Below are 288,358 nucleotides of genomic sequence, written 5' to 3'. Positions count from 1 at the left end.
GGCTGTTAGAAAAAAGAAACTGGAGAAGTTGAAAAAAGAAGAAAAACCCCATCAGAGACCATGGCTGCTTGGTTTTTGACATCAGAAAACTCCACAAAACAGGTATGGAAAATTTTCTTTAAGGAATGGGACATAGACTATGGTGAAGAAGCCCTGTTTAAATTAATTACACAGGTAAACTACCATGGGTTTAACACAGCAAAAGAAACTGCCTTTGATCTTAATACTTGGGAACGAACTGGTCACTTTATATTAAAGGCAGCCTCGAAAGGGGAGGAAAATGCAATAAGAATTATAAAACCATGTAGGCTTTGTGGAAAATGCCAATAACTTTTTTTTTTAATTTTAAAAGTTTAATAGTAATAAAATGGTCATAAAGATAGTAATAAAATTAGAGTAATAAAACTTTGGACAATTAGGGTGAGGACAATAGGAGACAATAAAAACAAAAAGTTACAGACGGTCTGGGTACCTCTTTCTGGGCAAAATAAGCCTGAAAAATGACACACGTTAACAGAGGATTAACCCCTATGAAATAAATAGGGCAGATCTTTCTCCTTTTTAATGCCTTTATTAAAAATCAGCTTGGGTGGGAAGAATTGACTGGTTGCGTTCATGTCGTCACTGCTTCCAGAGGTGGCATGGAGGAGGAGGAAAAAATGCAGCTTTGTCCACTGGTATGCAGGCAGAGCTGGGGGTTACATCCTCACGAGAGCACCAGGATGTTCCCACTTTTTTGGTTTGACATTCAGGGTCCTCTTTCTGGCCGATGTCTATTTAGGTTATGGTGAAAGGTAAAAAGGGTCTCAGCGGGCACTGGGTTCTGTTCCTCACATCTAGACATCACTTTGATCTCTTAATTTTGTGTTGGCTGGTTGTTTTTAGGGGTTTTTGTTAGGTTTGGTGAAATATTTCCTCATTTGCATGTTAGTCCCGTTGTCGGGGTGGGGGGGGGTGGGGGGGGAAGGGGGGGTGGGTGTGCCATCCTCCAGGCAGCAGCAGGGTGGTACTCAACAAAAAAGGGGAATTCTCAACAATAGGGAGCTAACGACCAACTATTAACAGGTGATTACAACATGAAACTATCAACAAGGAACATTTAGAACTCCCCCCTGGCAGCAACTGGCCCAACCTGTGAACTCTGCAACTTTTAACAAAATGGTTAACTTTCCTACTCATAACACTTAAAACCAATAGCCTGTTGCATATTCATACACCTCAAACATGATGCATAAATTCCATTCAAACCAAGGATTCTGTCTGGTCAGTGTCAACTTCTTAATCCTAATGGTTTCTTCAGGACTGAGAGAGGCGGGAAGAAGTTAGTTTCTTCTGATACGAGAGCAATAAATTCTTTTTCTCTGAAAGATTTAGGTGTCCTGTGGCTGCTATCTCGCTGCATGTTCTCTCTTTAAAAAAGTATCTTACATAGCATAGTTTCTATTTTAACATTATGTTATAACCTAAAACTATATTTAACACACTACGTAAGAAATTTAATACAGCATAACTTTCTAACATAACACATATAATATTCATTTTAATATTTGCAAAAAGCCAATCATACTATACACATTTTTCACATTAACTACAAAAACTACATTTTAACTACAAAATTACATTTACCATACTATTAAAATATTAATACAGCACTACTAATCAATACAACACAATACATACAGTAAATATCTGCGTAGAGCCATATAATATGCACTTTTCACAGGCTTGTTTTGGATTTAATAGGACTATTAAATACTGAACTATATGGGGAAGAAAACACACCGGAGGAGTTTTGGGGGGAGATGGACACCTCTCTAAGCCCCCAGAGCACGCGGCAGGACACAATGGCCAGCAATGCTGCCCCACGTGGCCGAGCTGCTTTGAACTACCCCCCCATGTCAGCATTGTTCCCGGGACAACCATCCCCTAGATCTCCCCAGCAAGGAGCGGCCCCACTACGCAGGGAGACAGGGGGCCCGGCAGGGTCCCAGGGATGCCAGGACGCCCTGTGCGGGCACCATGAAAATGCCACCCAGTACCTGCCCGGCACAGCTGCTGCAGAAGTTTGGACGGTGCCGCCATTTCAGCTGGGCTACCAGTGATCATGACGCAGCTCCAGCTCGGTGCTGTCCCCGGGACCACACCCCCTGCCATCGGGGCTGACCACGCTCCTCAATGCCATGGAAACACCCAGACCGTCCCTTCCCAGAGCTGGTTGGCTCAGCCCGCAAACTGCGCCCACAGCCCCGCCTCAATAAACCACTCCTGTCTGCCACTGCAACACAGGGGTGGAACCCGAGATGACCCAGATGTTACCACTACGTCACACCTGGAAGCACACCGGTGTCACCGACATGTTTTATGAAAAATCCTTTACTTAGGATTTTTCCTCTCCTGAGAGCTGAGAGGCCTCAGGAACAAACTGTAAACAATTCTTATCTGCTGCTGTGGAATGCAACAGGGGATGTCTGTGATTGGCCCCGTCAAACTGTTTCCAATTAAGAGCCTATCACAGAACACCTGTCCAGCTGGTCTCGGTCTGAGAAGACTTTTCGTTTACACATTCTTTTCTATTCTTAGCATAGCATGGTAGTGAAATCCTTCTCTCTATTCTTTTAGTATAGTTTTTATATATTATATATCATATTATAATAAATCAAGCCTTCTGATACATGGAGTCAACTTTCTCGTCTCTTCCCTCATCATGGGACCCCTGAGAACGGGGTAACACACCGGAACCAGGAAGCTCCAACACCATGATACAGAGCCCTGTTCCCGGCACCAGCTCTGGACATGCAGCTGTCACTGCTGCAGCACCATGGCATCTACAGTCAAGGTCCCAACAAGCTGAGGAAGTCCCTACGACCCTGCTGCTGTCAGCTCCAGCCCCCTTCGATGTTCCGAGCAGGAAACATTCCCACCCGAGACCCGGTAATCTTCTGGACAGAGGTAAAACAAAAGGGTATAGAATGTGGAGATATAGAAGGGGCTGAACTAATTCCTGTCCCCATGGGCTCACCATCATCAGAGAACTGGCAAGAGGGTGAGGGAACAATTACAGCATTCCCAGTGATGCAAAGTAATGGGACAACATCTGGCAAATACATACCCTTTAATTGGCAAATCCGCTCAGAGCTTCACCAGCTAGCTGCTAAGCATGGGTTAGGATTGCCTGCTGTTGCAAATATGCTTCGATTTATAAGAGTTAATGAACTAACTCCCTATGATATGAAGCAGATTGCGAAACTGCTCGGTACTCCAGTGCAATTCATAATGTTTGAATCGAGCTGAAAAGCTTATGCAGAAGATCAGGGACTAAAAAAATCTCAAGAGCTTTGCAGCAGAACCCATGTTTTGTGGCAGGGATCTCTCAACTTATAGGACTGTCCCCCATGGAAGACCCACAAATCCAAGTATGTTTGAACCCCTTTATTCTAGCCAAAGCAGAGGATTTAGCAACAAAGAAGCAAACAAAAAAATCCTTAAACCCCCCTTCCAAACAGGAAGCTTCTATCAATCAAACCCCAACAAAACTTCACAGACACCCTGCCTTCTGATATTTCGACAATAGGAAAGGTTCCATATTCCAAAAACTCTAATAAACTGATAGCATATGGTAAAGGTAAAAATATTGAAAAGGTACCACAACAGAATTACAAAATTGTACAATTGTTTGTTAAATATGCCTTAGAGTTCATAGTACAATATCTGTCATTACTGTTTACATTTATTAAAATCATAATCGTTAAGCCTATGGTAGCTGATTTTGCTAAAGTTATTAAGAAAGTATTACATTCCTTTCTCAGGCATGGGGTGCTGTGTATCAAAGAGATCATAGGATATATATTAATAAATCATCTCTTAGTATTCCTAATAGCCCTGCTTGCATTATTTCTAGATCTGTTACCAAATAGCATATATGACCTAGCTACTAAGCCCTGGGATTAACTGACAGGGGCTTCTCCCAATCATGTCTCAAATGAAGCTGCAAGCATTTCACTGGCCAGATCCCGAGGGGGCACGGAGTTCAGACCAATGAGAATATCCAGACTGGCTCTTTCAAAAGTCTTTATAAAGGGTAGGCCAGAGGATAAACTTCCTCTGTTGCCACACGAACATCAGGGGTGAGCTGTTTCTGTCTCCTTGCCCCTCAACCCGCCCCCCCCCCCCACCTGTCGTAATATAGATCAAACCTGAAGATAAAAACAATATAATCATCTTAACATTATAGGTCCATTGACACATACACAGAATGTTAATTTACTAACTTCATAGGCAAATTTCAACTGCAAAGTCTCTAACCAAGAATTTACCGCCTATCATCTTTTCAAAACCTAAAGTCACTTGTTAAAGTCAATAACAAAATTTCTAACTCCTAACAAAAGGAAAAAAGTAGATTACTCACACTGTTATTCATGTTAACAAAATTTCCTTACAGTAGAATACTGTTCAAAACCAATGTTTTGTTCCTATTCTTATTTACTATACAAAAAAAAAAGGGGAAAAAAGGTTGGGATGAATTCATACCCCTTTTTTTGAGTCTTAAGTAATATAATGTTCTCATGTTTGAAAATGAATCATGTAACAGTACAATGATCCTATGATAATTCATCTGCCTAAAAAAACAAGGTAAATGCACTACAATGAACACTGGAAACCACAGACACCAGCCTGATGTCCCTTCAACAGACATTACATAGCCATGTAACCAGAACAATAAGTAACTACCTCACAGAAATCTGTGACATTTGAAACAACAGTTCATATAAGGACTCTGTTAATTTATGAATTGCCTTATCTGTTAAGCTTGTTTTTTATTACACTACTAAAGTTGAGTGTTTCAAGGTTTTCTAATTTCAGTTGAGAGTTAAGATATAACTTACAGCTTTGTTTACAAACTATTTTTCATGTTACAGACTGTTTTCTGTTTACAAATTGTTTTCTCTGGTAGTCAGATTTTCTTCAACAGTTTTAGGAGTTAAGTAGCTTGTTGTTGTTAAAATAAGCTATGATTTGTAACCTAAACATTAAGAAATTCTTACCTACAGACTAAATCAATATACTGCACCTTCACTAATATATGTCATGCAAATTAAAACCATGCTGTTTCTGTCACCCTGTTTGCTAGGGACTCCTACAAATAGATGACAGAGAACAGATCACAAATTTTAGTAAAGACAAAACTGTGAGATGTTGCATTAGTATTAATCACGTTATGATAAGCAGCCCAGGTCAGCTCCATGAACCAGCCTCTGGGCTGACTGACTGAAGCTCACAGGCAATGGGAGCTCTCCTAGGATGCAGGCATCTTATTGGTTCAGTCTAGAGGAAAGCAAATAGACCAATGACTTGTCTCATCCCGGGAGTTTTGAATGGACTATAAAAGAAAGCTCTGAACAATAAATCATGCTGTTTGCTGATGATCAATGGGAGTTTGTTGTGTGTTGTCTCAGACATACAAACATCACGGATTATTAATGTAATACCCCTGATGGGCCTAGTCAAAATACCTGGGGAAGAATGGCTCAGCAGGAAGAATTAAAAAAAGAAGACCAAGCAGTGTCACTATACCCCTTCCAGGAAGTTCCATTGGGAGGGGCACAAGGGGGAATTGGGTTTTTCACTGTCCCACTCAGTTCCTCCAACATGAGAGCATTTCAAAAAGGCATAAAGAGGTCTACTAGAAGATCCTATTGGATTATCAGAACAAGTAGACCAGTTTTTAGGGCCTAAGATTTATACTTGGGAGGAAATACAATCTATAATAAACCTTTTGTTTACATTCAAAGAAAGATGATTTGAGCTGCAGGTATGCGAATATGGAAGAGGGAACATGTAAACAGACCCCCTGGGGAGGATCAAAAGCCATTAGAGTGCCCAATGTGGGACCACAATAACCCCAGGGGAAGGCAAAATATGGAATAGTACAGAGCATTAATTTTCAGGGGAATTAGGGAAGCATCTCCCTGTAATCAGAATGCCCATAAAGTGTTAACAGAGCAACAAAAGAAGGAGGAAACTACAACTGAATGGCTGGAGAGGTTACAAAAGAATATGAGGCGGTACTCAGGAATGGACACTGATACAGAGGCTGGACAAACACTGTTAAAAGTGACCTTTGTCACCCATGTATGGCCGGATATAAGAAAGAAGCTAGAAAGATTGGAGGATTGGCAAGACAGAGGGTTGAACGACCTGTTAAAGGAAGCCAAAAAGGTACATGTACAGGGATGAAGAGAAAGCAAAGGTAAAAGCTAAGGTAATGGCAGCTGCTATTGCCAAAAGAAAGCACAGGACTAAGACCTACTCCTATAAGGAGGTGATGCCCCAGTCAGGCCAAAAGAAGGGCGGGCAGGAGGAGTTTAAGGCGAACACAGCTCCCTGGGAAAGGGGACCTGTTACCTCGTTCACAGGGGTCCCAGGATGAGGGAAGAGACGAGAAAGCTGACTCCATGTATCAGAAGGCTTGATTTATTATTATATGATATATAATATATAAAAACTATACTAAAAGAATAGAGAGAAGGATCTCACTACAATGCTAAGCTAAGAATAGAATAGGAATGTGAAAACAAAGGTCTTCTCAGACCGAGACCGGCCGGACAGGTCATCTGTGATAGGCTCTTAATTGCAAACAGCCTGACGGGGCCAATCACAGACTCCCCCCGTTGCATTCCACAGCAGCAGATAAGAATTGTTTACAGTTTGTTCCTGAGGCCTCTCAGCTTCCCAGGAGGGGAAAAATCCTAAGGAAAGGATTTTTCATAAAACATGTCGGTGACAGGGACCTAAGGAGGAAAAAAGGGGAGTGAATACCCGGGGCCCAATCTATCACTTTTGCAAGGAAATTGGACACTTAAGGCGAAGCTGCCTGCAGAGAGAAAAAGATATGTGAATTTTTAGTGAGGCTCGAGAAACAGGCGAATAGGTGGGTCAGGGGCTTTGTATCCTGGGGTCAAAACATCAGCAGGAGCGTCTGATAACTTTAAAAGTAGGCCCCCAGAAGGAGGAACTTAAATTTTTAGTAGATACGGGGGCGGATAGGACATGTATTTGGGAAATTCCAAGAGGGTATGATAAACCAGAATACCATTCAGGTAGTAGGGGCGAAAGGGGAAAGATTTAAAGCACCAGTTATAAAACATGATATTTGAATGAACTACCAAGATAGTAATGGGAGACATTTTACTTGTACTGGGGGCAGGATACAATTTCCTGGGGAGGGATTTACGAGTACAGTTAGGCATCGGGGTGTGTAGGAAAGACATTTTTGTGCTGTTCTTGTGAGCCAGCAAAGGCTTCCTGAAGATAAGGAAAGCCCCATATCTCTCTCAAGGAAGGTACCAAGGCTATCACCATGACAATGTGAAGAAAGAGAGAAAGTTAAAAGATATGGACTGTAGTTGGCTCAGAGAGTGATGTGGCTCCTTTTTCACCTTTTGAGAGTTTTGTTTCTTTCTTATGACCAATGGGTAGTGTATGTGTTTGTTAAGCAAATGTAAATATCCTGATAAACTATAAAGGCAGCATGTTGCTATAATAAACGCCCCTTATACAGCCTTCTGATCTGAGTCTTGGTGCTTGCGTGGTGTCACGCTTTATAGCAATACTGACGTATGAAAGTCTCCGTAATCTCCACAAAGACATTGCATGATGGGGATGTGAGGCTTATGCAACCTGGCTACTCCGGGTCTGGGACCTTATGGATACAGGCGTGCAACTGGATGGTGATGAGGTGTCACCGACATGTTTTATGAAAAATCCTTTACTTAGGATTTTTTCCTCTCCTGAGAGCTGAGAAGCCTCAGGAACAAACTGTAAACAATTCTTATCTGCTGCTGTGGAATGCAACAGGCGAGGTCTGTGATTGGCCCCGTCAGACTGTTTGCAATTAAGAGCCTATCACAGAAAACCTCTCCGGCCGTCTCGGGCTGGGAGGACACACATTCCTTTTCTATTCGTAGCATAGCTTAGTAGTGAAATCCTTCTCTTTATTCTTTTAGTATAGTTTTTATATATTATATATCATATAATAATAAATCAAGCCTTCTGATACATGGAGTCAACTTTGTCGTCTCTTCCCTCATCCTGAGACCCCTCAAAACGAGGTAACAATGAGGCAAGTAATTTGGGACCCTTGACCCAGAACTCAGGTATAAATCAGGTATTTTTAAGGGAGCCAGGGCCCCTTTCCCTCTGGGAGTGGCTTTTAATGAGCGTCAGAGAGAGGTTTGTCCACAGAGAGAGAATGCAGCAACACCATCATAGAATGCTGTTTTGGTTTAGGGTCAAATGTGCTGGAAGACCCTTAAAGAAAGAATCCAACAGCTGAGAGAAGTGGTGGTATTGGAAGTACTCTTTGGGAGGGATGGACAGCATGATAATGACCCTGACAAAGTCAGATGCACAGGGCAAATGTTGTGGAGTCTGGCAAATCTAGGGCCATCTCACACCACCTTCATTGCAATGATTAATGCCAATAACAACCGAGAGACAGTGGGTTCTGTTGCCAACAAGCTTAGAAATTATGAGAGTATGATCAATGCCCCAACGCAGGCTCATGTCTCTGCTGTGATTAAGGACCACAAAGAGGAGATGAGGGAGGTGGTGAGAAAGGAGGTGAGGAGGAACAGTTCCCATATGGCACCAGTGCAAGTTACGGGCACCAAAACCAGAGCCTAACGTTTCCCATCTATAGAGGGTACACCCCACAAGCTGACCTGTGGTTCTTCCTGTATGACCATGGGGACGACATGGGAAAGTGGGATGGGAAACCCACTTCTGTCCTGGCAGCATGGTTGTTTCAGTTCAAGGAGGGGATGCACTAACTGAGAGAGTTCTACTAAAGTGAAATTAGCCGCAGCCTCAACCTCCCATGACCGAGCTGCCGGGTTTTGTGGGAAAGACATTTCTGTGCTGTTCTTGTGAGCCAGCAAAGGCTTCCTGAAGATAAGGAAAGCCTCATATCTCTCTCAAGGAATTTAACAAGGCTATCACCATAACAACGTGAAGAAAGAGAGAGAAAAAAGTGTAAGCAAAAAAAATCTGGAACTTGGTTGGCTTACATAATGGCATGGCTCCTTTCACCTATTGAAAGCTTTGTTTTTTCTTTATGACCAATGGGCAGTGTATGTGTTTGTTAAATAAATGTAAACATCTTGTAAAACTATAAAAGCAACATGCTGCTTTAATAAATAAGTCTTAACAGCCTTCTGAGTGAGTCCTGGTGCTTTGCCCCATGTGAGGCTCTATAGCAACAGGGTATGATGTGTCAGATCCCCTTGAAGGAACCTCTACCATGTATGCCCAGGAAAGAAATAATTACCAGAGCTAGAGAGGCCCTGTCTCTAGCCAGGAAGAGGCACTGGAAAACTGGATCTTCTGGATGGTGTGGATCTGTTGGCCTGGCACATCACAGCCACAAAAATATGATGCTTTATTTGATACTGGTGCTCAGTGTACCCTAATGCCATAGAGACGTGGGGGCAGAACCTGTTTCCATTGCCAGGATAACAGAGGGATCACAGCAATTGACCCTGTTGCAAGCCAAGGTAAGCCTGACTGGGACGGAATGGCAGAAACATCCTATTGTGACTGGCCCAGAGGTCCCGTGTATTCTGGGCATAGACTTCCTCCCGAACGGCTATTACAAAGACCCAAACGCACTCAGGTGGGCTTTTGGAATAGCTTCTGTAGAGGCAGAAGATATTAAGAAATTGAATACCTTGCCTGGACTATCAGAAAACCCATCTGCAGTAGGACTCCTGAGGGTGGAAGAGCAACAAGTACCAATTGCCTCATTGACAGTGCACCGCCAACAGGATGGGAAAAATTGAGATGCTGTGATCCCCATCCACAAAATGATCCGTGAGCTGGAGAGCCAAGGGGTGGTCAGCAAAACTCATTCACCTTTCAATGGTCCCATTTGGCCAGTGTGCAAGTCTGACAGAGAATGGAGATTGACAGTGGACTATCATGGCTTGAATGAAGTGACTCCACCCCTGAGCGCTGCTGTGCCGGACATGCTGGAGCTCCAGTATGAGCTGGAGTCCAAGACAGCAAAGTGGTGCGCCACTATTGGCATTGCTAATGCGTTTTTCTCCATTCCTCTAGCAACAGAATGCATGCCTCGGTTTGCTTTCACCTGGAGGGGCGTGCAGTATACCTGGGACCAACTGCCCCAGGGGTGGAAGCACATTCCCACCATCTGCCATGGACTGATCCAGGCTGCACTGGAAAAGGGTGAAGTTCCGGAACGTCTGCAGCACATTGATGACATCACTGTGTGGGGGAAGAGGGCAATAGAAGTATTTGAGAAAGGAGAGAGGATCAACCACATTCTGTTGGAGGCTGGCTTTGCCATCAAGGAGAGCAAAGTCAAAGGACCTGTCTGAGAGATCCAATTCCTGGGAGTAAAGTGGCAAGACGGATGGTGTCAGATCCCCACTGAGGTCATCAATAAGATCACAGTGATGTCTCCACCAACCAGCAAGAAGGAAACACAAGCCTTCCTAGGTGCCATAGGTTTTTGGAGAATGTATATTCCTGAGTACAGCCAGATTGTGAGCCCTCTCTACCTGGTTAGCCGCAAGAAGAACGATTTCCACTGGGGCCCTGAACAGCAACAAGCCTTTGCCCAGATCAAGCAGGAGATCGCTCATGCAGTAGACCTTGGCCCAGTCAGGATGGGACCAGAGGTGAAGAAAATGCTTTACTCTGCAGCTGGGAACAATGGCTTGTCCTGGAGCTTGTGGTAGAAGGTGCCTGGGGAGACTCTAGGCCAACCACTAGGGTTCTGGAGCCAAAGTTACAGCGGATCCGAAGCCAACTACACTCTCACAGAGAAGGAAATCTTGGCCACCTATGAAAGAGGTCAAGCTGCCTCGGAGGTGATTGGCACAGAAGCATAACTCCTCCTGGCACCACGACTGCCAGTGCTGGGGTGGATATTTAAAGGAATGGTTCCCACTACCCACCACGCCACCAATGCTATGTGGAGCAAATGGATTGCCCTCATCACACAGTGCACCCATATTTGAAACCTGAATTGCCCTGGGATTTTAGAAATAATTACAAATGAAGAGGAGCAGGAAAAAGTGATAAGAGCTGAAGAAGTCCCACTGTACAACCAACTACCAGGAGAAGAAACACGATATGCTCTTTTCACAGACAGTTCCTGTTGCATCATAGGGATGAATCGGACTTGAAAAGCAGCCATATAGAGCCCCGCATGACAGGTCACACAAGCTACTGAAGGAGAAGCTGGATCAAGTCAACTTGCTGAACTCAAGGCCGTTCAGTTGGCCCTGGACATTGCTGAAAGAGAGAAGCAGCCAAAGCTCTACCTTTATACCGATTCGTGGATGGTAGACAATGCTCTGTGGGGCTGGCTGGAAAGGTGGAAAAAGGCCACCTGGCAGTGTGGAGGAAAGCCAATCTGGACTGCTGATGAATGGAAAGACATTGCCTTTCGGGTAGAAAATCTGTGAAAGTTTGTCATGTAGATGCCCATGTCCCCAAGAGTCAGGCTAATGAGGAACACTGAAAAAATGAGGAGGTAGATCGAGCTATAAAGATAGAGGTGTCAAAGATAGACTTAGATTGGCAACATAAGGGGGAGTTGTTTCTAGCTCGATGGGCCCATGATGCTTCAGGTCATCAGGGCAGAGATGCCACCTATAAGTGGGCACGAGACCAAGGGGTGGATCTAACCATGGACAGTATTTCTCAGGTTATCCATGACTGTGAGACGTGTGCTGAGATCAAGTAGGCCAAGCAGGTGACCTTATGGTATGGTGGGCGGTGGTCCAAATATAAGTATGGGGAGGCCTGGCAGATTGACTACATCACACTGCCCCAGACACGCCAAGGCAAGCACTCTGTGCTGACCATGGTGGAAGCCACTACTGGATAGTTGGAGACCTACCCTGTGCCTCACGCCACTGCCTGGAACACCATCCTGGGCCTGGAAAAGCAAGTCCTGTGGAAACATGGTACCCCTGAGAGAATTGAGTCAGACAACAGGACCCATTTCAAGAAGAGCCTTATCAAAACCTGGGCCAGAGAACATGTTATTGAATGGATATATCATATCTGTTATCATGCAGCAGCTGCTGGGAAAGTTGAACAGTGTAATGGACTAATTAAGACTACCCTGAAGGCACTTGGTGGGGGAACCTTTAGAAATTGAGGAATAAACTTAGCAGAAGCCTCCTGGATGGTCAACACCCAAGGGTCCATCAATCGACCTGGTCCTGCCCAGTCTGAGCCCTTGCACACACTGGATGGAGATAAAGTTCCTGTGGTACACATGAAAGGTATTTTAGGAAAGACACTTTGGATTAATCCTACCTCAAGCAAAGACAAACCCATCTGAGGGATTGTTTTTGCTCAAGGACCTGGTTACACTTGGTGGGTAATGCAGAAATATGTAGACACCTGTTTTGTACCACAGGGAAACATAGTCTAAAGTGAAAATTGTGTATAAGGTTTCATTGTGATGTAAATGGTAACAGAATGAGGGGTGGATAATGTCTTAGGTTGAAAGATGTAGCTGGGGGTTTGTATTCTATTTGCCATCTGTAGAGGTGGGGCAGTATTACAGCGGTTTTCTGAGGTCCCAGGATGAGGGAAGAGACGACAACGTTGACTCCATGCATCAGAAGGCTTTGATTTATTATGATATGATATTTAAGATATAGAAACTATACTAAAAGAGTAAAGAGAAAGGTTTCACTACAAGGCTAAGCTAAGAATAGAATAGGAATGTGTAAACTGAAGTCTTCTCAGCCCGAGACGGGCCGAACAGGTGAATTGTGATAGGCTCTTAATTGGAAGCAGTCTGACGGGGCCAATCACAGATTTTCCCGTGGCATTCCACAGCAGCAGATAAGAATTGTTTAGTTTGTTCCGAGGCTTCTCAGCTCTGGGAAAGGAAAAATCCTAAGTAAAGGATTTTTCATAAAATATGTTGGCAACAGGGCAGTTACTGTCTGTTAATTGGGCAGTTTTCTTTATCTCTTCCATAACCAATCCTCCCTCCAGGGAGATATCTTCTGTTACTGGGCCATTGAGTCTCACTGCATCACTGATAAAATTACATCATCTCATTTTGAGAAGCTTTGCCCAGGGGGAGGAGCCAAGCATTCCTACCTCGATATAATCTGAGATTTTGGGACACCAGAGACAGCCTTTTCCCACCGGATTCGCAGAGGAGCAGTTTTCTTTTCCACTGGATTCCCAGAGGAAGACCAGGCCCATCTACACCACCACTGGACCTTCAGAGGAAAACTACACCCTTCTACAAGATCAATGCCTCAACAGAACCACATCTGTCACTCTAGGTGGACTGCAGCCACCATTTAATCAGACTGCTATCAACACCCTGACCCACAGAGTGTCAGGTTGTATTCTGACTCTGTCAGTGGTTTTTTTGTTCGTACTTATTGCATTTGTATACTTAATTTTCCTAAGTAAAGAACTGTTATTCATATTCCCATATCTTTGCCTGAGAGCCTCCTAATTTCAAAATTATAATAATTTGGAGGGAGGGGGTTTATGTTTTCCATTCCAAGGTAGCCTCCTGCCTTCCTTAACAGACACCCGTCTTTTCAAACCAAGACAAAGTGACACGTGCTAAAGAAGCTCCAACATACAGCCAAGTACCAGCAGAAAAAACCTTACGCTCTTTTTACTAATAGTTCTTGTCACATTGTAGAGAGTAAACAATAATAGAAAGCAGCCATATAAAGCCCAACACAACAGATAGCAAAAGCTACTAAAGAAAAAGGTAGATCAAGCCAACTTACTAAACCCAAAGCCATTCAACTAGCTCTGGACACTGCTCAAAGAGAGAAATGGCCAAAGCTCTATGTCTACACTAATTCATAGATAATAGCCAATGCTCTGTAGAGTTTGCTAGAAAATTAGAAAAAGGCTAATAAGCAGTGTAAATAAAAACCAATTTAAGCTGCTGAAGATTAGAAAAACATCACTACCGAGGTAGAAAAACTATAAAAATCCACCATGTCCCCAAGAGTAGAGCCAATGAAAAACACTGATATAATAAGCAGATAAATCAGACTGCAAAAATACAGGTGTCAAAAATAGACTTAAACTAGCAACACAAAAAAAAAGTTGTTCCTAGCTCAATGAACCCATGATGCCTCAAGTCATCAGGGTAGAGATGCCACCTATAAGTAGGCATGAGATCAAAGAGCAAATTTAACCATGAACAATATTTCTCAAGTTATCCATAACTATGAATCATGTGCTGCAATCAAGCAAACCAAGCAGTTAAAACCCCTATAATATAGTGAGAAATAGTCCAAATATAAATATAAAGAGGCCTAGCAGATTATTACATGACACTGCCCCAGATGTGCCAAAGTAAGCGCTATGTGCTCACAATAGTAGAAGCCATCACTAGATAGTTAGAAACCTATCTTATGCCTCACACTGCAACCCATAACACCATCCTAGGCCTTAAAAAACAAATCCTTTAAAGACATAACACCCCTGAAAAGATTGAGTCAGACAACAGAACTCATTTCCAAAACAGCCTTATCAACACCTAAGCTAAAAAATATAATATTGAGTATACCATATCCTCTACCATGCACCAGCTGCAAGCAAAATCAAAAAGTACAATAGACTATTAAAAAAACTCCTTAAAAACATTAAGTAGGAAATCTTTCAAAAATTAAAAAAAAACAGCATCTAACAAAAGCCACCTAATTAGTTAACTCCCAAGATTCCACCAATCAAGCAGGCCCTGCCCAATCTAAGCCCCTGCATACAGTAAACAAAAACAAAGTCCCAGTGATACATGTCAGAGATTTGTTAATGTCTTGGTTTATAACACAGGTGTCTGCTAGGGAAGGCAGAAAAGACTCCCTTGGAATGGGGAATGTAAACCCCCTCCCTCCGAATCATTGGAATTTTGAAATTAAGGGGCTCTCAGGGCTCTCAGGCAAAGATATGTAAGTGGGAATAACAGTTCTTTACTAGTATGTATAATAAAGCAAGCAACAACAATTATGGCATTAACAGCAAACAGAACCAGGAACCCAGTAACAGCCTTCCTGGCCTCAGGCACTTTCCCCTTTGGTGTAGTGGTGGTCACAGCTGGAAGGGACTCTGGTGGCTTATGGTGGGCAGGGCAGGTGTGATGATTCTCCTGCAGCTGCAGGGGGCGCTGTGGTGTGAGCTCAGGGAGCACGTGGTAATGGCGGACTTGACGGAGATGGGAAGGGTTGGAAGAGAGGCTTTGCTTCACAAACCCTTTGGGGCAGCCGACTCCGGTGCCCCTGCAGGACTCTCAGGAAGCAGCAAGCTGGGCCGGTAGGATGTCTTGGCAGGCAGGAGGTGAGGGGCTCTCAGCAGGGCAGGGAGAGCCGAGCTCAGGATCTCAGGCACCCAAGCAGACCGTTATAGGTCTCTCTTTTAGTGAGGTGGGTGTTAATAGGGTCCCAGTTCAGAGGCTGCTCTCACAAGCAGAGGCTCACCCCATGGCAGAAGAAGCAGCTCCAGGCTGGGCTCTAGCAGCAGCAGTGGAATTCCTTTTCCCAAGAGCAGCAGCTCTGACCGTGCTCCTCCAAAGCCAAGAGAGGGCTAGGAGCTGTGCCCAGCCCCGTTCCCCAGCCCAAATTCCCTGGTATCACTACACCACACCCCCCCTACCCCAAACTCCCAAAAAAACAAGGGAGTTCCCCCTTTGTCTCAAGCACCCAGCAATCAGTTTCCATTAGCAACTCGATGGGAAGAAATTCTACAGGTGAACAGAAGGAACAGAAAAGAAAACCCAACCCGCAACAGTTAAGAAAGACAATTTAAATTAATTCTGTCTAAAATACAAACAAACCCATTCATACAGTCGTCTTTGCTCAAACACCAAGTTGCACATAGTAAATAATGCAAAAAAATAGAACAACACAATGTATACCTAAAAGAAATCTAATTATTAAATAAGAACCATGAATAAATATTACTATTTACTAAATATCACTACCACTGTCTATACAAAACTATATACTATATATGTAATATATGTGTTTATAAAATTAAAATACATATTAGTTTTAATAATAAGCTAACAATATAAAAATAAGAAATAAAATATCCTAAATTTACTCTATGATACTTATATCCCCAGTCATCTATTCTCTTTATAATAAATATTAAGTTCTGTACCTTTAAGACTAATTCCAAGACCAAAAAAAAAGAAAAAAAGCACAAAGTTTACTATCGAAAAGTGCGCTTACTCCCCCACATCCTTGTCCTAGACTGTGTTGTCTGCAACAGACAGCAAAATAAAAGCTCTCCTTCACTTTTTATTGTAAATGATCAAACTGGCAGCCAAATTTATAAAAAAAATTTATAAATTTATTAAATCAACAACCAAAAAATAAAATATTATAAAACCACCACAGCCAAGACAGTGTCAACCTCGGACTTCGACGCTGGGTGAACCTGGCTTGAACCGTCGTAGTGACAGCGTCTCCCCAGAGCTTCACACCAACTGCTCCAGGTATCCAGCTTATATACAGTTTATTCTGCCTGGAGCAGAAATGACCTAAGATTTCTGTAAGTCCCTACATATGTATAACGGGAACTATACAGATGCAGTCCTGTACAAAAGTCAGTTCATAGGTTTGGATGGCTGTCTGGGCTCCTCGAGATGGTCTTCTTTTCTGTTGTAGCCAGACGTTGCCGTTCCTCCTCGATGTAATCTCTTCTAGGTGCTGTTCTGTGAATGTTCTGGACATTCCTGGGAAATGGTCGATGATTGCCCAGGAAGGACTCATTCATTCGTTAATACCCATGATTTTATCTGTGTGAGTCCAGGAAATCTTTTGAACAGAGAGGAAAGCCCTGCTTCTGGCCATGGGGGTCAGAGGCATGGTTGGATCTTTATGATTTTTATACAGTTACAAAGCATGAATTATCTCTATCATATACTACAATCTCTCTCCATTTATATTACCCATTAAGTTCATGCTTCTACCTTATTAATTTTCTATTTCTACCTATCACTATTGAGGGTTCTTCACAAGTGGAGTACCCCTTATACTATTTGGTATTCCCCTTGTGGGATGCCCTGATACACTACACTACTTCTTTCTTCAGTGTTTTGCCTTTCAAACCTTGCCAATGCTTCTGCAGCATTGCTGGCATACCTTCTCTCCCCGAGTCGCATAATCTTAGATGCATCACCTCAGGAAGCTCCCTCCGAGTCTATGGGGACTATTGCAATCTGCATTCCCCTGACTACAGAGTGGATCAATCTGATAAAACACAGAATCAGACGGGGTAGGAATAGGATCCCGGCTACTGAACAGAGTACAAGAAATATTACTTTGTTCTACTATGCTCTATCGAATAACTTGTCCCACCAGGAGGACTGCAAAATTGAATTCTAAATTTGGACAGGGACATGGGCCACCTTTTTGATTTCGGCCGCTAAACTTCTTATGGTTTCTCCATAATCATCAATTTCAATACAACATTCTGATTTATTAAATTTCCTACACAACCCTCCCTCTTCGGCCAACAAATAGTCTAATGCTATTCGATTCTGGTACACAGAGGCTCTCACCTGTGTGTGCTGCTGACTTAGTACATCTAGGGCTTTGGACGTGTTATTTGATACGATTTTTATACCTGCTTGCAATCTGATCAGCCTGTTCAGTAGGTAAATCGGGGTCCTATATCCATAGCTTCCATCCTGTGGTCACATGGCCGGCCCATAATAATCAATTATTCTTGCCGCTGGCCGTCCCTCTTATCCCCAAGCTTACTTCCCGCTTATCACTGGTATCATCTTCTTCAGACTCCTCCTCTCCCTTTTCAAGGTCTCGTACAACGGAGCCCCTAACAGATTGCTTTTCATTCTCGGGAGAGTGAAGAAAACTGGCCTGATCATACCTAAAGTGCAAGACCCTTTCCACCTTGGGGGTAATTCACTGTATGCCTTTTTTCTACAGATCTAATAAATCTTATCTGGGGTTTTCAATTTAATGTTTATTTTCCCTGGGTCTCCCCAGAATTCTCTCACACTTTCCAAGGATTGGAAAGGGTTGGCTCTTGGACTTTGGACTCAGCATTACCCTATTCTCTCATCTTACTCATAATTTGTATCATTTTTCAGGCTCCAATACCCCAAAGGAGGGGCTGGGAGCCATGCCTTGCTTTTTGAATCAGAGTTCACCGTCAGAGTAGATACACAGGGAGTGTATCCTACCATTTCGGTGTATTCTCTCCCCTCCTGACTGACACAAATTGAGCTAATCACTCTTTGGTCCAAAACCCACCCCTCAGGCCTCTGTACCAATTTTGAGACCCTCGGGCTATCCCATTTCAGAAGTTGCTCAGGAGCCAAACCTTCCCCTTTCCATGGCCATTTCTCCCCAGATTTCAGCCCCCCACAAATCCAACAGTTCGACAAACTCAATTCTGTTGCAATTTCTTGAATTACATCAATGAATAAGTTCCTGTCTGGGGAAGGTAATTCCCCATCAGCATATTGTTTTTCCAATACCTCGTACTGTTCACTCCATGTTTTCAATCTCTCCTGCTCAATTCTCTGTTTCCTCAATTCTGACTCCCTTCTTTTCATTTCTTGAATTATTTCTTTCATCTTTCCTTCAGGGTCCTCATCATCTTTGTTCTTGGCAAAACAAACCACCCTATCATATTGCAGGCACACCCTGTCATCATTTGCTCGTGCCAGATCCAATATGAGTGGGTCCTTTTTCCGAGTAATTTTATTATCAAATTTCATACTCTTTGTCACCCAATACATTTTCCCATTCATCATGCATATCCCCAACCTTGCGCTTTCATAGCACAAAGGGTTCACCTGGTGATATGCAATAAAGATTGATTCCGTCTTTCCCCTGACCCACATAGGTTACACTGGTCACAAATGGTGATTGACATCTGTTCTGTGCCACGTTTTTTCTTCTGGAACCTGTGATCGTTTGACTGCCTGTTCCTTAACCCTGCCTCGGGATTGATGCACCAAGTCCCAATTTCCAATTCACACAATTTCACTCGAGTGCCATTTTTCTAACAGTACCTGCTAGTTCCATTCAGGCATTCCTCTGGGGCTTGGTAAGTCGAGAGCCCCCTGTCCCCTGCAACTGGGACCACCTGAGTGCATTTTCTACACTCATCCACGGAGCTTTCGTTGTTCCTGGGGATCTCCGTGCTCAGACTGCGTCTCGCACATGGCTAGGCTCAGGCCAATCAGGATTCCCACTAGGCGTACTCCTCTGCCTTTGCCTCTGCCCTGTGGGGTGCCACCAGCGGCGAGGAAGACCATCTTCGCGGCAGCAGGACTACTCTTCAGGGAAGATGCCCTCTGACCTAGCCGCATACCGCCTCTTAAAGGCTCCCCACCGAGACACCCTGATTGCATCGGAACTGCAAGGGACCCTGATGGATTTCCGGCACTCCACATCCAGGATTTGTGCTTGGGACTTAAGCTTCCCACGCACCCCGTTTTGAAAAATGCTAAACTACTCTTGAGAATCTAATTCTATGATACCTAAACTTGTGGCTAAGGTCAGGATACAGTCAGTCAATTCGAGTTCTTCCTCTAAACACTGGGTGCACAGTCCTTTTGGCTTCTGTCCCCTTCTGCAATGGATCACGAAAACTCTTTGACAATATTCACACTTAAGGGGTACAAATGGATAGCATACAGAATCTGACAGTATACAACTTATCCGCTCATTGTTGGTCATTTATGAGGACGTTGGAGTCGGATTTTCAAGTTGCCAGGGAAGAACTGACCCTCCAATTGGGTGCTTCCTCTTGCTGTTCGACTTTCTTCACCCTATACGTGTGCATCCAGCCCTTCTCCGCTGTCCGAATGGCCATGTCTGTTGTCAGGAGCACAAGAAAAGGACTTTCTCAGTGAGGAGAGAGCGGTGCTTCATTCCACACTTTTACAAACACTTTTTCCCCAGGCTGAATTTTGTGAATAGTGAACTCCAGAGGAGCACTCTGTGTCACTATTCCCTGTTTTCGAAGTTCCTGTAAGTTTCTGTTGATCACAACCAAGTATGGTTGAATCTGACCATCTTCAAATCTGGGGTGTCCCACCGGCATTCCATGCTCGTATGGCATTCCATATAGCATTTCGAACGGTGAGAGCCCTGTCTCTGAATGAGGCATGGTTCGGATATTAAACAATGCCAAGGGCAGACACTTCAACCAGGACATCTTTGTCTCCAAAATCAATTTTGATAACTGTGCCTTCAAAGTTTGATTCATTCTTTCCACTTGTCCTGAACTCTGGGGGTGCCACGGAGTGTGGTACTCTCACTGAATGCCCAAAGCATTGGCCATTTGCTTAATAACCTTTGATGTAAAATGTGTTCCTTGATCTGAATCAATGTAATTCACTACCCCATATCGGGGTACAATCTCCTCCAACAATTTTCTGGCCACCGTCTGGGCCCTTGCTCGAGAGCTGGGGAAGGCTTCTACTTAATGAGTCAATTAATCCACAATTACCAATACAAATTTGAACCTTCCCACTTTTGGCAATTCTGTAAACTCAACTTGAATTCTTTCAAATGGTAGGTAAGCAATGGGGGACTCCCCAGGGTAGCCTTCCTGGCTCTTGATTTGTTTACCTTTCGACAAATCAAACATCCTTGTACTTCTTGTCTTGCCGATTTATAAATTCTCTTGCACCCGAAAAACTTTGGAAATTGTTCTTCCAGGGCCTGCGCCCCCCAGTGCGTTTTCTGGTACAACTTTCTCAAAATTCTTCTAGGAAATCCTCTGGAAACTAATTCTCTCCCATCATGTAACCTCCACTTACTTTCTTTCAATTCACATCCTATCTTTTCATAGCATTCAATTTCTTTTGGGGAGGGCTGAGGGGAATCGTCATGGGTTTCTTCTCTTTAAAGCTCTGGGGTACTTACCACCATAAGTGCTGCAGTTTTGACCTCCTGAACTGCCAAATTGTTCCCTCTGGTTCAAAACTGAATTCTTGTCTGATGCCCTTTCACATGGACCACCTCAATTTCTTCTGGCCCTCTCAGTCCTTCCAGAATTTGTCGAATCAATTCCCTATGCATTAGTTCTTTTCCCCTCGTATTGATCAGCCCCCTTTCTTCCCAAATCTTTCCAAATGTATGAACCACCCGGAAGGCATACCTCGAATCGGTGAAAATTGTTCCCTTTTTCCCTTTCAGTCTTTTCAATGCCCTCAAAACCACATACAATTTGCATGCTTGTGCAGACCAGCTTGCATTCAGGGGACCTGCCTCTATCACTTTCCCTGTCATCCCGTCCACAGCCGCATACCCTGATTTTCTTTTCCCTTCAGTCACTCTGCTTGACCCGTCTGCAAACTACTTTTCCCTTTCATCTAGTTCTTCTTCTTTTAAATTCTCCCTGATCTTGGTTTGCAGCTCGACTGTTTCTACGCAGCCATGAACTAATTTCTCTGCCCCCTCTCCAAACAGAAACTGTGCAGGGTTCTGCGCAGTCGTTGTTTTCAATTCCAAGTCCTGTGAGTGAATCAAAATGTCCTCATACTTCAGCAACCTTGCATCTGTGAGCCACTTGTCTGCTTTCTGTTGTAGTATGCCCCGCACGTTGTGCGGAGCAAATACTACCAGGGGTGCTCCAAAAGTCACCTTTTCTGCTTCTTCCACTAGCAAAGCCACAGCTACAATAGCCTGCAAACACGTGGGCCAGCCTCTGCTGACCGGGTCCAAAAGCCGGGACAAGTACCCTACAGGCTTCCTGATCCCCCACCCAGTCTTGCGTCAGCACCCCATGTGCTGTGTGGTTGCTAGCGTCCACAAACAACTGAAAAGGTTTCCTGACATCGGGGAGACTCAACACTGGCGCTGCCGTGAGCGCCTCCTTGACTCCCTTAAACTCTTCCTCATCCTTTTGTGTCCATTTGATCCTATCTGTGGTGAGTTTCTCGTAGAGAAATTTCACCTTGTCACTATAACTTTCAATCTACTGCAGACAATACCCCAACAATCCCAAAAGCTGCTGGACTTCTCTTGTCGTCTGCGGGGGTGGTAAGGCAATAATCTCTGCCACCCTCTCCGGATCCAACTTCTTTTTTCCCTTTGTTAACCAATGTCCCAGATATCTGACCTCCAGTTCCGTGAACTGCAATTTTGATTTTGAAACTTTCAATCCCTTTTCTCCTAAAAAGTTCAAAAGCCCAATTGTGCTTGTCCTTACCTCCTCCTCCCCTTTTCCTGCAACCAACAAGTCATCTACGTACTGTAGAAGCTTTGTTCCCTCTGTGGGTACAAACTCACTCAAAAGCTGCTCTAGTGCTTGTCCAAATAAGTTTGGAGAATCCACGAAGCCCTGAGACAACGAAGTCCACCTGAGCTGCTGCTTCCTATTCGTCCCTGGATCTTCCCATTGAAATGCGAAATAATCGCCACTGCCCTCATCCAGAGGACACGTCCAGAAAACATCTTTTAAATCAATCATGCTGTACCACGTATCTTCAGGGGAGAGTTTGTTTAACAAAGTGTAAGGATTCGAAACAGTGGGAAACAAAGTCTTAGTTCTCTGATTCACAGCCCGTAAATCTTGCACCAGCCTAAAGCTGCCGTCCGGTTTTCTCACTGCCAAAATTGGGGTATTATGTCATGATGTGCGTGGTTCCAGTGTGCCTTTCTTTATTAATTCGTCAATCACCGGTTTCAAACCCCTCCTTCCTTCCATGGAAAGGGGATGTTGTTTGACCCGTATAGGTTCTTTGGGACCTTCAATTTCCACCCAAATCGGTTCTATGTCCAACCTCCCAGCTTCTCCTGGGACGTACCACACCCTTGGGTCTATTTTCTCCTCATCAGGGCAGTGAGACTATAAAGCTTCACTTTGAGCTGAGCCCTCTCCACCGATAGCCCAACCCCTGGAGCGACCATCATGTCCTGTCCCAGCAAGTTAAAGTCTGCGTCCCTGGCTAATAAAATATTACCGATGTGCCTTCTGTTTCCCGTGATTATTTCAATGTTTTTTATGACTGGGACCTCAAAAGGATCCCCTTTTGCCCCTGTCACCACCATGGAATTATTGCTCAAAGAGCATCCCTTCGGTATTTGTAACACCGTTGTCCACTCTGCTCCTGAGTCCACCATAATCTGTAGTTCTTCTTTGTAGGGTCCCACTTTTAATTTTATCAAGGGCTCCCTAGATGTTCTGGGACCCAAACTGAAAAGCCCCTGACACCTCTAATCTTCCTGAAACATTGCCTGATCCTTGGCTCTGTTTGGGCAATTCCGTTTAATGTGCCCCTTTTGTTTGCAGTAATAGCACTCAAACTCCTGCTTTTGCTCACCTGAACCTTTGTCCTGAGCCTGAGACGGACCTGTTTTCTTTGTCGGCGCCTTTTTCGCCGCATCCTTTCTCCGTTCCTGTTTTTGAGCCTCTCTCACCTCTGCCACTAGGACTTTAGCTTGTATTTTCTGTTTTTCCTCCTCCCAGCGTATGTCAACTTTCTGAGCTTCCCGCAACAATTCCTGCAGTCCCTGTTCCTGCCAGCCATCTATTTTCTCCAACTTCTTTCGAATATATTCCCAAGATTTCTCTACAAACTGTGTTTTCAACAACACCATCCCCACCGGGGAATCAGGGTTCATCCCTGAATACATCCTCAAACCTTTTCAGAGTCTCTCCAACCACTCCGTAGGTGTTTCATCCTTCCCTTGACATTCTCAGAGCACCTTGCTCATGTTCTGCCCTTTCCGTACCGCCTCCCTGATACTTTGAATCACCATATTTCTCAGATTTATCATCCTCTGCCTCCCCTCTTCCGTCTGGGCTTCCCAAGACGGCTTTTGGTTTGGCCACCGCTCCTCCCCAGACCCCCCGTTTGGGTTCCGCCTTTCCCAATCCCTGATCGCAGCTGACTGGATCATATCTCTCTCCTCGTTATTAAATAACGACCTGAGGATCGCTTGGAGATCCTCATAAGTGTAAATGCTTGTTCCCAAAAATTCATCCAACCTCTCCGCTACTCCTAGCGGGTCATCCATCAGCTTTCCCATCTCCTTTTTGAACGCACTTACATCACTGGTGTCAGTCGGGGTGTGGACATTTCCAATCACCCCTGGGGCCGTCGGTACCTCCCGTAGGGATAGATACCAAGTTTTTTCTCCTCATCCTCACTTTCCCCCACCGTCCACCTCCTTGTTCTCCTCCTAGTTTGGCGTGCTGGGGGAGAGTCATCCCTGGTAACACCCACCCCCTTCTCCTCGATTTTTGGGGATACTTGTGGCTGCGGCTGCACTGCAGCCGCCTGGCCATGTGGGGGAGTGGATGCCGCCACTGGTTCTGGTGGCGGCGGTGATGCAATCGCCTGAACTTGCAGCACCCCCACCTCGGGACGCATCCCTGGCACCGCTTGTGCCAGAGCAGGATCTGGCTGCTGTGGAGCCACAAGGTAAGGGGGTGGAAGGTTTTCCAATGGTTCCCACTCCCTCCCTGCTTTTGCCGCACGCCGGCAGGCTCTCACTGGGTACAGACCCAGGCGAGCATGCCTCCACATGTTTGCATACTCGATTTCCTCAGGATCCCATGGACTGCGACCATTAACGTAGTCAAACGAAGTCTCACAGGTCCAACTTTCAAACGTGCTGAATATCGGCCAAACCACGTACTGTCCAATTTCCCTTCCTCCCCATTTCTCCATACTAAAATGGATTATCTTTTCCTTGGATTTCCCCCACCTCCGTGGATTCTCATCCCAGTGTTCCAGCATCCACCCCAGAGGACTGTCTCGGGGTATTTCTGGTAACACTCTCCCGGAGACCTGAGGGATTTTCTCCTGGGTTTTCTTTTGTTCCTTGCTTTTCTCAACCCCATTTTCTCAAGGAGGGTTACGAATTTCCTTACCTTCTGTCATTTTCCTGGGACTTATGTCTCGAGTCCAGATCCTTTTTCCAATGTCGGGTTTTCCGGCTTGCGAAAAGTCGCCAGCCTGACCAAGTCGGACAGTTGACCGCCCTGTTGACTTGTAGGTAGTCTTTCTTACCTGTTTCCTCCAGTTTCAGAAGGCGTATGAGTTCCTGGACCTTTCCAGGCTCACTTCTCCCCTTCTGATCTCAAACATGACCGGTTTTCCCCCTAGACTCTCCCTGAGCCCCGGGTCTTGTGTGTTTTGAACCAGAACCTCTCGCTTCCCCCTTGACTGACCACTTCCCTCACGGGATAGTGGAACTGCAATCGTGGGGTGCGCACTCGCTCCGTGACAATGTAACGTCTCACACACGCGTCCAATCACGCTGCACCCAACCACGCAATGCTTACGGTCCTTTTCTTGCGTGGATCTCTTAGGATGAAAAAAACCTTGGATCTCGGAGATCTCTCTAGATCTTTCCGAGTCAAGAATGGGCCCTTATCTCCCTTGGCTGTGGCTCCGTTAGCACGCAGCTCCAATCATCATCCGCAGCTCCGGTCTTCCGTTTTTTGTGGATCTGATTGATTCCGAAATCCGATTGCCGTCTAGGCTGCTAAAAACCAGCTGGGCACCCCCCGGTCGGGAAAAGGGGTTCCCGGACCCCAATACCAGATCACGTCGGGCCGTCACCAATTTGTTGTAAATGATCAAATTGGCAGCCAAATTTATAAAAAAAATTTATAAATTTATTAGATTGACAACCAAAAACTAAAATATTATAAAACCGACACAGCCAAGACAGCGTCAACCCCGGACTTTGACGCTGGGTGAACCTGGGTTGAACCGACGTAGTGTCAGCGTCTCCCCAGAGCTTCACACCAACTGCTCCAGGTAGCCTGCCTATATACAGTTTAATCTGCCTGGAGCAGAAATGACCTAAGATTTCTGTAAGTCCCTACATATGTATAACGGGAACTATACAGATTCAGTCCTGTACAAAAGTCAGTCCATAGGTTTGGATGGCTGTCTGGGCTCCTCGAGATGGTCTTCTTTTCAGTTGTAGCCAGGACGTCGCCATTCCTCGATGTAATCTCTTCCAGGTGCTGTTCTGTGAATGTTCCTGACATTCCTGGGAAATAGTCAATGATCACCCAGGAAGGACTAATTCATTCGTTAATAGTCATGATTTTATCTGGGCGAGTCCGGGAAATCTTTTGAATAAAAAGGAAAGCTCTGCTTCTGTCCATGGGGGTAGGAGGCATGGTTGGATCTTTATAATTTCTATACAGTTACAAAGCATGAATTATCTCTATCATATACTACACTTTTCAATTAGTTTTTAGCTAGCTAAAGCAATAAAGTTCCCTAAACCTTAATTTTTTTTCTTAAAACTATTCAAACCTACTCTAAACTAAAAAACCCAGAAAAACACCAAGAACTCACAACTGTGGCCCAATGGGCCCAAGACGCTGCATTCCAACACCAGAGGGACTAATAAGAGTTTAAATAAGCCAAGTTACAATCCACAAAGAAAACTTTCTACATTTGTCATCTCTTCAGGACAGTAAAAAGTTTTGTTGTTTAGTATTATTCACTTTTTGTGCTAATAAATACTTTACCTGTTAAATACTTTTTTTTCCACTTTTCTAAAAAAAATAAAGTTGCCAAACCAGTTGGGGGTGGGACAGACTAAATCCACTTTCTAAAAAACCCCTTTAAAAATTTTGTCCCAAATTTACCCTAAACCAAAACAATTCAGAAGCCTCAGTATATATATCTTTACTCCTACGAGCCTTTTTTTGGTTTCAGCTTACAGACGTTATTACAGTTTTACAATAAATCTGTCCTCTTGGCATCTTCTATTGTTGTCTCCAAAACCATGGTTAAGGAGCGTGAAAGAGTGTACAGTTCTATGTTGGCATAACAGAAACTCATTCGTCCAGTTCTGTCTGAGATACACACTGTCCAGACATATGCTGCTGCTGGCGCTCTTGCTCTCTGTTTAACTCCTTCCTTGCACCAACACCTGTTACACCAACATGCATGTATACTCTTTGTGCATATGCTATAGCAAATCTGGAAGTTAGGTTAAGTTATAATTATAATTTAGGCTAAATGCTCTTAAGTGTTATTTCTCTGTTAGATTGTTACGGTTAAGTTATAAATTAGGGTATAAGTTAAAGTACTGTTAAGTGATAGCTTTCTCCTCAAGCCAGGTCTTATGAGCTCTCAGAGAACCTATCACACTCGAGATAGCTCAGCTACCTCGAATGGCATGAAATTAGCAGGATGGCTTCTGAGGTAGTGTTGGAAACAAAAAGTTTTAATAAAAGGCAAAATAACAAAGCTCTTACAGAGAAAAACCGTGCCAGGGGCAAGAGGTTCTTGCTCCTGCTAAAACACCCCACAAAAGCAGTTATTTCCTTTGTTCTCTTCTCTTTCTCGTGAATTATCGAGGTGGGACCTTATGGCCTCTGTCCAATTGGGTAGCCCTAAGTCTGAGGTGAAGTCCCAAAGGTCCTGTGAGGTGTCTTTTTACCAAATTGAGGAGAGAAACTTCTGGGCTTTTTTCCTTTTTAAGGAGACAAAGGATAATTTGGCCACTCCGTCAACAGGGGGCACATTCCTACAGTTAAGTTTAAGTGTTATTAAGCTTAAGGCCACATTCCTTTTCATCCTTGTTTACACTTTCTTTACACACACACAGACACACACACACCTAGGTAGTTTCAATTAATTTCTGTTTGGATTGCCTGGATTTTGTTTGGTTTTGTTGTTGCTTGCTTTCCCTTGTTGTGCCTTAGTTGTCCTTTGTAAGTAGAGTGAATCTTGCCAACGAATCTGTTGTACTTTCTAGTTTAATATAAAATCTGACTTTTCCTCATACCCTTGCTGGTGATTTTTTGAGCAATCTCAAGCACATTCACTTGGGAAAGCAGGCCACAGCCCTTTGCTGGTGTCCAAGGTGCTGCACCAATACCTCCAGAGCAACATTCAGTTGCTCATTTGTAAAGAGTTCAAAAGGCTTAGTTAGGTCGGGCAGCCCCAGAGCTGGGACTGACATCAAGGAACATTTCAGCTGTTTAAATGCAGTCCTTGTGCTCTCTCTCCACATAATAATTCCCTTTTTGGCTGCTTTTTGTGCTCCATACAGGGGTTTTACCAGTAATCTATATTTTGCTATCCATAAGCAACACCAACCTACCATTCCCAGGAAGGTTTCCATCTCTCTCACGGTGTGGGGCTCTGGGAGATGGCAGATAGCTTCTTTCCATTCCCTGCTGAGTTGTCAATGTCCACAGATTTCTACCCCTGAGTAAACTACTGTTTCCCTGGCAACCCGTGCCTTCTCTTTCGAGACTCTATACTTAGTCTCAAAAAGTTCAACAGACTTACAGTGAGCTGGATGCAGTCATCAGGCATTTTAGCTGCAATTAGAATGCCATCTACCTATTGAAGAATAACCACTCCTGGTTCTTCTCCAGTCCTCCAATTCCTTTGCCAGCTGTTTTTTGAATATTGTTGGGCTGATTTCGAATCCCTGGGGTTGGACTGTCCAGGTAAGTTGGCTTTTCCTCCCTCTCAGGATTCACCCATTCAAAAGCAGAGTTCTTGGGGGTTTTTTATACACAGGAACACAGAAAAAGGCATCCTTGAGGTCTAAGACAGTGAACCACCTTAATTCATCTGTCAGTGTGGTCATAAGACTGTAGGGGTTTGCTCCTGCTGGGTGTATATCTTCTGTCATTTTGTTAATTCCCCTTAAATCCTGCACTTATCAGGATTACCTCTTACCATTGAGAGGAATAGAGGATTTGTCTTTACAAAGAAGCTGTGGGTCTGCTGGTAGATAAAACTAGCACTGGGAGATAAAAGAAACAATGGGAAGGATTCCACTGATTGATGAATGGAAAAAGATATTTGCTTTTACAAATAAACTTTAGGTTGGCTGATAAATGAAACTGGACATTGAAAGATGAAAGAAACAATGGGGAAGAAAAACCCCTAAATTCCATATCAATTAAAAATTAAAAGGGAAGGTTATACATTAGAGGGAAATCTTCGGTATCAGGCATATTGGGAAGTCTGTACCTCTCAAGTACCTCAGCCAATGGGGAAAGAGAGAAGGGAAATGCGGCCGGGAAATTAGGATAAAAAGGGAGGCTGTGTCCTCCAAAAATTTGAGAGACCCCAGGGGAATGCCCTATGGCCTCTCCCTTTATTCGAATAATGTAAAAGGACTCCTCTGTCTCCTTTTTGGACATAAGCCTCTGATGTTTGTGGATTAATTTTCCTAACAACATCAGCCTCTTACCATCAGCCTTCTTTACCGTCAGGATGGGTGTGTTGTATCTAGATTCATATTCCGCTAATAAACCAAATTTAAGGAACTTCTCAATTAGAGGTGCCAATCCCCTACGGCCTTCTAACTTCAAAGGATATTGTTTCTGCCTTAGCAGTGTAGCCCCTAATTTGAATGTAATACAAGCTCATCTCTTTTGGATCTTCCAGGAAAATCATTGGCCCACACTATTGGAATGACAGTGTCTTCAACTTCTTTGGGAATTTCTCCATAATTCTCCTGTATGAATATGGCAGCTTCTTCAATAAATTTAGTATCAGGAATTAAAACTTGCACTCCCACTTCTTTGCAAAATTTGATTTCCACTTCTAATTTCTCCAGTACATGCCTACCCAACAATGGTTCGGGGGAGTTTGGCATATAGACGAATTGGTGAGTCACCCCATGTTTTCCCAACTTAAATTTTAAAGGTTGGAAGAAAGGCCTTGTTTCATGTGAAAAAACACCAGTCACTTGTTTTAAAAATTTAAAAGTTTAGTAGTAATAAAATGGTTATAAAAATAGTAATACAAATTACAGTAATAAGCATTTGAACAATCAGAGTTAGGACAATAAAAGACAATAAAAACAAAGACATACAGACAGTCCAGGTGCCTCCTGAGCAATTAAGCCCCAAAGGCACACACTCTAACAAAGGATTACCCCTTAAAGAAATAGCCTGTTGCATATTCATATATCTCATACATGATGCATAAATTATTTTCAAACAAGGGTATGCTCTGGTTTTGGTTCTTCCCAATAGGGAGGCAATAATTCTTCTCTTGGGGATTTTGGTGTCTTCTTACTGCTGTCTCGGTGTGAAGAATTTCTTGATTATTTCATCCCTTTCTTGAGCTAAAAAAAGTATCTTACATTGCATAGTTTCTATTTTAACATTATGTTATAACCTAAAACTGCTTAAAAAAGATTAATACAGTATAACTTTCTAACATAACGCATATAATATTCATTTCAATATTAGTGAAAAGCCAATCATAAAATACGCATTTTTCACATTTCACTTACCCCTGTGGCACCAATCACATTTACAGTATCTTCACTCAGTTTCCCTTTTAAAGCACTTACACAGAATATGTTGCCCCCATACCTACCAGAAATTAAACATCAACTTTCCCCAGCTTAGCTACAACCAAAGGGTCAGGGAGGGATGAGCCCTTCAGTCCCTGTCAGTCCCTACTGACAGCTAATTCAGGAGCTGGGGGTGTGTGTGTGTCCTTTTTGCCCACATCAGACACTTATTCTTCCAGTGTTGCTTTTTCTTGCAAAAAGCACATTGATCTTCGTCTAGAGGAGGAGTACTCCTTTTCGAACGTATTAGATGACTTTTCCTGATCACCACTTGTGAAAAGTGCATATTATATAGCTCTATGCAGATATTTACTATATGTATTACGTTGTATTGATTAGTAGTACTGTATTAACATTTTAATACTATGGTAAATGTAGTTTTGTAGTTAAAATGTAGCTTTTGTAGTTAAAATAGAAACTATGTATGTGGGATATTTTTTAAAGAGAGGAATGAGGTACTCGCACCAAGATAGCAGCCACAGGACACCTGAACCTTTCAGAGAAAAAGAATTTATTGCTCCCTTATCAGAAGAAACTAACTTCTTCCCGCCTCACTCAGCCCTGAAGACGCTGTCAGGATTAAGAAGAAGAAGGTGACACTGACCAGACCGAATCCTCTGTTTGAATGGAATTTATGCAGCATGTATGAGATATATGAATATGCAGTGGGCTATTGCTTTTAAGGGTTAATCGTCTGTTAACATGTGTCCTTTTTTGGGCTTATTTTCCCAGAAAGAGGTACACGGACTGTCTGTAAGTCTTTGTTTTTATTGTCTCATATTGTCCTAATCCATATTGTCCAAATTTGTATTACTCTAATTATATTACTATTTTTATAACCATTTTATTACTATTAAACTTTTATAACTTTAAAAACAAGTGATTGGTGTTTTTCACAATTATGGTAGCAGAGGATGGTTCCTAATACCTCGCTGCTGGTGCCTTAGGAGAGTCAGGGTGAGGAAGGCGTGCCCTGCCTGATTAGGCAGCCTTGCTCTGTTTCTCCTATATGATCAATGGACAAAAGGAGGCAATAAAACAAAGAAAAGGGAAAGGATTCCCTAAAATCGCAGTAATTGGCCCCTATGACTAAAGTATACACAAAGAACAAAGACCCAAGGACAAAAGATTGGTAAGTTTGGGCGGGGAGGAGGATGAATGGGTGTGAATGAGAGGCGGGCTGGTCTTCCCAGACCTACCAAGTGAGTGAGGGGTCTCCCATGCTCTGTTTCCGTCTTTTTGTTAGAAAAGTGGCCAGTTAAGAGACGAAGCGAATAATAAAAAAAAGAGTGAGAGAATCCCCCCCGGGGAAACTGGGACTGGGTCCCAGGGAAGGGGTGGGACGCCTTGGAGAGAAGAAGCTGAGGGTTTTCTCGGCATAATCCACTGGGAAAAATAAAAGAAAAAGTGTGGAAGGGGCCCCTAAAAATTCTGCTGGATTGAGGGATAAGAGTGCCCAAGAGCATCCAGAATTAAAACCTGCTGGGTTGAGGGATTAACATTCCAAGAGCATCCAGGGTTGAGCAAAATTCTGCCAGACTGAGGATATGCCCAAGAGCATCCAGAGTTGGACAACACAGCTGGATTGAGGGATATCCAAGAGCACTGGGACTGACCAGTAACACCTATAATTGTAATAGGTGATTTAAAAGTAAAATGTACCTTATTGTTGTCTTGTTGTGTGTGAGTGAGTCACACACAAAATCAGCCTCAACTTCCCGGGCACGTGGGAAGGGGGGGCTGTGGAAACAGGTGTATGTGACCCACAAACAAGCCATTGTTTCCCTGGGCGGGTGAGGGCTGTGGCAGTATGTGTATGTGACCCGCAAACAGGCCATTGTTCTCCCTCACAGCTGAACTGGCACCAGAGGCAACCAGATTCAGGGCCCTTCCCAAAAGCCCGGCTCAGGTAAGGTGCGGAGGTCCAAACCCCTGACTGTCTCTAGGGAAAAGGGATAGCCAAACCTTGGGGAAGGCGGAAGGAGTCAGGGTGGGGATTCACACAGACCAGTCATTCTTTGGCAATAGGAGTCCACTTCATGTGAGTCTAAGAGGTTTACTAATGTTTCCTTCCTCTGTCCAATAAAAGAAAAGGGAAATTAACAGGAGTGCTGAACCTAGGCCAGTGAGGAAACTTAGGGGTATCAGTACTTAAGGTTCTGGGGTATCAGAAAAAGAAAAATACCTTACATAGTCCATGAGGCTGAGGCACCAAGGACCAAAAACTCGGCTAAGCAGAAGTCAAGAGGTATGAATGAACAGGCCTGAGAATGTGAAAGAATGTGTGGAAGTGAATGAGAAATAAAAGTGAGTGAATGTAGACAAATGAAAGTATATGTAATGTAGATTGTGTACTTTAAGCTTTACTATATCTCCTTGGAGGAAGGTGGATTGTATTGAAAAGTAGTATGAGAAAAAGTTTTGTTGTTGTTTTTTTTTTTGTGTGTGTGTAGTCGAAAGAAAGTGGTATTCAGGTTGCTAGTAAAAGTAAGAAACAGAGGTAGGAGATGAATAGATAAGATCTTGAAAAACTGAACAGAAAACCAGTTTGATACAGGAAAGAAAAATTATGGGAATAAAAGCGTACCAGCAGAGATACCCCAAAATAGCCCTTTAGGAGTTATTTTAGCCAACAGAGATACAACTCCTTGCAAAAGGAGAAAATACAGGGTATGCAGTAGTTGATGGGAAAAACATGCAAACTATTGCAAAAGGGAAATTAACCTTAAACTAGTAAGCTCAAACTTGTGAATTATATACTCTAAAAAGAGCACTAGAATATTTAGCACAAAAGAAAGGAACTAGATATACTGATTCAAGGTATGCCTTTGAAATAGTACATATCTTTGGAAAAAAAAAAATTGGAAAGGAAGAGGATTACTTAATTCAAGAGGAAAAGGATTAGTACATGAGGGGCTCGTTTTAGAGGTTTTAGAGGCATTAAAATTACCTGAAGAGATAGCTGAGGTACGCATTAAGGGATTCCAAAAGGGAGTGACCCCAGAAATACAAGGAAATACTTTGGCAGATCAAGAAGCTAAAGATGAGCAGAAAAGAAGGCTGAAATAGTTATGTTAATATTAACTCCAAATGAAGAAAAATTGGAATTAAGCAAGATAGGAAGAGAGCAAGATGAATTTAGGAAATGGAAACTTCCTGATGGAAGGCAATTACTTAATAAAATGCTTACTAGGAAAATATTAGAAGACATGCATCAGAAAACCCACTGGGGTACCCTGGCTTTGTGTGATCACTTTTTTAAGGAACTATGGGTATTGGATTTTTAGATTAGCAAAACAAGTCACTGAAAGATGTATAACTTGACAAAAGATAAATAAAAAAAAGGTGATGAGAAAAACAACATTAAGAGGTCGTGAGTTAGCTCGTCGACCGTTTCAAACTATCCAAGTAGAAGTTTGGATTTGTCAGGCACTGGATTTATTTGTAAAAAACGGTTTAATCCAGAAGAAAAAGAATATGCAGCATGCTGGGTGGGAGATCATGAGAAAATAAGATCTTTAAAATATCAAAAACCCCCGAGACAAAGTAATAAAAGAAAAAAGGGTGAAAGAAAAGGGCTGGGAACAAGAGATTACATCCTCCGTTCTCGCTTGTTCCCTCACCCATTCGCGGCTGCACACCTCCCCCCCCAGCCCCCGCCCCCGTCTCCGGACCTGCCGGTGACTTTGTCTACCCCGGTCCCAGCCGCCAGGCCCGCATATGCTCCTCCGGCCATGCCGGGGGAGGTCCGTACTGCTGCGTGGTCCGTGGCCACCATGCCAACCACACTGAGTGAGGGTCCCGTCTGTCCCGGCCGTTCCATCCCTGGATGCCCTGCCCGTGCCAGCTGCGCTTGGCACTGCTTCTGCTGCTGGGGTCTCCCGCCTGCTTTGTCACTGCCAGGAGCTACCGGATCAGCCGTCATGAAGCCATGTGCGGGCTATCCACGCTCCAGCTCGGTCTCCACCGGAAGATCCCCTTCTGGCGATTCCGGCAGCGGACCCTGCCTGAGCCTTGGAGGACTAAGTCTCGGCGTGGATTCCTCCCCTCACCCCCCTTCCTCCGACACTAAGGGAATAAATGAGGCAGCATCTCACAGGCGAAATGAAAAAAAAATGCTTTTAAAGGACAGCTTTTTAAAGAGAGAAAGAAGAAACTCCAACTGAATAGTTAGACAGACTTAGGACATTATAATAGAAATTGCACTAATCAGGTAAAAGATCTAAAAAATCTTCTGAGAGATGGGCACAGAAGAGGAATAAAGAAGTCATAACCTCTATATTTTAGAAGATGGATACTGAAATAAACAGGGCAGGAGAATCTCCTCCTTTTAATGCCTTTATTAAAGTGATCAGCTCGAAGATGGGGGTTTTGGCAGATCCGCGGAGTTCTGCCGCTGCTCCCAGCAGTGAATTAGAAGAGGAGGATTTGCAGCTCTGTCCCCAAGGGGGCAGAGCCGGGAGTCCTGTCCTCGCAAGGCAGTGGGGTATACCCAGGGTTTCAGTTTGGGTTGTCAGTTCAGCGGGTCCTGGGTCTGACTGGCATCGTTTGTAGTTGGGGTGAGGAGTGACCGAGGTTTTCAAGCGTCTCTGCCGGCTTTGGACCTCGGCCCTGCTGTCCAGACACCACTCTGACCTTTTAATTCTGCTTCGGCTCGTCTCTTTTGGGGTATTTTCTAGGATTTGGTAAAGGTCCTGTCCCAAGGTAGTCTGGGTTTGGGGGTAAATTTGCATGTCTCCTGAGATGCAAATATCCCCCTCTCCCCACCGTCCGAGGGGGGTTGTCATCCTCTTGGCAACAGACTAGGGTGGTGCTGGAAAACAAGAATCCTCCACAATAGAGAGTCAAATGGCGATACTTAAGGATACTTGACTGGCAGTTACAACATTTCACTAACAAAGAACTCTTGGCCAACGGTCAACCCTCAGATCAACTCAAAAACTCCTCTGCTGCTCCTTCTCTTAAAAAAAAACGGTAACCTTTTTTTTGTTCATAAAAGATACCATCTGGAATCTGTGATAACTTAAAAAGTAAGTCCCTGAGAAGAAAAATTGAATTGGAATTTGTGGTAGACAAAGGGGCAGAAAGAACCTTTCTGTTAAATATTCCAAAAGGTTATAGTGTAAGCAAAGACACTGTAAAAGTAACAGGAGCAAAAGGAGACAGTTTCACAGTTCCTGTCATTAAAGATGTAGTAATTAAGGGAGAAACTAGAATTTAGATAGGGGATGTATTATTAGTCCCTGGGGCAGGTAGCAACTTAATAGGAAGAGACTTACAAGTAAAACTAGGGATAGAAGTTATACCAGAAGAAGGGAAAATGACAGCTAGAGTTTTAAAACTTGGCCAAGAGGATGAGGAAAAAAATTAACAAGGAAGTTAAGGCTAAGAAAGTAAATAGGGGAGGATTAAATATTGACCCCAAAAGGGTCACAATTGAGAAAGGATCGTCCCATACGTGTACGTCAGTACCCCATGTCTTTAGAAGGATGGGAAAGTTTGAAGCCAGTAATAAAAAGACTTTAAAAAGATGACACATTAGAACTTTATATGTCTTCTCATAATACCCCTGTTTTCCCAGTAAAGAAGACCAATTGAAACTATTTTTTTATTATCCCGAGAAACTGAAGTTGAGGTTAAAAAAGCTACTATCTAGATTTTGAATTTTCTCAGGGAAAAAAAGGATTAAGGGTATCAAAGAGGGAAATCAGAAAACTATTTAGATTATTAGGATATAGCAGGTTATGGATTGACGAATACACACAAGCAAGAAATTTTTAATATGGAAAATTAACAAAGGAAAATGATGTTAAATTAGAAGAGTTGAAGTTAAAACTGGCCTAAGTACCAGCTTTACGCTTACCCTCGTTAGTAATGCCCTTTTCATTTGTACATAAATGTAGAAAATGGAGTAGCTCATTAAGTTTTTGATTCAGGAGTGGGGAGGAGTAAAGAGACTAGTAGCTTATTTATCAAAGATGTTGGACCCAGTAAGCCACAGCTGGCCAGTATGTATTCCAGCTATAACAGCTACTGCAATCCTAGTAAAAGAAAGTTGTAAGCTCACGTTTAGAAGTAAACTAGCTGTGTGTACACCTTGTACAGCCCAAGGTGAGTTGAATCAAAGAAAAAGATAGGGAAAAGAAAAGAAAGTAAGAAAAGAAGAAAGAGAGAATTTGAAGAAGGGGGAGGAGTGGTTAGCGGACTCTGGGATGTTGGAATGTAGAGTGATGATGTCTTGGTGCTTGAGGAGGACAAGAGTTTGAATGTAGTTTCTGCATGAAGGGCAGGGAAGTGTCTTAACACATGATTGTTAGGAAGTTGTTCAATGCTGAACTGGGCTTCAGAGAAGGTTTAACAGAATGGACCCTCCTTGAAGAGAAAAAGAACGTATGTTAACTAAGGGTTATCAAGGCTACAAAGGGTTTAGCCGCTCTCATACAAGCAACGGAGTCCCAGCAGAGTGCTGGCTCAGTAGCGGAGCTGCCAGGGGTGGCCCCCAGCCTGCCAGCGTCCCAAGTCCAGGATGGCAGCCTCGGCCCTGGCAAGTGGGTGGAGAGAGAAAGAAGAGAGAGAGAGAAAAGAGAAAGAGAGAGAGGGGGTGAAAGGGACCCGAGCAATGCACTCAGGGTCACCATGCCCGTGGCTGTCTGCAAGTTTCCCTTTTCCCGCTCCTGCTAGGGCAGGATCTGCCTTGGCTGGAGCCGCTTCAATAAAGAGAGGATCAAGGCAGAGATTGCTGGCTCTCCAAACCTCACAAAGTGGTTTATTTTTTTTTAAGTAAGGGGATTTTTTTCCCTTTTTTTTTTTTCTGTTACAAAGAGGAGTTTTTTGTTCTGAGGAATGGGTCTGTAAGGCTAAAACAGTTAAATATTGCCCAGAGAGCAAAAAGCAATAGATGTGATTCATCTCATGTTAAAATTGGCCTGGCCTTTCTTGTTTAACTAATTGTGGCTCACAGAAAGAAGAATTTGCCTCTGCAGCTATTAGCACATCTGGATACAAGAAGGAGAGGTGGCTGTGGAGAAAGCTTTTAGCTAAACCGAGAAAGTTTGGAAAAAAAAAGCTAATGGTAAAAGTTAATGCAGTATTGTCTTTCTTTTATCACTCTGCTATTAAGAAGTCCTCTTCAGGTACTACTGAGGCAGCTATCCGAACCACAAAAGAGGGTGAATCATGCCAGCAGAATCAAAGGACTTGTGAAGGTGTTATGAGTAAAAAAGTTACCCATTTTTTTAAAAAAAGGGTTAGCAGAGATTAAGTTAGGCTGGGAGCTGATTGCTGGCCAGGAGAGTTCTTTTGTTAGGTGAATGTTGCAATCACCTGTTAAGTATCAAGTTGTTAACCCTCTGTTGTGGAGAATTCTTCTTTCAGTATCTTCTTTCAGTACCACCCTCGCCTGCTGCCAAGAGGATGACGCCCCCTCCCCTCCCCCCCCCCGCCCCCGCCCGATGGTGAGAAGGGAGGAGACTTCAGAAGACATGCAAATTTAGTCTCAAACCCAGAGTGCAACAGGAGGGGACCCCCACCAAATCCCCAAAAGCAACAAGCCAAAACAGAATTAAGAGATCAAAGTAGTGTTTAGACATCAGGGGCGAGGTCCGAAGCCGGCAGAGACGCTGAAAACCTCGGTCACCCCTCGCCGCGGCTAAAAAAGACGTCATTTGGACCCAGGACCCCTGGACTGGAAAACCAAACTGAACCCAGGATATACCCCCATTGCCCTCACGAGGACGGTACTCCCATCTCTGCCCCCTAGGGGACAGAGCTGCACTTTCCTACTTTCCTCCTCCTCCGAGTCACTCCTGGGAGCGGAGGCAGGGAACTGTGGACCTGCCCCATCCTGAGCTGATCACTTTTAATAAAGGCATTAAAAAGGAGAAAGATCTCCTGCCCTGTTTATTTCAAAGGAACCTGAAGAATGGACTATCACATCTAAACCGGGTGATACCAAATTGACTTTCAAATAGGGACTGGGTGGTAATGGTTTGGGAAGACCCAAATGATCCAAGGAAGGTACAAAGAATAACACCTCATAAGAAATAAGGCAAAGCTTACACTGTTTTTGAGCACTGCCTGAATAAACCCTGAGACACCTCTGACATGTCCATGGGAAGGAATACTTCAGACAGAAGGAGTAAGACTGTTTTGGTCAAAGAGTTCTTATATTCTGACCTTAGCCTGTGAATTGCACAGGGGAGAGGGGGAATTACCATTTCCATCAGCACCATACTGTAAACTTTATTTGATTCATCCTTATACTGGACATGCTAGCTGGGTTATAAGTAAATGCTTGAACTGTGGGAATAATTGGTATTGTAGTTCACAAAATCTATGCTTTTGTTGCAAGAAGTGTTGAAGTAATGAGTTCATGTTGTGGATGGGAATTATTAGTGCTTGTTGAATGGGAGATACCTGAGGAATGGTGGGAAACCACAGTTAAGGGGTGTCAAAAACTATTTGCCTGGAAATTAGCTAAGAGAAAGCGACAAGGAAATAGAGGGCAAGACCAGATTGGCCTCTGTATTAGCCATCTAGAAGATCCAATTCACGTGGTGTGGGTTGCAACTCCAAAGGCAGGGGAGGTGGGAGTATAAGCCATACTGGACCTCTGTTATTCCTTTTTCTGTCACTCATTTGTTGTCTTTTCCCTTTTGGGATACCAGCAAGATCGTGTCACAAATGCTACAGAAAGCATTACACGGAAAGAAACCAAAGTTCCTTTTTTATTACACCCACCCATGTCAACAGTCACTGTTATAACCCATCCAAATTAAGTACCTGTAGGCAAAACAGGAAAAATATTGGATTACAAGAAACTTAGGAAAAAGTGGTAATAGATTGGGAATTGAATGTCCAAAAGGAGAGAGATGGATTGGTTTTACATTTCATCTTAAGGATATAGTCCAAGATTTGGTAAAGGAACAATTAGTAAACAAAAAAGTAAAACCAGCACAGCAATCTAACTCTGTATATACCCCAAATTTTATGTTGAATCATATTATAAGACTCCAAGCAATTATAGAGGTGATAACAAACAAAGCTGCTCAGGCATTGGAATTAATATCAAGTCAGCAAAGACAAACAAAACTGTAGTGGATCAGAATTGTGTATCAGACTTTGGACTATTTATTGGCTAAAGAAGGGGGTGTTTGTGGAAATTTTAATATATCAGACTGTTGAAAATAGACAACATTGGGGATGTCATCCTGGAAAAAGCAAAAGATATCAGAAAAAAATAACCCAGGTACCAGTCCAAAATTAGAAAACAATGTTGAAACCTAGCTGGTGGGGTAATGTATTAGAGATAGGGTACTAGAAGAAATTTTTTCCTTTTATGTATTACAACTGTTTTGATATTTCTTCCTCGTGTAATCCCCTGTTTTATTTTGCCAGCATAGTCCAGAAGATGCAAGTAGAAAAGAAATATTGCTCGAGCCAAATTAGTAATAAAAAGAAAGAGGGAGGATTGTGAAAAGTGCATATTATGTGCCTCTACGCAGACATTTACTGTAGTATATAGCAGAGATAATTCATGCTGTGTATGTATATAAAATATTGTGAGATCCAACATATGGCTTTGACCACCCAGGCTGGGAGCAGAATCTTATTTCTATTCAACTAGTTCCCGGACATCGTTAAGATAATATCAAGCCCGTTAACGTAAGAATGAAACCTTTCCCGGCCTTGAGCGCAGATTTCCCAGAAGAACTTGCACCTGGGGAGATTGCATCTACCAGCTCAAGCACCGGCAATACTCTGTTACATGTGAAAGAAGGCTATTCTGAAGAAGTCCAGACAGCCATCCGGACCTCTGGACCGGCTTTTGTACCCTTCTGCATCTGTATGGTCCCAGTTATACATGTGAAGGGACACCAAAGAACCTTCCGTCATTTCTGCCTCAGGCCAAATAAACGGGATATAAGCCAGCTGCATGAAGCATTCAGGGTGAACTGCTAAGGAGGCGCGGGCACTCTGTCAGTCGCATCCAGGTTCACCCAGCGCCGACTTCGGGGGTTGATGCTGCCTTGGCTGTGGTGGCTTTTTTCGAAACTCTATTTTTGTTGATGATCTAATAAATCTTTGTTAATTTTTTTTATAAATTTGTTTGCCGATCTGATAATTTATAACATTTACTATATGTATTATGTTGTATTGATTAGTAGTGCTGTATTAACATTTTAATACTATGGTAAATGCAGTTTTGTAGTTAAAATGTAGCTTTTTTAGTTAAAATAGACACTATGTATGTGAGATATTTTTTAAAGAGAGGAATGAGGTATTTGCAGCAAGATATCAGCCACAGGACACCTAAATCTTTCAGAGAAAAAGAATTTATTGCTCCATTATCAGAAGAAACTAACTTCTTCCTGACTCATTTAACCCTGAAGATGCTGTCAGGATTAAGAGGAAGAAGCTGACACTGACCAGACATAATCTTTTGTTTGAATGGAATCTATGCATCATGTATGAGATACATGAATATGCAACAGGCTATTGCTTTTAAGGGTTAATCCTCCGTTAATGTGTGTCCTTTTTCGGGCTTACTTTGCCCAGGAAAAGGTACCCGGGCTGTCCATAACTCTTTGGTTTTATTGTCTTGTATTGTCCTAATTCTAATTGTCCAAAATTTTATTAATATTTTTATAACCATTTTATTACTATTAAACCTTTAAAATTTTAAAAACAAGTGATTGCTGTTTTTCACACCACTCCTATTCTGTTGGCATATAGCCCCATCTATTGAATCTCTATTTTGATCTATTTTCCAGGCTGCATTCAACAATTCACCTATGTCATGCATCTTATCTCTCTTTTGCAGTTTTTTCCTTATGTTATCTGCAGATTGGCTTATAAAAAAATAAGCCTCATGGGTGTTGGAGGTTAGGATTTTTCCTTTTTGTTTTCTTTCTCTTAGGGAGTTTTGTCCCACTTTGTTGCTAAGAAACAATAACTATCAGTACTTAAGAGAAACAGAAGTAACCGTGGAGAGGGGGGAGGAGTGCAGCTAGTTTTACTATCATAGCTGAGGGTTTTCTCTTGGAAGAGGCAGAGATACCTCGAGAATTGGGCTAGGGAAAAGGGGCAGGGGCAGCTGCTAGCTCTCCTGCTTTCTTGGCGTTCGGAGGGGAAAGAGGCTGTGATGGCTGTGGGAAGAATTCACCACCATGAGGGGTTCTGTCTCCTGCTGCCTTTTATCTAGTGTGAGTGGAGTTTTGCTTGTGGGGCGGCCGTTGCACTGGAACCTTATTAACACCCTACCTCACCAAACAAGGCACCCTTCACCATCTGCTTGGGTGCCTCAGGGGAAAATCCAGGAACCCCAAGCTTCTTCTCCCTCCAAGGGACCCTTTTCCAGCCATATTCGGGATCCAGGCTGCTGCTGCCCAGCCCCCACTGTGCCTCTGATACTGCTCCAGGGTTTTTTGCTACACTGTAGCCCTTCACCCCCTGCCTGCTCGGATGCCCCACAGTTCCAGCTACAGCTGCTGAGTTACTGCTGCCTCTTGCTTGCTACCCCAGGTGAACTCATTCCTGCCGTTCCAGCTTGCTGCTTCCAAGGTTCCTGCTGGATCACCGGGATCAGCTGCCCCTGAAGGTTTGTGGAGACGGACCCTTTTCCATCCCTTCCACCAGATGCATCTGCCATTACCACGTGCAGAGAGATGATCGAACTTGCACCACAGCGCCCTTTGCAGCTGAAGGAGAATCATTGCACCTGCCCTTACAAGGAGCCACCAGCTCCCCTGCCGGCTGTGACCAAAACTACACCAAAGGGGAAAGTGCCTGCAGCCAAAAGAAGGCTGTTACTGGGTTCCTGGTTTTGTTTGTTGTTGCTACCACTGTTGTTGTTTGTTTGCCTTGTTATCCATATACATACCAGTAAAGAACTGTAATTCCTTTTCCCATATCTTTGCCTGAAAGCCCCTTAATTCCAAAGTTATATTAATTCAGAGGGAAGGGGGTCATATTCTCCTTTTCAAGGGAGATTCCCACCTCCCTTGGCAGACACCTGTTTCTCAAACCATGGCACACACACATATATATATATCATATATATATACAAGCACAGGTATCATTTACATAGTCAATGGCTGTCCCTCCAAGACAGCTGTTGAGTTCATTTACTCCATGACTGTGGGTTCCATCTGTCCTAGATGTCTTCCAGGGCAGGAGGGCTGGTTTGCTGTTGGGTGGTTGCCAGCTGCATCAAAAGCTCACGACTGGTGTAGCTGGTACGTCTCCAGCCATCCAGTGGTTCTTTCCACCATTGTATGCACATAGAGCTTGCCTTAGTGGATTTGCAGGAGTGTGATGTAATCGATCTGACTCAGGCTTCCCCATGCTTATACTTCAACCATCGTCCACCATACAACAGGGGCTTTACCTGCTTAGACTGCTTGATCACAGCACATTTTACAATCATGGATAACCTGGGAGATAGTGTCCATGCTTCAGTCCATCCCTCAGTCACAAGTCCATCTGTTTTTTGCATCTCTTCCCTGACGATCAGAGGAATCATGGGCCCACCCAGGCAGAAATATTTCACCCTTATGCTGTCCGTCCATGTAAAATAATGAAGCCACAGGGGCTAACTTCTTAGACGGATAGCTGGTTCCCCATAGGGTTAAAGCGCCCCAGGCAAGTAGTCTCAAGGCTAAATACCTCAGCCCTTCGGGAGCCGAGTGCCTAGCCCAGACTACCACACAGACGCGGCCTTTTAGCAAGCTTAGTGATTGTCAGCTTTTAGTGATATCAGCTCTTTTATGGTTTCAGCTCTTAGCTTGCTAGAGGCTTTGGCTGGCCATGGCTTCTGGAAGGCAGATGAAGGGAGAGAGGAGAAGGCTGGGTTCAGAATGTTCCATGATGGTTTATTCTGAGGGTTTCGCGAAGGGTCCAAAAGCAGCTCTTCAACAAAATGGACCAAAACAGCCCCTTTTATAGGGTTAGGGGGGATTGGAAACTGACCAATAGTAAGGGTTAGGGAAACTAGCCTATGGGGTCACAGAGAGATAAGCAGGCCTGGAGGACCAGAGTGAGGACTTCTGGTTCAATTCCTATGATTCAGCAAATACCTATCTCTAAACATTTCTCCACGGAGCCGTAGCCGGCCCTGTGCCTGCTACAACGTCCAGATGTACCTGAGACACTAATCTTGGCAGAGCAATCCACCTGTCTGTTGTTGCGATGTTCTTCAATAGTTCAATTCATGGGTACATGTGTATCTATATGACATTGTATTGGATTTGCATGACCTGGTTTTGGTAGCAGGGGTTACAGGGGAAGCTTCTGAGAGAAGCTGCGAGAAGCTTCCTCCATGTCTGGCAGAACTAATCCCTGGTGGCTCCAAAGATGGATGTGCCACTGGTCAAGGCTGGACCAATTAGAAATGTAGTAATGCCTCAGTGATAACATATTTCAAAAGAAAGAAAGCAAAAAAAAAAAAAACGTTATTGCACAGTTGTAATTGCAGTCAGAGAAGAGCAGGATGAGAATATGTAAGAGGAACAACTCTACAAACACCAAGGTCAGTGGACAAGGAGCAGGAGGAGGTGCTCCAGACAGCAGAGAAGAGATTCCTCTGCAAGCCATGGTGATGACCATGGTGAAGCAGGTTGTCCCCCTGCAGCCCATGGAGATCCCTGGGGAAGCAGATCCATCCACAGCCCATGGAGGACCCCCACATCAGAGCAGGCAGATACCTGAAAGGAGGCTGTGACCCCATGGGAGACCCATGGAGAGAGAAGCCCATGCTGGAGCAATCTGTCCTTGAAGGACTGCACCCCATGGAAGAGTGAGCCATGCTGCAGCAGTTTTGGGAGGACTGTCTGCCTGTGGGGTGGACTCATGTTGCAACAAGTCACAGAGAGCTGGTGCTCATGAGATGGAGCAATGTTGGAGAAGTTTGTGGAGAACTGTCTGCTGTAGGAGGCACCCCACAGTGCAGCAGTGGAATGACTCCTCTCCCTGAGTTGTGGGAGAAACCACAGGTGATGAACTGACCATAACCTCCATTTCCTGTCTCCTTGCACTGCTGGAGTAGGAGGCATAGCTGGGAAGGAGGGAGGGGTGGGGGAATGTGTTTTGAAGGGTTTGTTTTGCTTCTCATTGTTCTTCTCTCATTTTGTCAGCAATAAATGAAAGTAATATCTCTAATTCAAGCCTGTTTTGCCCATGATGGTATTTGATGAGTGATGTCTTCTGATCCTTACCTCAACCCATGAACCCTTTGTTAGATTTTCTCTCCTCTGCCCAGCTGCAGAGGAGAGCGAGAGAGTAGCTTTGGTGCGTGCCTGGCATCCAGCCAGCATCATCCCACTACACAAGCCAAGTGGGTAAAGCCCTTCTGGCACAGAGGATGGTGTCTGGGATACTGGTATGGAAAGGACTGGGAGATCCATTAAATAACATTGCTGCAAACCCACTAAGGCAAGCACCATATGCTTTCCATTATGAAGCTGACAACCAAATGGTTGAAAACATAACCGGGAACAAATACTGTTGCCCGATCCGAAGAAAACACAAAACAACCGGAGTTGCTTTATGCGGTGCTTTATTGAGGGCCCTGGGAGCCTGAGGACTTTTGTCCAAAGTCAGAGCCCCAAATTCGCGACAGAATCTGCAGGGTTTATATACTTTACTTAACATGATTGCTTCATCTGATCTATGTGCATCGCTAAGCATCTTTAGAGGTATACAGAGATTTATTAGGTACATCATGACATTTGTTACTTAGCCAGAAGGTACATTCCATAAATAAGATTTGGTACATTCTCTAGATAATACATTCTCTCGATCTACCATGCACTAAAGTTCACTTGAAGTTTACCGGGCCTACTACGGCCTTAGCATAACTACTGCTACTCATGCTAACTATTATATCATTTCATTAATCTAGACATCTATCTATTGACTAAAATACGTTTTTCAATAATTTTTGAACTTCTGCAACAAGTCCCCCCTTTTGAGCATTCTTCAGATCTTCTGCAAGGATGCTCAACCTTCAGCTTCAGTTCTTCTAGGAAGGGCCACCTCTTCGTATTTAGGTGGGGGAATTCCTAATCCGTAGTTTCTTCCTATTGCTTTTACCAATCTTCGGGTTCATCCTGTTTCCTTGAGTATTATTTTCAAAACACATCTATATGCTATCCAAACAATTATTAGTACAATTACAAACAACAGTACATATTGCAATACTGATGATATCCAACCTGAAACCTGAAGCCCCATTGAGTCTAACAAAGCTCCTATCCAATTGTGCTGGGCCTCCTTTTCGATTTCTTTTGTTCCAGATTCGACTACTTCTAGTTGAGAGATGTCTTTCTCTACTTCTACCGTTACATTTGGGATATGGATGCAGCAGTGATCAATTCTTTTATTTAAATACCCACAAACTCCATGTTCCTTCAATAACAGCATGTCTAGAGCCATTCTATTTTGGAGTGTCATACGAGAAGTAGCCTGCAATTGTAGGTTCAAATCTTTGAACCCTCTCCTAGTTGCTAATGCCAATCTCTCTGTTTGTCCCAGTAACCTAAACATTTCCCTGTTTCTATATGTGGCTATTGGTGCAAATAAGGATTCTAGTGCCCATCCAAACTTCACTCCGCTGTCTGGTTCATGCCATTGGTCTTCATCTCCTAACAAATCATCAATTTCTCTCTTTTTCCTAGTCCCTGATGCTTTTAACTTAGACTGTTTCCACAAAGGGCATAACGTTGGCACCCCTAAAGTTACTTGTGTCACTGGTCCGTCCAAAGGGAGATGAGTAGTCCATTGTCCATGTCCCATTACCCATACCAAATTTCCTGGACTTCTGAGTGTAGTCGTCCTACAGGAGACCCTTCCATAAAACCCGTTCATAAGGGGTTTGCCGGGTATCGTATGATTGTATTTCCTACATTCACATCCCCATTTCAAAAGGACCCTTACTGGTACTAGGCTAATTTGATCCCCTGGAGTATCACATGTATAAACTTCTGTACAATTCCAGTTTTCCTTCGCTATCGCCCTCTCCCTAGTAGAGGTATTTATCTCTGATACTTCTGCATGTGATTGGTTTTTACTTCCTGTCCACTGTACGCGCCAATCAACAGGCCCGATATAACTATAGTGTTCCGGTAAACTTGGACCCCATATAGCTTCCCAGTGGTCCCATAAGGGTTGTTCTTGTGTCATATTTTGACACCGTATCTCTCGAGATAATTGCTTTTTCTTAATTTGTTGCTCTTGTTTATCGAAACACCAACCATAATTTCCTAATCCTCCATACAGTCCAGGTTTTGGTTCGTATCTGCCTCCTTTTTCTCGACAATCCCAAATTGACGAATACTTCCACAATGGGGAATAACCTTCTTTAACTTCTACTACCTCCTTTTCTACGTTCTCTACTTGACACATGACTGTAATGTTTTCTTGTATTGTTGGAGGCATTGGGACCGAAACCACTCCCCATTGAATAGGCTCCCCAGCGGCCTGCGGGAGTGGCAGGCATGCCGTGATTTGTGAGACATTTTGTACCGTACCAAAATCTCTGATCAGTCCCACTATCAGGTTCTCTTGCTTTTGCTCATTTTGAATGGTAATGTTAATTTCTCTTACTCTTCTCGATTTCCCTCGAGTTAGTGAGACCATCGTCCTTGAATGTCCCCACCAGGAGTCTTTGCTAATCCAGCACCAGTAATATCCCTCGTCCTCAGGTTGTACGTCCTCAATTATAAGGACTATAGTTTGATCTGATCGTTTCTCCTTGCGATATTTCCCTTCTTTGTCCCGAATATTGTTTCCCCCAAACCACCATCCATATTCGATAAACTGCACATCCTTCTCTATCTTACAGACTAAGATGACTGCCTTGCCTCGCACTGCTCGAAAAATTCCATGTGTTGCCTTGATCCTTTCCCCCAAATGTGCCCTAGCTATTGATGATCGGATACCATAGTCTGCATCTAATCCACATGTAACTAGACACAGATATCGCCCTTCGTCCATACCTTGTTTAGGGTCTGAGATATTTAACCACCCAATTCCTTTGTCCCATAATTTCCACCAACTCACTCCCTGGTCAATTCGTTCCCACATTTGTTGTTGTTCTTTCCACCACTTAACCTTCACATCTTGTTTGCATGTTTCTGCTAGAGTGAATGGGCAATTGAGCTTTAATGGGGGACCGTCCCACATGTTTTGAATAGCGGATGTTGGCTTAACTGACACTGATTCCTGAGAAATAGTTCCTTCCCGTAATCTCCAAGATACCACCCTCAATTTAATTTTCTTATAGTCAAAACTATGCCTAATTCACACTATACACATATAAACCTCCATATCTTCCCCCATTACTCGCTTTAATTGTAGTGTGGTATTCCCTTTCTGTGCATCCTTATCCCAAACGGTAGTAAAACTTGCCTTGGGGTGCCCAGCTCCTTGTTTCCAGAATACTCGTAAATCTCGGGCTTCAGCTTTCTGGTCATCAGTAACAATACAGGTCAGATTCACATCCATCCCTTCCATGATTCCAACAATAGGTTCTGAAACAGTGACAACCACAAAACCTTGAGTAGGTATCAATTTCATCATTACCAGTAACAGAATGATTAAGAATGCGGCTTTGCGCGAAATATCATTCGCGTTGGGGAGACCATCTGAGTCTCCCATTGTGTTGGAATTTTCTTGACTCGAGTGTAGTGGATCCAGGTGTTGATTCCCGCCACCTTTATTGCTGTGTAGGTCGTCAGGATCACTTGGTAGGGGCCATCCCATGTTTCCTTCAGTGGATCCGTGAACCAATTTTTCACATACACTCGGTCGCCAGGTTGGATGTTATGGACTGGATTCTCCAGTGGTAGAGGTCGGTTCCACTGCAGGGCTCCCCGTAGGCTGTTGAGAGTTCTGTTTAGTGACATTACATAATTAAATATCACTTGGTCCCCTTGTACATGTAGATCTCCCTTTAGTACGGTAGCATGATAAGGTTTCCCATATAGAATCTCATAAGGACTTACCCCCAACCTCTCCCTGGGCTTTATCCTGATTCGCAATAAAGCTAACGGTAATGCTTGCGGCCATTGCATTTTAGCTTCCTGGCAAATTTTCTTGATTTGCCCTTTCAGTGTTTGATTCATTCTTTCAACCTGACCACTTGATTGAGGTCGCCAAGGTGTATGCAAGTCCCAAGATATGTCCAACATCCTAGCTACTGTTTGCACAATCCCAGCTATAAAATGTGGACCTCTATCCGACGACAACCCTAGAGGTACCCCGAACCTGGGAATGATTTCTTTAAGCAGTGTCCTAACCACTTCCTTAGCCTGATTTGTCCTACAGGGGTAAGCTTCTGGCCATCCTGAAAAGGTACAGACATACACTATCATGTACTTGAAATTTTGTGCTTTTGGTAACTCAGAAAAATCTACTTGCCAATAGTCTCCCGGTTCCGGTCCTACCTGCAGTTTCCCTAGTTGAATTTGTTTCCTGACAATCGGGTTATTTTTCAAACAGACTGGGCACATTGCATTCACCCGTTTTGCAAGTGTTAACATCTGGTTTGAAACTATTTCTCTCCTTAAGAATTTTACGAGCATCTCTGCACCCCAATGGCATTTGTTATGTTCTGTTTCCAAAATGACTTTCATTATTTTTGCTGGTACCACGACCTGTCCCGTTGTTGTTACATACCATCCAGTCATGTTCTTTTGTGCATTCAATAACATTGCCAGCTTCTCATCGTCTATTGTATATTTAGGTGCCTGGTTTAGGTAGGGATTTACTGGGCTTACCTTGACTGGTATTAATGCCATCTGAGTCCATACCTCTCGAGCCACCTTTCGAGCTGTCACATCTGCCAAATCATTTCCTTGGTAAATTTTTCCTTCCTCCTTTCGATGTCCTCTCACATGCATTACCGCAACCTTTTTCGGTCTGTGTACTGCTTCCAGCAAAGCTAAGATTTCTTCTTTGTACTTGGTAGATGTTCCCTGTGAACTGAGTAGTCCTCTCTCCTTCCACAATGCCCCATGTACATGGATTACCCCGAAGGCATATTTAGAGTCAGTCCAAATATTTACTTTTGTTCCAGTACTAAGGACTAGGGCTGGTGTAAGCCCAATTATTTCCGCCCTCTGGGCTGAGGTACCAGGAGATAAAGCTTTTGCCTCTACAACCATATGAACAGTCACCACGGCATACCCTGCATACCTGGTACCATTTTCCACGTAACTTGATCCGTCCGTGAACAGTTCCCAGTCTGGATCTTCCATCGGTGTGTCTTTAAGATCTATCCGACTAGCGTATACCTGCTCGATGACCTCCACACAATCATGCGCCAATTCTCCCTCCTCCTGTTCACTGCGGAGAAATTCTGCTGGATTAATATGATTAGTTATTTTCAATTCTACATCATCCTGCTCTCTCAATATTGCTTGGTACTGCAGCATTCGGCTAGATGATAACCAGTGACCCCCCTTTTGTTCCAAAACAGCCAGTACCATATGGGGTACAAATACCTCCATTTTCTTGCCCATCGTCAATTTTCTGGCTTCTTGAATGAGGATCACCGTGGCCGTAACTGCCCGCAAGCATGACGGCCAACCAGCACTGACAGTGTCCAGCTGCTTCGAGAAGTATCCCACCGGGCGTTTCCATGACCCAATCCGTTGGGTTAATACTCCCAGAGCCAGCTTTTGTCTTTCATTTACATACAACTGAAAGTCCTTGCTCAAATCCGGGAGCCCTAAAGCCGGGGCCTCCTTCAGGGCTTGTTTTAAGTTCTGGAAAGCATTCTTCCTTGACCTGTCCCAGTTCAGCTGTGGTTCCTTCAGGGCCTCATACAATGGTTTCGCTAGTAACCCGAAATTTGGAATCCACAATCGACACCATCCTACCATCCCCAAGAAAGATCTTAATTCTTGGTGACTTCTCGGGAGCGGGATGGCACAAATGGCCTCCACTCGGTTGATTCCCAACCGTCTCTGACCCTGAATGATTTCACAACCCAGGTAAATCACACTTTCCTTTATCAGCTGTGCTTTTTCTTTTGATACTCGATATCCAGCCTGGCCCAGCATATTCAACAATGCTATGGTAAGTTTTGAACACAGTTCTTTCTCTTCTGTGGCTAGAAAAATATCATCGACATACTGTAAAATCACGTATGAGAACGGTGAGTCTCTTACCTCAGTCGTCTTCCATTCTTCCAATTCTTTTGCCAACTGATTCCCAAATATCGTTGGACTGTTCTTGTAAACCTTGGGGTAAGCCTCGTCCAGGTGAGTTGCTTCTTACGACCGGTGTCTGGGCTTTCCCATTCGAAAGCGAAATATTTCCTACTTTGCAATGCCAGGGGAATGCAGAAGAATGCATCCTTCAAGTCAATTACAGTAAACCATTTAAATTTTTCAGACACAGATGTTAACAAAGTATATGGATTTGCAACCACCGGGTGAATATCCTTAACAATGTTATTAGTTGCCCATAAATCCTGTACCAATCTATACTTACCATTAGGTTTCTTTACGGGAAAAATGGGGGTGTTGTATTCTGATTCACATTCTTCCAGTATTCCTTGTGTTAGAAATTGTGCTATGAGAGGAGCAACCCCTTCTTTGGCTTCAAGTTTAATAGGATACTGTTTTATCCTTACAGGTTGTACCCCTTCTTTTAACTCTACTATTACTGGTTGAGCAGCTTTAGACTTCCCCGGGACTCCCGTTTCCCATACCCATGGTACCACAGCCTGTTCTACCTCCTCAGGGATAGGGGTGGGTTCAACTTCTCTAATCACAAATAATTTGGCTATTTCTTCTTCAGGAACTTCTACTTTAACTCTTCCATCTTCAAACAGAATTTTCATGTTCAAAAGAGATAGCAAATCCCTCCCAAATAGTGACTTAGGGCAATTGGGCATATATAAAAATTGATGATCTAATTCTTTCCCCCCAAATCTCAAATTTAATGGCTGTAGGAACGGCCTTTCTTCCAACTGGCCCATTGCTCCTACTACTTGTACTGTAGTGTCACTGATTGGTCCCAATCGTTTATTTAAAACCGAATAAGTAGCCCCAGTATCTACAGTAAATTCCTGCTCTTTCCCTTCGATCTCTAACCTAACCTTCAAATCCTGTTCTAGTCAGCTCTGATTCTGATAATTTCCCAAGACCATAGCTTGAGCGACATCTCCTGGAGTCATCGGGTAGCCCACTGGATTATTATTTACCACACTGCTGTTCACTCCCACCCCGTTCATCCCGTTCCTTACTGGACATTGGTTCTTCCAGTGGCCTATCTGACGACAAAAGGCACACTGATTAGGTCCCAGAGTCGGTCCCCGTCCCCCAGTGTTTTGAAATCCTCCCCTACCGCGACCCATTCCTCGACCCCGCATAGATCCACCTCTACCCCTCCCTCTATTTCCAGCTTGCTGGATTACTGCCAGAATCCCTGCCTGCTGCTTCTTGGCAGTCTCTTTTTCTCTATTGTTATATACTTTCCAGGCTACCTCCAGCATTTTATCCAAGTTGCGGGTATCCTCCCCCTCTAATTTCTGTAATTTCTTTCGGATATCATCCTGAGATTGCCCCATAAATATTAATGCGAGCTGTAGCTTCCCTGGCTCATCCTCCACTTCCAAATTAGTATATTTTCTGGCAGTCTCCTTTAATCTTTCTAAGAATGCTGACGGGGACTCGCTTTTATCCTGTCTCACCGAATACAGTTTAGACCAGTTCAACGTCTTAGGCATACCGGTTCTGATTCCTTCCAGCAACAATTCTTGGTATTCTTGTATTTGGATCCCATCCCGGATCTTCACTCGGTACTAAATCATTCACGGTTCCTTCTGCTAATTGCAACCTTATAGCCTCTCTAGCTCTCTCCTTTGCTGCTTTTAAAACCATTTCTTTTTCTGTGGAGTCCATTAAAGTGTCTAACAACACCTGCAAATCATTCCAGTCCGGGTTTTGTGTTCTAATTATCATTTTTACCACCCGCGCCACCCTTTCTGGATCCTCCCGATAGCTTCCCGCAGACTGCTTCCAAATTACCAGATCTCCGGGGGAAAAGGGCACCTTTATAAGTACCCTATCCCCTTGGGGTCCCACTGCTTCCCTTAAGGGAGCTATTAGCTTAGGTTCCCCAAGATTTCTCCTCCCTTGCCTTGTCCTATTCGCAAGAGGAGTTCTTTGCACATTCCCAGAAGGGCCGGGAGAGGGAGTATGAGGCTGTAATTTTATAGTTGCGCTAGGAGTCTTGCGTTCCCTCTTTCTTTCCCGCGGTTTTTCCTCCTCACTATCATCGCTACTACTATCTCTAGGTAACGGCGGGTATGAAGAAAGGGAAGCCGAAGCAGGAACTGGGGGAACATTCGGAGCCACGAACGGGGATAAATCCTCCTCCGGTCGGGAGGTTAGAGCCAAACATTGGGTACATTTAGGTTTTTCTTTACACCCTCCGCATTCCGAACTCTTTAACTCCAAAACCATTATTCCACACTCCTTCTGCCATTCCTTTTTCTCCCTTAGGAGATAGAATAAATCCAAGTACGGCACCTCATCCCATTTCCCAATTTGTTTCAAAAACTGCATTAAAGGAGTGATCACCTCATAATCCACAGACCCATTCAATGGCCACTCTGGCCCTACCCTTTCGTATTCCGGCCACCAATGATTACAATAATCAATCATCTTTTCCTTCTCCAAATCCTGATAGAATCCTTCACTCCTCCACCGCTTCAATAAGCAACCTAGCGGAGTATTTCCCGGTATGTTGTTGTTAGACTGGACCATAGTTTTAAACGCTTTAAATGGCATCTTACTTCAATAACCTTACAACAATCAGCCGCAATTACCAATACGCACCAGCACTAAGCACAACCAACAAAACTATAAATATCAATAGCTCAATTATTCCGAACATAAACAGCAAAAACAACAGCGTGATTATTATTAGATACCAAACCAACCAAAGCCAATCTTGCCGCTTCTCGTCGCCGCGAGTGGCAAGTGCCGAACCTGCGCAGCTTTCGCCGCGTCTGATAGCCGGCGCCTAGGCTTCCCAACCAGACATCTTAGCCCAATCCTGCGAGGATTACCACCTCGTCTTATGGACAGGCACCCGATACCAATACCAAAAATAAAGCACCTTCGGGCTTACCTCCTCACAGTCGTCCGACAGGCGCAGGGGTCGGGCACGAACCGATGACTCCCCGAGAATAACTTGGTGCCGGCGTGGGCTGGATCGGGACGTGAACCGCCCCAGCCACCTTCGGAATCCTGCCGCGGTGGCCAGAAAACTGTTGCCCGATCCGAATAAAACACAAAACAAACGGAGTTGCTTTATGCGGTGCTTTATTGAGGGCCCTGGGAGCCTGAGGACTTTCGTCCAAAGTCAGAGCCCCAAATTCGCGACAGAATCTGCAGGGTTTATATACTTTACTTAACATGATTGCTTCATCTGATCTATGTGCATCGCTAAGCATCTTTAGAGGTATACAGAGATTTATTAGGTACATCATGACATTTGTTACTTAGACAAAAGGTACATTCCATAAATAAGATTTGGTACATTCTCTAGATAATACATTCTCTCGATCTACCATGCACTAAAGTTCACTTAAAGTTTACCGGGCCTACTACGGCCTTAGCATAACTACTGCCACTCATGCTAACTATTATATTGTTTCATTAATCTAGACATCTATCTATTAACTAAAATACGTTTTTCAATAATTATCGAACTTCTGCAACAATACCATCACCAAACTCACTATCCTGAGCCTTAAAAGTAAGTTTGGTGGTGAAACAGCACCCTAAAAAAAAAGTCAATTCAAAAACTTAGACAATAGGACTTGTTGAAACCCAGGAAATTCCTCTGTCTGCCCTGGAGGACTCGAGCCCCTACCCAGGGGGGCTCAGAGACCTTGGCACAGAGCCCAAGATCCCTGTGCCTTTGATTTAGCCCTTGGAAAAAACAATTACCAACCTTTATATGAAGAATTACAAGCCACAAAAGTTTAAGTAGAATGATAGTGAATTTATCATGGGGTGAAAAATAGATTTTTGGGGTTTTTAGAATGGGGGTTCAGGGGGCAAGATGGAGGAATCTGGGCGTGTCCAGCCTTTCTCCTTCTTCTTCTTGGCCTCCATCTTCTGTTGTGATGTTGGCACTTTTAGATTGGTTTAGAGTAGAAGCTCACTGTCTAACATAGGAGATAGGTATTGGAAAGTAACTGTAAATATTGTACACGTAATTTTTAGTATAAAAAGATAACACTGCCTCTGACTGTTTTGCTGAGCAGACCTTGGTGGGTCAGGAGAAAGAATTTTATAGATAAGATAGAAGAAACAACCTTGAGACCGAGAAATGAAGAGTTCTGACTCCTTCGACCGTTGGGCTGGGAAAAGAGACTTTCTAACATATCTCGGGGTCCCTCTGACCAGCTAGAGATCCTGAGAGGACTAATTTCGAGAACAACCTCATAGATCCATGGGCCAATGAGCATAGAATTGACTGGGTGTCCTGGGTAACCCAAAATGCATTGTACTTCATATCTATCTGTGCTCAAAATCATTACTGTCTGTTTAAGAACCGGCAGTGCAGCCAGAAATGGAACTGTGGGGCTGGGGGACAGGTGCCCGGGCTTTTCAAGGTTGAGGCACTCAGGTGATGCCAAATGATTTTTTGCCTTTTTTCTTTTATATATTCTTCGTATTCTTTACACATATATTTGTAGATCTGTAGGCTATTGCTGTATCCATGGCTAATTTTCCCAATACTTTTCCCTAGGCAGAAAGACAAAACATTCCAAGGTCTCCTAAAGCCACATGGGCCACTTATAGCCAGATAGCTGGGTTCCTGCAGGGTCCGTGTGCCCCAAGGCGGGCAGGAGAGCTCAGGCCAGATACCTTAGCCTTTTGGAGGCTGAGTGTCCGGATACCCAAGTGTCACCGACATGTTTTATGAAAAATCCTTTACTTAGGATTTTTCCCCTCCTGAGAGCTGAGAGGCCTCAAGAACAAACTGTAAACAATTCTTATCTGCTGCTGTGGAATGTAACGGGGAGGTCTGTGATTGGCCCCGTCAAACTGTTTGCAATTAAGAGCCAATGACAGTTCACCTGTCCAGCCGGTCTCAGTCTGGGAGAAGACCTTTGTTTACATTCCTATTGGATTCTTAGCTTAGCCTTGTAGTGAGATCCTTCTCTCTATTCTTTTAGTATAGTTTTTATATATTATATAGCATATAATAATAAATCAAGCCTTCTGATACATGGAGTCAACTTTGTCGTCTCTTCCCTCATCCTGGGACCCCTGAGAACGAGGTAACACCCAAGCCTGCTATCAGCTGCGGCTACCTTAGCAAGCTTAAGTGATTATCAGCTCTTAGTGATTTTCAGCTCTTTTATAGTTTTCAGCTCTTAGCTTGCTAAAGGTGCTTTGGCTAGCAGTGGCTTCCAGGCAAGCAGACGAGAGAGAGAGAAGGCAGCCCCGGTGGTTCCACAGCGATGGTTTATTGGGAGGTCCGTGAAGGGTTCTGGCGACAGCTCTTTTAACCAGAATGGGCTGAAGTAGCCCCTTATATAGGGATAGAAGGGATCAGAAATTGTCCAATAGCAGGGGTTAGGAAAAAGTAACCTATGGGGTCACAGAGAGATAAGCTAGGGTCTGGAAGGTGGAAGAAAGGGGCTTCTGGCCTAGTCACTATGACTTGGCATTTTCTTATCTGTAGGCCTCTGTTCTCCACGGGGCCCTTGCAAGCCCCGTGTCTGCTACAGTCTCCTATGCTATCTTGGTTCTCTCTGGGAACCAAGGCAAAAACACAGCTCTTCAAGACACATTCTCATCAACAAAGTTTAGTGCCATCTGAGATGGAAGGACTGAGAAGGGGCTTGAACTGGGGAAGGGGGGAATTGCACCACCAGTTGTGCTCCTAATTGATGCTTTTTGTTAAATATGCTAATTTTCTAAACTTATAAAACCATATCCACTCTGTGAGGGGTTGGCATTTGGTGGTTATTTTCCACATCTGCCCATGGAGACCTCCAATAAAGACCAACCTTTATATTGCCTCCTATACTAATATAATCTTGAGAATGTGTTGTTTTATTTCCAGGTCCTTAAAGCATCACAGGCAGAGCTCTTTTCTTGGCTCTTGGCCCTGTCTCTTTTTCTTTTGCTCTTCCAGGGAGAGAGAGACAGGGTGGGAAGAGGCTCCCCTTTGGGTATTTTTTGGGGTTTTTTTCCCCAAAGGGGTTTGTATTGGGTCTGACTGAGGTAAAGTTCACAGCCCTTACAGTGCTGTGCTTTGCATTGGTAACTGGACGGGTGTTGATAACAGACCAGTGTTTTGGCTACTGCTGAGCAGCACTGTCCCTCTGACATTCCTTCTCCCACCAAAGGGGATGAGAGTGGGCAAGATCCTGGGAGGGGACACAACCAGGCCAGCTGACCCAAATTATCCAAAGAGGATATTCCATACCATATGACGTCAGCTCAGACATATAAGCTAAGTGAGAGAGGAGGAAGGGGCAACATTACTGAGTTTTCAATGTTTGCCTTCCAGAGGACCCATTAAGTGTGCTGAAGCCCTGCTTCCCAGGAAGTGTCTGAAAATCGCTGCTGATGGGAAGTAGACGCTGGGTTTTTTTCCTCTTTAGCTCATGTGCATGCATATCTCTGCCTATTTCTTTCTTTTACTGTAATAAAACTGCCTTTTCACACCCTCCTGGTTGTTCTCCATCTTATTCTCCCCCCTGTCCCAATGGGAAAGGGAGTGATAGAGGAACTTAGTGGGCACCTGGCACCTAGCCAAGGTCAACCCACTACAGGGCTGCTGCAGGTTTTTTCTGGCTGGCAACAGTAGTAACCTGAGAAGCTGCATTTCACAAGTCAACAACTGTTTCAGAGTGACTTTTGCAAGACCCATCCACAGAGTGAAGCTGGAGTCACTTGAGGTCTGGCCACTATTCTTTGGTGCTCGAGGGTCCTTTTTTTTCCTCTCCCCCATTGGAACAGGGATCCAAAACAGCAGCACTGACACCAGTGGCTTCGAGGCTGCAGAAGTGTGCCAGCCACCTTTGCTGACAGAGCTGCTGATATAAAATTTTGAGTCAAACCAAATTTTATTTTTATATCTTTTATTTTAAAGAAAGCAAGCAAGCAGCGCTGGGTAGCCTGGGAGTCACTGCTCTACTCACGGCACACACCACTTACAAGTTAGGTAAAGTATATATACTGTTTTTAAGCCTACAAAGCATTTTCCAATGTGCTTGTGCTAGTCCAAATCAGAAAAAATCATTAAGCTGGGATCAGCAATTTCATAATCTTTCCAGGTGGTCGTTGGCTTCGTGTCCTTCTTGTGGTCGTCTGGAGGGAGGCCCTTCACTGGTGTCTGCTACATAATTTTGTCAGGTGCATCAAGCTTTTTATTATACATAAACATTTAGTCGCTTTGTTGAAATCCCCTTAGTTTACCTCAACTTCCTCTATTTTATTCTAAGCATCAGTCATCTTGCTACCTCATCTCTTTACTTTACTATATTTCTTCTATTTCAATGCTTTATTTGGCTATAGAAAGTTTCAAAACTGTTCTTTGTAGCTATCCCAGGGAATGCATCCATTTTCAACACAGCAGATACAAGCATTTACTGATTCCATTGCCAATTGACACGAATCACAAAAACATTTTTCACACTGCTGCTGCCAGAGAGATAGGAGGAGGGAAGGGCTGCTGCCGTCTTTGTGTCTCCACATGCAGCCATTTTGGGAGAGGGGTAATTCTGCCATTTTGGTTTCTCTTTGTTCCTGGGGAGTCCATGAGATTTCAGCAACTTTGTAACTAGTGACTATTGCTGTTATCTTTTGCGTGCTGCTGTTTCTTTTTTTAGTAAACTCTTATTTTTTTACTTATATCTACTCATATTTGTCTCTTCTTATCGGTGGAAAAGGACTGGTTAAAACTAAAAGGGAGGTTACTCATTTTGGAGTGTCTGCCTCTTAAATTGCCTTAAACCAAGACAGTGGTTGTACCACAGTCCCAAATATTTACCAGCCTCCAGGAAGACTGAACAATGTATTGGGCTGTTCAAAAAACATACTGAGAGAGATGTCTGCTGGGACATTCAAGCACTGGGATGCAAATTTAGCAGAAGCCACTTGGCTTCCACTTTGCTGCTTTACTAAAGGATCTGCTAACCCACCTGGCCCTGCCCAAACAAAACTGCTACATGCTGTAGAGGGAGATAATATCCCCATAGTGAAACATGGGGTCAGAAACTAGAAGATATATAAATTAATCACATAAATTAGAAGGTATTGATTAAGAATAGGCCCATAAATGATGGACATTGCTTAATATTTGCTGCATCCTTGGTTTCGTGAGCTAGGAAAGGACAACATGCAAAACAGCAAGAAAGACTGCAAAGATGCTTGATGAGGGGAAGGATGTTTATCAAGAACAGGATACAGTATGTAAGGACACTGAGATAACGAGGCTCCTGGGGCCCCTGAAACCAGACGAATCTGGACTCCTGACTTGGACAGTAAGCACGCGCAAGGCAGCAAGGTCAAAAAGTCAACCCTGAGTAAGACAATTTTTCTTCATCACCTATGACCCCCAAGACCACCAAAACCACTACCAGAGACAACTGTGCAGGTGCAAAGGACTGATAAGATGATTAGCATATGAAGTGGAGAGGGAGGGGAGCCAGGGAATGATCTACTGGGAAACTTAAAGCATATATAACATCCTAGGGAATTAAAGAAAACGCCGTGTGTATAAGGGATACGCATGTCTTTGTGGAGATATCCCCATGTGTCCAGCCAAATAAAACATATCTACTTTAAAACTCATTTTTCTTTGAGTTTTAGAGTCTCTTTCTGTGTGTCAATAGTACACATAAAGAACTTTCTGGGAATGAAAATCTTAATTATTCCTTCCTCTGGAAAAGGCAAACCCATTTCTGGGATTGCTTTGACTCAGGACATGGTGCAACACGACATGAAATGAACAACACACACATGCTGAGATGTCCAAGGAAAAAAAGGCGCATTTATTTCTCGACCTCGATATTTATAGAATTCCAAAAGTGACCATGGATTGTAGGATGACATTGCTACCTCTCCAACCACACTGGTCAAACCAACAGTCCATCGATTCTCTCCTCCTCCATAAAAGAATGCAAAACAACTATTATTTACATGAAAGTGCGTGAGAAACTCCATTACAAAAATGTAAACATCAGAAGGCTTAGAACTTTGCAAGAACAGGGCGACATCTCACCCTATTTCCCTTAAAAAAAAAAAAAAAAGAAAATAGAAAAATGATAAATGTTCAGTGTCCACTTGTGGAGGAATCATTGGAGTGATCACTTGTGTTGTCTGCATCTGAGTAATCATGCAATGATTCACCCACTTGATGACTTTCAGTTTGGTCACGGTTTCCATTTTGCCCATCAGCCGGATTCTGTCTCTGCTGTCGCACATCAGGACGAACAGATGTCGAAGGTACCGAGCGCCCCCCCGGTATCTGTGGATATGCATGCATACCCACGCCCTGAAGAAATAAGTTCATAGGGACCTTCCCAATGTTTGGTGACTAAATTCCACACCCGAACCTTTGCTCGAGGCTGATGTGTCTTGTCCTTAGCGTGCAAGGAAAGGTGATGATTCAAAATGACAGATATATTTGAGTTCTGCTGCACAGTAAGATGACTGATGGTATACAAAGCTTTTGCCCACCGACTGTGAGGGGTTTCACTCTGCATTCCCTGTTTTTGTTCTTGAAGAACCCCCTTCAGAGTACCATGAGCGCATTCTATAATAGCTTGACCAGTCGGACAATGAGGGATACCAAACCTGTGTGACACACGCCACAATGGCAGGAACTGCGGCACCTTCTGCAATGCGTAAGCAGGACCATTGTCAGTTTTCACAGCAGAAGGTATGCCCAGAACGGCAAAGGCCTGCCTCCAGTGGGCAAGGACATCGCGGGCCTTTTCTCCAGTGTGAGCAGAAGCCCACATCGCAGAGGAGAACGTGTCCACAGGACATGCAAATACTTGAGCCGGCCAAACTTGGCAATCTGGGTGACATTGGTCTGCCAAAGTTCCAAAGCCTTAAGGCCTCTGGGGTTTACCCCTGCTGGAAAAGGTGCAGCAAGCGCGTGACAGTCGTCACACGACTCGACAATGTCACGAGCCTCAGTTGGCGTCAGCTGAAACTGCTTCTGCAGGGTATGTGCATTCTGATGGAATAACCCATGTGAAGGGGACCTTACTGTTATGAATGGAGACAAGAGCTTAGACAAGTCCTGCCTTTGACTCAGATTTCTGGGCAGTAGCTCTGTTTGAGGCGGCCTGCACCCCAAATGGTTCTCACTCACAAGTTCTTAATAATGGCCAATTAGGTCTATTACAAAATGGATTATTTATTGAATAGACACAAGAGTAACAGACATAAGACTTTAGATAAACTATTTACTACACAGGATAACACAAAAAGAACTAATAAGTAGAGAAAAAATATAGTGCATGATAAAAGGTACCTATATTACAGCTAGCAAATAAACAGCATAGATTAGAATTCAGTATATCTTATCACCAAATTGATGATGGAGTACACATAGAGTCCTTTCCCTCAATTTCTAGAAAAGTAACTGCGAAATTTGAGTCCAAACTTCAGGGAAAAGCCCCACACGTTTCCAGGGTGTGTGTAGGAGACTTCAGCCTCCGTGAAAATGTGTTGCTTTTATAGTTTGTAAAGTGAACTGTCTGTCAGAAAATACAGCTTGTCCCCACATCTTGTTCTCAAGGCAAGCTGTTCCTTGTCATCAGGTGAGAAGGCTAACAGCTGGCCTGAAGGCCTCACAGACACAAGTAACCTTGACCTTGACTTGATCAGCCTGTACCTGTGAGAAAAGGAAGTAAACATCTTTAAGGAAGAAAGCACTGAAAAGTGTAAGGACTTAACTGCAAGGAAGAGATGCTGGCCAATCTTTGGCAAGCATGTACACAGGCAGCTATTGGCCAGTGAACTGGGTGGCAACAAGTTACTAGCCAACTGGGATTGAACGCGCAGTTTTTGAAAACCATATAAATATGAGCTGTGAACAATAAAGATAGCCATTGCCGCTTGAACCTTGGAGTGTTGTATCTGTTTCTACTGTGACAAGCAGGGGCTTCACCCCTCTGGCACCAGAGATAACTCCTTTACCAGACACATACCCAACCTGGGTTAACTCATCCATTCATGTAAGGGTGAGAATGCCCGAAACTATCGCACCAGCTGATGGACAGATAAGGTCTTTGTGGTAGGGGGAATGTCCTGACACACTTACTAATTCCCTGAGCAGCCTGAAATGAGCTCTCCTCATGTCCAGAGCTGAGGTTTTGCTGAAACTTTTTTTCCTGCCACCAGAGATTTTAAACTCGATTGCTTCATGGTCACTGCAACCAAGATGGCCACCAATCACCACTTCACCCACAAGACCCTCTCCACTAACAAGAAACAAATCAAAGAGGGGCCTTTCCAAGCCAGCTCTTTTAGTGCCTGTACCACAAAGTTATCATCCAGGTGTTTTAGGAATGTTCTGGATCTGTTTGTGCCAGCTGTGTGGTGTTCCCCTTTAACAACTGGTAAGTTTGAGTCCCCCATAAGCACAAAGGCAGTTGTTTTGTAGGTGCCCCTTTGTTCCTTGAAGTAATGACTTGAGAAGGCTGACCTAACATTGGTCTGCCAAAGTTCCAAAGCCTTAAGGCCTCTGGGGTTTACCCCTGCTGGAAAAGGTGCAGCAAGCGCGTGACAGTCGTCACACGACTCGACAATGTCACGAGCCTCAGTTGGCGTCAGCTGAAACTGCTTCTGCAGGGTATGTGCATTCTGATGGAATAACCCATGTGATGCCTTGGCCTGCGCGAGTGGGTCAGGCTAAGGTGCTACCCATGCTGGGTTAGCCAACTTGTCAGCCCTTGCGTTACCTTCTACTACAAACCCTGGCAAATTGGTGTGACTCCTTACATGCAGAACGTAGTACAGATGAACCTGGGTCTGAATGGCACACCACAAGGTCTTCAGTAAATGAAACAAGGCAGGATTACTGACCTCCTTCAAAACTGAATGACCCAACCACTGTGCGATGTTGGCCACATAGGCAGAATCCGTGACCAAATTGAAAGGTTCCTGTCACCCTGATTTTGTAAAACTTTGTAAGCCTTCTGATGTTTATATTCTCTCAACAAACTTTCTCACACACAATTCTGTAAATAACCTATGTTTTGCATTCTTTCATGGAGGTGGAGAGAATTGATGGACCCTTGGTCTGTCCAGTGGCATTGGAGAGGTGGCACTGTCACCCTCCAATCCACTGTCACCTTTGGAAAACTATAAATGTTGGAGTCAGAAAATAAAGGTGCTCTTTTTTGTTCCCCTCGAGAGTAGCAGTGTCTGTGTCATCATTTCGTGCCATATTGTGACATCTGGTGAACCCCTTCGTGTGAATTTGAGACCTTGAGTGTCGTGCGGCCTTGCTGGGTGAGGTTGTATCCTTCCCCCCCCCTTTTGTTTGCTTGGCGTTGCCTGCTGCTCTTGTGAGAGATGGCAGCCTCTGTGAGTTCCTCGGATGTTTCTGTTCTTTTAGACCTCTGGAAAGTTATCCTCGACTGGAGGGGAGTTTCCCTTTCCTGGAGTGAGTTTGAGAGTCTGTTTCTGTGGGCCAGAGAGCAAGGGTTTTTTTCGGACTCTTTGGAGGCGCTCTCTAGGGAGGCGTGGTCTCGCGTGGGGGACCGTCTCATGGTTGTTCTCCTTGACGATTCGGTGGATGTGAGATCGCTGATGGTGCACTGGCAGAAGTTGAGTGACGTTTGGCGGGGGTCTCCTCGTTATAGCTCTCGGGGTTCCCTAGGGGCCCCTTCTGTCTCGGGTGTGGAGGAGGGGGAGTCTGATTTTCTGTATGACGCAGGACCCTCTCCCCCACCCCGAGAGGGAGAGCTGGGGGGCAGCTCTGCCTCGGAGGGCGATGTCTGTTCCCCCGGGGTGGATTGGGCTCCTGGCCAGCTGGTCCCGAGCCCGGCGGGGGGTGCCCCGCGGGCATCTGGGGGCTCGGTGTTTCCGGAGGGCCGCCCTCGCCCCGCCCCGCCCCGCACGGCTGGCGGGACGGGGGGGGACCCTCCCTCCCTGTGTGCCTCCCCGGCGCTTGGGGACGGCTTCTCGGAGGGGGGGGCGGTTTCTCCCGTCCCTGGGCAAGCGCAGTCCGTGGCCGCAGCCCGGGGCGGGCCGTCCGTCGCTCCTCCGGCGGGCCCGGCCCCCGCGGCCGGGCAGCCCGCCCCGCCCCGCCCGGCGGAGGTGGTACCGGCTGCCGCCTCTCGCGGCACGGGCCCGCCGCTCATCGGGGCTTTGCCCGCCCCCCTTGTGTCGGCCCGCTCTGACGTGACTCCATGGGCCGTGCCCCTCTCTGCGCCCGGCCCCGCCCCCGTGTCGGGGGAGGGGGACCCCGCGCCGGTTTCCCGATCCGTGCCGGCGCCCGCGCCTGCCCCCCCCGCGGAGCCCTCTGCCGGGGCTGCGGCGCGGCAGGGCGCTGAGGTGTTTCGATTTAGCGCGTCTACCGACGCTGCCGGCGGGAGGCCAGTGACTCCTCGGGGCCGTGGTCAATCCTCGTCGGCTTTGTGGACGCTGCCTTCATATCAGGCGACGGCTCATGTTAATGGCCAGGCTTTGCCGGGTTCGGGAAACCGGAAGTGGAGCGCCCCGGAGAGAGGCGCTCCGACACAAGTCTCTCTCCAGACCCCGGAACCGATGGAGGTCTGCTCTGCCGGCTTGCGGCCAGCACCGCGGGTCAGCAGGTGTGGATGTCTGCACCGCAGCAACTGTTGTCTTAGAATCTTGTCGAATACACAAGATTCCCCTGGATGCTTTTGGTCCCTTGGGTGGAGGCATGAGTGCTCTCCTGATGGGGAGGTCTAGCGCCACCATTCAGGGCATCATTGTGCACCTGGGGCTCATTGATGCAGACTTCACAGGGCAGATTTGTGCCATGGTTTCCACACCCACCCCCTCTGTCACAGTCCCAAAAGGGACCCGCATTGCTCAACTTGTGCCTTTTAAGTCCTCTGTTCGCAGGACGGCTGACCGGTCACGTGGTGTGGGTGGCTTTGGATCCACTGGGTCGCCTAAAGTTCCCTGGACCACCGTCCTGTCCAAGGACCGTCCCGAGCTGCTGTGCACCCTGTCCAACCCTGGTGCGACGCCGTCGGACATCCGCCTCCGCGGACTTCTTGACAGTGGGGCTGATGTCACGATTTCTCCCTTGCTGCCTGGCCCCCGGAGTGGCCCCTGGATCCGGTGGAGACGCCTGTCACAGGACTGGGAGGGACGGCGCAATGTTTCGTGAGCCAGCGGCCCGTGCTGGTCGCAAACCCGGAGGGACAGACGGCCTGGGTTAGGCCTCATGTTACCTCTACCCTTGCTAACCTCTGGGGGAGGGATGTTCTGTCCGCCTGGGGGGTGCGCATCGGGACGGGTTTTTGATGGGGGCCACTGCGACGAAGGGCACAGACTGTTCTACGCCTCCTATACGGTGGCTGGTAGACAAACCTGTTTGGGAGAACCAGTGGCCCCTCCCTCATGAAAAATTGGTCGCCCTTCGAAATCTGGTGCAGGAGCAGTTGGACCAGGGTCATCTGGAGCCTTCTACCAGTCCCTGGAACACTCCTGTCTTCTGCATCAAAAAGAAATCTGGGAAATGGAGGTTGTTGCAAGACCTCCGAAAGGTCGATGCCGTGATGGAAGGCATGGGAACATTGCAGGTGGGCATGCCATCGCCTACCATGCTTCCCGCGGACTGGCCGATCCTCATTGTGGATCTGAAGGATTGTTTCTTTACAATTCCTTTGCATCCAAATGACAGGCCGAAATTTGCCTTCACGGTGCCAGCAATTAACGACGCTGAGCCGGCACAGAGATATCAATGGAGGACGCTGCCCAGGGCATGCGCAATTCCCCAGCCATATGCCAATGGTATGTGGCCCAGGCCTTGTCTGGAGTTCGCAAGCAGTTTCCTGATGCACGTCTGTATCATTATATGGACGACATTTTGGTGGCTGCGTCCACCCAGGATGAGCTGCTGAGGATTCAGCCTCGGTTGCTGGATGCTTTGCATGCTCATGGGCTGCAAGTGGCTCCAGAAAAGGTTCAACAACAACCACCTTGGAAGTATTTGGGGGTCAAAATTCTGGAACAGACAATTTGTCACCAAGAGGTGCAATTTGTGCATTCTGTGAAGACACTGAATGATGCTCAGAAATTGGTAGGTGTCATCACTTGGTTGCGTCCATATTTGGGACTGACCAATGCACAGTTGTCTCCGCTGTATGATTTGTTGAAAGGAGACAATGATCTAAAGTCACCTCGCACGTTGACCCCTGAGGCGCAAAAGGCGCTGGAGGTGGTTCAGCAAGCTGTTTCGGCTTGCCAAGTTCATCGCATTGATCCCTCCGTTGATGTCACTGTGTTCATCACCACTCCAGATTCGCATCCCACAGGTATCATTGGCCAGTGGAGTGACAAATGGTCCGATTCCTTGCACATCTTGGAATGGGTTTTCCTGCCCCATCAGCCGCAGAAGACGGCAACTGCATTGTTTGAGCTAATCGCTCGCTTGATAATCAAATGCCGGCAACGGTGTTTGCAATTGATGGGTGCGGATCCCGCAAAGATGGTACTCCCGGTGCAACGGGAGGATTTTGACTGGAGCTTTGCAAACAGTGTGTCCCTGCAGAGTGCTCTGGAAAACTTTTCAGGGCAGATCACTTATCATCTGCCCAGCCATAAGCTGTTGCATGTGGCGAGATTCACACAAATGTCTTTGCGGCCCAAAAATAGTCAGGAACCCGTGCAAGGACCCACCGTCTTCACTGACGGTTCCGGGAGGACCGGAAAGGCCATTGTTACCTGGAAGGATGGATCTGAGTGGCAGGTTTTGGAAGGTCATGAGGATGGATCAGCCCAGTTGGTTGAACTGAGGGCTGCTGTCATGGCATTTGAGAAATTTTCCCAGGAGCCTCTCAACTTGGTCACGGATTCCGCCTATGTGGCCGACATCGCGCAGCGATTGGGTCATTCGGTTTTGAAGGAGGTCAGTAATCCTGCCTTGTTTCATTTGCTGAAGACCTTGTGGCGTGCCATTCAGGCTCGGGTTCATCCCTTCTATGTTCTGCATGTGAGGAGTCACACCTCTTTGCCAGGCTTTATAGTGGAAGGTAACGCGAGGGCTGACAAGTTGGCTAGCCCAGCGTGGGTGGCACCTCAGCATGATACACTCGCGCAGGCCAAGGCATCACATGGGTTTTTCCACCAAAACGCACATACCCTGCGGAAGCAGTTTCAGCTGACGCCAACTGAGGCTCGTGACATTGTTGAGTCGTGTGACGACTGCCACGCGCTTGCTCCGCCTTTGCTGGCAGGGGTAAACCCCAGAGGCCTTAGGGCCTTGGAGCTTTGGCAGACCGATGTCACCCAGATTGCCGAGTTTGGCCGGCTCAAGTATGTGCATGTCACGGTGGACACGTTCTCTGCGATGTGGGCTTCTGCTCACACTGGAGAAAAGGCCCGTGATGTCATTGCCCGCTGGAGGCAGGCCTTTGCCGTTCTGGGCGTACCTTCTGCTGTGAAGACCGACAATGGTCCTGCTTACGCATCACAGAAGGTGCGGCAGTTCCTGCAGTTGTGGGGTGTCTCACACAAGTTTGGTATCCCTCATTCTCCAACCGGTCAAGCTATTGTAGAACGCGCTCATGGTACTCTGAAGCGGGTTCTTCAAAAACAAAAACGGGGAATGCAGGGTGAAACCCCGCACAGTCGGTTGGCGAAAGCTTTGTACACAATCAATCATCTCACTGTGCCGCAGAACTCAAATAATCCTGTCATTTTGAACCATCATCTCTCGTTGCAGGCTGCGGATGAGGCACTTCGGCCTCGAGCGAAGGTTCGGGTGCGGAATTTAGTCACCAAACAGTGGGAAGGTCCCTATGACCTTATCGCTTCGGGGCGCGGGTATGCTTGTGTATCCACAGATACTGGGGTACGCTGGGTACCTTCGAAGTGTGTTCGCCCTGACCTGCGACCGCAGAGACAGAATCCGGCCGACGGGCAACATGGAAACCGTGACCAACCTGAAAGGCATCAAGCGGGTGACTCATCGGGTGATGACTCGGATGCAGACGACGCGAGTGCTCACTCTGATGACTCCTCCGCAAATGGACACTGAACATTGTTCATGTTTGTTTTTCACATTGTTCATTTTCTTTTTTCGTTTTTTCTTTTTTAGACAGAAAAGGGTGAGATGTCACCCTGATTTTGTAAAACTTTGTAAGCCTTCTGATGTTTATATTCTCTCAACAAACTTTCTCACACACAATTCTGTAAATAACCTATGTTTTGCATTCTTTCATGGAGGTGGAGAGAATTGATGGACCCTTGGTCTGTCCAGTGGCATTGGAGAGGTGGCACTGTCACCCTCCAATCCACTGTCACCTTTGGAAAACTATAAATGTTGGAGTCAGAAAATAAAGGTGTTCTTTTTTGTTCCCCTCGAGAGTAGCAGTGTCTGTGTCATCATTTCGTGCCATATCGTGACAGGTTCCTAGGAAAATTTCTCAAATGCGATGACAGCAGCCATCAATTCAACCAATTGGGCTGACCCTTCTTCATGACCTTCCAGGACCTGCCACTCAGATCCATCCCTCCAAGTAACAATGGACTTCCCTGTTTTCCCTGAACCATCAGTGAAGACAGTGGGTCCTTGCACTGGTTCCTGACTATTTTTGGGCTGCAAAGAGATTTGTGTTAATTTTGCCACCTGCTGTAGCTTGTGACTGGGCAGATGATAAGTGATCTACCCTGAAGTTTTCCAGAGCACTTTGCAGGGACGCACTGTTTGCAAAGCTCCAGTCAAAATCCTCCCGCTGTACCAGGAGTGTGATCTTTGCAGGATCTGCACCCATCAATTGCAAACACCGTTGCCGGCATTTGATTATCAATGCAGTTGCCGTCTTCTGCGGCTGATGGGGCAGGAAGACCCATTCCAAGATATTCAAGGAATCGGACCATTTGTAACTCCATTGGCCAATGATACCTGTGGGATGCGAATCTGGAGTGGTAATGAACACAGTGACATCAACGGAGGGATCAATGCAATAAACCTGGCAAGCAGAAACAGCTTGCTGAACCTCCTCCAGAAGCTGATGTGCCTCAGGGGTCAATGTGCGAGGCGACTTTAAATCAGAGTCTCCTTTCAGCAAACCATATAGAGGAGACAGTTTTGTTTGGGTCAGTCCCAAGTAGGAAGTAACCAAGTGACGACACTTGCTAATTTCTGAGCATCATTCAGTGTCTTCACAGAATGCACAAATTGCACCTCCCGGTGTCAGATTGTCCGTTCCAGAATTTTGACCCCCAAATACTTCCAAGGAGGTTGTTGTTGAACCTTTACTAGAGCCACCTTCAGCCCATGAGAATGCAAAGCATCGAGCAACTGAGGCTGTAAACTCAGCAACTCATCCTGGGTGGACGCAGCCACCAAAATGTCGTCCATATAATGATAGAGACGGGCATCAGGAAACTGCTTGTGAGCTCCAGACAAGGCATGGGCCACATACCATTTGCATATGGCTGGAGAATTTCGCATGCCTTGGGACAAAACCTTCCATTGATATCGCTGTGCCGGCTCAGCATTGTTAATTGCTGGCACCTAAAAGGCAAATTTTGGTCTGTCATCAGGATGCAAAGGAATCCTAAAAAAACTATTCTTCAAATCCACAATGGGGACTGGCCAGTCTGCAGGAAGCATGGTAGGCAACAGCATGCCCGCCTGCAATGGTCCCATGCTTTCCATCACAGCATTGACCTTTTGGAGGTCTTGTAACAACCTCCATTTCCCAGATTTTTTTCTTGGTGCAGAAGACAGGAGTGTTCCAGGGACTGGTAGGAGGCTCCAGATGACCCTGATCCAACTGCTCCTGCACCAGGTTTTGAAGGGTGACTAATTTGTCTTGGGGGGGGGGGGGCACTGGTTCTCCCAGATGGGTTTGTCCACCAGCCACTGTAAAGGAGGCATAGGACACTCTGTGCCCTTCATCGCAGTGGCCCCCATAAAAAACCCATCCCGATGCGCACCCCCCATGGGAACAAAACATCCCTTCCCCAGAGATTAGCACAAGTTGAAGTAACATGAGGCCAAGTCATGGCCGTCTGTCCTTCTGGGTTGGTCATCAGCACGGGCTGTTGGCTCATGTAGCATTGTGCCATTCCTCCCAATCCCATGACAGGCATCTTCACCGGATTCAGGGGCCATTCTGGGGGCCAGGTGGCAAGGGAGAGAACTGTGACGTCCGCACCACTGTCAAGAAGCCTGCGGAAGCGGCTTTCCGGCAGTGCTGCACCAGGGATGAACAGGGTACACAGCATCTCGGGACGTTCTTTGGTCAGGACAGCGGTCCAGTGAACTTGAGGCGGTCCAGTGGATCCAAAGCCCCTGTCTCCTTGCGACCGGTCAACTGTCCTGTGAACAGAAGACTTAAAGGGCACAAGTTGAGCAATCGATGTCCCTTTTGGGATAGTGATGGGGGGGTGGGTGTGGAGACCATGGGGCAAATCTGCCCCGTGGAATCTGCATCAATGAGCCCCAGGTGCACAATGATGCCCTGAAGGGTGGTACTAGATCTCCCCATAAGGAGAGCACTCATGCCCTCAGCCAAAGGACCAAAGGCATCCAGGAGAACCTTGTGTATTTTGCAAGAATCTAAGACAACTGTTGCTGTTGCCAACATATTTTATGAAAAATCCTTTACTTAGGATTTTTCCTTTCCCAGAGCTGAGAAGCCTCAGGAACAACGGTAAACAGTTCTTATCTGCTGCTGTGGAATGCCACGGGAAAATCTGTGATTGGCCCCGTCAGACTGTTTGCAATTAAGAGCCTATCACAATTCACCTGTTCGGCCCGTCTCGGGCTGAGAAGACTTCAGTTTACACATTCCTATTCTATTCTTAGCTTAGCCTTGTAGTGAAACCTTTCTCTTTACTCTTTTAGTATAGTTTCTATATCTTATATATCATATCATAATAAATCAAAGCCTTCTGATACATGGAGTCAACGTTGTCATCTCTTCCCTCATCCTGGGACCTCAGAAAACCCCTGTAATATGTTGCTGCTGTGCAGACATCAACACCTGCTGAGCCATGGGTGCTGGCTGCAAGCCGGCTTAGCAGACCTCTATCGGCTTCGGGGCTTGGAGAGAAGCTTGTGTCCAGGTGCGTTTCCCCTTCGCGCTCTGCTTCCCATTTTCTGTGCCTGGCAAAGCCTGGCCATTAGCATGAATGGTCGCCTTACAGACATTTGCAGTATGGTTTGGCCTTCCACACCGACCACACAAAAACAAGGGAGTTGTGTACTTCTCTGCCTTCTTTCCCTTTTTCTTGCTGGCCTGAGCATTCCCTTGCTGTCGCTGACTGCCCTGCGGCACTGCCCAGACCGGCTGCACTGCAGTAGCCACGGCAGGCTGCACAGCAGCAGCCAAGGCAGCCATCTTATGACTGGGGGTGCCTAAATTTGCACAGGCCTCCACTGTCTCGGGGCCAGAAGGATCACCAGGAAGAGCCTCTATGATTCTCCTACAATCGGCATTGCAGTTACTTCTCGCAAGGTTTGTAACCAAAAGCCTCCTTGCCTCTGGATCTCCCATCGGCTTCTCCACAGAGGCAGTCAGCCTCTCTGCAAATTGTAGGAAAGACTCATCAGCGCCCTGGATAACAGTCACAAATGACTCCTTTGGAGCAGCCATTTCCATGATCTGAACCAACGCTGCCATGCCTGTTTTCTGGCACTGATCAAGCATGAGGGGATCGAAGCCAACCTGCCCATTAGGATCAGCATAATTGCCTGTGCCCAACAGCACATAAGTGCCAATCACACGCTTGGAATCCTGCGGACCCAGCATAGCATTCCGCTCCACTGCTCTGACTCCCAACTGAGTCCACTTAGAGTCAAAAATGTCGTATTCTACAAGCTGAAAAAGAAAACGAGCCAGACTTTGGATGTCATAATGTGTCAATAAAACAGCAGCAAACACTCAAAGCAGCTGCATGATTTGAACAGACCCCAGACCATATTGTCCAACCTTATCAGGGAGTTCCATCAGAGCTTTCCACAATAAAGGTTGATAGGTGTTATGAGTAACACTCCTAAGCACAGGGAAAGCCTGGCAATGCCCTGGTAAGGTGGCAGCACCTGCCTAGTCTCATCCTGTGGACCCCACAGGGACAGAGGCAGATGCCTGACTGGGAGTCAGCTCAACATCACCTGATACCGCGTCCCTTGCAGCATCAGCAGGGCCAGAGAAGCCATCTCCACAATCCAGGAGATGCTGCACGAAGGCACAATCAATCATTTCCTAGACCTTAGCTTTAACTTCTCTCCAGAACCTCTCGTGCTGTCTCGGACATACAGTCACCTGACACGGGGGAAGTGTCCACAAGGCAATTGAGAACAGCCCACCAGCCCGAGGCCCACGGCGCCAAAGATGAACACGGCAGTGTCCTCACGCGCCGCAGCCCTGGTATCTGCGGGAGGCAGGGGCGGCGGAGCCGGACCAGCTGCGGCCGGGGCCACTCCAGCCCCAGCAGAATCCGTGACCATTGGCAGCCCAGGAGTGCTGGCTGCTGCAGCACTGGCAGAGGATCCCGCGGCAGGCGCACGTTCCAGCTGGGCTCGCAAACCTGGTACGGATCAGAGTGGGGCCCTGGCTGGGCCACCCCACCCCGGCACAGGGTGGGGGGGGGAGGAGAGAGAGATGCAGCTCGTAGATCTGCGTCACTGCCCTGCACCCTGGCCATGGGAGCCAGCATATTATAATATTCGCTTTTTGCAAATATTAAAATGGATTTTATATGTGTGATGTTAAAGTAACTTGTTATAAAGATATAGTTTTTATTTCTGTTGTTAATTAAGCTTAGACATAGTAGTGAAATAGCTATGGTTGTGTTAAAATGCCTGCTTGGATGAGATAACATCCAGTGAACATAGGATGAGGACATCTGCTACAGATATGCCAACTATCAGCATTCACCATCTGAAGAAAGTATGGACCAAGGCCCAAACTGGAAGTGCTAAGGAGAAGGAGCCAAAACCACAGCCAAGAAACACGCATGCTCTAAAAAGGTGGACCCAAGGAGGGGCCATGTAAAATAGTTCCTGGAATATGTAAACTAGTTTATGGATATGCATAAGGATCTATGAATATGCAACAGGCTGATGTAAGGGAAAAGGTATTTGAGGATAATCCACAAAGGTAACAGTGTGCTCTTGGCTGAGTGCCAAGATGCACCTGGCTGTAATAACCTTTGTTCTATGGTTCTTGTCTCTTAGTGTCCTTTATTAAACTTTAAAAATTTTCACAGGAGAGTGAACGTTCTTTTCAAACTTGTCTTGGTTTGAAAAGACAGGTGTTAGTTAAGAAAGGCAGGAACCTCCCCTGAACTGGAAACTGTAAGCCTCCTCCTTCCTAATTGGTATAAATTTGAAATTAAGGAGGGCTCTCAGGCAAAGATATGGGAGCAGGAATAAAAGTTCTTTATTAGGGAAGAATATTAAAACATAAAATAAACAATGCAGTAATGCAAAACAACACTGACAGAGTCAGAATATGACCTGACACCCTGTTGGTCAGGGTGTTGGTAGCAGTCTAACTGGAATGGTGGCTGCAGTCCTCCTGGTTTGGCAGATGTGTTTCTGTTGGAGCAGTGATCCTGTAGAAGGGTGTAGTTTTCTTCTGAAGATCCAGTGGAATAGGCAGCTGTTGCTCTGGGAATCCAGTGGAAAGGCTGTTTTGGTGTCTTAAAAACTCAGATTATATCTAGTTAGGAATGCTTGGCTCCTCCCTCTGGGTGGAATATCTCCTAATGGGATGCTGTAATTTTATCAGTCATGCAGTGACATTCAATAGGCCATTAACAGCAGATGTCTCCCCAGAGGGAGGATTGGTTTGTGGAAGAGATAAAGAAAACTGCCCAATTAACAGAAGATAACTGCCACACCTCTAACAGATAGCAAATAGAATATGAATCTATACCAATCCTCCCTCTTATTCTTTATAAATAATTTGGCTTGAGCAATATGTCTTCTCCACTTGCATTCTTTGCACTATGAAGGTAATTAATCAAGTAAAACCAGGGATTAAACAAGGAAGAAATATCAAGACAGTTGACGCACATAAAAGGAAGAAGCCTAATTTCTTCCACCATTCTATTCCCAAAACATTACCCTACCAGCTAGTTTTTAACATTATTTCCCAATTTTGGACTGGTACCTGGGTTATTTTTCTGATATCTATTGCTTTTTCCAGGATGACATCTCCAATGTCATCTATTTTCAACAATCTATTAAAATTTCCACAAACACCCCCTTCTTTAGCCAATAAATAGTCTAAAGCCAACCTATTCTGATAGACTACAGTGTTTGTTTGGCTTTGCTGACTTGATATTAATTCCAATGCCTGAGCAGCTTTATCTGTTATCACCTCTATAACTGCTTGGAGTCTTATAATATGATTCAACATAAAATTTGGGGTATATACAGAGTTAGATTGCTGTGCTGGTTTTACTTTTTTGTTTACTAATTGTTCCTTTACCGAATCTTGGACTATATCCTTAAGATGAAATGTAAAACAAATCCATCTCTCTCCTTTTGGACATTCAATTCCCAATCTATTACCACTTTTTCCTAAGTTTCTTGTAATCCAATATTTTTTCTGTTTTGCCTACAGGTACTTAATTTGGATGGGTTATAACAGTGACTGTTGACATGGGTGTTTGTAATAAAAAGGAACTTTGGTTTCTTTCAGTGTAATGCTTTCTGTAGCATTTGTGACACAATCTTGCCTGTATGTCTGGTATGGCATATACCCCCACCTCTCCTGCCTTTGCAACCCATAGCAGGTGTATATGATCTTGGTGGCAAGTACAGTTGTTAACCCAGGCTTGCCCTCTTTTTCCCTTGTCACTTCCTTTTTACTAATTTCCAGGCAAATAGTTTTTGACACTCTTTAACTGTGGTTTCCCACCATTCCTGAGGTATCTCCCATTCAAAAGGCACCAGTAATTCCCATCCCCAAACAAAGTTTTTATTTCAGTTGTTTTGAGTTCTATCTGGATAGGGGATAGATTTAGTACTCAACACTTCCTGCAATGAAAATACAAATTTTTCCCACAATTTAAACATTTGCATATAATCCAGATAGTGTGTCCAGCACTGAGATGAATAAAACAGAGTATACAGTATAGCACTGATGGAAATTTTAATTCCCCCTCTTCTTTGCATAAGTCACAGGCTAAGGCCAGAATATGAGCACTCTTTTACTAAAACAGTCCTGATCCTCCCCTTTGAAGTGGAAGTATTCCTCCCCAAGGAGGTGTCAGAGGCGTTTACAGGACTTGTCCAGGTGGCACTTGAAACCACTGGTGTAAACTTGACCTTATTTCCCAATTAGGCGTGATTCTTTGTACATTCCTTGGATCATTTGGGTCTTCCCAAACTATTAACACCCAGTCCCCATTTGAAAGTCAATTTGGTATCACCCAGTTTAGATGTGATAGTCTAATCCTCAGGCTCCTTCACAAGTCCTTTGTTTCTGTTGGCATGAATCCAGGCTCTTTCCCTGGTTCAGATTGCTGCCTCAGTAGTACCTAAAAAGGACTTATTAATAGCACAGGGACAGTGACAAAAGGAAGACAATACTACATCAGCATTCCCCAAAACTTTCTGGGTTTAGCAAAAAGCTTTTTTCCACAGCTGCCTCTTCTTCTTGTATCCAGCTGTGCTAACAGCTACAGAGGCAAATTCTTTCTGTGAGCCACAATTAGTTAAACAAGAAAGGCCAGGCCGATTTTAACACGAGATGAATCACATCTATTGCTTTTTACTCTCTAGGCAATATTTACCTGTTTTAGCATCACAGATCCATTCCTCAAAACAAAAGTCCCCCCTCCTAACACAAGAAAAAAGAAAAGAAAGAAACAGAAAGAAAAAAGAAGTCTTCCTTTAAAAATAAACAACTTTGCGAGGTTTGGAGAGCCAGCAAGAGATTAGGGCTATCTCTGCCTTGATCTTACTTCTTGCACGGGCCCCTCTCCCGCTTTTCACAGCAGTGCTTTCAATGCTGTCCCTCACCCTTCCCCCGCTGCCGTCACTGCACCGCAGTGGCCCCTGGATGCTCCGGTAGCGGGGGTGGGGGAATCGCAGACAGCCATCTGCACAGGGACCCTGGGGGCATGCTTTGCTTCCCTTTCGCCCCCCTCTTTATATCCCTCTCCCTTGACACACTTGCCGGGGCCGAGGCTACCATCCTGAACTCGGGACCCTGGCAGGCTGGAGCTGTCGCCCTGTTCTTCTAAGTTCTTCTAAGTTCTTCTAAGCCTTCTGATGTTTAAATTCTTGTAACGAACTTTCTCACGCAGTTTTATGTAAATAATTATTGGTTTACATTCTTCTCTGAAGGAGGAGAAATTTCATGAACTGCTGTTTTTTCCAGTGTCATTGGAGAGGTGGCACTGTCATCCTCCAATCCACTGTCATTTTTGAAAGACTATAAATGTTGGAGTCAGAAATTAAACTTCCCTTCTTTTTTCCTTGGAGATTCCAGTGTCCGTGTCGTTTTATTTCGTGTCCTATCACGACAGGGAGCCACCCCCAGCAGCTCTGCCACTGAGCCAGGCCGTTTCTCAGCAGCAAACCTGTGCGATCTGCACCCAGCACCAGCGCCAGGCCCGCGAGAGCGTCTGGCAACCCCACACCTTCCGGGACCCTGGCACAAGCAAGCCAGCTCCCAACCCCCAGCGGCGCCCCATGCAAACCGCGCCTTCTGCTGTCTCCACCGGGTGGGCGGACATTGGGAGTTGCCGTGCCGGGTCACCCCCATAAATCAGCCCCTGCCGCAGCCCCCCAAGACCTTGCTGCTTGCTTGAGAGCGGCCAAACACCTCTGTAGTATATGATGTAGATAATTCATGCTTTGGAGATTGTGCAAATATTATAAAGATCCAACCATGCATCTGACCCCCATGGCCAGAAGCAGGGCTTTTCATTTCCAAAAGATTTCCTGGACTCGCCCAGATAAAATCATCACCATTAACGAGTGAATGAGTCTTTCCTGGGTGATCAGCGACCATTTACCAAGAATGTCCAGAACATTCACCGAACAACACCTGGGAGAGATTACATCGAAAAACAGGCGACTCCTGGCTACTGCTGAAAAGAAGACCATTTTGAGGAGCCCAGACAGCCATCCAAGCCTATGGACTGACTTTTGTACAGGACTGCATCTGTATAGTTCCCGTTATACACATGTAGGAACTTACAGAAATCTTAGGTCATTTCTGCTCCAGGCAGAATAAACTGTATATAAGCTGGCTACCTGGAGCAGTTGGTGTGACACTCTGGGGAGACACTGACACTTCGTCGGCTCGACCTAAGTTCACCCAGCGTCAAAGTCCGGGGTTGACGCTGTCTTGGCTGTGGCGGTTTTATAATATTTTATTTTATGGTTGTCTATCTAATAAATTTATAAAATATTTTTTTTAAATTTGGCTGCAGAACTGATCATTTATAACACCTCCTAAACTTGACAACCTTTAACCTGGTGTTCCCAGGTGCTCTTATCTGTGGCTGCAGCTATCTCCACACAGAGCAGCAGGCACAACTTTCTCAGTCATTTTCCTGGGGAAGGCTGTGAGAAGATCAGAGAAAAGAATGATAAACAATTCTTATCTTCACTTGCTGCACCTGTTGTTGTGAACATGTGGAAGGTGTTATGGAGATTTGTTTACCAAAGGGTGATTTCTTAATTGGCCACTGGTGATGGTGTTTGGATTTTAATTGACCAATCAGGTCTGACTGTATCGGACTGTCTGCAAGGGCAATGGGTTTTTCTTAATAGTATAGTATAGTATAGTATAGTATAGTATAGTATAGTATAGTATAGTATAGTATAGTACAATAAAGCGATTGATCAGCCTTCTGGAATCATGGAGTCAATGCTAATTATTGCCCTGTTAGGGGCACGTGCTACGATACTTATCATCCTTTTTTCTTTTGTAGGCATCTGGACAAATCATCAAGATATTTTCTTTCCCCTTCTAGGAGGGCTAATTCTGCTAGATCTCCCCAAACCCCACTTCGGCACTGAACAACCTCCAAACAACCATGTGTTAAGGCACCTCCCTGCCCTTCATACAGAAATTGTATTCAAACTCCTGTCCTCCTCCAGTACCAAGTTATCATTATTTCATATTCCATCATCTTCGATTCTCTTAACCACCCTTCTTTGTTTTCAACCTCTCTTTTCTTCTTTTTTTTTTCATTTTTTTCCCTCTTTTTTTCTTTTTTTTCCCTCTGATTTAACACACTTAGGACTGCACAAGGTGTACACACAACTAGTTTATCTCTAAAAGTAAGTCCACAGCCCTTTTTTCTTCTGGTACAACCCCCATTTCCAGTTGCATCTGCAAGTTTCTCCCCAACAAGCTGCTGCCTGCCCCAGAAACCAACAAGACATCTATCTATCTCCATGCCAGTCTCTCTCCTAATTACTCTATCTTCAATGACAGGGATTTTAAACCTTTCTCCTTCTGCCCCTGCTACCTCCACTGTGTCACCACCCATATCACATCTTCCTGGAATCTCCACCACACAAGTTCTCTCCACCCCAGAATCAACCACAAATTCCAATACTTCCTCTTGAGGACCTGCTTCCCAAGTTATCAATGGCTTCAGACAGCATTTATCCCCCATAAAACAGAGCCCATGATCTTTCCACTCCTTCACAGGGCACTTCCCCTGAAGCACCTCCAAGTCTCCCTCTAGGGGAGGGTGCCCTCCCCTGATGCAGCAAAAACAGGTATTCCTAGTCCCTTCCTGGGACCCTGACCACACTGGGGCTCTGCCTCCCTCTTGAACCTCTCCCACAGATACAGCAGGAGCTGGAATCACCAAGGGAGCAGAGACAAGAGTGGGGGTCGATAGTGAGGTTGGAATGAATAAAGGGACAGAATTAGGAGCAGAAGTCAGCAGGAAAGCTGGAATCAACAAAGAAACAGAGATAGGAGCAGGCAGGTCCAGAGTCACAGTGGGGACAGGAGTGATCACGGTCAGTATGGGTGGGGAGGGCTGAAACTCCTGACACAGGCAGAGAAGCTGATATGGTTAGGGAGACTGGAGCTCCTGGCATGAGCAGAGAAACTGGAGACAGGGAGAGGCAACATTTCCAGGAGGTCCCAGCTCCTTTCTCTGGTTCCCCATCTCATTTCCCCATGAGAAATCCACTCCCCTGACATCCAGTCCATTCCCCTGAAAACTTGAACACCTCCCCCTCTTCACGGCACAGAAAAATACAATCCACCTTCTTCCAAAAAAGTTAAACTTTAAATCAACAATCCATATCACATATTCATTCATTCATTCATTCATTCATTCATTCATTCATTCATTCATTCATTCACATTCACTCACTTTTATTTCTTTAATATGTCTCACTCACTCCCACTCACAACAGGACAACACAAAAATAAAGTACCTTTGTTCTCAAGACATCTGTTAATATCCACGCATGGGCATTATAAAATCTCAAAATGTTACTGGCCAACCCTGGATGCTCTTGAGTATCCCTAAATCCAGCTGTGATGTTCAACCCTGGGTGTTCTTGGGCATCTTTATCCCTCAATCCAGCTGTGTTGTCCAATTCCAGATGCTCTTGGGCATATCCTCAATCTGGCAGACTTTTGTTCAACCCTGGATGCTCTTGGGCATATTAATCCCTCAACCCAGCAGGTTCAGTCCTGGATGCTCTTGGGCATATTTATCCCTCAAACCAGCAGAATTTAGTTCAAACCTGGATGCTCTTGGGCATATTTAGCCCTCAACCCAGCAGAATTTTTAGGGGCCCCCTCTACTTTTTATCCCGCTTTCGCAGTGGATTGTGCCAGGAAAACCCTTGGCTCCCTTCCTCCAAGGAGTCCAACCCCTTCCCTGAGACCCAGTCCCAGTTACTCCGGGGGATTCTCTCACTCCTTTTATCTCTCGCTTTGTCTCTTCACTGGCCATTTTTCTCGTGAAAGAACAGAACTGCAGCATGGGGGACTCCTCACACACTTAGCAGGTGTGGGATAACTACCCTGCCTCTCATTCACACACACATTCATTCCCCCATATTTGTCCCCCCAAAAGAATACTTTACCAATTCTCTTTTCTTCTTCGAGTCTTCATGCACAAGAATTTATGGGGCTACTGCAGTTTTAGGGAGCCTTTTTTTTTCTCCTTTTCTTTGCTTTATGTGCCTCCTCTTGTCCACCATGTGATAGATGAGTAATGCGATGATTGACTCTCACAATTAACAGCTAAATGTCACGTATATAGGTTAAGAGAAGTTTTATTGATTTATAGTTATCTTTTACCCCCTTGCGTTGTTATCAAAGGACAGCCAGGGTTGAGACATTTAGGAGGGTCGGCTTGTCACTATGGTGACATCTGACCTCCAATCAGGATTTGAGGAAGTAAACTCCACCACTGGACAGTGAAGAAGGAGTCGATGGATGGAACTTTGGAAGGGGCAAAAGGGTTAAGAGGTGAAACCTCCATTGTGTGGGCAAGCACATGGTGGGGAAAATCCTTTGCTCCCGGTGCTGTAATATATTCTCTATTCAGTCTTCTGTTGTATTTTTGATAAGGTTTAATAAACCTTTCTAAATTTATGAAAAGTGAGTAGCCATTTCTCACAATCGGGTGTTCTACCTGCAACCGCCGATCCCAACATGAGAGACAGAGCAAGGCTGCCTAAACCTGTCAGGGCACGCTTTCCCTGCTTGGGATCTTCTGGTGGTCTCAGGAGCGAGGGGTTACATACGGGATGAGCACCCATTTGTGAAAAACACATTCACTCTCCTGTGAAAATTTTTAAAGTTTAATACAAGACAATAGGAAACAAGGACCATAGAACAAAGGTTATTACAGCCAGGTGTATCTTGGCACTCAGCCAAGAGCACACTGTTACCTTTGGGGATTATCCTTAAATACCTTTTCCCTTACATCAGCCTGTTGCATATTCATAGATCCTTATGCATATCCATAAACTAGTTTACATATTCCAGGAACTATTTTACATGGCCCCTCCTTGGGTCCACCTTTTTAGAGCATGTGTGTTTCTTGGCTGTGGTTTTGGCTCCTTCTCCTTAGCACTTCCAGTTTGGGCCTTGGTCCATATTTTCTTCAGATGGTGAATGCTGATAGTTAGCATATCTGTAGTGAAACAGAGTGGAAATTTAACAGGGTAGAAATCCATTTCGGATTTAGGTGAAATGTGCGGTTTTGAATTATTAAGTCGATAGCTTGCTAGCATAGCTGAGATATGGTGTTTTAATTTGTTTAGTCTGTGCCCGACTGCCTGTTCTCACAAAAAACCTATGCTCGAAAAACTGCCTCAGCTGAAGGAAAAAATGCAAAAGAGGTAAGAGGAGCCCCTTGAACTTTGATACAGATGAAAACCAAAGCTGAGGTTGCGGTAGACAGGACAGGATGACCCAAGAGTTCTTTCCGTATTTTCTGATAAAAAAACTAGCTGCAAGGGTAACACGAAACCAGTAAAATGAATATGTATGAACCTATTGTGAAATTCTATACATATGTACCACTAAGTGGAATAAATAAGGATCAGGAGTTCTCAGGGGTGCGCATGTTCTTTAGGGGGAACGATCCCCACATGTGTCCAGCGCTGTAATAAACATACTGGCTTTACAACTTTTTACAAGTTGGGGAGTTTTTTTTCTTTTCACAAATCAGTAGCAGGTGTCCTCCTCCTATGTTCACTGGATGTTATTTCATCCAAGCAGGCATTTAAACACAACCATAGCTATTTCACTACTATGTCTAAACTTAATTAACAGCAGAAATACAAACTATATCTTTATAACAAAGTTACTTTAACATCATACATATAAAATCCATTTTAATATTTGCGAAAAGCTAATATTATAATATGTATCTATAACATTAAGACATCACTTTCATCTCCCCATATCCAGCTTTATCTACCAGCAGACCCACAGTTTGTTTGTAAAGACAAATCCCTCTCATTCCGTTCACTTGTAGGGTGCTGTGCTTTCAATTTGTGACTAAAACACCAGTGCTATTTTATTCTTGCCTTCAAAGGAAAGAGTAATCTTATCCCAACATGTGGTCAACAATTAAAAAGAGAAAGTACCTGAATTTAAGTCTCTTTCTTCATATTCCAGAATACTGGTGTCTTGGTTTAAAACAATTTAAAGAGGTGGACACTCTAAAATTAGTTACCTCCCCTTAGTTTCAACCAGTCCCTTTCCACCAAAAATGAATGAATACGAGTAGATGTAAGTGAAAAAATACCAGTTTACTAACAAGTGAAACAGCAACAGGCAAAAAAAAAAAAAGCAGAAAATAATCACTAGATACAAAATCGCTAAATCTCATGAACCCCACAGAAACAGAGACCTGAAATGGCAGAAAAACCCATTCTCCACACAAGATGGCACTCTGCAGCTGAGCATGGTTTGAAAGACAAAGGGAAGATGGCATCGGCTCTCTCTCTCCCTCCCCCCCCCCCCCCCCCCCCCTTCTCTGTGTCTGCTGGATCTTTGTCAAGAAAGTAAGATGGCACTCTCTCTCGGGCTGGAACTCATGGAGGGACTTTGCCTTCCTTGTGGCAGGAAACAGCAAACAAGGCAACTCAGACCAGAGCAGGGCAGCCCCCTCTTCCCCGGCACGGCGCTGCGACTGCAGGCAGGCACCTGGGAAATTTGCCTTGAGGCAGTCCAAGATGCAAGAGAAGAACAAAAGGGAAGGGAAAAAAACCCGAAGCGGTGTCTCTCCACTGAGCAAAGACCATGAGAGAAGAGAGAGCTTGGCTCCAGTGCATCAAACCTTTTACAGGGACCGGGGCAAACCTCCTGACCTCACAATAATATTTCTGGCTGCACCACTGGGCCTTAAAGACACAGTAATAATTTTTGGACACAGATAGATATGGAATACAGTAACATTTTGGGTTACTCCAGGAACTGGAAAAGATGATATGCAATTTACAGGTTGAAGATCCTAAAGTACATAGACAGCCTTCTACCTGTGCTCAGTAGGACGTCTTTACAATCTTCTCCAAAGCAATTTTCTAGAAGACTATAAGCTCTGAAAACAGGTTTTCCAGGGGTGGTTTGTGGCAGGACATCTACCTCTCTCTCCTCTCTACCACAGATATTTGGTGCATGAAGAGATAACCCGGGCTGAAAGGCCCAGCAAGGGGTCATCTCTGGCACCAAAAGGGCTCAGGCCTCAGCTAAGAATCAACATCTTAGTCTAGAGAGCAGATGTGGGAAGAGATAAAAGAAATATTCTTGACTAAGAGACACTTTTACAAACTATAAAAGACACGTGAGTTATCACAGAGGCAGAAGCCTCTTACACACACACCCTGAAGCGTTTGAGACTTCTCCCTGGAGTTTGGACACAGATTCTCTGGTTACTTTCCCAGGAATTGAGAGAAAGGATCTTGATGTGTGCCCCACCAACAAGTGGTTAGTAAGATACATTGAATCCTAAGTTATATTATTTCTTCACTAGCTGTAGCATTAATAGGTACTCTTAACCTCATGCTGTATATATCTACTAGTAGTTTCTTTTTTGTCTTTATTCCCGTGTAGTATTAGTTCAAGTCTTATGTCTGTTAGTTTTATGTCTATTAAATAAATAATTCATTCTGTAATATACCAAATCAGCCATTATTAAAGAACTTGCAAACGAGAGTGGATTTTGGGGTGCTGGCCACCTCAATAAAGCTACTGCCTACTGCCAGAGGCCTGGGCAAAAGACAAGGACTTATCTATCCCCCACATCCATTTGTAACAGTACTACAGTGCATTTTTTTAGCATTCATCATGACTTTTTCTTCCTTCCATGCACTACTATATTCTATAAATATTAAGTCATTCAGATCTCCCTTTTCACACTCTTTCAGATTTCTTCTAAGAATGTAACTAACATTACTTCTGAACTGTACAAATTCTGAAATTTAGGCACACGTGAGGTTAAATTTAGGCCATTTGCTGACATAATTTTATTCTTTTTTAAGTATCAGACATACCATGTCCTAAACTAATTCTATGGAAGCCACAATACTATGCATCTTCTTCCATGGACAATCATTTGTTAGGGAATGTTAAGAGTGCAACCATTGTCTCCAGCAGCTCCAGCCTAGGACTTCTTCCTGGCCACTGGAGTCCAACCTTGTTTGCCTGGGGTCTATGCCTAAGCTGAGGGACCATTTCCCATTTGCAGGTCCAACCAAAGATGAACAAATATACTAGAGACATGCACACAGACACACAGAGGACACTGACACCGCTGATTACACAGACTGTTACAAACAAGGCATTGTCTTCAACAGCACCTACACACAGGACCCACATAAACCAAACAGTCATTCCTTCTCTTTGGCTGGTAGAAATAGGTTACTAGTAAAGGCACACACAGTGCTCTTTAGATTCACAAACACATGCACATTTGTGGATGCCTTGAGCATGGCACAGCTCTTTCTGTCCATCTATAACTTTGCCCAGATCCCAGGCCCTCTTACCTGCTTCACAGGTCCCTACTCCATGGCTAATATACCTTGAAGCTTTCTTGGGAACTACAGATGCACATATCCACACACCAGGTTAAGGAAAGATAGACACAGATCACACAGGCTCTGACCTGTAGTCCTGATCTAGCTGATGGTGCTGAGCCCCTCATTCATCATGCTGATCCTTCATAGCAGCTGGCTTTTAGGACATGCACGCGTACCCTGGTTCCCACTCCAGCATCTGAAGATTTAAGTAGCTAGACGTGAGACATTCACTCACTCCAGTAGCTGGCACCCAGTTCACTTGCACCAGTTGCCAAAGCAGTTGGCACCCCAGACACATAAAGCTATGGCCTCTCAATTACTCATACTATGACACCCACTCAGTCCAGTAGCTGACACCACAGGTTGCAGGGCACCTACATCTCCAGGCTAACTCTAGTTGCTGGCACCAAATGACACACACACACACATTTCACCAGTAACTGGCACTTAGTCCTTTCAGCCCACATACACACAAGCTAGAGAGTGAGATCACTCGCATATTTAAGAAAAGATATTATAAGAAGGTATAAGAAGAAAGAACTGACTCTGGTGATCAAGTGTAGTACTCAGCCAGACAAGCATGCTGACAGGCCCCACTACATAGGACCAGCCCCTTTTATACTCCTTTCTGTCTACTCCACCTTTGTTCCTGTTTGTTCCCCCTTTCTCCGGCATGTTGCTTCATGGGTTTGTGGAATCCCCCAATTTACAATCTTATCAGTTGCAAAGTCCAGGTTGGTCTTTGTAGCAAAGCATCTCAGCCCCCACAAGAGCTTATCTGCTGCTTGTTAACTGATTAGATAACTGAAGCAGGACAAGCTGTCCTGCAGTGAGTTATTTTGGTGCCATGGGGTTAACTCTGGTCTGGCATCTTCCAACAAACATCTTAGTGTTGAAGTGAGATCTGACAAGATAAGCTGGATTTCTGACTGACAGACACCTCACTTTTCAACTATAAAAGCAATAACAAATTTTCACAAAGAGGAAATAATTTATACATTTTCTTGGAAAAGTATGGAGTTTCTCCTGCTTTAAGGTGACTCCCCAGGGGTTAAGTGAAGTAATCTGTGTACATTATTGTAATTTCAGTGGTAAGTTGCATTCCACTCTGTGAAAAACACCAATCACTTGTTTTTAAAATTTTAAAAGTTTAATAGTAATAAAATGGTTATAAAAACAGTAATATAATTAGAGTAATAAAAATTTGGACAATATGAATTAGGACAATATGAGACAATAAAAACAAAGAGTTATGGACAGTCCAGGTACCTCTTTCTGGGCAAAATAAGCCCAAAAAAGGACACACATTAACAGAGGATTAACCCTTAAAAGCAATGGCCTGTTGCATATTCATACATCTCATACATGATGCATAAATTCCATTCAAACAAAGGATTCGGTCTGGTAAGTCTCAACTTCTTTCTCTTAATCCTGTTGGCAGAGTCTTCAGGGCTGAGTGAGTCAGGAAGAAGTTAGATTCTTCTGACAAGAGAGCAATAAATTCTTTTTCTCTGAAAGGTTCAGGTGTCCTGTTGGCTGCTATCTTGTGGGAGTACCTCATTCCTCTCTTTAAAAAAGTATCTTACATAACATAGTTTCTATTTTAACATTATGTTATGACCTAAAACTATATTTAACACACTACTTAAAAAAATTAATACAGCATAACTTTCTAAAATAACACATATAATATTCATTTTAATATTTGCGAAAAGCCAATCATAAAATACGCATTTTTCGCACACTCCTAATCGATAGTATTTTTTTTTGCTAGCTTTAATATAGCTACCTTGATATAGTGCACTGTTTTATTTTATGCTGTAATCTACTGGTAGTTCTTTAGTTTTATACTGTATAGTAATTCTGATTAAATTATTTTGTCTGTTATCTCTTATTCATTTAATAAATAATTAATTTTTATAAATAGATCTGATCTTCCATCATTAGAACTTGCAGGCCAGTGTGATTTTTTAAATGTAAACTGTTGCCAAAATGAGAGGCTAAGGCAGGGCTGGTCTGAGGCTTCCACTTGACCCGTGACAAGTCTCTTGGAAGTGCCTCCCTTATATGTCATCAGGTTTCTGTCCTTGGTATAGTCTTGTTTATGGCTTTCTCCTTTCTTATTACCCATTTTTTAATTGAAAAAGGTCCTTGACTAGATATCCTTAAAGGAGCAGGCACTCACTTCCATATAACCTTCTGTAACTAATCTTAGAATTTTTTTTCTCTTCAATAAAGCCTAAAGAAAGGCCTATGTTTACTATGTAGTTAGCATTTTTTTCATTCTCTTGGAACAAACTCTTATACTTAGTTCCCAGTTCAGTAGTTATTGGATCTATATATGATTGTTTTCTTGTCATCAGATATTCTGACACAAGCAAGTTAGCTTTTCCACCTCAGTTTCTCAGAAAACTGCATGATAATTCACACTTTTTGCTTTATTCTTTCAATTTGCCACTAGACAATAAACTGAGGCTCACTAACAAAAGGAGAAATTTGCATGAGGCAGAACAAATATTTTTTGAAGGCAGCTGTGAGAGACTAAAAGGATCGCTGGCTCAAAATAATTTGGGTGTGTGTGTGAGGGAAGGGACAGGTTGGGCCTTGCCTTGATGAGGCAATGCCCTGCTCTGCACACCCACCCCCTGGGGCCTGTATCCAAGCCCCACAGTGGCTGCCAATCACCTGCACACTGGAGGCAATGCTCTACACCCGCATCCCTGGGGCCCCAATCCAGCCCCAGAGTAGCCAGATGACTGGAAGTCCCATCTGGGGGAAGAGCCCAAGAAAGCCAAAGGGTATTTAACTCAGGACATGCAGTGAGCACATGGCTTGACCCCGCCTCCCCCTGGAATTTCTATTAGCTGAACACTGCTGGAACCAGGAGTGGTAGCTATATTTGTTCTTTTCTGAGAGAAACAAGGCTCACTCTTTAAAAGTTTTGAAAGTTTGATAAGGGATAAAAGGGACACTATCCAGCGCTGGGATGCCTGGCAAACTACCAGAAGCACACCATTAGCTTCGTAGTATATGGTAGAGATAATTCATGTTATATATGTGTATAAAATATTGTAAGATCCAAGTTATGTCTTTGACCACCCTGGCTTGGAGCAGTCTTATTTCTATTCAATTAGTTCCCAGACAATGTTAAGATAATATCAAGTCTGTTAACGTATGAATGAAACCTTCCTGGGCCATGACTGCTGACTTCCCTGGAATGTCTAAGCCACTCACGAGGACCTGCACCTGGGAAGATTGCATCTACCATACTCAAGCACTGGGCACCGCTCTGCTACATGTGAATGCAGGCTCTTCTGAAGAGTTCAGACAACCATCCAGACACCTAGACTGACTTTTGTCTATTTCTGCATATGTATGGCCCCAGTTCTACATGTGAAGGGACACAAAGGAGCATTTGGTCATTTCTGCCTCAGGCAGAATAAACTGTATATAAGCTAGCTGCATGAAGCAGTCAGGGTGAACCACTGGGGAGATGCTGACACTTTGTCGGTCGGATCTCGGTTCACCCAGCGCTAACACCCGGGGTTGACGCTGCCTTGGCTGTGGTAGTTTTTCGAAATTCTATTTTTGTTAACGATCTAATAAATCTTTGTTAAATTTTATTATAAATTTGGCTGCCCATTTGATCATTTATAACAATTTGGTGACGTCCCGACATGATCTGATACTGGGGTTCGGGAACCCCTTTCCCACCAGGGGGGCGCCCCGCTGATTTCAGCGGCCCGAGCGGGATTGGATTCCAAAAACCAATCAGATCCACAAAAGAGCCGCAACCGGAATCGTGGACTGTAATCGGAGCCATGTGCTGCAAACAGAACCACAGCCAAGGGAGACAGAGGGCCCAATTCTCGGCAAAGCTCAGAAAGATCTAGAGAGATTTCCAAGACCTGAGGTTTTTTCATCCGTAAAATTCAACGTGCACGAAGAGATCCATGCAAGAAAAAGGACCGTGGTATTGTGTGGTTGGGTGGAGCGTGATCGGACGCATGTGTGAGACGAGACATTGTCACGAGGCAAGTGCGGACCCCAAGACCCCAAGACTGCAGTTCGTAACCTGGACTTGTGAGTCTCTGTTTGACCACATGGCCAGCCGCAGCCCGCGGGATCCTGAGGAAATTGAGTACGCCGACATGTGGAGGCATGCTTGCTCGGGTCTATACCCACTGCGAGCTCTCCGGCGCGTGGCAAAAGCTGGGAGGGAATGGGAACCGTTGGAAAACTTCCACCCCCTTACCTTGTGGCCCCGCAACAGCCCGATCCCGCACAGGCACAAGCGGTGTCAGGGATGCCTCCCGAGGTGGGGGCTCCACAAGCCCAGGTGACCGCACCTCCACCGCAATGGGAGCAGGCGGCGGCATCTGCTTTCCCACATGGCCATGCGGCTGCGGCGCAGCCACCGCCGCAGGCATCTTCAAAAATCGAGGAAAGAAAGGTAGACGTCTCCAGGGACGTCTGTCTCCTGGCACATCGGACAAGGCGAAAAACGAGGAGGTTGACCGTAGGGGAAAGTGGGGACGAGGAAGAAAAACCCAGTATCCATCTTTTATGGGAGGAACCGACAGCTCCGGGGGTGATTGGATATGTCCACACCCCGATTGACACCAGTGATGTAAGGGTGTTCAAGAAGGAAATGGGAAAATTAATAGATGATCCTTTGGGGATGGCGGAGAAGTTAGATGAATTTTTGGGAACCAGCATATACACCTATGAGGATCTCCAAGCGATCTTACAATCGCTGTTTAAACAACGAGGAGAGAGACATGATCCAGTTAGCCGCGATCAGGGATTAGGAAAAACGGAACCCAAATGGGGGGGCCGGGGAGGAGCGGTGGCCAAACCAGAAGCCGTCTTGGTAAACCCAGACGGAAGAGGGGAGGCAAAAGATGGTAAATTTAAGAAATATAGTTATTCAAGGTATCAGGGAGGCGGTACCAAAAGGGCAGAACATGAGCAAGGTGCTCCGGGAATGTCAAGAGAAAGACGAAACCCCCACAGAGTGGTTAGAAAGACTCCGAAAGGGTCTGAGAATGTATTTAGGAACGGATCCTGATTCCCCAGTGGGGATGGTGTTGTTAAAAACACCGTTTGTGGCGAAATCTTGGGAAGATATTCGAAGAAAGCTGGAAAAGACAGACGGATGGCAGGAGCAGGGGTTGCAAGAACTGCTGCGGGAAGTCCAGAAAGTATACATGTGCCAGGATGAGGAAAAACAGAAAATTCAAGCCAAGGTTCTTGTGGCGGAAGTAAGGGAGGCTCAGAAGCAGGAACAGGGGAAAGACATGGCGAAAAAGAAACCGGGTCCATCTCAGGGGAGGGGCTCGGGCAAACAGAAGCGGGATTTTGAGTGTTTTTACTGCAAACAGAAAGGGCACATCAAACGGAATTGTCCCAACAGAGCCAAGGACCAGGCAATGTTTCAGGAAGAGTAGGGGTGTCAGGGGCTTTTCAGTTTGGGGTCCAGAACATCTAGGGAGCCGTTGAAAAAACTAAGAGTGGGACCCTACAAAGAAGAAATGTGGTATGTTCCGAGGGAAGCTGGGAGGCTGGACATAGAACCAATTCGGGTAGAAATTGAAAGACCAGAAGACCCCATACGGGTCAAACAATATCCCCTCTCCATGGAAGAGAGGGGTTTGAAACCAGTGATTGATGAATTAATAAAGAAAAGCACACTGGAGCCGTGCATGTCAAGGCATAACACCCCAATTGTGGCAGTCAGAAAACCAGACGGCAGCTTTAGGCTGGTGCAGGATTTACAGGCTGTGAATCAGAGGACTAAGACTTTGTTCCCCACAGTTTCAAACCCTTACACATTGCTGAACAATCTCTCTCCTGAGGACACTTGGTACAGTGTGATTGACTTAAAAGACGCTTTCTGGACCTGCCCTTTCGCCGAGGAAATCCGCGAATATTTTGAGTTTCAGTGGAAAGACCTGGAGACGAACAAGAAGCAGCAACTCAGGTGGACTTCATTGCCTCAGGGCTTCATGGATTCTCCAAACTTATTTGGACAGGCACTTGAACAGGTTTTAAGTCATTTTGTACCAACCGGAGGGACAAAGCTTCTACAGTATGTAGATGATTTGTTGGTCGCAGGTCAGGGGGAGGGGGAGGTAAAGGTGAGCACAACTGAGCTTTTGAAGTTCTTGGGAGAAAGGGAATTGAAGGTTTCAAAGTCAAAGTTGCAATTCACAGAGCCCAAGATCAGGTACTTGGGACATTAGTTAACTAAAGGCAAAAAGAAACTGGATCCAGAAAGGGTGGCAGGGATTATTGCCTTGCCACCCCCACAGACAAAAAGGGAGGTCTGGTGGCTTTTGGGGTTGTTGGGATACCGCCGGCAGTAGATTGAAAGTTACAGCAAAAAGAGGAGATTTCTCTACGAGAAACTCACCACAGATCAGATCAAATGGACACAAAAAGATGAAGAAGAATTCAGGGGAGTCAAGAAAGCACTCACGGCAGCACCAGTGCTGAGCCTCCCTGACGTGAGAAAACCCTTTCAGTTGTTTGTAGATGCTAGCAATCACACGGCACACGGGGTGTTGACGCAAGACTGGGCGGGGGTACTTGTCCCAGCTTTTGGACCCGGTCTGCAGGGATTGGCCCACGTGCTTGCAGGCGACTGTGGCTGTGGCTTTGCTAGTAGAAGAGGCAAAGAAAGCGACCTTCGGGGCACCTCTGGTAATATTCGCACCGCACAACGTGTGGGGCATACTACAGCAGAAAGCGGACAAATGGATCACTGATGCAAGGCTGCTAAAATATGAAGCCATTTTGATTCACTCGCAGGACTTGGAATTGAGGACAATAACTGCGCAGAATCCTGCGCAGTTTCTGTTTGGAGAGGCTGCAGAGAAGTTGGTTCATGACTGTGTAGAGGTAGTCGAGTTGCAGACCAAGATGAGGGAGGATTTGGAAGAAGAAGTATAGGACAAAGAGGAGAAGTGGTTTGTAGATGGGTCAAGCAGAGTGATAGAAGAGAAAAGAAAATCAAGATAGGCCGTCGTGGATGAGAAAACAAGGAAGGTGATTGAAGCAGGTCCCCTAAATGCGAGCTGGTCCGCACAAGCATGCGAATTGTATGCAGTTTTGAAGGCATTGAAGGGACTAGAAAGGAAAAAGAGAACGATTTTCACAGATTCAAAGTATGCCTTTGGGGTGGTTCACACGTATAGGAAAATTTGGGAAGAGAGGGGGCTGATCAATACGAGGGGAAAGGAACTAATGCACTGGGAGTTAATCTGGCAAATTTTAGAAGCTTTAAGAGGGCCAGAGGAAATTGCAGAGGTCCATGTGAAGGGGCACCAAACAGGAATTCAGTTCTGGACCAGAGGGAACAATTTGGCAGATCAGGAGGCCAAAATTGCTGTGTTAATAGTGGTAAGTACCCCAGAGATCGAAAGGGAAGAAACCCCTGACGATTCCCCTCAGCTCTCCCAAAAGGAGATTGAATGCTATGAAAAGATCAGAGGTAAATTGAAGGAAGGTAAGTGGAGGTTACCTGATGGGAGGGAATTAGTTTCCAGAAGTTTTACCAGAAAGATATTACTGAAATTGCACCAGAAAACACACTGCGGGGGCACAAGCCCTGGCAGAGCAATTTCTGAAATTTTTCGGGTACAAGAGAATTTATGAATTGGCAAGACAAGAGGTACAAGGGTGTTTGATTTGTCAAAAGGTAAACAAATCAAGAGCCAAAAAGGCTGCCCTGAGGAGTTGCCCAATTGCGTACCGGCCATTTGAAAGAATTCAAGTTGATTTCACGGAATTGCCGAAGGTGAGAAGATTCAAATTTGTACTGGTAATTGTGGACAAATAGACTCATTGGGTAGAAGCCTTCCCCAGCTCACGAGCAACGGCCCAGACCATGGCCAGAAAATTATTAGAGGAAACTGTACCCCGATATGGGGTAGTGAATTGCATCAATTCAGATCGGGGAACACATTTTACATAAGAAGTTATTAAGTAAATGGCTGATGCACTGGGCATCCGATGGGAGTACCACACTCTGTGGCATCCCCAGAGTTCAGGACAAGTGGAAAGAATGAATCAGACTTTGAAGGTACGGTTATCTAAATTGATTTTGGAGACAAAGATGCCCTGGCTGAAGTGTCTGCCTTTGCCATTGCTTAATATCCGAACCATGCCTCATTCAGAAACGGGACTCTCACTGTTCGAAATGCTGTATGAAATGCCATATAAACATGGAATACCGGTGGGACACCCCAGGTTTGAGGATAGTCAGATTCAACCATATCTGGTTGCAATCAACAGAAATTTACAGGAACTCCGAAAACAGAGAATAGTTGCACAGAGTGCTCCTCTGGGGTTCGCTATTCACAAAATTCAACCAGGGGACAAGGTGTTTGTGAAAGTGTGGAAAGAGGTGCCGCTCTCTCCTCACTGGGAAGGTCCTTTTCTTGTGCTCCTGACAACAGACACAGCCATTCGGACAGCGGAGAAGGGCTGGACGCACGCGTCTAGAATGAAAAAGTCGAACAGTAGGAGGAGGCACCCGATTGGAGGGTCACTTCTTTTCCCGGCGACTTGAAGATCAGACTCCAACGTCCTCATAAATGAGCAACAGTGAGCGGATAAGTTGTATACTGTCAGATTGTGTATGCTATCCATTTGTACACTTTAAGAGTAAATATTGTCAGGGGGCTTTTGTTGTTCATTGCAGAAGGGGACAGAGGCCAAAAGGACTGTGTACCCAGTGTTTAGAGGAGGAGCTTAAATTGACTGTCCGTATCCTGACCTTAGCCACTTATTTGGGTATCATTGAATTGGACTCACAGGAGTAGTTTTGCATTTTTCAAAACAGGGTGCGTGGGAAGCTTAGATCTCAAGCAGAAATCATAGATGTAGAGTGCAGGAAATCCATCAGGGTCCTGTGCAGTTCTGATGCAATCAGGGTGTCGTGGTGGGGCGCCTTTAAGAGGAGGTATGCGGCTAAGTCCGAAGGCGTCTTCCCTGAAGAGTACTCCTGCTGCCGCGAAGATGGTCTTCCTCGCTGCTGGTGGCACCCCAGGAGGCGGAGGCAAAGGCAGAGGAGTACGCCTAGTGGGAATCCTGATTGGCCTGAGCCTAGTCATGTGCAGGACGCAGAGTCTGAGCACTGAGGTCCCAAGGAGAGGCGGAAGCAAGAGCTCCGCGGATGAGTGCGAAAAGTGCACTCAGGTGGTCCCAGTCGCAGGGGACAGGGGACTATCGGCATACCAAGCCGCAAAAGAATGTCTCAGGAGAACTGGCAAGTACTGTTGGAGGAATGGCACTCGGGTAAAATTATGTGAATTGGAGATCGGGACTTGGTGTATCCATCTCGAGGCTGGGCTAAAGAACGGACAGTCAAATATACACAAGCACCAAATGAGGAAACGAAGTGTGGAACCGATGTCAATCCCCATCTGTAACCAGTATAACCGAACCATGTGGGTCAGGGGGAAGACCTAATCTATTTTCATTGCATATCACCAGGTGAACCCATTGTGTTGTGATAACGTAAGGCTGGGAATATGCATGATGAATGGGAAAATGTAGTGGATAGTGAAGAATATGAAATTTGACAGTAAGATTACCCTGAACAAGGACCCGCTCATATTACATCTGGCACTGGCAAACGATGACAGGGTATGCCTACAATATGATAAGGTGGTTTGCTTTGCGAAAAACAAAAATAATGAGGATCCTGAGGGAAAGATGAGAGAGGTAACTCAGGAACTGAAATGAAGGGAGTCAGAATCGAGGAGACAGAGGGTTGAACAGGAACGACTGAAAACATTGGGCAAACAGTATAAAATACTGGAAAGACAATATGCTGATGGGGAATTACCTTCCCCAGACAGAAATCTGTTCATTGATTTGATGCAAGAAATCGCAACAGAATTGGGTTTGTCCAATTGTTGGATTTGCGGGGGGCTGAAATCTGCAGAAAAATAACTTTAGAAAGGAGAAGGTTTAGCTCCTAAACAGCTTTTGAAATGAGACAATCCAAGGGTCTCAAAATTGGCGCAGAGACCCGAGGGGTGGATTTTGGATCAAAGAGTGATTAGTACAATCTTTGTCAGTCGGGAAGGAAGAGAATACACCAAAACAGTGAGATACACTCCTTGTGCATCTACCCTGACGGTGAACTCAGACACGAAAAGCAGGGCCTAGCACCCAGCTCCTCCTTTGGGGTACTGGAGCCGGAAAAACAATACAAATTGTGACTGGGACAAAATAATAAGATTGTGCTGGGTCAAAGATCCAGGAGCCAACCCTTTCCAATCCTTGGAAGGTATGAGGGAATATTGGAGAGATCCAGGGAAAACAAATCTTAAGTGGAAAGCCCCTGATAGAATTTACTGGATATGTGAGAAAAAGGCATACAGTGAGTTACCCTCAAGGTAGAAGGGGTCATGTACTTTAGGCATGATCCGACCAGTTTTCTTTACTCTCCCGAGGACAAAAAATAATCTGTTGGGGGCTCCGTTATGCAAGACCCTGAGAAAGGAGAGGAGGAGTCTGAAAAAGATTATACTGGTGATAAGCAGTAAACAAACCTGGGGGGAGGAAGAGTGGCCAGTGGCATGAATAATTGATTATTATGGGCCGGCCACATAGGCTCAAGATGGAAGTTACGGGTATAAGACTCCGATTTATCTACTGAACAGACTGATTAGGCTGCAAGCAGATATAGAAATTGTTTCAAATCACACCTCTGAAGCCCTAGATTTACTAAGTCTGCAGCACACCCAACTATGGGCTTTTGTGTACCAGAATCGAATAGCTCTAGACTATTTGCTGGCCGAAGAAGGGGGAGTGTGTGGAAAATTCAATGAGTCAGAATGTTGTATCGAGATCGATGATAATGGGGAGACCATAAGAGGTTTGGCGGCCGAAATCAAAAAGGTGGCCCATGTCCCGGTCCAAAAATGGCTTCATGGTGGGACAAACTTTGATGGGGCATGGTGGAACAAAGTGGTTTTTCTTGTGCTCTGTTCAGTGGCCGGAATCCTATTTCTCCCTTGTCTGATTCCATACTTTATCAGACTGATCCACTCTGTGGTCCAGGAGATGCAGATTGCAATAGTTCCCATAGATTCAGAGAGAGCTTCCAGAGGCAACGCATCTAAGATCATACGGTTGATAGAAAGAAAGTATGCCAGCAATGTTGCAGAGGCATTGGCAAAGTTCGAGAAGCAGACAACTGTAAAAATGAATTATGTGATATATCAGGGCATCCCACAAGGGGAGTACCGAATAGTGTAAAGGAGTACTCCGTTTGTGAGGAACCCTTAATGGTGATGAGTAAAAGTAGGAAATTAAAAATTTAACAATTTGTGAGCATGAATTAAATTGGTGAAATAAATGGGGAGGGATTGTAGTATATAGTAGAGATAATTCATGCTATATATGTGTATAAAATATTGTAAGATCCAAGTTATGTCTTTGACCACCCTGGCTTGGAGCAGTCTTATTTCTATTCAATTAGTTCCCAGACAATGTTAAGATAATATCAAGTCTGTTAACGTATGAATGAAACCTTCCTGGGCCATGATTGCTGACTTCCCTGGAATGTCTAAGCCACTCACGAGGACCTGCACCTGGGAAGATTGCATCTACCATACTCAAGCACTGGGCACCACTGCTACATGTGAATGCAGGCTCTTCTGAAGAGTTCAGACAACCATCCAGACACCTAGACTGACTTTTGTCTATTTCTGCATATGTATGGCCCCAGTTCTACATGTGAAGGGACACAAAGGAGCATTTGGTCATTTCTGCCTCAGGCAGAATAAACTGTATATAAGCTAGCTGCATGAAGCAGTCAGGGTGAACCACTGGGGAGATGCTGACACTTTGTCGGTCGGATCTCGGTTCACCCAGCGCCGACACCTGGGGTTGACGCTGCCTTGGCTGTGGTAGTTTTTCGAAATTCTATTTTTGTTAACGATCTAATAAATCTTTGTTAAATTTTATTATAAATTTGGCTGCCCATTTGATCATTTATAACAGCCTTAAACAATTTTCTTATATACTTTTCATTACATTAGTTAATTCATATTCATTAGGATTATACATATTCAAACATTCTTGTGAGTTCTTTTACATGTTCTGGGAATTCTTTTAGCTTTGTTTGATCTTTGACCCATCGAGCAATAGTGTACATTTGATTTTTGTGAGTTTTGTATGTCATTTCCTCACAATAGCAGACAGGGAATTATTGATCACTGCACAGTCAGTGGCAGGAGTCTTTTTCACATCCTTTCTTTCGATGTTATCTGTGTGGTTCCTTCAATGTTATTGAATCATACAAAAGTTTTAGCTATTTCCACAGACTTATCTGAGTTTTCTCACTATTGTCAGCTAGTTTCAAAGATAAAAACATTCTGCAAAAGTTAATAATACATAGTCTCTATTTTAATATTTTGCAAAAGCCTAAACTATATTTACCACACTAATATATGTAAACTACACTTTGCCAGAGCATTGGCCACAAAAGCTGACAAATTCTACTATATCCAAAACCAGCTAAAAGTGATTAAAAAGTGTACTACATCATGATTGTTGTGATTAATACTAATCTGCACAAGCTAATACATAACAGCAAAAGCCAGTAACTATATTGCCATTTATAACATTTTCTATATATATTTTCTGTATCTTTTCTCTCTTTCATTCTATTTCTTCTTCTAGTTCTCTCTTCTCAGAGTTTTGAGAAACTTAAATTGGATGGGCTTGGAGTTTGCTAAGTTGTATGGGCTAATTTAATGCTTTGTGAAGTGTTTTATGTTTACTGAATGCTGCTCTAAACTTTTGCCAAAGTTCTCTGATTTTTTGAAATTGCCAGTAAAGTTTTCTGTTGTTTCGACCCCTTGAGAATATATTGACAGTATTTCTTCTATGTGTCTAACTCAGAGTACATGTAAAAGCATAAATCCTTTTAAGAGTCTCGTCAAGCAAGTTTTTTTGGGGGGCTTACAGTGGTAAATGTAGAATGGGTGTACAAAACCTGAGATTAGTGAGGATCCCCATAAAGACAGTTTCATCCTTCCCCAATGAAATGTGGGGTAATGTAGCAAAAATGGACACTTGATTAACTTGCTGTTGACCTATTTCTCAATACTTTTGAGAATGATCTCTGAATAATACATAGAATGGTCTCTGAATAGTATATTTTTGTACTGTTTCTCCTATTAACATTGTTTGCTGTTATAGCTTAAAATGTTACTTTGTTTTCTAAATCAATAAATTAATAAACATTTAAGTTAGATACCTGCTTTTCTAAGTTAAAAATGGCTAGAAGTCAGTACTGCAAAACCCAATTTATTAGAATCTTTGTGGCGAACACAAACCATTCCCAGCACAACTCCATTTGTAGATCAAAATGTTCATAAGGATAATTTAAGAAGACATCTCAGAATTCAGTTCAAAGGTGAGTGTATACCACATGTAGATAGTTCTGCAGAATTAAAAATCAGTCCAAACTTTTTGTGTAAAATGCATAAGTATCTTATATCTCCTTATGCATATTTAAACACTTAGATGCCCTTTCAGAGCTGTCTTCCACACAGGTATTATTAGATCTCTCCATTCCCCAGAGTGGCTATGTAAATTTCCACTGATTTAACTTGAACATGCGTTTAAAGTATGATAAAGTGTGCTTTAACTTGTGGTGTTTATCTTAATCTAACAAAAATATGTCACAAATGTCAGCTCCAAGTGGAAAACTCTTGGGGGTTAGGTTTTTTCCTTTTGTTTCTTTTTACTTAGGGAATTTTGTCCCTTAAGTTGCTAGGAAACAGTAATGACTGCATACTTAAGAAAAGTAAAAGAAGTGGCCAAGCTCAGAGGAGGAGGGCATCTGGCTGCACTTCTCTTATCTGAGGGGCAGCGATACCTCCATAATTGGACTGGTAAAGGACCAGGCTGGGGCAGCTGCTCTTTTTCTCTCTCTCTCTCTCTCTCTCTCTCTCTCTCTCTCTCTCTCTCTCTCTGCTGCCTGCGGGAGTGAATTTGCTGGTGCTGTCAGAGCCCAGCCCCAGTCCTGCTTCTTCTGCTGTGGGGTGAGCCTCTGCTCGTGAGAACAGTAACTGAACTGGGACATTATTGACACCTACATACCTCACTAAAAATGGACTTTTCACCATCTGCTCGGTTGCCTGGGATCCTGAGCTCACCTCTTCCTGCTGTACTTGGAGCCAGGCTGCCACTGGCCTGCCCCCGCTGCTTCTTCGGCACTGCTCTGAGCTTTCTCTACACTGTAGCCCCTCACCTCCTGCGTGCTGAGACGTCCCACAGTTCTACCTACAGCCATGGAGCTTCTGATACATCTCATCCACCACCCCAGGATTTTTGCTCATTCCTGCTGTTTCAGCTTGCTGCTTCCAAGAGTCCTGCTGGGGCACCTGGATCAACAGCCCCAGGGGTTTGTGAAACAAGCCTCTCTTCCATCCCTTCCCGTCTTGGTCAAGCCATCATTACTACGTGCTCTCCGAGCTCACTCCAGAGCACCCCCTGCAGCTGTGGAGGAATCATGGCACCTGCCCTGCCCACCAGGAGCCACCATCACCCCTGCCGTCTGTGACCATCACTACACTAAAGGGGAAAGTGCCTGCATCCGAGAAGGCTGATACTGGGTTTCTGGTTCTATTTGTTGTAACTGCCATAGGTATTGCTGATTGTTTGCCTTGTTATACAAACTAGTAAAGAACTGTTATTCCTATCCTCATACCTTTGACTGAAAGCCCCTTAATTTCAAAATTATAGTATTTCAGAGGGAAGGGGATTACATATTCCATTCCAAGGAAGGCTCCTGCCTTCCTTAGAAGACACCTGTCTTTCAAACCAGGACAGAAACCCACTAAAGAACAAAAAAAGAAGGTTGCTCAAACTGAGGTGCATATATGTCAGTATTCATTACGAGAGTCAACTTTGAATAGGGTAGTCTGGTGTATAGACCTGAGTAACAGTGCAACACCAAAAAGCATGGAGATATTCAAAAAAAGGATTTCTATTCAATAGAGTGACTTTCACAAGTAAATTTAAGGATTATTTGGAGAAAAAGGCACCAAAATATATAGGTATTTAAATTGTCAGAGTACGAAAGCCATTTACATTTTTTGCTCAACTGAAGTTATGTAAATCCTGACAATGATTAAGAGGGATGTTCAACAGAAAGCAGTAATTAACATCCAAGTGGAATAGTCAAGTGTTACATATACACCAGCTTATTGATACCAGTGGGACCTCAGATACATTGTTGCACATATACTGCTGCTATACTCCAAATCTGGAAGAGGAATTGAGGAATTCAGAGCAGTAAACTAGTAATATGGGAAGAGCAAAGCCTGAAAAGAATGCTTAGAAGCTTGATAACTTTTTCCAGGCTGTCAATCCTTAAAATCATAGAATGGTTGAGGCTGGAACCTAGTCCACACCTTCCCCCCGCCATTCCCAGCAGGGTCATCTGGAGCCAGTTGCTCAGGACCATGTACAGACAGTTCTTCAAGAAGGGAGACTCCACAACATCTCTGGGCAAAATGTTGCAGCGCTCAGTCACCTTCAGAGTAAAAAAAAATAGTTTTCTGATGTTGAGACGGAAACTCCTATGTTTTAGCTTGTGCCCACTGGCTCTTGACCTGTCACTAGGCACTATTAAAAGAGCATGTTTCCCTCTTCTTCATTCCTTCCCATCAGGTATTTGTACGCATTGATGAGAACCTCTCTGAGTGTTCTCCAGGCTAAACACTCCCAGCTCTCTCAGTGTGACCACCTACACCAGACCCCTGGTAATATGATTAACATAACTACTGCCATTAGGCAAATTAGGCCATTCCCTGTGACTCAGCTGGGCACATATCAGTCCCATTTTCCCTCATCAGGCCTTGAAGGTCTTGCGCAGTAGGCAGACTTCTCCCCTTTCCTATCAGTCTCCAGGTTCCTGGGTGCCAGGCTAACTACTCGCCTCCTTACTGGCCTTGAAGGTCCCAGGCACCTGGCCAATCAGGTGGTTGTGACCCTGATACAAAACAGGGAAGCTTAGCAGCATACATAGCACTGCCTATAAAATCAAGAAGTTAAATATTAAGTGGGACTTGGACTGAAACAGCTGTCGGACAGCAAAACTTGTGATCCTCCAGTGGTCAGGGATGCCACCAACATCATCTGCTTCTACTGAGGATTTAGTGACTCAAATTCTTTTACATCTTTCAAGTCTAGATTATGATTGTTATATTGATATGGACAGTCATATGTTAAAGATTTGACCTGACATGCAGAGGATCCAGGTGATTAGAAGCCATAAGCTAAGCTATGCCTTGAAATTCTGTGCTATGCTACTTATAAAATTGTGCTATACTGATTGTGCTTATTAAAACACCTGTTCTACTCTGATCATACCATTCTATGCTGATCATAAAAGTCCAGTAAAAAATAAAACTTTAATTGTAACTACAACTTAGTTTCATCATGATTCTGTCAAGGATTTCGAAAAGAACCTGACTGTCCCCATAAAGCCAGGTGACAGCCTTTTCTCATAAGAGAGGTGCTCCAACCCTTTAATCATCTTTGTGACTCTTCACTGGTCTCTGTTCATAATGTCCATGACTCTTGTACTGGAGGGCCCAGAACTGGACGTAGTACTTTAGATGCAGCCTCACCAGTGCTCAGTAAAGGGGAAGGATCACCTTCCTTGACTTTCTGGCAATGACAGCCCAATGCAGCACAGGGTGCTGTTAGCCTTCGTTGCCACAAGGACACATTGCTGGTTCATGTTTAGCTTAGTCTCCACTAGGACACTACAAACACACAGTCCTTTGCTGCAAAGCTGCTTTCTACTTGGTGAGCCCCCATCATGTACTGACCCATGCGGTTTTTTTTTCCCGGGTGTGGGACTTAGCACTTTCCCTTGTTGAAATTCATGAGGTTCCTGTCCATTTCTCCAGCCAGTCAAGGTACCTCTCGATGGCAGCGCAACCCTCTGGTATATCAGCCATTCCTGCCAGTTTTGCATCATCTATGCACTTGCTGAGGGTGCACTGTAGCAGGCTCCGGGCTTGCTAGGGCTCCGTGGAGGGTAGAAGCCTAAAGATAGGAAGTGCCAAGTCACAGTGAATGGCTAGCCCCCCTCTTCCGCCTTTCAGACCCCAGCTTATCTCTCTGTAACCGCATAGGTCACTTCTCCTTAACCCCTACTATTGGACAATTTCTGATCCCCCCTTACCCTATATAATGGGCTGGTTTAGCCCATTCTGGTCAGAAGAGCCGTAGCTGGAACCCTTCACAGACCCCCCAATAAATCCATTGCTGTGGAACGTCAGGACAGCCTTCTCCTCTCTCACGTCTGCCTTCTGGCCGGCCTGTGCAGCACCTTAGCAAGCAAAAGAGCTGGAATCATAAAAAGAGCTGATAATTGCTAAAAAGAGCTGATAATCCTTATGCTTGCTAAAGGTTGCCTTTGGCTAAGAGCGACTTGGGTTTTGGGGTGTCTGTCCCCTTAAAGGACTGAGCTATCCAGCCCATGTTGCCTGCTTGGGGGCAAATCTGCTCTCAGCAGGAGGCTGGACAGTGCACTCTTTCCCACTGTCCAGAGGTGTCGGCAACTTGGTGTCAAAATATATATTTTGGGCTATTCCTATAAGATTTTTCCCCCCTATAATCAGATTTCAGTATTCAAAATCAAGCTTGGTAATTTACCTTAACATAAAATAATTAAGTGTTCACTGATTAGTATGAAATACTTTATGTGCCTCAAGGAAATTCACAGCACTGTGCTATTATTCTCTTCACTGCTCATCATGTCTAGTTTTGGATAAATTCTCCTTTCTTTATTTTTTTAATTTGGTGAGTAAAATAAAATTCCAATTCTAGTTAAGCCCATTAATTCAAAGCAGTCAAATCTATGAGCTAAACACTGACAAACACTTCTACTGTTCCCTGCTGTTTAACTACTGATTACAGTGTAAGCTAGTGTGTTCTGGAAATAAGATGCTTCCTCACAGACTTGCATAAACCCCTGAGGAGAAATTTTCCTTTTTTTGGTGAAATACAATTTAAGCATTATGCTTTACCTCAGTGAAATTCCATCTTACTGACATTCATACTTACATGCAGAAAAAAAAAAGACTTAGCAAGCAAACATTTCATAAGGGGAAAGTATTATACCAGCACACATGGCCCAACTTTAAAATACAAAGCCTTTTTAAATTAAAATACTGAAGAAACTGCTTCTTTGCAGTCTCAAGTCACATCACTACATTTTTCTCATGAGAATAAAATTTAAAGTCATGAGTTGCACATAAAGGATTTATTTTAAATGTTTTAAGGATAGAGTTACATCATAATTATAAAAATTACTTACAGAATTAAGTAACAGATTTAAAGTGTTCATACTTCTAAATGCAAAGAAAATAAAAAATAATGAAACCAAGTTTTAAAAATGAAGTCACTACCTAATTTTAAAATGTGAACACGAAGACCTTTGAACTATACACATACCAAGAACCATCCAAATTGCACTAATGATATAAAATACAAAATGCACAACATTTTCAAGGAACCAGAAACTGTTTTTTACCCTAATTATTTTTCCCTGAAGCAACTGTAATTTATTCTATTTGAAGATAAATCCTCAATTTTAAAGAATTACTTTTAAGAAGATGTATACCTATTGTAATAAATAGGATTTTCCCCAAAGTATTTCAGTCTTTATGTAGTCCCACTTAGTTTAGGGTTTGGCATTCAAAAGAAAAAAAAATCATTGTTTTACTTATCAATTATGATTTTATTTATTCTTGAACAGAATACATGGTCCCTTCAAATGCTGTATGACATACAACTGGAAAATTACCTTTCGTTGGAACTATGTTTGCCTCACCAGTGCATTTAATCCTATTAACAACCATTCAAACAGCACAATAAGGAAATTCACAAAAAACTGAACACAAAATAAAAACAGAACAAACCCCAAACCTAAACATTATAACATGCAACTTCCATTTGTTACATTGAATGTTCTAACCTTCTAAGCATGCAAAAAAGGATGGTCTGCATTTAAGGTGGGTTTTTTTCCTTTTAAAAAGTTTTCCATGGCAGCTCGACATCATGCACACACAATATACAACAATACTACAGCAGGTAAATGAGAGGCCAATAATTTTTATACTAAGATCCATGGCTTGTGTCGTCACAAGACCTATGATGAATTTGGAAAGTAATGTTGAACCCCTAGAACAAGGGACCAACATGTAGTTACTAGGGTAATGCAAGCACTGCATGCAGATCTGAAACATGAGCCTAAAGTAAGCCCAAAAGAGATGGCAGGGAGTGGAATAAGTCTCAAGTCTCAAAACAGTGGTTTAAGCTATTAAAAAAACCAACCACAAAACCAAAACCACCCCTCCACACAAACCTTAAGGAAAAAAATGATGAAAAGAAAAATCCCATGCAACAGACAATGGGGACATCTAAAAACAACCATAAAATTTGACAGTAGATATTGTATAGATTATATTCTAATTAGCAAAATATGTGGTGTATTAGAGTGGCTTACATAAAACCCCACAAATGCAAGCCAAATGATAAAAATGTTCCAGTAGAGCTAAACCTCAAATATTTCAAAACAAACCTTGTTGTTACATCCTTAGATGTAAAGCCCAAAATTCATTGTACTAAGTTATTAGTGTATTTTGTGTGTAATCAATACACTCATTCTTGTGCCACAAATATCAACTTGGGCTCATGGAGCCAGGCTCAGCTTTGAGATTTACATGCAGGACTCTTAAGAGTCAATAGGAAGCACATAACAGATCTGCAGGATGAAAGCACTGTGTTGCAAATCTGCTCATTTTGTTCAAAACACAATGAAAATTTACTGACTCAGATACTTGGTGCTTAAAGACTGGATTGAGAAGTTTTGAACTGAAAGACAATAGCCTGCCTTTGGTTGCCCATGATGAAATACAGGACATAATGCAATATAGTAGCAAAGGACAAAGAATTGATACCATATTTATACAGTATTACCATTTAACAGCATAATGAGGCACAAGCCTTAAGGCTAAAGCATGAAATCAGGAAAAAAAAAAAAGACTGAAAAGGATTTAAGCCACTGAGTCTTTGCTAGTAAGAATACCCACAATAGAGGTCAGACCCCTGATCTCTGATTAGCAGTATCTCTCCTGCATCTTTCCACTAGCATCATCAGGTTGGATATCTACGTATTCCTTCTTTCCATCAATAGCGTTGACTGTATTCACATTCTTCATGTACTGTATTTCTGTGAAGCAGTGGTTTGAAGCCTGTAGAGCTCTGTTTCAACATGAAAATTTTGTTGCTGTGCTGATCCTCATTACAATTATGATGCTTTTAAAAGTTGCTATTCTTAAAAAGCCCAAATACCCTAACCTTGATTTACAACTATCTTGCAAGATTAAAACTGTGAAAGGATTCTGCTGTTGTGGGTTGTTATTTGCATCCACAATCTAATGCAGATGACTGAACCACTGAGACAGCCTATAGGTCCCATTAGATAGTACACCACTGGCATGCATAACTCTAGTGTTCACAAAATGAAATTCATGTTAATGGCATACCTCAAAGCAAGTACACCTCAAAAGGCAACAATGGGTTTAAACTGTAGATTTGTCTGGACAATCCTTACGTGGAAAAGGCAAAAATAGAATACACTGAAATTATGCCTTCTTGAACCAAAATGGTTAAAAACAATAGCAAACCCCAGCACAAAACAAAGCAAAGGATTACAGCAGACTGAGGAGAAGGCAACAAATGCTTCTCCTTCTCTAAAGGAGGTCCTCAGTGTAAAAGGACCCCCCTCCCGCATAAACTTGTATTTACTGTGTAAAAGATTAACTGATACTAGCTTTCTAAGTCCACACACAAACATCCAGGTTCTTAGGTTCTGATATTAAATGAGAGACTACTGATTGCTCATGTGTAGTCCAAAGTCTGCTTAAGTAGCATTATATACTGTTAAACTTGTGGCACCAAGCACTTGTATTCTGCTACGAAATGTGTATAACAAAACAGAACACAACATTTAGGATTAATGGCAGCTTTGTTGTGTGTATTTTACTGGTGTGTATTTTACTGGTTCCCACAACTTGTAAACACAGGCCCTTAACCTTAATTTTCTAATTAGCTGGATATACAGATTAAATATATTTTTATAGCTTAAAGCCTTTTCACTGAAAGGTGCATAAGTCAAACACTTGATATCCTACTGCCCTGTGACTAGTAAAAAACACACAAGTATTTATTAACTTAATTTGAAACAGAGTAGAAACACAGTAAATTGATGTTACGTGGGTTAGACACTCCTTACTGCTGCACAAACTGTTTAAACTTTTCAGAAAAGTCACCTCTGTCTCAACCCAGAAAACAAGGACTGCCAGTAGCCAAGAAATTAAATTTAATGTTGTAAAAGAAGACGTGAAAAATAGCAAACTACACTTGCATGTGGCAGTTGAACAGGTGATTCAAGGTTGAAGAAAAAGTTAATCTAAGAAAAAATCTAGATTACAATACTAGACTGACTTCACACAGCTTGAATTTGCAACTGTTCTTAGCTTTTAACTCCCTACCACCCAAATATATTTATTTCCTTCAAGAAAAGGAGCTCTCTTACACAAGATGTGTCATATTCACATAAATTTGTATTATTCAGAACAAAACAGTTGCTGGCAGAGATTGTGGGTTCGCAGGGACATTTAAATTTTCATTCAACTGAAAAACAGTCAAGTCTGTGTCTACAAATTTTACATTTAATAGTTCCACAAATTTGGCAGAAGTTCATGATGACGTCTAGGATGTCTTCACCAAATCATAGACATAAATATGGAAATCATCATCAAACTTGATGAAATAGACAGATGGTTTGGCTTCAACTTGATGAATGACCATGCCAGTCCGTTTTGAGCCATCTTCTTTGGCATATTCCACTTGTTTGCCTACCAGGCTGTCTACAACTTCACCTGGTTCTCGTTCTGCAGGAGGTGAATCATCTGTAATATGAAAATACATTGTACTTTGGTAGACATTTATGGATTTTTTTCTATATACAAAATTGCAGACTTCTTTATAAGTTAAGAAAGTCACAAGTTCAGAATGCAAAGTATGTCTAAAGTAGTTTAGACAAGCACCTATTGCCATGCTTCTAGAGTAGTCACAGATTTTATTTTTTTAAGTAATACTGTCTTTGCTTTTATGAATTAAAAATTAGCACTTCAATTGGTTAGAAAAGTAAATCTTTTGACATGAAGGTTTGCATAAAAATTACAAAAAATGTTTGTAGATAATTGAATTTGAGCCCCCAGCAGATCAAGGCACTGAGTATATTTAACAGAAAGGCAGGTGTACTAGAACTCACTATCCAAAATGTCAATGCAAATATGTCATTGCAACAAAACCACATCTTCTAAGCTAAGTGTAACCTCCTTAATCAATAATGCTGTAAAAAGAAGCTTTCAATTTTACACTAGAATGGCTACTGTTGAGAAGTTTAATCTTATTATTTGCTTTTCAAGCAAAATCTACCCAGAAGTATCCTTAAATACACAATTCACATTGTCTGTGGAGGACCCAAATTCAGGGAATGTAGCTCGTAGTTTGGAGTGCCTTAGAAACAGAGGTAAGGAATCACAGAATCATAGAATATCCTGAGCTGGGAGGGACCCACGATAGATAGGAAAAAAGAACATATTAAAAACTTAATTCTTAAATATGAAAAGCATGAGTCTTTTAACTTATTTTTCTAAGAAAGAAGAAAGCAAAGCAGAATTTAAAAAGTAATTGCAAGGTATTTTGGGGTGCCAGCTCTGAAAGAGCTTGCTTTGGTTTTTATATGATCAAAGTCAGTTTTTCCATTAACATTTGTGGTTCTCTCTCAGGCCACAGATAAGTTGCTTTTTGTTAGGCTGGAAAAAATCTAAAACCACAGGATTACTACAGAGGTTATTCAAATAAGTGCCACTTGTTTACTCAGCCAGTGCTAGATCTGAAGGAAGACAGTCTGAGAAACTCAATGAATTAATTTTAAATAATATTTATGTAGTTCATTGCATAATTACTGTTTGGCTATCAAATTAATGATTTACTTTAAAGCCAAAATTGCCTCTCTGTCAGAGAAGCACTTTTGAGGCACAAGACAGAAGTGAGAGTACAATATTATAGACAAACGTTTTTCTTCTTTTTTTTTTTTTATTAGCTAAAATCCCTTGAATAACACTGATTCTGCAAAAAATATTTCTAGGAAAAAAGCCAATAACTTTCACTTTAAAAAAGAAAGAAAAAATATTCCTCCTAACCTACTGAAATTTTTTTCCTGTTTATATGTTTAAACATATGAGAGAAAATGAGTTTTGAAAATATTAGTGCTTATTTCCTCCAAGAAACTATTCAAAAACTTTCCAAACTGATGATGCTTACCCAAACTAAATTAACCTATTTTAGTTAGCCCCAAGACATTATTTTTATAACAACTGCTTCAAAAATATAACTCCTCGATTTGTGACACTTCTATAAGAAAATAACAATGGAAAGATTCTAGTTTGTCCATGCGAAAAAAAATCTAAGTGTAATCTCTTCATAACAGTATGCATATCTTTATCAAAATTAGGAATCATAAGGAAAAGAATTTTCCAGTATTTATTGCATATTTCACCACTGACTCAAGGAAAATATTTCAGAAATTGTTTAATACACATATTTTTTCAATTGTGCTGTAACCTTTGCTAGTTTTGATACTTAAAAAGATACTTCTTTGTCAACTCTCTTTTCCATACATAACCCATAAGCTGTATAATAATATAGAGAGATGCCACTTTTCAGAATAAAAAAGTAACCAGTCTACTTACTGGAATCGGGCATAATGCGAAGGTCACCTTCTTTATAGTCATCTAGAGTTGGTACATATACAACACAGGATCTTCTCGTAGGTAATATAAAACCATGTGTTCATTATAGGAGCTCGAGCCAAGACCATCCCCCTCCATTCATCTTTTGAGCCATCCTCTGTCTCAAACATATGTTCCACAGCTTTGCCAATCATTGTGTCTGCCAGATGGGCATCACTAATTCGAGATGAAGCTGAAATGGTAGCAGTTCATAAGTATGTCCATTCAAAAAGTACAGAAATAAATCTTCACAAAAAATAATCTTTATCCAGATTCATTAATAAATCAATTTGAAAGTTAGTCAATTCACATAAAAAACAAATAATGCCCATTTCAGAGAGTTGAAGACCAAAGAACAGCAGAACTCGAATAATTATTTTAACATGTTAACACTCTTTATTGACGTTTTCCATCATTGCACTCTTCCCAATCAAGCTATCATAATCCAAGGTAAAGGGAGACCAATATAAGCCACAGCAAGGAATAGCATCTGTATTTAAAATATTTATACTGAAGGGGAGGAGGAGGGGAGGAGGAGAGGCTAAATCACAGAGCAGCTGTATGAAGTTACTAATGAAGGTGTAAGGTTTGGTTCCCCTTAACCCCATTCTAGAGACTGCTACTGATTTCTTTGCAGTCAGGAAACCCAAGAATTGATTCCATTCACAAAAAAACATTATTAGGTCAAACTTTGAACTTTACAGTTTGGAAACATCTGCAGTTTAACAATTCTGTGCTAATTATAAAAAACAATAAAGCCTTGTTACTAGTTAAGTTACTAGTTACTAAGTTATTTCACTTAGGAAATGCTTTTTTCCCCACTGCTTGTATTACTACCTATTGAAAGCACATTAAAAAAAACCCCAAGCAAACACATAATTAATGTCAAACACATGTAAGACAGTATAGCCAGGACATTTCTCAGCTGGCTCAGAGTTTAAATTTTAATAGAAATATCGACGCTACATGTACCTAAGCTCATTAGGGATAAGACTCTCAAAAAGAAAACCCACAGAACTTTCTACATACAATTTAAAGACAAGAGACAGCACTAATCTCTCTGCTATCATCAAAACTTTGTGAACAAAAAAAAATAAAAATTGAACAGAGCATTTAGATTATCTGCATATGCTGAAAAGTAATTTAATAAAATTTAAATGTTCTGACAACATATGCACAAATAGGAGAAAACCTCTTACCAACTCTGTCTGGAAGGACTTCAAGTGCTGAAACTCTTTCATCTTTGTGCAGTTCTAGTCCATACACACAATCAAATCCATCGTACTTTATAAGATAGAGGGAAGGATTTACAGGAACTTGATCAAGAACTGTGCCTTTCCATTGTGTTACAGGTCCACTCCCTTCTCTCCAGCCATGCTGTATTCTGCAGCCTACAATGTTTCTTCGTGGCTGAGAAATAGGTTTGCTTGGTCCAACATTGTTTCTATGCTTTCTGTACACAGATACAAACATAACATTAAACAAGTACATACTCAAAATTCTACTCTGGACAAGAGCTGCATGCTTTAAGAAGGCAATATATTATATATTAATATAAGATACATTAATTTATACAGCTTTGTACACCTTATTTCAAATTAGGGTATAAAGAATACTACATTGCTCTGGTAAAAGAAAAAAAAACACACTGAAAAGTAGTGGAATACTTTCAATATTTTGTATAAGGCTGCTTTTATAATAGTAGTTCCTAAAACTAGCTTGCTTAAGCCAAAGGAACTATTTTAGGCATTACTACACAGAAAATCAAAAGTAAAACTTGCTTTTTAAAACCCTAAATCAGCTCTGAAAGAGCAATGTCACCTAATAGTATATACTTTTGCTACCTTGTTGCTCTCTGCAGAACGGTAAACATAATTCCCTCACCCCAATAGGAAGAATCCAGTGGAAACATTAGTGATGGTTGATTAAAATTCTTCAGAGTGTTTGTTTTCCCTAACTTGTCTTGTCACCTGAAGGAAATTTCCCTTCCCTCTGCACTTACAGGTATCTTTGACTTCAAGTATTTTTAAAGGCACATGGTAGCAACAACATTTTCTAACATTCCTTTTTAGTACAACACAAGAAAAATTATATGCAAAGTCACAGCAAGAGAAGTGATACTCTCTAAGCAGATAAGAGATTAAATACACTTTTTAACCTTCCTCATTTTTGTAATCTAACTTGCATAGGAAGGTTCCTTCTGGTGAATGGCAGTTGCTCTGATAAACAGTCATGTAAGCTATTTGACAGTTTCAACCCACTAAAACAGTGATACACAAGTTTTATTCTATTGAGTTAAATAAACCCAAACAGTAACTTGACATTTGTGAATACAACATATGAAGAAACATGAACATTACAACATTACATTGGTGATAAATGCATATTATCATCTTTATTTTTGCATGTTACAATATGAATATTGATTCCTAGAGTGATACTTAGGTGGTTGCCTGATTAAAATTCTCACAAATGTTAGCTAATTCCAAATAAAGGGTTTTATTAATTACCAGTTATAGTACTCTTCATTTAAATGGCAATATACACATTAGAAGCATGCGTAAAAGTAACATCTAAAAAAAGAAAAATCAGTTGCAAAAAACAACATCCATCCTTAGATTAGTGACAGTGACAAAAGAAAAATGCCTCTAGGAACAATGAAAGCTCAAGAACAACCCATGGATGCAAGAGATCCAAAAGACACAAATAGCAATCTTATCAATGAAGTCTCATGATGAGTCTTAAAAACCAATAAAAACAGTATATAAAATTACTAATGCTGAAGATGTAATCATAACTCTATTAAAAACAAGATGTATAATTCCTTCAATGGCTTGTCCCACCTCAAGACTTTCATTCTTCATGAAAGTCTTAGCAGAGTTCCACAGTATCTTTTGTCAAATTCAACTTCTGTGATGATTTAACCTGATTAAGGAGGTCAGTCTGCATTCACAATTTATCTTGTTGAAGTTAGTATTATAGAAATGCTAATCTCTTCCAGTTAAGAGGAACTCCTCTGCAGAGTTGGTTCTAATTTTCCACAGAAACTTGAACATATGTTCAAATACTCATTCTTGCTCAAGTCTTACTTAAAAAAAAATAAAATAGTCTCTGAAAAGTTTTATTCTGAATAAATGAGATGAGAGATCTGGTTCTTGGGCACAATGAAAATTACTTTATTTTGCATTAAATTAATCTATTGAATTTTAATGAATTGCAATTTCATTATCCCATTTTAAGGCATCTTCACAGAATAAAACCAACTGTTACTGAAGCTAAAAGTTAAAGTGAAAAAGGTAAGATAATACTATTAATGTTTAACCACACAGTTAATTTCACTTTCTGCTTATAAATCATAACATTTACATTTGCACAATTAAGTGAAAAGTTTCAGTCACTTAAAAAGAATATGACAAAAAAAGCTACACAATACAGTTCAATTTGGTTGCTACCTTTTAAAACACCTTGGAGAGAGCAAAAAGTGTCATAAATGCAATTACAAATCAAGGAGCAGCTAGGTATACTTGTAGTTCAAGTTTTCCTTTGTTTCAAGGCTGGGTACTACTGGACAGCCACTCACTGTCATTTGTATCGCTATTTGTTATAGCAGGAAATAACGATTTTCAAACAAATAGATTGCCAAAAAGGAACTATTTTTGCTTGCTACTGAACATGTCATAAAAAAGAAAACAGATTTCTAACTGACTACAAACAACAATCATAGAATGATCAGCCTTTAAAAATCATTTACATCCAATTCTTCTACCTCCTGCTATGGACATCTTTCATTAAATCAGGTTGCTCAAAGCCCCATCCAAACTGACCATGAACACTTTTCAATGATGGGGAATCCACAGCTTCTCTGGGCAATCTGTTTCAGTGCCTCACAACCCTCATCATAGGAAATTTCTTCCCTATGTAAAATCTAAACCTACCCTCTTTCAGTTTAAAACCATTGCCCTTAGTTCTGTCAATACAGACCCTGGTGAAAAGTTTCTTTGTCTTTTCATAAGCCCCTTTTATATATCGAAAAGCAGCAATAAGGTCTCCCCAGAGTCTTCTCTTCTTCAGGCTGAACAACCCCAACTCTCTCAGCCTGTCATCATAGGAGAGGTGTTCCAGTCCTCTGATTTCATTTTCATGGCCCTCCTCTGGACCCACTCCAACAGGTCCACATCTTTCCTGTACTGAGGACCTCAGAGCTGCATGCAGTACTCCAGGTGGGGTCTCATTAGACCAGAGGGGCAGAATCACCTCTCCTGTCCTGCTGGCCACACTTCTTTGATTTAGCCCAGAATACAATTGGCTTTCTGGGCTGCAAGCACACATTGCCAGCTCATATTCAATTTTTCATACACCAGTACCCCCAAATTCTTCTCTGCAGGGCTGCTCTCAATCTGTTCATCCCTCAGCCTGTACTGATACTGGGGTTTGCCCTGACCCAGGTACACCACCTTGTACTTGGCCTTGTTGAACTTTATGAGGCTCACATGGACTGAGCCTTTTAAGGTCCCTCTGGATGGCATCCCTTCCCACAAGTGAATCAACTGCTCTGCTCATCTTGGTATCATCTATTAACTTGCTGCAGGTGCACTCAATCCCACTGTCTATCAGAGAATCACGGAATTGTTTGGGTTGGAAGGGGACCTTGAAGATCATCTAGTTCAAATCCCCCTACCACAGGCAATGACACCTTCAACTAGACCATGTTGTACATAGCCCCATCCAACCTGGCCATACACCTCCAGGGATGGGGCATCCACAACTTCTCTGGGCAAACTGTTCCAGTTCCTCACCACACTCCCAGTAAAGAATTTATTCCTAATATCTAATCTAAACCTACTGTCATCGTTTGAGCCTGGCGCAATGCCAGTGCCCCCACGAGACTACCTCTTTCCCTGGCATCCACTGTGAGATGTGATCAGAGACAGAGCAAAGCAGGCTCTAACTTGAGGTTGAAAAGGAAAAAAACTTTATTAACCTAAAACTACAAAGAAAAACACACAGAACACATAGAACACAAGATGAAAACCTTCCAAATTTCTTCCTCCTCCCCCCACCAAATTTCCAATTCCATTACCACCCTTTAGATAACCAATTCTCAGTTCCTCGAGAAGAGAGGAGTCCCTCTTGCACCACAGACTTCCCCAGGAAACAGTCGAACTTCTCGTGTTTCCGTGTCACGTGTGGCACCGCCCGGAGAACATTTGCCATCGTGACTTCTTCCTTCCATGTCCAGTGCTCTCACCACTGCACATGGATCAGAGCTGCTTCTAGGGTTTTTCCCTTTAAGGATGCTTTGTCCAGTTCCAAAAAGAGCACAGTCCCTCTCCTGTTGGGACACCTGTCCCCCCCAAATTTCACCCCCTGGGGCCGAGGGGTCTCTTGAACAGAGATCATCTTCCTCTTCTTCGAAGACGGAGGGCACCACCACCCTCCTCACCCGTCGTCTCTGTTCGCACACCTCTACATCACTGCACTCTCCCGGCTCTGAGCCATCACCTCCCCCTAGAATGCAGTCTCCGTGTCACAGGAACGCCAGTGGTTCTGCTGTGGTTATACAAGAAAAGTCCAGCCAAAGGCCACTCCATCATCTCCTCCCACCTAGGATTCTTCTCGACATCTCTCAATCTCATCAACTTCAGGAGGAATCAGCATTTGCAAGGTTTCCATCCTCCCCAGAAGGGTTAAAAGTCCCAGGTTCTGCCAGTTTGCTTCATGAACTCCCACGCCTGGCTGCCCTGCTGGGCACCCCCCCCTTCTCCTTCACGCTGGCCGTGCTATCACAGGCACCGGCTCTGACTCTCTCCCTCTCTCCAGCGGGGGGGAATGGGGGATGGCTGCCCGAAGCCCTTGCAATGTTCTCCTCCACCCTGTGGCCCAGGCCTGGCCTACCTCCCTCCGGCCGCATGGCTCCCCTCCCCCCCTTCCCAGCCAAAGGAGCCGGGCAGGGGGGTCTGCTCAGTCCCAAACCGGAACTCAAAAAGGAAGTTCCCCTGGGAGTTCACAGCTTTTAACCCCCTGTGTTCTCAGAGGCGTATCCATGCCCTCAGTGGACAAACCAGGTGCCAATATTAAAATCTGAACACCGATTGTCTTGACCACACCATCACAAAAAACTTCATTTCCTCTCAAACCACGACACCTACTCTCAATTTAACCCATTCCCCCTTGTCATGTCACTACATGCTCTTGTAAATAATCTTGTCCCATCTTACCTGCAAGTTCCCTTCAGGTACTGGAAGGCTGCAATTAGGTCACCCAAAAGCCTTCTCTTCTCCAGGCTGAATAATCCCAATTCTCCTAGACTTTCCTTGTAGAAGAGATGCTCCATTCCTATAATCATCTTTGTGGCCTTGTCTAGACTTGCTCCAACAGGTCAGTGCCTTTCCCGTGCTCAGGATCCCAGAGCTGGATGCAACACTGCAGGTGGAGGCTCACAAGAGCAGAGTAGAGGGGCAGAATCACCTCCCTTGACCTACTGGCCACACTTCTTTTGATGCAGCTCAGGATACGATTGGCTTTCTGGGCTGCCAGTGCACGTGGCCAGCTCATGTCCAGCCTCTCATCCACCAGCACTCCCAAGTCCTTCTCTTCAGGGCTGCTCTCAATCTGTTCATCCCTCAGCCTGTACTGATACTGGGGTTTGCCCTGACCCAGGTACACCACCTTGTACTTGGTCATGTTAAACCTCATGAGATTCCCATGAGCCCCTTTCTTGAGCCTCTCTAGGTCCCTCTGGATAGCATCCCATCCTTCACGTGCGTCAACAGCACTATGTTGTTGATAAACATAATGAACACTACTGGTCCCAGTATGGACCCTTAAGGGACACCACTCATTATCGGTAGCTACTTGGACACTGAACTGTTGACTTTGAATGCATCTATTAGCCAATTCCTTATCCATGTGACAGTCCATCTATCAAACCCATGTCTCTCCAATTTAGAGGAAGGAATAAGTCCACAACAGATAAAATCAGTTGCTCTTCCCTTGTCCACTGATGCAGTCACTCCATCATAGAAGGCCACTACATTAGTCAGGCATGACTTGCCCTTGCTTGAAGCCATGTTGGCTGTTTCTAATCACCTCCCTGTTTTCCATATGTTTAAATATGTCTTCCAGCAGATATGTTCCATAATCTTACCAGGCATAGAGGTAAGACTGACTGGTCAGTAGTTCCCCGGGAACTTTGCACTACCCTTTTCAAAAATGGGTGTGTAATAACAGTGACCAGTATACTTCCATATAAGATAATAGTCAATTTTCTCAAACCTCTTTTTATATCCATAGTATGTTGTTTCTGTGATAAGCACAGGAACACATAAGTATGTAAATTTTGAGATGGTATAATGAGAAAATCCAAAATGTTTCCCTTCTATTTTATTAGAATTATCATTAAAATTTCACAGTTTTGTTCCTAAAGACTGGAATAACATTTCAAAGCCTTAGACATTCAAAATTTAAGTCGTCATATGTCACAGCTAGTCTGTGGCTGAGCAATTAATTTGGTTACAGACAGAGACCTCAAGCAATCACATTCCATCTTAAGCTGCAGATATCTCACTGGTCAGGAAACTGGGAGGTGTTAAGAGCAGACCAATGAGCATTATAGACTGGGACGTTTCAAACCCCCTATATAAGGCTGGGTTCAAAGAATAAAGCTCTCTCTCTTGCCACATGGACCTTGGGTGTGTGTTGTCTCTGTCTCTGACCCACCCCTCCATGTTACAGTCACACATACATAAAACACACAGAGCCAGGAAAAGAAAATAATGCCAAGTCCTGAAAACAATTCCTGATGCTTCAGTTATGCACTCATTGTAAAAGGCCCTTCAATTCCACTAAGTTTCAGATCCTCTTATTTCAAAGAAATTATAGAATCATTTAGGTTGGAAAAGACCTTTAAGATCATTGAGTTCACCTGCAAACCTAACACTGCCAAGTCCACCACTAAACCACATCCCTAAGCAACACATCTACACATCTTTTCAATACCTCCAAGGATGCTGACTCCAACACTTCCCTGGGCATTCTGTTCCAATGCTTGAAAACCCTTTCACTGAAGATATTTTTCCTAATATCCATTTTAAACCTCTCCTGGCTCAACTATTGCCTGTTATTTTGGAGAAAAGACCAACACCCACATCACTACAACCTCTTTTCAGGTAGCTGTAGAGAGCTATGAGGTCCCTCTGAGCCTCCTTTTCTCCAGGTTAAACAGCCCCAGTTCCCTCAGCTGCTCCCCATAAGACTTGTGCTCTAGACACTTCCCCAGCTTTTTTGCCCTTCCCTGGACACACTCTAACACCTCAATGTGTTTTTTTGTAGTGAGGAGCCCAAAACTGAACACAGTGCTTGAGGTGCAGCCGCACCAGTACAGAGTACAAGGGGACAATCACTTCCCTAGTCCTGCTGGCAACACTATTGCTGATATAAGCTAGGATGCCATTGGCCTTCTTGGCCACCTGGGCACATGCTGGCTCATGTTCAGCTGACTGTCAACCAACCCTCCCACATCCTTTTCTGCCAGGCATCTTTTCAGACACTCTTCCCCTAACCTGCAGCATTGCATGGAGTTTGTTGGGACCTAAGTGCAGAACCCAACACTTGGCCTTGTTGAATCTTAAACAACTGGCCTTGACCCATTGATCCGATCTGTCCAGATCCCACTGTAGAGTTGTTACAGTGATTGACAAGGGTGTTGGCCAACCAAATATCTCCAAATGCTGCAGCCACCTCACTGGCCAGGACCTGAAGGGGTGTGGAGTTCAAACCAATGAGAACATCCAGACTGGGTCTTTCAAATGCCATATATAAAGGAGGGGTTGGAAAATAAAAGCTCTCTGTGCCACACGAACATTGGGGTGAGTGGTCTCCTGAGCCACTCACCTTCCCCCCATGATCTAACACAGAGTCTTTCTACCATCCAGCAGATCAACACTCCCAGCCAACTTGGTGACACCAGTAAACTCAGTGCTCATACACTTGATCCCCTCATCCAGATCATTGATAAAGATATTAAACAGGACTGGTCCCAATACTGAGCCCTGTGCATGATGTCAAATTGGTTTTTATCTTTTTTTTTTAATATATTTTCTATATTCTTTACATGTATATTTGTAGCTCTGTAGCCTATCATAGTATTTGTAGCTAGCATTTTACCTACTCTATTAGACAGAAGGACAAAATAAATTCCTCAGTGCATCCAAGCTGGGGGTCCAAGGTTAGATTCTGTGGGAAGTCAAGGTTGAAACTACCTCTCTGAGACACGTTTTTATAAACAAAGTTTAGTTACTATTTAAAAGAGGGGGAATTCAAAGAGGGTTGAACGGGGGGAGCATTACCTCACCACATGTCTCTAATTGGGGATTTTTGTCATTTATGGTAATTTGCTAAACATATTAAAATACAATAGAAGTAGAGCTAGAAATACAGCTAGAAAGCTGAGCTGGGAGCACTGTTCAGCTCATGACAGAAGTGGATATGTTAGCATTAGTAGGCCACAAGCCTTGGCAACAGAAAGCAGAACCCTGAAGAAGGAATGCAGAAGTTAACAGTGTGCTTGGTAAGCAGAAATTATTTAAGAATGCACATACCTGAACTAGTGTGTTCAAGGCTTTTAATTAAGCAATGTTACCTAGTTACACAAATGTTATAGTTGTGCTATTTTTAGTTACAGCTGAAAAGGTATATAAACTCAGCTGTGTGTATCAATAAATGGCTTCTTGTGTGTCATGGAGACCCCATCTCTTTATCAATTGCCGTCAAATGGTGCCCTCGTGGTGAGGAAGCGATGATCGTCTAGCTGAGTGACTGACGACAAGCCCTGCAGAATGAAGTGCTGCTGTGAGGAAGCAGGAAAGCCAGCTGGCAACAAACCCTTCCAGGATAAAGGAGGCGAGGTATCCCTCCAGGATATAGGAGGTTAACTGCCGCAGTGGACAATGTCTGCCCGGGAAAGAGACGTTTTTGAACTTATGTCTAAGGTGTTGCAACAGCATGGCAAAACTTTGCCCTCACATGACTTAAAAGTCCTATTACGATGGGCAGCAGCTGAGATACCAGGAGTCACAGAGTCCATGGTCTTTATGACAGATTTGTGGGACAAAGGGGGAATTAAGCTATGGGATTCTGCTACCAAGGGAAATAAAGCAGCTGCAGAAATGCTACCCTCCTTGTGGGTGATTTTTGAGGTCTTAAAGGCCCAAGAAAAGTCCCAGGCTAAAGGGAATGCCTGCCCTCCCTCTATGGCAGAAGCTCAATGCTCTTTAAAATCTTAAGAGACTGCTGCTAAAGTCAAACAGATTGCCATTTGCCCCCCTTTATGGTGGAGTCTCAGAATTCCTTACATTCTGAAGAGACTGCATCTCTCCCGCCACAGTGAACATGACCCACAGCCCCGGTACCCTCCCTTATAAGGGAAAGAGAGGGGAGTCCTTTGCGCTCTGTAGGGGGTTTCGCTGCTGGCTACTGCCCAGAGAACAGCGAGGAAGAAGAAGAGGAGGACCACTTTGATCCCAAGCCCATTGATCCTGACAAAACCTGATTTGTATCCCCGTAACCCTCATGACAACTGGGTCTGTTTAAAACAGCAAGCATTAAGGGAGGGGGAATTTGACATTGCTGAAAGAATTGTGGCACCGGTAGTATATTTGGGACCCTGAAAGCGAACTGCCCATTGGGAACAGCTGTCTTTCCCAGAAATTAAAGAGCTCCAACAGGCAGCTACCGAGCTCGGCATCAGTTCACTGCATTTTGCAAACATGCTAGATTCTGTGTTTTCTGCTCACATAATGACCCCACATGATTTAAAAACTCTTGCTCAGCTACTGCTATGCCTCATTCAATACAGCTTATGGGAAAAGGAGTGGGAGAAGGGTTTGCAAAACCTTCTTATAACTTGTGTAGGTCATGCTAATCAGACCCTGGCAGGCCTCACAATCAGGCAGCTTATGGGAATGGCACCATACACAGATCCTGCCGCCCAGTTGCGAGACTGCCCAAGGGAAGCCCTTGATGGAGTCCTGGATGCAGCTCACCAAGCCTTTCTTAAGGTCCCCGATGCAAAAACACCTCAGAAAGTGTTCAAAACCATTGTTCCAGGGGCCCTAAGAGCCCTACATGCAGTTTATTGACCGCCTTAAGCAAGCACTTGAACGCCAAATTGATAATTCTGATGCCCATGAAATTTTGCTTTTAAAATTTGCTGTTGAAAATGCAAACACAGACTGTAAAAAACAACTTAAGTCCCTGCCTAACCAAGAAGCAGCTCTTATTAAAATGGTTGAAGCGTGCAACCGTACTGGGACAATAGAACATCAGTATGAAGCCATGGCCGCAGCTTTTGCAGCCATCAAAGGTCCCTCTGGAACTCCGGGAGTCTGTTTCAGATGTAGCAAACCTGGCCACCTTAAGAAAGACTGCTTCTCTCAGAAAGAAGCTAAGTCAAAAACCCCTGATATATGTCCACAGTGTTACCAGGGGCATCATTTTGCGAACCAGTGTTGCTCTAAGTATGATTTTGAAGGTCACCCAATCCAGGAAAACTGGAATTGCAGTGTGGGCAGGCACCACACTCCTACACAAATACCTCAGCTGCCACCGCAGATGCTGACACCACAGATGCCAACTCCGCAGATGCATCCACCAAGGATACCCAGCTGAGGATCGCCTCAAGTCTTTGCCCAGCAACTGCAGGCAGTGCCAGACTGGACCTGGCAACCTCAATCACAGTAACATTGCTCGATTCTTCTGTTCATTTACTTGCTACAGGAATTTTTGGCCCACCAGGACCCCAGAAAAGTGCTTTGCTGGTGGGGAGGTCTTCAACTACCCTTTTAGGGCTTTTTGTTTTCCCAGGAGTTATAGACTCAGACTCTGTTGGGGAAATTAAAACCATGGCTCGGACCCCCTTTTCACCCTGCACTGTCCCTGAAGGTACACATATCGCACAATTGATTCCCTTTTCACAAAATTTGTCATCCCCTGTAAAAGAATGCAAAACAAGGGTGGGAGGACTTGGTTCTACGGGAACCCCACAAATACTGTGGGCACAGACAATTTCTGATGAATGTCCCACTTGCAAATATACCCTGACATTACAGGGGGAGCAGATAACACTCAGTGGTATTTTAGATACTGGAGCCGATGTCACTGTTATCTCTCAAGCCAAGTGGTCTCCCACATGGCCCCTCACAGAGGTACCCCAAGCCCTCACTGGGACTGGGGGGAGCAGTGCAGTTATCAAAGTTGCGATGAAGGTCACATAGCCTCAACAAAACTGTTTGTTCTGCCTGTACCCATGGTATTATGGGGACGAGATGTACTTTCTCAATGGGGTCTCAAAATTCAGTCTGATTTTTAATAGGGGACATTGTGGCATGCGATACCCTGAAATTAACCTGGAAAACTGATACACCCCTCTGGGTAGACCAGTGGCCCCTCCCACTACTTAAATTGTGCACTCTTACTGACCTTGTCCATGAGCAACTTCAGAAGGGACATATAGTCCCCTCTACCAGTCTCTGGAATTCACCTGTGTTTGTAATTAAAAAAAACCCTGGCAAGTGGTGCTTGCACCAAGACCTCCGCAAAATCAATGCTGATATGGAGGACATGGGAGCACTCCAGCCTGGTCTTCCATCTCCCACCATGATCCCTTGAGATTGGCACCTGACAGTCATTGACTTAAAAGACTGCTTTTTTGACATTCCTTTGCATCATGATGATGCTCCTAAATTTGTCTTTTCTGTCCCAAGCACCAATATGCAAGCACCCCTGCAAAGGTATCACTGTGTGGTCCTTCCCCAGGGCAGGAAAAACAGTCCTACTATTTGCCAGTGGTTTGTTGCGAGGGTCCTCAGCCCCATTTGCCAAAAGATGCCTGCTGCCTTATTATATCATTACATGGATGACATTCTTATTGCAGCAGAAAAACAGGAAGTTATGGAGGAAGCCTTAGCCCTTATTGTTGCTGCTGTAACCCAGGCAGGGCTTTGTGCTGCTTCCAAAAAAATCCAGCATCAACCCCCTTGGAAATACCTCAGCTGGCACATTAGGACCCAGAGTATTTCTCCTCAGCCTTTATAAATTCAAACAGACATTCACACTTTGCATGATGCCCAAAAGCTTTTGGGTTCAATTAATTGGGTTCATTCCTTGCTAGGAATCTCAAATGCAGATATGAGCCCTTTGTTTGATCTGTTAAAAGGAGAACCAGATCTCCTGTCACCTCAGCAGCTCACACCAGAAGCCTGCCAGGCACTGCAGCAAGTAGCTGATGCTATTTCAAATCGGCAAGCAGCCCGATGGGCCCCTGAACTGCCTTTTTCTATAATAATTCTGAATTTGGCTAGGCAACCCCATGCTTTGACTTTTCAGTGGGATCCTTAAGTGCCTGACCCCTTGCTGACCATAGAGTGGATTTTTCTGCCATACCAAATGTCTAAAACTATAAGCACACAACATGAGATGTTTGCTTTGCTCATTGAAAAAGCTAGACAGTGACTTACCACACTTGCAGGTGTGGATTTTTGTTTGATCTGTTTGCCTATTACTACTGTCTATTTACAGTGGCTGTTTCAGCAATCTGAAGTTTTTCAAATGGCCCTCACTGACTTTTCTGGACAACTTTCTACCCATCCCCTGAATCACAAGCTTGTGGCAACCAGCTTTAATCTCCTAATGTGACCCAAAAGAAGTGAGGTTCTGTTACAAGCTTTAACTGTTTTTACAGATGGATCTGGCTACACCCACAAGTTGGTACTGCTTTGATGGAAAACAGATCTCAGCCAATGGGATTCATATTTCACTACTGTTTCAGATTCTCCCCAGATTGCTGAATTGGCAGCTGTTGTGCAGGCCTTCCAGGGATTAGTTACCCTTTTTAACTTAATAACAGATTCTGCTTATGTTGCAGGACTTGTGGAGAGAGCTGAAGCTGCCGTACTAAAGGATGTTCCCAACAAGGAATTGTTTCAGTGGTTACAACTTGTTTTCCTTTAGGATACTAGGCAGCACCCCTACTTTGTCATGCATGTCAGGTCTTACACTACTTTACCCGGTTTTATTGCAGAAGGAAACCGGCAAGCAGATTTACTTACCCTACCTGTTCAACTGCCGGACCACTTTTCCCAGGAAAAACTCAGTCACTCATTTTTTCACCAGAATGCTGCTGTGCTCACCCGCGCCTTTGACTTGACCACACACCAAGCTGTTAGTACTGCGGCTGTGTGCCCAGACTGTCAAAGACACTCCTTCCCCTCCATTGCAGGAGGTGTTAACCCTAGAGGACTTCAAAGCCTTCAAATTTGGCAAACACATATGTTACTCATTTTCCTGAATTCGACAGACTTAAGTACATTCATTCCTCTATTGATACCTTTTCAGGTGCTTTATTTGCATCCTGTCATACAGGAGAATCAGCAAAAGACATTTGCTGTCACTTTACGAGTGCCTTTGTAGTACTGGTTATCCCCTCACAAGTCCAAACTGATAATGGCCCAGCATATATTTCTCAGAGAGTTGCAAATTTCCTCGCCCTCTGGGGGGTAACACACAGCACAGGGATTCCTCATTACTCAACAGGCCAAGCTATAATCGAAAGGGCCCATGCTTCACTGAAGCATCTTTTGTTACAACAGAAAGGGGGAATGAGGAATGCTACCCCGGCAGAGTGATAACAGAAGGCGTATGTTTTTAACTTTTTTAGTTGTTCCCTCATGGATCTTAACCCTCCAATTGTAAGGCATTTTGGCAAAACCCTCAGTTAGAAGTTAAGCAGAATGCCCCTGTCCTTATTAAAGACCCAGAAACAGGTAAAAATATAGGACCTTATCCCCTTGTCACATGAGGAAGAGGTTTTGCTTGTGTCTCCACAGAAAACGGCCCAAGGTGGATCCCAGCCAAGAATGTGAGACCTTTCAGAGAATCCTTGCATACCTTCCTGAGGATCCTGATCACATGGGCACTTCCTCCCTGGTTTTGCCCACTTCACCCTCAGCTCTGTCTTGTCAGACTGCAGAGTCCGGATCCCCCAAGAACCCGCAGCCACCCAAACCAGCTTCTACCTGACCCAAGGGGACTCATCGACCTCTCGCCACTTCGAGAGCTGTATGGTCAACTCGTTCCAGATAGTAAAAGCTCTAATTGCAGAACAAGTCTCCCTCCAAGAAAAACGGCAGAGATGGAGTGAAAGGAGGCTTGGACTTAGATGTGAAAATAACCCTATCCCTTGTTTTATTTGCAGAGACTTTTCCCACTAAGTGTGGACTTCGTGTTTCTGTTATAAGTGCCAAAGAAAGTGGTATTGCTAATCAGAACACTGGCTTTGGGATTGCCCACAATGTGATCCTTTGCACTATTCTTTTGGTGATTGTGTCATTTTAAAACTGGTTTGTGGGAAGGAGCATGGCTGGCTTACACATCAGTATTTTTGAGAACCAGATCTGCCTTCTCAGGCTGTTTTTTCTGGTAGGACTCCTTCTTGATGAAGGAGAGGTAGTTGCAATGCCACCTCTTCCAGAAGGCATGTGGCTTACACTAGCTCAAGCTTTAAATGAATCTATGTTGTGCCTATCCATGACCTCCCCCAGTGATCCTTTCCAGACTTGCCTAGTAGCCATGCCTTTAGAGAAAAGTGAATGGGATGCCTTATATAACATGACAATGCCCAGGGATTGTATGGCCCCAGGCTGAACTGAGCCAGTGTGGTGGTGCAACGATAAGTATTGTAAGAAAAATAATAGGACAGCAGGATGTTATTTTACTAATGAGAGAGGGTAAGGAGTAAATAAAGTTTCTGATTTTTTTACTCTTTCCCTACAGCCTCAAGAACTGGACATTTTTAGATCCACACAGTCCTTTGCGTGTTTCTTTTTAAATTATACTAGTGGACCCTTTGATGAGAAAAGATTCAGCCTTGACGTTTCAGGCATGGGAATTTATGCTAATGCTTCTGCCTGGTGTAATCATACCCTGCCTCAGCCAATTTTACCTGGAGTGGCTTCTGTGGAGAGCTAGGGATCTGGCATGCGGAAGATCTCGGGCTGTACGGGTAGACAGGAAGCCCCCCTCCTCACCCTGCAGTCTGACCTTTGCTCCCTACCTGGCCGCACCTAGCCGGACATGAGCAAAGGAAGTGACACAGACTGCCCAAGCCATAAATACCCCTGAGACCCCTCAATAAACGCCATTTGCTGTCCACCACATTGGTGTATGTAGCATTGGACCGAGTGACCCTGTTGGGCATGGGGTCACCGTGCCAGACGCCTTTAACCAGGTCGCCATGCCGTAACGGCAACATCTGGTGCCGAAACCCGGGAAATTTGCAGCCCCCAGAGTTCAGGGATCGCCTGGACAGGGACCGGCAGCTGCACAGCTGGCCTAGTGCAGCGTGGGGGACGCCCCCGGACCAGCGAGGGACATGGAAGCAATCGTAAAGGTCGTAAATCAGAGGCATGCTCAATGGGGAATAGATTGTAAGCTAAAAGATTTATGTCTCGCTATACCGAGACTTATAAAGCGGGGGGGCGATAGACAGCCCAGCGGATATTCTCTATTCGAAGATATGGGATACTTGTACTAAGGTTTTAGCTGAGGAAACTATGTCCTCAGGCTCAGGGAAGGCTATTAAGTCATGGGGCAGAGTTGTGCAGGCTCTGCAAAAAGCCAGGGAAGAACAGGAAACCTTGAAAGCCGCGAAGGCTTGGTTATTAGCCACGCCGCAGTTGGGGGTGGGCGCTGCAACGCAGACCGCGGAGGACTTTGGTCAAACCGGTGGCGCGAAACCGCAAACGCTGGATTCCCCCCGGCAGACCGGCTTACCATCAGAGGGGGGGGAACACACGCGGTCGTTTTGGCAGGGGCTCACGGAGGAGGCGCGGGAGGCGGCGAAATTGCCGGTCCCCCAAGGGGTGGATAAAAGCGCACCACCTCCATATGCGATTGAAAATGGCGCCGGAGCACGTGTTCAGGGCGGAAAGGAAGACGCGGAGGGCGGAAATGCAGTCAGCTCGCTTAACAACGCATGCGCAGGCGAGCGGGAGGACGGAGCGTATGACCAATCAGAGCGCTCAGTTCACATTAGGTCCTTATAGGGCAAGAACCTTCCCCAGCAGGAGGCGGGGGGACCCCAGGGGGAGGGAACGGCCCGACCCCCGCAAGAAGGGGCGGGGTCGGAGCTCGAGAAAGAGGCAGAGCAGTCCGGAAATGTCCGGCCAGTCGACTTCCGGCTCGGACTCGGACTCGAGCTCAGAGTTCGAGAGGGGATCGGGGAGTTCCAACTCGGATTCGGGTTGTAACAGAAGGAGAGCAGCGGCACATAACGTCACTAGCCACAGCGCTCCTGCATGGGTAAAGGGGATATCGGAGAAAGATCGAACCCCACTTACAGACTGGCAGAAAATAAAAACAGCGCGTGCTGAATGGACTCCATCGGCGAAACTGGTGTTTCCGGTTCGGGTGGGGGGAGCCGGCGGGAACCAAAGGACCTATTCCCCGGTAAACCCGAAAGACGTGCAGGCAATTATTAAAGCAATCGCCGATAAGGGGATTAATTCTGCCGTGGTTTCCACACTCATTGACAGCGTTTTTGGAGGGGATGACATGTTACCTTTTGATATTAAGCAGACTTGCAGAATGATTTTTGATGGGGCAGGGATGATTGTTTTTAAACAGGAATGGGAAGATAACTGTATTAAGCAGCTGGCCCTGGTAACAGGGGCAGACCATCCACTGCATGGCTCCAGCATACAGAGTCTAATGGGCACAGACCCTACAATGATCACCCCTCAGGCACAGGCTGAGGGCTTGCGGGCACATGAGGTTATGATAACAACCCGTGCTGCCCGAGAAGCCATCCGTGTTGCTTCCAAAGTAATAGCCAAACCGTCGCCTTGGTCCACAATAAAGCAGAGTGAGAGTGAAAGCTTCACTCAATTTGTGAATCGTTTAGAGGCCGCCTTGGATTCCTCGACATTACCCTCAGAGGCAAAAGGTCCAGTGCTGGCAGAGTGCCTACGCCAACAATGCAACTCAGCCACCAAGGACATTTTAAGATCACTGCCGCAGGGGTCTAGTATAGCTGCCATGATAAGACACGTTGCAAAGGAAGAACACCTAGCTCCCATTCAAGCAGCAGTTCACACTGCAATAACGAGTGTCATGGCGTGCTTTAAGTGTGGCCAGGCTGGGCACGTGGCAATAAACTGCCCCCAAAAATGAGTAGACCCAGAGAAGGGATCGCAGCTAACAGTAGTTCTAGCCGCGAAACGCAGAAGTCGAAACTAGCCTCCCCATCCGATCTCTTAACCAAACCAACCCTCTCCAATCCATTCTTAAGCGTGTTAAATGCTACCTTCATATAGTTAAATCAGTCCAACCCGAACTTCACAGAATCATGCTGGTTATGCTATGATGCACAACCCCCTTTTTACGAAGGTGTTGCCTTCGATCTCCCATTTATCTTCTCAAAGTCAAACAATCCACGCCAGTGCAGATGGGACACCCCCCGGAGAGGCATTACCCTAAGTCAGGTTACGGGCCAAGGCAAATGCTTTGGCAATGCAACCTTGGCAAAGCAGATGGGCAACGTCTGCAAGGAATTCGTCAAACTTAAGGGAGGGAAGTTCCAGTGGGTGATCCCAGATGCATCGGGATTGTGGGTCTGTCACCGATCCAGGGTAAGCCCATGTGTACTCCTTGACAAATTTGATCATTCTACTGACTTTTGTGTCCAAGTTCTAATTGTTCCTAGGGTCCTGTACCACTCAGACGAAGAAGTGTACCACCTTTTTGAAGAACCCAGCCGGCTCCACAAAAGAGGAATAATGACAGGTATAACTATCGCAATGCTGCTCGGCCTAGGAGCAGCCGGGACGGCCACAGGTGTCTTAGCCCTAGAGACCCAACACCAAGGACTGTCCCAGCTGCAAATGACCATCGATGAGGACCTGCAAAGGATCGAGAAATCCATCTCTTCCCTGGAAAAATCCCTTTTCTCACTCTCACAGGTTGTCCTCCAAAATAGGAGAGGACTGGACCTCTTGTTCATGCAGCAAGGGGGCCTGTGTGCTGCCTTGAAAGAGGAATGCTGCTTTTATGCAGACCACACCGGAGTCGTCAAAGACTCCATGGCTGAACTGAGAAACCAGCTAAACCTAAGAAACATGGACAGAGAAGCTCAACAGGGCTGGTTCGAGTCGTGGTTCAACCAGTCTCCATGGCTCACCACCCTGATTTCTACCCTAATAGGCCCAGTCACTATAATCTTACTAACCCTAATCTTTGGGCCTTGCATATTAGACAAACTGGTGCTATTTGTTAAAAGGCGTTTGAAAACGGCTAACATTTTTTTTCTCGAGCGCCGACAATTACTTTAAGGCGTGCCGGTTACTAATACACTTACAATTTTACACTAATTCTACTAACCCATGAAATGTTGTAACCTTCACATTTTATAACTTTATAAGATTTTTACTAATCATGACGGGGGGGGAATGTGGAGAGCTAGGGATCTGGCGTGCGGAAGATCTCAGGCTGTACGGGTAGACAGGAAGCCCCCCTCCTCACCCTGCAGTCTGACCTTTGCTCCGTACCTGGCTGCACCCGGCGGGACATGAGCAAAGGAAGTGACACAGACTGCCCAAGCCATAAATACCCCTGAGACCCCTTAATAAACGCCATTTGCTGTCCACCACATTGGTGTATGTAGCATTGGACCGAGTGACCCTGTTGGGCTTCGGTTCACCGTGCCGGACGCCTTGAACCAGGTCGCCACGCCGTAACAGCAACAGCTTCTATTGGGTTAATAGACAATAAATTCTTGATATGTGGAAAAAGAGCCTGGAAACTAATACCAGGAAAGGCTGTAGGAGGCCCTTGCACTTTTGGGCGACTAATCATGTTTCACTCCTTACAGGAAAACTTACCATCTTTACACAGAGTGGTGCGATCAAAGAGTAACACAAACACATAGCCCAGATTGTGATGATAACGTAAAATCCTGGAACACTGAAGCCTGAGTATTTGCCTCAATTATTCCATCTATAGGCATGGCACACGCATTAAAAGCTTTAAATAACCTTGGCTGCTGGCTTACAAAGCAAACTAATACTACTAGCTCTGCTCTAACAGGCTTATTAACAGTTGTTGATAGTGTGAGACATGCTACGCTGCAGAATAGGGCTGCAATAGAATTTTTGCTTTTGGCACATGGACATGGTGGCGAAAACTTTGAAGGTTTATGCTGCATGAACTCTTTCTGACAACTCTTTGTCTATTCATGCTAACATACAGGCCCTTCGAGACAGTGTAACCAAATTAAGAGTAGTAGATGATAGTGACTGGCTTGGACATATACTTGGGGGACAGGGGCTTACTGGCTGGCTTAAACATTTAGCTAAAACAGGAATTTATATTTTAGCCATATTATTGCTTATGATGATTTGTTTGCCATGTGTTCTGCAATGTGTTCAGAGACTGATTGATAAATCCACAAAGAAAATTTTACTGGTGGAAAAGAAAGGGGAACATGTAGAAATACAACTAGAAAGCAGAGCTGGAAGCACTGTTCAGCTCATGACAGAAGTGGATATGTTAGTATTAGTAGGCCATAAGCCTTGGCAATAGAAAGCAGAACCCTGAAGAAGGAATGCAGAAGTTAATGGTGTGCTTGGTACGATGTGTTTGGTAAGCAGAAATTATTTAAGATTGCACATACCTGTGCTAGTATGCACGAGGCTTTGAATTAAGCAATGTTACTTAGTTACATAAGTGTTATAGTTGTGCTATTTTTAGTTACAGCTGAAAAGGTATGTAAACTCAGCTGTGTCTATCAATAAACAGCTTCATGTCTGTAAACCATGGAGACCCTGTCTCTTTATCAATCGTCATCAGTATACTGAAGTTCAGGTAGACAACATCCACAGCCTTTCCCTTGTCTACTAAGTAGGTAACCTTGTCATAGAAGGAGATAAGGTCAGTGAAACAGGACCTGCCTTTCATAAATCCAAGCTGACTGGATGTAATCAAATGGTTGTCTTGTATGTGCTGCATGATGGCATTCAAGATAATCTGTTCCATAACATTCCCAAGGATCAAGGTCAGGGTGACAGTCCTGTAGTTCCCTGGATTCTCCTTCCAGCCCTTCTTGTAGATGTAAATTCTATTTGCAAACTTCCAGTCAACTGAGACCTCCCCAATTAACTGAGAGGGATGATAAATTATTCAAAGTGGCTTAATGAGAACTTTCATCAGCTCACTCAGTACCCTTGGATGGATCCTGTCCTGCTCCATAGACTAGTGTGTGTCTAAGAGGTGTATCAGGTTGCTGACTATTTCCCCTTTGATTATGAGGGCCTTCTTCTACTCCCTGCCTGTCTTCCAGGTCAGTGGGCTGGGTACCCTGAAAACAACTGGTTTTGCTATTAAAGACATGCAAAGAAGACCTTCATTACCTTGGCTTTTTCCTCATCTTTTGTCATTATGTTTCCCTCCATTTCCAATAAAGGATGGAGATTCTCCTTAGCCCTCCTTTTGTTGTGTCATGGTTTGACTCTGGAGCAATGTCAGTGCTTCCATGAAAATACTTTCTCCCTGGTGTCTGCTGTGAGATGTGATCAGAAATAGAGCAAAGCAGGCTCCAACTTAGGAATAAAAGGGAACAAACTTTATAACCTACAACTATATATAAAGAGAAACACACAGAACTCAGAATGAAAACCTTCCAAAAACATTCCTCCTCCCCCCCCCACCAAATTTCCAATACATCCACCCCTCAGACCATCAACTCTCAGTCCATCACCACCCTTTAGATAATCAATTCTCAGTTCATCAAGGAGAGAGGAGTCCCTCTTGTACCATAGGCTTCCCCTGGAAACACAGTAAAAACCTCTTGTGTTTCCATGTCACACATGGCACTGCCTAGAGATCATCTGCTATTGTGACAATCTTCCTTCCATGCCCAGTGCTCTCACCACTGCACATGGACCAGAGCTGCTTCTAGGGTTTTCCTTTTTTAAGGGTGCTTTGCCCAGTTCCAAAAAAAGCACAGTCTCTCACTTTTGGGACACCTGTCCCCTGCAAATTTCACCCCCTGGGGCCGAAGGGTCTCAAGAACAGAGCTCTTCTTCTTCCCTGAAGACGGAGGGCACCACCACCCTCCTCACCCGTCGTCTCTGTTCACACCACTCCTTCACATCACATCACTGCACTCTCTTGGCTCCAAGCCATTGCCTCCCCCCTAAATGCAGTCTCTGTGTCACAGGAAAAATGGTTCTGTCCATGGCTATACAAGAAAAGTCCAGCCAAAGGCCACTCTATCATCTCCTCCCAACTAGGATTCTTTTCAACTTCTCTCGTGGCCCATTTCTTCTTATCTCATCTCTATCTCTCTTCTCATTCAACTCCAGGAAGATCAACATTTGTAAAGTTTCCATCATCCGAGAAAAGGGTTAAAAATCTCAGGCTCTGCCTATCCAGAACTCCCACCTTCTTGCTGCACCCCACCTTCTCTTTCTCGATTTGCCATGCTATCAAATTTCAAGGTGGCACAGGCATAGACACCAGCTCTCTCTCTCTCCTGGCGGGGGGAGGGGGGGGGGGGTTGCCCGATGTCTCTCAGGGTTCCTCCACCCTTCCATCCTGCAGGGGCCTTCACCTCCCTCCTCTGTCCAAGGCCCCAGCCTACCTTACCCAGCGGCATGGCTTCCCGTCCCCCACCCAACCTGGAGCCAGGCAGGGGAGGTCTGACCTCTTTCACAGACAGAACCCAAGAGAGCTTCCCCCTGGGAGTTCTCTGCTTTTGACCCCCCCGTGTCCTCATAGGCATATCCATGTCCTCAGTGTCCACACCAGGTGCCAATATTCAAATCTCAGCACCTATTGGTTTGACCACCAAACTCTCAAAAAACTCACTTCCTCTCAAACCACAACACTTGCTAATGTATTTATAGAAACAGTTTTTATTGTCTTTTACAGCAGTAGTCAGATTAAGTTCTAGTTGGGCTTTGGCCCTTCCAATTTTCTCCCTGCACAACCTCTCAGCATCCTTGTAGTCCTCCTGAATTGGCTGCCCTTTCTTCCAAAGGTCACAAACTCTCCTTTTTTCCCTGAATTCCAGCCAAAGCTCTCTGTTTAGCCAGGCTGGTCTTCTTTCCTGTCAACTTATCTTTCAGCACACTGGGATGGCCTGAGCCTTCAAGATTTTCTTCTGGAAGAATGTTCATCCTTCCTGGACTCCTTTGTCCTTCAGGACTGCCTCTCAAGGGACTCTTTCAACCAGGCCCCTAAACAGGCTGAAGTGTGCCCTCCACAAGTCCAAGGTGGCAGTTCTGCTGACTCTCCTCCTTACTTCTGCTATACCTATTGGGACACACGAGACAGATGATGGACTTTGGACCTGGTTAGCATAAGAGATTTGATAACAGGATGCCTTGGCAAGAACAAACAGAGCTTTGAAGATTGCAAGAAAATTGGATCAGACTGGGACAGGGAAGAAGATTGAATCAACTTCTGCAAGCAAGAGATGTTTAAAATGTATAAGTTTGTTTATGTGATGATTAACCCAATCATTGTTTTAAAACATTACTAGTCTTCCTAGAATAAGTATATAAGCAGTTGTACTTCACAATAAATTTGGATTCTTTGACCATTTCACAGAGTCCCCGTCTCTCTTCATTGCTGATAACACCAAGCAGGAACTTGTCACCATTGTCCCCTATCACTTAAGTCACCACATTCTGCCAAGCAAAGACAGGATAGGAAATATTCCATATCATATGTCCTGTTGGCCTGACAGCCCTGCCGCAGGGAAGGTAGGGGGCAATTCCAGTAGTCTCTCTTTCACTCTCCCTGATACTCCTTAACAACCTACTCACCACGTACTAGAGCTTTGTTGCTAAGCAGCAGAGTTCCTCTACCTGGGTGGATATCCCCTAGTTGTGCTCACTGCTGCTGTCCAGTACTGGCATAAGAGTAGGATATGCCCTGCAGCCCCACACTTGGGTAGCAGCATCTTCCCACCAGAGCTCTGTCTGAAAAACTGTGTCATTCATTGTAGGTGCAGAGTTCAGAGTGTTCATAGCCTTCTGCCAGCTGGTTACCATTACTTCCTAGTTGTGTTGGCAGAGCTACAGTGCCTTTTTTGCACGCCCTTCCCTGCAAACGGCCCTGTTGTGTCACTAGCACTCCCTAGGGGCTTCTTTCATATGGAGGTGGGGGGTTGACCACCCCCGTTCCTCCTGGCCCCACCCAGGTCTTATCAGCAGCTATAGCACAAGTGTGGGCTCCTGGCGGCTTGTGGCTCCCCCAGGTTCAGGAATCCCCCTCTATGCTATGGATTGTGCTGGCACCAGAGCTGCTCATCTCAGTGACTAAGTATTTATCTTGAAGACACTAAGCTGATAAGTAAAGTCTTGTTAAGAGAAAGGGTTTTATTAGCAGAACCAGATAATGGAAAATTCAAAGAAATTTAGAAAAGAGTACAAATGAAGCAGAGTAGCAATGGTCAGTACAATTTCTATATTTCATGGAACCATGTAGAAAAAATTATTAAAAATAGTGCCTGAATTAGAATTTTGATACTATTTTGATACTATTACAGTCTGTCACTAATGGGGGATGATATGATCAGAGAATTGTTATAAACTCTTTTTCCTTGATATTCAGACTGTGAGGCACATTACTAAAGACAGAAGTTGTAAAATACTTTCTGTCCTCCTTCAAAAGCCATCATTCAGTTGTGAAATTAATTTTCTTAGGATTACAGATGTATTGGGCTTACGTGGCAAGATTTTGGTAATGGTGTGAGAGTCTGTCCAAAATATCCCTCATCTGCCGCATGATCGTCATTGGGGGACCACTGAAGAAAAGACCCCCCTGTCTAAAATCTCTGGCTCTGTAGGAGAAAAGTTACACGCCAAGGGGCCCCAAGACCTGAGAGCATTGCTAAGCTATTGTTACTCGCGTGTTTGCTGTATGCTACACGGAGCCCAATGAGAAGAAGAAGGGGGCACTGTGCCCTTTTTGCAACAATAGCCTTGAAAGCTGTCCCCACCTCTCGGCCTGGCTGGACTTCTCCTGAGCTTTTGGGTGGTCCCTCAAAGAAGACCCCTCTCACTTGTTTGCAACCACTGTGACAGACAAACTGAGCTGTAAGAAGCCTCTTCACCAGAGAAAAACCACAACATGAAATCCCTTTGTGAGAAGGCCCCCTCTCACACTTTCCAAGGACTGGGACTGAAACCCCCAACCCGGGGGAGGTGTGCAGGGGGAGGCAAGCTGACCAAAGCAAGATGGATGTTGCAGGTGCGAGCAGTGGACCAAGAAGACAATGGCTCTCACTTACTGCTGAGAACATAGACTACCTGTTACATCTATTCTTTATTGTATCTGTTTCCCCCCCTCGCAATTTTCAATAGAGTTATCATAATAAAAACCTCTGCGTTAGCTAGAGGTTTTGAGATCTCCCCAGATGTGACCTGGTGAACTCCATCGGCTGGGCATTGAAGGACTTCACCATTCTACATTGGGTAGCTATATACCTTTCTTTTCTTCCTCCCTCTTTTCCTTATTTTTTTCCCTTTTTTCCCCAAATCCTCCCCAACGCATTTTTCTGTAGTTATTTCAATAAAGATGCATTTGTTTTGATTATCACTGCAAACCCTCCTTGTGACTTGTTGGTTTTTTGCACTCTGAGATCCCCCATGAACCATCACGAAACCCATCCATAAGGACGAATCGTGACAAATGGACACACATACACATACAGACATGACAACACCTGCAGAAGTAGCCTCTATGAGAGGAAGTCGGGCTACCCTGTGCCAGACACAGCTGGTTCCAGCTGGCTTGGCAATGGTCCCACTGACAGCTAAAGTAGAGACAATCAGCAAAGTTTATGGTGCCTTTGTGAAAACATATTTAGCAAAGAGCAAAAAGCCACCACTGGACAGGCAGAGAAGTAGGGGAAGAAAAGGATCCATGATGGAGCAGTTAGGTATTTAATGAAGGAACTGAGGCCCATGGAGAACCCACAGAGAACCCATGCCAGAGCAGAGTTTAACTGACAGGACTGTCTCCCCCAAAAGAGACCATGCTGAAGCAGACTTTCCTGACAGGAACTGTGACCTGTAGAGAACCTATGCCAGAGCAGGAGGAAATTAGGTACAAGAGGAAAGGAGTGGCAGAAAGCAACCATTTTGTACAGACTGTAAACTCCCCTCCCTCATTTCCCCTGCACCCTGGGGGTGGTGGTGAGTCTGGAGTGAAGGAAATAATTTAAACACAGAAAAGGAGGAAAGAAAGGTGTTGTTTTAATGTTTTTCTTCCTGTTTCTTACCATCTGAATCTATTTAAATTTGCAATAAATTAATTTTCCACAAGTCAAGCCTGTTTTGCCTGTGATAGTGCCTGGTAAGTGTAGCAGGGCATCTCCCCTACCACAAGACCTTATCTGTTGCTTGTTCACTGGTGAAATAACTCAGGGCATCCTGCCCCTCACATGAGCTTCACATGAGCTTTGGTGAAATAACTCAATCAAGACAGCTTGTCTTGTAGTGAGTTATTTCGGCGACATGGCACTAAGGCTTTCAGCTGACAATAAACATCTTGCTGTGGAAGCGAGATGTGGAAAGATAAGCTGGAATTTCTGACTGACAGACACTTCACTTTACAAACTATGAAAGCTGCACAAAACTTTCACAAAGCAGAAATCTTCTGCACGTTCCTTGGAAATGTGTGCGGCTTTCTCCCCAAAGTTGGGACACCTGATTTTTGGTTACTCTTCCAGGAGTTGAGGGAAGGGAACCTGTGTACACTATTGTCATTTCGGTGATAATTTACATTGACTCCTAATTGACACTATTTCTTTGCTTGCTTTAATATATGTACCTTAATGTCGTGCACTGTTTTATGTAATCTACTAGTAGTTCTTTTTGTTTTATACTGTGCAATAAGTAACTCTGTTAAAGGCCTTTTGTCTGTTATCTCCTGCTTATTCAATAAATAACTAATTTTATAATAGACCTGATCTGCTATTCTTACAACTTGCAGGCCAGAGCGATTTTAGTTGCAGGCCACCTAAATTTAGGCTGCTGCCAAAAATCTGAGGCTAAGGCAGGGCTTGTCTGAAGCTCCCATTCAATTGGTAACAGTAAGCAATCTTCCTGTCTTTATCTTGACCCATGAACATTCTCATTCTATTTTCTCCCCCTGCCTAACTGAGGAAGGGGAGTAAGCAGGTGGGTGGGAGTTTGGCTCATAGTCAAGTATAAACCACCACAATAAGTTAGTTTAAACTGCAATCAGAAATTCACAAGGGATAAGTACAGTGATAGTTAAGTGGCAGATAGAATCTTCACCACAAAGTCCTTGAACTGCCAACTATGAGAAACCGGTAAGATATTATACTTACACTGTGCACTATTTCCTTATGCACCAAGGGTGGAAAAGATAAGAACCAAGAGACTACTGACTGATCTGACACAGAGTCAACTTTTTATTCATAAAAATCATCACTACCCATTGACACTGACAGAACATTCAGAAGAACTGCCCTTTTGTAGCTGACCATGGGACCTCCTTCCAAAAGGGTCAATGGTTAACTAACATTTTAGTTAAGAAGAATTTAGAAAACTAATCCACACAGCACATTTTATCTCTTCCTCAGTTACTGGACTACGTCCTGTTCTATTCTGGTGGCTCTTCCCTCCCCTATGAACTTATGAACTGAGTTTAGAATCTCCCCTATGACCTTCAAGTGCCAGTAACTTGTTCCTCTTTTTCTTTTAATGAGGAATGTAAAAGTCATCATAACTAAATCAATGACAAAGTATGCATTATTAATTAATGGTCTGCTGTAACGGCTCATAGTAGTATCAGCATACATTTTTAAACAGTGATTTATATCTCACTTGTTTACTATAAACATGTCTACAGTGCTATTTACTGTTCATTTCAAAAATATAAGCAATGAATATCAAATAAAAACAACTCTATACTAGTGTGTCATTTGCAGAGAAGTCATTGAGCAGCAAACAAAGTCATCTTGGTTTGGTATAAAATAAAACCTTTACCAAACAATTCTTAAACAATTAAACTAGGCTAAATCAATATAAAACTCAGCTGGGCACTTAAGTTAAATGCCTCAAAATCATGTGACTTAGGATCATGACTTAATATGCCCCATAAAAGCCTTTATGCTAAAAAATATACAACCTATTTAGGTATTTAAATAAGTGTATATCAAAACAACAATAAAGACAAATCTAGCCACCCTCAAGTACAAAAGGCAACCCACCTCTGATAGTCTTCCCATCATACACTCCTTTCTCTGAGCGGTTGAAAAAGAACAAGAGAAATTAAATTTTAACTCTACCTGTCTCTAGACAAATAAATGTTTATCTCTGCCTTGTAAGGAGACAGACAAGACTGAATAATGAAGAGTTGGTGGAAGGAATTAAGAGTAGTTTTACATCAGGTGTTGCGTCTGGGAAATAGTTAATACTAATTCGAATGTTAATCATGGAAGATATTTCTGCCAGACAAATTGTTTTGGATTTATGCCTGTTGTATATCAGCATTATAGGACTTCATACTCAAAATATAACTAATAGTATTTTAATAAATTTCACCTTTCTCCAGCTTATTTTAGAGTTCACCCACCAGAGATGCAGCCAGATACATCTAGCTGTTAGAAATGAAGGTAAATTTTGTCTAAGCTACTACCTATATCTTCTCACATTTACTCATAGCAACATTTAGCTACTACTATCTCAAATTCTAGTAGAGTGAATAATAAATATGATGAATGTATAGGATAAGCAAGTAACCTTCACACAAATAGTAGCCATACTACAGTACATTGATTATTTTTTAAAAAGGTAAAAAATCCTTTTCAAAAACTAAAGCTGCGACGAATCCTAGAGTACATATGCCAAATTTCTGGCTTGCAATCTCTTGTTTCTGAATTATAAGTTTCAGAACTTTATTGACAGAATAATTTCTCTCAGAATAACATTCAAAATGACATTTAGAACTGTACAAATGGTGCATTCTTTCCCATTGTCCTCCCAAAAGAATTAAAGTCTGATTCTACACACATACACTGTTTGAATACTGCTCCACATTTTTTTCAAAATGACTGGAACAATACAGATACATTTCTAGAATGGTACTGCCAGTTATTGAGAGCTACACTTGAGGAAGTATTAGGAACTTACTTGTGGGAAGTTCTTTTCTTCATCATGCTTGCAGAGACTCCTGCATGACCTATAATATAAATGATGGAATTATTGAACAATAGAATCTGTTTATACACAATGTCATAAAGGTATCTTATAGAAAAGTTATCCTTTTCAAGTAAAAAAGCCTAAACACATAATGATGGGATTTATCAATGAGTTTGTACAATGGAAGAAGGCTGAGGAGACAGGCAAGGACTATGTACTCATGAAGTTAAGTGAAGAATTAGGGAGTTACTGATGACAACTGTTACAAAAAGCCAAACTTAACACAAAGGAGACTGAAGGTAGTCTTTTTTATAGATAAATGGCTACAACAGTTAAGGGATTAAAATGGCTGTGTATCTGCCCTTGAGTTGATAATATCATCAAATACATATATTCCTGCATTAGAGAGGCCAGGATGTGTGGGTGTATACATGGCTCAGACAAAATCATTATAAAAACTTAGTGTAGAGACAAAAACAAGTATAAAAACTAGGTATAGCATATATAGTATAAAAATGGTCCAACTAACAGACAGAACATTGAGTAGAGCAACAGGCTTGAGTCAGTTTCAACCCACATATTTCTTCCCAACAACTGGGAATGCCAAGCATTGTGATGGAGACCAATAATGGCAAACACATTTGTATTGTGATACAACTGTACATTGCAGCTGCTATACTCTGCTAAATTTAACTTGTACTTGCACTGTTATTTAGGTTAATTGCTGTATCATTCTGCTAAATCAAAGTTCCATGTAATGTCGAATAAACAAATTCATGTATTGGGTTTGCATGGCCTGGTTTTTGCAGCAGGGGGGACTACAGGGGTGTCTTCCATGAGAAGCTGCTAGAAGCTTCCCCCATGTCTGACAGAGCCAATGCCAGCTGGCTCCAGGATGGATTTGTTGCTGGCTAAGGCTGAGCCAATCAGAAATGGTAGTAACGCCTCTGTGATTACATATTTAAGAAGGAAAAAAAAAAAGTTATTGTGCAGTTGTAATTGCAGCCAGAGAAGAGAGGAGTGAGAATATGTGAGATGAAAAGTTCTGCAGACACACAGGTCAGTGCAGAAGGAGGGGCAGGAGGTGCTCCAGGTGCTGGAGCTGAGATTTCCCTGCAGCCCACAGTGCAGACCATGGTGAAGCAGGCTGTCCTTCTGCAGCCCATGGAGGAGTCCCACGCCAGAGTAGGCAAATGCCTGAAGGAAGGCTGTGAATCTGTATGAAACCTGTGATGGAGCAGGGTCCTGGCAGGGGCCTGCAGATGCATGGAGAGAGGAGCCCATGCTGGAGCAGTCTGTTCCCAAAGGACTGCACTCCATGGAAGGGACCCATGATGGAGCAGTTCATGAAGAACTGCAGCCCATGGGAAGGACTACCATTGGAAAAGTTTGTGGACAATTGTCTCCCGTGGGCAGTACCACATGCTGGCACAGGTCAAGGACTCCTCTGTGTGGTATTCACATGCCCTCTGAACAGAGAGAAACTGTGAGACAAGCAGAGAAGAAGGAAAACACAATTCTTATCTCGCTTGCTGTTCCTGTGTTGTGCTAAAGTAGAATGCAATATGGAGATTGTTTACCCAAAGTAAGGATGTTTTGTTCCCTTCACCTATCAGGGCCAAGAAGTGTGTGTGTGTGAGACTGTCACGGGACAGTCACGAGAGAATCAGAGATGAATGCATTTCTGTGCAGTTGTGAGCAAGAGTGAGTGCCTGGCAGATTCAGTTTATATGTAATGTACATAGTATAGTATAGTATAATAAAGTAATTCATTAGTCTTCTGATGATGGAGTCAGAAGTATCATTCTCTCTCCCTCGCCAACGTCGGAGTCGTCGTTGATTTACAATGCCTGAGCAACAGCAGAAGCAACCTATGATGAACTGACTGTAACCCCCCTTCCCTGTCTCTCTGCACCTCTGGCAGGGAGGAGGTAGAGCTGAGGAAGGAGGGAGGGATGGGGCAAAGGTGTTTTTAAGATTTATTTTACTTCTCACTATCCTGCTCTGATTTTGTTTGCAATAAATTCAATTAATATCCATAAGTTGAGTCTGTTTTGCCCATTATGGTAATCAGTGAGTGATCTCTCCTGATCCTTAACCCATGAGCCTTTCACTATATTTTCTTTCTCATGTCCAGTAACAGAAGAGAGCGACAGAGCAGCTTTGGTGGGTACTTGGCATCCAGCCAAGGTTAACCCACCACACTTCAAAAAAACTAACATTGGCATTAAAGCATTAAACCCTATACACATGGAATATCTAAAAGGACACAGTCAGAGAGTGTTGGACACATGCATGTTATCAATTAAAAACCCCCTCATATATCTGTAGAAATGCTCAGAATTTAATCTATGGACATTTAAATTCATGCCTACAGTGAAATACTTGATTGAGGTTTCTCTACAGATCCAAACAAATTCTTAAACATTATGTGCATGTTCCAAGCACAGCTTTGGCATATGTATTCAGAAAATTAATTTTCATAATAGCAATAGTGTCACACAAGAGTTAAGCACTGAAAGTGCAATTAACATTAACAGTTTTCATAAATATTTTAATATTTGGATTTTCCTACGGAGAAATAAAAGGACATATTTCACGTGACAGAAGTGTCAGAATTAAAATAAAACTACATACATTTTGTTTCCAACACTCAAGCTTGTACTGAATCCATGGAAAGATGCATCTCCAGTTTTAACAACAGCTGGAATTTGAAGTTTTCAAAAATTAAGCCCTCCATGTAAATAGCTACAGTAAAGATGCTATTTGCAATAAAGACCAAGGAAATAGAACTTCCCTTGAACATGTTTATAAGAACTAACAGCTAGAAATTAAAAGATATCTCAAAAAGTATGAATAGAAGCCCAAAAGATTTTTGAGACTTGACTGCACCAACTGAACAAGCATTTTCACCCTGTCATTAGCCACCCCTTAATTGTATGAGGAAAAAAGTTTAAAAACATACTTATTAAAAAAAAAATCAGTTCTCACAAAGTAAAAAACTGCAAACACACAGATTTCATGTTTTCCATTACTGGTCGATGAGAAAAAGTAAGATTTAACTAAATCAGTTCAAGTAGTTAAAACACTATAAAAAGCATACCCACATATTTAGCAGGATGGTTCAACACAAAACTTGTTTTCTGTCCTCTGCTCAGAGACTTTGAATCTTATTATACAGTGCAACAAATTTAGCCTTCCAAAACAAAAGTAGCCTTAAAGATACACAGAAGGAAGATCTATTACAGAAGCTTCAAAAAATGCAAAGAAACTACACACTCTATTCAGAATGAGTGCCCTGTTCAGTAACCGTTCACCTTAAGCACCTCTTATTTTTGATAAAACTCAAGTTCTACAGCCAGATGTCTTTTTTTTTCTCAAATTCACTTACGTGCAAAATTTCTCCACTATTCATACATGGTCTTTATGAATGAAATGACATGTACCAAACTAACAAATATTTACAACAGTGAACAGAGAGTTTGATAGTAGACTACCCCATTTTGCTGTCAGATAAAAATGAGCTTGATGGGTCCTGACAGATTTCAAGAACTTGCTTGTTCGTATACCTAGCTCTAGAGAAAAACCAACTGAGCAAACTGAGTACTGCTCAGTTTCTTCTGTTGGTAGCTTAAGGTAGTGTCCAGTTTAATAAAAAGTTACAACATTTAGATGAAGAATGTGAATATAGCCTACATACAAGAAGAGATGGTAACAAGGTACATGAAGAACTTGAGCACAAGAAAGACATGGATCTGTTAGAGTGAGCCCAGAGGAAGGCCACAAAAACAATGTCCAAATGTCTCTTAGACATTGACAGGCTTGGGGCATCGACTGCCTCTCTAGGAAGCCTGTTCCAGAGTTTGACCACCCTCTCGGTAAAGAAATGCTTCCTAAGGTCAAGTCTAAACCTCCCCTGACGCAGCTTTGAACCATTCCCATGTGTCCTGTCACTGGACAAGAAATAGAAGAGCTCAGCACTTCCCTTTCCAGTTCCCCTACTCAGGAAGCTGTAGAGAGCAATGAGATCACAGTTTAGCCTTTTTTCTTCCAAGCTAGATAAGACCAATGTCCTTTGCCATTTCTCAAAGGACATTCCTTCCAGTCCTGTCGACAGCATTGTTGCTCTCTTCTGGGGGCAATTCAAGAACCTTCACATCTTTTTTTTAATTGGGGTGTCCTGGTTCAGGGCAAATTTGGGAGAGAACCCCCAAAGGGCTCCTCTAGGAAATCAGATTCAATCGCCCCTCCCCCCAACCGGTCAGGGAGAAAATACCTCCTTGGAGAAAAGTGGAAAAAACCTGTTTATTAAACAATAAAACCTAAACAATATTAAACAATAAAACCCCTTGCTGCTCCAAAAGAGATGACAAACCCAGAAAGTCCCCTCCCCAGATTCCAGTTCAGCTCACTCAGTCCCTTATCAGTCCCTCCAGCGCTGGAAATGCCGTGGCCCAGGCCCGGCCTGGTGGCCACCGATGTGAGCTGCCGGTGCTCTGCTGGGTGTTCAGTCCAGAGCAGGTGTGAACAGGTCCAAAGAAAGGGAAAAAAGGAAAAAAAAACCACAGTCCAGGGAACTTCTTTGCCTCAGCTAGCTAAACTAACTAAAAGCAAAAAAAAGAGAGCTCTGTCCTGCTGTCTGTTCATCCGCAGACAACACAGTCCAGGAGCAGGAATGTGGAGGAGTGAGTTCAGTGTCTGAAAACAAAATGCGCGCTTCTTCTCTCCCCCCTTCAATCTTTGGAACAAGTCTTAAAGGTGCAAAACTTATTATTCAGCATAAACAGAACAAGACGATTGGGGATAAAAGCATCATATAGTCAACCTAGGACATGGGGGGATGTGTTCTGGTTTAGGGCAAATTTGGGAGAAAACCTCCAAAAGGGGCCCCCCCAGAAAGCAAACCCACATGGCCCCTCCCCCCAACTGGTTCAGGAAGAATTTCCTCAGAGAGAAGTGGAAAAAACCTGTTTATTTAACAGGCAAAGCACTCCCCAACACAAAAAATGAACAATACCAGATGACAAAACTCATTTGTTGCTCTAAAGAGATGACAAATTCATAAAGTCTCTCCTGTGGGTGGTCGCTCTGTTATCAGTCCCTCTGGCACTGGGAAAGGCTGCTGCCCAGAGTAGGCCCTGGTAGGCTACAAAGTGCAAGCTCTCGGTGTTTCCCCAGGTCCTAGTCTGGAGCAGGTTCGAACGGTTCAAAAAAAACAAAAACAAAAAAGGAAAGAAAAACAATCCAGGGAACTTCTCTGCCTCAGCTCAGCTAGCTAAACTAACTAAACAACGATGGAGCGCTGTGTTCTGCCCTGTCCGTGCCCAGACACCACAGTGGAGGAGTGAGAGCAGGCTGATAACAAAACTCTGTGCTTCTTCTTCCCCTCGCCTTCGCTCTCATAGCCAGTCTTCAAGGCACAGAATATATTGTCCAGCATAAACAGAACACACGACTGGGGATACAAGCATCATAACATCACCCTAGGACAGGGGCCAAGAAGTGCACACAGTACTCAAGGTGAGGCTGCACCAATGCTAAATACAGAGGGATAAGCCCCTGATTCCAGGCTGGAGCAGCCTGTCCTTGGAGGACTGCACCCCAAGCAAGAGTGACCCATGTCGCAGCAGTTTTGGAAGGACTGTCTGTCCATGGGGGGAATTCACATTGCAGTGGTTTTGGGAGGACTGCTGCTCATGAGATTGGAGAAGCTCACAGAGAACTGTCCCCCATGGGAGGGACCCCCCAGCGTAGCAGGGGAGCAACTTCTGTCCATGAGCAGTGGAAGATCTCGGGTGACGAACTGACCAAAAACCCCATGCCCAGTCTCCCTGCGCGGTTGGTGTGAAGGAGGGAGGGGTTGGCGGAAAAAGGTGTTTTTAAGGGCTTATTTTACTTCTCATTATCTTCCTCTGACAATGCTAGTTATAAATTCACTTTGTTCTTCTAAGTTGAACCTGTTTTGCCCTTGGAGTGTTTTCTCCTGGTCCTCATCTCAACTCATTAGGCCTTCATTAATTTTTTTTTCCTTTCCTCTGCCCAGCTGTAGCAGGGGAGGGCACGTGAGTGATTATCGTGGGTGCCTGGTGTTTGACCAGTGTCAAACCATGACAAGTGGTAAAGCTCATTAGAACAAATTCACAATAGAAATGCCTTTCTGTTTTTGTTTTTCTTGCAGGAATAGGAATACTAAACTTCTGATGTTTTAGGATTTCTTTCATTCTGTATATTTTACTTTTTTCCTCCAGGTATTAAAGGGAGAAATAAACTCTCACAGCATAAGGTAGACATAAACCTTTTCTTACACTAAGGTAACAAATCAACTGTGCAGAAGACTTTTAAAATTCCAAATAGCTTGTACAGTTTCTTTACAAAAATATTTATTAGTAAATACATGATGTTGTAAGTATTACTATGTCTTAATGACTTAAAACATTTGAGTGCAAACAAAAATATTTTAATACATTAATGTTCAACATAGGTATTAAAATCATAGAACGATTTGGGTTGGAAGAGACCTTTAAGATCATCTAGTTCCAACCCCCCTGCCATGAGCAGAGACACCTTCACATCCAACCTGGCCTTGAACACTTCCAGGGATGGGGCATCCACAACTTGCTCTGGTGTCTCACCACCCTCAAAGTAAAGAATTTCTTTCTAATATCCAATCTAAACCTATCTCCTTTCAGTTTCAAGCCATTCCCTTGTCCTATCACTCCATGCTCTTGTGAAAAGTCCCTCTCTGGCTTGCTTGTAGGCCCCCTTTAGGTACTGGAAAGCTGCTATAAGGTCTCCCCGAAGCCTTCTCTTCTCCATGTTGAACAACCCCAACTCTCTCAGTCTGTTGTCCTACGAGAGATGTTCCATCCCTCTGATCACCTTTGTGGCCTTCCTCTGGACTTACTCTAGTCCTTCTTATGTTCAGGGTCCAAGATCTGAAAGTAGTACTCCAGGTAGGGTCTCACCAGAATGGAGTATAGGGGGATAATCACCTCCCTCAACTTACTGGCTATACTTCTTTTTGTGGAGAGTTTTGTGGAGATGTGGCTTGAAGAGAAGGGACATGATAAAATACAGCTGGTAAAGCAATAGGCCTTGAGCAAGAGGCCTTAGGCAAGGCCGCAGTATCCTTGAGCAAGAAGTTATACGATAACAGGATGCAGAAGCAGGAACTAGCTAGGGTGGAGAAACCACAGCCATCCTGAGTATGTGGCAACAAAGGCGGAGCTGACCTTTTATAGCAAACCAATAATGAGCTTTATTTTTGCAATATGTATGAGCCTTATTATCATTGTTATAAGAGCACGCATGTTAAATCAATAAACCGAGACTTGTTGATCATCATCGGATGTGCTTGTCTCCCGTCAACTCCGTCATCTTTTGATGCAGCCTAGGGTGCAATTGGCTTTCTGGGCTGTAAGCACACATTGATGGCTCATGTCAAGCTCCTTATCCATTAACACCTCCATGTCCTTCTCCTCAGGGCTGCTCTCAATCCATTTTCCATCAAGCATTTGTGCTTGGGATTGCCCCAACCCAGGTGTAGGACCTTGCACGTGGCTCTGTTGAATTTCATGAGGTTCACAGAGATCCACCTCTCAAACCTGTCAAGATCCCTCTGGATGGCATCCCTTCACTCCAGCATGTTGACCACAGCATACAGCTTGATGTTGTTGGCAAACTTGCTGAGGGTGGACTCGATCCCACTGTCCATGTCACTGAAAAAGATGGTAAAAAACAGTGCCGGTCCCAATACTGACTTCTGAAGAAAACCACTTGTCATTAATCTCCACTTGGACATTGAGCTGTTGACCACAAGTCTGAGAGTGACAATCCAGCCAATTCCTTATCTACTGACTGGTCCACCCATCAAATTCACGTCTCTCCAGATTAGAGACCAGGATGCCAAATGCTTTGCACAAGTCCAGGTAGGTGATGTCAGTCGCTCTTCCCTCATCCACCACCTCTTTAATCCTGTCATTGAAGGCCACCAAATGCATCAGGCATGATTAGCTGATGATGTTGATAGTCACCTTTAAGAGAGAATGCCAAACATAACAAGCAAAGCAGAAACTTTGTTTACACAAATCATCCTGAAATGTGTAGCATCACTTAAATGGCTTCTGACAGAAGCATAATTGGCATTAGTCACTCACTGTCAAGTGTCTAATTCAAAGGAAGACATTTAAAAATTTGCCAACAATTTCAAGGGCAATTGTGGTGGTTTGACCTTGGCTGAATGTCAGGTGCCCACCAAAGCCACTTTCTCGCTTCCCTCCTCAGTTGGACAGAGGAGAGAAAATACATTGAAAGGTTCATAAGTTGAGATAAGGACAGGGAGAGATCATTCACCAATTGCCATCACAGGCAAAAAAGACTCAACTTGGGGATATTAATTGCATTTATTACCAATCAAATCAGAGAAAGATAATAAGTAAAACCAAATCTTAAAAACATTTTCCCCCCCACTCCTCCCTCCTTCCCAGGCTTAACTTTATTCCTGATTCTCTACCTCCTTCCCCCCAGCGGTTCAGGGAGACAGGGATTGGGGGTGAGGGTCAGTTCATCACATGTCATTTCTGCTGCTTTCCCCTCAGGGAGAGGAGTCCTTCCCCTTCTTCACTGTGCGGTCCCTCCCACAGGAGCCAGTCCTCCACAAACTTCTCCAACATGAGTCCATCCCACAGGTTGCAGTTCTTCATGAACTGCTCCAGCATGGGTCCCTTCCATGGGGTGCAGTCCTTCAGGAACAGGCTGCTCCAGCACGGGCTTCCCACAGGTTCACAGTCTTCTTTCAGGCAGTGGGTCTCCTCCATGGGCTGCAGGTGGATCTCTGCACCCCCTGAGGCCTCCATGGGCTGCAGGGGGACAGTCTGACATCACTATAGTCTTCACCATAGGATGCAGAGGAATCTCTGCTCTGGCACCTGGAGCACGTCCTCCCCCTCCTTCTGCACTGACCTTGGTGTCTGCGGAGTTGTTCCTCTCTCATATTCTCCTCTCTTCTCTTGCCACAATTACTTCTGTGCAATAACTTTTATTCCCTTCTTAAATATATAACTCCAGATGCATTGCTACCATTGCTGATCGGCTCAACATTGGCCAGTGGTGGGTCTGTCTTGGAGCCACCTGGCATTGGCTCTGCCAGACATAAGGTGAAGCCTCCAGCAGCATCTCACAGAAGCCACCCCTGTAGCTCCCTGCTACCAAAACCTTGCCATACAAACCCAGTACAGCAATACATTCAGATAAATATTTCAAGTGAAAAATTAGTGTGTCAAGTATTTTGGGGTCAAGCTTGGTTTGGTCTCAAGCAATAATGTGACTTCAAAGATGTTAATAGTAATTAGAAAACAATAATGGATAGCTATCAGATTCTGTATACCATGAATGTCATTGAATGGATTTAAGTTCATTTCCTTTACCTTGTCCTGACTATGGAATGACAAGTGCTAGTGTTTCAACTTGTACATTCCATGAAATTCCATGTTTTAGACATCATTCAAAGTAAAAAGTGTTGATATAATTTGCCATGATATAAAACCAGAAGTTAATACTGAAGATCAGAAAGAAAAAAACCCAAAAAACAAGCACACAAAGTGATTAGTTTTATGCTTCTTTATAATAAGCAGCAAAGAGTCAAACTTGGATAGATCTGAGGAAGAAGAAAATATATGGCTCAATCTTTCATGACTAAAAACCTAAATATTTTCAATAATAAAAAGTCAAGAACAAAAGACTTAAGCATTTAATTGCCAGTTGGCCTTTGCTTTTTGAGCCTGGATTAATTCTACTTAATCTATCCTTAAAATACTGTTAAATTCAATAGCAAAACTAGGAGCCATTTTTCTGAATGCTTCTACCTTACAGAGAAAGAGAGAAAAAGGGTAAGACAACACAGAAATAAAATAAACATTCTTTGAGGGTGTGGACTGTAGAGAAAGTACACACATTTCAACTGGGGCAGGTAGGAGGAAAGAAAAGGAAGAGGGATGGGAGAAAGCTACTAGCAATATTTTTAATTGTCATCATATCAGATGGTACTCTCCATTCAGTCTATCAAAATTAGATGGACTCTTCAAAACAAACCACAGCTGCTTATTTCTCAAAATATCCTGTCTTTATGGCAGGCAGCAAAAGCTGGACATTTAAAAATTATATTTCAGTATCTACTGTGGAAACACCATTCAATCACGTGAGAATTAATCTTGATTTTATGTCTTTCAGAATTACTTTGAATGACCTGAAAATTTCAAAGATGTGTTTATTTACACCTAATATTGCCTGCCCAAAGTCAACTCTAAGAGTTTGGAAAACCAGACCAGGAGAAGAGTGGTCAAATGAATTCCTGACTCTCCCAAAAGATTTCATTGCATCATAAAGTAGTCGAATCTGGGAGTGGAATCTCTTAATAATTCCCAAGGACAGTACTGGTAACAGCTAGGAAGGACTGTAAAGGATGATGCATTACATTTGTACAGCATAAAACAAGTGATCACTAGGCTCAAAAAGTTGAAATATAAATGTAAACACAAGGTGTCATGGTTTAGGAATGGTATTCCCCAATTTAGTGTTCCCACCAAAAACACCCTGGACCATGTGCCACTGGCTCACTTTCCTCCCCCCACCCCCCCCATGGTGGGATGGAGAAGAGAATGGGAGGCACAAAATGGTAAAGATTATGGCTTGAGATAAGAACAATTTACTGTAAACTGCAATGAAATAAGAAAAACGAACAGCGAAGACAATACCAATAACCAAGACACCAGGGTAATCACAATTTACCTCAAAGACAATTCAACTGGATTATGTTAATAAAAAAAAAAATCAGGATTCACCTATATTGAGGAGAAACATACTCTAATTAGAAGCACAAACACAAGGCCAAGCACTAAGGAGCTGACTGATCTACTGAAACTATATCCTGAGAGTCTGCTCTATATTTTAACAAAATTACTGAGACTGTAGACACATGCTCTACTGTTGTGAAAAAATAAGAAAAAAGTTTGGTTTTCCTTTGTTTCTCCATTTTGGGTGTTATCCTTTATTTCTCAAGATGGAAATATTAATTCTGTTTCCCAGTAGAGGTAAACTTCAAAAACCTGGATACTTCAGTCAAATATATTTTTCTCCTCTTTTAAACCTACTTTACAGCAAATAAAGGCCTTTTGTTTTGGTAAGATCTGATTAGTGAGAGATGCTTCTGTCCAAGTAGCAAATGAGACCATGTGCAATACGGATTTCATTTTACAATAAATGTGAGGTAGAGAGATAGAAAGAAATAGAAAAGAGTAAAAGGTGGAGAGAGAGAGAGAGAGAGAGAGAGAAATCAAGCAGAAGACAGTGGCATCCCATTGATCCTTCTTCACCCCAGGCTTCTCAGTGGTGGGGGTCCTGGAATCATTCTTCTGAGGGTACCACCTTTTGACAGTCCAAGTTCCAAGTATCACAGAGTGGTCACAGATGATGTTCCCATAACTTGGGGTGATATGTGTATGAGCAGTTGCTCTCTTTTCCACAATGGGAATTATTGTCCAGATGCATTAACCAGGATGTGCTAACCAGATCTTGCCTCACCAGGCCTGGAATTAGTGCCTTCCTGTTGCAAATTCCGCCCTTTTGTGCTTAAGTTCCCACTGTGGTGGCTTATCTTATGGCAAGTTCCTTCTGTGGCCTTGTGTCGTGGTTTAGGAATGGTGCTCCCCAATTCAGTGCCCCCACCAACTCTCCAAACCATACACTGCTCTCTCTTGCTCCCCTGTTTTCACCTCCTCCTCCCCACTGTGGATGGCTGGAGAGGAGAGCTGGAGGCACAAAAGGCAAAGATCATGGGCTGAGATAAGAACAATTTACTGGAAACAGAAATAAGATAAGAAAATTAAGAGTAACAGCAACAATATTAAGAACAGAGTGTACAAGAAAAGAAATTATTCACACGGAAAACCTCCACGATAACAGACAGTACCAAAAGGCTCCCTCTGCTATATTTTCTCTTCTGGAAGGAGCCTTTTCTCCCCATAAAAGAGCCCTTTTCCCTGCTCCCAGCAATGACATGAGGTGATATAGAATAACCTCCATACCCCAGTCATGCCCCCTCCCAGGACACCTTGACAGTGTTTGAGACAGGCAACCATGCTCCTTGCACCTTTGTAGGCTGACAGGCAGGACTATTACAGCGGTTTTCTGAGGTCCCAGGATGAGGGAAGAGACCACAACGTTGACTCCATGTATCAGAAGGCTTTGATTTATTATTATATGATATATAAGATACAGAAACTATACTAAAAGAGTAAAGAGAAAGGTTTCACTACAAGGCTAAGCTAAGAATAGAATAGGAATGTGTAAACTGAAGTCTTCTCAGCCCGAGACGGGCCGAACAGGTGAATTGTGATAGGCTCTTAATTGCAAACAGTCTGACGGGGCCAATCACAGATTTTCCCGTGGCATTCCACAGCAGCAGATAAGAATTGTTTAGTTTGTTCTGAGGCTTCTCAGCTCCCAGGAAAGGAAAAATCCCAAGTAAAGGATTTTTCATAAAATATGTTGGCAACGCAGGACAGAGGAAAACTAGCTTTTTCAAAGAAGCCACCACTTCTAAGTCTTTACTACTGATTTGGATTTCTAATTCCAGCTTCTTGTCACTTAACCTAGTTGTGCTTTTGATAGCTTTTTTCTCCCAGTTGTTTTTTTTTTTAATATTTTAATAAAATACAACAAACTCGCTATAATTTTAATTTATATCATATTGCAAGGTCTTTCAGCAAGAAAAGAGCAAGAGAGTCCCTGCTTCCTGCTGCCTCACAGGAATCAGCATTTCAGCAGCATTGGAGCCATTCTACATGAGTTTAAAGCTACTGAGTGGGGGTTGAGTCTGCAACTGTCAGGAAGTTTCTTCCAGTGTTTCAGCAGCATTGGAGCCTTTTGGAAAAAAACAGGTTTTTCCAGGTTTTCTTTTTCCCTGCTCCTGTTGTTTTTTGGGGGTGGGGGGGGGAAGTTCTGGAACTGCAGAGGCTTGGTTGCTGTTTTGTTTTCCTTTGTTCTCTCTAGTGGCTGCATGGTCTGGAGAAGAGGACTTCTCTGTCATCTTGTCTTTGTCCTCTGGGCCACATGGTGGCTGCCATCTTGGCAAATGGGAGCTTCTCCACCATCTTGTCTTTCTCCTCTGGGCCACTAGGCTGTCCAGGTGGTAGCCATATTGTTTTCTTTTTTCTCGGGGACAGGGCCATGTAACTCAGCACCTTTGTATCTAGTGGTTATTGCTGTTTTCTTGTTTATTGCTGCTTTTCTTTTAGTAAGCTGTTATTTTTTCACTTATCTCTTCATATTTGCCTCTTCTTATTGTTGAAAGGGGAATGGTTAAAACTAAGGGGAGATAACATTTCAAAGTCTGCACCCCATAAAATTGTCTTAAACTTAGGTTGGTTTTGAAGTCTTCTAATAATTACTACCTGGTACACTTTCCTAATCTACACCTGAAATTAGGAAACATCCAGCAAATAATTCCATCACCACCTATGTTTGTCTTCCTCTTGCAACATGAGAAAGAGAGAAGGCCTTGACACTGTATAAGCACCGTTCAGCAGTAACATCAGTGTTATCAACACTTTTCAGCACAAATTCAAAACATAGCACCAGGCCAGTTACTGCAAAGACATTTAACTCAATCCTAGCCAAAACCAGTATAACTTCATAAATGTAATTCTGTACAGCTTAAATTTATGTATGTCCTTTCAATCCCACAATTCCAATAATTCTTATCTTAAAAGAAACCCCAACAACCATCAACCATCCCAATCAAATCCAAACAGTAACAGTTTCATAAAACCATGAGTACATAAGAAAAATCTGAAAGGACACTTTTCTACCCACTAAAAAGCAACAACACTCAAATTCAGTAACACCTCACCTGCATCAGCTCTGGACCGCGGACCTGGTGATTTTCCAAATGGGGTCTTCATTCATCTGTGTTTAAGTGAGCAGCAGAGCTGCTAGACTAGGGTCAAAATCCAGTTCTTCCCAACTCCCCAGATATCTTCTTATTCTCGTAATACAAGAGCTACTGTTTAATATACTGTCCAATCATCAATTCGTTCTTCCTCAAATATAGGAGAAGCACTTTCAGTTATATCACTCTGAAAAACATATCAGAAAAGATAGTCTGATTTGAGACTTGGTTAAAATAAACAATGAAGTGAAACAAAATATTTTTTCTTTCATGTTAAATGAAAAATATCTTCATATTCTGTTATACTGGATACATTCCATATTATGAACTAATTTTCAGAACTTCCATACTACGTTTGAAAATTATAATGAAAACACCAGTAGAGAGAGAGCATGAAAGCATACGATTCTCACCCTCCCCAAGTCACAAAGCAGCTATTCCTGTTTCAAAAAATTTATTGTATTTCAGGGACAAAGCCCCATACTTCCTATGAAAGTTTCTATACTAGTTTTTAGCTTAGTCTGTACCACCTTTATGCTTACACAGATGGTTACTGTGAGAGATGCAAGGCATGGAAGTTAAACATTCATGTCTGCATTACAGCACCCATCTGTCATTAGACTTGAACAAAAAAAAAAGCCAAGTGTGATTTTTCCACCTTCTGTGGAAAAAAACCCCACAAACATTATATTCTGTGCCTTGAAGACTGGCTCTGAGAGTGAAGGCGGGGGAAAGAAGAAGCACGGAGTTTTGTTATCAGCCTGCTCTCACTCCTCCACTGTGGTGTCTGGACACGGACAGGGCAGAACACAGCGCTCCATCGTTGTTTAGTTAGTTTAGCTAGCTGAGCTGAGGCAGAGAAGTTCCCTGGATTGTTTTTCTTTCCTTTTTTGTTTTTGTTTTTTTTTGAACCGTTCGAACCTGCTCCAGACTAGGACCTGGGGAAACACCGAGAGCTTGCACTTTGTAGCCTACCAGGGCCTACTCTGGGCAGCAGCCTTTCCCAGTGCCAGAGGGACTGATAACAGAGCGACCACCCACAGGAGAGACTTTATGAATTTGTCATCTCTTTAGAGCAACAAATGAGTTTTGTCATCTGGTATTGTTCATTTTTGTGTTGGGGAGTGCTTTGCCTGTTAAATAAACAGGTTTTTTCCACTTCTCTCTGAGGAAATTCTTCCTGAACCAGTTGGGGGGAGGGGCCATGTGGGTTTGCTTTCTGGGGGGGCCCCTTTTGGAGGTTTTCTCCCAAATTTGCCCTAAACCAGAACGCAGGGCAACAGAGAAAGATGTGTGAGGTGCAATCAGGTCAACAATCTGCTCAGCCCAGTGGCAGAGCTGAGAAGTAGAAAGGCTAAGAAGTATCAGGGACTCTGAGGAGATTGACCAGTGGAGCGGGACTCTACCATGCCTTAGACAAATGACCCACCATCTACTTCACAAGAAGCAATAGATATCCTACCCTCTCTCCACCAGGAAGAAGGAGGGGACAGTAGAGATGGAGGGGTGTAGAAATGGGTTTCAGGATATCAGGCAAATCCCCTCCTGACCTACTTCACCTTCCCAGATGCCCTTATACAATAGTTATGAACCCTGGAATCTGAGGACCAGGGAAATGAGAATGTGGATGAAAGTTCATCCAGGCTGGAGGCGTTGCTTAGGTCAGGGCAGCTTACCCACTGCATCATGACCCCCTCAGTTAAGAAAAAAAGAAGGGTTGTAGTAGTAAAGAAGTAGTAGTCATTGGTGACTCTCTTTTGAAAGGAACAAAGGGCCCAATATGCTGACTGGACTCAACCCATAGGGAAGTATGCTCCCTTCCTGGGGCCTGGGTAAGGGACATCACCAAGATACTTCCCAGCCTGGTACATCCCACTATTACCTGTTACTGCTTTTTCAGGTGGGCAGTGACAAAGTACCAGCAAGAAGGCTGCAGACAACCAAGAGGGACCTCAGGGCCTTGGGACAACTGATCGAAGGATCTGGAACACAAGTTGTGTTCTCTTCTATCCTGCCAGTTCCCTGCAGGGAATGATGGGGCAATAAACAGGAAAATCATGCAGATTAATACCTGGCTTTGAGACTGGTGTTACCATTAGAATTTTGGGGGTTTTGATCATGGGTCAGTTTATGTGACACCAAGCCTGCTGGCAACAGATGGGATCCATCCATCTCAAAGGGGGAAAAAAAAGATTTTAGCTCAGGAGTTAGCAAGGCTCATTGAGACAGCTTTAAACTACATTTGAAGGGGGATGTGGACAAAACCAGGCTCAACAGAGATAAGCCTCGGGGTACCATGCAAATGTTTGAGGGACAGTGTGCTACCAAGGTCCTTCAGTCTGCCATATCAGTGGAGGTAGGGGATGGAGATCCATGCAAAAGTAAGGATGCAAGGGTTAATGATGTGTTAAAAATCCCAGAAGTACCTGAGAATGGTCACATGAATAAGAACTTCTCCCCACAAAAACGCAGTAGGGTTATTAGCTCAACTAAAGTGCATTTACATCAATGCACACAGCATGGACAACAAACAGGGGGAACTGGAAACTATTGCACATCAGGAAAACTATGACAGTTGCCATCACAGAAACACAGTGGGATGGTTTGCATGACTGGACTGATGCAATGGATGGCTACAGACTCTTCAGAAGAGATAGGCAAAGAAGGAGAGGCAGTGGGCTAGCCCTGTATGTTAGGGAGTGTTTTGATTCTTTGGAGCTTGATAATGTGTTATGACCTTGTTCTTGTTAATAGATCCCTTGGGGCAGATTAGAGGGACACTGAATGACTGGTGTATATATATAGTTTTCCACCTGAGCCATATTGAGAGGGAGTACATTAACATGATAAAAAGCATTATCCCACCACACAGGATCTGCTTCTAATGGGCCTTTTCCCTTATCTGGCTTAAAATCCAGCTTGTTAACAACATTAGTCACAGGTTATCCAGTACACAATTGCAGGGCTCAACAAGTTTATCTAAACAAAGGTCAGTTTGTAGTGGTCATCCTCTGGTGGTAAATGTGCACCCCCTCTGCACCTGGGCTGTTTTTTTCAGAGCAGAGGCTTTGCCACCACATACCCAAAAACTCTCCTCCTCACCTTCGTTTGGGGGGGTACAAACCTGCTCTCAGCAAAGCACTCTGCTGCTTTTGCAAATGGCCGATTGAGTAATTAAGCGTTATCATTTCAGTCTCTCACATGATGGCATTATAGAATTGAGTGTTTATCAGTAAGTGTACTGGAGTTTTATGGCAGGTTTTGGTAGCTCCTGGCAGGGATCTGCAGTCCCATGGAGGGAGGAGCCCATGCCGGTGCAGGTTTCCTGGTAGGACTTGTGACCCTGTGGGGAAGAAACTGTGCCTGAATGACTACATCCTGTGGGAAGAGTGACCCACATTGCAGCAATTTGGGGAGGACTGTTGCTCGTGGGATGGACTTACACTGGAGAAGTTCATAGAGAACGGTTTCCTGTGGGAGAGACCCCACGTTGGAACAAGAGAAGGACTCCTCTCCCTGAGCAGCAGCAGAAACAACTTGTGATGAACTGAGTATAATCCTCATTCCCTGTCTCGCTGCACTGCTTGGGGGGAGGAGGTAGAGCTTGGGAAGCAGGGAGGGATGTGGGAAAGTGTTTTTATGATCTTATTTTACTTCTCATTGACCTACTCTGATTTTATGAGTAATAAATTAAATTAATACCTCAAATTTGAGTCTGTTTTGCCCGTGACAGTATTTGGTGAGTGATCTCCTCCAGACATTATCTCAACCCATGAATCCTTTTGTTATATTTTGTGTTTCTTGTCCGGTTACAGAGGGGAGTGATAGAGGAGCTTTGGTGGGTGTCTGGCATCCAGCCAGAGTCAACCCACTACAGTAAGAATCAGGGAGAAGGCTAACAAGGCAGATGTCCTGGTGAGAGTGTTATAGATCACCCAAGTAGGATGAAGAGGCAGATGAAATATTCTGTGAGCAGCTAGGGAAAATCTTGTGATTGTTGGACCTGATTCCCATGGGGGACTTCAACCTACCAGATGTCTTCTGGAAATACAACAGAGCAGAGAGGAAACAGTCCAAGAGGTTCCTGGAGTAAATGGAAGAGAACTTCCTGACACAGCTGGTGAATGAGACAACCAGGGAAGGTGCCCTGCTGGACCTGCTGTTTGTAAATAGAGGAGGACTGCTCAGAGTGAAAGTCAGAGGCCATCTTGGGCAAAGCAATCAAGAAATTATAGTTTTCAATTATGAGAGAAATAAGGACACATGTCAACATAACTGCCACCTTAGACTTCTGGAGGGCAGACTTTGGCCTATTTAGGAGACTGGTTGAGAGAGTCACTTGGGAGGCAATCCTTAAGGGCAAAATAGTCCAGAAAGGCTGGATGTGCTTTAAGAAGGAAATCTTAAAGGAGCAGGAGCAGGCTGTCCCCATGCTGAAAGACGAGCCAGCACAGAAGACAACTGGCATGGCAGAACAGAAAGCTGTAAAAGACAAGAAAAAGTGTTTCTACAAATACATCAGCAACAAAAGTGAGGACAAGAAGAATCTCCATCCTTTTTTTGATGAGGGGGGAAATATATAAACAAAGGAAGATGAAAAGGCCAAGATACTGAATGTCTTATTTGCCTCAATATTTAGTACGACCAGTTGTCCTCAGGGTACCCAGCCTCCTGAGCTGGAAGACAGAGTCAGGGAGCACAATAAAGCCCCCATAATCCAGGAGGGAATGGTCAATGATCTGCAGTGTCACTTAGACCTCCACAAGTCAATGGGGGTAGATGGCATTCACCCAACGGTACTGAGGGAGCTGGCTGAAGTACTTACCAAGCCACTTTCAATCATTTACCAGCAGCCCTGGTCAACCAGGGAGGTTCTGGGTTGTAGCAGCCACAGGGCCTGCAAGGCCTCCCCAGCAGTCAGTTGCCTAAGATAAGAAATGCCTAGTCATGATGACTAGATCAAAAAAGCCCCTCTTCCGCCTTCGGACCCCCGTTATTTCTCTGTAAGATGATAGGTCATATTCGCCTTGACCCTTACTATTGGACTGTTTCCCAAAACCCCTATACTCTATATAAACACCCACTTCTGCCCAGTTCTGCAGAAGAGCTGTCACTGTGACCCTTCACAGAAGCTGCCAATAAAGACACCTCTGTGGAACCTCATACAGCCTTCTCCTCTTTCTCCCTGCATCTGCCGAGGCACTTAGCAAGCAAAGAGCTGAAATCACTAAAGAGCTGAATTCACCAAAGAGCTGATCTCACTTAAGAGCTGAGCTGCTTGCTAAGATTGCCTGCAGCTGGGAGCCTGACTGAGGGACCTGGACAAGTTGTGCTTAGCAGGACTTCACTATCCGGACACCTACAGCAGCCGGGGTTGGAGAGACCCCAGAAACCCCCGCCATAATAAAACCGGGTGACTGGAAATTAGCAAATGTGACACCTATCTATAAAGAAGGGTCAAAAGGAGGATCTGGGGAACAACAGGCCTGTCAGCCTGATCTCAGTGCCAGGGAAGGGCATGGAGCAGATCATCTTGAGTACCATCATGTGATACGTACAAGACAACCAGGGGATCAGGCCCAGCCAGCATGGGTTTGTGAAAGGCAGGACCTGCTTAACAGACCTGATCTCCTTCTATGACAAAGTCACCTGCTTAGTAGATGACAGAAAAGCTGTGGATATTGTCCACCTAGACTTCACTAAAGCCTTTGCCACCATTTCCCACAGCATTTTCCTGGAGAAATTGGCTTCCCATGGCTTGGACAGGTGAACTCTTCGCTGGGTAAAAATCTGGCTGGATGGCCAGGCCCAGAGAGTGGTGGTGAATGGAGTTACAACAGGCTGGCAGTCAGTCATGAGTGGTGTTCCCCAGGGCTCAGTATTGGGGACAGTTCTATTTAACATGTTCACTGAGGACCTGGGTGAGGGGATCAAGTGCACCCTAAACAAGTTCACAGAAGACACAAAGTTGGGCAAGAGTGTTGATTTGCTGGAGAGGGATCTGGCTTTTGTTCATTCACTTGACAATGATTTTTTAAAGCAATCTCAAACACTCTTGTTCATAACAATTGGCTAGATTGATGAGCTGAAGCTGACCATATGGAGTTCAATAAGTTGAAGTGCTGAGTCCTGAACTTGGGTCATGACAACCCCATGCAGTGCTACAAGCTTGGGGAAGAGTATCTGGAAAGATGTCCAGCAGAAAAGGATGTGGAAGTGTTGGTTGACAGCTGGCTGAACATGATCCAGCAGTGTGCCAAGTTGGCCAAGAAGGCCAATGACATCCCGACTAGTATCGAAAATAGAGAGGCCAGCAGGACTATGGAAGTGATTGTCCCCTTGTAGTTGGCACTGGTGGGGCCACACCCCAACTACTGTGTTCAGTTCTGGGCCCCTCACTTCAAAAAGGTCATAGAGGTGCTGAAGCATGTCCAGAGAAGGGCAACAAAGCTGGTGAAGTGTCTGGAGCACATCTTGGTCTTGAGGGGAAGCCATAAGAGGAGCAGCTGAGATCACTTGGTCTGTTCAGCCTGGAGAAGAGGAAACCAAGGGGAGACCTTATTGCAGTCTACAACTTCCTCATGAGGGGAAGAGGAGGGGCAGACACTGATCTCTTCTCTCTGGTGACCGGTGACAAGACATGGGGGAATGGCCTCAAGTTGTGTCAGGGGAGGTTTAGGTCAGATATTAGAAAAAGGTTCTTCACCCAGAGGGTGGTTGAACACTGGAAAAGGCTCCCCAGGGAAGTGGTCACAGTACCAAGCCAGCCAGATTTCAAGAAGCTTTTGGACAATACTCTCGGGCACATGGTTTGACTGTTGGGGATGGTCCTGTACAGGGCCAGGTATTGGAGTTGATGAGCCTTGTGGTTCCCTTCCAAGTCAGCATATTCTGTGATTCTGTTGTTGAGCCTGGAGAAAAGGAAGCTCAGGGGAAACCTTATTGCTCTTTACAACTACCTGAAAGGTGGTGGTATGAGGTGGGTGTTGGTCTCTTCTCCCACGTAACAAGACAAGAGGAAATAGCCTCAAGTTGCACCAGGGGAAGTTTAGATTAGATATGAGAAAAAAATCTTTTCACTGAAAGGGTTGTCAAGCATTGGAATAGGCTGCCCAGGGAAGTGTCTGAGTCACCATCCCTGAAAGCGTTCAAAAAACCATGTGGATATGGCACTTGAGGGCATGGTTTAGTGGAGAACATGGTGCTAGGTTGAAGGTTGGACTTGTGGTCTTAGAGGTCTTTTCCAACCTTAATGGTTCTGATTGTAAAGAAAAAAACCCCAATACAGAGTTATTACATTTGACACTGAGATCCTGGACAAATGGTCTAAAATTATAAGAATATCACACTATATCCAGTTCAAGGACCCAGAGTTTGGAGATATTTCACTAGGACTTGCATCTTCAAAAGCTTTGTATTACTGGGAGAGAGATCAATTTTGAAGTTAAGTCTATGCACCCTACAATGAAGGGTAATCTTTGTCTCAAACATTCACAGAAGTATACATGGTATCTTAAAATAAATAAAATCCACATATGAAAACAACCATAAAATGTGATATTTCCCAAAGGTTTAACATCTCGACAACACTAGTGCCATATTGCTGAAACTGACTACCAAAGTTCAGCTGTTTGGAAATTAAGCACTGAAGGGGGTAATTTTTTCCCACGTATCAAGAACTACTTTTTTCATATTGAGAACTGAACCTCTACTTCTTGGAAGTATGCAATGAAGGAACTTTTTCATGCACTTATAAATCCTACTGCAACCAAAGGATTATTCCAGATATTCTAGTAGCCTACAAATTATGGCCATGACACCCAATCTCCATCTGACTGGCTTAATATTTTGTTAGCTTTAAGAATACAGCGGAAATTCCATACCCAGCATGAATGTGGGATTTTGTCTTTAAAGAGTGGCAGCCTCCATAAGTAGCATATGACATCTAATTCCAAGGGATGAATACGAACAGCACTGCATTTACAAGTATCAAAGACTTCAATCAGTGGGTCACTAGTGAAAACACAGAGAATAAACAGTAAACTATTGTATTGGGTTTTGGGAGGGGGGGTGATAGAGGGGCCCTGGAAAAATACCAAGATAAAACTCTGAAATGTTAAGCTTTGTGTTTTACATGCGTAAGTAGTATAATTGCTAGATGTGATGATTGTTTAGTAATTAAAATAATTATTGTATAATCATAAGAAGAACAATGAGAAACTGTATGTTCCTAGTCTAAGGTGGCTATGCTTAGCTGAAATCTATGTATACAATAGAACAATGTACGTTTAATAATTAACATGAAAGTTATATAACGATAGAATATAAAAGCATGTTCATCCCGAACTTATGTCGGAGTCAGATTTGGGTTTGTACCCCTGACACCCAGAGCTCTTCAATAAAAGCACCTGCATATAATCATTTCTCGTGATTATGTGTTCCTGAACGCTAACAGGGGTATTGCAGGGGTGGTTTTTGTGAGAAGATACCAGAAGCTGCTCATATGTCTGACAGAAGGGGAAAAATTGCTGCACAGCAGAAGCTGAAAGAGAGGAGTGAGAATATACGAGAAACAGCCCTGCAGAGACCAAGGTCAGTGAAGAAGGAGGGGGAGGAGGTCTTTTGGGTGCTAGAGCAGATGTATCCTCCATGCATACACAACTGTTTACAGTGAAAGAACTATACCAGTAATTCAGGTGGGCATTTTACCATATGAATCTAAAAGGTGAAACACATTTTATAATCACCAAGAACTTTATCTAGTACAGCTGAAAGCAAGTAAAAATATTCATAACGAATATGACACATAAGCTTTTATATACATGAAACAATTGAGAATTTCAAGGTATACAGAATGAATAAAATCACCAGTATTCATAGAAAACACAAACAAGTTTTCCTATTTTTTATTTAAAGCTAGTAAATAAGCCTGTCAGTTATAGACAGCTAAAAGGAAATCCATTCTTATTCCAAGTACACATTAATTTTTGAATAAGAAAGGGAGGAAGATAGATACCATTTCCCTTCTGTGCGTAGGCAGCCATATAATATCCTTCTTTCAGATCTGCTTACCACTTCTTGCTTCGCTGAAACAAGTTGAAACAGCATATATGTAAGCATATGGCTACTAACTACGCATTGTTCTCTTTTCTCTGCAGCCGAATTTTTCAGATGAGAATTTGTTCCTTTAGTATTTTCTCATTTCCAATAGTACTTTTCTTCAAATTTGAGACACGTCTTTTTTCCTCTACATAGAGGGCAACTTGAAACAACAAGAACTACTGGTATTAAAAATGCTTCAGGTATTGTCAGTACCCTTCTAGAAGCAGAATGTTCCAGCTGCAAAAAATACACTGAACATCTGGACAGATTTTCCAGAAACGAAACATCTGCCTCTCATGCTGTTGCTTTTTATAGGACCTAAGCATTTAAAAACTATTCTCTGATTTCTTTACAAGCATAGCTGTTTCTAGAAGACCTTTAGAAGCAACACAAGCAGCTAGCATCACTAACAATGCATTGCTTTTTTCTTTTTGGAAAAATGAAAATTTATTGTAATTCAGCTTTGGGCATGAGAGTTGCACCTCCTAAAGTAGTCAGACATAAGGTTGAATCTTGCCTGTCCTCTAAAACAAGTTAACTTTTCCTCCTATTATTGTCAAAGTTGAAAAGGCCTCTGGATCATCTGTTTTAACACCTTGTGGATTCATATCCAAGAACTAAAACTCCTAGTTTCTATCACATGTAAGATCTGTCCATCTGATGAACTTGATTCAAGTTCCATAACCAATGCAAATACTGTCTGAGTTCTCTTACTAATCCAGTATAATTTTTAAGGAGAAAAAGATAACACTGGGATTTAATGCAATGTTGTTTCTGTGAAAAGTATTACAGGGATGGCTTTTTTTCTGTATTTATAAAGTTATGGACTAACTCAGTACATGTCTCTCCTGCAGTGACATAAAAAAAGGTGAACAAGATTTCATAGAAAAGAAACCTCTCCTTTCTATTACCTTAATTTCCCAGGACATCAGCAATTAAGTTACAACTTCACTGACAAGTTAGTGAATTTTATTTCTTCCACTGGGAGCCTTAACACTTAATTCTGCTACTATGTAGATAGTCCAATCCCCTAATGAAGTATGCTAATCATAGCCCTCAGAAGAAGCAAGAAGAATTTATCACACTGTTCAATTCTCTTAATACATTTTAAGAAAAATGTTATTCTAGCTTCTTTTGGAGAATAACAGGACATGATACTCAGCAGTAACCAACATTATCCATACAATCGCAAATCATTATTTTTAAATGGTTATGCAAAACTATGCTTTAACTAAACTCTCAAGCATATTTTAGTTTTTTCCAGCATTTTATTTTACTAACATTTCTGGGGAAAAGGTTACCAACTCAAACAAAAAAGAAAGCAACAGCTTGCATAAAAATGTCCATATTGTCAGTCTACAGGTTTTCCAATTATTCCTGAACTATTCTGTATGCTGAAGGCTTCAGAGAAAGATGCAAAGTGCATTCCCCCTCTCTGTAATATGTATAATTAAATAGCATCATGAATAAGTATGCCTGGAAGAGTCCTCAAAATTAACATCTACTTTAAAAGGTTTTCTTGACAGAAGGATAAGCTCATTATAGTTGTCACATTGTGTTTTCTGTTTACTATATTTCTGTACTTTCCAATTATTTTTGAAAAAGTATGCAGCCTAAAATGCTTTCAAATTTTGTAAGCATACTTATATTTTATCTTTCAAATCACTAATGGGATTTTAATGAACACTAATCCAAGGACATGCCAAGTATGGATTTTCAGAACTTCCTAATAGACCATGCAAGAAGTTCAGCTGTAGTTTAGTCTTCTAGGTAGAAGAAACTAATCTTTCTAATGAAAACTACCTCTCAGTGTGTACCCATAATTTGCTTGATTTTTATATTACAGCTTCCATAAATGCTAAAGTAAGCAATGTTTCTGGTATGAATAAGGGTAGCTGACCAAAGAAACAAAGCAAATTTATTCCTTTTTAGATCAACCCAAGAGATGCATTGCTATTTATTTTATATATAGCACAAGATCATGAAAAAAGTTTTCCTTCCTGCTAATATTGTGAGAAATTGACTCACAGCATCTTCCTATTTATTCAGCACCTACCATCCACCAAAACCAGTCAATACAGGTAGATATTTTACTGGCCTTTCCTAAATCTCCTAGTATCTTGAAAGTAAAAGCTTTACTGCTGCAACCATAGAATCACTTTGGTTATAAAAGACCTTTAAGATCATTGAGTCCAAGTGCAAACATAACACTGCCAAGGCAAACACTAAACTACATCCCTAAGTACCACATCTACACGTTGTTTCAATGCCTCCAGGGGTAGTGCCTCAACCACTTCCCTGGGCAGCCTGTTCCAATGCCTTATAACCCTTTCTGTGAAGAAATTTTTTCTGATATCCAATCTAAACCTCTCCTGGCAAATCTTGAGGACATTTACTTCTGTCATATCACTTCTTACCTCGGAAAAGAGACTGACACCCACCTTGCTAAAACCTCCTTTCAGGTCCTTTAGAGTCCTTTAAGATCCCATCAGCCCCCTGTTCTTTCAGAATAAACCTTCGTTCCCTCAGCCACTTCATAAGACATGTGCCCTAGACACTTCACCAGCCTCATTGCCCTTCTTTGGACATATCCTATTATCTCAATGTCTTTCTTGTACTTAGGGGCCCAAAACCGCACATAGTATTGGAGGTGAAGTATCACCAGTGCTGAGTAGAAAGGGACAATTACTTCCCTAGTCCTGCAGGCCACACTATCTCTGATAGAAGCCAGGAGGCTGATAGCCTTCTTGACCACCTGGGCACACACTGGCTTATATTCAGGCAGCTGTCAACCAACACTCTCACATCCTTTTCTGCCAGGAAGCTTTCCAGACACTCTTCCTCAAGCCTGTAGTGTTGCATGGGGTAGTTGTGACCCAAGTGCAGGACCTGGCACTTTGCCTTATTGAACCTCATACAAATGTCCTTGCCCATTGATCCAGTCTGTCCAGATTACTCCTGTAGAGCTTTCCTACCCTCAAGCACATCAACACTCCTGTCCGACTTGCTGTCACCTGCAAACTTACTGAGGGTGCACTTGATCCCATCATCTAGCTCATCAATAGACAAATTAAATAAAACCCATCTCAGTACTGAGCCCTGGGGAACCCCACTTGCAACCAGAAGCCAACTAGATTTAATGCCATTCACCATCACTCTCTGGGCCCAGATATTCAGATGCTTTTCTACCCAGTGAAGAGGACACCTGTCCAAGCCATGAACAGTTTCTCCAGAAGAATGCTGTGGGAAATGGTGTCAAAGGCTTTACTGAAGATCAGGTAGACAACATCTGTTGCTATGCCCTCACGTTAGAAATATAAATGAGACGAGACATACACTCTTGTTCAAGCAGCGAGAGAGAAGCTCCAGTTTATTTCCACATCCCAAATGTATAGGGTTTTACAAAAGTTTCATGCTCAATTCCAACTGGTCGGTAACTATTTGTTACCCCATTTGATTGGTCAGTTCACCAGAAGTGCCTACCTGCCGACTACAGTCTTTGTTTGCATTCTTCTCTTCAACAATTCAGGATAGTTTTCACAGGTGCTGTTAACAGTCAGTCTTAGAATTCTTTCTCATGAGAATAACTAGATTTTCACTGTTACAGGATTCCATTCTCATGAAAGCTGACAGTTTTATCATGGGAACTTATCAGGCTAGCTGCCAGCTGTACTTAGCCAAAGTAGCAGGCCTAAGCCATGATTTTACAAGGCCTTTCTTTTATAAGGTTTTTACCTATATGTAACAAACATCCACAGCCTTTCCCTTGTCCACTAAGCGGGTAACCTTGTCATAGAAGGAGATAAGGTTAGTCAAGTAGGACCTGCCATTCATAAACCCAAACTGACAGAACCTGATCAACTGGTGGCCTGTACATGTCACATAATGGCACTCAAAATCATCTGTTCCATAACACTCCCCAGCACCAAGGTCAGGCTGACATGCCTATAGATCCTTGGATCCTCCTTCTAGCCCTTCTTCAACACAGACATCATGCTTGTTAACCTTCAGCCAACTGTGACCTCCCTGGTTAGCCAGGACTGTTGATAAATATTTGGAAGTGGCTTGGTGAGCACTTCGGCCAGCTCCCTCAGTACCCTTGTACCCATCCTGTCCCATAGAATAGTGCACGTCTAAGTAGTGTAGCAGGTCTCTAACCATTTCCCCTTGGATTATGGGGGCCCTACTCTGCTCCCTGTCTCTGCCTTCCAAGTCAATGGGCTGGGTAGCCTGAGAACAGCTGGTCTTATTCAAGATAGAGGAAAAAGCAGCATTAAGTACTTCAACCTTTTCCTCATCTTTTGTCACTGTTTCCCTTCACATCCAATAAAGGATGAAGATTCTCCTTAGCCCTCCTTTTGTTGCTAATGTATTTATAGAAACAGATTTGATTGTCTTTTATAGCAGTATTCAGATTAAGCTCTAGTTGGGCTTAGGCCCTTCTAATTTTCTCCCTGCACAACCTCCCAACATCCATTAGTCCTCCTGAATCGACTGCCCCTGTTCCCAGAGGTGATAAACTCTTTTTTTCTCCCTGACTTCAAGACAAAGCTCTGTTTAGCTTGGCCGGTCATCTTCCGTACAAGCTCATCTTTCAGCACATGGGGATGGCCTGCTTCTGCTCCTTTAAGATTTCTTTCTTCTAGCACATTCAGCCTTCTTTGACTCCTTTGCTCTTCAGGACTGCCTCCCAAAGGACTTTCTCAAACAGTCTCCTAAACTGGCCATTGAATTCTGGGATAGCAGTACTGCTGACACAACTCCTTACATCTCTGAGAATTGAAAACTATCATTTCATAAGACTGCCTCCAACCATCACATCACCCACAAGTCTTTCTTTGTTCACAAACAACAGATCGAGAACCTTCTGTAAGGACTTAAAGAGCACAGTGACCTGCCTCAAACACTGTCAAGGCCACAGAAGGAACTTGCCATAAGATAAGAAGATAAGCCACCACAGCAGGAACTTGAGATAAGCACTTGAGATAAGCACAGAAGGGAGGAATTTTCAACAGGAAGGCACTAATTCTAAGCCTGGTAGAGGTGAGATCTGGTTAGCACATCCTGGTTAACACATCTTGACAAAAATTCCCAATGTGGCAAATTGCTGTGGGAAAGGAAGCAACTGTTCATACACATTATCACCCCAAGTTATGGGAACGGCACTTGTGACTACCCTGTGGATACTCAGAACTTGGGCTGTATAAAGGTGAAACCCCCAGAACAACTCTGGGACCCCCACCACCAAGGAGCCCAGGGTGAAGAAGGACCAATGGGACACCACTGGATTAATGGTAGTGACTGTCTTCTGCTTGACGCCTCTCTCTCTCTCTCCTTCCCCCCCCCCATTTCTATTTCTTTCTTTTTACCTCCCATTTACTGTTAAATCCGTACTATCGACTTCAGCATGTGATCTTGTTTGCACCTTAATTCCATCTCACTAATTGGATCCCAATACCTTCCCTAGTTGGCTCAGTCATGAACTGTCAGGAATTTACCTTTAACACACTTCCAAAACCTCCTAGACCATTTCCTGTCTGCTCTGTTGTATTTCCAGCAGACATCTGGTAGGTTGAAGCTCCCCATGAGAACAAGGGCCAGTGATCCCAAGACTTCTTCAAGCTACTCAGAATGTTTTTTCTGTCTCTTCACTCTGGATGGGTGCTCTATAACTGACTCCCACCAGGATATCTGTCTTGTTGGCCTTGTCCCAGATTCTTACTCATAAACACTTGACCCTTTTATCACTGTTATCAAGCTCTAGATAATCCAAACACTCCCTAATATACTGTGCTACCCCATTCCCTCTCCTTCCTCACCTGTCCCTTCTGAAGAGTTTTTAGCCATTCATTGCAGTACTCCAGTTGTGGGGATCATCCCACCATGTTTACTGTCATAGTTTTCCTGATGCACAATGGCTTCTAGCTCCTGTTTTTTGGCCATGCTGTATGCATTGGTGCAGATTCACTTCAGTTGGGCTACTGATCCCACCCTTTTTAGGGAGAGATGTCCTAATGCCTATGTGACCATTCTCAGGTGCCTCTGTGGTTTCTACCACATCAATAACCCTAGTGTCTTTGCTGATGCATAGGTCCCCATCCCCTACCTCCACTGAGATGGCTAGGGCATTGCACTCATTAGGACCAGGACATTTCAAATGTGCTCTAGTGTACTCAGCACATAGTGAAGTAGTCCAAAGGAACTTGCTAACACACTGTACCTTAAATATTGAAGTGCTGCCATCAGGCTTTTCTTAAGGCAGCCTGGTTTCATACCTTTTCCCCATCAAATCTGGTTTAAAGCTCTTTTAATGAGCCCTGCTAACTGCTGCACAAAGATCCTATTCCCCATTTGAGACAGCTTGTCATGGTTTTAAGGCCAGCTGGAGCTAAAAAACCATGAAACCACTTGTTCAATGCCCCTCTCTTTCCCCCCATACGCCCAGTCCCCCTGCCCCGTGGAATGGGGAGGAAAATCTAAGTAAAACTTGTTGTTGAGATACGAACAGTTTAATAATTGGAAATAAAGTAAAACGCAATAATGATGGTAAATAAAAATGATAATAAAAATGAGAAAAACAAGTGGTGTATCATGCAATTGCTCACCACCTACTGACCAATGCCAGACCTCCCCTTTCCCAAACTTAGATTGGCTCCTCTTCCAGCTACCTTCCCCCAGTTTATATACTGGGCATGATGTTCTATGGTGTGGAATATCCCTTTGGTCAGTTTGGATCACTTGTCCCAGCTATGCTCCCTCAAAGTTTTTTTACAAACCTCCTCACTGGCAGAGCACGAGACAAGGAAAAAGTCCTTGGCTTAGGAGAAACATGACTTAGCAAAAACACAAAACATCATTGTATCAACATCACTCTTATTACGGATCCAAAACACAGCACTGTAACAGCTACTGAGAAGAAAATATTTCTAGCTGAAACCAGGACACAGGTGTATGTTGTCTGTTGCCAAAAGTCCTGGCATGGTGTAGACCAACCCATGATTAAAGAACCTAAAATGCTGCCAGTGACACCAGGCTCAGTGTTTGGTTGTCGTGGTTTAGGAATGGTAGTCCCCAATTCAGTGCCCCTGCCGAGACTCTCCAAACCACATGGTGCTCTCTCTTGTTCCCCTGCTTTCCCCTCCCCCTCCCAAAATGTAGATGTACTAGAAATGTAGATGTACAAAAAAATCCCAGGCTAATTTCTTCCCCTCCCCAAGCAAACAAACTAATCAGTGACAGCTAATTTTTTTCATTTGTGGAATTGTTAAAAAAAAAAAAGAACAGAAAAGCAGAAAAGGGATGAGTAACTTCATTTTCATCAAAAGAATTGTGTGCTTTTGTAATATTTTATTTATTTTTCATCCTTTGCTTTTTATATAAAATGCAGAAAAAATTTATTAGGAACATAACCATTGATGATATAACATTCACACCAGTATTGTGGTGTAGAAATTAGATGGTGCCTGTCCAGAGCTTTTCAAATTGCTTAATCGTTCTTTGATGAATAGTTAGAAGTGCCTGCAAAAAGGATGATCGTCTTGGCTGGTCTAGTTCAATAGTTCACAAATTATGGCTTCTCCCACTGTACTGGGCTTTGAATAAACTGGAAATACTATTGGAACATCTGATCAGTCTTCTTCATTCCACTTAATTGTATGCTTCTCTATATCTCCCTACAATTCCTTAGAGAAAAAAAGGGGAAAAAAAAAGACTAAGAAAGTCCTATAACCCACTACTGAATGAACCATAGCAGCCATTCCAGACTTAAAACACTGAACCTCAAGACATGCAGGCTAATTATAAAATAAATAAATTATAACATTACATGTTCACTAAACCAGACAAACTATCAATATGTCAAGCAATGCTTGCAATTAGCTATAGGCAAAAGATTCTGCCAAAATTAATAAAAAACCTGTTTACCAACACAGAGGCAAAAATTAAAAGCATGAACACAAAACTGAAGTGATGAAAACAGTACAGAAAAATGAAGGTAGTAGAGATGGCAGTGGGAAACTACACATACATATCTGCAGCAGCAGCTCTCTGGCCACAGAGAGCAACACACAACTTTCCCAGGCCCTTCTGGGAAAGGCTGTGAGAAAATCAGAGAAAACTATGATAAATAAGTCTTAGCTTGCTGCACCTGTTATTGTGAACATGTGGAATGTGTTATGGAGATTTGTTTACCAAAGGGCAGATTCTTAATTAACTAATGGTGATGTTATTTTAATTAGAGGACAAATTAGGTCCAGCTGTATTGTAACTGTCTATAAAACAATGGGTTTCTTAATAATAATATAATAATAAAGAGATTAATCAGCTTTCTGTGAATCATAGAGTCAATACTAATTATTACCCAGCTGGGGGCCCACTACAGCAACACATACCATATTCAGAAAGAGATGAAGGGGAGGGAACAAAAGAGATCATTTTCATTAGAGGTTTTAAATTTAGTCTCATGCTAAATTAGCTTTCTGAAATTCCCTCCAGGTTTCAGGGGGAAAAAAGCTACATGGTTGCAATTTTTAAAACTAACTGTCCTAGGGTGGCGTTATGATGCTTGTATCCCCAAGTCATCTGTTCTGTTTACGCTGGATATTATGTTCTGTGCCTTCGAGACTGGCTCTGAAGAGCGAAGTTTTGTTTTGTTTTGTTATCAGCCAGCTCACTCCCCCGCAGTTGTCGGGACACAGAGATGGGGCAGTACATAGTGCTGCTTTTGCTTTTTTTTTTTTGTGCTTGCTTTTGCTTTGCTCTTGCTCCTGCTTTGCTCCTGCTTTGCTCTTGCTTTTGCTTCTGCTTGTTAGTTTAGCTAGGCAGTACAAATTTTCCCTGGACTGTTTTTCTTTCCCTTTCTTGGAACCACTCGAGCCTGCTCCAGACTGGGACCTGGGAAACACCAAGAGTTTGCACTTTGTGGCTTGCAGCAGCCATTCCCAGTGCCAGAAGGGTCGGTAACAGAGCGACCACTCCCAGGAGAGACTTTCTGAATTTGTCATCTTTTTCAGAGCAGTGAAAGAGTTTTGTCATCTGGTATTGTTCATTTTGTGTGCTGGGGGGTGCTTTGCTTGTTAAATAAACAGGTTCTTTCCCCTTCTCTCTGAGGAATCTTTCCCAAACCGGTTGGGGGGAGGGGCCGTGTGGGTTTGCTTTCTGGAGGGGCCCCCTTTGGAGGTTTTCTCCCAAATTTGCTCTAAACTGAGACAAAATTTGGTGCCCAACGTGTGGCCTGAGAGAGTGGAAAAAACCCTGGTCTGACTGCATTTTGGTTGCCATTACTCTGTGTTGGTATAAAGCAGTTAATAGCCCTGTTTTTGGAATTCATAATGTTTCTTGGGGTAAAGGCTTGCATGCATTTCTGGTCCCTAGGTTTTTCTGAGATCTTAATACCTCTATGGTCCCTAGGTTTATTTTCTTATCCAGAAATAGCTCTAGTACTGTCCCTAATATGTAGTTTTTACAGCAGAGGGGCAGTGACCAGAATATCTATCCTGCTGGGTTTGGTGGTAATGATTTGTAAGAAATTTATAAACATGCTGGGGTCTGCTCCAGGTATGAATAGTTCGTGGCTATGGTTATGCATCCAGTTTGTTAGAGGAGGAGAGGGGGTGAGGCTTTTCAGCCTTTGCTTTCCTTCTTCTCCTCTGAATCTGTTACATCCTTATTGGAGAATGTTCTGTTTCCCCTGAATGCTAAAGAGACCATCTTTCTGGTATTTAATCTGGTAAGCTTCCTCTATACAGTCTGCAGCTCTTCTAGAATGAGGGTTGTGATTTCTAGAGAGGCTGATGAGACCCCTGACCCAGGAATAGACCCAGGAGTGGAAAATCCTGAGTGGTGTAGGAAATGGGAGGATATGGCCCAAATCCTAAAGGAATTTTCTGACCCTATAGTCTGGGACTTTCCACGTGAACAAATTCAGAACCCAGCTGAGGTGGGGAAATACCTGAAGGGGTCGACTCTTAGCAGGGATTAATCCAAGGTTTATTTCAGGAGCTCCAAGGAGCCCCTACCACCTCCTGCTGAGAGCCCCAGGAGAGGTGCCAAGGTTACATTTAAAGGGAGGTGGAAACCTAAAGTAGATAACATTTTACTAACCAATAAGTGACCCTAAGGGATGGATACTGGGGGATAGACATTTAGGACAGGATATGGACAAACACTTGGGGAGTTGACCCCTAGCCTCTGGCTAATCACTGGACGTCCTGGACTGAAACTTCTAGATGGAGGGGATGGGATTCTGAGTGATTGACAGAGAGCCAGGGTGGGGATTTGGGGATGATCTCAGCAAAGAAAAGGGATTACACAGGTAAAGGGAGGGGGTACAATCTGGGGTAAACCATTTGGGAAAAATACTGGGATACAAAACCAAAACTATTACAAAGTATTAAAAAGTATAAAAAAGAGAGGGACTTTTATATGGGCAGATAGTGACAGGACAAGGGGCAGTGATTCTAAACTAAAAGACAGCAAGTTTAGATTAGATATTCAGAAGAAATTCTTTACTCAGAGAGTGGTGAGGCACTGACACAGGTTGCCCAGAGAGGTTGTGGATGCCCCATTCCTGAAGGTGTTCAAGGCCAGGTTGGATGGGACTCTGAGCAACCTGGTCTAGTGGAAGTTGTTCCTGTCCATGGCAGTGAGGTTGCAACTAGATGGTTTTTAAGGTGTCTTCCAACCGAAACCATTCTAGGATTCTGAGATACCCCAGAGAGAACTGTTGGACAGTGGAACTCATTTTTGAAATAGCCTCATAAACTCCTGGGCCAAGGAACATGGCACTGAGTGCTTGTATCACATGCCCTATCATCCACAAGCCTCCAAAAAGACTGAGAAATATAATGGACCGTTAAACACTATACTGAGAGCATTGGGCAATGGGTTCTAAATTTAGCAGAATTTGAGGAAGAAGGGAATTAGCTGGGGAAGGCAATGTGGACATTTTCCTCGGAAAAAGGCAAACCCATTCATGGATCTGGGTGTAATTGGTGGGTAATGCAGAAGCATGGGAAGATCCAGTGTGTGCCTCAAGGAGATTTAAGCTTGGGGGATAATAATCTGTGATGCAAGTTGTATGTTGTAGGAAGTAACATATCAGGGACTACTTCAAACAACCAAGAGTGAGCTTCACAAGGAACTGGGTGAGTGCAGTGATGACTCAAACCAAGCTGGTGTATGCACCCACCAATCAAACATGCTGGTTTTCCTGTCCTAAGAGACCACTTTGACAGATGAGGCCCAAGTTATAGTCAGTTCTTATGAATATCTGGGGGAATGATAGAAGCTCCTGGAATGGGAAAATGATATCTACCTATCTCTTAAAAAACAGTAGGTAATGGGAATGTATAAATCTGTATGTTGGGTATAAAGATGGATTAAGCATATAGCATAAATTGAAAAAATCATTAAGAGGGGATTTCCAGATTTAGAATTACATCCAGAATGAGAAGACCCTGCTTGAGCAGGGAGGTTGTGGCAGATGACCCTACTGTGGTTCCTTCCAACCTTATCCATTTTGTGATTTTGTGAAATAGATATAAGGGGATAATAAGAAGATATGTAAATGTAGGAAATTATATAGGACCTAAGCATGATGCAAATGGTATGAAAAAAAAAGGGTGGAGATTGTGTTGGGTCTGGCTGGGATGGAGTTAACTTTCCCCATAGCAGCCCTCAGTGCTGTGCTTTGTATTTGTAGCTCACCAGTGTTTTGGCTACTGTTGACCAGTGCTTGCACAGCATCAAGTCTCTTTCTTACCCCCCTCACCCACCAACCCTAAAGGTCAGGATAGCCAACCAAAACTGACCAAAGGGCTATTTCATACCGTATGACATCATGCTCAGCAATAAAAGCTGAGTGAAAGGGGGTGTGGGGGCTTTGAGAGACTGGAGGAGATTGCTGGCTTGAAGCATTTCGGAGGGGTGGGGGTGAGAGGGAAAGGGGTGGGTTGGGCCTTGCCTGTGGTGAGGCAATGCACTGCCTTTTACATCTCATCCCTCCTGGGCCTGTATCCCAGCCCTGCAGTGGCTGCCAATCATTGGGACACCAGAGGCAATGCTCCACACCCCACCTCTGGAGCTCCTAACCCAGCTCTTAAGTGGCCAGATGACCAGAAGTCCCACTTGGGGCAAGGACCCAGGAAAGCCAAAAGGTATTTAACCCAGGACATGCAGCGAGCATGTCTTGACCCTACCTCCTATTGGAATTTCTATCAGCTGAACACTTCTGCAACTAGGAGTGGTAACTATATTTCTTCTCTTCTATATTTTTCTGTCTTTTTCTCTTTCTTCTAATTCCCTCAGAGTTCTGAGTAACATTTTGAGTAACTTTAAATTAGACAGGCTGAGTTTGCTAAGTTGAATGGGCTAAGTTAATGCTTTGTGAAATCTTTTATGTTGATTGAATACTGCTCTAAACCTTTTGCCAAAGTTCTCTGATTTTCTAAAGTTGCCAGTAAAGTTTTTTTGTTGCTTTTGACCTCTTGAGAACATCTTGTTGGTATTTCTCCCATGCCTCTAACTCAGAGTACATAAAAAACTGTAAGCCCTTTTAAGTGTCTCGTTGAGTGAGGTTTTTGGGGTCTTACACAGGCATGTAACATTATTAAGGCATTTGTCTCCAAAGCACCCACTAGACATACTGGGGCCCTACTTAGGATAGAATATTTCCAACTGAAAAGGAAACTATAACAATCATCTAGTGTCACTTGTGCACCGGGGTCGGGGCAGAAACAGACGAGAGGCAGGATCATAGCAAAGGCGAAGAAAGACTTTATTCAAAAGAACTGCATGGTTTTTATAGAGTGGTATGATAGATTCTATTCTATTGGCTAACTAACAGAAACATCTTTCTCATGCACTGTCCTTGAGAGGAACAGAAAAACAAGGTAGAAAAACAGCACTTGCAAATTGTTTATAGTCAATAGGTTATCACATCTTTCCAGCTCCCTAAAATTTCTCATAAGCCGCTGTGAGAAATGCTTGCTGTTTCTCTCTCCCTGTCTCATGGCATCCACAATCTAGTCCAACTGTGTGGTCTCCAACTGCAGACCAAAACTTCAAGCACAGTATTAAGGGCATTGTCCAAAAGCCTTAAACATTGACAGGCTTGGAGGATCAGCCACCCCTCTAGGAAACCTGGTTCCAGGGTTTGACCACCCTCTCAGTAAAGAAATCTTTCTTTATATCAAGCCTGAACCTCCCCTGATGCAACTTCGAGATATTCTCATGCCTCCTATCACTGGATACCAGAGAAGAGATTAGCATCTTCCTCTCCACTTCCCCTCATCAGAAAGCTGTAGAGGGCAGTGAGAGCACTCCCTCAGTCTCCTTTTCTCCAATCCCTGGAAATTTATGGGGCCTGATGGGAATCCTCAAAGATGTGGCTGATGTCATCGCAAAACCTCTCTCAATGATTTTTGAACAGTCTTGGGAATCTGGAGAGGTCCCAGATGACTGGAAGCTGCTGAATGTTGTCCTGATATTGAAAAAGAGAAACTACAATGTCGCCCTGATTTTCTAATATTTTCTAAGGCTTCTGATGTTTACCTCCTTGTGGAGAACTTTCTCACACACTTTCTGTAGATAACACATTGTTTTGCATTCCTTTATGGAGGAGGAGAAACTTGATGGACTGGTAGTTTGTCCAGGGGCATTGGAGAGGTGGCACTGTCACCCTCCAATCCACTGTCACTTTTGGAAAACTATAAATATTGGGGTCAGAAAATAAACTTTCTCTTTTGGTCTTCACCTCGGAGCAAAGGTGTGCGTCTGGTTCTTTCGTGTCCGATAGCGACACTACAGACCTGTCAGTCTCACTTCACTGCACGGTAAAATAATGGAAAAGATTATTCTGGAGGGTATGGAAAACACCTGAAGGACAACACAGTCATCAGTCACAGCCAGCACGGCTGTATGAGTTGGAACATCCTGCTTGTCAAACCTGATTTCCTTCTACAACATTGCAACCCACCTAGTTGATCTAGGAAAGCCAGTTGATGATATCTTTTTGGATTTTAATAAATCTTTCAATACTATCTCTCACAGATCCTTCTAGATAAACACATAATGCGGTGGGTGAGTAACTGGCTCACAGGTCAGGTGCAAAAGGTTATAGTGAATGGGGTGACATCAGACTGGTGACCTGTCACTAGTGGGGTTCTGCAGGGCTCTGTCTTAGGCCCTGTGCCCTTCAACATCTTCATAAATGACTTGGATGAAGGACTGGAAGGGATACTAAGCAAGTTCACAGACGATACAGAACTGGGAGAGTCCGTTGACTTCCTCGAAGGCATAGAGGCCCTGCAGAGAGACCTCAACAAATTAGAGGACTGGGCAATCACCAACCATATGAAGTTCAACAAGGGAAAGTGCGAGATTTTGCACCTGGGAAAAGGCAACCCTAGATGTACATACAGACTGAGGAATGAGATGCTGGAAAGCAGCGTCACAGAAAAGGACCTCGGGGTCCTGGTTGAGGGCAAATTGAATATGAGTCAGCAGTGCCCTGGCAGCCAGGAGGGCCAACTGTGTCCTGGGGTGCATCAGGCACAGCATCACCAGCAGGTCAAGGGAGGTGACTGTCCTGCTCTACTCTGCACTGGTGCAGCCTCACCATGAGTACTGTCCTAGGTAACCCAAAAAAATGTGTATTATATTCCATATTTCTGCTATGCCATTTGCCCAAGATTGTTACTGTTCTTTTAAGACCCGAGGGCCAGAAACAGAATTGCGAAGGCAGAGGGTGCCGGGGTGCCTTTCAGAGACAAGACACTCAGGCAGAGTCTCTCATTCCCACCAGTAGGCAGAGGATGTCTTTCATTTTTCCTGTACCTTTAGAATAGTTGGCAACACCTTTTTGGTTGCAGTTGCCAGAGGCAACCACCATCTCCAAAGCTGGAGATGTCAGAGCCAGGAGGTGCTGGTTTCAGTGCCTGGGAAGACCGTTTCTTTCCCCACCCTAACACACAAACATGCCAACACAAACTGGGTCCAGCTGGCTGAAAAAGAAGCAGAGCAATTGACACCACAGGTTCACTGCTACCCCAATTCCCAAGTTCCAGCAGTTGCCTGAATTCCAGCCACCATTGTTGATGGAGCTGCCACTGTCAGGAGAGACACTGTTGGGTGGCATGAAGCAAATGGCTTGGGGGGCATTTAAATGTTTTTAGACTCCAGGTTTCTTTTTGTTTTGTCCTTGTTCCCTGTTGGTTGTTGTTTAGGGGAAGGAGGAGTTTTATAATCACAGAGGTTCATTTGCTGTGGGTTTTTTTCTCTTTATTCTTTCTCTCAACCATGCGATCAGGAGAAGGGGGTTTCTCTGCCATTTTGCCTTTGTCCCTTGGACAACACAGTCTTTTACTGAAGCTTCCATTTTAGGGGAGGGGCTTATCTTCCATGTTGCTTTTGTCCCTTGGACTACGTGTTTGTTAAGGACGGTACGGGGGGGGAGGGCTTCTCCACCATTTTGTTTTCTTTGTTTCCAAGGAGTTGACAGGACTCAACACCTTTGTATCTAGTGATTATTACTGTTATTTTGCCTGTTGCTGTTTCATCCATTTAGTAAACTTTTTTCCACTTAGATCTTCTCAAATTCATCCCTCCTTATTGGTGAAAGGGGAGTGGTTAAAACTAAAAGGGGAGGTAACTCATTTTGGAGTGCCCATCCTGTAAATTGTCTTAAACCCAGATGAGTACTGTGTGCAATTTTGGGCACCACAATATAAGAAAGGAGGGCAACAAAGATGCTGAAGGGCCTTGAGGTAAAGCCATATGAGGAGCAGCTGAGGTCACTTGGTGTGTTCAGCCTAGGGAAGAGGAGACTGAGGGGAGACCTCATTGCAGTCTACCACTTCCTTGTGAGGGGAAGAGGAGGGGAAGAAACTGATCTCTTCTCTGTGGTGATGTATTGGGTCTGGCTGAGCTGGAGTTGATTTTCCCTTAGCAGCCGTCACAGTGCTGTGCTTTGCGTTGGTAGCTAGAAAGGTGTTGATAACACACCAGTGTTTTGGCTACTGCTGAGCAGTGCTGACACAGCATCAGCACTACCTCTCACCATTCCACCCCCCATCAGTAGGCTGGGATTGGGCAAGATCCTGCGAGGGGACACAACCAGGCCAGGTGACCCAAATTAACCAAAGGGACATTCCATACCATATGACATCAGCTCAGATATAAAAGCTAAGGGAGGGAAGAGGAATGGGGGGCATTTGTTTTTTTAGAGTGTTTGCCATCTGGAGCAACTGCTACGTGTGCTGAAGCCCTGCTTCCTGGGAAATGGCTGAATATTGCTCGCCAATGGGAAGTACAGATTAATTTTTTTCTCCTTTGCTTATGCATGTGCAAACTTTCACTTTTTTCTTGCTTTAGTAAATTCATGCCAGCAGAATCAAAGGTCTCGTGAAGGAACCTGAGGAATGGACTATCACATTTAAACCGGGTGATACCGAACTGACTTCCCAATAGGGACTGAGTGGTAATAGTTTGGGAAAACCCAGATGATCCAATAAATGTACAAGGAATAACAACTAATTAAGAAATGAGGCAACACTTATACCACCTGCCCGAGGACACTAGCCTGGTCTGCAGGTCACACATACCCTTCGGCCACTGAGTCCCCACCTGCCCGAGGACACTAGCCTTGTCTGCAGGTCACAGTAAACTGCCTTTTTTCAACCTACTAGTTGTTTTCCATTTTATTTTTCTCTCCCCTGTCCCACTGGGAAGGGGAGTGATAGAGTAGCTTGGTGGGCACCTGGCATCTAGCTAAGGTCAACCCACTACAGGTGACCAGTGACAGGACCCAAGGGAATGGCCTGAAGTTGTCTCAGGGGAGGTTTAGGTTAGATATCAGAAAAAGGTTCTTTACCCAGAGGGTGGTTTGGCACAGGGAAGCAGTCATAGCAGCAAGCCTGACAGAGTTCAATAAGTGTTTGTACATTTTCAGGCACATAGTGTGAATCCTGGGGCTGTCCTGTACAGGGCTGAGTTATACTCAGTGATCCTTATGGGTCCCTTCTAACTCACCATATTCTGTAATCTAGACAAACCCAGTGTCCTTAGCTGTTCCTCATAGGAAAGACCTTCCAGCTCCCTCACCAGCTTTTTTTCCCTCCTCTGGATGCATTCAAGCACCTTAAGGCACTTTTTAAATCACAGAACCATTAAGGTTGGAAAATGTGGTATTCACATTCTCTGAACAGAGAGAGACATAATTCTTTCTCCCAGGATTTTTCCTGAAGAAGGCAGTGAGAAGCTCAGAGAGAAGAAGAGAAAACAATTCTTATCTATATTCACTGCGCCTGTTGTTTTGCACATGTGGATTGTGTTATGGAGATTGTTTACCCAAAGTGATTTGTTAATTGGACACCAGTGAAGGTTGTTTTGTTTCCTTGGCCAATTGGGTCAAAGCTGTGTCCTGGCTGTCTCAGACAGTCATGGGTTTTTCTTTAGTATTCTTTAGTATAGTATCTTTTTAGTATGTAATTTAGTATAGTATTGGTGTAATATAGTATAGCTTAATAAAGCAATTATTCAGCCTTCTGAATCATGGAGTCAGAGCACATTATTTCCTGCATTGGGGGCTCCCGGCAATGATAGGAAAAGACCTGAGATCATCAAATCCAACTGCCAACCTAGCACCACTACCATATTCACTGCTAAACCATGTCCCCAAGTACCATGTCCACACATTTTTTTGAACACTTCCGGGGATGGTGGCTGAACCACTTCCCTAGGCAGCCTGTTCCAATTCATGAAAACCCTTCCTGTGGAGAAATATTTCCTAATATCCAATCTGAACCTTTCCTGGCACAACTTTGGGCCATTTCCTCTTGTCCTGTCACTTTGTCTTGGGGATGGTTTTTATAGCATATCTGTTATAGATGAGTAATGCGATGGTTGACTCTCACAATTAAGGGGTGAATATTATGTATATGTTAAGAGAAGTTTTGTAGATCTATAGTTATGTTTCCCCTCCCCCTTGCATTGTTAGCACGGGATAGACTAAGTAGTCGGGGCATTTGAGAGAGTCAGCTTGTTACTATGACAACACCTGACCTCCAATCAAGATGTAAGAAAGTGATCTCCACCACTGGACAGTGAAGAAGGAGTCAACTGACAAGACTTTGGGAGGGGCTAGAGGTATAAAAGGCAGAGCATCCATTTTGTAGATGAGCACATGGTGGTTGAATCCTTTGCTCCCAGCACTGTATTTTTCCTTATTCAGTCTTCTGTTGTATTTTGATAAGGTCTTAATAAACCTTTAAAATTTTTAAAGTGAACATTGTTTCTCACAATACCCATTTTTTTTTGTTTGGTTTTGGTTTTGTTTTGTGTCTGGAATGGTCATACCCCCTGCCCCTGGCTCCGGGAGTATCCTGATGGGTGGAAGCCAACCCGGGATCCTGCAAGGGGTGAGGGCAGAGGCTGCTGCTCCCTTTTCCTGTGGGGCAATTGTCTCATGTGGCCATGTGGTGCAGTGCCTCTGACTGGACATCCTGTTGCCTTGTGGTTTTTGCCTGTTTCTTTATATTTCTTTTCCTTTGGCACTGTGACTGGGGCTTGCTGGCTTGCTTTTCTGCTCCTCTGCTTGCTTGGGAGCCCAGAGCCAGTGCATGTTGCGCTGGGAGCCCACTGTTCCCCACCGGGGCTGCTCCCTCTGCATGGCCCAACCCCGGGATGAGCCATCTCTCGTAAGCGATTCCCCACCCAGCCCTGCTGTTTCCTGCCGCTTCCTCAGGGCTTCTTGCTACACTTTAACCCGACACCTGAACACCCTGCGGCTTCTGGCATGGCCCCAGAGTCTTTGCTACACTTTGTCACTCTGGGTGCATCCGCCTCTGCTGTTCCAGCCTGCTGCTCCAAGGTTTCCTGCTCTAGTCCATTCAGCTTCCCAAGTGTCATTGAGACCAGCTGTCCCCCCATGAGTTTGCAAAGGAAGCCCTTTCTCTCTCTCTCTCTCCTGCTGGCTGAGCTGCCATTACCCATGTAGAGAGAGGTAGCTGAGCTCGTGCCACAGCGCCACCTGCAGCCATGGGGATATCATTGCACCTGCCTTGCCTAGCTGGGAGCCAACAGAACCCCTGCCAGCTGTAACCATAACTACACCAAAGAGGAAAGTGCTTGATAGCCAAGAGAACGCCATTATTGTTGTTGCTGCCATTGTAGTTGTTCGTCTGCCTTGTTTTTATATATGTGTATATATGTGTATATATGTGTGTGTATATATATATATATATATATATATATATATATATTCTAGTAAAGAACTGTTATTCCTTTTTCAATATCTTTGCCTGAAAGCCCTGCAATTTCAAAGTTATAATAATTTGGAGGGAAGGGGGTCATATTTTCCATTCCAAGGGAGGTTCTTGCCTTCCTTGGCAGACACCTGTCTTCCAAACCAAGACACACTTGTTACCTGAGAAGAGACCAACACCTACCTCACTACAACATCCTTTCAGGTACTTTTAGAGAACAATAAGGTATTCCCTGAGCCTCCTTTTCTCCAGGCTAAACAACCTCAGTTCCCTCAGTCACTCCTCATAAGATTTGTGCTCCAGACACTTCACCAGCTTTGTTGCCCTTCTCTGGACATGCATCCGCCCCTCAGTGATCTCTTTGAAGTGAGGGGCCCAGAACTTAACACTATACTCGAGGTGCAGCCTCACCAGTGCTGACTACAAGGGAACGATCACTTCCCTGGTCCTGCTGGCCACACTATTGCTGATGCCGTCGGCGTTCTTGCCCACCTCGGTCCATACTGGCTACCATTCAGCCAGCTGTCAACCAACACTCCCACATTTTTTTCTGCCAGGCAGCTTTCCAGCCACTCTTCCACTAGCCTGTAGCATTGTATGGGGCTGTTGTGACCCAAGTGTAGGACTCAGCACTTCACCTTAATGAACCTCATACAATTGGCCTCAGCCAGCCTGTCTAGATCCCTCTGCAGAGCCTTCCTACCCTCCAGCAAATCAATGCTCTTGCCCAACTTTGCATCATCTGGGAACTTGCTTAGGGTGCACTTGATCCCCTCATCCAGATGTACTGGTTTTGGCTGGGGTAGAGTTCATTTTCTTCCCAGTGGCTGGTATGGGACTGTGTTTTGGAATTCTGCTGAACACAGGGTTGATAATATAGAGATGGTTTTGCTACTGCTGAGCAGAGCTTACACAGAGCCAAGGCCTTTCCTGCTTTTCATACTGCCATGTTAGCAAGGAAGATGGAGGTGCATGGGATGCTGGGAAGAGACACAGCTAGGACAGGTGACCCAAACTGACCAAAGGGATATTTCAGACCATATGACATCATGTTCAGTATATAAAATGAAGGGAAAAAGGGGGAAGGGGTTGGGGGGGGGAGGGGGGGGAGGGGGTGTGTTTGGAGTGATGGCATTTGTCTTCCCAAATAACCACTATGTGTGATGGGGCCCTGCTCTCCTGGAGATGGCTGAACACGTGCCTGTCCATGGGAGGCAGTAAATGAATTCCTTGTTTTGCTTTGCTTGTATGCATGGGTTTGATTTCCCAATTAAACTGTCTTAATCTCAACTCATGAGTTCTCCAGCTTTTACACTTCCGATTCTCTTCCCAATCCCACTGGTGGGGGAGTGAGTGAGCAGCTGCATGGTACTTGCTGGCTGGGGTCTAATCACAACAGTCCTTTTTGGCAACCAATGTAGAGCTCAAAGGGTTCAAGATTACAACATATTTGAAGATTACAACATTTTGATAACAGCCATGGCGATGTGCTTGGGCTGGCAGATGGCCAGGGCAGTGCTGCTGTTTTCTGTGCTGCTGTACCAGACAGGTTGGAACTCCAGCATGAACTTGAGTTGAAGGGACTATGACACGTGATGAGTCCATGATGGAGCAGAGATCTACCTGCAGCCTGTGGAGGAGCCCACAGGATGAGACCCGCTGAGAAGCCTGTGCTGGAGCAGGTTTGCTGGCAGGACTTGTGATATCACAGGGGACAGATGCTGGAGAAGTTAATTAAGAACTGCAGCCCGTGGGAAGGCCCCACATTGAAAAAGTTCAAGGTCTGTCTCCCATGGGTGGGACCCCACACTGGAGTAGGGGAAGCAAAGATTCCCTTGCAGCCCATGGTGCAGATCTTGATAAAGCAGCTGTTCCCCTGCAGTCCATGAAGGACTGGGATGGGACTATACTAATGGTGGACTATCACAGGAACCCCTTGTTGCAGCCAGGCTGGGGACAAGGGGAGGAGATCACTGCAATGTCAAACCCTATAACCTGTCCCAAAAGGACCAGGGTAGAGATTGCAGCGGATATGTCTTGGGGATGGTTTATTATCCTATATAATTTCTGAGGGTTTTGTTCTGTTTTGTCTTGTATTGTTTCCGGGGGCTGCCCCCCGCCCCTCCCCCCCCCCACACCCTGGCTCCGGGAGTATCGCAATGAGAGCCCGGCCGGAGTTTCCGGGGAGAGTTGGGGGCGGGTAGAGGGGCAGCTCCTTCCTTTTCTGCACGGGCTGTTCGACTAGACATAAGTGGCCGGTATCTCTAACCGGGGGTCCTGCTATGGGTTTTGCCTGCTTTTTGTTTTGTTTTCTTTTTTGCTTCGGCACTGTGACTGAGCTTGTCGGCTGTGCTTCTTTTCCTGCTCTGCTGTCGGGAAGCCCACAGCCAGTGCATGTCTCACCAGGACCCGGGTCTGCCCTCGTTTCCCGCTGGGGGGCTACCCCCACCCTCCGCACGGCCCGGATCCTAAGGACCAGGCAGTGCCCGTGAGAACATCGCGAAGAGCCTTTTACTGCATTCGGGAGCCGGACTGCTAATGCCCCACCCCCACCATTGCTCTGGGTTTATGTTACACTGTAGCTTTTCACCCTCTGCCTGCTGGGAGGTCCTGCCATTCCAGTTTGCTTCTCCTGAAGGTTTCTGCTACAGCTCTGTAGTATATAGTAGAGATAATTCATGCTATATATGTGTATAAAATATTGTAAGATCCAAATTATGTCTTTGACCACCCTGGTTGGGAGCAGAGCCTTATTTCTATTCAGTTAGTTCCCAGACAATGTTAAGATAATATCAAGTCCGTTAATGTATAAATGAAACCTTCCCGAGCCATGAGTGCCGACTTCCCAAGAATGTCTGAGCCACTCAAGAGGACTTGCACCTGGAGAGATTGCATCTACCAACTCGAGCACCGAGCACCGGCAACACTGCTACATGTGAAAGAAGGCTCTTCTGAAGAAGTTCTGACAGCCATCCAGACATCTGGACTAGCTTTTGTATATTTCTGCATCTGTATAGTCCCAGTTATACATGTGAAGGGACACAAAAGAACGTTCTGTCATTTCTGCCTCAGGCAGAATAAACAGTATATAAACTAGTGGCATGAAGCAGTCAGGGTGAACCACTGAGGAGACGCTGACATGTTGTCAGTCAGATCCAAGTTCACCTAGCGCTGACTCCCGAAGTTGATGCTGCCTTAGCAGTAGTAGTTTTTAGAAATTCTATTTTTGTTATCAATCTAATAAATATTTGTTAAATTTTATGATAAATTTAGCTGCCAATTTACTTATTTATAACAGCTCCTTTTGCTGTCCAGAGGGAGAACCAGGATCAGCTGCCCCTGGGAGTTCGTAAAGGAAACCCCTCCTCCATTCAGTCCTGCCAGCTGCATATCCCATCCTCCACGAGGAGAAAGACCACCGGACCTGTGCCACATCACCCCCTGCAGCCGACGCAGAGTCATCGCACCCACCCTGCCTGGCTGGGGAGCCACCAGCGCCCCCACCCGCTGTGACCATAACTACACCAAAGGGAAAAGTGCTTAAATAGCAGGAAGAGACTGTTAATTGGGTTTTTTGTTCTTTGTTTGTTGTTATTACCATTGTTGTTGTTTCCCTCGTTATACATACACACACATACAGAACTGTTAGTCCTTTTCTCATATCTTTGCCTAAAGGCCCCTAATTTCAAAATTATAATAATTTGGAGGGGCGGGGGTCATATTTTCCATTCCAAGGGAGGCTCCTGTCTTCCTTAGCAGACACCTGTCTTTCAAACCAAGACAATATGCCTCTAAATTGTTGTAAGCCACGATTTGAGTTGCATCTTACAGGAATTACTGCAGTAGGAACCACCCAAACGAATGGAGGAGAAGCCTTACAAGAAGCAGTGCAGGTGCAGCAGTGACCTGACCTGAGCTGGCTTTGGTGCCCAGTAACTCCATGCAGCACACCACCTCTCGTGTCCCAAGTGACCACCAGAACAGATGAAGCCCAAAGTCATGAACAAGATTAATTCAACAGACATTTTGTGGACATTTTATGGACATTTTGCCGGGGTGGTCCATAGACTAAAGAAACAATATCTGTATATTAGATCAAAGAATGGGAAAGGGGGTGTTGGGTAATGAGGTTGTATTAGATAGGGTGGGACCATGTGGCAGGACCTTTCACCTCTGATACAGCAAAAGCTTATTTCCCTGTAACATATGGCTAGGTTAGGCCAGAATGATTTGTCATGTGATGAATTATCTTGGCTGAGAACTTCTTTAGCCAGCAATACACATCCTGTCTTGAAATGTGAGAAAGGAAAACCTAAAATTAGTGACTGCAGAACACTAGCATTTTTACAACTATAGAAGACCACCATGATTTTCATGAAATCAGAAATCTCTTATACACTCTCTGAGTGTGTGGAGGGTTCTCCTCGATATTAAGACATTGAGTTACTTCCCTGGGATTAAGAGAAATTAGGAGATTCTTTGCACACTGCCATCATTTGTTGGTAAGTGACTGACTCCTAATCTATACAATTTTTTCGCTAGCTGTAACATAAAGTACCTTTATTATTATTGTGCACTGTATTTTTTATCTACTAGTAGCTCTTTTGTGTTATCCTGTGTAGTAAGTAATCTGTTTAAGTCTTATGTCTGTTTCCTTGGCCTATTCAAATAAATAATTCACGTTGTAATAGGCCTGATCAGTCATTACTAAGAACTTGGGAGCGAGAGTGGGTTTTGGGGTGCTGGCTGCCTCAATAAAGCCACTGCCTACTGCCAGAACCCTGAAAAGGCAGGGATTTGTCTAAGCTCTCCCTTCTCCATTCGAAACAGACCTGAGCATAATGTAAATGGTATGGAATAAGGGGTAGAATCTCTGTGCTCCCATGTTTTGCAGGCATGTTCTATGGGATGGCAGTGAATTAACTACTTGTTTTGCTTTGCTTGTGTGTGTGGATTTTGCTTTCCCTATTAAACTGTCTTTATCTCAACCCATGAGTTTTCTAGCTTGTAACATCCAATTGTCTCCCTAATCCTGCTGGTGGGAGAGTGAGCAAGCAGCTGCATGGGGCTTGGCTGCTAGATGAGCTTAAACAGAATCAATTAGGTTGGAAAAGACCTTTGAGATCATCAAGTCCAACCTATGACCTAAAACCACTATGTCAACTAGACCATGGCACTAAGTGCTACATCCAGTCTTTTTTTAAACATATCCAGGGACGGTGACTCCACCACCTCCCTGGGCAGCCCATTCCAATGCTGCATCACCCTTTCTGTGAAGAATTTATTCTTAATGTTGAACCTAAACATCCCCTAGCACAGCTTAAGACTTTGTTCTCTTGTCCAATTGCTAGTTACCTGGGAGAAGAGACCAACCCTCACCTGCCTAAAACCACTTTTCAGGTAGTTCTAGAGAGTGATAGGGTCTCCCCTGAGCCTCCTCTTCTTCAGGCTAAACAACCCCAGCTTCCTCAGCCAGTCCTCATAATACTTGTGAGGACTTGTGCTCCATACCCTCTACCAACCTTGATGCCCTAAACAATGACACCAGGTCATCAATTAAGATGTTAAATGGAACTGTCCCCAATACTGAGCCCTGGGGAACACCACTCATGACTGACTGCCAGCCTGTTGTAACTCCATTCACCACCACTCTCTGGGCCTGGCCATCCAGCCAGATTTTTACCCAGCGAAGAGTTCACCTGTCCAAGCCATGGGAAGCCAATTTCTCCAGGAAAATGCTGTGGGAAATGGTGGCAAAGGCTTTAGTGAAGTCTAGGTGGACAATATCTACAGCTTTTCTGTCATCTACTAAGCAGGTGACTTTGTCATAGAAGGAGATCAGGTCTGTTAAGCAGGTCCTGCCTTTCACAAACCCATGCTGGCTGGGCCTGATCCCCTGGTTGCCCTGTATGTATCACATGATGGTACTCAAGATGATCTGCTCCATGCCCTTCCCTGGCACTGAGGTCAGGCTGACAGGCCTGTTGTTCCCCAGATCCCCCTTTTGACCCTTTATAGATAAATGTCACATTTGCTAATTTCCAGTCACCTGGGACCTCCCTGGTTGACCAGGGCTGCTGGTAAATGATTGAAAGTGGCTCGGTAAGCACTTCAGCCAGCTCCCTCAGTACCGTTGGGTGAATCCCATCTACCCTCATTGACTTGTGGAGGTCTAAGTGACACTGAAGATCATTGACCATTCCCTCCTGGATTATGGGGGCTTTATTGTGCTCCCTGACTCTGTCTTCCAGCTCAGGAGGCTGGGTACCCTGAGGACAACTGGTCGTACTAAATATTAGGCAAAGAAGACATTCAGTACCTTGGCCTTTTCATCTTCCTTTGTTTATATATTTCCCCCCTCATCAAAAAAAGGATGGAGATTCTTCTTGTCCGCACTTTTGTTGCTGATGTATTTGTAGAAACACTTTTTGTTGTCTTTTACAGCAGTGTCCAGATTAATTTATAGCTGGGCTTTTTGGCCCTTCTAATTTTATTCCTGCATGAGCTCATGACATCCTTGTAGTCCTTAGCTGCCTGCCCCTTTTTCCAGAGCTGATAAACTCTATTTTTTCCCTGAGTTTAAGCTAAAGCTTTCTGTTCTGCCATGCCAGTTGTCTTCTATGCTGGCTTTTCTTTCAGCATGGAAATGGCCTAGTACTGCTCCTTTAAGATTTCTTTCTTAAAACCTGTCCAGCCTTCCTAGAATCCTTTGCCCTTCAGGACTGCCTCCCAAGGAACTCAACCAGTCTCCTAAACAGTTGAAAGTCTGCCCTCCAGAAGTCCAGGGTGGCAGTTCTGCTGACTCCAGCATTTTTTGGGGCCCAGAACTACACACAATACTCAAGGTGAGGCTGCACCAATGCTAAATACAGAAGGATAATCACCTCTTTTGACCAGCTGGTTATGTTGTGTTTGATGTACCCTGGAACACATTTTGCCCTCTTGGCTGCCAGGGCACACTGCTGAGTTATGTTGAGCCTGTTGTCAATCAGCACCCTCTAATCCTTTCCTGCAAGGTTGTTCTCCAGCCACTCCTCTCCCAATTTATACTTGTCCCTCATGCAGAATCCAGCATTTGTTGTTGCTTATTTTCATGCCATTAATGACCGCCTAATGCTCCAATCTATATATATAGCTCTGCAAGGCCTCTTGGCCCTCAAGAGAGTCAGCAGCACCTCCCACTTTGGTATCCTCTGCAGACTTGCTGATGGTGCATTCAACTCCTGCCTCCATATCACTGATCAAAATATTGAACAGAACTGGCCCTAGAATTGAGCCCTGAGGAACACTGCTAGTGAACAGTCACCAGCCTGATGTAGCCCCACTAACTACAACCCTTTGGGCTCTGCCCTTCAGCCAGTTCTTCACCCAGCGCACCATGAACCTGCTCATCTCACAGTTGGACAACTTGTCCAAAAGGATGCTGTGAGGGACAGTATCGAAAGCCTTACTAAAATCCAAGAAAACCTACATCCACCACCTTCGCTTCATCCACTAGGAGGGTGACCTTATCATAGAAGGATATCAAATTAGAGAGGACTTCCTAGGAAGTTGCTGGACATTGTCTGCTGATAGAAAGTAGAAAATAAAACATTTTGCTCCTATGCACAGCCTTTGCTTTTCTTCAATAAAATGCCTTTATCTCACTCCATGAGTTTTTCATCTTACTTTCTCCCCATCCTGTTAACAAGGGGGAGTAACAGAATGGTTTATTAGGTACCTGGCAGCCAGTCAAGGTCAACCCACCATAGGTAGATGCAAGTGTACTTCAAGTAGTAGAATGCAAGTGTTTTGTCCTGACTCGTTGTGGTGCATCCTTCACCTCCCCCAGGGCACACTATGATCTCAAAATGTTTGTTAGGCCTTGGGCTTGATGAACAGCACCTGGGCTCAGCTCCTTTTGAGCTTATCAGAAACACTGTCTGCTCCCAGGAACTTATGAGCTCCTGCTCTTTTTTTAATGAACAGCCTTGGAAATTTTTTTTTGCCTGAATAACAAGTCAAGTGGAATGATATTTTTGTTCCCACACTTTCAAAGAGAGTTTCCGACCTGAAGTGTGGCCAGGATGAAACACTGTTATGACCAAAGCCCACTCTCTTGCGAGCCTATAAACAGCAGTCCAAACTGAGATCTTTTGAGCTCTCCTGGACCACGGCAGCTACAACCAGCAACCTCCCTCTGAGTGGAGCCTCTCAGAGCCAGAAAACTCTCAAGTTTGCTATACTTGAGGACTAGCAAATGACAACAGATCCTAGGCTGATACCCCCATTTCTCAAGGCCCAACGCTTCACCGATTGCGAAGATGCAAAGGCATCTGAAGTGAGTATTTCACTACCTTTGAGGGGAATTTTTCACAAGTACATTGTGCAGACTCTCTATGTGTTCATGCAGGTGTGCATATGCTATATCAAATGTGGGAGAAATGCTGCTTTCCTAGATTCTTAAATACTTTAGATTTCTAAGTTAGGCCTGTAAGTAAATTACTATTGTGGTATACTAAATTCTATATGAATCCTTTGCTAAATTGTTTAAGTTAAGTTATAGGTTAAGTTAAATACTGTCAAAGTGCTGTTAAATTTAAATGCTGTTGGGCCTTTAGGCCCTATTCCTTTTTATTGTTACGCTTTTTATCCTTTTGTCTCTCCTCCTCCCTCCCTCCCTCCCTCCCTCCCTCCCCCGTCCATCCCCACCTCCACATAGATAGTTTTATTTTGGTTTGGATTGATACAGTCCCACACAACATCATTATCTCCAAATTGGAGAGACATGGATTTGATGTATGGACTATTCAGCGGATAAGGAATTCTCTGGATGGACACAGCCAGAGACTTGTGGTCAATGGCTCTATGTTCAGGTGGAGGCCAGTGATGAGTGGTGTCCCTCAGGGCTCTGTTTTGGGACCTATGCTCTTTAATATCTTTATCAATGACATAGACAGTAGGATCGAGTGCACCCTCAGCAAGTTTGCAGATAACACCAAACTGAACAGTGCAGCTGACACGAGAGAAGGAAGGGATGCCAGCCAGAGGGACCTGGCCAGTCCTGAGAATTGGGCCCATGAGAACCTCATGAAGTTCAACAAATCCAAGTGCAAGGTGTTGCATTTGGGTCAGGACAATCCCAGATGTGAGCACTGACTGGGAGAAAAAATCCTTGAGAGTAGCCCTGCTAAATATTCTATATATTTATAAATTTGAAAGGTCAGTGAAAAATAGTTCTTTAAAGTGAAGTGTTGCTTGTAGAAGAGTAGCACAGCTATAGAAAAGAAATCATAGCCCTGTAATACTGATAATTTAAATATTGTAATTAACACTGAAATCATCAGCAAGGGCAAATGGGAACTTAAACTGCTTACTCTACTGGTGTGTTGTGAGTTTGGTTTTTACACACACACACAAAAGATTACTCCTCTGCATCATAGCACTGTATGTTATTTTCTATTTATATACAGGTCTTTCAGATTTTTCATGGAAAACAAGTAACATCCTGCATAATTAAAAAAGAAAAAAAAAAAAAGGAATGTGGGGAAATAAAGTTGCAAAACTGACAACCCTTCCCAGAAAGGGAGGAAAAACCAGAGAACAGTGATCATAATACTGCTGGTGCTTTAAGAAGTGGAGGAAAAAGTGCACAAAGAATTGGCTCTGAAACTAATGCATATTTGCATATCCATGAAAATAAATGATAACCAGAAGATCTCAAGGAAGTATTTAAGAGGAAAAATAAACATTTCAAGTTATTTGGTGAAAAGTTGTATATTGGGCTATGAAAAAATGTACTTTCAGAGAACACTTGCATAAGTTTGTAAGTATATGAACAGTTTTTCTTCAGAAATTAGCAAAACTGGTTTAAAGTTCTTTTAACTGAACTGTCAAAACCAACCTGTAGCTCAAGAATTCACACTGTATTCTATGCTTATCCCCTCTTGCTAAAATGTTATTTTAGAACACAAAAAACTTAGCATCCTGGGAAAACAACACTCTCCTTATGAACTGGACCAGTATTTGGTAGCACTTAGCAACACCTAGAATAATTTTCAGATGTGAGAATTCAGCAGAGAAAGAAGGTAATGTTATTATGTTATTGAACTTCAAAAGATTATTTAACTGGAAAGACTATCTGTGAATAGACTTTGAGGAATTGCCTCTACAGACAAGCAAAATATATGCCTCAAACATTTAGTTCTTCTTGTCCTGTATTAGTAGGGAGGTGAAAAAATATGGCAAGAAGGAAGCCAACACTCTAAGAATGAAGACCATCTTGGAATCTTTTTCTTCCCTAGCATACCTTGTTTGTCCTACAAAAAATGCGTATTAATTTCTTACTTTGATAATAATTTTTATTAAAAAAATCTTGCTTCTAAATTAATATATTTATTGCACATGTGGCACAAATGGAAAAGAAATGGAAAAGTACATTCACCAAGATAGGACTTTAGAGTGAGAACTTCTGGCAGGGACAAGCGATAGATCCTCCTCCTTTTAGCTTGAAAAAATTTTGCAGAAAGCCTTATGTCTGACCTGAACTGGATTCAACAACATAAACACTTAATTATGTCCTGGATTTCCTGAGATTTTGCATAAATATATATATTGGCAATAACAAATAAAAAAACTCACAGAAAGGGAAAAAGTTAGGATCTCAGAAAGCAGGGTATCCCTCCCCTTATATACAGGTAAAGCTTTCTAGAAGTCTATCCTATGGATAAATAGAGTACACACAAGAACAGAGAGCTCCCTCTGCCTTTCATAGTTCATTGGGTGTATGTGGCAAGAAGTTAGGGACTACCCTGCACCTGCCACAGCTGGTTCCAGCCTGCTCAGCAACAAATCCATCACAGGCCAAAGCTGAACCAATCATCAAAGCTGGCAGCACCTCTGTGGAAACATTTAAAAATGGGAGCAGGGAACAAAAAGAAGTGAAAAACAACAGAGGAAACACCAAAGTCAGAACAGAAAGAGCTTAATAGCAGAGAAAACATTCCTGAAGGAACTGCAGTCTGCAGAGAACCCATGCCAGAACAGAAAAAGTGACAAGGAATGAGCAGCAGAGAAAGCTGCTCTATGCTGACCATAACAACTTAGACATACACACACTGCATCACTGAAGGGACTGAGTGTAACCTGCAGACATAAAGGGCAAGGGGAAGAGTTTGGAGTAAAGCAGAGGCCAGGAAAAGGGGAAGGAAAAGTGTTTTCCTAAGTGTGTTCTCCATAACTCTTTTAATGTTTGTTTTGATTCTTTTTCCCAATATTTGAATTAAATATATATATATATATGAATGACTTAGCACTAATTAAGCTTTTTCAAAACCTCACTCTTCTGGTGATTAAATTCCCCAAGTCATCTGTTTTGCTCCTGGCAGTTAATTGGCAAGTGATCTCCCTGTTTTTGTTTTGACCCACAAAACTTGCTCCTGTTCTTCCTATTTTTTCCCACCACATCCTTGCTTCATATTTAAACTTGCTCTACTCCCACCTAAACATACAGTCTCCCAGAATTGTGGTTAGAGGCCTCAGCATGACTGACAACTAGGATATTTATTCACAGCAAAGAATCCTGTCCCAAGCCATTACCATTTAAAAATATACTTTTAATCCAACATTGACAGCTACATCTCTAGTCATATGAATTAAATTCACCTCGTCATCCTCTCTATACAAGCCAACACTGCTATAACTGAGGGTAGGAGTCAGTCAATCCCTCCCTCCCCCCAACTTTAAACAAGTGAATTGGTAGTGATAAATAACATAGAAAATAGAAATTTTCAGTTTCCCTGAAGTTGCTGAATAGAGCTTAAAGACTAACTGGCAAAAAATTGTAAAAGGATGTAAAGGTATGCACACAGGATGATAAACATAGCTGGAACCAGTGGAGAAATGGATAAAGAGGCCTACAGTAAGTTTTTTTGCAAGTTACATACCAAGAAGCAACAGCACATGCCCAAAGAAAAAGTTCAAGGCAAGGTCACCTTTAATATCAAAGCATTCAGTGAATACAACCACCAGAGACCCCTTTTGATGACCCTCCAGGACCATAAAATGACTTCCAGTAGGAGGCAGATGCATGCAAATTAGTTCTAAGGAAGTGATGTTTATGTATCAGATAGGAGATATGCTGTAATGAATATGTATAATGATGATGGATAAATACCTTGTTGTAATGTCTCATTGAACACACAGAAAAAGGAGAGATCCTCTGTGTTTTCTACATAAAGAATGCCTGCTTTCTAATGTTTCAAATTGTGTTAATTTATTCTGGCCGATTTCAGTGTCATTAGGACAGCACATAAACCAGAAGAGAGGTTGCTTGCTCTGTCTAATGGTTGACACCTAACAGTAAAGTATGTTTATACTTATAAAATGGGGGGGACAGAGGACACACATAGAAGATCAAAAGAGATTTCATTCACAAATACTAGCAATAAAAATAAGCCAGTAGTCACCTGAGGTGCCCTCAGCAGTCAATGGACCAAGAGAGATTTCTATCTTGAGTCCCTTCTAGAAAAAGCCTTTTCCTTAGTAGAGATGACCCTATGGGACCTGAGGGCAGCTTTTGTGAATGCTCCCCCTACTCACAAAATGTCAAGCAATAAGTACTCAATGATTTCCAATTTCCAAATACGTCAAACACCTGTGTATTCTCTAACTCCAAAAGCATTTAAGAGTCAGATTTTTTAAAAGTATTTGTACCACACAAGAGACAGAATTTTCTCTTAAGCTGTTTTTTGAAGACACTCCTGTCAGTGGATATTTTGACAGATCAGATATCCTATAACTGCAGCTCCACTGATGGCAAATCAACCATTAATGAAATCTTGTGTCGTCTTTCAACATTAAGACAGATCTTATGACTGCCCAATATACAGGAGATTAGGAACAGGATAGGCAAACAACCATCCCAAATCATACAGATGTAGCTGTCTTTTGAGTAGAAGATGTGTTAGACAACCTACATTTTCCAAGCCTTATTTTCATTATTTGTACAATTCCTAGAAAATTTAAAGACAGTTTACTCTCCAAACATTTTACAATTCAAATTGAAGACCAGATAAGTTACAGATATGTGGACGTTCTCAGAGAGAAACAGACAGTTTCCCAGGCATCATTCTGGGAAAGATGTGAGAAGCTCAGAGGAAAAGAACGAGAAACAATTCTTATCTTAAGTCTCTGCAGCTGGTGTTTGTGAACATGTGTTCTACGTGATGTTTATGGAAATATGGTGTTCTTCCTAATTAACCAATAGGGTGACAGGTGTTATTAAGAACCAATCAGGTTCTGGGTAAACGATGTTGCTTATAAAAACACGAAGTTTTGTAATAAAGGAGTTTTTATGCCTTCTGAAAATGCATAGAGTTGTGTCACCTTCATTTCCGTTTCTGACTCAACAGTGACAATGATATACAGAAGAACTAAAAAAAAATGTTCATTGGTATGATGATGTCCATTATCTAAGCATACCAGAGACCTAAGAACTGTGCTGAATTTTAGTTATGTTTGACACAGTATTTGAAAAAGGATAACAGGAAAACTTAACATGAATGTGTTATGAGAAAAAAAGTTTACTGATTTTTGGGGAATTTCGAACAATTTGATTTGTTGTCAATTAAAAACTTCTAATTACCAGTTCTGTTACTGAAACAAACAAAAAGCCATGCTCATTCTCCCTCAGAAATCACAAAATAACAGAATGGTTGAGATTGGAAGGGACATCTGGAGGTGATCTGGTTCAAACCCCCTGCTCAAGCAGGGCCACCTAGAGCCAGTTGTCTAGTACTATGTCCAGACAGATTTTGAATATTTCCAAGAACAGAGACTCCACCATCTCTCTGGGCAACCTGTCCCAGTGCTCAGTCACCCTCACAGTAAAGAAGTGTTTTCTAATGCTCAGATGGAATCTCCTATGTTTCACTGTGTGCCTATTCCCTCTGGACCTGTCCCTGTGTACCACTGGAAAGAGTCTGGCTCCATCTTCATTACAGCCTCTCTTCAGGTATTTATAGATAATAGGATTCTACCTGAGCCTTCTTTTCTTCTGGCTTAACATTCCCAGCTCTCTCAGTCTTTCTTCAGATACAAGATGTTCTAGTCCCTTAATCATCTTAGTTACCCTTCACTGGGCTCAGTCCAGTATGTCCATATTTCTCTGGTACTCTGGAGCCCAGAACTGGACATGGTAGTCACACACAGAATCACTAGGTTGGAAGAAACCTTCAAGATCATTGAGTCCAACCCATGCCCTAACACCTCAACTAGACTATGGCACCAAGTGCCACATCCAATCTTTTTTTAAACACATCCAGGGATGGTGACTCCACTACCTCCACGGGTAGACCATTCCAGAACTTTATCCCTTATTCTGTAAAAAACTTTTTCCTAATATCCAACCTATATTTCCCTTGGCACAGCTTAAGACTGTGTCCTTTCATTCTGTCAGTTATTGCCTGGAGAAAGAGACCAACCCCCACCTGACTACAACCACCTTTCAGGAAGTTGTAGAGAGTGATGAGGTCACCTCTGTGTCTTCTTTTCTCCAAGCTAAACAACCCCAGCTTTCTCAGTTGTTCCTTATAGGGTGTCATGGTTTGAGCCTGGCGCAATGCCAGTGCCCCCATGAAAATACTCCTTCCCTGGTATTTACTGTGAGATGTGATCAGAGACAGAGGAGAGCAGGCTCCAGCTTAAGAATGAAAGGAAAAAAAACTTTATTAACCTAGGACTATAGAAGCCTCGCAGTGCTCCTCCACCCTTCTATCTCGCAGGGGCCTCCTCCCTTCTGTCCCAGGTCTGGCCTACCTCCTCCGGCCGCATGGCCTCCCCTCCCCCTCCTGGGCAGGGGAGGTCTATGCTCTTCCCCGAGCGAAAACCCAAGAGAGCTTTCCCCAAAAGTTCACAGCTTTTAACCCCCTGTGTTCTCAGAGGCGTATCCATGCTCTCAGTGGACAAACCAGGTGCCAATATTAAAATCTGAACACCTATTGGTTTGACCGCACCATCCCAAAAAAAACTCATTTCCTCTCAAACCACGACATAGGGCTTGTGTTCCAAGCTGCTGACCAGCCTTGTTGCCCTCCTCTGGACATGCTCAAGCGTCTCAACATCCCTCCTAAACCGAGGGGCGCAGAACTGGACAGAGTAGTCAAGGTGCAGCCTCACCAGTGCCAAGTATAGGGGAAGAAGGACCTCCCTGGTCCTGCTGGCCACGCTATTCTGATATAGGCCAGGATGCCACTGGCCTTGGCCACCAGGGCACACTGCTGGCTCATGTTCAGTCAGTTGTTGACCAGTACCCCCAAGGTCCCTTTCCACCTGGGCACTGTCCAGCCACACCATCCCCAGCCTATAGCATTGCAGGGGGTTATTGTGGCCAAAATGCAGGACTCAGCACTTGGACTTATTAAACTTCATCTTATTGAAATCCACCCATCCATCCAACCGTTTCAGGTCTCTCTGCAGAGCCCTCCTACCTTCCAACAGATTGACACACACTACCAGCTTAGTGTCGTCTTCAAATTTAGTAATGAAAGACTCAATACCCTTATCCATGTCGTCAATACAAATACTGAACAAAACCGGCCCCAGCACAGACCCCTGAGGGACACCACTGGTGACTGGCCGCCAACTGGATGCAGCACCATTCGCCACCACTCTCTGGGCCCAGCCATCCAGCCAGTTCTTAACCCAGCAAAGAGTGCTCCTGTCCAAGCCGTGGGCTGCCAGCTTTTCCAGGAGTATACTGTGTGCGACCTCACCAGTACTTAATATAAGGGAAGGATCACCTCCCTTGACCTGCTGGCAATACTTTGCCTAATGCAGCCAAGCATAACATCAGGCTTCTTTGCCACAAGGGCACATTGCTGGCTCATGTTCAACCTGGTGCTCACCAGGATCTCCAGGTCCTTTTCTGCAAAGCTGCTTTTCAGATGGGTGGTTCCCTGCATGTACTGGTACATGAAGTTGTTCCTCAGGGGCAGAACTTGACACTTCCCTTTGGCAATTTTCATGAGGTTTTTGTCAGCCCATTTCTCCAGCCTGCCCAGGTCCCTCTGAGTGGCAGCACAACCCTCTGGTATGTCACTCCCTCCCTTGCTGAGGGTACACTCTGCCCCATCCATCCAGGCCATTAATGAAGATGCTGAAAAGAACTGGATCCAGTATTGACCCCTGGGCTACACTACTAGCTACTGGCCTCCAACTAGACTTTGTGCTACTGATCACCACTCTCTGGGTCCAGCCATTCAGACAGCTTTAAATCCACTTCATCATCCTTTCCCTCTACAATATCTCCCCTCTGTTCTTTCTCCAACCCCATCACCACACACAAAAGTCTCTTTGATGGGGCAAGAGGTAGCTCAGGAAATTTGGGTCAGTGTGTGGTGGTTCCTGCACTGGTAGCAGTCCCTTTAGAGTCAGGCCTCTCAGCTCCTGCTCAGACTACCACTTGCTCCTGCTCTCTTCCTTTTCCAGCATGGTCTTCTGTCTCCTCTTTCTTCTCTGCCGCTGTTATTTCTTCCTTTTTTTTCAGCATTTACCACCCTTCCTTGCTTTATTCTCACAGAGGCACCACAAAGGTTACTGATTGGCTCATCTTTGACCTGCAATGGGATTCCTGATGAGCTGTCTAGAGCCAACTCTAACCAGTACAGGGCAGTCCACAAATTTCTCCCACAGAGGTCACTCATTGAAGCCATATTCTGGTCTCCCCCCATACCCCAACCTGGCCAATTATACCCAATTAAAAAAATGTCACAAGAGAACTAATCTAGAACATGCTTTCTTCTATGCTGCTGGAAAATTTCAGATTTAAAAATCTCAACAGTAAGCTTGAAATTATACAGTACAGTTACCTTTTTTGAACACATTAGGGAAGAATTTTTAATAAAGAAAATACATTCTAAACTAGGAAACTGTGTTGTGAAAATTATTATTTGATCTTAACATATCAGACTGGAAATCTGATATTTGATATGTCTTTCAGTCATGCTTCTTGGAGTAAGAAGTCATTATCTAGTAAAGTTCATTTTTACACTTAAATGTGATCAATACAGGTTCAGAAAAAAAGAAAAAAAGTAATTGATATTTTTGAAAGGGGGTGTCCTGGGGTGACTTTATAATGCTTGTATCCCCATTCGTCTGTTTAGCCCAGAAATAAGTTTTGCACCTTTAAAACTAGTTCTGAGAGCAAAGGGGGGGAGAGAAGAAGCACAGTTTGTTTTCAGAAACTGCACTTGCTCCCTGGCATCCTTCTCCTGGAATGTGCTATCTGCAGCACAGACAGCAAGAGAGAGCTCTCCTTTGCCTTCAGTTAGTTTTTAGCTAGCTGAGGCAGAGAAGTTCCCTAGACTGCGGTTTTTCTTTTCTCTTAGAACTGTTTAAACCTGCTCTGGACTGAACACCCAGAAGAGCACCAAGAGCTCACACCTGTGGCCCACCGGGCCAGGCCTGGGCCACAGCATTTCTGGCACAGGAGGGACTGATAAGAGACTGAGTGAGCCAAGCTACAACACATGAAGGGGACTTTCTGAGTTTATCATCTCTTTGAATTGGCAAGAGGTTTTATTGTTTAATATTGTTCTTTTTTTTTTTTTTTTTTTTTTTTTGTGCTGGTGAATGCTTTGCCAGTTAAATAAACAGGGTTTTTTCCTCTTTTCTCCAAGGAAATCTTTTTTCCCAAACCAGTTGAGGGAGGGGCCACTTGGATTTGCTTTCTAGAGGCATCGCAATTTGGAGGTTTTTCCTCACAAATTTGCCCTAAACCAGGACAGGGGGTCAACTTAAGGTGTAGATAGGTGAAGGCATTTTTCAGAAATCAGCATAAACACAGCTTGGTATGCTTTAGATCAAGTAGATATTTACTCTTGTTAGATATTTACTGTTGGAGTGGCTACCTAGAATAGAGGCTAGACAGAGTTAAAAGAATAAAGTAGGTCTTTATATAAGGCCTTTAATAGATACACCTTGGGCAGTGCAAAAGCCTTGCAGAGACTACACCCAAGATGGACGATGGTCACGAGTTTCACAGATGGATATAAGTTTGGTCTATTTGCATATCAGAGGTTAGTTGTCCAATTATAGCTTCAGGTAATGAAGTCATATTCCCCTGGTTTGCTTCCCCCCATTCATTTTTTTAAATCTTTTCAGGGCCTGAGGCAGATAGTGTCCTTTGTTCTCAGGCCTGGAAGGATTGTTTTGTCTGACCAAAATGTGAAGAGAGCTTACTAACACTGTATATGGAGTTCAGAGTTATACACTAATGTAGTACAGGATCTGAAAAATATAAAAGCTAAGACTTAAGCCATCATTTCCCCCTTTAGAGGCTTGACAAGGCCTCTACCTTGTTGAGTCTCAATACTAAACATCCACTAGCAGTATGCATTTAACAACAGTATATATCTAACAACAGTAAACCCCATCTTGGGTGTAGTCTCTGCAAGGCTTTTGCACTGTCCAAGGTGTCTCTATTGAAGGCCTTTGATAAATACCTACTTTATTCTTTTAACTCTGTCTAGCCTCTGTTCTAGGTAGCTACTCCAAGGCATCAAGTGAACACTACTGAAAATGTCAAGCTTACTTCTTCATTTTAGAAGTGACTGGCAACATCTGGGCAAAGCAATATCACCTTAAGAAGCAGTGGTAGACATCAGTTTGCTAAGTAAGGTTATACTTTACAACCTAGTCATCATAGTAATCTTAAAACAGAATAGTTACCCATGTTCACTATATTCATTACTTGTTCTGACCTAATAGTAATGTGGGGAAAATAAAAAACCCACCAAGCAATACAGTGGGTAGAATTAAAAAGCCTTTGAGGTACACATTCAGAGGGAATTATCATCTTAATAGGCTAGACACAAAGCTACATCGGGAACTTGGTATTCAGGACTACCTCTGAACCACTAGAAAGACTGAAAACAGAAGGATGAGAGATCAACCAGTGACCTTAAACATTAACAATATATTTTATTAGTGCACTTTTATCCTAAAGCATTTCCAAACCTGCAGATACAAGCAGTCTTAAACTTGAGCAAACAGATAGGCTCCCCAGAACTCTGACACAAAATCAAACAAACCAAAACCTCCAGAAAGGAACGTTAAGACTAGCCAGGTTATCACACCACTGATCACTCCCAGAAAATGGAACTGCAGGGACTGAATCCAAAGCACTTCAATTAAAGTAGCGGGCACTGTTAATACAAGGGGACTATCAGCTACAACATGGTCAAAGAATAGGAAAACATTCTCCTCAACCTCTCAAATAGTCAAATAAATACACCTCCTACATTTCTGCATGTCATCACCAAATTCACATTTTAGATTAAAAGAGAAAGTTAAATCCAACCACTGTCACATAAAAAAAGTAATAAGTACTGTATATTATTCAATGAAATAATTTCACCATTACTTGAAAATTACTTTAGCATTGCCAGGCCCATTTTACACTGTTCATAGATAAAATACAAATTAGTTAACTAATATTTTGATTAGTTAATGATAGAGTAAATGAGTGCAGCAAAAATTCACCAACATATCAAGTTACAGACTTTTGCTCAGACTTTTCCACCTAGAAATATTACAATTGGCTTGGGAGCCATGACATGAATACATATTTCAAAATGCAATTTGGATTACTCCACTTAAGTTTTACATTGCGGTAAACTCAATCCTATAATTTATAGTCTTCTCCAGTTAAACAACACTTGTTAATGGGGAGGGAAAAAGCAGGAGAGAAAAAAATTAAAGAATGTATTACTATATGATACTTAATTCTAGCATTAAAATGCAGTAACTACTTCTAAGTCAATAAGAATTATGATTATGCTATACCAGTGCTCCTCCACTAGAAGCTTCTAAAGCAAAATAAAAAAAAAAAAAAAGTTAGGACATTACTTTAGGGCACTGCTCTGATAGAAGCCATGGCTATCAATGTGGTTATACTTTGAATAAAGACTGTGTTTTTAAATATAATTTTTGAAAATGAAACATTGACTATGAGTTACAGTTACACATATTTAGAAAGCAATAGAAAGCATCACATCCTTTGCACCTTGGGTACTCATCCTTACAACCTAGATATGCTGTTCCCCAGCAGATCATTTTAGGTATGCCCAAGAAATTAAAATGTTATTTTGGCTTTATGTCATTAAAAAACCCCAACCACCCAATAAAATATTTGTTATTTTCTTTGAAGTCAGAAGAGGGTACTCTGAATAAATGAGGTTGGTAGGTGCTGAACTGAACATTTGTCTTGTGTTAAAAGTCAGAAATATGCTGTTGTGTAGCTCAGTATCGCACTTCAGTTCACAATGCCGCGCCTTTTACCTTTTTAAGAAAAAATGCTCCTATTAAGAACAAAAACAACACACTTCTGTTTATACTATTGTCATCACAGGGGCAAATAATTCTGTGAGAGAAAACTAGCAACACAAAGAGACCTGGCAAGTGTTAATTTCAGTTTCATATCCCGTGATCTGTGAGCTATTTAAGATACTGACAAGGAGATACAGAGAAAGCCAAGAAAACCTATGGTGTGTTTTTTTCAGTACACAATGCCTATTCTAACATAAGTAGCTCAGGGTTTTTTAATATGACTGTGCCAAGGTAATACCTTATACTGAGCTATATCCCAAAATGAAAGAAATTACTAGATCATTTTTGCAAGAATAATACAGTATTTCATCTCTGCCAGCACTTTAGTGCACCAGCCCCCTCCCACCAACGAGATACGCGCATTCCAACCGAGCCTCTTTCAGCAGGGCTCAGCCAATTCTCGCCCTCCCTCCAGGCCTTGCTAGGTTCCCAAACCCCCTCGAATTTTAGGTTTGGATTTTATTGTAAAAGGCAAAACGAAAGGAGAAAGACTCCAAAGTGACGATCCTTACCCTTGAAATCCCGCCATGGGCGCAATAAGGAGGGTGATTTTTTTTTTTTAATGGGAGATGAATGAGAAGAAACAAAAGACTAAATGGAGAAGAGGCTAAGCAGTGGAGACAGAGGGAGAAAGAGGAGAGCCCGTTGAAGGAGCAGGGCGAACGTCAGCCATGTTGTGTGTGTTAGTCCAGTATTTACAAACCTGCAGCTGCAGCAGCGTTTTGAGTCTGGAAGAGAGGGGAAAGAAGGGAGGGGAAAAGAAAGGAGAGGAGGGAGGAGAGAGAGGGAATCGAGGGAGGAGGGGAAAGCGGCGACAGCAGCAGACAAAGGAACCCAGAAAAGCGCGAGCAAAGCGCAGGCATACGTCCACACACCCTGGGTGTCCCGGACAGCAGCGGTGGCGTGTGCAACTCCAGTGCTGCCAGCCCGACGCGTTAGCAACTTTTTCAACTCCAGCCTTTGGCTACTGAGGCTCGGCCGAGCCCGGCCACCACCCTCACATCCCCTTCACCACATTTTCTCATGAGGGGAGCCAATAGAGGACAGGTCAGAGACGTACCTGTCTCCCTCAACGTGCACTATCGACAAAGAGGCTTATCTGCTAGGAGCCCCTTAGCGGGCCCCAGCCCGCAGTACAATAGATCCACAGAGAGGAAGGGGGAATGTGCAGCTGCGACCCCTTCTCTCCAGCAACGGACGCGATGTGGGCGGGGTAGATACCGGGAGGGGCCATGCCAAATGAGAGCAGCAGTCCCCCGGAGCCCATTAGAGTGGTGGTTGCCAAGGAGTCGGGGCACTATGTGGGAAGAGAGTCTGAAGACCCCCACTCTCGCCCACCTCCCGCGGCTTTTAGGCGGGCTGCTGAAGCAGACAGTGAAGAAGAAACGGTTAACAGAGACGGAACACCGCAAGTATATAAATAACGTCTGCTGCAGGGAAGGAGGAGGGGAGGGAAAGCTACAAACCGCGGGTCCGAGCTCGTTCCACAGCGACTCCCTCCGGTTCTACCCGGTCCTAGGCTGTGCTTTCCTTTCCCTTCCCCCTTCCCCCGCATTCACTACTCACCTGCTGGGGGGATGGGCGCCTGGGAGTGCCAGGAGGATAGTCTAGAAGTGTTAGCACTGCAGCCGCAGCAGTCCTCCTGTCTTACTAGGCCACCCAGATTCTCTGCGGCAGCAGTATGGGGAGCTGCTCCCCTTGTTTCGTTTGTCCCACTCCGCAGTCAACACTGCTGCCTCCAATTCGCCTCTGCTACATTTGGATCCTCCTCTCCGTACACGAACTCTACGACCAGGATGGAGGCCTCCTCACTTTCCTGCCAAATAGTGAGCTAGCCGCATCGAGACATTCAAAACACGGGACCGGACACCGCCCTCTTCCCCTCCACCAACACGCAGGCGCACTGCAAATTCCGAACTGCGACAGGAGCGCAGGAAGCAATCCTCCGCCTAGTCCACCGCTACTCCGTACCGCGCAGGCGCTTCTTTTCCTTCACTGCCGTCTCTCGGCGCTCCATCGAAGAGAGTGGCGTCGTAGCGGAGAGTGGTGTGGCCTTGTCCCCAGTTGGCTGTCTGTTAGCCCTTCTCCAAACTCAGGCCACTAGGCCCTGGAGCAGTGAATGTCTGTCTTTCCCCTCCCATCCACCCACCCACCGCGGTGGAGCTAGTGCTGCCTCGTAAAGTGGCCACAGTGCTTTATGGCAGCGGTACCGTTTCCTTAAACAGGCCTTGAGAGCCAGTGGCTGCACACTGCCCTCTCACCGTCATAGGAAAGAAAATGTGTAAACCATCATAAAAAAGAAAAATCAGCTATGGATATACTGTGTTACAAATTTGGCCTGTGACGACTGAGGAGAGAGGCTAGGATGCAAAGTATAGAATTACAAAGGTATGTATTTATTCAAGTGCATGAGATGTCTCAGCCAAACAAGGGATTTTTAGGGGGTTTATACCTTATTCTACAAGGGTATGATATGAATAATCCACCTACTAATACAGATTTCTAATTGTCTTATCATAAACGTGGTATACATAGCAACATATGTTAAAAGCATATATTTTGTAGGAGTGCAGTATAATTGTCAGCATCCTTGTGATTTGTCTGTTAATCCAGATGTTTCCATCATTAACTTTTGCAATTTTTTTAGGCATCAACTATTTATGTTTCTCTTAGGTATGGATCCTTCAGATAAGAAACTTCTGTTCTTGCAAAAATTAATTTCGTTGATCACTTGCCCTTTGTAGGAATCTTGGGTCTCCAGATAATGATTCAGCAATTATACACTAATAATGTTCTTGGCACCTATTGACTGTGTGGTCTCAATAATTGATATCATGCCTACTAGAAATGAAAATAATGATTTGACCATATGCCTTGGGACCTTCAAAGCCAGTAAGGTGGGGAGAAGTCAGCATGGTGCCCAAAAATCTGGAGGCCAATAGGGAAGGGGAGAAATCTGCATAGTGTTATGGACCTTCAAGACCTTGAGGAGGCAAAAAGGGACCAATACATGACCAGCTCAGTCACAGAGAATGGCCATTTACCTTATAAAATGGCATTAGTTATGCTAATCATAATACCAGAGATCAGGAGTAGGAAGTACCGGTTGCAGCTGTACATAAGCTTCCTAGCCTTTTTGGATGCTTTGAGGTGCCACCTAGTTTGATTAGAAATAAAATGGCTGAACTCTTACAGAAGCTTTGACTGCTATTAAGTAGCTTTGTGTGAGAACCAGGTTCCCTCTGGTCCCAGAAAATTTTGCTTTCTTGATATCCTTCCAAACTAAAGAGAAACAGCCTTAACTGATGAAAAAAAAACCCTTAGCCCTTTTGATTTGATGGTAGAATCAAGAACCCTCAGAAATCAAGTGGCTAGATGTTTGCTTGATCTGAATTTGAAGGAGGAATGATGTCTGGAATCTTATCTTAATATCTTTAAATGCAAATACTACTTTTGCTTTAATGTAACTTTAAATATGCAATTATCTATTTGAGATAACTATCTGGCTATCTGTCTAATTTGTCTTTTTCAAGCAAGCTACTGTAGAGTTATCACAGGAATTATTTAAAGTCAACAGAAACAGAAGCCTCCTTCTAATGTGTTTCCTTTCTGACATGGTTACAACTGATTAAATTTAATATGCCAGCAGGAACCAACCTATCTTTTAGCAACTTGAATAAAAGAGAAATAATTTTCAAATTCAGGTAATATAAATTAAATAAATAGAATAGTTCCAGTTGGAAGTGAGAGGAATGAGAAGGAGGTGTCTTTACCAACAAACTGTAGGCCTGATGGTAGATAAGGCCAGATACAGAGAGGTCAATGAAGCAATGGGGGGAACCATAAATTCCATAGGAATTCCACTAATTGACACAGACTGTTACCCACTCAAGACTGTGCTAAATCTCTAGATTTAGAGAAAAAGAACAGTGACACAAGGAAAAAGAAAAAGGGGGGGAGTACACATTAGAAAGGGGGTGTATTGGTTGATTTGGAAAGTTTGTACCTCTCAAGTACCTCAGCCAATGGGGAAGGAGAGAGGGAAATGTGGCTGGGAAATTAGGATAAAAAGGAGGCTGCGTCCTCTAACAGTTTGAGAGACCCCATGGGAAATGCCATTGACCTCTCCCTTTATTCGAATAAAGTTACTTGGCTCCTCTGTCCCCTTTTTAGACATAAACCTCTGGTGTTTGTGGAGTAATTTTCCTGACAATTTGTGGGATCTTGTCCAGGATATTTCCATCATCCAGGGGCAGCAGGAAGCAAGTGAAGCTGGAGGCTCGCCTCACCCACACTGGGTGATCAGCTCCCCTTGATGGTGGCCGGCACCAGGCAATTGATTGGGTTCCCAGGACTGTCCAGGAAACAGATGAGTGTCAGACCAGGGGGGTCCGTGAAGAGTCTACAGGGAAGGACCACTGAAAATCTCACTGGTGAGTAAAATGGGATCTTCAGGGAGTCAACCTGGGAGGGCACCCATGGAGGGTAGCACAGGTAAACCTGAGAGGGCACCCATGGAGGTAGCAAAGGTAAAGCTGGGAAGGGGCCCCAGCAGAAGGGATGACAATCCCAAAATATCTCCAAAGAATCCCTTGGAAGAATGTGGAGTTGGTTTACACATTGTTCCAGAAGTAAAGACATGGATGCCCAAAGGAGGCAATAAGGAAAAGTTGAGAAAGGGTCTTGACAATCCATGCCCAGGGGGAGCAATAAGGGGAGTCAAGAAGGAGTCTTGACAACAGGAGATGGACAAATAGTGTTGATATGTTGAGAAAAGATTAGTTGAAGGGGAATGTAGAGAGATATGTTTGAGGCACGGAGCAGCAAGACTGGACATGGAAGTGCGGGACCGGGAGCACGGATTGGGGGGGACCTGTGGGGGCTGTGGGGCACCTGGAGCTCAGCACCAGGCAGTGCCTGACCCCATCACCCCTGGGGCAGGGGTGGCAGTGGCTGCCAGCCCCCATGAGGCTGCGGGACACCCCAGCTGCTTGTGGTGCTGCCAGCTGTGCCCACTAGGAGCGCCAGGGGGGAGGAGCCATTTGGACACTGCGACAGGACAGGGACCGGCTCTGGTATGCAGTGTGTGATCAAGAGAGTGAGCACAAGGAGGAGGAGGAAGATCTATCTGGGAAATGCAGATTGTATGTGGAAGGATAAGGATTTTTTTTTTAAGGATTTTGTTTGGTTCACTGGAAAAATGAGTGGGTTTGAGCTGTGGGAAAATGAGTAGCCGCAGGCAGTAGCAGGGGGGACTAGAGGAAGAACAGAATAAGTCCCTGGATGAACTGGTTACAAAGATACAGCAAGTTGTCTTGGTTTGGGAAAGACAGGTGCCTGCTAAGGAAGGCAGGAGCCTCCCCTGAAATCTGAAATGAAGAAAATGAACCCCCCCCCGAATTACTATAAATTTTAAATTAAGGGGCTCTCAGGCAACAAAAATTATGGGAGCAGGAAATAACAGTTCTTTAATAGGGAAGAAAATAAAAGGATAAAACAAACAATGCAGTAAACTAAAACAATACTGACAGAGTCAGAACTCAACCTGACACCCTGTTGGTCAGGGTGTTGGTAGCAGTCCAATTGGAAATGTGGCTGCAGTCCTCCTGGAGTGTCAGGTGTGGTTCTGCTGGAGAAGGGATCCTGTAGAAAAAGGGTGCAGTCTTCCTCTGACAGTTCAGTGGAAGAAGAGACAGCTGCTGTTCCTCTAGGAAATCCAGTGGAGAAGCTGTGCTGGTATTCCAGAATCTCCAGATTATATCTGGGTAGGAATGCTTGGCTTCTCCTTCTGGGTGGAGCATCTCACAATGGTATGCTATAGTTCTTATCAGTCATGCAGTGACATTCAATAGCCTGTTATCAGCAGATGTCCCCTCCTGAGAGAGGAGTGATTGTGATCACTCAGAGAGAGATAAGGAAAACTGCCCACTTGACAAAAGACAACTGCCATACAGATGGTAATAGAATACATCTTGCCTTGCAGTCTTGAACACAAGTGTATATAAGAAGGGATGAGGAAAAAGCAAAGGTGATATAGCAGAGTTTTTACAGCCCCAGAGGGATAAACCGCATAACCCAAAAGGTCCCCTGGGATAGAAGAGACAGGGTTGGCCACAAGCAAGTGGCAGAAGCATTCCCTCCTCAGCAGGGGAGAGCCAACCCAGACATCGGTTGGGGAGAAATCAGTGTGCTATCTGCAGGGCAGAGGGACACTGGAAGCAAGAATGCCTGCAGCAACAATTGGATCCTCAGGAGGAAGAAGTCCAGAGGATAATAGAGATAGATTTTAGGGGTGTCAGGGGCTCCCATTATACCAGGGAGCCACCACACTGGAGCCCTTGCTAACTTTTAAGGTGGGTCCAGATTGAGAGGAGCTGTGTTTCCTGGTAGACACAGGGGCCTCTCAATCCACCTTGAATTTTATCCCTAGGAGGGGAAAATTGTCAAAAAGATCTTTGATTATTCAAGGGGTGAGTGGGAAGGATGAATGAGTGCATTTTGTTCAACCCCTATTAATAGATGTGGGAAACAGGTTTGAAATGCATGAATTCCTGTTTGTTCCTAATTGTGATTGTAATTTACTGGGAAGGGATTTGATGGCTTAAGTGGGAATGCAAATTAGTATTGTGAAAAATGATACAGAGCCTAACACTGGTAACTTTGTGTAAAATGTCTGAGAAGGTTTATGCTGAAATAAACCCAGAAATGTGAGTGGCCCCAGGGAAATACGGAAGATTTGATATAGAGCCTCTCCAAATTACTTTGAAGCAACCAGGACAAGTGGTGTCTAAAAAGCAATATCCTATTTCAAGGGAAGGAAGGAGTTACAGCCTGTCATTGAGTCCCTGCTAAAGGCAGGTCTTTTGGAATCATGGATGTCTCCCTATAACGCTCCTATCCTGCTGGTTAAGAAACAGGATGGAACCTACAGAATGGTGCAGGATCTAAGAATAATAAATGAAATTGTCAAACCAAGGCATCCCACAGTTCTGAATCCCTATACCATCCTGAATCAGATTCCTTCTTCACATCAGTATTATTCAGTACTGGATTTAAAGGATGCTTTCTCGGGGTATCCAATTACCGAGGACAGTAAACAGTATTTTGCCTTTCAGTGGGAGCAGGAGGAAGTAGAGAAGATGGTAAAACAACAATTGACATGGACAGTCCCTCCACAGGTATTTACAAAGTCACGGGTTTTGTGTGGGCAAGCCCTGCAGAAAATATTAAGAGAGTTTACTCCACCCTCAAGAGTTAGGTTGTTGCAGTACGTGGATGATTTGCTTTTATCAGGGGAACAGGAAAAGGTGGTTGAAGAGGCTACTGTGAAGCTGCTTAATTTTCTTGCTAAAAAGGGACTTAGAATGTCTGAAAAGAAGGAGCAGTTGGTAGAGAAAAAGGCTAAATATTTGGGACACATTTTGACTGGAGGGTTGCGGTGTATTGATCCAGACAGAATACAAGGGATCTTACAAGTACCATTACCCCAGACAAAGAAGAAGTTATGGCAGTTTTTAAAGTTAGTAGGGCATTGCAGAGCATGGACTGAGAATTTTTCTGTTTAACCAGACCTTTATATGAATTTTTAACCCAAGAGAGTCCTAATGTTGTGGCATGGACACCAGAAGGAGAGAAAAGCTTTAGAAAATTAAAAGACAAATTGGTTAATGCCCCAGTCTTAGCTCTTCCAGACTCAGAAAAGGAATTTGAATTATATGTGGATGTTAAACAAGGCCATTCTTAAGGAATTTTGGTACAAGAGCATGGGGAAACACAGCGGCCTGTTGCTTATTTTTCTAAGCTCTTAGACTCAGCATCCAGAGGCTGGCCTCACTGTCTGCAGAACTGTGCAACCAGAGCCTTGATGGTAACTTGAGTCCCAAAAACTGACAGTAGGAGGATATCTGATTGTTCAAGTTTCACATCAAGTTAAAGTGTTGTTAACTGAAAGAGCCTCTAAGTGGATGACCAGTGCTCACTTATTACAGTATGACTCTTGTTTAATGGAACAGGAGGACTTAGAATTGAAAAGTGGGAAGGGTTTAACACAGCCTCTGTGAATGGCCCTGAAGAAGGGGCTGGGAAGAATCACATGACTGCATTCAAGTGATAGATCTCCAGACCCGGGCTAGGGAACATTTACGAGACACTTCCTGGCCTGAGGGAGAAAATGTGTTTATGGATGGGTCTTCAGGGATGGTAGGAAGGGAAGCTATTTACAGGATACGCTATCATTAATGGAAAGGAATTAAAGGAAGGAGGTAGATTTCTACCCACATGGTCAGCTCAGACAGTGGACCTGTATGCACTTGTAAGGGCCTGTGAATTATATCAGGACAAGATACTGAATATTTTTACTGATTCTAAATATGCATATGGGGTGATACATGCATTTGGGAAATTATGGGAAGAAAGAGGTTTATTAACCTGCAGAGGAAAATTGTTAGCTCATGAGAGCTTAATTTCTCACCTATTGGAAGTGGTGAATTTACCAAAAGGGGTGGCAATAATACATGTTAGGGAACACCAGGCAGGGTGGTCAGAAGAGGCAATAGGTAACTGACTGGCTGCTGAAGAAGCTTGGAAAGCTGCACTGTTGCCAGAAATCTCTTAATAGCCTCCCTTTGCTCCTAGTAACCCCATCCTTGCCAGAGAAACTGTCCCTTCCATCAGAGGAGGTTGAGATAATTAAAAAGAGTGAGGCAGAGTAAAGAGGGTATCCTAGGGTGACTTTATGATGCTTGTATCCCCATTCGTCTGTTTAGCCCAGAAATAAGTTTTGCACCGTTAAAACTAGTTCTGAGAGCAAAGGGGGGGAAAGAAGAAGCACAGTTTGTTTTCAGAAACTGCACTCACTCCTCCACGTTCTGGCTGATGGATTGTGTTGTCTGCAGCACGGACGGATGACGGGACAGAGCTCTCCTTTGCTTTTAGTTAGTTTTTAGCTAGCTGAGGCAGAGAAGTTCCCTAGACTATGGTTATTCTTTTCTCTTAGAACTGTTTAAACCTGCTCTAGACTGAACACCCAGAAGAGCACTGGCAGCTCACACCTATAGCCCACTGGGGCCAGGCCTGGGCCGAGGCATTTCCAGTGCCAGAGAGACTGATAACAGACTTAGTGAGCCAAACTACAGCCCACAAAAGGGACTTTCTGAGTTTGTCATCTGTTTTGGAGCAGCAAAAGGTTTTATTGGTTAATATTGTTAAATTTTTTTTTTGTGCTGGTAAATGCTTTGCCTACTAAAGAAACAGTTTTTTCCACTTTTCTCCAAGGAAATATTTTCCCGAAGCAGTTAAGGGAGGGGGCGCTTAAATCTGCTTTTTAGAGGAACCCCTTTGGAGGTTTTCTCCCAAATTTGCCCTAAATCAGGACAAATACATTTTTTGGCACCTAACACGTGGCTTGAGAAAACAGAAAAAAGCTATACTGGTTACATTTTAGTTGTACTTATTCTGTATTGAGATAAAGCAGTCAATAGCCATGTTACTTGAATTCATAATGGTTCTCTGGGTAGGGGCCTTTATGTGTTTCTGGTCCCTAAGCTTTTTTGAGGTTTTAATACCTTTCTGGTCCCTAGGCCTATTTTCTTATCCAGAAATAACCCAAATATTATCCCTAACACATAGCTTTTACAGTAGAGGGGCATGGATTAGAATAGCTATTGTGCTGAGCTCAGTGATAATGATTTATAGGGAGTTTACAAACATACTAGAGTCTATTCAAGATACGTATAGTTTATAGTTTCTTCATCCTACCCTACAACCTAGTTCCAATAACATGTTTTGGGCATTTATTAGTAACTGTGCCAAATTTGTTAGAGGAAGAGCAGGGGATGAGGCTTTTCAGCCTTTTCTTTCCTTCTTCTCCTTTAAATCTGTTAAGTCACTTTTTGAGAATGTTCAATTTCCCCTAAATATTGAAGAGACCACCTTCCTAGTATTTAATCTAGTAAGCTTCCTCTATACAATCTGCAGCTTCTCTAGAATGAGGGCTGAGATATGCAGAGGAGCTGATGAGACCCCTGACCCAAAAGTAAACCCAAGTGTGGAAAATGCTGAGTAGTGTGGAGAATGGGAGGATATGGACCAAACCCTAAAAGAATTTTCTGACCCCATAGCCTGGGATTTTCCATGTGAACAAATTCAGAACCCAGCTGAGGCAGGGAAATACTTGAAAGAGAAATGCCATGATGACTCTAAGGAAAAAAAGATCATTGCAATAAGCTAAGCCCTAGCATACGATTATCGCACGCTGCTAGATACTATAGGGCAGCAAATAAAAGCACGGGGGCAGGGAGATCAATCAGCAGCTACCCCAGTCACTCAGGCTGCAGCCAACACCCCAGCTACTCAGGTTGTAGCTAAACCAGATGGTGAGCTTCAACCAATGGCTATTGCTCCTACCACGAGAGGTGGAAAACACACAAGCAAAACTGATCGGCCAATAGACGACAATGATCCGGGGGAAGGACCCTCAAAACCAATTACTGACACAAAATTGGAAGTCACTACTGAGTCCTTTTCCCTAAAAGACCTTAGTAGCCTAGGAAAAAATTACACTCGACGACCTGATGAATCTATAGTTGGTTAGTCCGTCTTTAGCGTGCTGCAGGTGAGGCTACAATTCTGGACGGTACTGAAGCAAGGCATTTGGGATCCCTGTCACATGATCCAGTTATCGACCAAGGAATGATGAGCGGGGCTAACCCTCACAGTCTCTGGGCACAGGTCCTGGGACGTGTGGCACAAAGATATCCATGTGCAGATGATCTCTGTATGCAGCAAACCCAAGAGAAGACCATAGAACAAAATATTCAACGCTTGAGAAAAATGGCAGTAGCAGAGATTGTCTTCTCAGATAACGTAAACACTAGGAATCCAGACTTGGTACCATGTACATCCGAGATGTAGCGAAAACTTCTATGACTTAAGCCACAAAAATATGCTTCTGTTTTTATGGGGTTCGGCTGTCCGTCTCTGCTCCCACACACGCGTAGGATGGTTCTTTTGCATGCTGGGCTTCAAAGGACGAGTCTGGACTCTAGCTTTTTGGTTCTTCAGAATTATTTATTATTTCTTATCTACAAAGTTCTTTCTCTGTCTGGCCGGGATCTGACCAGCAAGGCAGCCAAAGGCACTCTGACCGCCCATGAGGCAGTTGCGTCTTTTTATAGTAAAAACTACATATATCATATTTACCTTTCATTCCCAATACCTATCACCCTTATTACCAAGTGCACCTTCACCATAGACCAATTCACAAGTGCCAACATCACACGGAAGATGGATGACAAGAAGAAGAAGAACCTTGTGACACGCCCTGTTCCCTCCATCTTGTCTCCATTACCCCCCGTACCAAAACCCTAAAATCTGTGCTTCACTCTATAAATATGTCTTCCCTGCACCCTTCACACCTGAGTGATTCTCACAGGTTTCATTTCCTCATACACAGGTGGCAAATCCCTAGAAGGATCAAAATCAAGCCACCAAGTGCTTCTGGCAACATTCCAAGATCTCCGAACCCCCCACCCCCCCCCCCCCCCTTCCCCGCCAGGGGTTCTCTCGGTAGCTCTGGACATCTGGAGTGATGTGCTGAGTTCCCACATGTTTTAGCAATAATAAAGCAAGATGACAAGACAGAGACTGTGCTTAATATGGCCAAGAAGCTCTGAGCATATGCAGATACCGTGCATGGCCCAACACATACAAAAATTGGAATTCTATAAACACGTCTACAGAAATTAGAAAGTAAGATAAAAGAAACTCATGAAAAACTCAGAGAAGAGATTAAAGAAGACCTTCTCCAAATCTCAGCAATACAAATCAGAAGTTCTGATACCAAACAGAGATGTCCCCCAAATAGGGAGAAAATGTACACCCCTCAAACTAAGCTATGGTTCTTCCTACATAATTATAGAGAAAACATGAAGAGATGGGATAAAAAATATACTACTGCTCTACCACAAGTGCTTGAATTAAAAGACAAGACTCAGAGAAGTTCCTCCAAATAAGAGGCAGCTCCAATAGTCCATAGCCAAACTTCCAAGTATGATGATGATGATGACAACATGTCCAATCCCTGTCGGGGTCTCTCTCTCTAGCTGGTCAGAGTGACCCCGAGAAAAGTTCGAAAGTCTCTTTTCCCAGCCCGATGCTTGAAGGAGTCAGGGCTCTTCATTTCTCGGTCTCAAGGTTGTTTATTGTATCTTATCTATAAAATTCTTTCTCCCTGTCCAGCCGAGATCCGTTTGGCAGGACAGTCAGAGACACTCCGCCCACCCCCAGGGCGGTGTTATCTTTATATACTACAAACTACATGTACAATATTTACAGTTATTTTCCAATACCTATCATCTATATTAGACAGTAGGTTTCTACTCTAGACCAATCTAAAAGTGCCAACATCACCAGACAAGATGGAGGTAGAGAAGAAGAAGAAGAAAGGCTAGACACGCCCAAATCCCTCCATCTTGTCCCCAGAAACTCCTATACCAAAAATCCTAAAACCTACATTTACACCCTGTGAGTACTTTATTTTTACATTATTTACACTATCGTGGCTTTTATCTCTTTCTATAAAGGTGACCATTTGCTCAGTGGTTCGTAATCGAACCCACTGGTGTTCTGGGCTGTGTGCCAGGGTCTCTGAGCTCCCTGGCAAGGGTCCCGGAAACTCTGGACTCCCAGAGGGATGTCCTGAGTTCTGACAGATCCCCTTGCAGGAACCTCCAAGACATATGCCCAGGGAAAGAAAGATAACCAGGCTTAGAGGAGCCCTGCTTCTAACCAAATAGAAGCTAGGGAAAACTGGTTTTTTTAGACTATGTAGATTCGTTAACCTAGCAAATCAGAACCACAAAAATATGAAGCCTTAGTCAACACTAGTGCGTAGTGCACATTAATCCCATCAAAACATGTGGAGGCAGAATCTGTTTTTATTGATGGGATGACAAGGAGATCACAAGATTTTACTTAGGTAGAAGCTGATGTGAGCCTGACTAGAAATGAGGGGAAGAAACAACCCATTGTGACTGGCCCAGAGGCCCCATGCATTTTGGGCACAGACTTCCTCCAAAGTAGATATTTCAACAAGCCAAAGGGATTCAAGTGGGCATTTAAGATAGCAGCTATAGAGACAGAAGGCATCAAGAAATTAAACACCTTGCCTAGACTATCAGAAAACCCATCTAAAATAAGACTCCTAAAGGTAGAAGACCAACGAATACCAGTCGCCTCCTCAACAATGCACTGCCAACAGTACAGAAGAACTCGAAATGCCATAATCCCCATCCACAAAATGATCCATGTGCTAGAGGGCCATAGGGTAGTCAAAAAAACCCAGTCACCTTTCAACAGCCCCATTTAGCCTATGCGCAAATCTGAAGGAGAATGGAGATTGACTATAGACTATCGTGCCTTGAATGAAATGACTCCACCACTGAGTGCTATTGCGCCAAACATGCTAGAACTCCAATACAAGCTAGAATCCAAGGCAGCAAAGTAGTATGCCACTATTAACATTACCAATGCATTTTTCTCCATTCTTTAGCATCAGAATGCAAGCTTCAGTTTGCCTTCATGTAGAGAGGAATGCAGTACACCTACAACCAGTTGCCCCAAAAGTAGAAGCACAGTCCCACTGTAGTATATGATAGAGATAATTCATGCTTTGTAACTGTATAAAAATTATAAAGATCCAACCATGCCTCTGACCCCCATGGCCAGAAGCAGGGCTTTCCTTTCTATTCAAAAGATTTCCCGGACTTGCCCAGATAAAATCATGACTATTAACAAATGAATGAGTCCTTCCTGGGCAATCATTGATCATTTCCCAAGAATGTCCAGAATATTCACAGAACAGCACCTGGAAGAGATTACATCGAGGAACGGCAACGTCCTGGCTACAACTGAAAAGAAGACTATCTCGAGGAGCCCAGACAGCCATCCAAACCTATGGACTGACTTTTGTACAAGACTGAATCTGTATAGTTCCCGTTATACATATGTAGGGACTTACAGAAATCTTAGGTAATTTCTGCTTCAGGCAGAATAAACTGTATATAAGCTGGCTACCTGGAGCAGTTGGTGTGAAACTCTGGGGAGACGCTGACACTATGTCAGTTCGACCCAGGTTCACCCAGCGTCAAAGTCCGGGGTTGACGCTGTCTTGGCTGTGGCGGTTTTATAATATTCTATTTTTTGGTTGTTGATCTAATAAATTTATAAAATTTTTTTATAAATTTGGCTGCCGATTTGATCATTTACAACACCCACCATCTGCCATAGACTGATTCAGACTACACTAAAAAAGAGTGAAGCTCAAAAACATCTACAATACATTGATGACATAATTGTGTCGGAGAACACGACAACAGAAGTATTTATGAAAAGAGAGAAAATCATCCAAATTCTCCTAGAAGTGGATTTTGCCATCAAGAAGAACAAAATTAAGGAACCTGTTTGAGAAAACCAATTCCTGGGAGTAAAGTGGCAAGACTGACAGGGTCAGATTCCCACCCATGTCATCAACAAGATCATAACAATGTCTCTACCAACCAACAAAAAAGAAACACAAGCTTTCTGAAGCACCATAGGCTTTTCAAGAATGCATATTCCTGAGTACAGCCAAATTGTAAGCCCTCTCTACCTACTCACCTGTCACTGTTGAGTAAGAAATGACACAGACTCACCAGAAGGCTGGTTTGCACAGCATCCCGCTTTACTTTGAAAATCTCTCTTTTATACAGTGTTCCGATACAGACAAACCAGATTGGTCAATTAATCAATACATTTCACCTGATTGGCTAATTAACAAAAACACCTTTCTTATAAACAGTCTTTGAGAAAAACAGGAAAACAGAGAGTAGGAAAACACCACATGCAGGTTGTTTATAATAACAAGCTATCATTGTTTCTCTGCAACTCCCTAAAGTCTCACAGCCGATTCTGGGAAAACTTATCTAGTTTTTTCGCTCTCTGGCCAGGCTGTCACATCCACAGTCACCCACAAAAAGAACACTTTCCAATAGAGCCTTGAACAACAACAAGCCTTTACCCAAATTAAACAAGAGATCACTCTTACAATAGCCCTTAGCCCAATCAAGACAAAACCAAATAGAAAGAACGTGCTCTACTCTACAGCTGGGAGCCATGGTCTGTCCTAAAGCCTTTGGCAGAAGGTGCCTAGTAAGACTTGAAGCCAACCACTCTCACCATTGAGTCAGGAACGGGAAGAAAGGTGACACTTGACTCCATACATTTTCAGAGGCAAAAAGCTCCTTTATTACAATCCCACGATATTTATAAACAACATTGTTCACCCAGAATCTGTTTGATTCTTAATCAACACCCGTCACATGATTGGCTAATTAAGGAAACACCCTTTGGTAAACATCCTATGAGAAAACAGCTGTTCAAAACACCAGCTGCAAGATTGTTTTAATTCCTTCTCTCAGCCTTCTCAAAACTCCCCAGAACAATTCCTGGGAAAGTTTATCTGTTTCTCTCTCTGACCAGGCTGTCAGTATCCACAGCCCTTTTTGTTTAAAGAGGAAGGCGGCATTTCTAATCCCCTGCAGGGCCCTTTGCAGGAGGGAGAACAAACACAGCTCCAGAGGTTCCCTTAGCACTTTGTCAGTTATCAGTCAGAACCTCAATCAGATGCTGACTTAGAATGGCCAGAGAGATTTCCAACATATACTATCAAATTCTTTACAATCAAGCCTTGTTGTTCCTTCTTACAAGAAATCAACTATGAATTCTAAAAGATCAGTTACTAATTCTAATACAGTAACAAAACATTGTTAGTCTGCTCAAAGAACTGGCAGTCTAACTTGTCAACAACCCTTTTCCAGAAACAATGAAAAGATAGAATGTTCATTCCCTGCTCATAGAGGGGCCATCTGATTGATGGTTTGCATCTTGATCACCATTCAAAGGTTGCTGGTTGGCCACATTCTGGTTTTGGTATCACAAGTTAGGGCGAACACACCTCACAGGTATCCACCATACCCCAGTATCTGTGGATACAGATGCATACCCACAACCCCAAGTGATAAGGTCGCACGGGCCCTCCCACTTATTAGTGGTTAGATCCCATATCCAGACTTTTGCTCATGGCAGGTGCATCTCACTTTAAGATTGCAATGAGAGAAAATGATTTAGAATGACAGGATTGTTTGAATTTTTTATCAGTGTAGGATGATTGATTGTATATAGAGCTTTTTTCAATCGACTGTGTGGGGTTTCTCCAGGCATTCCCCTTTTTTGTTTCTCCAGAACACACTTTAAAGTGCCATAAGCACATTCAACAATGGCTTGACCAGTTAGAGAATGTGGAATACCAAGTTTGTGTGAGACTCCCCAAAAGCGCAAGAACTGCCACATCTTCTGTGAGATGTAGGCAGGACCATTATCAGTTTTCACAGAAGAAGGTATACCCAGAAACACATAAGCCATCCTCCAACAGGCAATCACATCGCGACCCTTTTCTCCACTATGAGCAGATGCCCACATTGCAGAGGAGGTGTCAATAGACACGTGCACATACTTAAGTTGGCCAAATTCGGCAATATGAATAACATCTGTTTGCCAAAGTTGACAGGCTTTTAGGCCTCTGGGGTTCACCCCCGCTGGTAAAGGTGCAGCAAGTCCATGACAGCGCAAGAACTGACAATCTCACGAGCCTCAGTTGGCGTTAGGTGAAATTGTTTCTGCAGGGTATGTGCACTTCGATGTAAAAAATCATGCAAAGCTGTGGCTTGTGCAATCTTGTCAGGCTGAGGTGCTACCTGTTATGAGTAAAAAAAGGATTACCCTTTTTTTTTTTTTAAAGGTTGTAGGATTACAAGTTAAACCAGTTCTGGCAGAGGGGAGTTCTTTGTTAGCTTCATGTTGTAATCACCTGTTAAAAGTCGGTCTTTAACTTCCTGTTGTTGAGAATTCCCCTCTTTGTACCACCCTGCCTGCGGCCAGGAGGATGGCATCCCCCCCCACCCCCCCAACGGTGAAAGGAGGGGACCTTGGAGTTGACATGCAAATAACCTTGGAGCCAGGATGCAACAGGGTAAACCTCCCACCAAACTCAGCAAATAAACCCCCCAAAACAACAAGCCAACCCAGAATTAAAAGATGAAAGTGATGTCTGGATGTGAAGATCAAAGTCCAGAGCCTGCAGAGACACTGAGACCCTTTTTGCCCCTCACCATAACCTAAAAAGATGTTGACTGGACAGAGGACCTCAAATGTCAAACCAGGAAATGGGGAATCTCCTGGTGCTCTCGTGAGGATGGAACCCCCATCTCTGCCTGCCAACCAGTGGACAAAGCTGCACTTTTCCTCCTCCTCTGAGCCACTCCTGGGACCGACGACGGCATGAGCGCAGACCCGTTGGGCCTTCCCTCCTGAGCTGATTACTTTTAATAAAGGCATTAAAAAGGAGAAAGATCTCCTGCCCTATTCATTTTACTACCCATGCAGGGTTAGCTAACCTGTCAGCCCTGGCATTGCCTTCTGTTATGAAACCTGGTAAATTGGTGTGACTCCAAATGCGCAGGATGTAATACGAATGAACTCAGGTCTGAATCGCACACCACAAAGTTTTCAATAACTGAAACAAAACTGTATTATTGACCTCTTTCAGAAGTGAACAATCCAAACGTTTAGTTATGTCTGCGACATAGGCAGAATCAGTGACCAAGTTCAGAGGCACCTGAGAAAATTTCTGGAATGCCATGAAAACAGCCTGTAATTCAACCAATTGGGCTGAGCCTTTACATTTAGCGCTAGTTCTTTTGTTATCAGAAAAAATTCCTAGGCCAAGTTGACCCGTCTCCCCCACCTTATCTCCGCCCTTCACTGGTGCAATTTTCTGAGTTCAGACTAAACAGCTAAGATTCCAAGGCTTAACTAAAAGATGTACATTTAACCTAAATCAAAAGGATTTCTACCCTGGAACCTGGAAAATTTCTGCTCTGTCTCATTCCCCCCTTTTCTAGAAAATAAGTAAATTCTTTTACTTAATGCAGACCCCTACGACAATAGGTGTCTCTCAATGCTTTGCCATGTACATTTGATAGGGATGTTAACATAGCTACTCGTTGTAGTATTCTCCAGTTCCAAATTAGTAAAATAATGGATAATCCTAAACTTATTCCAACTAATATTAACAAAACTACAATGGGATGACACAACTTATTAAAGATTCCATTTGCAGTTGGTGACCACCCAAAGATCACATCCCACCAGTGATGATCCGCATTCTGTTCTATTCTCTGTAGAATTCTGGTTATTTCTTTTGTATCATGTTGGACAGTAATTAAGGTTTTCTTCCCGCATTCTTGGATTTCCTTCAAGATTCCTAATAGGTCTTGGTGCTTAATTAACTGTTTTACCAATGTAAGATCCATCCCAATAGGAGTAGGTGATAGTCTGCGGTACATTGTGTAATTGGTTTTAATCAACTGGTGGGACGTCACTGGGGCCAAGTACGAAAAATCACACCCGATAATCTTAACAAAATTACAAATACAAAAGTTAGAATGATTTCTGCTAGACAAAATAACATCATTGTTATAAATCTCTACAGTAGCACAAGCAGTTCTCAGGCACACACAACCTTTACCAATATATACGAGCACAGTTTTCTGATCAGTGACTGGATGAATTTCAATGTCACAAACACTTTGTTCAGTGTCTAGACACACATCTTGGGCATTAATAGTATTGCTTTTGCAGATGAATCCCAGCTGTTCTCTAGTAATGCAGGACTCTAAGTTTACTGTTTGCCATTTTCATTCACTTTTCGTGCCCACACTCTATGTTCTGAAGGGTAGAGTACCGTTTTTTCATGATTTATTCCTAATGCAATGATGGGGTGAATAATGTAAACAGTAGTATTACGTATGGTCAGCGCAAAGGCAGTAGCTACGTTAGAAGTAGGATCATAGGTGAAATTTACCATAGCCCACCAGGATTGAAACTTCCTTTCAAAATCAATCGCATTATCCCAGACAACTTTCCGAATTTCATCTGGAAAATTACCTTCACCCCCTTCCTATATGATCAGGGCTGCTGTTGCCTGCATCCATAACTGTGCTTGTATACAACTGAAAGCTAAAGACACATTATCTTGAACTGCACTAAGTGCTTCTACTATTAACCTGTGGTCTTGGTCTCTTGCCTTTTCCCACTTTGGCAGTACTTTTGAAATCTGCCACTGGCTAGTTCCTAATGCTAATAGGGATGACTGTAAAGGCTGTTTCAATTTTGTTAGGCCACTTGCTGCAGCAGACAGATTATTCATCAGTATTTCTGAATCAATTCCATTTAGGACTCCTAATCCTGTCCCTAATATCCCAGTTAGATCCTTTCTTACTCTGCTCTTGAGGTATACCTGTCTTTGTAACCATGTTGTCCAGCCCTCAAAGGATGTTCTTAGGAAGGAGGAGCAGGCTGGTTGTATTTTTGAGATGTTAATTTACATTAGCAACTCAACACGTTTGAGAGACCATTCTGGATTGAACAGCAGTTGTTGTTCACCCACATTTCTCACTACGTAGGGTGTTGCCAACATATTTTATGAAAAATCCTTTACTTGGGATTTTTCCTTTCCTGGGAGCTGAGAAGCCTCAGAACAAACTAAACAATTCTTATCTGCTGCTGTGGAATGCCACGGGAAAATCTGTGATTGGCCCCGTCGGACTGTTTCCAATTAAGAGCCTATCACAATTCACCTGTTCGGCCCGTCTCGGGCTGAGAAGACTTCAGTTTACACATTCTTTTCTATTCTTAGCTTAGCCTTCATAGTGAAATCCTTCTCTTTATTCTTTTAGTATAGTTTCTATATCTTATATATCGTATCATAATAAATCAAAGCCTTCTGATACATGGAGTCAACGTTGTCGTCTCTTCCCTCATCCTGGGACCTCAGAAAACCCCTGTAATAAATGGTGACCTCCGAGTGAAAAAAGGAGCACCACCACGAAAGGTGAACACCGGGGACAGAACTGACAGATGGTGCCTCGAGTGAAGAAATCACCACAATTGGACCCTGAGTGAAGAAGAATTCTTTATTTGGTAAGCCCAGAGGAGCATTGCTACATTTGGGTGAACCCCGAGTGTTTAGCATTGATGGTCACCTACACCAGGGACCACAGGAGTGGCTTCTAGCCAGGAGCTGAAGAACTGACGATCCTGAAATTGGACAGAGTTCACAGCCGAGGCTGGCCACAGAGAGAACCTTTTGGAAAGTCTCCGAGACAAGATGTCTGGGTGTCTTCGCGGCACAGAGCAGCCTGCTGAAGCCCAGAGCACACTGTCGCAAGGTACTGTTTCCACTGCCCTTCCTGGAAATGCTGCCCTTCGTGTGAGGCAGATTCGGTTATGGCAGAGGGTGCCTACGGAGACGGAGGTTCCATTCTCTCCCTCAGAGGAGAAAATTATTGACCTCTGGCGAAAATGGGGTGATGAGGACAGCATTCCTATGCTAACGACACATTTCTATGAGTTTTTCCGGTGGGCAAAACACCATGGTTTTTCTCTGATGTGCTGTATGCCTTTGACTCATATGTTTGGGAATGCATGGAATTCATTATCAGAGATCTTTTCTACCGGGGACTCGGTTTTCCTTCGATCTACCAGCCTTTCAGAACTCTCTTCCCAGTTTTGAAACGGAAAGCTTTAGCATATCAGTGGATTGCAAATGCACGGGGCTTGTCTCCCTTCTCCCTGAAGCTGGAAAAAGGCAAGCCTGTCCGAATCCGCTGCCTGGAAATCTCCAGCCCCCCCGAATCGGGGTGGGGGGGCGACGCTTTGCCCGCGTCAGAAGACAAGTTTTTTTCTGCGACCTTGGAGCAGGAGCCGACGGAACTGCCTCCCCCCCCTCAGGGGGGAGGTGGGTTGGCTCTGTCACCTGAACCGGGGCCAAGGGCCCCGCCCCTGCCTGTTCCAGAGGAGGGGCCGGGACCTGCAGCCTCTCCCGCGGGTCCGCCTCTGGCGGGGGTGGATCCATCGCCTCCAACAGAGCTCGTCAGCAGTTCCAGGACGAAAGCACCGCCCTCCGCGGCTTCGCCCGCGTTGCTAGGCGACACACTCAACAGCAGCGACGATCGACGGCAACCCGTCCCGGAGTCGGGACCTGCAGCCTCTCCCGCGGGGGTCGGTCCCTCGCCTGCCGCGCCGGTGGAGGGGGCTGGGCTTGAGAGTCTCCCAGCGGAACCGTCATCGGACCCGACCGCGGCGGTCGCCACGGCGCCCGCGATCAGCCGGGACCCTCCCCCGAGCTTTTCGGGCTGTCCCAAGGCTGCCCCTGCGAGGGGAGCTGGGACGGGGGAAGGGGACTCAGGCTCGCCCCTCCGTGGGGGAGGTGTGGCTAGGCAGCTGAGCGCAAGCTCGGGCCGTCTGCTTGCTTTCAAACTCGGTGTTTTTCGCGGGCTGACCCGAGTCTGGTTCGGGGTTTCCCGCTGGGGGTTGGAATGCCTGACTCCCCCTGCGCGCCCTTGCGGCATGGGGGAGGAGGTTCCTGAGCCTTCTGTCTCCGGTCCCCAGCCCGCAGGGGGTGGGGGTGGTACCGAGGGGCAGAAAGTGGGAACATCTTTTGCATTTGCGGTGCAGAGGCAGGAGACACAGTGCAAAGTGAGCATCGCTCATCTGCTGTGGGGACGAAGCACCCCCACATCTGGGGTGTTGTTCCCTTGGAAAGCTTTTCTTCCCCAGCTGCTGGTCTGCACCGGTACAGCGGGGATGAAGCGTTCGGTCGCTCATGCTGCCCAGAGATCGGCAGCTGTGTGCCGGATTGAGAGAACACAGAGCCCGCTCTGCGGGCCGGGTTTGGGCTGTTTGGCTCGGTTCCCTGGGCCAGGGCCTCCCGGCCAGCGCCTGTTGGGTTTGGGGGCCTTCTTCCCTCCGCCTGGACCTGGGCCACCGTTCTGTGAGCCAGGTCTGGGGTCCCTGTTCCCTCCACGGGGACCGGGGCCCCCGCAAACGGTGGCTGGTGGACCAGCCTGTTTGGGGCCTCAGTGGGCCATTGTCTGCTACTGCTCTTTCAAAAAAAAAAAAAAAAAAAAAAAAAAAAAAAAAAAAAAAAAAAGTTGAACGAGCTAGCAGCTCAGAAAATTTTGCAAGCCTGTTTCAGGACCTAAAGGAACTTTTCTGCACTGTCAAAGAAGAACATCTTCAGTTTGGACCTTTTCCTGAAACTCAGCTGTTTGGACTTGAACTTTTCTGCACTGTCAAAGAAGAACATCTTCAGTTTGGACTTTTTCCTGAAACTCAGCTGTTTGGACTTGAAGCAATGAACTTTCCTTGGACTGTTTTTGCATTTTCTTCTATTTTAAGATTGTTTTGGTGATGTGATGGGAATTTGGTGTTCTGCAGGTGAAGGGTTTCCCTGATTGTTCCACACCAGCATTTGATTGATCTTTTGATTGCATTTTCTTTTTAATTTACTAAAATTAAAAGGGTGAGATGTTGCCAACATATTTTATGAAAAATCCTTTACTTGGGATTTTTCCTTTCCTGGGAGCTGAGAAGCCTCAGAACAAACTAAACAATTCTTATCTGCTGCTGTGGAATGCCACGGGAAAATCTGTGATTGGCCCCGTCGGACTGTTTCCAATTAAGAGCCTATCACAATTCACCTGTTCGGCCCATCTCGGGCTGAGAAGACTTCAGTTTACACATTCTTTTCTATTCTTAGCTTAGCCTTCGTAGTGAAATCCTTCTCTTTATTCTTTTAGTATAGTTTCTATATCTTATATATCGTATCATAATAAATCAAAGCCTTCTGATACATGGAGTCAACGTTGTCGTCTCTTCCCTCATCCTGGGACCTCAGAAAACCCCTGTAACAGTAGGGGCCTATTTCATCCACTTCAGGTTCAAGTTTGGGTTGAGTCTGAGCTATTTGAGTATGGGTTGTATAAGGTCCTGCTGTTGTGAAAAGTGCAGTGTCTATTTTAAACCTAAATGAGAGTCAAGTAGCATCCCGAGCCCAAAGGCAAGTCACTTCTACAGGCCGTATCAGGGTGAAATTACACCAACAGTCTGATTCACTTAGGCTATCACAAACTTCCTGGTGCCTGTATATGGAAGAGGTTGAGACACTAATTGCATCTGGTCTCCCATAAGCTGTCCCATTGATCATTCGGCATGCTACCTTGATTTCTTCTCCCCCGATTCCTTGAAGTGTCCACAGTTCCCGTTCCTGCCACTCCTGCTCCTCATATACCTGATCTTCATGAATTACTACAGTGGATAGGTTTAAGTCTTTTATCTCAGAAAATTCTCCCATGGATCCAGTATACTGATTAAAAGCCTGAGACCAAGGCTATTCAGCATTGCTTCGAGTAAAGGTACTCTCTAATTCTAAGACTTCAGTTATAAATATATACAAAACAATTCTGCAAGTGAAAGTATGAACCACTCCCGACCGCAATATACTCATTTTTGCCCATGTAAGCTTTAGTCTCAGTTCATTGTCTCCTGATGTCACTCTCCAAGGGGGCTTCTGGGGCCTTCTTCACTCGAGAGTGATGGATCCAGGCATTCTGCTCCTTGATCTTGATTGCAGTAAAGGAGGTGAGAAGCACCTGGAACGGTCCCTGCCACTGTGGTTCCAAAGTTTTCTCTGTAAGAGACTTAACATATACATAATCTCTAGGCTGTATGTTATGTATTGGCCTATCTAGCTCCCTGCTCCGAGCTCCAGCCACGTGTTTCTCAATTTCTCTGAGCTGTTTGCTTAAAGCTACCATGTAGGTAGCTAGTGTTACCTCCCCAATGTGGGTGGACATTCCCTTTTTATTCCATATGGTCTTCCATAAAGCATTTCAAAAGGACTCAGCTTTTCTTTAGCATGAGGTTTAGTTTGGATTCGCAATAGTGCCAGTGGAAGAGCTTGGGGCCAGGGTAGATTAACCTCCTGCCCAAGTCTCACAATCTGCTGCTTAATCAAATGATTCATTTTCTCCACTAGGCTACTTGATTAGGGGTGGTATGGAGTGTGAAGTTCCCAATCTATGCCCAGGTGGCTACTAATCTGTTGCACTATTCTGGAAATGAAATGTGATCCTCAATCTGAGGATATTGTGGCTGGAACTCCAAAGCGTGTTATTATTTCTTTTAATAACACTCTGGTCACCTCTCAGGCTTTGACAGGTCTGGTGGGGAATGCTTCTGGCCACGCTGAAAATGTATGTGTCAATACCAATAAATACCGATACCCCCCTTTCCTTGGGAGTTCTGAAAAGTCAATTTGCCACTGCTGTCTAGGCCCATGGCCTCTCCCAATCTGACTGAGTTTCGGCTTGGGAGCATTTTTGGGGTTACTCTGGAGGCAAAGATCACACTGTCAGGTCACCTGAGTAATAGTGGCATATAAATTCCTAGCAACTATTCTTTCAATCAAGTAGGTGTATAGGGCATTTATTCCCCAGTGTGCTTTCTGGTGCTCTTCCCTTACTAGTGACCACAATAAATGGGAAGGGATTACCAGCTTCTTTTCAATGGTAGCGCACCCCTTCTTGGTTAAGTGTCCCTTTTTGATCTTCAATTAATTTTCTATCTCTCTTACTATATTCTGACTTACTTTCAAGGGAAATTTGTCCATCTGGAATTAGGGCTCCTTCAATAGTTACCTCACCTTTCGCTGCTTCCTTAGCCTCTCTATCCGCCAGCTCATTTCCTTCTTCCAATTCTGAGCTCACTCTTTGGTGTGCCTTGATATGCATAATTGCTACCTTTTCAGGCAGCTGAACTGCTTCTAACAGCTGGATTATCTCTTGTGCATGTTTGATGTTCTTTCCCTGTGAGGTCAGAAGTCCCCTCTCTTTCCAGATGGCTCCATGTGCATGCACGACTCCGAATGCATACCTTGAGTCTGTGTAGATGTTTATCTTCTTTCCTTTTGCCATTTCTAAGGCACGGGTCAGGGCAACTATCTCAGCCTTCTGTGCAGAGGTGCCTGTTGGTAAGGGTCCGGATTATATTACCTCTCTGCAGGTGGTCACTGCATACCCAGCATGTCGCTTTCCATTGGCAACGTAGCTACTCCCGTCATTGAACCAGGTCTCTGCATCATCCAAAGGAGTGTCCTTTAAGTCTGGGCGGCTGGAGTAGGTAGCTTCAATGGTCTCCAGGCAATCGTGGTGCACTGCTTCCCCTTGATTTCCACTGAGAAAGGAAGATGGGTTGACAATTTTAGTCACCACTATTTCTACATCATCTTGCTCTACCATGATGGCCTGGTATTTCAGGAACCTCTGTGGTGAAAGCCAATGGCCACCCTTTACTTCCAGTACTGTGGACACTGTATGGGACACTAGCACAGTCATTTTTTGTCCCAGGGTAAACTTGCGTGCCTCCTGAATATTCAGCACGACTGCTGCTACAGCTCTGAGGCAACCTGGCCATCCTTTGGCTGTTGCATCTAGTTGCTTGGAGAAGTAAGCAACTGCCCTCCGGTATCGACCCAAGTCCTGGGCCAGTATTCCCAAGGCAATTCCCTGTTTTTTATGGGAAAATAGAAAGAATGGTTTACTTACATCCGGAAGTCCCAGGGCTGGAGCTGATATGAGGGCACTCTTTAGCTGGTGAAAGGCCCGTGTGGCTTCTTTCGTCCACAGGAGATCTCTGTTTCCATTGGCAATAAGAGCATAGAGGGGTTTGATGAGCAGTCCATAATTATAAACCCACAGCCGGCACCACCCTGCCATGCCCAAGAAGGTTCAGAGTTCTTTTATTGTCTGGGGTTTTGGGGTTTGGCATATGGCTTCCTTGCGAGCCTGCCCTAGAGTCCGTTGCCCAGCATTCACCTCATACCCCAGGTAGATTACTTTCTGTTTTACTACCTGTGCCTTTTTCTTTGATACTCTGTATCCTTGGAGTCCTAGGAAATTCAAAAGGCTTACCGTCCAGGCCACGCATGCTTCCCTCGTCTGAGTGGCTACTAGAAGGTCATCCACATACTGCAACAGCCTTCCTTCTTCCTGTGGAGCTTCCCAGGACTCTAGATCTTTTGCAAGTTGCTCCCCAAACAGAGTTGGGGAGCATTTGAAGCCCTGAGGGAGAACGGTCCATGTGAGCTGAGTTTTGCACCCACTTTTAGGGCTTTCCCATTCAAATGCAAAGATTTTTTGGCTGGCTTCGTGGATAGGGAGGCAAAAGAAGGCATCTTTTAGGTCTAAAACGGTAAACCAGGTTAGCTCAGGTGTTAGACGAGTTAATAAAGTGTATGGATTGGCTACTACTGGATACAAATCCTCTGTTACTTTATTGACAGCCCTCAAATCCTGTACTATCTGGTATGACCCATCAGATTTTCGAACAGGTGAAATGGGAGTATTGAAATCAGATTGGCATTCTTTCAGTAACCCTAATCACAGAAAACTTTCAATTACTGGGCTGATTCCTTCCCTGTCTTCTTTCTTTAGGGGGTGCTGCTTGATTCTCACTAGTTTTATCCCTTCCTTGAGCTTAATTACTATGGGCGAGGCATTTTTTTGCCCTCCCTGGTACATCGGAGGCCCATACTCCGGGAAATACCTGACTTAATATCTCTTCATCAATTTCCTCCTCAATTTCAATAGCTGTTAAGGTTAAACTTAATACCTCTATGTACTTTTGATCATTTACCTCCAGAGTAACCTCTTCATTTTTGAAGGTAATGGTTGCTTGTAACTGCTCCAATAAACCTCTGCCTAAAAGTGCCTTTGGTGAATTAGGCATGTACAAAAATTTATGAATACCCCATTGTTTTCCCAATTTATACCTCAAAGGTTTGCAAAAATATGCCCTTTCAGACTGGCCAGTTGCCCCCTGCACTACAACATAATCATTTTCCACAGGTACTAGAGCTCTATTTAAAACTGAATATGTGGCCCCTGTATCAACCAAAAACTCCACCCTTTTCCCTTCTTCCCCCCGCCTCATTGTTATAACCAGTGGATCCGCTGGGGCAGAATCCCCCGGTGCTCCTCAGCTGTTTTGTATGTGTGCAGCTACTTGTTGGTCTCTTCGTCTCCGTTCTGGGCATTGATTTTTCCAGTGCCCAGTTCTTTAACAGATTGCACACTGGTTTCTGCCCAGCCAAGGAGGTCCTTGTCTGGGTGGTCCCTGGTTACGTTTCCTTTGCTTTTCTTCTTGTACCACTGCCACCAACTTTTTCATTCCTTGTCTATATCCTTCCTCCCGGTTACTAAATACCCTCCAGGCTTCCTCTAGCAAGACTTCGAGATTTCTCCCTTCCGGTCCCTGGATTTTCTGAAGTTTACGTCTAATATCTCCAACAGACTGCCCCAAAAATGAATTAACTAGTTGGTTCATCCCTATTTCAGACCCTGGATCTAATGATGTATGATGACGCGTAGCATCCCTTAAGCGCTCTAAAACTTCTGATGGAGTCTCGGAGGGTCCCTGCTTAAGGGAATATAAAGCAGACCAATTTATGGTTTTTGGAATAGCCCTTTCTACCCCTGTTGCTATCCACTCCTGATAATATGTTAATTTTTTTACCTCTGCTGATACATTAGGATCCCATTCTGGGTCTTGGAGGGGGAAATACTCTTTTACATCTAACTGCTTCCTCTTGCAGTAGTCCTCTGCCAAAGTCCCTGCTGTTTTTAAGATCAGCTGTTTTTCAGTTTCAGTGAAAGCATCCAGTAGCAACTGGATGTCAGCCCAATCTGGGTTGTGTTGCTTGATAACATATCGCAGATGTTTGGCAGTAAGTATTGGATCAACACAATAATTCCTAGCAATCCTTTCCCATGCCTCTAAATCAAGAGTGGTAAATGGCACTTTAATCATTAACCTCCCTCCTTCTGGTCCCACTGCCTCTCGCAGAGGGGCCTGTAACACTGTTTGCCTCCTAGTTCTAGATGCAACTGGACTGTCCGGGGAGGGCGTGGATTCTAGTGGATGTGCCTTCCCAGCCTGAGTCCTCCTCTTTTTTGGGGAAGTCCTTTTCCCTTTCATCCTCATCCTCAACCTCCCTCCTTCTAGGAGGAGCTTTCATCCACACAAATGTATCTCGTTTTTGTTCCTCAGAATGATAAACCTTGTCTGACCTTATACACCATTGTCCTATACTGCATGCTGAACAACAGCGTTTGACTTTTCCCCTCTTTGCCTTGTTTTCCTTTTCAAGGGCTAAGACCAGTGGGTCTGAGGGTGGTCTGATCCCACAGTCCCTTTGCCATTCTTGGTGATTTCTTAGAACAAAAAACATATCAGCATATGAAACCTCATCCCATTTACCTTCCCGTCTTGAAAACAACATTAACTGCAGTAAGGTATTATAATCTAAAGTTCCAGTGGGTGGCCACTTTGCTCCATCCTCCAACCTATATAACGGCCACCAGCGGGTGCAATATTGGATTAGATCCTTTCTATTCTCAGAGCCTCCCTTACTGGTAACTTCCTAACAGTGGGCCAAGATGCACCCCAAGGGGCTAGCCCAAGGAACTTCCTTGCTCTGGTTAGATCCCATTATCTTTTTCTCCTTGCCCTATCTCGCTTCCACCCAAACCTCCCTTCACAGTACTTCACAGTAGATTCCCAGTCTTCCTCCCACAAACAACTCCAGGTGGCAGGTATCAGATGTGACTTCCCACACACAAGCTTTAAAATCTTAGGTTCAAAATCAGCTCGATCAGGAAACTTTTACACTCGGGGCATATGCCCCGACACTGATTAGAACAGCAATACCAGCACCTCTCACAAACTCCACACTGCAATAGTACCTACGCAGGGTGCCAGCCTCTCGATGCACCAAAGGCTCTCAGGAATTGCCCGCAGAGGCAGTCTATTCCACGTATTACAGGGAGCTCTAAATTTTCTACGGGAGGTTGTTCCCAGTCCAGACTGACTATCGCACCAGCTGAAATCCGATAAAGCACCTCTAAATGAACTCGTTCGTCTCCTCTATCTATCCAGTAATTCACGGGATTCACAAACTCCCAGGGGTCGAGTCCAAACCACTGGGGCAGAGGAACCCCTTGAGTTCGTCTCGCCACGGTAAAGGCCTGCACAATCTACAGTCTACACCACAATTCACCACCTTTACTAAATGAACGTCCTCACCCGTGCTTCTCTACCATTTGCTCTACTTCTCTGCCAGACGCTCCCTGCCTCACGGCCTGCCCTGGCCGGTGCCTCAGGGCTCACTCGGCACTGTAGATATACTCTCTTTGTACACTATGCACTCACACAATTACAAACACACACAATGCATGAACTACACAGCAATAAAGTGTCTGGACACCACACACACGCACAAGTTCACTCAAACCCACCCCTAGGGTTGCTAGTGGCCGCTCTATCAGACAGTGAACTCTCGCCTCTCAGTCGCTCTATCAACTGGTCTGCCTGCAGGCACAGGCTAAACACTCAGACGTATCTGAGTGACTTATTCAGCCTTCCTATGCCCCGGGGGCCCTCTTAATACATACCGAATGCGCGCATCAGCAAGTCCTTGTCTGTCCTCGCAGAAAGCAAAGCGGACAGCAGAGCTCCTCTGGGAAGATCCCGGGGCGCGCCTAGGAGGTCCCTCTATCCCTCCTGCCCTGCGGGGACAGAGACGGAACCTCCTGGCTGGCTCGCCAGAATGTTTTGCGGAGAAAATCAAAAACTCCACAACTTTGTAAAAGTTGTAAAGCCGGTATGTTTATTGCAGCGCTGGACGCATGAGGGAATTACTCCCCTTAAAAGGAATGCGTACCTCTGGGATCTTCAGGTCCCCTTTTTATCTTTCTTCCCAAATACATATGCATACAATTTCACAACAGGTTCATACATATTCATTTTACACACTTCACGTGACATTTAACGCTAGTTCTTTTGTTATCAGAAAAAATTCCTAGGCCAAGTTGACCCGTCTCCCCCGCCTTATCTCCGCCCTTAACTGGTGCAATTTTCTGAGTTCAGACTAAACAGCTTCCAAGGCTTAACTAAAAGATGTACATTTAACCTAAATCAAAAGGATTTCTACCCTGGAACCTGGAAAATTTCTACTCTGTCTCACAGAGATCTTCTCCTAGGGACGCAGGACTACTCTTCTCCCTTTCTGTTCAAACTTCTCATGGGATTACAGCTACTTTAATATCTGTTTACTTTAGCATGGAGGCCTTTGCTCAATATCAATTGAACTCTTCATCTCCCCATAGTTTCAGGTGTTATAGGGAAAAGAGTCTTTTCTCCATAGTTTATAGAGGATTTCAGCTCTAAAATCAAGGTATCTCCTCATCCCTCCCGTGTGGGACTTAATTTCTTTCTCACTGATCATGATGTTTTCATGTTGTTCCTTTACATGTTTGTCTCTTGTTCTTTTCTCTTACTCGAGGGAGGATTGAAGTACTGAAAGAGTTAATGTGTTACTTGGGTCCTTCAAATGGTCATGTGACCCACCCGGTAACTTGTGCCTGGTGCTGTGGCTGGGACTGTTTCAGGATCGGCTTCCTGATTGGTTTTTTGTTTTCTCTGCATTCTATTCCAGCTGCAGGGCCACTCTGCATGGCAGCAGGGCTGCCTCTGGTCTCAGCCATGCTGGGGGGAAGGGACTTGACGGCAAGATCTTACCAGCTGCGGCCAGCCCTGCTCCAGCCAGGGCTCCGCAGTCTCCCCTGCTTCCTGCCCGGAAACTGCTGGGGCCTGGCCCGGCCGCAAAGGGGTTCAGAATCCCCTCACAGTGCCTGGAGAGGGGCCCGGTCCCCCCCATGGCAGAGCCTGCCCAGCCTGGCCCAAGACAGGGCCCGGCAGGCTTCCCGGGCCCGGCTAGGATGGGACCCAGCGGTCCCGGGGTGTGTTACCTTCTTTCTGACTGGGAAAGAAAGCAGAAGTTACTGGGTTTCTTTCATCTTTAACATGTGTCTTTCACACAGGTGTGTCTAGCTTCTCAGTGGTTCAATAGACTGTTAGTTACAGAAAAATTTTTACAACACTTCCCTAAATTCCTCCCATGTCAAAACCATGACAGCTGAAATAAACAGGGCAGGAGGTATCTCTCCTTTTTGATGCCTTTATTAAAAGTGATCAGCTCAAGGTTGGGAGGCCCGACGGATCCGCGGGTTCGCCATCACAGCTCCCTGCAGTGACTCAGAGGAGGAGGCAAATGCAGCTTTGTCCACCAGGGGGCAGATTTGGGGGTCCGACCCCACGAGAGCAGGTGGGGTATACACCCCCAGGATCCAGATTTGAGTTGGCAGCCTCAGGTCCTGGCTCTAACCAACATCTTCTTAAGTTGTGGTGAGGGGCCATTAAGGTTTTGAGAATCTCTGCTGGCTTCTCACCTCACCCCTGATGTCTAGAGACCACTTTGATCTCTGAATTCCATATTGGCTCGCTGGTTTAAGGGTTTATTAATTGTGTTTGGAATGGGGGCTTGCCCCATTGCATTTTGGCTCTAAACTTATCTGCATATCAACTCCTGGTCCCCTCCCCTCTACCATCTGGGGGGGGATGCCATTCTCCCACTTTGCCACAAGCAGGGTGATGCTGATACAATAGAGTGAATTCTCAACCATAGATGGCTAACGACCTGATACTTAACAGGTGATTACAACAAGCAGCTAACAAAAGCACTCCTCTGCCAGAACTGGTTAAACTTGTAATTCTACAACTTTTGGAAAAAAAAAATGGGTAACCCTTTCTTTGTTCATAACAGTCCCCCCTCATTTTCTTTGAACAAGCTTTAACTTAAGCTCGCATCAACTTGCAATTTTTGATTTATGAGCATGGAATTTACCAGACTTGCCTCAGTAGCATCACGTTCAAAGTGCAACCAGGCTTCTCCTACAGGGCATCCTCCCAGGGGTTGCTGCTCAAGTGGTGGTATTCTGGGCCAATACATTTTCTCATCCTTTTTGACAAAAAGACCAGTTGGGAGAGGTTAACACAATCAGGGTTAAAATTGTTGTGGACTCTCGACAAGGAACTTATTTCTTCCTCCTAGAGGAGTTGGTAGCATTTACTGCATGGCTCTCCTGGGCTCCCCTGAGCACCACCAGGTATGAAAGCCATCATTACTACCCTTCCCAAGAGTCCGGTATGGGTCATCTTACACAGCCTGCCCACCCAGCCTTACCTCTTGGGGATTTTCTAGCCCTTTGGAGTCCCTTTTACACATTCCTCTGGTTAAACCTCTCTTGGTCTGTCCTTACTAATTTGGTCTGTCCCAGGGAGGGTGCTCTGTACAGGAGTGACCTGGTGTTCTTGGTCCTAATTTGGGGGAACTTAACTGAAATTACTCATTAACAGCCCTAACTTTTTACAACCTTTTTTCAAACACAGAACTTTTTAAAACACTTTAAGATTTGTTATGGTTTTGATACTAATCTATTTCCTCATACCGTTCAGTCTTTTTGACTCTTCCTTCTGAGAGTCAGTTTTAAGTCTTTTGGTCCTTTCTTAACAGTATACCCTGGTGAATTAACTTGTGATGTGGTTGACTCTTGTCCTGAGTTAGGGGGTGAGTCATCTAGTCCAATGCTAGAAGGTGAGAGGGAGAAGTTGAATCCCGGTTCAATACCAGAGGAAGACTGTGGTGTGGATTCTGGCCCAATGCCAGAGGGAAAAGCTAATGTTGAATCTTGGTCCAATACCAGAGGAAGACGGTGGTGTTGAATCCTGGTCCAATGCCAGAAGGTGTGAAAGTGATGTTGAATCCTGGTCCAATACCAGAGGAAGACTGTGGTGCAGATTCTGGCCCAGTGCCAGAGGATGCGAGTGGTGTGGGTTCTGGCCCAATGCCAGAAGGTGAACCAATGCCAGGAAGGGAGAGTGGTGTGGGATCTGGTGAAGTGGGTCCAACTCTTTCTTCTGGTCTGCACAGTCGAATTAGCAATGAGGAGTACCTGAAAGGGGCTTGCAAGTATAGGCATTAATGATTTCTTTAAAACTCAAATATCTTGGAAATTAACCAATGTATAATTGGTTAATTTCCCTTTTTTCTATAGCTTGCATGTTTCTCTAAACTTTTTCATACCCTGTAAATTGCAAGGAGCCATATTTATTTCTGTTTAACTAACATAACTCCAAGATAGTGGTTTGGGAGTTCTCTTCTGGTATGCCTTTTCTCTTTCTTTCTTTTTTTTTTTCTGCATCTAACTTACTAGTTTTCTGTTCTATTTTCAAGATCTTATCTACTCATCTTTTGCCTCTGTTTCTCAATTTCACTAACAGCTTAATAATTACCTTTTTAATCACTTACACTCATAACAAACTTTTTCACACACTACTTTTCAACACAATACACTTCCTTCTAAGGAGATGTGCACAATCCACATTACCCATACTTTCATTCATCTACATTCACTCAATTTCTCATTCACCTTCCCACATTCCTTCACACTCCCAAGACACATAGTGCATCTTTACAGGACACACACACACCTTCAGCTAAAGCCCCCACCTGCCCGGGGACTAAAACCTGGTTTGCGGGTCATACACTCTTTCCATTGCCCCTCACTTCCCACCCTCCCGGGAAGTTGAGGCCGACTTTGTGTGACGTCACTCTCACACACACTACAAGAAAACAATAAGGTACCTTTTGATCTCATATCATTTATTACAAATTTAGGTGTTACTGCCCAATCCTGGTGCTATTGGATATCTCTCCACCCAGTTGTTTTGTCCAACCCCAGATGCTCTTGGGCATTTTACCATACCTTCTGGTACTTTGTTGAGACAGGCTTTATGTGTTTTTGTATCTACCACAAATTCAAATCCTTCATTTAGGGGTTTCCTAAAATATACCAAGGGCTCCTCTAGATGTTGCATGGGGTCCCCTAAAATATAGAGCCCTTGACACCCCTAATAATCACCCCTAAGTGTTGCCCTGATTTTCTAATATTTTCTAAGCCTTCTGATGTTTACCTCCTTGTGGAGAACTTTCTCACACACTTTCTGTAGATAACATATTGTTTTGCATTCCTTTATGGAGGAGGAGAAACTTGATGGACTGTTAGTTTGTCCAGTGGCATTGGAGAGGTGGCATTGTCACCCTCCAATCCACTGTAACTTTTGGAAAACTATAAGTATTGGGGTCAGAGAATAAACTTCCTCTTTTGCTCTTCACCTTGGAGCAAGGTGTGCGTCTGTTTCTTTCGTGTCCGGTAGCGACATCTGGTGACCGCCAAAGTGTACTGCAGCCTAGGCTGAGACACGAGTCGGTTTGCAGTGAGGCCGTGCCGTTCTCCCAACCCCCCCCCTTGGTGCTTTGCCTGTTGTTCTCGTGGTGATGGCTCCCTCTATGACTTGCGAGGAGAAGTCTTTCGTTTTGGGCATCTGGAGGGATGTCCTGGAGGTGAGACAGATCCCTGGTTCTTGGGGAGAGTTTATGAAACTTTATGCGTGGGCCAGGGAACAGGGGTTCTTTTCGGACCCTGGGCACGCGTTCTCCAGGGAGGAATGGTCTCTTCTGGGAGCCCGCCTCCGGGATGTTCTTTTTGACGATTGCACCGTGGAGGCGGTGCCACTGCTGGTGCAGTGGAACAGGTGTATGATGGTTAGGCAGTGGTCTGGTTTTTCTAGCCCTCGGAGCTCCCTGGGAAGCCCGCCTCTCTCGGTGGCGGATGAGGGGAAGTTTGAGTTTCTGTCTGATGTGGACCCCCCCACCCCGCTCCGGGACGAATTCGGCCGGGAGGACGGTGGTTCCCCCCCCGGGGCGGATGGGGCTCCCGGCCAGCTGGCCCCGAGTCCAGAGGGAGGAGCCTTGCGGGTGCCGGAACCCCCCGTGGAGTTGGCAGGCCGCCCCCGTTCCGCTTCGCCCCGCGGGTGGAGCGCCGCCTTCTATCTGTGCGTTTCCGGCGCTGGGCGGCGGCGGGGAGTCTCTGGGGCAGCCCTCGTCTTTGCTCGAGCCTGATTCTGTGACGACTCTTTGCCCGAATTGCGGCGTCTCCACGAAATTCTCCCTGGGTGCGGTGGAGGCGGGTTCGCCCGCCTCCGAGCCGGGCTCGCCGGGTGAGGGGGCGCCATCGCCCGTTTCTTGGCATGCGCAGCTGGTGGAAGCAGCTGGGGCCAGGGAGTCAGTCGGTGCTCCGTCGGACCCCGCCCCGGGGGCCGGGCGACCCGCCCATTTCCGCTCAGCGGGGCCAGTGCCCGCTGTAGCGTCTTGCGTCTCCAATTGGTCCCTCATCGGGGGCATGCGGGGCTTCATGGTGCCGCCCCGCAGTGATGGGGTTTCGCCGACCGTGCCTCTCTCGGCGCCCCGCCCGACCCCCCCGTCCGGGGACGGGGACCCCGAGCTGATCTCGTTCCGGTCCGTCCTGAATCCGCGGGCCGTGCCGGCACCGGCGTCTGCCGCGGGCCCTCCCGCCGGAGCTGCGGCACGACAGGGGGCTGACGTATTCACCTTTAGCGCGACTGCTTGCACGGATGGCGGGAGGCCGGTGGGTCTGAGGGGCCGTGGCTCCTCCCCATTCAACCTGTGGACGCTCCCCCCGTGCCAGGTGACCGTGCGTCCAAAGGAGCCCGGCCGTTTCTGGTGGGACTGTAAGTCTAAGGCCGATGAGATATGTGAGCCTGCCTCCTTGCGGCATCTGCGGGGTCGCGGAGGGGGCCCCTCCGGCTCTGCTGGTGCTGCGGGGGGTGCAGGGACGAATGGTTCTCGGCTGGTTCCTAGTCAGGCATCTGCTCTTGTCCCTGCGTGGCCCACAGACCGGGGCGCAGCAGGAGCTGCGGCTTCGCCAGGGGGTCTCCAGGCTTTCCCTGTGATCAGGGGTGTCACTCATAGCACCCATGAACCTGTTTCTTATAAGCTGGAGAAGGAACTTCGTGATGCGGTTACTCCGCATGGTGTGGGTTCTGCCAAAGTTATGCTGATTCTCCGGAGGGTTGCCAGGGACGTGCTGACGCCTTCCGATCTCCGTGCTGTGGCTCATTCCCTTTTTGACCCGGTGCAGTACGGTGTTTTTGAAACCAAATGGGCTCGTTTGGTGGCCCTCCAAGTGGCACAGAATGCCGAGCTGGGACAGCAGGATCCCAGGCATGCAGCTGTGCCAGAAATGCTGTTGGGCAAGGGACCCTATGAGGACCCTCAGGGGCAGGCTGGATTTCACCCCCTTGTGCTCGATCAATGCAACTCGGTGGGCATGGCAGCGATTGTTCAGACCCTGGAGATGATTGCTCCAAGGCAGGCATTCGCAACCATTGTCCAGGGGCCTGATGAGCCGTTCATGACATTTGCAGCAAAGCTGACTGCAGCTGTGGAGAGGCAGGTGCCAGATCCTTTGGCGAGGAAGATTGTGATTGCAAACCTTGTGAGGTGTAATTGCAATGATGATTGTCAGAGGACCATAACGGCTCTGCCTGGGGCTCCTTCCATCTTTGAGATGGCAGAGGCCTGCACAGACCTCGTTCCCGCGGGTCGGAAGTTGGCTACTGTGGCTACCACGGCGCAGCCAGTTTGGGCAGCACCACAGGGCAGGTGGCCACAGCAGGGGAATGCACAGGCTGGCAAGAAGCGGGGGAAGAAGACACAGAAGGTAAAATTTCCCATGTTCTTGTGCGGTTGGTGTGGTAGGCCTAATCATATGTCCAATGTCTGCAAGGCGACTGTTCATGTTAATGGCCAGGCCTTAACAAGCTCGGGAAACGTGAAGCCGAGCGGGCGGGGAGGACGCGCCCAGACAGAAGCCTCTCCCCAGACCCCGGAGCCGATGCAGGTCTGCTTTGCCGGCTTGCAGCCAGCACCCGCGGATCCGCAGGCGTGGATGTCTGCACCGCAGCAAGAGTCGTTGTAGAATCTGGTAAGATACACAAGGTTCCCCTGGATGCCTTTGGTCCCCTGGGTGGGGGCATGAGTGCTCTCCTGATGGGGAGGTCTAGTGCCACTCTCCAGGGCATCATTGCGCACCTGGGGCTCATTGATGCAGATTTCACGGGGCAGATTTGCGCCATGGTCTCCACACCCACCCCCCCTGTTACGATCCCGAAAGGGACGCGACTTGCTCAACTTGTGCCCTTTAAGTCCTCTGTTTGCAGGACGTCTGACCGGTCGCGTGGAGCTGGCGGCTTTGGATCCACTGGGCCGCCCCAAGTTCACTGGACTGCTGTCCTGACCAGGGACCGTCCCGAGATGCTGTGCACCATGTCCATCCCTGGTGTGACACCGTCGGAGATCCGCCTCCGCGGGCTTCTTGACAGTGGTGCTGATGTCACGGTTCTCTCCCTCGACACCTGGCCCCCGGAGTGGCCCCTGAATCCGGTGGAGGCGTCGGTCACAGGACTGGGAGGGACGGCGCGGTGCTACGTGAGCCAGCGGCCTGTGCTGGTTGTGAACCCGGAGGGACAACAGGCCTGGATTAGGCCTCATGTTACTTCTACTCCTGCCAATCTCTGGGGGAGGGATGTTTTGTCCGCCTGGGGGGTGCGTATCGGGACGGATTTTTGATGGGGGCCACTGCGATGAAGGGCGCGGAGTGTCCTACGCCTCCTATACGGTGGCTGGTGGACAAGCCTGTTTGGGAAAACCAGTGGCCCCTCCCTGACGAAAAATTGGTCGCCCTTCGAAATTTGGTGCAGGAGCAGTTGGACCAGGGTCATCTGGAGCCTTCTACCAGTCCCTGGAACACTCCTGTCTTCTGCATCAGAAAGAAGTCTGGGAAATGGAGGTTGTTGCAAGACCTCCGAAAGGTCAATGCTGTGATGGAAGGTATGGGAACATTGCAGGTGGGCATGCCATCGCCTACCATGCTTCCCGCAGACTGGCCGGTCCTCATTGTGGATCTGAAGGATTGTTTCTTTACAGTCCCTTTGCATCCCAATGACAGGCCAAAATTCGCCTTCTCGGTGCCAGCGATCAACAACGCTGAGCCCGCACAGAGATATCAATGGAGGACTTTGCCCCAGGGCATGCGGAATTCTCCGGCCATATGCCAATGGTATGTGGCCCGTGCCTTGTCTGGAGTTCGCAAGCAGTTTCCTGATGCACGTCTGTATCATTATATGGACGACATTTTGGTGGCTGCGTCCACCCAAGATGAGCTGCTGAGGATTCAGCCTCAGTTGCTCGATGCTCTGCATACTCATGGACTGCAGGTGGCTCCAGAAAAGGTTCAACAACAACCGCCTTGGAAATATTTGGGGGTCAAAATCCTGGAGCGGACAATCTGTCACCAGGAGGTGCAATTTGTGCAATCTGTGAAGACACTGAACGATGCTCAGAAATTGGTGGGTGTCATCACTTGGTTACGTCCGTACCTGGGACTAACCGACGCACAGCTGTCTCCACTGTATGATTTGTTGAAAGGAGACTCTGACCTAAGGTCACCTCGCACATTGACCCCTGAGGCGCGTGAGGCGCTGCAGGTGGTTCAGCGAGCTGTTTCGGCTTGCCAAGTTTATCGCATTGATCCCTCCGTTGATGTCACTGTGTTTATCACCACTCCAGATTCGCATCCCACAGGCATCATTGGCCAGTGGAGTGACAAATGGCCCGACGCCTTGCACATTTTGGAATGGGTTTTCCTGCCCCATCAGCCGCAGAAGACGGCAACTGCATTGTTTGAGCTGATTGCTCGCTTGATAATCAAATGCCGACAACGGTGTTTGCAATTGATGGGTGCGGATCCCGCAAAGATCATACTCCCGGTACCCCGGGAAGATTTTGACTGGAGCTTTGCAAACAGTGTGTCCCTGCAGAGCGCTCTGGAAAATTTTTCAGGGCAGATCACTTATCATCTGCCCAGCCATAGGCTATTACACGTGGTGAAGTCCACACAGATCTCTTTGCGGCCCAAAAATAGTCAGGAACCCGTGCAAGGACCCACCGTCTTCACTGACGGTTCAGGGAAAACAGGAAAGGCCATTGTTACCTGGAGGGACGGATCTGAGTGGCAGGTTCTGGAAGGCCATGAGGATGGGTCAGCCCAATTGGTTGAGTTGAGGGCTGCTGTCATGGCGTTTGAGAAATTTTCCCAGGAACCTTTCAACTTGGTCACGGATTCCGCCTATGTGGCCGACATCGCACAGCGGTTGGGTCATTCGGTGTTGAAGGAGGTCAGTAATCCTGCCTTGTTTCAGCTACTGAAGACCTTGTGGTGTGCCATTCAGGCCAGGGTTCATCCGTTCTATGTTCTGCATGTGAGGAGTCACACCAATTTGCCAGGATTTATAGTGGAAGGTAACGCGAGGGCTGACAAGTTAGCTAACCCAGCGTGGGTGGCGCCTCAGCCTGATACACTCGCGCAGGCCAAGGCATCACATGGGTTTTTCCACCAAAACGCACATACCCTGCAAAAGCAGTTTCAGCTGACGCCAACTGAGGCTCGTGACATTGTTGAGTCATGTGATGACTGCCACGCACTTGCTCCGCCTTTGCCGGCAGGGGTAAACCCCAGAGGCCTTCGGGCCTTGGAGCTTTGGCAGACCGATGTCACCCAGATTGCCGAGTTTGGCCGGCTCAAGTATGTGCATGTCACGGTGGACACGTTCTCCTCTGCCATGTGGGCTTCTGCTCACACTGGGGAGAAAGCCCGTGATGTCATTGCCCACTGGAGGCAGGCCTTTGCTGTTCTGGGCATACCTTCTGCTGTGAAAACCGACAATGGTCCTGCTTACGCATCTCAAAAGGTGCGGCAGTTCCTGCAGTTGTGGGGTGTTTCACACAAGTTTGGTATCCCTCATTCTCCAACTGGTCAAGCGATTGTGGAACGTGCTCATGGTACGCTGAAGCAGGTTCTTCAAAAACAAAAACGGGGAATGCAGGGTGAAACCCCGCACAGTCGGTTGGCAAAAGCTTTGTGTACAATCAATCATCTCACTGTGCCGCAGAACTCAAATAACCCTGTCATTTCGAATCACCATCTCTCGTTGCAGGCTGCGGACGAGACACATCAGCCTCGAGCGAAGGTTCGGGTGCGGAATTTAGTCACCAAACAGTGGGAAGGTCCCTATGACCTTATCGCTTCGGGGCGCGGGTATGCTTGTGTATCCACAGATACTGGGGTACGCTGGGTACCATCGAAGTGTGTTCGCCCTGACCTGCGACCGCAGAGACAGAACCCGGCCGACGGGCAACATGGAAACCGTGACCAACCTGAAAGGCATCAAGTGGGTGAATCATCGGGTGATGACTCAGATGCAGACGACGCGGGTGATCACTCAGATGATTCCTCCACAAATGGACACTGAACATTGTTCATATTTCCCTTTGCACATTATTCACTTCCTTTTTTCTCTTTTTTCTTTTTAAACGGAAAAGGGTGAGATGTTGCCCTGATTTTCTAATATTTTCTAAGCCTTCTGATGTTTACCTCCTTGTGGAGAACTTTCTCACACACTTTCTTTAGATAACACATTGTTTTGCATTCCTTTATGGAGGAGGAGAAACTTGATGGACTGTTAGTTTGTCCAGTGGCATTGGAGAGGTGGCATTGTCACCCTCCAATCCACTGTCACTTTTGGAAAACTCTAAGTATTGGGGTCAGAGAATAAACTTCCTCTTTTGCTCTTCACCTTGGAGCAAGGTGTGCGTCTGTTTCTTTCGTGTCCAGTAGCGACACCTAAGAATCCTCCCTAAATCATCTTGTTCTCTGGCTATTGCCTCATTAGTACTGAGCTTTGTACAAGACCTCCTTATGTGACCTATCCCTCCACAATAAATAGCAGCGCCTGATTTGAGGTCTCTCTATTCCCCTTGCACCTGACAGTACTGCCCTATCCTTGTCTCCTCCTGGTGGTAGGCCCTCAGATCGTGGGACAGAGTCGTTTGCCCTTACACTTTCTCTAGCTACCGCAACCATGATCCTGGCTTTGGCCTTCGCTCTTTCTTCATCCCTCCTTAAATACACCTTTAATGCTTCTCTCAGTAACTCATTAATGTCCTTCTCTTGCTAATCTTCAATCTTTTCCAGTTTTTACCGTATATCAGGCCAAGATTTGGTAACCAATTGGACTTCCAGTAACACTTGACCTTCTGTGGTGTCTGGGTCTATTTTGGAATACAACTGGAAGTTCCGCTTTAGGCGATTAAGCCAAGTAGCAGGAGTTTCATCTTTTTCTTGCGTACCCTTGAATGCCAACCTGGTATTAGTTCCTTTGGGAATCGACTCTTTGATCCCTCGAATTATCAAAGACCTATATTCCATCATGGCCTTCCTCCCCTCCTCCTGATTAGGGTTCCAGTTGGGATCCATTAGTGGCAATTTCTGTTCACCTGATGGCACCTGGGGTCCTGGATGGTTATCTTTCTCCCAGATTCTTATGCCAGCCACCCTAATCATCTGGACCTCTTCTGGGGAGAATAATATATTCAGAATGGAATTCATCTCCCCCCAAGTGTAGATATTTGGACCTAAGAATTAATCCACTTGGTTAGCTATGCCCACTGGGTCCTCAACTAAATGCCCTAACTCCTTCTTGAATCCTCTCACCAAAGAAGCGGTTAGAGGAGCATTCACAAAGCCAACACCTCCTGCTACTCCCGTAGGAACTTCTCTGAGGGGAAAGAGTCTCTCTGCTTTGGAGGTCTTAGATTGGGTATTGCAGTATGGCCCATCTTCAGACACCACACTACCAATTTGAGGATATCAGGATTCCCCTGAACTCTCTGCAGGTCACCAGGTGCATTCGGTGATAACGGTTTACCAGGCAAGGAGACACTTGTGTCCCAGCTAGGAGGAGGTAAAGGGACAGCATTCGCAGGGGGAGCAGAGCCTGAGTGCATGTTAATCAGAGCTTGACAAGAGGTGGAGAATGCAGCAGATGGAGTAGGCACTTGTGGTGGTGCAGAAGGAACTGGAGGAGCTGAAGGGGGTGCTGAGGGAGTGGTTACCATGGGAGATACTGGGTCTGCTGTAGGGGAAGCCAAAGGGGTAGAAGAAGGAATTACAGGAGGTGGTAATGAGATAGCAGCCGGGGGAAAAGCCAGATCTGCTCTTTGAGGAAGATGATTATAAGGTGGAGAGGCATCAGAAGGCAAATAATCTAGGGGGTCCCATCTTTTACTAATTCCAGCATCCCCTCCTTCATTCCCCTCTTTCTTCCTCTGCGCTTTACAAATCTGCACACCCTCATCCCCAATAGCATTCTTTAACCAACAAGCTACATACAATAATTGCTCGGGATCGGTATCCCCTCGAGCTGTCAGATATTGACTCAGTTGCTGACACATCCACTTGTCCCTTGTCCCACACCAAGGCCATCCTCCCTGCACCTCTATTTCTGGCCAGACTTCTACACAGTACTGGATCATCTTAACCTTATCTAATCCCTTCGTGGCCTCTATAGAATCCCATCTCTCCAACAGTTCCCCTAAGGGACTATGGGGAGGTATATTCCTCAGCCTCTTGCCTGTCTTCTTGCTATTATATCCTCTCATTTTTTCAGGTCTCAACACAAAAAACTCACAAAAGTGACTCTCCTTGAAGAGAAATCCACCAGAAGGTACCTATTTGAGGAGTTCCAGCCTCTACTGAACTCCAAATTTGCCTGAAGCTCAGGACTTTATACAACTGCCTGATCTCTTGACTGCCTAACCTAATGTCAGGTCTTATGTCTATCAGGACTTTAAACATGAAACCTGGCCTAAGAGCCCAATTCGTGCCTGACCTCCTTCGTCAGGAAAAACAACTGCCTGATTTCTCTGCATATCACGACTTAAAACAAACCCCGGCCTCCTTCGCCGAGGCCTGACCTCCTTCGTCAGGACTTAGTTTGCCTGCAGGGCTTTGAGCTTGCTTGAATCCTTCTCGAGAATTATAATCTGCCTGACTTCCCTCGTCAGGACTTTCCGTGCCTGACCTCCTTCGTCAGGACTTTGTGTGCCACTCACCCAGAATTCCTCCGCACGCCCGGAGCAGGGGGGCCCTCTGTCTCCCCCTTCGGAGGCTCTCACTCACACTAATTCCACACGCTTCCTCCCGTTCTCGGCCGGCCTCCTCGCGGGGGTCCGGAACCGCGATACTAAGGAGTCCCACTCACTTCGAGAAGAATCTGAGCTGCCAGTCCTCGTCTCATTCACACTCCACTCACTCGCCCCCACTCCCGCCGCCAGTATTTTCTGACCAATCCGGCGCTCCTCGGCGTCACTGATCCGAGCTGATCTTCTCTGGTCCTGATAGCCAGCAGTCCTGGAGGTCGCAGGGTGGGCGGCCGTCCCAGTTCTGGTGTCCTCTTCAGGCGTGGCACTCCCGGACGAGTCCCCCAGCTGAAATAAACAGGGCAGGAGATTTCTCTCCTTTTTGATGCCTTTATTAAAAGTGATCAGCTCGAGGTTGGGAGGCCCGACGGATCCGCAGGTTCGCCGTTGCAGCTCCCTGGAGTGACTCAGAGGAGGAGGCAAATGCAGCTTTGTCCACCAGGGGGCAGATTTGGGGGTCCGGCCTCACGAGAGCAGGTGGGGTATACACCCCCAGGATCCAGATTTGAGTTGGCAGTCTCGGGTCCTGGCTCTAACCAACATCTTCTTAAGTTGTGGTGAGGGGCCATTAAGGTTTTGAGAATCTCTGCTGGCTTCTCACCCCTGATGTCTAGAGACCACTTTGATCTCTGAATTCCATATTGGCTTGCTCGTTTAAGGGTTTATTAATTGTGTTTGGAATGGGGGCTTGCCCCATTGCATTTTGGCTCTAAACTTATCTGCATATCAACTCCTGGTCCCCTCCCCTCTACCATCTGGGGGGGGATGCCATTCTCCCACTTTGCCACAAGCAGGGTGATGCTGATACAATAGAGTGAATTCTCAACCATAGATGGCTAACGACCTGATACTTAACAGGTGATTACAACAAGCAGCTAACAAAAGCACTCCTCTGCCAGAACTGGTTAAACTTGTAATTCTACAACTTTTGGAAAAAAAAAATGGGTAACCCTTTTTTTGTTCATAACAACAGCCACATTGAGCAAATTAATTGCCCTCATCACACAGCATGCCCATATTAGAAAAGTGAATTATCCTAAGATTTTAGAGATAATTACAAATTAGCCTAAAAGTAAAAACTTTAGTTTTGCTAACAAAAAAGAACAAGAAGTAATACATACTAAAGAAGCTCCATCATAAAACCAACTCCCAACAGAAGAAACACATTGCACTGTTTACTAATAGTTCTTGTCCTTTTACTAATAGTTCTTGCTGCATTGTAATAATAAAACAAAAGTAGAAAACAACCATATAGAGCCCAACATGACAAGTCACAAAAGCTACTGAAAGAGAAGATAGATCCAGCCAACTCACTGAACTCAAAGCCATTCAACTAGCCCTAGACATTTCTAAAAGAGAGAAGTTTCCATAGCTCTGTCTCCACTGATTCATAGATAGTAGCCAATGCTCTTTGGGCATAGCTGGAGAAGTAGAAAAAAGCTAATTAGCAGCATAGAAGAAAAACAATTTGAGCTGCTGAAGAGTAAAAAACATCACAACCAAGGTAAAAAAATTGCCTATAAAAGTCTGCCAAGTAGATGCCTGTGTCCCCAGGAGTAGAGCTTATGAGGAGCACCAAAACAATCAGCAAGTAGATCAAGCTACAAAGACAGAAGTGTCAAAAATAGGCTTAGATTAGCAACACAACGTAAAGTTGTTCCTAGCTCGATAGGCCCATAATGCCTCAAGTCATCAGAGTAGAAATGCCACCTATAAGTAGGCACCAAAACCAAGGAGTATATTTAATCATAGACAATATTTCTCAAGTTATCCATGATTGTGAGATGTTTACTATTATCAAGCAAACAAAGCCGGTAAAGCCCCTATGGTATGGTGGGTGGTAGTCCAAATATTAACATGGGGAAGCCTAGCAGATTGACTATATCACACTGTCCCAGACATTCCAAAGTAAGTGCTATGTGCTCGCAATAGTAGAAGCCACCACCAGACGGCTGAAGACCTACCCTATGCCTCACACTACAGCCTGTAACACCATCTCAAGTCTTGAAAAGCAAGTCCTTTAGAGGCATGGTACCCCTGAGAGGACTGAGTCAGACAATAAAACTCATTTCAAGAACAGCCTTATCAACACCTTAGCTAAAGAACATAGCATTGAGTGGGTGTGCCATATCCCCTACTGTGGGAAAGACATTTCTGTGCTGTTCTTGTGAGCCAGCGAAGGCTTCTTGAAGATAAGGAAAGCCTCATATCTCTCTCAAGGAATTTACCAGGGCTATCACCATGTCAACACGAAGAAAGAGAGAGAAAAAAGTGTAAGCAAAAGATCTGGACTTTGTTTTGCTTACACAGTGGTGTGGCTCCTTTCACCTATTGAAAACTTTGTTTGTTATTTAGGACCAATGGACAGTGTATGTGTTCATTAAGTAAATATAAACATCTTCTAAACCTAACAAAGCAACATGTTGCTTCAATAAATAAGTCTAAACAGCCTTCTGATGGAGCCCTGGTGTTTTGTGCCATGTGGGACTCTATAGCGATACCCTACCATGCACCAACTACAAGCAAAGTAGAAAAGTACAATAGACTATTAAAAACCACATTGAAAGCATTTGGTAGGGGATCTTTCAAAAATTATGAGCAACATCTAGCAAAGGCCACCTGGTTAGTTAACACCCAAAGTTCCACCAACCAAGCAGGCCCTGCCCAATCTAAGCCCCTACATACAGTAAACAAAGTCCCAATAATACATGTCACAAGTTTGTTAAGGAAGACAATTTAGATCAATTCTACCTCAAATACAGACAAACCCATCCATAGGGTTGTCTTTGCTCAGAGACCAAGTTACATATAGTGAATAATGCAAAAAGATGAAACAACACAACATGTACCACAGAAAGATCTGATTGTTGAGTGAGAACCATGTGTAAATATCACTATTTGCTGAATGTTACTGCCATTGTCTATATATATATATATATATGCACACTATATATATATATTTATATATATATATATGTAGGATATATGTATTTGTAGAGTTAGAATATATATTAGTTTTGGGAGTAAGCTGATGATATAGATATAAGGGGTGGAATGTCCTAGGGTGACTTTATGATGCTTGTGTCCCCATTAATCTGTTTAGCCCAGAAACAGGTTTTGCACCTTTAAAACTAGTTTTGAGAGTGAAGGGGGGAGACAAGAAGTGCAGAGTTTGGTTTCAGAAACTGCACTCACTTCTCCACATTCCGACTGTGTTGTCTGCAGCACAGACAGACAGTGGGAGAGAGCTCTCCTTTGCTTTTAGTTAGTTTCTAGCTAGCTGAAGCAGAGAAGTTCCCTAGACTATGGTTTTTATTTTCTCTTAGAACTGTTTAAACCTGCTCTGGACTGAACACCCAGAAAAGCACTGGCAGCTCACACCTATAGCCCACCGGGGCCTGGCCTGGGCCTTGGCATTTCCAGTGCCAGAGAGACTGATAACAGACTTAGTGAGCCAAACTACAGCCCACAAAAGGGACTTTCTGAGTTTGTCATCTCTTTTGGAGCAGCAAAAGGTTTTATTGTTTAATATTGGTTTTTTTTTGGGGTTTTTTTTTTGTGCTGGGAAATGCTTTGCCTATTAAATAAACAAATTTTTTCCACTTTTCCCTTTAGTAGCGTGGTAAAATGGATGGTGTTTTGCTGCTACTTCCCAAAAGTGTCTTCGGAGAAAGCCACTCAGGCAAGTACAGTCGCTCAATCCACACTCACACCACAGATAGGTCAGCGAAGAAAGACTGAAAGGGTCTCTGTATAGAGTTCCAGCGAGGTTTATTGCAGAGTCACACTGAAGGAGTCCAGGGACAAAGATAAACAAACAGTGCAGGGTCCTGGGTTATGGATGGAGTCAGGGGCCAATCATCTGTGGGCACAGGGGCAGTACAAGGGCAGGGCAAACGGCAGTGACCTATGGGGAAAGGGCAGACTAACATAACACTGCAGAGCACCATGGAAGAAGTCCCTTTTGTCTCACCCTAACCATTGAGGTATCCTCTAAACCTGTAGTAAATTCTTCAAGGGTAATATCCTAGAAGTTCCCCTAATAGGCTCAAAGGCCTCCACATTTCTCCAATGAAATATTTTTCCAAACCAATTAGGAGAGGGGCTGATTAAATCTACTTTCTAGAGGAACCCCTTTAGAAGTTTTCTACTAAATTTGCCCTAAACTAAGATAGACAGAGGGGATAATTGGTTTACAAGGGATGGTATGCAGTGGATACCAAAAGCTTTGGCCTTACAGGTAATAAAACAACTCCATGAAGGGAGCCATTATGGCTCTCAAGGACTGGCAGAAGCCTTCCTCAAAATGTATGTTACTGTTGGTCTTTTTACTTTAGCAAAGCAAGCTATTGAGGGTTGTTTGATTTGTGCTGAAACCAGTAACAGGGCTACAAAGAAAACTTCCAGGGGAGGGAGGCCCTGGGCTGTAGGTACCTTCCAAAGATGCCGGGTGGATTTTACCAAAATGCCCCAAGTGGCAAGGTTTAGAGATCTTCTGGTAATAGTATGTCAGTTAACAGGATGGCCAAAAGCACTTTCAACTGTTTCAGCAACTAGAGGATCAATTATTAAAGTGGTTTTGGAACAAATAATTCAAAGATATGGGATTGTGGAAGCAATAGACTCAGATAGGGGAACTCATTTTATAGGAAAAATTCTTCAAGGGGTTATGACGGCTTTAGGAATACATTGGAACCTCCATACCCCCTGGCACCCCCAGAGCTCAGGCTGGGTTGAAAGAATGAATGGAGAAATAAAGAAACACCTTTTGAAGCTGGTGATAGAAACTAAGATGCCATGGGTATGCCTTTTGCCATTGGCTTTGGCAAGAATAAGGGCCAGACCCAGAGGAGATATTCAGTTATCTCCCTTTGAATTGATGTTTGGAATTCCTTACCCTTATAATTCTCAACCTAGTAGAGGAGTGGAAATAAGTGATGTGTATTTAAAACAATATGTGGCCAGGATACTGTCTCTTGTGAAACCTCTTCGACAGGAAGCTCAGTTGGCAGAGACCCTGCCTTTAGACTTTGCTGTTCATAACACCCAACCAGGAGATTCGGTCCTAGTTAAGGGGTGAAAAAAAGCACCACTAGTGGCAAAGTGGCATGGACCTTTCCAAGTGTTACTGACCACAGAAATAGCCATCAAGACAGATGAACGCTGGTAGACCCATCACACTCTGGTCAAGGTCTCTAAGGCCCCAGAAACTTGGACATCTCAGCTGGAGGAGAAGGATGGGAGGCAGTAGTGGACCAGAGCAGTAACCGGTGCATTGACATCGGGGGAAGCCCTGTGTGCCTACCCACAGACTGTCTGCTGAAATAGTCTGTATGGGCATCCCTCCTTTTGGATCTCCATTCATTGGGGGCTAATCCTCGCTGTCATTGTTTTCTTTATGTTTAGTTGTTTCTGCACCTTCACTCGCCACAGGTGGTGCAGAAGACAACATGAGAATTAGATTAGGAAATCAGGTTACACCATTAGAATGTTTTTCATAATAATCTTACCTTTATATTGTCAGTTAGGTTTGGGCCAGAGGTGAGAGAATTGTTTTTTTAGTCCTAGAAGTAGCAAAAACTTTTAACCTTAGCAATTGTTGGGTCAGCAGAAGGCCAGGAGGATCTGACGACAGGCCATGGGTGGCCAACATGCCTATTACAAGTTACCTCCAAAGTGGTCAGGAATATGTTATGTAGGGTATATTAAACCGTTGTTCTTTTTTGCTACCACAAGTTCAGGGAAATCCGTTAGGAATCAAGGTATATGATGATCTAATTAGAGAAAAGAGGTCATTTGATGCATCTTTGGCTGGAGGGAGACCCAAAAGTGGGGAACAAATAAATGGCCACCTGAGCGAATCATACATTATGGACCACCCACCTGGAATCCAAATGAATTAATATCAGGTGCCAGAGAACCCATTTATGTAAGAGCTGTAATGAGGGATGTGGGACTCCATGTGGCTCTTCAAAATGCAGTTTATTACATCCAAGACATTACAGCAGTCCCGGGTCGTGGCCGACAGAGCCTGTGCCTACAGCTGTCAGCTCTATTTGCAGGCAAGCCTGGAGACCCTTTAGCTTTGGTTACAATGCATTATATACTTTTCTTTGCTGAGCATCTTAATACAGAAGAACCAAACTATACCTTATTTTTTACCTATAGCCTATCATAACTACTATAATTACCATATTCATGTTACTATTGTCCAATCAGTAAAAGTTAGTACATTACAGTTTAAACGAGAAGTTGTTTTTTCAGTTTTCTTGCAGTGGAAAATTCCAATAACTTTTTTCTACTTGCAACATCAGCAGACTTGTTTGCCTGTGCTATCTTTCTGCTTGGTAAAAACATCTTGTTTGAGGTGGGTTTATCCTTTGCTCTAAGTCATAAAAACCCCTTATAACTAACATACCCTTTGCCTTCTTAGTTATCTACTAAGACTGGCTCAGCAATTATTTTCTTCTATATCAAAACTTGCTTCCATCTCCATTTCATTCTCAGGTTCTACATTCAAAAATCTTTCTGCCAAACATACATATCTGTGAGACTTTCTTGTCAAACTTTCATCCTTCCCAACACATTTATGTTGGATAATTAGGTTACAACCTGTCTTTGAAATAATAACCAACCAGACAGCTTGTCTCGGTTTGGAAAGACAGGTGTCTTCTAAGGCAGGAGCCTCCCCTGAAATGGAGAATGTAAACACTCCCCACCCCCCCAAATTACTATAAATTTTAAATTAAGGGGCTCTCAGACAACAAAAATTATGGGAGCAGGAAATAACAGTTCTTTAATAGGGAAGAAAATAAAAGGATAAAACAAACAATGCAGTAAACTAAAACAATACTGACAGAGTCAGAACTCAACCTGACACCCTGTTGGTCAGGGTGTTGGTAGCAGTCCAATTGGAAATGTGGCTGCAGTCCTCCTGGAGTGTCAGGTGTGGTTCTGCTGGAGAAGGGATCCTGTAGAAAAAAGGTGTAGTCTTCCTCTGACAATCCAGTGGAAGAAGAGGCAGCTGCTCTTCCTCTGGGAATTCAGTGGAGAAGCTGTGCTGGTATTCCAGAATCTCCAGATTATATTTGGGTAGGAATGCTTGGCTCCTCCTTCTGGGCGGAGCATCTTACAATGGTATGCTATAGTTCTTATCAGTCATGCAGTGGCATTCAATAGCCTGTTATCAGCAGATGTCCCCTCCCGAGGGAGGAGTGATTGTGGAAGAGATAAGGAAAACTGCCCAATTGACAAAAGACATCTGCCATAAAGATGGTAATAGAATACATCTTGCCTTGCAATCTGGAGCACAGCTTCAGCTCTTGACCTTCTTGCTGACCAATCCACTCAGATGAGCAATGCAATATTTCGGCATTGGATGGTATTAGATTATCGATTAGCAGAAGAAGGGGGAGTGTGTAGAAAATTAAATTACTCAAACTGCTGTTGACAAATAGATGACAATGGAAAAGTAGTGAATCAAATAACAAAGGGAATAAGAAAGTTAGCTCATGTACCAGTCCAAACGTGGAAAGGATGGGAATGGGACATGTTTTAGTGGTTACCTGGCGGACTATGGGTTAAACAAATGCTTTTTTTCCTCTTATGTGCTGTAGCAACTCTCATCTTTTTACCATTGTCCTGGTTTGGGACAAATTTTAGGAGGAAACCTCCGAAGGGATGTTTCCCTATAGGGCAGAATTCAGAAGCCTGTCCCCCCACCGATTTGGTAGAAAAATCTCCTTGGAGAGAAGTGGAAAAAACCTGTTTATTTAACAAGCCAAGTATTGTCAAACATGGAAAATGAATAATATTAAACAATAAAATATCTCGCTGTTCGGAAGAGATGGGAAATTCAGAAAGAATCTTTCTGTGGGCGTGGCTCAGTCTTTCAGTTGCTCTGGGGTTCAGGCCCAGCGTGCAAGGCCCAGCACACAGCTTGGGGAGCCCCATGGCAATTCTCCTGACGTCCTGGACTGGAGAGTAGCTGAACAGTCTCAGAAGAAGGCACAGTCCAGGGAAAACCTTTCTTGTCGTATCTAATGAGGAAAAACAGTGAATAAAAGCAAAGAAAAACTCTTTGTCTCTCTCTCTGCAAAAGCCGAGAACTCCAAAAGCACTGAGAGCCTTATCTCTCTTGCTGTCCAGGCTAGGCAACACAGCCCATGAGACAGGAATTCCAGGGGAGTAAAGGGAAGCTTTTGCAGACAAACTGTGCACTGCTTCTCCCCCCTCTTTGCCGTCTCTGTCTCTCTGGGCCTAGCTTAAAATTACAGGACCCATTACGAGCAAAAAGACAGTGGGGATACCAGCATCATAAAGTCACCCCAGGACATGTATCTCTGTTGCAGCAGATACCCCAATCATTCAAGTTGCAGCTAAACCAGACTGTAAACCTAAGCCAGCAGCTAAACCAGACAGTGAGCCCAAGCCACTGGCAGTGACTACTGTGGGAAAGAAGCACAGAACCAAAACCAATCCACCAGTGGACAATGATGATCCAGGGGAAGGACCCTCAAAGCCAGCTCCAGCAACTGGTTCAAAATCAGAAGTCACTATTGAGTCCTTTTCCCTGAAGGACCTTCATGGCCTAAGGAAGGATTACGCCCGACGACCTGATGAATCTAAAATTAGTTGGTTAGTTTGTCTTTGGGACGCTGCAGGCGAAGCTACAATTCTGGATGATACTGAAGTGAGGCATTTGGAATCCCTGTCACATGATCCGGTCATTGAGCAGGGAATGGTAAGGGGGGGATTGTTGTCTTGTTCACAGGGGTCCCAGGATGAGGGAAGAGACGAGAAAGTTGACTCCATGTATCAGAAGGCTTGATTTATTCTTATATGATAGATATTATATTAAAACTATACTAAAAGAATAAAAGAAAGGATTTCACTACAAGGCTCAGCTAAGAATAGAAAAGAATGTGAAAACAAAGGTCTTCTCAGACCAAGACCGGCCGGACAGGTGATCTGTGATAGGCTCTTAATTGCAAACAGCCTGACAAGGCCAATCAGAGATTTCCCTGTTGCATTCCACAGCAGTAGATAAGAATTGTTTACAGTTTGTTCCTGAGGCCTCTCAGCTTCCCAGGAGGGGAAAAATCCTAAGGAAAGGATTTTTCATAAAACATGTCGGTGACAGGGGATGACCCTCACAGTCTCTAGGCACAAATCTTGGGAAGTGTGGGACAATGATATCTATGTGCGGAGGTTCTCTACATGCAGCAAACCCAGTGGAAGACCATAGAACAAGGGATTCAACACTTGAGAGAAATGGTGGTGGCAGAGATTGTTTTCTCAGAAGACCCAGCAATGCCTAAGAATCCAGACTTGGTAGCATGTACACCCGTAATGTGGTGAAAATGGTACGACTTGGGCCACATGAATTTGCTTCTGCTTTAGCAATGATGAAGTGGGATGAAAGAAATGAGACCATGCTTGACATAGCGAAGAACCTCCTAGCATATGCAGATGCTGTGCATGGCCCAACACATGCAAGAATTGCAGCTCTGGAAACGCATCTGCAAATATTAGAAGATAAGATAGAGGAGAATCACAAGAAACTCAAAGAAGACATTATGGAGGACCTTCTCCAAATCTCAGAAGTACAGATCAGGGGTTCTGGAACCAAACGCAGACATTCCCCAGATTGGGAGAGAATGTACACCCCACAAGGTGAGCTGTGGTTCTTCCTGTGTGATTGTGGGAAAAACATGAGGAGATGGGATGGAAGGCCCACTGCTGCTCTGGCACAACAGGTGTGTAAATTAAAGGAGAGCAGGACTCAGAGAGGAAGTTCCACCAAAAAGGAAGCAGTGCCAGTTGCCCGTAGCCAAACTGCCAGGTATAGTGGTGATGACATTTCTGATCCCCTTGAAGGAACCTCTAAGACATCCACCCCAGGAAGGAAGGATAAGCAGACTTATAAGGGCCCTGCCTCTAGCCAGGTAGAGGCTAGGGAAAACTGTGTTTTTCATACTCTGTGGATTCGTTGACCTGGAACATCTGAACCACAAAAATATGAGGCCTTAGTCAACACTGATGCACAGTGCACACTAATCCCATCAAAACTTGTAGGGGCAGAATCTGTTTCTATTGCTGGCATGATAGGGGGATCACAGGATTTCACCTTAGTGAAAGTTAATATAAGCTTGACTAGAAATGAGTGGAAGAAACACCCTGTTGTGACTGGACCAGGAGCCCCATGTATTTTGGGCATAGACTTCCTCTGAAGTGGGTATTTCAAAGACCCAAAGGGACTCAAGTGGGCATTTGGGATAGCTGCTATAGAGACAGAGGGCATTAAGCATTAAGCAATTGAATACCTTGCCTAGACTATTAGAAAACCCATCTGCAGTAGGCCTTCTGAAAGGGGAAGAGCAACAAGTACCAATTGCCACTTTGACAGTGCACCACCGATAGTACAGAACAAATCAAGATGCTGTGATCCCCAATCACAAGATGATCCGTGAATTGGAAAGCCACGGGGTGGTCAGGAAAACACACACACCCCTCAACAGTCCCATTTGGCCTGTGCACAAATCTGAAAGAGAATGGAAATTGACTGTGGACTATCGTGCCTTAAATGAAGCAACTCCACCACTGAGTGCTGCTGTGCCAGACATGTTGGAGCTCCAGTATGAACTGGAGTCCAAGATAGCGAAAGCGGCATGCTACTATTGACATTGCCAATGCATTTTTCTCCATTCCTTTGACAGCAGAATGCAGGCCTCAGTTTCGCTTCACTTGGAAGGGCATGCAGTACACCTGGAATCAACAGTCCTACCATCTACCATGGACTGATCCAGACTTCACTAGAAAATGGTGAGGCTCCAGAACATCTGCAGTACATAGATGATATCATTGTGTGGGGAAACACGGCAGCAGAAGCATTTGAGAAAGGAGAGAAAATAATCCAGATTCTCCTGAAATCCGGTTTCACCATCAAGAGCAAAGTTAAGGGACCTGCTTGAGAGATCCAATTCCTGGAAGTAAAGTAGCAAGATGGACGGCATCAGATTCCCACCTGTAGCAGAAACGGGCCTAGCTAAAGCCCCGTGGCGGATGGAGGCTTAGAGATAAGGAAATGCCAAGTCATAGGAACTAAACCAGAAGTCTTCACTTAGGTCCTCCAGGCCTGCTTATCTTTCTGTGACCCCATAGGCTATTTTCCGTAACCTTTGCAATGGTTCAGTTCCCAAGCCCCCCTAACCTTATAAAAGGGGCTACCTTGGCCCATTCTGTCAGAAGAGCTGTCGTCTGAACCCCTTCACAGACCCCTTCAAATAAACCACCGTGGAATCAGCTGAGGCCGCCTTCTCTCTCTCTCCTCGTCTGCTATTCTGAAAGCCACGATCAGCCAGAGCACCTTAGCAAGCTAAAAAGAGCTGAAACTATAAAAGAGCTGAAATCACTAAAAGCTGACAATCACTGAGCTTGCTAAGGTTGGCCACGGCTGTACCAGTGGCTAGGGTTCGGACACCCAGTCTCCGGAAGGCTGAGCTATCCGGCCCAATACTGCTTGCCTGGGGTGCCCTGATCCTGCAAGGATCTAGCTATCCGGCTAGAAGCAGCCCCCTGTGGCTTTTTTATACCCACCGATGTCATGAATAAGATCACAGCAATGTCTCCACCAACCAACAAGAAGGAAACACAAGCTTTCCTATTTGCCATAAGCTTTTGGAACATGCATATTCTTGAGTACAGCCAGATTGTGAGCCCTCTCTACTTGGTCACCCACAAGGAGAGCACTTTCCAATGGGGCCCTGAACAGCAGAAAGCCTTTGCCCAGATCAAGCAGGTGATCGCTCATGCAGTTGCCCTTGGCCCACTTAGAACAAGACCAGATGTGAAGAACGTGCTTTACTCCGCAACTGGGAGCCATGGGCTGTGCTGGAGCCTTTAGCAGAAAGTGCCTGGTGAAACTCCAGGCCAATCACTAGGATTCTGGAGTCAAACCTACAGATGGTCTGAAGCCAACTACACTCCAACAGAAAAATAAATCTTAGCAACTTATAAAGGAGCCCAAGCCACCTCAGAGGTAATTGGTGCTAAAGCACAACTCCTGGAACCCCAGCTACCAGTGCTGGGGTGGATATTCAAAGCAAGGTTCCCTTTACCCACCACACCACCAATGCCACATGGAGCAAGTGGATTGCCCTCATCGCACTGCACACCTGTATTGGAAAACTGAATCACCCTAGGATTTTGGAGATAATTATAAATTGGTCAGAAGGTGTAAACTTTGGTCTCACAGGTGAAGAGGAGCAAGAACAAGTGATATGTGCTGAAGAAGCTCCACCGTACAACCAGCTGCCAGCAGAAGAAACACGTTGCACTCTTTTTACTGATGGTTCTTGTCGCATTGTAGGGATGAAATGAAAGTGGAAAGCAGCTGTATGGAGCCTAACACGACAGGTCACAGAAGCTACTGAAGGGGAAGGTGGATCAAGCCAACTCGCTGAACTGAAAGTGATTCAACTGGCCCTGGACATTGCTGAATGATAGAAGTGGCCAAAGCTCTACCTCTGCATTGATTCATGGATGGTAGTCAATGCTTTGTGGGGATAGCTGGAAAAGTGGAAAAAGGCTAATTAGCAGTGTAGGGGAAAACCAGTATGGGCTACTGAAAAACAGAAAGACATTGCTGCCCAGGTAGAGAAGTCCACCACATAAATGCCCATGTCCCCAAGAGTAGGGCTAATGAGGAGCACCAAAATAACAAGCAGGTAGATCAGGCTGCAAAGATAGAGGTGTCAAAGACAGACTTTGATCCCTTGCTTAGTGCAACTTATTCAACATGTGATCAAGGGGGTGCAAGCAGTAGCTATGCTTACTGATCCAGAAATGGCTACAAAAGGACAGAAAATGATGTTGCTGCAAATAATTTCAAAACCAAAAAGGACCCAAGAACAGAAAGTTAAGGCATTGATAATTAACGTTTTCAAAGACAATTATTGAAAAAATAAAAAGAGGAGGGATTGAAAGGAATGAGAAGGAGGTGTCTTTACCAACAAACCGTGGGCCTGATGGTAGATAAAGCCAGATACAGAGGTGAATGAAGCAATGAGGGGAACCATAAATTCCATAGGAATTCCACTAATTGACACAGACTGTTACCCATTCAAGACTGTGCTAAATCTCTAGATTTAGAGAAAAAGAACAGTGACACAAGGAAAAAGAAAAAGGGGGGAGTACATATTAGAAAGAGGGTGTATTAGTTGATTTGGAAAGTCTGTACCTCTCAAGTACCTCAGCCAATGAGGAAGGAGAGAGGGAAATGTGGCCGGGAAATTAGGATAAAAAGGAGGCTGCGTCCTCTAACAGTTTGAGAGACCCCATGGGAAATGCCACTGACCTCTCCCTTTAGTCGAATAAAGTTACAGGGCTCTTCTGTCTCCTTTTTGGACATAAACCTCTGGTGTTTGTGGATTAACTTTCCTGACAGAAGAGACCTACAATGTTCTACTAGTCAACTGTGTAACTATTTCAGGAAAATTTGCCTTCTTTAAGTGAATTCTTGCATACTACAGGAAGTAGTGAATAAAGCAAATCTTTTAAGATAAATGCTCCAATTACTTACTACTGAATTAAAACTCAGCTGTATCAGATACTACTTCCTTCTGCTACCAGTGACTTCTGGAAAACATATTTAACTTCTAGGAACAGGCTTGTAACAAATCAGCCTTATTTAGAATTGGAAAAAAGATTGACAAATATATTTTAAAAAAGAGTCAGTACTTCAATTCAAGCAAAATCTGAAAAGCAACTGAGATTTAAGAAGTTGGATGAGTTCAGCCTCCAGTTTTTTAGGTTAGATGAATTTAACTCAGAAAAAAAGGTTTTAAAAATTGAACAATTAATACTAGAGAGTTGGTGGATTTGCTCTAAAAATATGAAACCATTAGGTCAAGATTTTATTCCTTGAGATTTGGTCAATATAGGAAAGTTTTAGTGCCTTCTGTATTGGTTTTCCACACCCTGGCTTCTGGTAGCAGGGGGGGGGCACAAAAATGGCTACTGTGAAAAGCTCCTGGAAGCTTCTACCATGTCCAGCAGAGCCAATCTCTGACAGCTTTGAAGATGGACATGGTGCTGGCCAAAACTGGGCCAATAAAAGAGGTTGGTAATGCCTCTGTGATTGCATATTTAAGAAGAAAATCAAACCAAAGTTACAGGTCTTGCTCCTAGTCAGAGAAGAGGAGGAGGTGAGCACATGTGAAGGAAAACAACATGGAAACACCAAGATCAGTGGAGAAGGAGAGGGAGTAGGTGCTCCAGACGTTGGAACTAAGATTTCTCTGCAAGCCGTGGTGAAGACCATGGTGAAGCAGGTTGTCCCCCTGAAGCCGATGGGTCTGTGGAGGATGCAGAGATCCACCCGCAGCCCATGGGGGAAGTGCCCATGACAAAGTGGGTAAATACCTGGGGGAGGCTGTGATCCAGTGGGAGGCACAGTGGAGAGAGAGGGCCCTTGCTTCCAGGCTGAAACAGCCTGTCTTTGGAGGACTGCATCCCATGGAAGAGTGACCCATGTTGCAGCAGTTTTGGGATGACTGTCTGCCCTGCCTGTGGGAGGGACTCACGTTGCAGCAGGTGTGATAGGGCTGCTACTCATGAGAGTGGACCCACACTGGAGAAGTTCATGGAGAGCTGTGTCCCATGGGAGGGACCCCACAGTCTCACAGGGGAAGGACTCCTCTCCCAGAGCAGCAGAAGAAAATCTCGGTGATGAACTAACCGAAACCCGCATGCCCTGTCTCCCTGCACTCTTAGTGGGAAGGAGGGAGGGGCTGGGGGGAAAAGGTGTTTTAAGGGCTTCTTTTACTTCTCATTATCCTCCTCTGATTTTGTTAGTAAAAAATTTAATTTGTCCTTCTACGTTGAGCCTGTTTGGCTCTTGAAGTGGGCTTGGGCTTCGCCAGAGCCCAGGCCTTGACTGGAATGGTCTCCCTAACATATTTTATAGACAGATCTGTTAGTAATAGCATTTAGGAAAGTTTCTTAAAATGATACATGTCTTGCAGATAGCTACACAAAGATATACTAAAGTTTGTAAAGCAGCTGGCTTTGTCATTTATCTTTAGCTAAATAATCAGTGGCACCGTGAACAAACCACAAATATCTAATGTAATGCATATGTGTAACCTTAAATAATATCTTATGGATAATGCCTGTTATAAAAGGTCAGTGAATTTACGTTATGAAATTAATACATCAGCAGTAACTGTCTTAAGAAGTCGAGATAATATTTTTCTAGATATTTATGCATATATGGCATTAAACCAAAATAAAAGTAAAAAAGAAAGCGCAAAATAGCTTTGTCCTGGGTTGACAAGAAAGTGAGTTTTTTGGGAAGTTGTAGTCAAACCAATCAGTGCTCAGATTTGAATACTGGCACCTGGTGTGGCCACTGAAGACATAGATATGCCTCTGAGAACACAGGGGATTAAAAAGCAGAGAACTCCCAGGGGAACACTCTCTTGGTTCCGGTAGGTGAAAGAGGTCAAACCTCCCCTGCCTAGCCGAGGGTTTGGTGGGGGAGGGGAAGCCACGTGGCCTGGGTTGAAGTAGGCTGGAGCCCCTACAGGATGGAGGGGTGGAGGAACACTGAGAGGTATCAGGCAGCCCCCCCCCCCCCCCCCCCCCCCATCCCCAGGAGAGAGGGGAAGAGCGAGAGAGAGCCTGTGCCTGTGCCGCCTTGAAATTTGATATCATGTACCGGCAGCACCTCCGAGAAGGAGAAGGGGGGGTGTGGGATTCACATTCTCTGAACCTGAGAGAGGCACTGAGAGAAGAAGAGAAAAGAATGATCAAAACAATTCTTATCTCATTTGCTGCTCCTGTGTTGGGCCAAAGTAGAAAGCAAAATGGAGATTGTTTACCCAAAGCGATGGTGTTTTGTTTCCTTGGCCTATCAGGGCCAAGCACGTGTCCAGACTGTCGGTCAGCAGACAGTCACAAGATTCGGTGCAGTTGAGTGCTTGGCAGATTCAGTTTAGATGTAATGTAATATAGTGTAATATAGTATAGAATAATATAGTATAATAAAGTAATTAATTAGCCTTCTGATATCAATGGAGGTTGCCTCGTCATTTCTCCCTGCCACAGGGGTCGCGTTGAATCCTATAGGGGGGTGTGACGAGAAGGTGCCTGGCTGCTGTGGGAGTCCTGGGCAAGCAGAGCCCTAGATTTTAACCCTTTTCTTGGACAATGAAAACTTTGTGGAACATTAATCCTCCTTGATTTGAACGATTGTGAGTCAGTGAGGAGCAAGGGGTGGAGCTTCCTGTGTTGCTGCTGAGTGGCTGATTACAAGAGGTCTCTGGGGAGCGCGGCGACCCAGAGCGCAGCGAACAGGAGTGTGCAAACAGGGGTGTAGTGAGTCTCTGGGGTGTATACAAGCCAGTTTGCGCGGCAGTTCGCGCAGGCAGGGCAAACAGGCAGGGTTGCCAGCTTTCTTGCTAGTAAAGAGTCCTCTGTGTTCTTTGAGGTCTTTCCGCTGCCCGGTTGTGTTGGAGGTGTCTGTTAGTAATGGTTTCCACACGGTCAAAAACTGTGGCTGGTATAAGTGTGAGTGACCAAGTCGAGCCCTCCAAAAAGGATGTGTCTGTACAGACCCATCCATGCCCAGAGTGCTTGAGCTTATCGGTGGCTTCAGGGAGTGTTGTGGAGGAGACCTGCCTGCGGTGTGAACAAGTGAACGACCTCCTTTCACTGGTGACCGAGCTTAGGGAGGAAGTTGAAAGGTTAAGGAGTATCAGGGAAAGTGAAAGGGAAATAGACTGGTGGAGCTCAGCCCTTCCATCTTTAAGGGAGGCCTCTGACTCGAGAGACTGAGGACTTGTGTGCCTCCTGCTCTCAGGCAATAGAAGGGCACCCAGTAGATGAAGAGGAGTGGAAATGGGTCCCCACTCGGGGAGGTAATAACAAAAACTCCTCCCCATCCCCATCACCCAGCCAGGTACCACTTCAGAATAGATATGAGGTCCTGGATCTAGAGACCCAACTAGATGATTTAGGAGAAAATTGTCTGCCCAGTGAACCCCCTAGTTATGATTCATCTGTAAGATGGATCACTACCTCTAACATTAAGAAGAAAAGAAGGGTAATCATAGTAGGTGATTCCCTTCTGAAGGGAACTGAGGGCCCCATATGTTGACCAGACCCATCTCACAGGGAGGTCTGTTGCCTCCCTGGGGCCCAAGTACAAAATATCACTGAGAGACTTCCTGGGCTGATTCAGCCCTCTGATTATTACCCACTGCTAATACTCCAGGCTGGCAGTGATGAGATTGAAAAGAGGAGTGTCAAGGCAATTAGAAAGGACTTCAGGGTACTGGCTCAGGTAGTTGGTAGGGCAGGAGCACAGGTAGTGTTCTGCTCAGTTCCTTTGGTGGCGAAGGAAAATGATGAAAGCAACAGCAGAATCCGTATCATCAACAAGTGGCTTAAGGGTTGGTGTCATTGGCAAAATTTTGGATTCTTTGATCATGGGGAAGCTTTTAGAGCATCTGCTCTGCTAGAACCAGATGGGGTACATCTCTCTGTTAAGGGCAAAAGGTTTTTAGTTCATGAACTGGCAGACCTCATTGAGAGGGCTTTAAACTAGGTTTGAAGGGGGAAGGGGAAGCAGCTGAGCTATCTGGAAGCAGGCCCAAGGGTTGCAAGGCTAAGGTAGGGGTGAAGTCAGTAGCCCAGCTGAGGTGCGTGTATACCAATGCACACAGCTTGGGCAACAAACAAGAAGAGCTGGAGGCCATGGTGCAACTGCAGAGCTTTGATGTAGCTGCCATCACAGAAACGTGGTGGGATGACTCACATAGCTGGAGTACTGCACTGGATGGATACAAGCTCTTCAGAAGAGACAGGAAAGGAAGAAGAGGAGGAGGGGTGGCCCTTTATATTAAGCAGACTTTTGATGCCATAGAAATTGAAACTAAGGAAGATGGAGTTGAATGTCTATGGGTAAGAATTAAGGGGAAGGCCAACAAGGCTGACACCCTGCTGGGAGTCTGATATCGCCCACCCGACCAGGAAGAAGAGGTAGATGACTTATTCTATAAGCAGCTAGGTGATGTTTCAGGATCATCAGCCCTTGTTCTTGTGGGTGACTTCAACCTACCAGACATCTGCTGGGAACTTCATGCAGCAGTAAAGAGGCAGTCCAGGAAATTCTTAGAATGTATGGAGGACAACTTTCTGTCGCAGCTGGTGGGTGAGCCCACCAGGGGAGGGGCTGTGTTAGATCTGCTGTTTGCAAATAGAGATGGGCTGGTGGGAGATGTGGTGGTTGGAGGTCGCTTGGGGCAGAGTGATCATGAAATAATAGAGTTCTCAATATTTGCTGAAGTCAGGAGGAGCACCAGTAAGACTCTTACACTGAACTTCCAGAGGGCAGACTTTGGCCTGTTTAGGAGACTTATTCAGAGTATTCTTTGGGAAACAGCCCTTAAAAACAAAGGAGTTCAGAAAAGGTGGGCATGCCTAAAAACAGAGATCTTGAGGGCACAGGAACAGACTGTCCCTGTGTGCCAAAAGATCAGTCAATGGGGTAAACGTCCAGCCTGGCTGGGCAAGGAGATTTTGGAAGAACTTAGGAATAAAAAGAGGATGTATCAGCATTGGAAGGAGGGTCAGGTCTCTAAGGAAGTATTCAAGACGGCCGCTGGAGCATGCAGAAAAAAAAATTAGGGAGGCCAAACCTCATTTTGCACTTAGAATGGTGACTTCTGTAAAGGATAATAAAAAATGTTTTTACAAATACATTAATGCTAGAAGGAAGAGTAGGACCAGCCTTTGTTCTTTGTTGGACGAGGGAGGGAACTTGGTATCTGCAGATGAGGAGAAGGCAGAAGTGCTTAATGCCTACTTTGCCTCAGTTTTTAGTGGGAAGATGACCTGCCCTCAAGACACCTGCCCGCTTGGAGTGGTTGATGGTGTCAGGGAGCAGAATGGTGCCCCCATTATCCAAGAGGAGGCAGTCAAAGAACTCCTGAAATGCTTGGATGTTCATAAATCTATGGGACCAGACGGGATCCACCCCAGGGTAATGAGGGAGCTGGCAAATGAGCTTGCAAAGCCACTCTCCATCATTTACCAACAGTCCTGGGCACTGGTGAGGTTCTGGATGACTGGAAGCTGCCAATGTGATACCCATTCACAAAAAGGGTGCAAAGGAGGATCCTGGTAATTATAGACCAGTCAGCCAGACCTCAGTCCCTGGCAAAGTAATGGAACAGTTTATATTAATGCCATCACACAGAATTGACAGGATGGCCAGGGTATCAGACCCAGTCAGCATGGGTTTAGGAGGGGTAGGTCATGTTTAACCAACCTGGTCACCTTTTATGACCAGGTAACCTGCCTAGTGGATACAGGGAAGGCTGTAGACGTTGTTTATTTGGATATCAGCAAGGCCTTTGGCACTGTCTCCTACAGCACACTCCTAGACAAGCTGGCAGCTCGTGGCTTGGACAGGAGCACTCTTTGCTGGGTTAGGAACTGGCTGGATGGCCGGGCCAGAGAGTGGTGGTGAATGGTGCTGCATCCAGCTGGTGGCCAGTCACCAGTGGTGTCCCTCAGGGGTCTGTGCTGGGGACAGTTCTGTTTAATACTTTAACTGATGACATGGATGAGGGTTTAGAGCCTTTCATTAGCAAATTTGCAGATGACACTAAGCTGGGAGCGTGTGTCCATCTGTTAGAGGGACAGAGGGCTTTGCAGAGGGACCTGGAACGGTTGGATGGATGGGCAGAATCTGATGGGATGAAGTTCAATAAGTCCAAGTGCCGAGTCCTGCACTTTGGCCACAATAACCCCCTGACACGTTATAGGCTGGGGACGGTGTGGCTGGACAGTGCTCAGGAGGAAAGGGACCTGGGGGTGCTGGCTGACAGTCGACTGAACATGAGCCAGCAGTGTGCCCAGGTGGCCAAGAGGGCCAATGGCATCCTGGCCTGTATCAGGAATAGTGTGGCCAGCAGGAGCAGGGAGGTCATTCTTCCCCTGTACTTGGCCCTGGTGAGGCCACACCTTGAGTATTGTGTCCAGTTCTGGGCCCCTCAGTTTAGGAGGGACGTTGGGATGCTTGAGCGTGTCCAGAGGAGAGCAAGGAGGCTGGTGAGGGGCTTGGAACACAAGCCGTGTAAAGAACGACTGAGGGAGCTGGGGTTGTTCAGCCTGGAGAAAAGGAGACTCAGAGGTGACCTTATCACTCTCTTCAACTTCCTGAAGGGTGGTTGTGGTGAGCTGGGGGTCAGTCTCTTTCTCCAGGCAACAACAGACAGAACAAGAGGACACAGTCTTAAGCTGCATCAAGGGAGATACAGGCTAGAATTAAGGAGGAAGTTTTTCACAGAAAGAGTGGTCAAATACTGGAATAATCTACCCAGGGAGGTGGTGGAGTCACCATCCCTCGATGTGTTTAAAAAAAGACTCGATGTGGCGCTTGGTGCCGTGTTCTAGTTGAGGTGTTGGAGCATGGGTTGGACTCGATGATCTTAAAGGTCTCTTCCAACCTAGAAATTCTGTGATTCTGTGAAATAGAAGGAAATGGGCAAGTGTGGTGAAGGTCTGAGCCAAGTGAAGGATGTCAAAAGATGGGAAAGAATCCTAGGTGGGAAGAGATGATGAAGTGGCCTTTGGCTGGACTTTTCTTGCATAGCCATAGACTGAGCCAATTTTTCCTGTAACACAGAGACTGCATTTAGGGGGAGGCAATGGCTTGAGCCAAGAGAGTGACCTGCTGCAGTGACTGCCAAGTGCAGGAGTGAAGTGAACAGAGAAAGATGAGGAGGGTGTGGTGGTGCCCTCTGTCTTCAGGGAAGAAGATCTCTGTTCTCAAGACCCTTGGACCCGGGGGAAGTGAAAACGGGGGACGGACTGTTGTTCCCAGATGAGAGATGGTTGTTCTTTGGTACTTGGCAAAGCATCCCTAAAAGGGAACCCTATACGCAGTTTTGGTCCATGAACAGTGGTGAGAGCACTGTACATGGGAGGAAGATGTCGCGATGGCAGATTTTCTCCGGGTGGTGGCATGTGTGACATGAAAACACAAGAGGTTTCAACTGTTTCCTGGGGAAGACTATGGTCCAAGAGAGGCTCCTGTCTCCATTGATGAAATGAGAATTGATTATTTGAGGGGTGGTGATGAACTGAGAATTAATTATCTGAGGGGTGGTGATGAACTGAGAATTAATTATCTGAGGGGTAGTAACTTGATTGAGAATCCAAGGTTTTGTCTCACTGTGTTTTGGTAGAAATTGGGGGGGGGGAGGAAGAATGTTTTGGAAGGTTTTCATTTTGAATTCTGTGTGTTCCTTTTATTATAGTTGTAGGTTGATAAAGTTTTTTCTTTATTTCTAAGCTTGAACCTGCTTTGCTCTGTTTCTGGTCGCATCTCACAGCACTTATTTGAGGAAAATATATTTTCATGGGTGCGCTCGCATTGCGCCAGTGTCAAACCATGACAAGCTTACAGCTCAGCCATAGTTTGGAATTGTTAGTCATTCTTCTGTGCTACCTATGGAAGATAAAACAGCAGAGGTTATTATAAATAATTATGTTAATTAACCAGTGCAAAGTATTTACATGCATAGAATCCCTGATGAAATCAAGGATCTAACAAATTGTATCTTCTCATATCTTTAAATAGGTGTTCACCAATATTTCATTATAATCATGTTAGTCGGTTTTATCTTATCTCTATAATAAAATAACGGTATCTTGTAAATTAGCAGATTTTAACAGAAGTTAGCTTCATGCAAACTTCACATGACTCATTTCTATAACAAAAGAATTGCATTTTATAATTGAATCAATCATATTTTAACAGAACTTAACATTTATTTCACTGAAACTTAACGTAACCAAAATATAACAGAAAGTACACCTAAGAACTTAAAGTTAACATTACTGAAACTCAATTGACCTTAATAGCACTTAACAGAACTTAAATTGAATAACACTTAAATTTAACTTTGCATAGTCTTACTAATAATTGTAAGGCGCACAATTTTTCAGCTTGCAGGGGACACTGATCTATGCATACTAGTTTGTTAGTTTTCCAGGTCAGTTTCAGGGTAGTGCTCAAATCAGTGACCCCTATGAAAAATCAGACCAAATTCTGACTCTTATCTGTGAGAGCATGTCACAGCCCCATAATATCATGGGAATTTGGAAAACAAAAGGCTTAATAGTAGCAGTGTGTTCTTCAGGACCTACAATGTGGATAAAATCATCACTTTGAAAGCTAGTACTGTTCCCCCCAATACCAGTGAGTGCTTGGGGAACTGCAGTAAGTGGCCATCTGGGGAGCCACTTGGCTTGTGAAATGACTGTGACATCAGCTCCTGTATCAATAATGCCTGTGAGTGTGACATGCTGCCCTTGCCATGACAGTTTGCATTTACAAGTGGGACACTGAACAGTTAGCTGCGGAGTCCAGAAAATTTGAGGTTCTTTGGTAGACCCAAAACCCTCCTCCCCCTTCATTTTTGCACTGCATTAGTAGATATTGGCATTGTAAAAAATATTAACTGAGCAATTTTAGAACACTGGGGTACAGTACATGGGAGGAAGGAAGTCCAGACCATGATTTTGATTTCTCCCAAGAAGCCTGTATCTATTACTCCTGGGAGCACAAACAATCCCATTAAAGTGGTTGAACACCCCAAAAGCATTGCACTCTGTCCCTTCCCTAAAGGTCCATTTATCCCCATGGGGATCAGATGGATGGAGGAATCTGAAATAGTTACTGCACAGCCAGTTGCCAGGTCCACCCCAGCACTGTGGCTGGTGGCTGGCTGTAAGGCGGCAGCACTCCTGCTGCAGAGTTTGGCTGAAGAATTTGTGTCTGAGCGCGTCGCCATGCGGTACTCTGATTCAAGTTTCCCGAGATCGATTTGCCATCAATATCATATTTTTAGCGACACTGGTTAGCATAGTGCCATCCTTTGCAGCATCTCACACAAAGTCTGTCCTAGGTTGACTATATGATGCTTTTATCCCCAATCGTCTTGTTCCGTTTATGCTGAATAGTAAGTTTTGCACCTTTAAGACTTGCTCCAAGGATTGAGGGGGGGAGAGGAGGCGCACAGTTTGTGCTCAGACACTGAACTCACTCCTACACATTCCTGCTCCTGGACTGCGTTGTCTGCGGATGGACAGACGGCGGGACAGGGCTCTCTTTTTTTGCTTTTAGTTAGTTTAGCTAGCTGAGGCAAAGAAGTTCCCTGGACTGTGGGTTTTTTTCCTTCTTTCCCCTTCTTTGGACCTGTTCACACCTGCTCTGGACTGAACAACTATAAGAGCACCAGCAGCTCGCATCGGTGGCCACCAGGCCGGGCTTGGGCCACGGCATTTCCAGCGCCGGAGGGACTGATAAGGGACTGAGTGAGCTGAACTGGAATCTGGGGTGGGGACTGTAGCCGCTGGCTACGAGGCGACCTGGTTCTGGAGTACGGCACGGTGACCCAAATACAGAGTCACTCGGTCCATGTGCTGCGGACACCAACGTGGTGGATAGCAAATGGCGTTTATTCAAAGGTTTCAGGGGTATTTATGGCCTAGGTAGTTTGTGTCACTTCCTCTGCCCTTGTCCTGGGTGCAGCCAAGGTCAGACTGAAGGTGAGGAGGGGTCTTCCTGTCTACGCGTAACAGCCCGAGATCTTCCGGCCGCAATCCCTAACTCTCCCACAGGGGACCTTCTGGGTTTGTCATCTCTTTTGGAGCAGCAAGGGGTTTTATTGTTTAATATTGTTTAGGTTTTATTGTTTAATAAACCGTTTTTTTCCACTTTTCTCCACTGAGGTATTTTCTCTTGGACTGGTTGGGGGGGAGGGGTGGTAGAATCTGATTTCCTAGAGGAGCCCTTTGGGGGGTTCTCTCCCAAATTTGCCCTGAACCAGGACAAAGTCCAAGCAGTTTTTTGGCTTTGCTCCTTTTGAAGCATGGCAGTCTCTTTTAAGGTGGCCTGGTTTTCCACAGCCAAAACAAGTCTTTCCCACAGGACCAGGGGCCACCTTAAATGCAGCAAAAACAGCAGCCATAGTTTCGAACTTGTGTTTAACCATTCTGGTATGATTACAAGCTTCAACCATTTCTATAATTGTGGGATTTTTAAGTGGCCTAAGAACCTTTTGACAGTCACTGCTTGCGTTCTCTATTGCTAACTTTAAAAGAATAATATGACGAGCTTCATGATGAGCAACTTCTTTGTCACAGCAGTGCCTGCTGCCAGAGCCACTGCTAATTGTTATGTGGATTAGGGAGATATAAATCCAGCTCATTCTCAACAGGTCTGGGATCAAAGGTATAGTCCTCAAATTTTGAATCCCCATCAGAGGCAGTAAATTGGATTTCAGGGGCTCATAACGGCATGTTATAAACTTGTGCTTTTGCAGAAAGAGGGCATGGGGGATGTTAAAAGCTTTTCTGCAGAGTCCTTGCCTGTTCCTGAGGGGGCAGTGGGAGATGATTCTTTCCTGGCACCCTCCTGAGATTTAAGAGTTTCTAAAATAGCTCTCCAGAGAGTTAAAAAAGCAGCCACTATCTTATCACCTCTCCTTGCCCAATCCCAGAGCCTCACTCCTATTTCATACCACAGCTCTGCTGTGAAAGCCGTGCTGGTGTTTAACTCATTAATGTGTGATTCCACCTAGTGAAAAATCACCTTAGGAGAATGAGAAGCACCTGATTTGCCATGCTTCTCTAAAAGTTTAGACATAAGTTCGAAAACATGTTTTACTTCTGAAGACATATTGTCCCAGATTGCAAGGCACGATGTATTCTATTTGCCATCTGTATGGCAGTTGTCTTCTGTTAAGTGGGCAGTTTTCCCTATCTCTGCCACAATCAATCCTCTCTCAGGGGAGACATCTGCTGATAATAGGCTATTGAATGTCACTGCATGACTCATAAGAACAATCCCATTGTGAGATGCTCCACCCAGAGAGAAGACCCAAGCATTCCTACCCAGATATAATCTGAGATTCTGGAACACCAGCACGGCTTCTCCACTGGATTTCCCAGAGGAACAGCTGCCTCTTCCACTGGATCTTCAGAGGAAGACTACACCTTTCTACAAGATCACTGTTCCACCAGAACGTCACCTGACACTCCAGGAGGACTGCAGCCACCATTTCCAACTGGACTGCTACCAACACCCTGACCAACAGGGTGTCAGGTTGTATTCTGACTCTGTCAGTGTTGTTTTGTATTACTGCATTGTTTATTTTATCTTTTTATTTTCTTCCCTATTAAAGAACTGTTATTTCCCGCTCCCATATTTTTGCCTGAGAGCCCCCCTTAATTTAAAATTTATAACAATTTGAAGGGAGGGGGTTTACATTTTTCCATTTCAGGGGAGGCTCCTGCCTTCTTTAGCAGACACCTGTCATTCCAAACCAAGACACATATTACTGTCCATGTTCCCCACAGCTCAACTTCAAAACCTGAAGAGATTGTTGCTGGCTGGCTCCTGCTTCCTTTCAGCAGCACTTCAGTTCTGTGGGGCTCCTCCGCCAGACAGCTAGATAGGCAAATTGTTGTTCCTTGTCACCGTTGAATTAGGGACAGGTGAATGAGCGACACATAGACTCTAGGTCTCTTCAGGAGGCTAATCTGAGTTTATTAGAAACCCATTCTTTTATACATTGTTCTGATACAGGTGGACCTGATTGGTCATTTAATCAACACCCCTCACACCATTGGCTAGTTAAGAAGACACCCTTTGGTAAAAATCTTACAAGAAAACAACTGTTCAAAACACCAGCTGCAAGATTGTTTTAATTCTTTCTCTGAGCTTCTCTCAGCTTTTCCCAGAATAATGCCTGGGAAAGTTATCTGTTTCTCTCTCTCAGACTAAACTGTCGCATTCACAGTTCCTCACACAGAAACACCATTTGCGGGGATTGAGAGACACGGACCATGCTATGCAAGCAAAGTGAGTTTATTACATGAGTCACTAGTATTTTTAGGATGTTAAGTTCCATACAAAATTTTCCACTCAAACCCTGAAACAGAGTAGAAATTTTCCAGAGTAGAAATCCATTTCAGATTTAGGTGAAATGTGCCGCTTTGAATTATTAAGTCTGTAGCTTGAAAGCATAACTGTTTGATCTGCGTTCAAGACTGCCTGTTCTCGCAAAAACACCCTTAAGCTCCAAAATCTGCTTCAGCTGAAGGACAGAGATAAGAGGGGCCCCTTGAACTTTGAAATAGATGAAGACCAGGGCTGAAGCTGCGGGAGACAGGGTCGGATGACCCAGGATTTTTTTTTTGTACTTTCTGATAAAAAAACTCGCTGCAAGTGTAACTTGCTGCAAGTGTAACAGGAAATCAGTAAAATGAATATGTAAGAACCCATTGTGAAATTCTATGCATATGAATTAGTAAAGGAGATTAAAAAAGGATTGAGGGTTCTCAGGGGTGTGCATATCCTTTAGGGAGACAACGATCCCCACATGCATCCAGCGCTGTAATAAACATACCAGCTTTACAACTTTTACAAAGTTGTGGAGTTTTTGTCTTTCCGCAAATTAACCCCTATGCCCCTGTTCCCTTAGTAACAAAATCTTTTTGGTTATCATTCCTGTGCCAGAAATGTCCTTGTGTCCTGGTTTAGGGCAAATTTGGGAGAAAAATTTTGAAGGGGTTCTTGTAGAAAGTAGATTTAAGTGGGTCTTCTTTTAACTGGTTTGGGAAAATATTTCATTGGAAAAAGTGGGGAAAACCTGTTTATTTAACAGGCAAAGTAGTTACTAGCATAAAAAATGAATAATATTAAACAATAAAACTTCTTGCCTATCTGAAGAGATGATAAATTTAGAAAGTTTTTTTGTGGGTTGTAGCTTGGCTTACTCAGTCTGTTATTAGTCTCTTTGGTGCTGGAAATGTTGCAGCCCAGGCCTGGCCAGGCAGGCTATAGATGTGAGCTTCCGGTGCTCTTCTGGGTTTTTAGTCTAGAGTAGGTTTAAACAGTTCTAAGAAAAACTACAATCTAGGGAACTTCTCTGCTTTAGCTAACCAAAAACTACCTAAAAAGTAATGCACTCTTCCGCTATCTGTCTGTTCTGCAGACAACACAGTCTAGGAGAAGAATGCAGGGGAGCAAGTGCAGTTTCTGATAACAAACTCTGCACTTCTTCTCTCCCCCCCTTTGCTCTCGGAAACAGTCTTAAAGGTGCAAAATTTATTTTTGGGCTAAACAGATGAATGGGGATATAAGCATCACAAAGTCACTCTAGGATATTTTACTCCTTATGTCCATATTGCCAGCTTACTATTAAAATTAATATGTATTTTAACTTTATAAACACATACATTATATATCCATGTATATAGTATATAGCTATATATAGATAATGACAGTAACATTGAGCAAACTGATATTTACACATAGTTCTTACCTAATCAGATTTTTCTGAGATATATATTGTGCTGTTCTATCTTTTTCATTATCTACTGTGTGCAACTTGGTTCTTGAGTAAAGACAATTCTATGAATGGGTTTGTATGTACTTGAGGTAGAATTGATCTAAATTGTCTTCTCTAATAAATTTCTGACATGTATTACTGGGACTTGGTCTATTGTGTGTAGGGGCTTAGATCGGGCAGGGCTTGCTTGGTTAGTGGAAATTTGGGTGTTAACTAATTAGGTGGCTTTTGTTAGATGCTGCTCTTAATTTTTGAAAGATCCCCCACCCAATGCTTTTAAGGTGGTTTTTAACTGCGTAATGTACCTCTTTACTTTGCTTGTACTTGGTGCATGGTAGGGGATATGGTACATTTACTTAAGGATATGTTCTTTAGCTTAGGTGTTGATAAGGCTGTTTTTGAAATGAGTCTCATTGTTTGACTTAATTTTTTTCAGGGGTATTATGTCTCTAAAGGACTTTTTTTTTAAGGTTTAGGATGGTGTTACAGATTGTAGTGTGAGGCATAGGGTAGGTTTCTAGCCATTTAGTGGTGGCTTTTATTATTGTGAGTACATAGTGATTGCTTTGGTGGGTTTGAGGCAGTGATGTAATTAATTTGCTAGGCCTCTTCATACTTACATTTGGATCACTGTCTACTATACTATAGGGGCTTAATCTGCTAGGCTTGCCTGATGGAAGCACATGTCTCACAGTTATGGATAACTTAAGAAATATTGTTTATGGTTAAATCTACTCTTTGGTCTTGTGCTTACTTATAGGTGGCATCTCTACCCTGATGACTTGAGGCATTATGAGCCCATTTAGATAGGAACAACTCTCATATTGCCCATTTAAATTTATTTTTGACACTTCTATTTTTGCAGCTTGATTTACTTGGTTTTTTTATTTTAGTGGTTTTTATTTGCTCTACTTTTGGGAATATGGATTTTTACATTGTGGATTTTTATAGGTAGTTTCTCTACCCTGGTAGCGATATCTTTTTACTCTTTAGCAGCCTAAATTGGTTTTCTTTTATGCTGCTAATTAGCTTTTTTCTACTTTTCTAACCATCTCTATAGAGCATTGGCTACTATCTATGAATTAGTGTAGAGGTAGAGCTTTGGCCACTTCTCTCCTTTAGTAATGTCTAGGGTTAGTTGAATAGCTTTGATTTCAGTAAGTTGACTTGATCAACCTTTTTTTTTAGTAGCTTCTGTGACTTGTTGTATAGGGCTTTATATGGTCATTTTCTACTTTTGTTTTATTTTTACAATGTGGCAAGAATCATCAGTAAAAAGAGTGTAATGTGTTTCTTTTATTGGTAGTTGCTTGTATGGTGGAGCTTTTTTAGCATGTGTTATTTGCTCTTGGATATTTTTTTTGTTTATGAGAGTAAATTTTTTATTTTTGGGCTAATTTGTAATTATCTCTAAAATTTCAGGGTGATTCAGTTTTTTAATATGGGTGTGTTGTGTTGTGTAATGAGGGTAATTTACTTGCTCTATGTGGCATTGGTGGCATGGTGGGTAGAGGGAACTTTTGCTTTGAATATCCACAGTAGCACCAGTAGTCGGGGTGGTAGGAGGAGTTGTGCTTCGGTGTTTATTATTTCAAAGGTGGCTTGGACTTTTTATAGGTTGCTAAAATTTCCTTTTCTGTTGGTGTGTAGTTGGTTTTAGACTTTTTGTAACTTTGACTCTAAAATCTTAGTGGTCGACCTTGAGTCTTACTAGGTACTTTTTGCTAAAAGTTTTAGGATAAACTATGGCTCTCAGCTGCAGAGTAAAGTAACGTTTTTACATCTGGTCCTGTCCTAAATGGGTGAAGGGCTATTGCATGAGTGATCTCCTGCTTAATGTAGGTAAAAGCTTGTTGTTGTTCAGGGCCCCACTGGAAAGTGTTCTTTTTGTGGGTGACTAGGTAGAGAGGGCTTATTATCTTTCTGTACTCAGAAATATGCATTTTTTTTAAAAGCTTATGGTGCTTAGGAAAGCTTGTGTTTCCTTCTTGTCGGTTGGTGGAGATATTGCTGTGATCTTGTTGATGACATTGGTCGGAATCTGTTGCTGTCTATTATGTTATTTTACTCCCAGGAACTGGATCTTTTGAGCAGGTTTCTTAACTTTGCTCTTTTTGCTGGTGAAACTGGTTTTTTGGAGAATTTGGATGATTTTCTCTCCTTTCTTAAACACTTCTGTTGCTGTGTTTCCCCACACTATGATGATATTGATGTACTGAAAATGTTTTGGAGCATTCAAGTTGTTTTGTACTGTTGAGGTGGTAATTGGTACTTGCTGCTCTTCTAGTTATCATGGTAGCTCTCTTCTGGTTATTTCCCCACCTCGTCTGGGTTCTGAATTTGTTTATGTGAAAATTCCCAGGCTGGGGGATCAAAAAATCCCTTAAGGGTTTGACTCATTCTCTCCTGTTTTGTACACCACTTAGAATTTTCTACACCTGGGTCTACTTCTGGGTCAGGGGTCTCATCAGCTCTTCTGGAAATCTCAGCCTTCATTTTAGAGAAGTTGCAGACCATATTGATTTTTTAAAAAAATATGGATATTGATCTAGTACCGATATCCAACTATGACGGACAAAAACTCTCGAACAGTTTAAAGTTAGAAAGTGTATGTTTATTGCAACGCTGGGCAGTGTGCGGGGGGGGGGGGGGGAACTCCCAAATACACACCGCAATTTACAGGTGATTACAGAGTCCTTTTATCTATACAAGTATTGAATACCCAAACTACAAATACAAATTCGTAACTTTGGTACATCCCATTCCCCACTTCGTATGGTAATTAGTTCAAAAGCTATTAAGCATGCGTAGTTTGTTCCTCGAAATGGGTCAGTGGTCCTTTTCATGGGGAGGGGGTGTCAAAACGAGGAAGTAAATGAAGTCTTCCTTGTTCTGACCTTTCTACTTTTTCAATGCAAATATGACAAATTAACCCTTGGTAGGATTCCTGCTCCCCATCTTCAATTGGTTTCAGAACAGAGGAGGCCTACAACTGTCTTATGTTCCTAAAAGCTATTTATCAGTTCCTATATTCTTCATTATAAACCCAGCTAACCAAACATTGTGCTGACAAGCAAGCAATTATTACTTAACTACTAACTCTTAACTTCATCAAGGCCAACCTATTTATTTTAATTAACTCCAATAAAGCTTATCCCTAACTAAAATCTTAGCTCCTCTAAAATCTCAGCTCCTCTGAAATCTCTAAATTCCTTAAAGTTTATGTCTCAATATAGAATAAGCTTACTAGATTAAATACCAGGAAAGTGGTCTCTTTAACATTCAGGGGAAACGGAACATTCTCAAAAAGTGACCTAACGGATTCAAAGGAGAAGAAGGAGAGGAAAGGCTGAAAAGCCTCATTCACTGCTCCTCCTCGAAGGAACTGGGTTCAATTACTAATAAACCCGCAAGACATGCTACTGGCATTAGGATGCAGGGTAGGATGAAGAAACCTGTCTTGGTTTGAAAAGACAGGTGTCTGCTAGGGAAGGTAGGAGCCTCCCCTGAGCTGTGAACCCCATCCCTCCAAATTGTAATAAATTTGAAATAAAGAGGGTGTCGGCGGACAATCTTGGGCAGTGGGACAGGTTTACAGTAAGCTGTAGGAACGTCCTCTCCTTGAACCTAAGTATGAGGAGGTGATAAGCAAGAAGCTGGCAAGCAAGAGAGGTAAAACAGGATGCTTAAAACCGCAAGGCAAAAACAAAATGCTTAAGCTGCACAGATGTAACTAGCCAATTAGAAATTGATAAGGACGCGTACATGCCTTGTGCACAAAGCGGACCCTCCAATTATATTTTGCGTGATCGCGTGTCCGGAAGAGGAAAACATTATAAGAATACGAGCTTTGTAAACAATAAACGGAGCTTTTTGGAATTCTACATCGTGTCGGTGTGTGCTCCCCTCTACCTGGCCGTGACAAGAGGGCTCTCAGGCAAAGATATGGGAGCAGGAATAACAGTTCTTTATTAGGGAAGAAAATAAAAATAAAATAAACAATGCAGTAATGCAAAACAACACTGACAGAGTCAGAATATGACCTGACACCCTGTTGGTCAGGGTGTTGGTAGCAGTCTAATTGGAATTGTGGCTGCATTCCTCCTGCAGTGGCAGATGCAGTTCTATTGGAGCAGTGATCTTGTAGAAGGGTGTAGTCTTCCTCTGAAGATCCAGTGGAAAAGTCAGCTGCTCCTCTGGGAATCCAGTGGAAAGGCTGTTCTGGTGTCCCAAAATCTCAGATTATATATGGGTAGGAATGCTTGGCTCCTTCTTCTGGGCGGAGCATCTCACAATGGGATACTGTGATTTTTATCAGTCATGTAGTGACACTCAATAGCCCATTAACAGCAGATATCTCCCTGGAGGGAGGATTGGTTTGTGGAAGCGATAAAGAAAACTGCCCAATTAACAGAAGATAACTGCCACACCTCTAATAGATGGCAAATAGAATACACACATTGCCTTGCAATCTAGAACAGGGGGGCGAACCCTCATTGTTTGCATGCTGTAAAAATCTGGCAAACTGATGTCACACACATCCCTGAATTTGGCTGTTTAAAATTTGCATGTTTAATTGATACCTTTTCATCAGCAATATGGGCTACAGTACACACAAAAGAAAAAGGTCAGGATGCCATCGCACACTATTGATCAGCTTTTGTAGCTTTGGGCATCCCTCACACCATCAAAACAGACAGTGGCCCTGCATATACTTGACAGAAAACTACACAATTTTTACAACTCGGGGGTGTGGCACACTAAACTGGTATCCCCCATTTAGCGACTAGACAAGCAGTAGTGGAAAGAGTGCATGGTAATTTAAAAGGTATACTTGAAAAAAACAGGGCAGGAGATATCTCTCCTTTTTGATGCCTTTATTAAAAGTGATCAGCTCAAGGTTGGGAAGCCCGACAGATCCGCGGGTTCGCCATTGCAGCTCCCTGGAGTGACTCAGAGGAGGAGGCAAATGCAGCTTTCTCCACCAGGGGGCAGATTTGGGGGTCCGGCCTCACGAGAGCAGGTGGCAGTATACACCCCCACGATCCCTAATTTGTGTTGGCAGCCTCGGGTCCTGGCTCTAACCAACATCTTCTTAAGTTGTGGTGAGGGGCCATTAAGGTTTTCAGAATCTCTGCTGGCTTCTCACCTCACCCCTGATGTCTAGAGACCACTTTGATCTCTGAATTCCATATTGGCTCGCTGGTTTAGGGGTTTATTAATTGTGTTTGGAATGGGGGCTTGCCCCATTGCAGTTTGGCTCTAAACTTATCTGCATATCAACTCCTGGTTCCCTCCCCTCCACCATCTGGGGAGATGCCATCCTCCCACCTGGCCACAAGCAGGGTGATGCTGATACAATAGAGTGAATTCTCAACCATAGATGGCTAATGACCTGATACTTAACAGGTGATTACAACAAGCAGCTAACAAAAGCACTCCTCTGCCAGAACTGGTTAAACTTGTAATTCTACAACTTTTGGAAAAAAAAAGGGTAACCCTTTTCTTGTTCATAACAATACTTAATAAACAAAAGGGAGGTTGTTGCAGTCAAGTAGAAAAATTATTAAAGAGACTCCTCATAAAATTAAGCCTGCTCTGTTAGATCAGTGGCTAGCACTTTGCAAGTTCCCATGTGAAAACAATCCTGGCATGAACAGTTCGTTAACATAACACTCTGTTCCAGGGTTAAAAACAACTAGCACCTGCATAAACATTAAATCTGTCCCATGGGAATCAGTGAAGAAAATATGCAAACAATTTAAGAATAGAGAGATTTGATGGACAAGAAAAATAACTTTTACTAACCAAAAGAGTAATTGGCTAGAAAGCTAACCAATCAGAGTCTCACACAAGGTAGGTAAAACTATAAAAAAGGAGAACATGCAGCAATAAAAAAAAGCCTTTGATACATTGCTTGGTATGTCGTTTCTGTCTTTCTCTACAACAACAGGAGGTGTGTCTGTGAGACCCCACAGAGCAGAATAGCTAAAGCTATATACACACTAAATCATTTAACAGTATTAGAAAAGTCCCAGAACCCAGTTATATTAAATCACTTCTTATCACTACAATCATCCTGTGATGTTCAGCTGCCCAAACCCAAGGTAATGGTGAGAGACCTCCTCACCAATACTTGGGGGGGGTCCTTGAGATCTTATTACTTATAAAAAAGAGATGTGCATGTTTTTCAACAGACAATGGAACATGTTGGATACCTGCCAGATGTGTCCAGCTCAGGACCACAGGCAGCATCCTCCTGATGACCCCTCAACAGACATCACAGTCGTGTAACCAGAACAATTGATCACATACCTCATGGAAAGCTGAGACTCTAGAAGTTACAGTTACTACGTTTGTTTACAATTTTTTTCCTGTTTACACACTGTTTTTTTTTTTACAGATTGTTTTTATGGTAGTTGGGTTTTTCTCTAACAGTTCTAAGGGTTAAATAGTGTAACAGTTAAATAGTTTCTTGTTTTTAGAGATTAGTTGTAACTTGTAACTTCTAAGAAAATAGCCTGTGACTTGTTAGCCTGTAAAGATAGTAGTTCTCACCTAACAGCTCCTACGCATGAATGCTGCAGCTCCAGTGATACATAGCCTCATGGAAATTAAACCCATGCTGTCTTCTGTCACCCTGTTTGCAAGGGGCCTTTGCAGATAGGTGACAGAGAGCAGGTTGCAATTTTTAATAAAGAAAGGAGGTGTCACAGTATGTCACAGCACAAGCTGGCTTGTACTGGGCAATTAATTCGGCTATAAATAAGAAACCTAGCTGGTTCCATAAACTGGCCCCTGGGTTGACAGACAGGAACCTCAACCAATTACATTCCATCTTAAGCTGTAGACATCTCACTGGTCTGGCAGCTGGGCGGGGTTAAAAGATCAGACCAATGAGTTCTCCAGTCAAACCTCCTTTATAAAGAGGGGTTGAACCAATAAACATTCTCTATTGCCACATGGACATCGGGGTGTGTGTTGTCCCTGTCTCTGATCACCGACTCCACAGAACACATGGTCCCATGTGTAATATTTACCTTCTGGAAAAACTGCTACACATGCTGAAGCCCTACTTCCCAGGAAGTGGTTGGACAGTCTATCTGATGGGAAGTCAAGACTAATCCTCTTTGCTTATGCGTGTGCAATTTTTCACTTTTTTTGTTTTGGTTAACTGTTGTATCTCAACCTACTAGTTGTTTTTCATTTTATTTTCTCTCCCCTGTACTGCTGGGAAGGGGAGTGATGGAGTGTCTTGGTGGGCATCTGGTGTCCAGCCAAGGTCAACGCACTAGACCAGTGTAGTTACATTGATTCTTGTGAATAAATGATCGCTACTATGTTTCAAAGAATGATAAACCACTGAAAGGAAAAAAGAAAGTCTAATAAATGTCCCTGGAGGGATAAGTCACTGATAGTAGTCAGAAATCCCTTTGAAACATATATGACTTACTGTTATTTAAGATGAGACCAATTCTTCAACAGACTGTCTGGTCACAGGTAGACAATACTAAATGAATCGTACTACTATTTCAGAAACTTAAACCCTTCTCCCACTCCTCAAGTGTGTCTTCAGTTCTCCATTACACAGATGCAGTACTCCTCAGGCTTTTGGCAGACAATGTATATTGCAGTAGTATTAATCAAGTTATAATAAGCAGCTCAGCTCCATGAAGCATCCTCTGGGCTGACTGACAGAAGCTCACAACTAATGGGAGTTCTCCTAAGATGCAGACATTGTATTGGTTCAGAGTCTGGGGGCACAGGAATAGACCAATGAGCTGTCTCGACCCGGGAGTTTTGAATGGGCAATAAAAAGGTGCCAGACACAATCAATGATGCTGTTTTCTGATTACCAAAATGGAGTTTGTTGTGTGTTACATCTCAGACATACGAACATCACAGATTCTACTGTAATAAATGTATAGCATTTGTCCCATAAATAATTATATTTAGGTAGAAAAAAAATATCTATGACAGTCAAAGAAGTTCAAACTATACCTCTTATTTCCTCTTTATTTTCTTTATGTGGACTTTGAAGCATAAAAGGCTTGATGAGCAACTTAATTTGCAAATACTGTTAAGAGATGTTAGGAGCCTAGCAACCTTCTTGTCTTGGGGATGGTTTATTATCCCATACCATTTTGGGGCCTTTTGATCTGTTTTGTTTTGTTTGTGTCTGAGATCGCTGCTGCCCCCACTCCACCCCCCATCCTCCCTGTCTCTGGGACTATCGTGATGAATGGGAGCCAAGCCACGGTTTCCAGAGGAAGTTGGGAGCCCAGCGAGATGAGAGGCAGCCAGCCCTTCCTTTTCGGCATGGGCCGTTTGACTGGACATGCGCGGCCGGTATCTCTGACCAGAGATCCTGCTCTTTCTGTGGGTTTTGCCTACTTCTTTTTGTTTGGTTGTTTTGTTTTGGGGGGTTTTTTTTGTTTGCTTTTTGGGTTTGTTTTTTTTTTTTTTTTTTTTGCTTTGGCACTGTGACTGAGCTTGCCAGCTTGGCTTCTTCTGCTGCTCTTCTGTCAGGAAGCCCTGAGCCAGTGTGTGCCTCAACAGGACCCGGGAATACTCTTGTTTTTTCCTCCGGGGGGCTGCTCCCCCACCCTTCATACAGCCTGGACCCAAAGAACCAGCCAGCGCCAGTGAAAAATCCAGGGGACCCTTTTCCTTACTTTGTTCGGGAGCTGGACTGCTGCTGCCCAACCCCCGCCATACTTCTGCCATTGCTCTGGAATTGTGCTACACTGTAGTGTTAGGAAAATAATCCACAAACATCAGAGGTTTATGTCCAAAAAGGAGACAGAGGAGTCCTTTTACTTTATTCGAATAAAGGGAGAGGCCATGGGGCATTCCCCTGGGATCTCTTAAATTTTTGGAGGATGCAGCCTTCCTTTTTATCCTAATTTCCCGGCCGCATTTCCCTTCTCTCTTTCCCCATTGGCTGAGGTTCTTGAGAGGTACAGACTTCCCGATATGCCTGATACCGAAGATTTCCCTCTAATGTATAACACTCCCTTTTAATTTTTAATTCTTATGGAATTTAGGGGTTTTTCTTCCCCATTGTTTCTTTCATCTTTCAATGTCTAATTTCATTTATGAGCAAACCTAAAGTTTATTTGTAAAAGCAAAAATCTTTTTCCATTCATCAATCAATGGAATCCTTCCCATTGTTTCTTTTATCTCCTAGTGCTAGCTTTATCTACCAGCAGACCCACAGTTTGTAAAGACAAATCTGCTATTCCTCTGAGTAGCTTTTCACCCCCTGCCTGCCAGGAGGTCCTGCCATTCCAGCTTGCTTCTCCTGAGGTTCCTGCTATAGCTCCTTTTGCTATCCAGAGGGGGCACCAAGATCGGCTCCCCCTGTGAAATTGTAAAAGAAGCCCCTTCCTGTCTCGCTGGCTGCATCCGCTATTGCCCATGTGAGAGGGAGATGGTTGGACTCTCACCACAGCGCCGCCTGCAGCAGGTGAGTCATCGTACCCTCTCTGCCTGGATGGGGATCCATCAGTGCCCCTGCTGGCTGTGACTGCAACCACACCAAAGGGGAAAGTGCTTGCAGCCAAGAGAAGGCTGTTACTGGGTTTCTGGGGAGGAGTGGCTAAGGTTCCACAATTTCAATATGTGAAAAATGCCAATCACTTGTGTTAAAATTTTAGAAGTTTAATAGTCATAAAATAGTAATAAAAATTAGGACCATAAGAATTTGGACAATCAAAGTTAGGACAATAAAAGACAATAAAAAACAAAGAATTACAGACGTCCGGATGCTCTTGGGCACTAAGCCACAAAAGCATGCCTTGCTAACAAAAGATTAACCCTTAAAAGCAATAGCCTGTTGCATATTCATATCTCTCATACATGATTCAAAAATTCTTTTCAAACAAAGGCTGTTTTCTGGTTATTGTCAACTTGCCCCCCTCATCTTGTAAATCCATCGTCTTGGTCCCCATGAAGTCTGGGTTTTCCCGATAAGGAGGCAATATTTCTTCTCTTGAGATTTTGGTGTCTTGTTGCTGTTATCTCTATGCAAAAAATTTCTTGATTCCATTCCTTGAGCTAGTTACAAAAAGTATCTTACATCACATAGTTTCTATTTTAATATTATGCTATAGCCTAAAAACTATTTATACCACACTACTTAAAAGAGATTAATACAGCATAACTTTCCAACATAACACATATAGTATTCATTTTAATATTTGCAAAGAGCCAATCATATAATACACATTTTTCACAAATATTTAGCATTTATACAATTTTTTTTCTTTCATTTTCTGTGCCTTGCAGGCACCCTTATTTTTTTGTTAATAATCAGGGCTTTTCTTCACTTTCACCCAGGTATGCATTTCTCTCATTGGCAAAAAGGGATTAATGGAGCTCTTATCTTTAGAGGAAATGTTCATTCCAGGGCGTTTTCTCCTGAAATTTGTCTTGAAACTGAGACACTCCTCCAGCCGAGGACTCCCTCCTGCCCAGTTGCTTAAGCCCAGCCCAGTATCCTGGGCACCCAGAGTCTCTGCCTAGGTTGAGGGACTGAACTCTCACTTATCTCTTCGCTGGTTCAATCAGTAGCACAGCTGAGCATGTATCCCAGAAACACACAGAGAGCACACTGACATGGCTGGTTACAGACTGCCCCAGACAACAGCACCTAATATACAGGACCTGCATATAACATAAAAATAGACAGCCAAGCCCCCTTTCTCCTCTGGTTGGTAGAGATACCAAGTTAATAATGAAAGTGCACACACACTTTTGAGGATCCCGCAAGTACTGTCATGGACCCTCTGTCTACCTGGTAGCCCTGCCCCAGTCCCAGACCCTCTTACTTGCTTCATGGGTGCCTACTCAGGGCTAATTGTGCTTGATGCTGGATAGGAAACATGAATGCACTCACAAGCTCATCCCCCAGGCACTTTACATTCACAAGTCCCCATGGGCATACCAGCATTAACCCTTGCCTGCCTAATGCCCCAGCCCAGCCCCAAGACCCCTCTGCTGCTTGCTGGCAAGTACAGCTTGAAGTTTGCTAGCAAAGATGCTTTCACATGCATACCCACACAGCTGGTTTGGGGAAGATACAGACACCCAACTTCCCCCTGCCCCTCAGCAGCCAGATCTAGGTATGCATGCTGTGACCTGCAGTCCTGCTCCAGCCATTGGCATTGAGCCTCTCACTCGCCTCACTAATGCTAATTCCCCCCAATATCTGGCTTTCAGGATACATGCTGTTCCCCACCCAGTGGCTGAAGATAAAAGACCCCCACTCATTCCAGTAGCTGATGCTGACCCCCCCCTCCCCACTCCAGTAGCTGACACTACTGGCTGTGCAGCACCTATACCCCTACTCTGACTCTAGTAGCAGACAACAAATTTTACTTGCACACACACAGGTCTCATCCGTAGCTGGCACTCAGAACCCCACCACTTGCTCCAGTAGCTGACACCACAGGCCAGGGTCTCCAACACCCCCAGTTTGACTCCAGTAGATAACACCAAATCCATTTACTCTGGTCCTCCCAGTAGCTAGCACCTCATCTTTTCAGATCACATACATGTGTGTGCACACACACCAAGTCATGCCAGTCCCTCCAGTAGCTGGTTTTGGGACACACACTGTTCCTACCCCAGTGGCTGGAGGTTAGACACCACTTGCTCCAGTAGCTGGCACCACGGGCCAGGGGTACTTACACTCCCAGTCTGATTTCAGTAGCTATCACCAAATTCAGTCACCCCAGTAGCTGGCACTCCGGGTTTAAAGTCTGCAGAACCCTCCCTAGATCCAAAAATCTGTGGCCCCTCAGTGAATTCTACTAGGACCCCCACTTGCTCCTTTCATAGAATCATAGAATATCCTGAGTTGGAAAGGACCCACAAGCATCACAGAGGATACACATGCATGTACGTTTGCCAGAAAAGGAAGACCAAAGAAAATTCCCCCCCACATACCTCTCCTGCATAAATAAGACAGGAAAACTGGTGACACTCTACATGGAGAGGGCTGAGATTGTTACCAATTATTTTTTTTTGCCACAGTTTTCAATGGTAATCTCTCTTCCCATATCTCTAGAGTCGCCAAACCTCAGGGCAGGGACTGGGAGAATGAAAAGTCCATGGGACCCAACAAGATGCATCCCAGGGTCCTCAGGGAATTGGCTGATGTAGTTGCTAAGCCCTTCTCCACCATATTCTAAAAGTCATGGCAGTCAGGCAAACTCCCCAGTGACTAGAAAAGGGAAAGTGTCACACTCATTTTTTAAAAGGCTAAAAAGAACTAGTCTGAACAGTCAGCCTCCCCTCTGTGCCCAGTTAGATCATGGAACAGATCCTCCTGGAAGACACATCAAAACATATGGAAGACAGAGAAGTGATTAGACATGGCCAACATGACTACAGCAAAGGCAAGTCATGCCTGACTAATCTAGTGGCCTTCTACAATGGGGTGACTGCATCAGTGGACAAGGGAAGAGCAACTGATGTTAGCTATTGTGGACTTATTCTTGCCTCTAAGTTGGAGAGACGTGGGTTTGATATATGGACTGTTGGATAAGGAATTGGCTAATGGATGCATTCAAAGTCAACAGCTCAATGTCCAAGTAGAAACCAGTAATGAGTGATGTCCCTCAAGGGTACTGGGACCAGTAGTGTTCATTATCTTCATCAATGACATAGACAGTGGGATTGAGCGCACTTGCAGCAAGTTTGCAGATGATACCAAGCTGAGCAGTGCAGTTGATTCACTTAAGGGAAAGGATGCCATCCAGAAGAACCTTGACAGGCTCAAGGAGTGGGTCCATGTGATCCTTATGAAGTTCAACAAGGCCTGCACCTGAGTCAGGGCAATCCCCAGTATCAATACAGACTGTGCGAGGAATGTATTGAAAGCAGCCCTGCAGAGAAGGATTGGGGATACTGGTGGATAAAAAATTGAACATGAGCTGGCAATGTGAGCTTGCAGCCCAGAAAGCCAATGTAAACTGCATGAATCAAAAAAGTGTGGCTAGCAGGTCAAGAGAGGTGATTCTGCCCCTCTACTCTTCTCTGACAAGACTCCACCTGGAGTACTGTGTGCACCTCTGGGGCCCCCAATGCAAGAAAGATGTGGACCTATTAGAGCAGGTCCAGAGCGTGACCAATAAAATGGTCAGAGGACTGGAACATTTCTCCTATGAAGAAAGTCAGAGAGAGCTGGGGAGACCTTATTGTGTCTTTTCAATACTTAAAGGAGATTTATAAGACAGACTTTTTACCAGGGCCTTTAGTGATATAAAAAGGGGCAATGGCTTTAAACTGTAAGAGGGCAGTTTAGATTAGATATTAGGAAGAAATTCTTTACTGTGAGGGTGGTGAGGCACTAGAACAGGTTGCCCAGAGAAGCTGTGGATGCCCCATCATTGGGAAGTGTTCAAGGTCAGTTTGCATAGGGCTTTGAGCAACCTGTCCTAGTGAAAGATGTCCCTGCCCTTGTCAGGGAGGTTGGACTAAATGCTCTTCAAAGATGTCCCTTCCAACCAAAATAATTCTGTCAAAAATAGGTTAGAAACTGCTGTAAAATAGTTAATAATTGTTAAGCATGCACTGCTAAAAATTTTGGTTATTATATTGTAAAAGGGGTTAAAAGGGTAGTTATAAGAAAAACGGTACTTAACATACCGTATTACACCTAAGTAAAGTGCACAGCCCCCCCTCCCCCAAAGGCAAAAACGAGCCAGCCTGGAAAGAACTATAAGGGCCAATCAAGTGCCTTTACCTTCATGCAAATGAAGGATCCCAACAGAAACCACTCAAAAGAAACAAAAAACAGTATGAAAAGGGGACTTCAGACCCAGTGAATCTGTGTCGCTCCACCTGGAACATTGGGAACATCCCTGCTCAAGAAAGGAAGAAGATCCAGCCAGCACCGGCTCTGCAGCATCCTCATTCGTTGGGAACTCTCCTGCTCGACCCATGGGCTCTCCAAGCTTTAGGCCTTATAATAAATGCTGAAATCACTTTAGCTCCGGGAGTGTGGTCCCATTTATAACAGCTTGGGGGCTTTCGCCAGGATACGACCTCACCCAACCGAGACCGGAAGATGGGATGGCCTCCTGTCCTCCCCAGATACATGGAGGGACCTTGTGTCAGTATCCGGGAAAAAGGCCTGAGGCACATGAGGCACAGTGGAGCAAGAGCTAGCTGGTAAGTATCACCCATCCACGGACAGGGGGAGGGGCCAAGGGGACAGGGGGGCGAGTGTGTGCAGAGCGTGTTTGAGACAGGGCTGGCAGCCCGAGCAGCTCGGAGCCCCGGAGGGGGTAAGGGCCTCCTAGTACCACGGTTCTGGCTTTCTATGAGGAGACCGTCTGGGAATGGAGGCAAGCGAAAGAGGGAAGACCAAGTAAGGCGCTCCCCCACCCCTCCTTGTTCCAGCACCCAGGCAGGCCACGTTAAAGTCTGGCAAGCCATCCCCTGGGCGTGTAGAGGGTGGTGGCAATCTCTAGGGAAGGTGTGAGTGACACACAAGCAAGCCATTGATCCCCTGGTGTGTGGGGACTGTGGGGAGAGAGTGAGCTACATGCAAATCAGCTTCAGCTCCCTGGGTGTGTAGGGGGCGGTGACGAAAGTTCGAGTGACACGCAGACAGCCTCACAGGTGAACTGGCACCAGAGGCGACGAGATTCAGGGTCCTTTCTGAAGGCCCGGCGGTACTGGAGCCCAGAGAGGCCGACCCCAAGCAAGGCGAGGGGTGCTACAGTATCGTAGGACTTTTATAGCACCACGGCTGCCAGGGGTGGTCATGTGGCCTATTCCTCAGGATACGGGGGGTGGGAAGTCCAGCTTGGGCAAGGTGTGGAGGTCTGAACCCCTGACTCTGAGGCTATCTCTAGGAAAGAGGGATAACCAAAACTCGGAGAAGGTGGAAAGGATCAGGGTGGGGGCCTACAAGGACCAGTGATTCTCTGGCAACAGGGTTCCACTTCGTGTAAGTCTATGAGGTTTGCTAACGTTTCCTTCCTCTCTCCAATAAAAGAAAAGGACAATTTATGGGGTAGCTGAACCTAGGTCAGCGGGAAAACTTAGGGTATCAGTACTCAAGGGCTCTGGAGTGTTGAAAAAAGTACCTACATAAGTCCAGGTGGGCGAGGCACCAAGAGCCAAAAACTTGGCTAAGCAGAAGTAAAGAGGTATGAATGAACGGGCCTGAGGGTGTAAATGAATGTGTGTGGGAGTGCCAAAAAGTAAGTGTTCCTTACATAAGAACACCAGATAAGAGTGCCCAGGTACACTAAAGTTGATTGTTGAGGGCAAGGAGACCTGTTGCATAAACAGAAAGAGATTAAAAGGAGCTAATTTGAATTCAGAGAAGAACTTCTCTCTCTTAAGTTAAAAAAAAAGAGTAAGACAGAACTTTTAAAAGTGCTGGTAACAGTAAGCAGTTTTATTTACCGGCCTGAAAGCTTATAGTAACTGGAAGTCACCATGGGTCAGAGCCACAGTAGATGAGGAGGGTGACCAAGGAAAAAGAATAAGAATATTCCTTCTGGAAGCTCCCTTGGTGATATACTGGATGACTGGAATAAGTGGTGTGGGAGCTCAGCACATCACTCCTGATGTCCAGAGCTACTGAGAGAACCCTTGGGGGGCTCGGGGGCCTTGGAATGTTGCCAAAAGCACTTGGTGGCTTGATTTTGATCCATCTAGGGATGTGCCACCAATGTATGAGGAGATGGAACCTGTGGGAATCACTCGGGTGTGAATGGTGAAGGGAAAACGTAGTTATAGGGTAAATTACAGATTTTGGGGTTTTGGTACAGGGGGGTTGTGGAGACAAGATGGAGGAAACAAGGCATGTCACAAGACTCTTCTTTCTTCTTCTTGTCGTCCATCTTCTGGTGTGGTGTTGGCACTTGGGGATTGGTCTGGGGTGAGGGTGTACCTGGTGACGAGGGTGATAGGTATTGGGGATAAAAAGTAAATATGATATACGTAGTTTTTGTTATAAAAGATGTGCCCGCCTTGGGGGTGGTCAGAGTGCCTTTGGCTGCCGTGCTGGTCAGATCCTGGTCGGGCAGAGAAGGGACTTTGTAGATAAGATATAATAAACAATTCTGAAGACCGAAAAACCCTGGAGTCCAGACTCATCTTTTGAGGCTCAGCGTGCCAGAACCATCCTAAGCGTGTGTGGGACCAGAGACGAACAGCCGAACCCCATAAGTGGGAAACAACTAAAAAGTTAGATCAAGTGAGGATGATTTATTATTGAGTGGAACATTGGCCAAAGAGGAAATTACAAGAAAAATCTTTAAAGGGGCCCTGGTATTGAAGTAGAGATAAGTGGTTATGTAATTTATTATATCATCAAGTGTGTAACCAAGAAAACCCTAATTCAGAAGAAGTAGAGTATGTTACTTGCTGGGTCAAATTCTTAGAAGGAGATTCTAAGATATACAAACTAAAAAAGAATAAAGAGCAGAAATCAGAGGAAAAGGATAAAGAAAACGAGGGAGTTATTCTAAAGAGGTGGAATTCCCTTGATTATGTAGCCCCACCAACTCTTCCTCCAAGCTATCAAGCCACTCCCCCCACTTAACACCCAGCCTCCTGCTTCTCAAAACCTACCTTTATCCCCTCCAATGATCCCCACCGCTCCTCTATCTCAGGGAATCCCCATGGTTTTTTTACCTCCAACAACTCCACTCCCTCATATATATCCACCCCTTGATGCTTTTCCCCCCGTTGCCCCCTACACCCACTAACCTGCAGCTTGCTCAACCTGTAAATCAGAATACAACACCTTTCCCTTAGAAAAAACCTCTGGATATGTCCTCCAACCTAACAACTGAACCCTTCCACAATGATAACAAAGAATTAGTGAGACAGTCAAATGACCCTTTAGATGCTGGCCCTTACTGTAATACCAGATCAAAAAGTGTTGTAAGGCCAGAGGTAAATCCAGACAGGCTGTTTCCCCTGAGGGAAGTTCCACTAGGTGGGGGGGTAGGAGGAATAGGTTTTGTAAATGCACTCCTGACAGCTTCTGAAGTAAGAACATTCAAAAAGGAACTGGTTAGCCTGGTAGAAGATCCAACTGGGACAGCACAGCAAATAGATCAATTCCTGGGACCCAACAGCTCCTGGGGGGAGCTGCATTCTATTATGAACATCCTCTTCTCCTCAGAGGAGATACGCCTCATAAGGTCAGCAGGGATAAAGATCTGGGAGAAGGACAACCGCACTGGACCCCCGGGTGAGCAAAAACTCCCTGGTGTAGACACAAATTGGAATCCCAACCCGGAAGAGGGCTGGAGAAACATGAAAGACTACAGGACCCTAATTATAAGAGGCATAAAGAATCTGTACCCAAAAGCAGCAATACCAAATTGGCATTTGATGGGGGTCAGGAAAAGGATGAGTCTCCAGGGGCATGGCTAAATTGATTAAAACGAAATTTTCAGTTACATTCCCACATTGATCCTGATGGACCAGAGGGATGAGTATTGTTATCAGTAGGAAAGTTACCCATTTTTTTAAAGGTTGCAGAGTTCACAGGTTGGGCCAGTTGCTGCTGGGGGGGGGGAGTTCTGACTGTTCCTTGTTGATAGTTTCATGTTGTAATCACCTGTTAATAGCCGGTCATTAACTCCCTATTGTTAAGAATTCCCCTTTTTTTGTTGAGCACCACCCTGCTACTGCCTGGAGGATGGCAACACCCCCCCCCCCCCCCACCCCCGACAGTGAAGGAGAGGGGATGACTGGACTAACATGCAAATGAGGAAATATTTCACCAAACCTAACAAAAACCCCTAAAAACAACCACCCAACACGAAATTAAGAGATCAAACTGATGTCTAGATGTGAGGAACAAAATCCAGTGCCCGCTGAGACCCTTTTTACCTTTTACCATAACCTAAAAGATGTTGGCCAGAAAGAGAATCCTGAATGTCAAACTGAAAAAGTGGGAATCTCCTGGTGCTCTCGTGAGGAAGGAACCCCCAGCTCTGCCTGCAGACCAGCGGACAAAGATGCACTTTTCCTCCTCCTCCGTGCCACTCCTGGAAGCAGCGGCAGCGTGAGCGGGACCCATCAATTCTTCCCACCCGAGCTGATTTTTAATAAAGGCATTAAAAAGGAGAAAGATCTCCTGCCCTATTTATTTCAGTATTATTACAAGTACACTTTGTTACCAAAGCTTGGCCTGACATTGGAGGGA

General features: G+C 44.3%; 2 protein-coding genes and 1 long non-coding RNA gene across 3 annotated transcripts; 1 reads left to right on the top strand and 2 right to left on the bottom strand.

Annotated features, from left to right (window-relative positions):
• Positions 1-103,509: 103,509 nt before the first annotated feature.
• LOC103824914 (spindlin-Z-like) lies at positions 103,510-201,776 on the bottom strand. Its single transcript, XM_050986447.1, is given in 8 exon segments — positions 103,510-106,078; positions 107,930-107,977; positions 107,980-108,003; positions 108,006-108,161; positions 109,168-109,421; positions 137,191-137,239; positions 151,106-151,331; positions 201,442-201,776. Coding segments are annotated over 7 exon segments (783 nt in total). The 5' UTR covers positions 151,158-151,331; positions 201,442-201,776; the 3' UTR covers positions 103,510-105,878.
• A 181-nt stretch (positions 201,777-201,957) lies between these two features.
• Positions 201,958-211,412, top strand: LOC127060996 (uncharacterized). Its single transcript, XR_007780362.1, has 3 exons — positions 201,958-202,263; positions 204,108-204,308; positions 206,991-211,412. It is a non-coding gene; the product is annotated as an uncharacterized LOC127060996 (long non-coding RNA).
• Positions 211,413-226,176: 14,764 nt separating this feature from the next.
• On the bottom strand, positions 226,177-227,890 carry LOC127060976 (uncharacterized). The gene has a single exon (XM_050986433.1). The coding sequence runs from the start codon at positions 227,851-227,853 to the stop codon at positions 226,930-226,932; it is 924 nt and encodes a 307-aa protein (XP_050842390.1). The 5' UTR covers positions 227,854-227,890; the 3' UTR covers positions 226,177-226,929.
• Positions 227,891-288,358: the final 60,468 nt, after the last annotated feature.

This window comes from Serinus canaria, chromosome W, assembly GCF_022539315.1.
Source record: "Serinus canaria isolate serCan28SL12 chromosome W, serCan2020, whole genome shotgun sequence".
In the NCBI taxonomy this organism is placed as follows: Eukaryota; Metazoa; Chordata; class Aves; order Passeriformes; family Fringillidae; genus Serinus; species Serinus canaria.
The sequence above is the reverse complement of the archived record's forward strand: the minus strand, read 5'-3'. Positions and strand labels throughout refer to the sequence as shown.

Excerpts from the sequence above, each read along its gene's own strand:
- LOC127060976 (XM_050986433.1), bottom strand. The coding sequence starts at position 227,853 with ATGAGGATGAAAGGGAAAAGGACTTCCCCAAAAAAGAGGAGGACTCAG.